This window comes from Thalassophryne amazonica, chromosome 1 (assembly GCF_902500255.1).
Source record: "Thalassophryne amazonica chromosome 1, fThaAma1.1, whole genome shotgun sequence".
Classification (NCBI taxonomy): Eukaryota; Metazoa; Chordata; class Actinopteri; order Batrachoidiformes; family Batrachoididae; genus Thalassophryne; species Thalassophryne amazonica.
The window spans coordinates 116,766,943-117,038,760 of NC_047103.1; the positions used below are offsets into that span (position 1 = coordinate 116,766,943).

The following is a 271,818-nucleotide window of genomic DNA, read 5'->3' on the forward strand; positions in this document are numbered from 1 at the left end:
CAACAGGCATGGCCATGGGAAGTAGGCACAAAACAGAGCCCCCTGCTGGAAAGCAGATATTACAGCACTCCCTGACAGACAAAAATATAATAAAAAAAAAGAAAATTAATGTATTAAAACATTTAAAATTATTTCCCTGTTGTTATTTATGCAGGATTTTATGTTTGCAGTTTTTTTTTAAATAACAAGCAATTCTAAAAATGTACTCTGTAATGCTACAGCTTCCTTTTTTTCTAGGATGGACTGATTTGTTGATGCTGATCATTTATGCATGTACAAATTGTGTGAGTGAATTTTGTGCTGTTTAAATATTGTGTGTAGCCTGTTTGGTTTTGCATTATTTATTGTCATAGATAATCGATTTAAAAGTGGACCAAAAATCTTTGTGATGTCTGCTAGGTTCCTTTTTAAGTGCATTCCTGAAGATGTGCTGCAAGAAGATCATACAAAAGGTTAATGTTACATTTAAGGGTGAAGGCCTTGAAACCACAGAATTTAATATCACTAAACATAAATACATAGTTATTAATGCTATTATTAATATGGAAAAAGCAGATAGTCACTCATCTGAGGCTAGTCTGCTTGAGGTTTCTTCTAATAATCAAAATTGCATGTTACCAGTGTTTAAATTCCGTTTTCTGAGCCTGCAAGTTATGAATGTCCAGTGAAAATGAAATGAACTATGACACAATATGAAGTTGTAAAAGTGTTGTAATTACCCTCAAAAAAACAGCTGGACAGATTTCCTTCAAACTTGATGGAAATATTGCTTGGATGGATATCTGGAGGTGTTTGCATTTTGGAGTAAATTTATCAAGATAATATCAGTTATCAAGTTGTTCACCAATGAATAAGGCTTTATACACCCTGAAGAAAACCATACACCCTGAGGCCGAAACAACTTGATAACAATTTTATCATATACCTATAAATGATAAATGCACGCAGAACACAATGCGCGTGCTCTCCCTTCGCTCACTGCCTCCGGGGGTACGGATGCGGGACCCGCAAAGAATCCAAGTCATGGCCACAGAGCTCTGCGGCTGCGGTTACCGAGACCATGCAGCAGGCGCTGCGCATCAAAACAGAGAGCGTAGTCTCTGGACCTGGTGCTGGAGTTGGATGCAGCTCGGCACAGCAGACAGAGGGGCGGAGTGAGTGGCCCGCTAAGCGCATCGGAGGCAGTGAGAGCAATCGCGGTGATGCCGACCGGTGCCGCGACCGGCCCGCCTGATAAGGACGCAGAACACAATGCGCTGTTAAAAAAAAAAAAAGAAGAAGAAGCTTGCAAAACCCGCGATAGGCGAAATCTGCAAAGTAGTCAGCGTTATATTTTACAATTATTAAAGATGTTTTAAGGCTGTAAAACCCCTCACTACACACTTTATACACTTTTCTCAAACAGGCATTAACATTTTCTGACTTTTCTCTCCTGTGTAAACACTCAAAGTTCAAACCTTAGTAGAAAAAAACTATAACGTTTTCCTATAAATAATTATGATGGCTTTTAGAACTAACTAATTTAATTTTAACAATCAACCTACGAGGTTGGACACATAAGAAATCATTAATAGTGACTCACCAATATTTTTCCGCTGTCCGGATTGGCTGATTACTCGGGTGGTATGAAAAATATTACCTGTCTGCGAAAAGGGTGTATTGCTATTTATTCTTTAGTATTTTATCCAATCATATTGGCGTATCATTTATAGGTATATGATAAGATCAGATATTCCTTTATTAATACCACATGGGGAAATTGGCCAAGGTCAAAAGTTAAGGTCAAGGTCATGGTCCAAAAAAAACACTTTTTAAAAGTATATCTCAACCAGTGGTGGGCACAGTCCCGCTAATCCACTAATTAACAAAGCTAATGTTTTCATTATCGGATTATAGCTTTTCAGATAACTTTGAAAACCATCATCGGATCAATTACACTATGTAACACAATTTTTGTTCCTGGCTTCTAAGTGTTATATTTCAACTGCTTATGTCTAAAGTCAATGGAAAAATGACTACATTCAGCGAAAACTTTGATTTTATTTATTTATTTATTTTTTACGTTCTAGAAAGTTCTAAAAGTTTCTTGAAATTTCTAGATAATTCTGGAAACTTCTAGAAAATTCTGGACAGTTCTAGCAGTTATTGAAAACAGACAAATTTCAAAATATCATTGTCCTGATCACAGAAGCAAAGTTTCTGTGGAATAACAGCTATTTTCTATTTATTTAAGGCATAACAGGTTAGGAAAACACACTGTGTACCCAGGAACAAAACAAAAATAAAAATTTGTTACATAGTGTTATCTTCCGATAAATTTTGGTCCGATAATTTTTAGACCGCTAACATAGTATTGCAAGCTTAGTGAATAATGCTTTAACAGTTAATAAACATTTTTAAAGTCTGATATTAAAGAATTTAGAGCCTACCTGTTAAATGTTTTGTAGGAGACGTACAGTTCTATCCTCTGCAGACAGAGAAGAGCTGGTTTCAGGAGAAACTGCTCTATCCTCTGCAATCACAGGAAAACTGGTCACAGAAGAGAACCTGGTTCAAACGTTCCTGGTTCCTGGTTCAAACCCCACCCCTGCAGCATTTCTCCATGTAATGTGGAGTTGTGCCAGGAGTGGTGTAAAACTTGTGCCAAATCAACATACAGATCAGATTTGCTGTAGTGACCCAGAGTGCAAAACAAGGGAGCAGCCAAAGGGGCTTATTTTTTACCTCAAAGGGGTGGGAAGAAATTGGAGAGGCTGTTCATGGAGATGACGGCAGTGCTGATTGCATTTTTTTTTTTTTTATTGCAATGCCATTTTGCGCACCAGGTAACGGAGTGGGCAGCATCATGTATTGATTAATAATAGTGTAATAATAGTCGTCACTGATGCCCACACTGTGAGCACAGTGTGAGTATACAGGCCAGTGTGCCCTTGGAAGAAGTGTCCGCCACTGAGGAGTGAGTCAGGAGTGAAACACGGCGGTACTGTTGTTCTGCGCAGTATGCAAGGATGGAAACTTACAGAATTGGATGCAGAACATATTAGACAATGCAGTGTGAAAAACTGTTGCATGGATAGACACATTTTGTTAAAATTTTCTGACTTCATAAGCATTTCAGTGAAATCAAACCCTGCCCCTTATTTTCACTCTAAACCCAAACAGTTTGCAAGGTAGCTGAGACGTCATCTTAGAGTCTCATTCTGAATCCAGAATGGCGCAGTCACCCATCATTTATTTTATGTCTTCCTGAATCACTGCAGGCTACTTTTTTCATTTTGCAGGCTATTCAGAATTGAGAAACAATACTGTATTGTGGCTTGGAAAGAGAAAACACCATTAACAACCCAAATGGATTTTGTTTTGCAATAACAAAATGTACCTGGATGTATGTGTGTGTGTGTGTGTGTGTGTGTGTGTGTGTGTGTGTGTGTGTGTGTGTGTGTGTGTGTGTGTGTGTGTGTGTGTGTGTGTGTGTGTGTGTGTGAGGTGACTACATTTTTCCATTCATCGGTCTTTCAATGATAGAAAGTTTGCCAGTGCCATATGCTGAAAACAGACCCACATCCCGATGTTCCCTTCTCCAAACTTCACTGTTGGTATGGTGTTTTGAGGTGATGTGCAGTGACACAGGCTTGTCTAAATGTTGTGCAGCAAACTTGAAATGAGGTACAATATGCTTTTTCTTCAGCAACGGAGTCTTGTGTGATGATTGCTTGTGTGTGATGGATTGCTTGTTGTTTTCTTTGAAACAGTTGTTCAGTTGCTCTCCACAAGTGGGCCTTGGCTCTTGGACAACTCCAGATTTTTTTTTTTCACTCTTCTCTCAGAAATCTTGCGAGGAGCACAATGGCTGTGGCCAGTTTATGGCAGTAATGGGCACAGCTAACCAAAAACTTAGCTTTGATAATCATTAATCCAATAACTGAAAAGTTATGTTTTATGACGGTAAACTAATAAACTGATAAAAAAATTTATTACAGACAACCGATAACCGATAACTTTTAGGATTGATTCAGACGCGGCCACATCAGAATACACTGTTGACTTCTGATAAACCAGTTTCACTTTAAGCACCACCATGGCTGCTGGGTAAATTCAAGGATCACAAACACAAAAACAACCCCAAACACTGTCATCATCTTTCAAAAGCAGGAAAACACAGTATTAGAAGTCACAGTTTATCTCAGTATTAGATACTGCTTTTTTTCACACACTTTGAACCCTGCGGCTTAAATAACTGAAATACGTCCATTAATGCATTGATTGGCAGAGTAAAAGACACGTAGTAAATATAAATTCTTACCTGCGAGTTTCAGTGGGATTGATTAAGAAAATAATCCACATAAAGCATCCTAATTATCCAAAACAGTGTCTAAAACGGTGAAGAAAAGTCCTTCTGTAACAGCTGCGCCGTGAGATCTCCTCTCTCCCACCAAGTCTTGGCGATTAAATTATCCAGTTACCCACAAAGAAATAAAATAATGTCAAAATTAGTCAGCTTTGTTTGTGTTGATTGGACGTTGTAACGTCCCAGTGGCCCAACAGTGCTCAGTGGAACATTCAGAAGTTTAGAAATCCTTCTGTAACCAATGCCATCAGTATGTTTGCAACAATAAGGTTGTGAAGATCTTTAGAGAGCTCTTTGCTTTTACACATCATGAAATGTTTCTTGTGTGACACCTTGTCAATGAGACACCTTTTTATAGGCCATCAGTTGGGACTGAACCAGCTGATATTAATTTGCACTGACAAGGGGCAGGATTGCTTTCTAATGATTGATAGATTTCAGCTGGTGTCTTTGCTTTCCATGCTTTTTTGCACCCCCCCACCCCTGTGTTCGGGTGTTCAATATTTTTTTCCTGTGTCATTTCACACTATTACAGATAACTTAATTTATAGACAACTATGGTTTGATTTCTTTGTATGTGTGGATTACTTGTGTTGTTACTGCCATCTGGTGAAAACGTCATGTCGTTAGCACCTTTTGAAATATATTTACTAAGAAAAATGATGACGTCTTTAACAATTATTTTACCTGCTCTGTGTGTGTGTGTGTGTCTGTGTGTATATATATGTATATATACACACACTCATCTTCAACCGCTTAGTCCAATTAAGGGAGCTGGAGCCTATCCCAGCAGTCATCGAGCATGAGGCGGGATACACCCAGGACAGGACGCCAGTCTGCCACAGGGCCACAAACAGACACACAAGCACATTTTAAAGAGTCTAATCCACCTAACCCGCATGTCTTCGGATGTGGGAGGAAACCCACGCAAACACGGGGAGAACATGCAAACTCTACACAGAAAGGCCACAGGTGGGAATTGAACCCACAACCTTCTCACTGTGAGGCAACAGTGCTAATCACTAAGCACCATGCTGCCCTATATATATATATATACAAGGTCTGTTAGAAAAGTATCCAACCTTTTTATTTTATGCAAAAAATATATGGATTTGATTCATATGTTTTTACGTCAGCCAAGCTTGAACCTTCGTGCGCATGCGTGAGTTTTTTCACGCCTGTCGGTTGCGTCATTCACCTGTGGGCAGGCTTTGAGTGAGCACTGGTCCACCCCCTCGTCGTTTTTCATTGCGAGGAAATGGCGGAATGATTTGGGCTTTGTTCCATCAGAATTTTTTCAGAAACTGTTAGAGACAGGCAGCTGGAAACCATTCGGAAAATTCAGATGGCTTTCGGTGAAAATTTTATGGCCTATCTCGGCTTTCAGTGGCTTACCAGTCGAGTGAGTATAAGAGAAATTGTGGAGAGCTGGGCATGTCCCAACTTGTCCTCTGACACTCCAAAACGGAGGTGTTCTTTGTCTCGCTCCATCAGCGAATCCGTCGTGACGCGTGAAGCGGCTTTCCATGACAAAATCTCTTGTTAAAAGTGAAATCTGCCGGAAAATGGCTGATGTCCAGCTCTTGTGATAACCAGAGAAATTGCACACGACGGTCCCCGGATCCACACAGCCATCCGTTTAGAAATGATCTGGTGGTTTCTGCCTGTCGATCGCGGCTCAGAGCACAGCGCGCCGTGTGCCATTGTGGGCCGTCCTTAAAGCAGTAGTAACACTGCTTAATCTCTGTGAAGCCCATAAAATTTTCACCGAAAGCCATCTGAATTTTCCGAATGGTTTCCAGCTGCCTGTCTCTAACAGTTTCTGAAAAATTCTGATGGAACAAAGCCCAAATCATTCCGCCATTTCCTCGCAATGAAAAAACGACGAGAGGATGGACCAGTGCTCACTCAAAGCCTGCCCACAGGCGAATGACGCAACCGACAGGCGTGAAAAAACTCACGCATGCGCACGAAGGTTCAAGCTTGGCTGACGTAAAAACATATGAATCAAATCCATATATTTTTTGCATAAAATAAAAAGGTCAGATACTTTTCTAACAGACCTCGTATATACGAGGTCTGTTAGAAAAGTTTTTATTTTTTGCAAAAACCATATGGATTTGAATCACGTGTGATTGCATCAGCCAAGCTTGAACCTTTGTGCGCATGCATGAGTTTTTTCACGCCTGTCGGTTGCATCATTCGCCTGTGAGCAGGCGTTGTGTGAGCAGTGGTCCACCCCTCTCGTCGGATTTTTATTGCGAATAAATGTCTGAACGATTTGGAGCTTTGCTGCATCAAATTTTTCCAGAAACTGTGAGAGACCTCCGGGTGGACACCGTTCGGAAAATTCAAATGGCTTTCAGGGACGATTTTATGGGGATTACACAGATTAAGGAGTGTTCCAGCCGGTTTAAAGACCGCCCACAGCGTCTGAGAGCGCGGCGCACTCCGAGCGCTGATCGACAGGCTGACACCCCGCTGAAACAACCAGATCATTTCCAACGTGAAGGCTTTGTTGATCCGGGACGTCGTCTGACTTCCACAAAAATGGCAGAAGACGTGGACATCAAGACTTTTTCGGCACATTCCACTGTTACAGGAGTTTTTTTCATGGAAAGAGAAGTGGAGGGATGCGCCATGGAGCCGCTCATGGCGCGGGACAAAAGCACCTCCGTGTTTGCACTCCGCCAGCCTGCAAGGATAGACTTCTTGTGGAAAAATTTGCAGCGCCCGCTGCATGGTCTCGGTGACCGCAGCCGCAGAGCTCCATGGCCATGACTTGGATTCTTTGCGGGTCCCACATCCATACCCCCGGAGGCAGTGAGCGAAGGGACAGCATGCGCATTGTGTTCTGCATGTGTCTGTTTATAATCTTCTCGCCCAGAAGAAAATAGAGAGTGTTTACACAGGAGAGAAAAGTGAGAAAATGTTAATGCCTGTTTGAGAAAAGTGTATATATATATATATATATATATATATATACATACACACAGTAGTATGTTAAGGTTATGGCACCCCTGATGATTTCCATGACTTTCCTTTATAAATATTTGGTTGTTTGGATCAGCAATTTCAGTTAAATATATCATATAGCGGACAAACACAGTCAAATTTGAGAAGTGAAATGAAGTTTATAGGATTTAAGTGTGCAATAATTCTTTAAACAAAATTAGGCAGGTGCATAAATTTGGGCACCCCAACAGAAAAAAATACATCAATATTTAGTTGATCCTCTGCAGAAATAACAGCCTCTAAATGCTTCCTATAGCTTCCAGTGAGAATCTGGATTCTGGTGGAAGGTATTTTGGACCATTTTTCTTTACAAAACATCTCAGGTTTGTTGGTTTCTGAGCATGGACAGCCCACTTAAAATCACATCACAGATTTTCAGTAATATTCATGTCTGGGGACTGAGATGGCCATTCCAGAATGTTGTACTTGTTCCTCTGCATGAATGCCTTAGTAGCTTTTGAGCAGTGTTTAGGGTTATTGTCTTGTTGAAAGATCCAGCTCCGGCGCAACTTCAACTTTGTCACTGATTCATGAACATTGTTCTCAAGAATCTGCTTATATTGACTGGAATCCATATGACCCTCAACTTTAACAAGATTCCCAGTACCTGCACTGGCCACACAGCCACACAGCATGATGGAACCACCTCCAAATTTTACTGTAGGTAGCACGTGTTTTTCTTGGAATGCTGTGTTCTTTTTCAGTCATGCATACCGCCCCTTGTTATCTCCAAATAACTCAGTTTTAGTTTCATCAGTCCACAGCACCTTATTCCAAAATGAAGCTGGCTTGTCCAAATGTGCTTTTACCATACCTCAAGCAACTCTCAAAAGGATTCCTCTGCATTATAGCATCTCTTTGTGCAAAGTGCACTGTATAGTTGAAAGATGCACAGAGACACTATCTGCAGCAAGATCATGTTGTAGGTCTTTGGAGCAGGTCTGTGGGTTGACTATGACTGTTCTCACCATACTTTGCTTCAGCTTATCTGAGATTTTGCCAATTTGGGCCTTAACTCGTACTGTGCCTGCGGTCTTCCATTTCCTCACTATGTTCCTCACAGTGGAAACTGACAGCTGAAATCTCTGAGATAGCTTTTTATATCCTTCCCATAAACCATGATGTTGAACAATCTTTGTTTTCAGGTCATTTGAGAGTTGTTTAGAGGCTCCCATGTTGTCATTTGAAGAAATGCCAAGAGGAGAAACATTTGTAAATGGCCACCTTAAATACCCTTTCTCATGATTGGATTCACCTGTGTAAGGAGGTGGTCAAGGGTCAATGAGCTTACCAAAGCAATTTTGTGTTCCAATAATTAGTGCTAAATGTATTCAAATCAATAAAATGACAAATTCATGCACCTGCCTAATTTTGTTTAAATAATTATTGCACACTTTCTGTAAATACTAGAAACTTCTTTTCACATCTCAAATATCAGTGTCTTTGTCTGCTATATGATATGTTAACTGAAACTTCTGAACCTGAGCCATTTATTTGTCATCCAGAACCATTCGTGGGTTGTGTAGAAACGTGTGCTGGTTTTTGATGCAGTGTTAGCTAGCGTTTTCTCAGCGACCCTCGCAGTATGCCTCCAACAGAAGCCGAGTCGCTTACGTGATGAATCTGCTGTGCGGTGATGCGTGCACTTGGGCCACTGCTCTCTGGAACAGCAAATCTCCAGTGTTTGAAAAGTTCTATGAATTCGCTCATGAGCTCTGGCTTGTATTTGATCATCCCACCAAAGCATATACCACAGCTCAGCGTCTCTTATCTCTTTGTCAGGATCGCTGGAGCGTAGCGGAATTTGCAGTCGACTTCCGTATTCTGGCTGCAGCCCTATGATATCACCATAAATCTCCTTCCGGGTGCTGAGATACCTTCCAGCCGCCTGTATAACCTGTCATGCCCGGAACAAGAAGCTATGGAGACGTACATCCGGGACTCACTGGCTGCTGGGTTGATCTGGACCTTGCGCAGGCTTCTTTTTTATGGGGAAAAAAGATGGCACCTTACGCCCCTGCTTTGATTTTCGGGGTCTGAATGACATCATGGTCCATAATCAGTATTAACTCCCTCTCCTTGATTCCGTGTTCAGTTCCTTGCATGGGGCCACCAAATTCACCAAATTAGACCTTAGGAGCACCTACCACCTGGTCCGACTGTGGGAGGGGGATGAGTGGAAAACAGCATTCAACACCCCAATCAGTCATTTCAAGTATCTGGTTATGCCTTTCGGCCTGACCAACGCCCCATTTGTAGTATGGACAGACCATAAAAATCTAGAATACATCAGAACAGCAAAGCGGTTAAACCCCCGATAGGCCAGGTGGGCGTTGTTTTTCACCCGGTTCAAGTTTACCATTACTTTCTGCCCAGGTAAATGAAATGGAAAACTGGATGCTCTGTCCCAGATGTTCCAGCCCTCGATCACCACAACCTGGGAAGTGGGTAAGAAAGTCCAAGAGGCCCCGATTCACCATCCAGAACCCAGCGGAGGACCTCCTGGCTGTATCTTTGTGCCTCCCGAGGCTCGTTCAGCCGTCATACAATTCTATCACACCTCCAAATTGGCATGCCGTCCCGGAATCCTTCAAGAATGACCCCAGAAACGGCAGCTCCATTATTTTAGAGCCAGGAGGCGGGCCACTCCCTATACTGCAGGCATCCCAGCACAGCATTTCATTTATTTATTGTAAATAAGTATATTTTTCCTTTTGAACTCCTCTCCGTGTCCAGCTCCCTGCATGTGGGTCCATAGTCTGAAATGGTTCGGTTCCACCCGAACCCCTAATCATAACACAGTTTACTGACATTTTTGAGTGGACAGGACTAAATAAGTTCATTTATGGACACAATTTGCTTACTTATGAGATGTTGAAAGAAAGTAGTGAGATAAAGCTTAAAGACTTTAAGTAAATAAATCTGATTAGAATTTAGTGATGAAATTTAAAGCCAATCATTAAGAAAATTATTAAACAAACATATGAATATGTTTAAAAAGAAGCTACTTTGCATCCATTGACAACAAAACCCTTTTTCTGGAACCTTTTACCGGGTCACTTAGCTAATCCATTGAAGAGACAGTTCGGATGAACCATCGCTGCCTAACACGTCGCTGATGTGTTAGGCTCTTTGCTGCGTGAGCTCACTTGGGTCAGGGGTTAAACCAGTGGTCTCCCTGGTGATCCCAAGGCTTCAGTGTCCGCTGGCTTTACGGACAGGATGGCTGATGCTTTGCCGTCAGGTCTGTCAGTTTGCTGGACCCCAGAGGTGGAAGGCGTTTGCTGAAAATGGGTTCTGGTAGCTTTTAGAAACTTTGCTGGAGTCAGATTAAAAGTCTTTGTTAATTTAGAAAAAGGTTAACTTTAAGGGCAGAGTTGTAAAGTACAGAAAAAGAAAGTCGCTTTTCTCTAAATTCACTATTATTTTGAAAAGTTTAGCTCGGAAGTTCTCTTAAAAATTTGAAAGACTTGACGAACCTTAAAAATGTCAGGCTATAAATATGTTAAAAGTTATCAAAGAATGAAACAATGAATGAAGCCATGTGGTAGCTTAGCTAGGCTAGCATGGGGCCTTGTTGACCCAAAAGTAAAGTGTTTAAGAGAAGAAAAGAAGAGAGAAGAGGGGCAGACAAGAGAGGCAGAAGAGAAGGGCTCCTTTCTGAAACTTTTAAATGGGGCTTACTTCAGCAAACCCCGCCTACGTGGATGGGTAACTTCACAAAAAACTTCATGTGCTAGAGAGGCAGACAAAGAAATGATTCAGCTGTTTAAACACATTAACTATTTTGGCATACTATTTGTTCTGAGACACCCGAATTGATACGCATTATTAATAGTCACTTAAACACTTCATTTGGTTAAAACAGAATATTTCACCATCAGCATATTGATAATGCCGAAACATCACATTTAAACACATCAGTTACAAGGAACACATGTCTTTTAAAGGAAGTGATTATATACAAAGCATTTTGTTTGAATAATCAACACAAACAACATTAGAATTTTATATATGCATAACATAAAATACTGGTCTCTTGCATTCCTATTTAAACAAAGCTCTCCTCACTTATACCTAGAGATAATAGCTGGTTGTCAAGGCTCAAGGTTTATGGCCACATCTTATCATGGAAGAGATCCTCTTGCAGTCTGGAGAGCTTCTGGCCTCGGTGTGAGGCCATAAAAAGGTGGATTCTCCTGGCCTGGGAAATTTCAGATTCTGAAGTGAAGCAATTATAACGTCATGTAATTCACAGTGACTGAACTTTAGCTGATAGACAAGCAAGGGCTCCTTTGAAGCTCTGACTCACAGTTCTGTTGTGATGTGGGTCCAGAGTGGAGGCCCGTGGGGGGGGGGTCTCCAACGCTTATCTCCAGATGGAACCAGGAATTTCCCAGTTAGGAGTGAAAACACAACAGTCTCTGCCCTCAGTTCAAAACCTCAGGTTTCTGTTGTGGAAGTATTAATGTATTTATTTAATTAGGGCAAATTGAGGCCATGCACTACAACTGCATCTCAGCAGTTGTGGTTTGAGAGGCAGGGTACAGTCTGGGCAGGCAACCAGTTGATTGCAGGGCCACATGTAGGCAGCTAACTACATTTACACCTGCAATTTAAAGTTCCTATTTCACCTAACTTGCATGTCTCTGGAAATAGAAGGAAGCTCATGCAAGCACGGGGAGAACATGCAAACTTCACACAGAAAGGAGCAGGCAGGAAGTGATCCCAGGACCTTCTTGGCGTATGGCAAAACCCAGAAACTTGCATATGCACCAAAATATTCAGACATATCAAAGTGTGCGTAGGCATGCATCCACGAACATTCCATTTGTACATCCCACTGAACGTGGAATTGAGCATGGAACCAAACTCCTCCCTGGCCACGTCCATTTAAATATGCAGTTTTATGTAAATAGGCCCTTTGAGCAGGGATTCCCCATGATGTCACATCAGACTACATAAACACAAAAGAAATTATACAATAGGTGACTGGAACTTACATGGAGACATGCAGGGACAGTTTATTCAGTATGCTGTTAAACAAATTAATCATGAAACTGGAAAAATGTTCATGGGAGCCATGGAGTGTGTGTGAAGCCAACATGCTGTAAGCTCAGAACAGCACACACACTGAAGTTAAAAAGGTGCATCTCCACTGATAGTATGAAATTCACAACTTACACACGTGTTTATTTACAAATATGGAACACAGGAAGCCTGTTAAGAAGCTCTGCAGATCACCATCAAGCAAAAAATAAAAAAGACACACTCATCTTAACCGCTTACTCCAATTAAGGGTTGCAGGGGGCTGGAGCCTATCCCAGCAGTCACAGAGCGCGAGGCAGACTACACCCTGGACAGGATGCCAGTCTGTCACAGCGCCACATATAGACAAACACATTCACACCCACATGCACACCTACAATTTAAAGTTTCCAATCCACCCAACCTGTGTGTCTTTGGATGTGAGAAGAAGCCGGAGCACCCGAAGAGAAGCCATGCAAACACAGGGAGAACACGCAAACTCCAGACAGAAAGGCCACAAGTGGGACTCGAACCCATGGCCTTCTCACTGTGAGGCAACAGTGCTAAACACTAATCCACCACGCTGCCCATGTTCAGAACAATTACGTACATAAATAAACTATTTAACCACTGAGCAGCCCCCCATTGTGAGCCCTGCCAGCCTTTCACCTAGATGCACATTTGCGCATCACATATGATTTGAACATTGATGGAATTAAAATGTTTTCTATTAACAAAAACAAATTCATCATGTGATGACGCCTTAATAGCAATATGTGTGCAGTCAATTACTTTGATTACATTAGAGAAACCACCTCTCTCTGCAAAATGCGCTGTAATGTTGGAATGTACGTGGATGATTGTGTTTCACACTGCTGGCATGGCTCGGCACAAGGTTGATTGGCACATGTCTGACTGATCAGCCAGCTCAGGCTGGAATGCCTCTGAAGCCAGGATGTGCAGCGTGGCCAGCCCCTGTGTGGGCACAGACAACCCATGACTCATCGCCGTACTGCGCTCTGGGCCGGCCGCATTTCTGAGCTCAACTCCAGTAACAGTGGCCTTGTTAAACAAAATCGGTTTAAGAGCCAATTATTGTCATTTGCAAGTAAATCCTCACATTCCCTAAACACTCACTCACGTCAGATTGCACCATTGCGAGGTCCTCTAACAATGCTAACACAGCCATTGTTAGTGCCATTTTACACATCCCTTTGCTCACGCTTTTTTAACCACCCATATAATTGCAAATACAACCCCAATTCCAGTGAAGTTGGGATGTTGTGTGAAATGTAAATAAAAACAGAATACAGTGATTTGCAAATCCTCTTCAACCTACCTATATTCAATTGAATACACCACAAAGATAAGAACAAGAAGAAAAACTGATAAACTTTATTGTTTCTGTGCAAATATTTGCTCATTTTGAAATGGATGCCTGCAACACGTTTCAAAAAAGCTGGGACAGTGGTGTGTTTAAACTGTATTACATCACCTTTCCTTCTAACAACACTCAATAAGCGTTTGGGAACTGAGGACACTAATTGTTGAAGCTTTGTAGGTGGAATTCTTTCCCATTCTTGCTTGATGTATGACTTCAGTTGTTCAACAGTTCGAGATCTTCATTGTCGTATTTTGCGCTTTATAATGTGCCACACATTTTCAATGGGCGACAGGTCTGGACTGCAGGGAGGCCAGTCTCGTACCCGCACTCTTTTACTACAAAGCCACGCTGTTGTAACACGTGTAGAATGTGGCTTGGCATTGTCTTGCTGAAATAAGTAGGGATGTCCCTGAAAAAGACGTTGCGTGGATGGCAGCATGTGTTGCTCCAAAACCTGCATGTACCTTTCAGCATTGATGGTGCCATCACAGATGTGTAAGTTGCCCATTCCATGGGCACTAACACAGCCCCATACCATCACAGATGCTGGCTTTTGAACTTTGCACTGTTAATAATCTGGATGTTTTTTTTTTCCTCTTTTGTCCGGAGGACACAACGTTCATGATTTCCAAAAACAATTTGAAATGTGGACTCATCAGACTTTTCCACTTTGCATCTGTCCATTCCAAATGAGCTCGGGCACAGAGAAGGCAGCGTCATTTATAGATGTTGTTGACGTATGGCTTTCACTTTGCATGGTAGAGTTTTAACTTGCACTTGTAGATGAGGAGACGAACTGTGTTAACTGACAATGGTTTTCTGAAGTGTTCCTGAGCTCACACGTAAGATCCTTTACACAATGATGTTGGTTTTTAATGCAGTGCCAACTGAGGGATCGAAGGTCAAGGGGCATTCAGTGATGGTTTTCAGTCTTGCCGCTTACGTGTAGAAAGTTCTCCAGATTCACTGAATCTTCTGATTATATTATAGACTGTAGATGATGGAATCCCTAAATTCCTTGCAATTGAACATTGAGAAACATTGTTCTTAAACTGTTGGACTATTTTTTCATGCAGTTGTTCATAAAGTGGTGATCCTCGCCCCATCTATGCTTGTGAATGGCTGAGACTTTTGGGGATGCTCCTTTTATACCCAATCATGACACTCACCTGTTTCCAATTAGGTGTTCTTTGAGCATTCATCAACTTTCCCAGTCTTTTGTTGCCCCGTCCCAACTATTTTGAAATGCCTTGCAGGCATTCATTTCAAAATGAGCAAATATTTGCACAAAAACAATCAAGTTTATCAGTTTGACCATTACATATCATGTCTTTGTGGTGTATTCAATTGAATATAGGTTGAAGAGGATTTGCAAATCATTGTTTTCTGTTTTTACCTTTCACACAATGTCCGAACTTCACTGGAATTGGGGTTGTACGTGGGTGTGTTAAATGTTCATCAGTGTGTCTCTTATGTGCACATCACTCTGATGACTTCTTGTTTGTTTTCACACTACAAGCAATTCCCTTTGTCACCTGTATGTGTCGGAGATGGCACAATAGCTGTAGAAACATACATACGCCAGCCAGGATTTTTGTGTGATGAACTTCACATTTCCATGGTCATTTCAGTTTTGATATATCTGAACATGAGCAGACGCACATCATGTTTCTGTGCGTACGCATGCTTTGTATGTGAGTCCCTGCTCATTTTGTTGGATGAAAAGTTCTTATGACATTTTAATTGATATAAGAATTTCACCCAACCAAAAAAAAAAACAAAAACCTAAAGTGTCATCCATAGATGTAACTGTGGTTTTCTTCAGTGTTTTCCATTAACTGTCAGCATACAAATTTCAAGGCTTGGGTGCTTTGCTTGGTTGGCAGTGCAATCAGACACACAGTAATTTTTCACCAAGTTTAATTTCTCTAAATTCAGTATAGGCTTCCTATATATATATATATATATATATATATATATATATATATATATATATATATATATATATATATATATATATATATATATATATATATATATATATATCATACACAATGTTCAGGCTTGGGGAGTAACGGAATACATGTAACGGCGTTACGTAATTAGGATACAAAAAAACGTAACTGTACGAGCTATTCCACTACAGTTACAGAAAAAAAGACGAATTCAGATTACATGTATATTTAGTAAAAATGGGGATTACTTCACAGGATTACAATTTTAATGCATTTTATGATATTATCTGTATATAATATTTTGTTTCTTTGAAACGAAAACGTCCCTTCATGAACAGCGACATGACGTCTCCTAACCAGGCAAAATATTGATGAAGAACCCGGATGTTAATGCATTTTCAATGGAGATCCGCGACTGACCACACAGAAAAATGCTCGCAAAATATGTTAAAAAAATGCCATTTTGACCTGGCTATTGAGCCAGTAAAATTAAATTACACTAAATTATGTGAGGAAAGTATTAAACTTACTCTGACACACACACACACACATTCCCAAATATTAGTGTTGAAAGTTGCACGGATCTGCGCTGTTCCAGCTGCTGAGCTGAGGCGTCCTGCTGCAGCTGCTGCGGCTCCTAAAACCATTACAATACATTTATATATACAGTGGTCCCTCGGTATAACGCGGTTCACCTTTCACAGCCTCGCAGTTTCGCGTATTTTTTTAGTCCAATTTTGCATGCTTTTTTTTTTTTATACAGCGCATTGTGTTCTGCGTCCTCATCAAGCAGGCGGGTCGTGGCACCGTGAATCGAGAGTACGCGCATTGTGTTCTGCGTGTCTGTTTATAAGAATCATCTCTCCCAGAAGAAAAAAGAGCGCCAACAACTACCCATAACTGTGTTGTTCACTCGGAAAAAGACACGTGCACTGAGGTGTGACTCAGTGGAAAAAGGCGCGACAGCAGCGTGGCGCCAGGATGAAGAGGAACTGTGAAATACTGGTCAGTCACTATTAATAATTTCTTGTGTCCAACCTCGTAGGTTGATCGTTAAAATTAAATTTGTTAGTTCTAAAAGCCATCATAATTATTTGTAGGAAAACGTTCTATTTTTATTTCTCAAACAAATGTTTGGGCCTGAAAACAGGTTGGTCTTATTTTTGGTTTTGAACTTGAGAGAGTTTGAACTTTGAGAGTGTTTACACACGAGAGAAAAGTGAGAAAATGTTCATGCCTGTTTGAGAAAAGTGTATAACGTGTGTAGTGAGGGGTTTTACAGCCTTAAAACGTCTATAATAATTGTAAAAAAAATAACGTTGACTACTTCGCAGATTTCGCTTATTGCGGGCTATTTTAAGAACGTAACTCCCGCGATAAACGAGGGACCACTGTATATTATATTTTTACACAATTATTCTTTCTTGACCAAGTTTCATTCATGAAGTCAGTGGTGTGTGTACACATCTCTATGTGTGGGTGTGACTGTGAGCGGCACAGTGCGAGTCATTATATATATATATATATATATATATATATATATATATATATATATATATATATATATATATATATATATTTGACCTTAAAACTCATTTCATGATACAGTGATAAATGATGGAGTATTGTTTCTCCCTCATTGGAAGGTTATATGGTTTTATTTTGAAAGTAATGAGTGGACCAAGCAAATGTTATTGTTGCTGACTTGACATTTTAGCCGGAAATGTTTTTAGCAAAAGCTAGCTGTTTAGAGTCGGATGGAAATGCTTTGTACAAGCTTTCTTGTGGACTGACTCAAAACGTGGTATGTTCTTGTCCATTTTCAATCAGCCTTATCGGAGTTCCGCGCGCGCAGGGGTTGATGGGATGCTAGTGTTACAAACAAATCCGGGCCTCACGCGCTTCGGCAAAACACTTCGATATCGCTCATGAGCACGCGCCATTCAAGAACATTTTGCATCTAAAGTAACAAGAAAAAATGTTTTCTGGTAGGAAATGGAAAAAGTGGGCAAGTGGAAAAACTTCTTCAGGCAGGTAAAACTGGTCACCAGCCTGCACGAAAACAGGCGCATGAAAAAGCTTAATGTCACTGTGGACGAGGGATCAACAAGCACTAAAACAGGTAGAAAAAATCATGAAGAAATAAGCTTTATTATCACACACCTGCTTTAGCTCATAGCCAAGTTGAAGTGTTGGGTTTGTGCGCAGTTCTGTGGGTTTCCCATCCTGTATTAAAGTAAAAACATCAGATGACATTAAAAACAAAATGTCCAAGGATCTTCATACAAGACAACACAAGAATTATCCAGTTCTTTTCATTGCTGGACTCCAGCTGCTGCTTTCTGTTCACTAACTTTGTCCATTCTGCTCTCCTGGCTGGCTCAGTTGGGAATGGGCATATCTGAAATGGCCTTGGGCAGTCACAATCTCCAGATGCAAACTTGCAGTTGTGTAGCACACACTCTGCTTCCATCTCTCAATAGATTATGTGCTATTCCCACAGTCTTTCACTGCACATATCCTGCCCATCTTGCCTCTACTACCAGTTGAACATCTGCTGCTGGTCTGGGAGCTGTGTATCTCTGAAGGCCAAGTGTTGAGAGTGAGATAAGCATGAATTGCTGATGTAAACAAAGCCTCATGCAATAGTACGAGGGCTGTCAATAAAGTAACGGTCCTTTTTATTTTTTTCAAAAACTATATGGATTTCATTCATATGTTTTTACGTCAGACATGCTTGAACCCTCGTGCGCATGCGTGAGTTTTTCCACGCCTGTCGGTGACGTCATTCGCCTGTGAGCACTCCTTGTGGGAGAAGTCGTCCAGCCCCTCGTCGGAATTCCTTTGTCTGAGAAGTTGCTGAGAGACTGGCGCGTTGTTTGATCAAAATTTTTTCTAAACCTGTGAGACACATCGAAGTGGACATGGTTCGAAAAATTAAGCTGGTTTTCAGTGAAAATTTTAACGGCTGATGAGAGATTTTGAGGTGAGACTGTCGCTTTAAGGACTTTTCACGGTGCGAGACGTCGCGCAGCGCTCTCAGGCGGCGTCATCGGCCTGTTCAAGCTGAAAACCTCCACATTTCAGGCTCTATTGATCCAGGACGTCGTGAGAGAACAGAGAAGTTTCAGAAGAAGTCGGTTTCAGCATTTTATCCGGATATTCCACTGTTAAAGGAGATGTTTTTAATGAAAGACGTGCGGACGGGTCCGCGCGTCGGGACGCAGCCGCCGCGACGCTCCGCCACAGGAAAAACACCTCTGTTGAAAGCCTTAAGGACAAGTTGGAACATGGCCTGCCTGTTAAACAATTTCTCATATACTCACTCCACTGAAAGCCATCAAAAGCCGCCTGGATTTTACAAATGGTTATCAACACGGAGGTGTTTTTCCTGTGCCGCCGCACCGCGTCGGCTGCGTCCCGACGCGCGGATCCGTCCGCACGTCTTTCATTAAAAAAATCTCCTTTAACAGTGGAATATCCGGATAAAATGCTGAAACCGACTTCTTCTGAAACTTCTCTGTTCTCTCACGACGTCCTGGATCAATAGAGCCTGAAATGTGGAGGCTTTCAGCTTGAACAGGCTGATGACGCCGCCTGAGAGCGCTGCGCGACGTCTCGCACCGTGAAAAGTCCTTAAAGCGACAGAATCACCTCAAAATCTCTCATCAGCCGTTAAAATTTTCACTGAAAACCAGCTTAATTTTTCGAACCGTGTCCACTTCGATGTGTCTCACAGGTTTAGAAAAAATTTTGATCAAACAACGCGCCAGTCTCTCAGCATCTTCTCAGACAAAGGAATTCCGACGAGGGGCTGGATGACTCCTCCCACAAGGAGTGCTCACAGGCGAATGACGTCACCGACAGGCGTGGAAAAACTCACGCATGCGCACGAGGGTTCAAGCATGTCTGACGTAAAAACATATGAATGAAATCCATATAGTTTTTGAAAAAAATAAAAAGGACCGTTACTTTATTGACAGCCCTCGTAAGCAGTGCCTGATGTGCGCACCCGTGGGTTTGTTTGTAACAATATCGGTGACCGGAAGTGGATTCGCGTCATGCGCACTCGGAACTTCGAATCGGTCTATTCCAACAATGTCTTTACGTTGCCGGTAGTTATGTAGTCGTATTTGCTTTTAATGAAATAAATTAGACTATTTGAAACACTGCATGAACTGAAGCTTCCAGAGTTCTCGAGAACATGTTCCAGTTTTTGGTTTGTTCAGTCTTGTTGTTTTTATTATATTGTATGAAAGTTTCCAAAACTACGGAGCCCTGGAAGTGTCATCACAAAATGTTTTGCATGTGGGGAGACTGTGCGCACGTTTTGTTATATTGTGCGCACGTTTTGTTATATTGTGCGCACGTTTTATGATATTGTGCGCACGTTTTAAGCATCGTTTGAGCAAAGGCACGGTCTACTTAAATGTGGCCACAATTTGTAAAACGTGCACTCAGTATTGTCGTGACACATAAATGTTGGCTATTAGTCAACAAACCAGGAGACAGTGTAACACATTTCCCCATTAGAAATGGATCTGGTCAGTGTATATCATCATGGTTTGGGCGCACAAGGACATACAGAAAACTCCAGCTGCCCAGCATGGCATCATCTGGAGTTTAAGCACGTTAAAAAGGATGCTGAGGGCGAAGCGTCTCCCCGTCATGAGGATGACAGTTTAGGTCATATTATGGAGTTCATTTTGAATGAAAGGAAAATGTGCACTCGTTTTATTATTTCGAGGGCTCAATTAAAGGAAAACGTGCGCACATTTTATTAATTCGAGGGCTCAATTAAAGGAAAACAAGCACATGAATTATCACAGCCATTAAAACGTGCGCACAAATTATCATGGCCATTAAAACGTGCGCACGAATTATCACGGCCAGGAAAATGTGTGCACGTTTTATTAATTTGAGAGCACGTTTTATTAATTCATGGGCTCAATTAAAGGAAAATGTGTGCACAAATTATCATGGCCAGAAAAAAAAAACTTTAAGTGACCTCTCCCAGGTTCCGTACAAAACAATATCAACAAAGTTCTTTGACAAGGAAGTAACCACAGAATAAAACTAACCACAAAGGATCCGTCCCCACACATCCTAAACACATTCTTAAAGTATTTGTGTGTTTTTAAAGAATTGTCTATGCATTTACACATTTTACACCCTTTTCAGAACTTTTAAATGTGTTTTAAATAACTTTCTATTCTTCTATTTTTATCTTTTGTCATATTTTAAACATCATCTTTTAAACATCTCTGTGTGTTTTTAAACATCTTAGGTATAACTAACACATTTTAGCATAAATAACAAGGAATGGGTATTGATAAGCTTTTATCGATATCGATGGCATTATCGATTCCGCTTATCAAGCCGATTCCTTATTAATTCCCTTATCAATACCTACTGTGAATTTTCTGTGTACTAAAAGTAGGCTTTACAGGTTTTCTATGTCAATAACATTTTGAGTCTTAAAGTAAATAAATATGAAATTGGTCACAGGATTCTTGATCTCTGTGCATAAATAGCAATAAACAAAATCTGTAGTTTTTCTTAAAAGCATTTCTTTTCAGACATTAATGGCACAAATATAACTCCATACCTCTGAGCTGAGCTCTTACAGCCGGCTGTGCTGCAAGTCAACATAAATCTCATTCATAAAGAATGCAGGACGTCTCATTGTGAGAGAGAAAAAAAAAGTTTTACTCTGTTGTCTGTGTTACAGCATTTGGAAAGAGGTGTAATTTGATTTCAGTGGCGATTCGCTTTGAAGTTATTAATTCCGACAGGACTGTGTCTCGTCAGAGAGCGGCACAATGTTTGAAGCAGTGCGAACAGAACTGACAATGATTCTTGTTTTTTACCTGCAACAAGACAAGAGCCACAGTTTAATGTTTAATCTGCACAAAAGTGACTCACGATTGGGAATTTTAAATGCTTCTGAAAGCAGCAAAGCAATGACCCAACGGATCAGAACACTGCTTCATTGTTTCAGGCTTCAAAGTGAACCCGTTACAGAAGTGGATCATTACATACCCACTGTAGGGTCTGCAATCAATGTAAATAAATGATCATTTTTCCCTCAAAAACAACGGCCGCTCTGAAGGACCAATAATGCTGCATTTACACATAGGCAGGATGCATTATGAATGTCTCATTCTTGGCACATTCCTGACATTCTTAATGTGACTTAACAGATCTGAATAGGTTTCTTAATAGTGCGTGATATTCATAATTTTTGTGGAGCATGTTTTTGGCTGTCAAAAAAAATCTTCCACGAATGTCACGCACCACCCTCATTTCACCTCATGTCATGGAGGTCGCAACTGAGCATGTTGATCCGTCTTGATTAGTGGTGATCCTTAATAGAGTGTGACAGCATTCGTCTCTGACGTGCGCACAATTAAACCCTGCTGCACCGCATTCAGTTTCATTGCTGCAGTGTACTGAACACAGCCCAGTCTCACAGAGGACAGTGACGCCAAATCGGCTAAAAGTTTCATTCCAATGCTCATTAGTGCGCTTCTGCAGGTGTTCCACCTGCTCCACATGCCTGATGTTTGGGAAAACGAGCGAGATGAGAGTTGCGTGAAGCCACACATCTGCTCTCTCCGTCTCCTCTTCCTCTCTGCACCACTCCATGGCACAGAGCCCAACTAAGCATGCAATCACAAATTTCTTCTGCTGTGGATTTTGAGGAGCAAACTGGAGCAATTTGAATTGTTCAGCAGCTGATGGATGAATATGGGGGTGTGTGGAGACAATTCACCTCAATCACAACATGACAGAACGATGCGCTGTTACACGCGGAACAGCGCGGAACATTATTGTTGACTGTGCGTAATGGTTCCTGATAATTCGCCAGCAACACAAGCCAGTAATCGTAACGCGTGGTAACAGGTTGCAGCAGTTCCTGAGGACACCTCTGCCTCAAATCATCACATTCGAGATCAGGGGCCAAGAATGTATACTTTGTGGCATTCTTGACTTGTCGTTATGTGTAAACACAGCATTAGGGACTTGTTAAGCCAAAAGGCTATTGATGTCGGTGGATCGAATCATTTCTTAATGAGTCTCAAAAAGAACCGGTTCATGATCATGATACCCATCCCTCGCACCTCCCTTAAAAAACTCTAGCACCCCCGGGGGGGGGGTGCCTCACAGTTTGAAAACCACTGTATTAAAGTAAAAACATCAGATGACATTAAAAAAAATGTCCCAAGAATCTTCATACAAGACAACACATCAAATCAAGTCTCAAATCTTCTGGCAAATTATACCTGAAATTTTGCATTCAAAAAATTCTTTCTACCACTTCATTGCAAAGCTACAGACTCTCTGTCTAGTTTGTTGGCTTTGCAGGGCAAAATTTCTACACATCTGTATATTGTTCAGCTTTTGGAAACTTTGTATACAATCTGTACATTAGGTAAGCATGTAACATTTGCCTGGATACCTAGTCATACAGGCATGAAAGGAAATGAAAAAGCTGACAAGTTGGCAAAAGAAGCTCTTGCTATGGATGTGACAGAAATACACGTACCCTACACAGATCTAAAGCCAAAGATTAACAATTATTTTAGAAACTTATGGCAAACATTATGGGATCGACATCCCATTCCAATAATAAACTTCGTCAGCCAGTCGTTGACTTACATACTCGTTTACCACTAGCTAAGCGGCGGGAAGACATTGTGTTGAACCGCACTCGTATAGGTCATTCACACTTGACCAATGCGTATTTACTCGCAGCAGACGACCCACCTTTTTGCATACAGTGAACCGTCCTGCTTAAATGTGCTGGTTTTGCTCATATTCATGTGAGTTTTTATGATGTTCCTGATGTTACGACGTTATTTCAAGATGTTTCACGATCACGCATTGTAAGTTTTCTTAAAGAGATTAATCTTTTTATAAGTTGGAAACTTCGATTTTCATTCACACCAGTTATATCTTTGGGCAAGGTATTTTATTCCAGTTTCCTAGTTTTTTGGAGGAGACTGTCAGCCGTCAGGCCCGTGTAGGGGGGAGACACACCTTTTGTAAGCTAACGGACCTGCTTCATTTGTCGTAAAGGGTAGGGAATTATCCCGGTGGAGTAGTCGCATTCCTAAACTACTGATTACCTGCTGTTTAACCTGTGATGATGGATATTGTGATGTATTTTGTGTTTAATGTTGTGAATATTTGTCAACTGTTTGACACTTATATGACACTTATGTGTTGGTAGTGTAGTTAATTTCTTATCAATCAGTCAATCCATTGCAAAGCTGTATAACCTGGTGATGTAACAGACATACATTTCACTGTGCACAGTTTCTGCAGTCACAGCCATAGAGACCTGGGTGTCTTGGTGGCTTACCTCACTGAGCTTTTGTATACTGTCCCCTCCAGACAGATTTACCACACTGTTTTCTTTCTTATTTTACTTTTTGTTTATAAGCATTTTGAACAGTAAAACAACATTATGAGGTCTAGGGATGACAAAATGAACACACACACACGTATATATATATATATATATAGTGAGGAAAATAAGTATTTGAACACCCTGCGATTTTACAAGTTCACCCACTTAGAAATCATGGAGGGGTCTGAAATTTTCATCTTAGGTGCATGGCCACTGTGAGAGACATAATCTAAAAAAAAAAAAAAAATCCGGAAATCACAATGTATGATTTTTTTAATAATTTATTTGTATGTTACTGCTGCAAATAAGTATTTGAACACCTGTGAAAATCAATGTTAATATTTGGTACAGTACCCTTTGTTTTGCAATTACAGAGGTCAAACGTTTCCTGTAGTTTTTCACCAGGTTTGCACAAACTGCAGCAGGGATTTTGGTCCACTCCTCCATACAGATTTTCTCTAGATCTTTCAGGTTTGGAGTTTCAGCTCCCTCCAAAGATTTTCTATTGAGTTCAGGTCTGGAGACTGGCCAGGCCACTCTAGGACCTTGAAATGCTCCTTACGGAGCCCCTCCTTAGTTCCCCTGGCAGTGTGTTTGGGGTCATTATCATGCTGGAAGACCCAGCCATGTCTCATCTTCAATGCTCTTACTGAGGGAAGGAGGTTGTTTGCCAAAATCTCGCAGTACATGATCCATCCATCCTCCCTTCAATACGGTGCAGTCGTCCTGTCCCCTTTGCGGAAGAGCACCCCCAGAGTATGATGTTTCCACCCCCATGCTTCACGGTTGGGATAGGTTTCTTGGGGTTGTTCTCATCCTCTAAACATGGTAAGTGGAGTTGATTCCAAAAAGCTCTATTCTGGTCTCATCTGACCACATGACCTTCTCTCATGCCTCCTCTGGATTATCCAGATGGTCACTGGTGAACTTCAAAGGGGCCTGGACATGTGCTGGCTTGAGCAGGGGGGACCTTGCTGCCCTGTAGAATTTTAAACCATGACAGCATCATATGTTACTAATGTAATCTTTGTGACTGTGGTCCCAGCTCTCTTCAGGTCATTGACCAGGTCCTCCTGTGTAATTCTGACCTTTCTCAGAATCATCCTTACCCCACAAAGTGAGATCCTGCATGGAATCCAAGACCGAGGGAGAATGACAGTCATCTTGTGTTTCTTCCACTTTCTAATAAATAATCATAGCAGTTGTTGTCTTCTACCAAGCTGCTTGCCTATTGTCCTGTAGTCCATCCCAGCCTTGTGCAGGTCTACAGTTTTGTCCCTGGTGTCCTTAGACAGCTCTTTGGTCTTGGCTATGGTGGACATGTTGGCGTGTGATTGATTGAGTGTGTGAACAGGTGTCTTTTATACAGGTAACAAGTTCAAACAGGTGCAGTTAATACAGGTAACGAGTGCAGAATAAGAGGGCTTCTTAAAGAAAAATTAACAGGTCTGTGTGAGCCAGAATTCTTGCTGGTTGGTAGGGGTTCAAATACTTATTTGCAGCAGTAACATACAAATAAATGATTAAAAAATCATACATTGTGATTTCCGGATTTTTTTTTTCTTTTTTTAGATTATGTCTCTCACAGTGGACATGCACCTAAATTTGCAGCTAAATTTGGGCTCTTTGCGAAAACTGTTTGTACATCTGGGACATTGCCGTGACGTGAGGGAGAAGACGGAGCACTAGGGCCTTCAAGCTGATCCCGCATTGAAATTGATTTTATTTGTTAGTAATGTTACTGTTATATACATCCTGTTTTCAACATCCAAAAGTAAGCTGCAATGAATGCGAGATACAGCTCTGCATGCTCAGATCAGCGGCGACATCAACAGCGGGTGACGTTCTTCCCCGACGCCTTGCTCTCACTGCTTCCGATGCGCTTACCGAGTCTGCGAGCTCGGTAAACGCCGCAGTGGGCCGCTCACACCGCCTCCGTGTCTGCTGTGCAGAGCTGTGGCCATCTCCGGCACCATCTCCCTGTCTACTGAATGGAGGTGCGGCCAACAAGTCTAGAGACTACACTCACTGTTTTGATGCAGAGCGCTCCGGCAGCCCGCAAGGACAGACTTCTTGCGGAAAAATCCGCAGCGCCGCACGGTCTCGGTAATTGCAGCCGCAGAGCTCCGTGGCCACTGAGAGAGGTTTGGATCTTTTTAATGACTTGGATTCTTTGCGGGTCCCACATCCATACCCCGCAACGGTAACACCGGAGGCTAAAAACAGTAGATTTTCAATGTGACACCACTCAGTCAAATGGGCATATGAAGAAGTCCCCAAAAATAATTTTCAAGCAAAAATAAAAGAAATGTATACTCACCAAACGTGCCGCAAGACAAGATGAAGTTTTAAAAAAAGTCGATCCTTCCGTATAAGACAATAAAAAGGTGCTTTTGTAAGAGATGCAAACTGACGTAAATCCACAAATTACATTTGGTGCGTGCAATGCATGCTGGGATAGGGTCTTCTCTCTTGCGTCTCGGCAACATCCCGGATGTGCTGAGTTTTGCAGAGGGCCAAATTTTAGCTGTAAATTTGTCATTTTTAAACAAAGATTTCTCAGTTGAATGCCTTGCAGATTTACTTTGCTACATTCAGAAGGATCTTATGTGTAAATATAAGTAATTTTTTGTTCCAAAGATCTGTCTGCATTTATTTCAGTGCCGGTCTACTTTAAGCTGAAAACTGAAGATTACCAATAAAGAGGGCACTTGTTTTCCCATCAGGCCTCTTTGTTAGATGTTGGTATCAGGTTTAATTTGAGGTTCCAATGAAGACCTTTCATTTGAGACCAACAAAACAAAAATCAAAAGATGCCCACATGCCCAAAAGGGGGCGCCAAAGGAACATATTTGGTACAAATAGTCGGACAAGTGTTAATTTTGGGCAAAATTTGAGGACATTGTGGTGTTGTTCTTTGCATCCCAAGGAAGCCTAACACTAGTACTACCAACATACCAAACAGCATTTTTGTTACATGACAAGGCAAATATGGTTAAATGCACATCAAAGTCAGCACAGTTTCAGAACATTTTTTTCAAATTCCATTAATTGGTAATTAATGGCGTGGCCCCCAGGGTGTTAATTTCTTCAACTGTACATTTTACATAAACTTTTAAGACATAATAAACAAACTGTGAAAATATCAAGTTAATATCTTTTCTAGTTTTTGATTTATGGCGAAGTAAACATGGTCACAAACGGAACACAGAGGGTTAACACGGACACGCCCCCTTTTTAAAACCTCCATAGAATCTAAACGAAACAAGATATTGAGCTGCCGCCAAGACCATTCTTCTTCTCTCAACACTGGCTACAAAATATATCAAAACCAGGCAATTCTAAAACCGTAAAACTGGGACCTTTGGTGATTTCATATGGAATGACCCCTATGATGAAAATTTCAGACCCATCCATGATTTCTAAGTGGGACAACTTGCAAAACCGCAGGGTGTTCAAATACTTATTTTCCTCACTGTATATACAGTATATACAGTATATATATATATATATATATATATATATGTATATACACTCATTGGTTGGAACGTGCATAAATATTCTTACCTCTGTTGTTTCTTGAGTGTATATAAAAGCCAAGTTGCTTCTGTGTGTGTGTCTGTGTGGCTTCAGTAACGCAAAAACCGGACAGCACTGACATTTGCCATTTGGTCTGCTTGTGTATTTTGGGTCAAGGATGAATGTGAAAATAGAAAGTTGATCGGACAAATATTTTTGGAGAAATTAGCAATTTTAGCTAACCATTAAACAATGGATGTTGTGCTGCATTGCACCATGGGAGTTCAGGATTTTGAGGTTTTAAATGTTGTTATTGTGGTTTATGTTCCTTTAACAGTGTTGTTAGTTTTATTGATTTATTGTTTTTGTAGATCAGTTGGTTTGGTCACTTTAGTTCTATCTTATGTTGCTGTTACCATAAGTGAGTTAAGCGCCCGGTCACACAGCGATAGCTGAATGAAAGACAGAAAGTCACAAATCATTGAGAAAAGGTGGACAAATGATCCTGCACCTTTCTCATCGCCGAAAAGCCTCCAAATCAAGTGTGCAAAAAGGAACGAAACTAAACCGAAACTAATGAAAGAAAAACAAAGAGAATGTTGACGTTGATGCTTTAAACAAAATCAAAATGAAACATTCACGATGGTGTGACTGACAGTGGGTATAAGACTGAACACAGACTGTGCCTGCAACACATTTCAAAAAAGTTGGGAGAGTAGTATATTTACCACTGTGTTACATCACCTTCTAACAACACTCAATAAGCGTTTGGGAACTGAGGACACTCATGATTGGGTACAAAAGGAGCATCCCCAAAAGCCTCAGCCATTCACAAGGAAAGATGGGGTGAGGATCACCACTTTGTGAACAAATGCATGAAAAAAAATAGTCTAACAGTTTAAGAACAATGTTTCTCGATGTTCAATTGTAAGGAATTTAGGGATTCCATCATCTACAGTTCATAATACACTCATCACTCACTCACTCATCTTCAACAGCTTTTCCAGGTTCAGGTCGTGGGGGCAGCAGCTCCAGCAAGGGACCCCAGACTTCCCTTTCCCATGCCACATTGACCACCTCTGACTGGGGGATCCCTAGGCATTCCCAGGCCAGTGTGCGTGGAGATATAATCTCTCCACCTACTCCGGGGTCTTGCCCGGGGTCTCCTCCCAGATGGATGTGCCTGGAACACCTTACCAGATGCCCGAACCACCTCAGCTGGCTCCTTTCAATGCGAAGGAGCTGTGACTCTACTCCGAGCTCCCCACGGATGACCTAACTTCTCACCCTATCTCTAAGGGAGACACCAGCCACCCTCCTGAGGAAGCCCATTGCGGCTGCTTGTACCCACAATCTAGTTCTTTCGGTCATGACCCAACACTCATGACCATAGGTGAGAGTATTACCAAAGATTGACCAGTAGATTGAGAGCTTCGGCTTTTGGGTCAGCTCCCTCATTGAGCTCTTTCATCACAACAGTACGGTAGAGCAAATGCAACACCGCCCCTGCTGCGCCGATTCTCCGGCCAATTGCACACTCCATCATCCCCTCACTCACAGTCCATAATATAATCATAAAATTCAGAGAATCTGGAGAACTTTCTACATGTAATAGGCAAGGCCGAAAACCAACATTCAATGCCTGTGACCTTTGATCCCTCAGGTGGCACTGCATTAAAAACCGACATCATTGTGTAAAGGATCTTACCGCGTGGGCTCAGGAACGCTTCAGAAAACCATTGTCAGTTAACACAGTTCATCGCTACATCTAAAAGTGCAAGTTAAAACTCTACCATGCAGCGTGAAAGCCATACATCAACAACATCCAGAAATGCCACCACCTTCTCTGGGCCTGAGCTCATTTGAAATGGACAGACGCAAAGTGGAAAAGTGCGCTGTGGTCTGATGAGTCCACATTTCAAATTGTTTTTGGAAATCATGGATGTTGTGTCCTCTGGACAAAAGGGGAAAGAGACCATCCAGATTGTAACCAGCGGAAGGTTCAAAAGTCCGCATCTGTGATGGTATGGGGTGTGTTAGTGCCCATAGCATGGGTATCTTACACATCTGTGATGGCACCAAAAAGTGTAATTGCATATCCACTACAGTAGGTGGCAGTGGTGCTCTCATTGTCAGAGTGTGCGATGGGAGTATTAAGGACACGAGCATAATGGAACGCAGCTCTGTGTCGGGTTTTTTTTCACACTGCCGCTTTGTCTTAAAATGTGTGCAGCCAACAGCATGAAGCCAAATAAAATAAGGCGTCACTTAAAGACATTACATCCCAATCACGCAGATATGCCGCTTGAGTTTTTTCAGCAAAAACATGCAGAATATAGCCAACAATCAGCCCACTTTGTGAATGCTGCTTCAGTAAACCAGCAAGCACCGTTAGCATCATAGCACCATAGCAGAGGAGCCGAGCAGCAGCAGTTTTTTTTTTTTTTTTTTTTTTTTTTTGGACTTTATTGTAACGATCAAACATACATACATGTACACAGAGAAACAAAATGAAAACATTAGAGGAAAACATAACAATTAAATCTGGAAGGAAGAAGGAAAAAAAATAAATGAAAAAAAAATTTTTAAATAAAAAAGTGTACATAAAGATCTCTGAGAATAAATCAAAAGACTGAGCAGCAGTACACATGGTCTCTGTCATGCTGGATGACGCAAGTGCTGCAAAAATAAAAACTAATAAAAACATAAATAAAAATCACAAAAAAAATCATTAAAAAAACAGCACAGTGTTTTGTCTGTTAAAGTGTTTTATATATTGGGCTCCTGAGTAAGTGTTATGATTAATTTAAATGTATTATTATTTATTGATTTTATTTAATTTTGTTTTTCAGTATCAAATGATTGTCGGTCAAAAAAATGTTTATAGTTTAAGGATTTTTTTTTTTATTTCAAGCAAAGTGATGCAATTTTTTTATGTTACAGACTAAAAAACAAAGTTATTCTTTGCTGAAAGTCGATCTAAAGTTCTTTCTTTTTTGTTTTCTTTAATGTTAATAAGGATACATTGTTATGCAGAGGTGTACTTACAACAATTTTATGGACAAATCATACTATTTATAGTAGACATTGGGGGGGGGGGTATTCTTCCTCGGGGATGCATAACAGAAAATAATTGAGAAGCACTGACGTAAAGACACTTGAATAAATGATATCTGGACACAGTCTGATTGTGATGTGTCACATGTGTGCAGGTGTCGGGTATGACCGTCATAAACCTGTCCTTTGGTGCCTGTGGTTTCTTGGGGATCTACCACCTGGGTGCTGTAAGGGCTTTTGTCCACCATGGGGAGAAGCTGTTGGGCTCCGTCAAGGCGTGTGCAGGAGCCTCTGCTGGGGCCCTGGTGGCTGCAGTCCTTATCACAGCTCCCGACAAAATCCAGGTAGAGTTTGCGCTTCACATTCTCATATATTAGACGTGCTGACAGTTCCACAAATTACTGCATAAATGTGAGTGGAAATAAAGACTACAGAGTGCAACTTCCATGAAAATTAAGAAAGAGAGATACAGGCGATATGATGATCAGAACTTTTTTTTTGGCTGGGGGTGGAGTACAGCTCATAAAAACTGGGTCATTCCACAAAACATGTACGTGTACATGTAAGTATATTGACAAGAAAGGTGTTGAAATCACTTTTTTCCCTCTTGAGATGGTAAGTGAACTGATTCATAGCTGAGGTTGGCATCACGCAAACAGAAGGACTCTAAGGGCCCTATTTTTATCAAGATTTGAAGCCCTACACAGGCAGTACTGCTCATAATTGGTGTTTTCATGGCACTGAAATGTGCTTTGCACATCTGTTTGATATTTCAGTGCCAGTGAAGGCTCAGAGGTGGGATGTGGGAGTTTTATTCAAAGGAAGCAGCTCAAAGTGTGGTTTTGGTATTTTGTTGTCGACTGTGTTAGAAGCTGAAGAGGAAACACAGCTGTCAGAAGAACATGTATTCCTGCCAGAAAGACAGTTTCCAAATCAAGCTGTTCTTCAGTCAACAAGTTGCAAATGGAATACTTGGTGTCAACACGCTTCAATTATAGCATGATGCTGCAAGCACAAATAAACAGTTTTAATTAAACATTCAAAGCAGTAATTACATTTAAATAGGAATCAAAAATAAAAGTTTAATTAGATTAGAGAGGAAAGTTCAGGAAAAGAGCCTTTTCTGCTAATTTTTGTTATTAGTACCGTATTTTCCAGTGTATAAGTTGCGTTTTTTTATGGGTTTAAGAGGCCCTGCGACATGTGATTCACAACCACAACTTTTCTTTACACTTGAAATGAGAAACACACCATTAAACTGCTTTTTTATTTTAAAAAATGAGAGAGGTGGAGACTTCCAAACAGGGCTTGATTGCTTTCAGTACACGTTTAAAACAGAGTCGGGTCACACTTAAAGTGTTCTTTAAACAAGTGATCGTGATGGTGTTTCTGTTTTGAGCTTTTCCTCATATCGGCTCCAGATAAAATTCCCCTCAACCAAATACATATGAATAAATGTCTTTATCAAATAACAAAGAATGCTTTCTAATGACAAAGAACTGCGCCGTTAAAAACGCAAGCATACCGATATTCGTGTGTGTGTGCTGTTAAGGCATAAGCAATCAGACGTTGATTTCCACAGCAGAGTAACAACATGAAGATGAAACAGGTAAATGCTGCTGTGAGCTGACTTAAAACGGAACTTACCCTAAGTTTGCGTTGGATCACTCTGTCACTTTGGGAAATAATCCACATAGAATCCAACAGAGTTCAGCGCTCAGAAAGTCTATAAAATGTCTCTGTTATAATCCACTGCTATTTATTAAATGAGGAAAAGTCTCAAACAGTTGAGTGCGGCGTTCAATTTCTTTTTAATTTAACCTTTATTTAGCCAGGGTTAGTCCCACTGAGATCAACATCTCTTTTACAAGAGAGACCTGGACAATTTTTAAAATCTAACCTGCGTGTTTTTACATGTGGGAGAAACTGGAGCACCCGAAGGGAACCGACGCAAACATGGGGAGAACATGTAAACTCCACACAGGAAGGTCACAGATGGGAATCGATCTTATGATCTTCTTGCTGTGAGGCAACGGCGTTAACCACTAAGCCACCGTACTGCCCAAATAAAACGTCTGTTCTCTGGATGGGCACAGGGCTTTTTTCATGGACCTTCTCAGCTACTAGACCCCATTTTGTGATCCAAGGGAGAAACCACCCATGAAGTAGCCCGCTGGTCTGTGCCTTCTGCCAGCAGGAGATGGGGAGGGCGTCGAGGCGAGTAATTGCTCCCCCCAGCTACAGCATGAGCTCCGCCCCACTTCTCATCCAAAGTTTTTTTTTTTCCCTCCACCCAAAGTTACAATGTGGGAACAAATCTGTTGCAAGATGCACCAAAATTGTTGGAATTAACAAGTATGTGAAACAACCATGATGTGATATATATCTGCCTGAAAAACCGTATATGATATTCCATGTGTCTAATCACCCACAGCATCTACATTACCTAAATTATTTACTTATCCTTGCTTTCGTTATCGTTGTTCTGTTATATATTTGGTTTAACATCATGCTAAATTTCCTGTAAAAAGTACAGTACATACCAAGAACTATGGTCACATGTATCTCTGACAATACAAACAAAGAACACTACAATCACAACCTAAAAACTAATAATATAATCACGTAAAAGAGAGCTATTACAATAGCATGTAGTGTCCATACATAGCCAGTTTCAGAATTTAATGTTTAGTTCATTCATTCATTCATTCATTCATCTTCTACCGCTTATTCCAATTAAGGGTCGCGGGGGGCTGGAGCCTATCCCAGCAGTCATAGAGCGCGAGGCGGGGTACACCCAGGACAGGACGCCAATCTGTTGCAGGGCCACAAATAGACAGACAAACACAGACACACCCACACACACACCTACGGACAATTTTAAAGAGTCCAATCCACCTAACCTGCATGTCTTTGGATGTGGGAAGAAACCGGAGCACCCAGAGGAAACCCACGCAAACACGGGGAGAACATGCAAACTCCACACAGAAAGGCCACAGGAATTGAACCCACGACCTTCTTGCTGTGAGGCAACATTGCTAACTGCTAAGCCACCGTGCTGCCCACGTTTAGTTCAAGGCGCTGTAATTTTGCAATGAAGACAGTTACTTCAAAAATATTTTCAGGCATTGAGCTCTGGATACCATAGATTGTTTTAGAAGTATTTTCATCTTCATCTGAGGAACTTCATTTTTCACCTCTTGTGCACCACAGTTGGTCAACTTGATTGTGATTCAGCCAAAAGTGAAAGCCATACATCAACAACATCCAGAAACGCCGCTGCCTTCTCTGGGCCCGAGCTCATTTGAAATGGACAGACGCAAAGTGGAAAAGTGTGCTGTGGTCTGATGAGTCCACATTTCAAATTGTTTTTGGAAATCATGGACGTCGTGTCCTCCAGACAAAAGAGGAAAAAGACCATCCAGATTGTTACCAGTGCTAAGTTCAAAAGCCAGCATCTGTGATGGTATGGGGGTGTTTTCTATTGCCCATGGCATGGGCAGCTTACACATCTGTGGTGGCACCATCAATGCTGAAAGGTACATCCAGGTTTTGGAGCAACACATGCTGCCATCCAAGCAACGTCTTTTTCAGGGACGTCCCTGCTTATTTCAGCAAGACAATGCCAAGCCACATTCTGCACGTGTTACAACAGCGTGGCTTCGTAGTAAAAGAGTGTGGATACTAGACTGGCCTACCTGCAGTCCAGACCTGTCGCCCATTGAAAATGTGTGGCACATTATGAAGCACAAAATATGACAACAGAGACCCCGGACTGTTGAACAAGTGAAGTTGTACATCAAGCAGGAATGGGAAAGAATTCCACCTACAAAGCTTCAACAATTAGTGTCCTCAGTTCCCATATGCTTATTGAGTGTTGTTAGAAGGAAAGGTGATGTAACACAGTGGTAAACATACCACTGTCCCAGCTTTTTTGAAACGTGTTGCAGGCATCCATTTCAAAACGAGCAAATATTTGCACAAAAACAATAAAGTTTTATCAGTTTGAAGATTAAATAGCTTGTCTTTGTGGTGTATTCAATTGAATACAGGTTGAAGAGGATTTGCAAATCATTGTATTCTGTTTTTATTTACATTTTACACAATGTCCCAACTTCATTGGAATTGGGGTTGTTGAGAAATTATGTCATATGCTTCATAGAGCTGTGGCCAGAGGGTGAAAAAAGTGGTCTACCCCTCCCTATCTTATAACTATATGAAACCTTTGTTTGATGTATTTATATGCCTACTAATAGAAAATCATGGTTGTATGATTTTTAAATGTGCACAACATGATGAATTAACCCTTCATTGTAACTCCATCTGAAAATTGTGAAATCAATACAGAAACCCTATTCTGTGATTTTCTGACCTTATATGAACAAAATGGATATCTAATCCATGATATTTGTAGAAAATACACATTAGCATGATATTTGCAGTCACCTCTGTGGAAAAAAGTATGATCCTGTGATAATATTAACTCTTTGTTCATGTAATTTTGCGCAGGTTTTGTTATATTATGCTCAGAAACATTTTTGTTTTATTTCTGTGGTTGCAGAATGGGTAGAATAGTAATGTTTCTGCTTTTGTCGTGATGTAATCTGTACTTTTTCCTTTCAGCTGGAATGGAACTCTGTGAATGACCCCCAGAGAAAAGGAGAGGAATAAATATTTCACATTGCCTAATCTGTAATGAAGTGCTTGGAAAGTCAGAAAATAATGTTGTCCATTCTCCCAAGGTTGAAGGACTGAACACGATATTTCAGGCTGCAGAGAAATGAAAAGATGCCCTCTATAAATGACTATCTGGAAACAGAGAAGACATTTTGAAGGGGGGCAGCACAGTGGCTTAGTGGTTAGCACTGTTGCCTGTCAGCGAGAAGGTCGTGGGTTCAATTCCCGTGGCCTTTCTGTGTGAAGTTTGCATGTTCTCCTCATGTTTGCGTGGGTTTCCTCCGGGTGCTCCGGTTTCCTCCCACATCCAAAGACATGCGGGTACGGTGGATTGGACTCTTTTAATTGTCCGTAGGCGTGTGTGTGGGTGTGTCTGTGTTTGTTTGTCTGTTTGTGGCCCTGCGACAGACTGGCGTCCTGTCCTGGGTATTCCCCGCCTCGTGCTTTATGGCTGCTGGGATAGGCTCCAGCCCCTCGCGACCCTTGATTGGACTAAGCGGTAGAAGATGAATGAATGAATGAATTTTGAAGGGGGCTGTGAAAGTTAAATATCATAAAGACTGTAGAGCATCATACACGAGTAAGACAAACCTTGGTTCTGTTAAAACATACATATCAGAGGATGTTTCCTTCAACTTGTGCCCAATCTAATACTTCTATTGGGAGTTGACTAAGTAGAAATGATTCCTCAAGGTTTAACATAAGAACAGACTGTTTTGTTTGTGGTAAATCGTACATAAGGGGTAAAAACTCATTGCAGTTTCTACAGGGACAAGTGATTCCACTAAGCAGAAAATGTTTAAGGCAGCAGAGGACAGACAAGACCATCCCATCAGCCTTAGAATGATGTCCTGCCCTGATCTATTTGCATTTGATGCAAAATATCACAGGGATTGCGACACAGGTTATATAAGTACAAACAATATTAAAGCTGGTAGGACAAAACTCCAGTGTGAGAAGGGATTAATGGTATACAACAAGGCTGCGCTGAAACTGTACAGTTACATTAACAGTTACATTGACTGTATTTTCAAAGACTAAAATGGTTGTACAACTCGCAGACTTGCATGCAAAATTTGTTGAGATTCTTTAGGAGAATGGCACTGCAGAATCGAGCAGTTACTCTGCTTGGAAACTGAAAGACAAACTAAAGAGTCACTTTGGGGATAAGTTGGTATTCATTGCACAAACTGGCAAGTCTGATCTTGTCTGCTCAAATACTGTGACGGTTGGTGATGCATTGCAAAAAGTATCTAAACTCCACATCCAGCTTACTGACCAAGGTGAATATGAACTAGAAAGTGATATCATGCCACAGGATGGTCAAGTCTTTTTGCACATGACTGCTGGAATAATATGCATTGTAGTTCAGGGCAAAACATTTCAACATGGTCATTATGCCTCTAGTGGTGAACTTGAAATAGACCAGTGCAAAAGGTTTGTTCCAGATGAATTGTATGATTTTGTTGTGTGGTGTACATCAAAAACTGACTATGATAATGCCACCCACTATTCAGAAGACGTGAGAAGAAAAGACATTCTAAAAGTTCTCGCTGTATGTCACAACATCATCGCACTGTCTTGTAACACCCAAACCCCAATAACATTTGGACTTGGAGTCCAAATGCATCCTGACTATGGCAGCAAGTGTCTCATTGATGTCCTCACTTCTATTGCCTATTCCATCTCCTATGATGAAGTGAGACGATTTGTCACTAATCGGCACCAGCAGAAGTGAGGGACCTAACACATCTATTCTGCAAGGATAAAGACTGCAACTGGGCAGAAATGTACATTTCTTCTTGCTGGGCTCAACTGTATTGAGCTTTGTGAATGTAAACAGTCAAAATGTACCACAACTGGAAGCTGAGGAGGAGGTTAAGGAGACTGATGACTAAGCTGGTGAGCCCAATCATTGTCTAAATAAAGTCTGATGGTATGAAAAATGCATTGACCTGTTGCCTCTAACTGCTTTCAGGATGTAGGGGGCTGATTGGACAGATTTAAAAAGCTGAAGAAACTGTTTTCTAATGCAGTTTTGGAACAAGTCTGGGGCCCATTGCTTTTTAGAATCGGGGCTACAGTATTGATTTCATAATTTTTGAGATGTAGTCGCAAAGAATTCAAGTTGTACTCTGCAGAAGTGCAAATAATCACCCCTTTTCAATCTACAAGATTACATCTCTACAAAAGCAGAAACATTGCTATTCTACCCATTCTGCAACCACAGAAATAAAACAAAAATGTTTCTGAGCATAATATGACAAAAACTGCACAAAATTACAGGAACAAAGGGTTAAGATTATCACTATCATATTTTTTTCCACAGAAGTGCAACCGATCTGCTCTGTGTAAGCCTGATCCCGTCAGATCTCAGAAGCTAAGCAGTGCGGGACCTGGTTAGTACTTGGATGGGAGACCTCTTTGCAACACCAGCGGCTGTGTGTGTTTGTCCAGGTAACACTGGAGTAGCGTCAGGAAGGGCATCCGGCGTAAAACTTGTGCCCAATATCATTGTGGATCTGGTTGTATCCGCTGTGGCGACCCCGAACACAAAACGGGAGCAGCCGAATGGACAACAACACTTTTTTCCACAGAAGTGACTGCAGATATCATGCTGATGTGTATTTTCTACAAATATCATGGATTAGATATCCATTTTGTTCATATCAGCTCAGAAAAATCATACAATAGGGCTTCTGTATTGATTTCACAATTTTCAGATGTAGCCACAAAGAAGGGTTAATTCACTGTTGTGCACATTTTAAAAAATCATACAACCATGATTTTCTATTAGTAAGCATATAAATGCATCAAATAAAACAGGTTTCATTTAGTTATAAGATGGGGAGGGGTATGTCCAGCTGTAAGTGGTTGAGCAGTGATGTAACAGTGCTTGCTTCTTTTACAGCGCTGCAAGGAATTCACCTACAGTTTTGCAGATGATGTGAGACAACAGCGGTTTGGAGTCTTGACACCGGGCCACAACTTCATGCTCACACTACGGTAAACACCTCACATCATGCAGTTGAGGTGCATCTGGAACATGTGCCCATCTATGTTAAGATCAAAGGAAAACAAAATAATTCAGATTTGTATCCAGGGCATAATGAAATTTGTATTCTCTTAAAATATGTCAAACACTATCTGCATTTTTATGTTATTAGAAACAATTTTAGAAACAAATGAGTGTATTGATTTAAAAAAAAAAGTCTTCAAGGAGCTAAAAATTACAATTGTATATTGTATACAAACTGATATACATTTGGTATGGGCCTTTGTGAAGTGGTTGTTCACTGCATGACAGTCCCCAAGTCCAAACATAAAGTCGCTTATGCAAACAGAAAACTTTGACATCTTTTCTCTCAGTAAGGCTAACCATTTTCTACACTTGAGAAGGGAGCTCATAAAACTCCAGATGAAACTGGCAGTCTTGTGTTTACAGACATGGGAGCTACATGGTTGGTGGCTACACCTATATGTTTGGTTGCTCTATAGGGTCAGCATACTGAGGGAGTGCCAGGTGCAGGGTTTCCAAGCATCCTGGAAAACCTGGAAGATTAGTGAGTAGTTTTCCAGTTATCAAAATGATCTGGAAATTGGTTAAAATGACCAAATACATACAGTATTTGGAACTTAAAGTGTCGTGATGCTGCTGTTTGTGTGGCAGCTACATGCTGCTGTGATCATGGACATGCCTGGACACGCAGATCTATGTCTCCTATTGAAAAAACTCAGAAGACACTATTTTCAGGAGCTAATGGACTATCTAATGTGCCACGATCCTGACAGAAGTTGAGTTGAAGGAAGCGCTGCGATCGGACATTATGCGCGTGCGACTGCGTGCACAATCAGAACCCGAGAGCGAGTGGACCTGGACATTATTTTCTGGCTGTGGATCTGTGGATCTTTTGCTTTGTGTTCTTTTCAATGGAGCTATTTACTTTGAGAGAGTCTGTAGATGTGTGTGTGTGTGTGTGTGTGTGTGTGTGTGTGTGTGTGTGTGTGTGTGTGTGTGTGTGTGTGTGCGCACAGCAGCTTTTTTAACCCCCAATTTAGGCAAACCTCTGGCTGAATTTGAACAATATATAATCAGTATTAAGCTTGTAGACTCTCAAATGTCATAAAACTGTCAGTCCCTATAAGGAACTTTTTAAAAGAGAATTAATGTTGAATAATCCTTTAATAAAAAAAAATAACACCTGACATGTGGGTTAAAACAGCTGTTACGCCGTTTTAACCCGCATGTCAGCTGTTTATTGCCACTTAATGAATGTGGAATGTCTCCGTGATGACACAAATATATATATATATATATATATATATATATTTATTTATTTATTTCACAGTTATATACAGCACTTAGTGTTTTTTACAGGCTGCGTTTATGACTAATTGCTGCAGGTGCACAAAACTTTCTCACAGCTGCTGCTTTTGCCGTGACTGCATCAAAATGAACAGTTATCACTTAAAAACAAATCATAACACAACATCAGACTTGTGTAAACTTTTGAATTAATCTGTTCCTCAACTCATTGAAGCGCACGCTGGGACGCTTCTAGTAACTACATCACCTGTTGGAAACACTCAGGTACTCATGAGTACTTTATTTTCAGAAGACTCCCTAGCTGTCTGTTGCAAATGCTGTATACTTTGAAACTTTTAAGTTTTATAAATAGACGATCTGAGAGGTGACCCAAAAATTAATTTCCCGTATCTGGACACCCAACATCGTTTGAGCCCAGTGCTTTCAGTATCAGAGGATAACATTTTCTCATAGGCATTAACCTAAATTGTCAAAGCATAACACTGCCACTTTAAGCCTGGTTCACACGGCAAGATAATTAGGCCGATATCGGACCCGATCTTCCCTTCTGACAATCTTAAGGACGCCCCGACAATCGTGATGATGCAAAAGATAATCTTATCAGATATTCCTGTCATGTGTGGTGTGTTCAGAGCGCTCTGATCTGCTCAGAAGGACGTCAGGAGCGCTCCGATCACAAATCAGGGATATTCAACATGTTGGATTGTCTTGGCTCGATATCACAGTGTGTGTTGTGTCCTTCGACCACAAATGAGCACGCATTCTGCTGAATGTGACGTGTAGCCAATCAGAAAGCGAGGTGACGGACGCACGGAGTGGAAAATAAAATCAAAACAGCTGTTCTGCCATACCAGAAGTCTGGTGGTCACGCTGTCTCCACTCCTTTAAAGAATGCCTTTTCTTTTTCTTTTTGTAACTTTTTTCCCTCTGTTGTAAATAGTCCACAAAGTATTTGTTTGTTTACTCTGAAGTCATGTTTAATCTCAAGAGATTTTGCGTGATTTCCTGTCTGACCTGAGAATGTTCGTGTGTGAAATCTGTTTGTGTGTGGTGTTGTTGTCGTTACTGTGTGGCTGAACACCACACACTGTACGACCAAACCTATTAGATCTATGATTTTTTTTTATCACCACATGTGGGGTCTCTCAGGTTTTGGAAACCTACAGATAATTTTAAAATCCTGCCGTGTAAACCAGGCTTTAGGAAACCTGTCTCTAATTTCAAAATTACGTTTTATCCTTGGGTGTCATGATTTACCCCTGCTCTGTTCGTGATTATTATGTTTTCTGCCAGTCTGTCCTTATTGATTTCTTTTTATCTGCTTTTTGATCATCAGTTTATTTTGCTTTGTCACAGCTGCTTGTTTTCTGTTCATCACACTTCAACCACATCTTGAGTTCCGTTCTTGTTTAGTTTAGTTTTGATCCACTGTTTTTGATTGTTTCATGATTGCTTATGTCACTAGTTTGATTTATCAGCTTTACCACATTAGTCTTTGGTTGTATTATTCATGTCAGCTCTGTTCTAGTTTCAGTTTTTGATTTTCTCATTGCCCTTGCTGATTCTGCTCATGTTTAGTTTCCATGCAGCCTTTGGTTCAAGTTGTTTTTCTGTCTAGTTTTAGTATTGTTAGATTATGGTTTCTAGTCATGTCCATGCTGTCACTGCACTCCCCTGTCTGTCTCTTCTCTTCTTGGTTCTCATGTGTTCATTTGTTTCACAGTCTCCCCCTTTGATCCCTGCACTCTCTTGCCCTTCACCAGTAAATCCTCATCTCTGTTGGCCACGCCCATTTTGTTTGTCATCTCCTCATCCACCTGTCACAGCACTCTCGTCTCACATAGTTGCCTCTCATCTTTGTTAGTCCACGCCCTCCACCTGCCTGCTCACCACACCTGCTTCAAATCACATCCTAATTAAACCACTGTGTATTTAAGCCCACCTAGTTTCCTTTTCACTTGCTTGATCGTTGATGTTATTATCTCCGTTCCAGCTCTTATTTCTGTGTTCCAAGTTCCTAGCCCTAGTACCTTGTTGCCAACTGTGCCTGTTTTTCTTGACCTTGCCCTTTGTTTTAGCCCTTGTAACTTTGATTGGCATGCTCTGACCTCAGCCTGTATTTTGACGACGGCTTTGTATTACACCTGCTTGTACCTTCGCCTTGCTGACTGCCTTTTTGTGTACCAGACCCTCTGCCAGAATTTACGATAAAGCCTTTTGCATCCTACCAACTGCTTGAGAGTTTGCATTGTGCCTCCTGCCCCCTGCTGTGCCCAGCTCCCCTCAGAACCATGACTTTGGGATTGCAATTTTGCCATTCCTTATCACAACACCTAAGACATTTTGATACTGAGGAAACCAAACGATAAAGCGTTTTGGTCCATTCTTCCTCCAAACACTTCTTAAGGTGTGCAACAGTACAGGGTTGTTGTTGCACTTTTTCCCTTCTAAAGTTCTTGACACTTTCTCTAATGGTGACAGCTCAGGCCTGCAATCAGGCCAGTCAAGTTCCTTCTTCTTCAACAGCCATGCTTTAGTAATGTGTGCAAGAGGTGGTTTTGCTGTGTCTTGTTAAAAAGGGAGTGGACATCCTGAGAAAACATATCATCTTGAAGGCAGCGTATTTCGCGCTAAAATTTCAGTATACTTTTGTACATTGAGATGTACTGACAACATCGCTTTGTAATGGGATCTGGACTTCTTAAACCAAGTGGCCACAGACTGTCAAAGTCCTTTATATTCCATCCACCCCATCACACTCAGTACCACAAGAATGTGTCCTGAGCCCCTTGTCATACACCCTGCTGATTCATGACTGCTCAGCTAAGTATCCGAGTAAACTCATCGTAAAGTTTGCAGATGACACAAGACAGAAGGTGGAACAACTGGAGATCTGGTGTAGAGCAAACAATCTCTGCATTAATGTGGAAAAGATGGGGGAGATGATTGTGGATTTTCAGGAGGTTATGTGACACTCCTCCTCCCCTTCTCATTGGAGGAACAGCTATGAAGTTGGTTTGGAGCTACACTGTGGATGTATAGTATTGCAGACAACCTCACCTGGGCGAGTAGCATGGGCAGTATCATTAAGAAGGCCCAACAATGTAGGCACTTCCTGAGGATGTTGAAATGTGCTGGCCTTTGCACCCCAGTGCTCACAGCCTTCTACAGGTGTATTCCAGTGCATTACAGTGAGTTATGGTAGCTGTTCCACTGCAGACAAGAAGGAACTGCAGCGGATAGTAAGACTGCACAAAAAAAAACCCCACAGACGGCAGCCTGTCCCCCATAGCAGACATCTGTATCAGCAGGAGCATGGCCTCCAGCATGATGAGGGATCCCACCCAACCTGCAAATGGACTGCCCCTCACCCCTCAGGCAGAAAGCTTCTTCCCAGAGGCTGTGAGATTATTAAACAGTGGTGGTCCCATTACCACACACACACACACACACACACACACACACACACACACACACACACACACACACACACACACACACACACACACACACACACACACACACACACACACACACATATTTCATACTGTCTACAAAGAAATAGAAGTCAACGTAAATGTAAGAATCACACTTTTTTTTAAATACATTGTCCATACCATTGCAACTTTTTTTCAGATTTGTTCTAATTTCGAAGTCTGAGAACACTAAGATGACTGTTTCTAGCCCTGCCAAGTAGAGAATTCTTTATGATCAGCATTACGAACCATCGCTTTATGATGTTATGTCATACTTTTGATTTTACATACTTAATCTGCATGGTGGAGGGACCAAGTTAAGTGCTGTTATTAAAATGAAGATGCTTATTACTATTTGATGGACTAATCCAAAGTTGCCCAATGACGACATCAAAAATAAAGGTAAACGGGTGAAATAGAAAACTGTTTTTGTTTCATTTCTTTTCAACAGATTGATAAATAAGCAACATTCCAGTGCCATAGTTCATGTTCATGCTGTTTAATTATTGCATTCAAGCTCTGCATTGGGAATGGGGACCAAAGCACAAGTTGAGTGTGTGGTTGCATATTCATCCTTTATGCTTTGCTTTATGCATATTGTCAGCAGATATTTCTATGCTTCTGTGTAAGCAATGTGTTTGTAGTGCTCAGGGGCTTCTGAAAAGTTTGATCAATGAATGCCTATGTTTGGCTGCTCTCTAGGGAGGGGATAGACGAGATTCTGCCCGGCGATGCCCACAGTCTTGCCAGTAATCGCCTTCATGTTGCAATTACACACGCTACAAGTGGCAAGAACCACATTATATCAAAGTTTGCCTCCAGGGAGGAACTCATAAAGGTATACCAACAGCACTCTTTTCATGAATGTTTTGGCGTTTTTATGGCATTTTTCATTGTAGTTTACCTAAAGACTGTGGCATTTGCCTATTTGGGAGGCTTGAAAGTTGTACTGTCAGGAGCGTGCGAAGGGTTCCAGTTCAAAACCCAGTAATTCTGTTTTTTTTTTGTTTGTTTGTTTTTTAATGGAGAAAATGGTTTAAAATGGGGTAATTCCATGCCAGATTACCTAAGGGTCACTCAAAAAAAAAATTTCTCATGCACGTTGCGCGCTCGCATTAAAGAGCTTTAAAACTGCTCTTTTCTAACTTTGATATTCTTAAATTGTGTGCACGTCCTTCAATGCATGATGTATTAGTCCAGCAGCTTAACTCCAATATGTATAAGAATCGTTCAGTTTGTGATAAAAGCATGAAATTTGGTACACATATAGCCAAAGGCATATCGAAAAGATTTGGAAATGGAGGCATCATGAATTTTCAACATGGCGCCCATGGCAGCTATTTTTCAAAATGGCCACCAGAAACAACAGTTTTCTTATGAGTGATGGATATAATGTGACATTGTACACAGAATTCGATTAATTAATTACCATAAGTGCTTGCTAATGTGTTTTTTTGGATTAGACATTTTCATTAAAAATTCTAAATGGTCGCCATTGTTTCTAGACTGGTTAGATACGGATAAACTCTGTGTCGAATTATACATTTTTCGTGATGCATAATTTGAATTAGCAAATGTAGAATTTCTGAGAAGCATTGTTCTATCTCACAAGACATATATTAAGTGAGGCCAAATCTAGGGTCTATCACAAGGAAGACTATTCACACTCGCCTTCACAGAAGCAGAGGGCAGTGCATTGTAACTAAGCTTTTATGCACTTGCAATGCCCAACACAACCCTTCTTACATTTGCAAGAGACAAGTTCATAACTGGACTGGCCTGCATCTGGTAGGCATGTCCAGAAGGGTTCATAGTCTCCCTCAGATGTCTTTGACCAACCCCATTTGCACGGTGAAGGTAGTTCTGGTGTTGACACCAGCACTTGACCCCACACGTGACCTCCTTGGTATACTGCTCTCTTGACATGCTCTTCCAGGGCATCCTTGGTCGGAGGGATTGATTCTGCATTGTGCGTCTTGGCGAATAACTTCCTTCTTGCCGTATCTATTTCTGTGCAAGTGCTGGTTCAGTCATAGAGTGGGACCATTAAATGGTTTTGCCTCACCAAACATGTGACAGCGAACTATCTGTGCAGCACGTGCAATGTGCATAGCATCTTCATTGTTATCCTGCTCACAGGCTTTGACAAGAGCAGTGCCGATGTCATCTTCAAAGGCCATCAGGACATCTCTTCCCTTCAGCAAGAAGTTTCTCTTTCAGCCATGTAGTTAATTCTGCTCTCAACCTCAACTCCTAACTGTTCCATTCGTGACTTGTAGAGCTGGCAAAGTTCCGCTAGTTTGAATACCCATGCTGACCCATCATGTCTGGTCTCCTCGATGTAAAGCACCAACTCAGCAAAAACAACACCAGAGGTTGATGCTGCATGTCCCTTGCTATTACCTTCAAGACCTTCCAGGTTAACCTTTCTGGCACGATTATAGAGACCTGCTAGGCATCTGGAGTGATACTTAGCTTCAATTGCCACCATGTCCCCAGCACTAAGTCGTCCAAGTAATTCTGTGTCTTAAAGCAGGGTTGCAGCAGCACACACCCGATTGTCTACTTGAAATGTTGCAGCCTCGTGAAGGCCTTCATTGCCAGCAGGCTGTCTGCAGAAGAAACAGATGTCCTGTCTCATTTCAGGAGTCCGACTTGGTTGGGATCTTCTGAGTTTGGATTCTGACTGTTGATCACGACTTTCACTGCATGCTCGCTTTTTTGCCCTTTTCAACATTGTTTCATTGTACTTCAGCCTGCATGTATGATGATATTGAGCTTTGTTCACAACCATGGCTGCTTCAATACCATGACCCTCATCCAGTCTTCCAATAGGAAATGTTGAAGGGAGCTGGCCAAGTTCATTGAACTCGATTAAATGCTCTGCAAGTGAAGTATATCCACTCCCCTTGTCTTCTCGCTTAGACTGCAAAGGACATCTTAATGCCTCTGTTGTGTGCTCTTGGCAAATAATACAGAGCTTCCAGTCAGTCTTGGCTGCGCAAGAAGTTGATGGTCCTTGACCATCAAAATTCACAAGTTGTAATTTCTTTGACATTTTCTCAAAAAAAAACAAAATAGGTTTGCAGTAAAGGCCGAGGGTTTATCCTTTTACCACCGTTTACTACCAGGGACAACAGTAACACATTTGTGTATGGGATACAACTAGGTTCGGACAAGAAAATTGCCCTACACCTAGCCCGATCGTTCATCCAATGCCATTTCATTCCTGTGCGATCTGTACACCATCCGGGTAACAATATGAAAGTCATATAAAGCCCCATTACCCTTGGCTCGGCTCTCCTGCGCTGGCACATCCTGTCCATTCAGATGCGGCTATCTAACTACATCTAAATTAATAAACTATTAAGTACATGTGGGGCTAACATTAGATAGCATTTAGGAAACTAAACTACACTACCACTAAACTATCAACACAACCAGCACATTACAGAAAATCTGGCATTATTAAGACTAGAGGAGTGTATTTAGCTGGCACTGAACCCCATGCTGAGTTTCACAGCAGTGGTGTCGCCAGTGTGCCCTGGCTGTGCTTTGACATCCATTCTATTACATTTCCATTCATTGAATGGTTCAGTTCTTGCAGATATGGGGATTTTTACTTTATTGTTCAACATTTTAATTCCAATAAAATGTATAATAGCTCTATTTACATGCAATTATACATTTTATTGTGGGCCATATGGCTGCCATTTTGAGAGAAACAGTGGTCATGTTCAGTTGTGAGGTAGAAGGATGCTTCTGGCCAATTTTAAGTTCAGCATTTGAATTCTGCATCCTAAACGATGACTGATTTGACACCGAGATCATACATATCAGACCGTCATACAAGTGACGGCTGCCATCTTGGGAAATGGCGACCATCTTGAATATGAAATGACAACTTTTCAGTTATCCTATAGACATTTACCAAGTACAATATATGGTAAATATGTCTAAAATATCATATTATGTCCGTCACTCATAAGAAAACAGGCGTTGCTGGTGGCCATTTTGAAAAATGGCTGCCATGGGCGCCATGTTGAAAATTCATAATGCCTCCATATCCAAATCTTTTCGGTATGCCTTTGGTTATATGTGTACCAAATTTCATGCTTTTATCACAAACTGAACGATTGTTTTGGTTATCTGCTGCACTATATGATGTTAGACACATAACAGAATTTATGGCAAACATTTAATGCACTTTATTTTTGGAGTAAACCAGTCCTCCTTCTCACATCTCCAGTTGGTCCAAAACACGGCTGCTGACCTTCTAACTGGAATACGTAAGAGAGAGCACATCACATCCATTCTGGCCTCTCTCCATTGACTGCCTATGCACTTTAGTGTTTATTTTAAGATTTATTTGCCTTTAAAGCTTTTAATGGTCTCGCCCTGTCTTACATCTCTGAGCTACTCCACCCTTACGCCCCTGCTCAGTGCCTCAGGTCAGCTGATCACCTACTCCTGGAGGTGCTGAGGTCAAAGCAGAAGCTCAGATGGGACCGAGCCTTCTCTGTCACTGCCCCCACTCTTTGGAATGAGTTTTTGATCCACATCAGAGAAGCCCCCTTACTCTATGGCTTTTAACCCAGCATGAGACTCTTTTTAATTCTTAATTGTATTTACTTGTTGGTTACTCTTCTCATTTTTCTGTTTTTTAACGTGTTCTGATATTTTATTGTCTTATAGATTTTATGAAACAATCAGGGGTGTCGGACTGGGGGGTAAAGGGTACTATGTACCCAGGGCCCAGAGCATGGGGGGGGCCCCACTAAAAACTGGCATTAAATACATTTTTGTGTTGCATGTTATTAATGTCCATACAATTGATGTTGTAAAAGAATATAATTAGAATGAATGTATAAATGCTGCGAAACATAATTCTGCTCTAACAATAATATTGAAAGATTTCTGAGGGCCCTTCCCACCCCTGCACAGTTGTACAATGGTTTAGCCCAGACACACAGGTGGCACGCTGCCACACAGACACATCCCAAACGGGATCTGACAGCATGAGGAGAAGTGTTTAGTAGAGCTGAAACAACTAATCGATTTAATTGATTAAAATCGATTAATAAAATAGATGTCAGTGAATTTAGTCATCGATTAGTTGCTAAATAACTTTGTTTTAGCGCAAATGTTTCATTTCTTCCATGTAATCAACCATTTCTGCAGCGTGGTTTTGCTTTGAACCTTGAACCAATGAAGCAGTGCTTCGATCTGCTGCTTCATTGGTTCTTTGTTTTATTTCGCTTTATCTTAATTTTTCCCAGCTAAAACCCTTGAAATGGATGCCTGCAACACGTTTCAAAAAAGTTGGGATGGGGCAACAAAAGACTGGGAAAGTTGATGAATGCTCAAACAACACGTAATTGGAAACATGTGAGTGTCATGATTGGGTATAAAAGGAGCATCCCCAAAAGGCTCAGCCATTCACAAGCAAAGATGGGGCAAGGATCACCACTTTGTGAACAACTGAGTGAAAAAATAGTCCCAACAATTTAAGAACAATGTTTCTCAACGTTTGAGAAACATTTAGGGATTTAGGGATTCCATCATCTACAGTCCATAATATAATCACAAGATTCAGAGAATCTGAAGAACTTTCTACATGTAAGCAGCAAGGCCGAAAACCAACATTTAATGCCCCTTCACCTTTGATCTTTCAGTTGGCACTGCATTAAAAACCAATATCACTGTGTAAAGGATCTTACGCGTGGGCTCAGGAACACTTCAGAAAACCATTGGACAGACGCAAAGTGGAAAAGTGTGCTGTGGTCTGCTAAGTCCAAATTTCAAATTGTTTTTGGAACTCATGGACGTCATGTCCTCTGGACAAAAGAGGAAAAAGACCATCCAGATTGTTACCAGCGCAAAGTTCAAAAGCCAGCATCTGTGATGGTATGCGGGTGCGTTTGTGCCCATGGCATGGGCAACTTACACATCTGTGATAGCACCATCAATGCTGAAAGGTACATCCAGGTTTTGAAGCAACACATGCTGCCATCCAAGCAACGTCTTTTTCAGGGACGTCCCTGCTTATTTCAGCAAGACAATGCCAGGCCACATTCTGTACGTGTTACAACAGTGTGGCTTTGTAGTAAAAGAGTGCGGGTACTAGACTGGCCTACTTGCAGTCCAGACCTGTCACCCATTGAAAATGTGTGGTGCATTATGAAACGCAAAATACGACAACGGAGACCCCGGACTGTTGAACAAGTGAAGTTGTACATCAAGCAGGAATGGGAAAGAATTCCACCTACAAAGCTTCAACAATTAGTGTCCTCAGTTCCCAAATGCTTATTGAGTGTTGTTAGAAGGAAAGGTGATGTAACACAGTGGTAAACATACCACTGTCCCAACTTTTTTGAAACGTGTTGCAGGCATCCATTTCAAAATGAGCAAATATTTGCACAAAAACAATAAACATAATCAGTTTGAATATTAGATATCTTGTCTTTGTGGTGTATTCAATTGAATATAGATTGAAGAGGATTTGAAAGTCATTGTATTCTGTTTTTATTTACATTTTACACAACACCCCATCTTCATTGGAATTGGTGTTGTAACTCTGGCTGAATATTTGAGCACTCTTCTTGGCAGAATTGGCGTTCATTTAAATTGGTTGGCTTACTGGCATGAGTCTGGCTTTTAAATGTAGTCCACAAATTTTCAATTGGGTTGAGGTCGGGGCTTTGGGAAAGCCATTCCAGAAGCTTAATGTTAGTCTGCTTTTATCCAACCCACAACCATTTTTGATGTGTTTGGGATCATTGCCCTTTTGGAACATGCAGTTGTGGCCAAGTGTCAACCGTCTTAACTGTTGGTTTGAGGTGATGTTGAAGAATTTGGAGATTGTCCTCTTTCATTTATTATCCCATTTTTGTACAGTGCATCAGTACCACTGGCAGCTCCAGAGCATGATGCTACCAGCACTATGCTTGACAGTTGATAGTGTTCTTAGATTTAAAAGCATCACCATTACTCCTCCAAGTATAGTCATCGTGGCCACATAGCTCAATCTTTGTCTCGCCTGTCCATAAAACATTTCTTCTGAAGGCATTTGGCTTGTCCATGTGGCCAGCTGCAAATTTCAATTGAGCTTGAAGATGTCGATTGTGGAACTTGAGCTTCTTTCCTGGTCAGCACCCTCTCAGTCCATGACAATATACAGTGCATCCTAAAACTATTCAAATTGCTTCACTTTTTCCACATTTTGTTATATTACATCCTTTTTCCAAAAGGAGGTAAATTAATTTTTTTCCCCTCAAAATTCTACTCACAACACCCCAGAATGACAGCATAAAAAGTATTTTTGAAACTTTTGCAAATTTATTAAAAAATAAATAAACAAATTGTGTGTGCATAGGTCATCGGTTAAAGTTCTCCGTCACCACGACGGATTTCCGTCATTTGGAAAATTTAACCATACATACGCATGCGCACATGGTGTCATGTGTGTTTTGGGGCCGAAATCTGATACTCTCACTGTCAAAGCAACATCCCATTCTGCGCTAATCAAAGCAGCAGCATTGTCAGTGTGGACTGTGGAGGAAGGGACTGTGTGAATTTTCCTTCCTCTCTGCTCTGTTTACTGCTTGCCAAGAACCACGGTCCTTCTCCTCCCTGTCTTCATGAGAACATTGCCAGACACTCCCCAAGCTGTGCTCACTGCTTCGATGGTTTGTTGTATTATTTCGCTTTATCTTAATTTTCCCCCGCTTAAACCCCAAAGAGCATATGTCTGTGAGTAATATTTACCCTTTTTATATTAAACCGACCTGTTATGGTCTTCTAAAACAGTTGATAGATGTATTTTATAACTTAAAAACGGGGCCGATGCTAACGTGTTAGTGTGTCTATGGCGTTTTCAGTGTTAAAGTTAGCATTAAGCTGTTTGCATCTCAGCACCGTTTGTGTGCTTTTGTTTTCTGTATAATAAATAATTAATGGCTTAGCGTTTGTTGTTGTAAGTCAAATGTATTACGAATTGTAATATTTTTTATTTGTATAATAATAATAATAATAATAATAGGAACAACAACAAAAGTAATAATAACTAATATGTAAAAGAGAAAAATAACATCTTAGGAAGATGTGATTCTCACATTGAAACGTTAGTCCCAATGTACATTTTTGCTTTCAGCACCTTATTAAATTTTCTGGCACTTATTTCTGTGTTGCACCAGTTATTTTTCTCTTTTACAAATTAGTCCTATCTGGTTGCACCAGATTTGTTTGTGCTATACAGAAGCGCGGTGAACTCTTTGTTTTTGCTTAATAATAACTAATATTGCTACAATACAATTTCAGAGAAACAGACAAAAAGAACCTGATAAAACAAAACACAACAGAAAAGGTAAAACCAACTAACAATGAACATGAATAAATAAAAGATAAAGATAAACTTTATTGATCTCACAGAGAAGAAATTCACATGTTATTCACATGTTAAATAAATATAGAAATAAATAAATGTTTCCTGTGAACACATAGTGACTCCACTTCATCCCTGTTTTATTTAAGTTTAATGACAATTTGTTTCGGTCAAACCACATCTAAGCTGTGTTTTTACACAAGAAAAAAAATAAAAATAATAACATTTGTGTCTTTTTTCATGAAAATAACTTATTAAAGATCACATATTACACTTTAGTCAGGCCTTTAAAATACTTTTGTAGACTCTTGCTGTAATATGTTGTCAGTGGTTGAGATAGTTGCTGTAGGCATCTAAAAATGCTCATAATCGAGTGAAATCTGATGGAAATCTCTGTGGTGTGTCAGTGATATATGTAAGTGCAAAATAAAACAAAACACTACTCCAGGTATGTTTTTGATGAGAATATAACATCATAACTTTATTAGAAGCTCAAATGTTGATGTTGCGTGATAAAGGCCTTTTAATAATAACTCACTTCTAGAAATAATGGCAAAACTCATGTAAGTTAAAAAAAAACAAACAACAAAAAATGATTAATCGATTACTAAAATAATCGTTAGTTGCAGCCCTAGTTTGTTTTACGAGTGAGAGCATTTTACCAATTAAATGTGAATACGCCAGTTTTGAGTTTCTCAGTGCACATGCATTTTCAAAACTGGTGACAGTGTTACTTTGTGCACAGCAGAACAACGTTGTCAGTTGCTTTAGGCCCTAATTTTGTATTTTGTTGACTGTACAGCCAGCAACACAGCACCCATTTGGCGCATTCACCGGATTAGAACAAATCAAAATACTACAGAAGACAAAGAATTTTTACTTGACAGTTTGGAGTGAGTTTTCTTTGTTTCAGAGGACTTCATACCCATTAAAATTCACAAGAATATACAAAATTTGACTTGCTTTTTTAAAAAGTTTCTGTGGGAGATCCCCCAAACCCCCATAGTTTGAAGTGAGTTTTCTTTGTTTCAGAGGGCTTCATACCCATTAAAATTCACCAGAATATACAAAATTTGACTTTCTCTTTTAAAAAAAATTCTGGGGGAGCACCCCCAGACTCCCCAGAATCAATACTGAGTTTTCTTTGTTTCAGAGGGCTTCATACCTGTTAAAATTGACCAGAATACACAAAATTTGACTTGGTCTTTAAAAAAAAATGTTCTGGGGGTGGGGGCACTCCCAGACCCCCCAGAATCAAGACTACACCCCACCCAACCCACCACCCTTTTATGTACCTTTATGTTCAAAGTTTTGCATTCTTTTTATGCTTTGTCTGTCTCTTCTTAGAGGCTATTTAGAATAGATTTGTATACTGTATAATGTGTTTATTGTATTTTTTGAGGAAAAAAGAGTGTGTGCCCCCACTACGCCACATTTTAGGGAATTGCTGGCATTGATTTTTGCCAAGAAAAAATTTCAATCAGATGAAAATTTGTTGCTTTAACCCATGGCATAGGTATTCACACCCTTTTCTCAATACTTTTTTGATGCACCTTTGGCAGGAATTACAGTTTCAAGTCTTCTTGAATATGATGCCACAAGCTTGGCGCACCTATCTTTGGGCATTTTTGCCTGTTCTTTGCAGCACCTCTCAGGCTGAATTAGATTGGATGGGGAGCGTCGGCGCACAGCCATTTTTAGATCTCTCCAGAGATGTTTCTTAAAAAGACCTGAAAGTTCAGCTACAATTTGCCAGAAGGTACATCTGAGATGCAATCCAAGATTTGATGTTTTGGTGAAAGAAAATCCTCCTCTGTGCCACTTCATCATGAAGCTCTATAACTGGGGATACAAAATGCCAAACATGCACTATGCACAATTCCTCCAATTACAGCCAGTGAAGCCTGTAACTTCTTCTGGGTCGTCTGAGTGTCTTTCCTCACTCAGTTTTTCAGAACTATCTACTCTATACAGATTTACCATAGAGTGCCATACTGTTTGTATTTCTTCATAACCGATGTAAATAAAGTCCAAGACATATTCAGTGACTTGGTAATGTTCATGTATTCATCCCCTGACTTTTCTGAAGAAAACTGGCAATAGTAAAGGATTATTAACCGAGCGCAAGGTCTGTACAGGAAAATATTATCAGACCTCTGATATTCCCGAACAGACTTAGCAAGCGAGGTTAATAATTTATTTATTATAAGGCTGTTCAGAGCTGTGTCTTCATCTTGTTGGTCTTCATTTTACATGTCCACATCAAGCTTGTTTGCTGTTAATTCCTCCCAATCAAACTCATCAGTACAGTTCACTCTGAGAATGGTCCTCTTCATCACTCATAATTTCTTTGTTCGCTTTTTGTTTTGTTTTATTTTGCGCCATGAAAATTGTAAACAAAGTCGCAAATCTGATACGCAACCCGGGCTGATTGTCATGGTAACGGTCTGATATGGGAAAATATTAGACTGGAAATCAGCCTATAAGAGTGCTTGTACTGTCATAGCCATTTGGGGTCAACTGTTCAAAGTAATGGAGAGTGTGGTAGAGAGGTGAAGAAGAGAGTGCAGGCAGGGTGGAGTGGGTGGAGAAAGGTGGCAGGAGTGATTTGTGACCGAAGAATATCAGCAAGAGTGAAGGGGAAAGTCTACAAGACAGTAGTGAGACCAGCTATGTTGTATGGTTTAGAGACAAAACGACAGGAGGCGGAGCTGGAGGTGGCAGAGCTGAAGATGTTGAGATTCTCTTTGGGAGTGACAAGAATGGACAAGATTAGGAATGAACATATCAGAGGGACAGCTCAGGTGGGACGGTTTGGAGACAAAGTCAGAGAGGCGAGATTGAGATGGTTTGGACATGTGCTGAGGAGGGACCCAGGGTATATAGGGAGAAGGATGCTGAGGATGGAGCCACCAGGCAGGAGGAGAAGAGAGAGGCCAAAGAGGAGGTTTATGGATGTGCTGAGGGAGGACATGCAGGTGGTTGGTGTGACAGAGGAAGATACAGAGGACAGGGTGAGATGGAAACGATTGATCTGCTGTGGCGACCCCTAACGGGAACAGCCGAAAGACGAAGAAGGTTATTTACAGGTATTATACCAAAGCGTTCCATTACTTATGCAACCCATCATTTTGGCTTTTATATTTTTAATTAATTTATATCAAGTTGTAGAGATTTGATTTTAGTTTGAGTTTAAGGAGGACAATTTTAGAAATGTTTATTTTTACATTTTATTCTTTTAAAAAAGATTGATAGTTTCTTGTGAGTCTGTATGTAAATGTGGAATTTAAGAATACGAGAATAAGAAAGAAGATAAGACTTTATTGATCTCACAGTGGAGAAATTCACATTACGTCAGCTCTTAAAAACACACAAGATGGGTGCGAGTAGAGGAAAGTGTGCATCAAATAGCGTGTGTAAGGATAAGCAATAATAATAATACTTGTAACAATACAATAAAATAAGAAAATGAGGTAGAAATATATATATATAATAATAATAATAAAACGACCTGCGGTATCGTTCCTTCTTGCACTGAGGGTGCCTCAGTCTGTCATTGAAGAAGCTGCTCAGCTCCACTACAGTCCAGTGCAGAGGGTGAGAGGAGTTGTCCATGATGTATTTGAACTTAGCTGACACCCTCCTCTCAGCCACCTCCTCCAGAGAGTCCAGAGGACAGCCCAGGACAGAGGTGGACTTCCTGACCAGCTTGTTCAGTCTCTTTGTCTCCTGCTCTGTGCTGCCCGGGGCCCAACAGACAACAGCATAGAGGAGAGCAGAGGCTACAACAGAGTCATAGAAGGTCTTAAGCAGAGGACTGCTCACTCCAAAGGAGCTCAGTCTCCTCAGGAGGTGGAGGCGACTCTGTCCTTTCTTGTACAGGGCGTCAGTGTTGTGAGTCCAGTCCAGTTTGTTGTTGAGGTGAACACCCAGGTATTTGAAACTGTCCACAGTCTCTATATCCTCCCCCTGGATGTTCACTGGTGGGTGTGGTGGTGGTTTCCTCCTGAAGTCGATCACCATCTCCTTCGTCTTACTGGTGTTGAGACACAAGTGGTTGTGCTCACACCAGTCCATGAAGTCTGTGATGACCGACCGGTACTCCAGCTCGTTCCCCTCAGACACACGACCCACAATGGCGGAGTCATCAGAGAACTTCTGGAGATGGCAGCTGTCCGTGTTGTAGGTGAAGTCCGAGGTGTAAAGGGTGAAGAAGAAAGGTGAGAGGATGGTGCCCTGGGAGGCCCCGGTGCTGCACCTTACCACGTCAGACTGACAACCGCGTAGCCGCACATACTGCAGGCGGTCAGTGAGGTAGTCGATGGTCCAATCGGCAGAGAGAGGCGGCAAAGAACTTTATTAAACCTGAAGGAAATTGTTTTGCCATTGCTGAAACAGTAAACAAGAATCATTGCTTTTTTTTCCTTTTCTTTTTTTTTTTTTACAGTGAGAGCAATGAGTACCACATGCTTATGGAAATGACTGAAAGACACTTGCACAAGAGGGCTCTGGCACTGTATGCTTCCTTAACATTAACACACAGTAGGTCAGTTGTCTTATTATCTCTTGTTTTACGATCCACAAAGTGCTTGAGAGTGGGAAGGGATGTTGAAAGGGTAACATGGTTAAAATCCCCAGAGATGGCAATAAACACAGTGGGATGCAGCGTATGCAGCCTTGCCATCGTGGAGGTGATAACATCAATGGCCCACGACATGTCTGCCACCAGTAAATGAGGACGATGGTATGTGAAAACTCCCTCAACAAATAATAAGAATGGAGACTCACTGCCAGCAGCCCAATGTCTGGATTGCATACACACTCCTTCACCGTAACATGTTCCTGATTGCACCACTTGTTGTTCACGTAAACAGCATCCCCTTGCCTTTCTCTTTCCCACTGTCGGCACAGCTTCGGTTCACTTGCAACAATTGAAAGCCGGGTAAACTCACTACAGAGTCTACACTCCATGTCTCTGTGAAGCACAAGACTGAGCCCTCACGAAACACACTTTTCGCTCCTCAAAAGGGAGATTAATTCATCCATTTTGTTTGCCAGCAATCTTATATTTCCCATCACAATAGAGAGAAGATACGCCCAACATCTCCTCGTCATTTGTCTCCATCTCAACCTGGCTCTACAGTCCCGGTATTTCCTCCATAGTTCGTTAGGGATATCATGTCTTTCCCTGTTCGGGCTGCCACCTCAGAGTTCAATCAGCTGGTCCCTCGTGTAGACAAAGGAGCCACCATGCCAGTCCTACAGGACTGGGACTCCGCTCAGGGAAAACATTTCCAACACCAGGAAAATGGTAAGTAACGAGTAAAGCAACATGTAACCACTGTCCAATAAATTATTAAAGCTATTCACTAAGAAGTAGAGGAAGAATAAATAAATAAATAGTCAAATATGGTAAAAAGACATTGTCTGAGTGGTGCCAAACACATCATTTTTATGCTGGCAAAGCGAAACTATCAGTTGTAATCAATTATGGCCTCTAACAAGGATTTCATAGGCCTTAGCCTTGTCATATTAGGCAATGTAGAACCTTCAGCACCACTTATTGTAAGATTTTGAACCTATATTTGAACCTGTATGTGTAATTATGATCCTGTTAATTAGAGAAGATCCAAAATAAAACTTGTCCACCCAATTCTTGTTTTTTGAAGTAATTGATGATGTATGCTGTACAGTCATTGCACCCTGGCAACAGAACAATTTAAAGATTAAAAATCAAAGATATTCATGCCCATGATGAATGTGTGTATGTAAACCTATGACCAAAACTGTAAATGCCAGTGTCAGGTGCTGCAAAGTAAAACTATTCAGTATGTGAATGTGAACAGAAATCCGGCTGGATGTTGATGACACAATGCATTCTGGTTCGATTTGGCCTATATGCTATCAGGTGTTACATAACGGCTGAGTGGATCCTTGTCATTTGATTGGTGCTTTTTATGTCACATGACATGGATTATTAGTCCCATTTGTGTTGCATTGCATTTAGAGTGCAATTTGGTTCCATTTAGAGTGCAAATTTGGTTCCATACGTTTGGTACCGTTGCACTCTATAGACACACACACCTACACACATACGCAGGCACACACAAAACAAATCCACTGCGCTGTCTGGAGGCTGTTAGCAGGAAGTTAGGATGAAAAGCTGGACTATTTTCTGATGAGGGTTTTTTCCTGCACTGAGGATGTACACAGTCTTTTTTTTTTTTCTTTCAGCTACTACAAGCGCCGACCCGGTTGTGTGAGCGCATGCACGCACACGTGCGGGACAACGACACAAACGAGTCGATGATTTGATTGCGCTAACTGACTGTGCTACTTCTTGTAACACATACACACCCACAAAATCCACTCCACTGTAAGCCGTCTGGATGCATGAAGAGCTGTTCAGATGAAAAGGTGATGTGATTTTTGGCTGGACTGAGGAACTACACAAAGTCTTTTTTTATGGAAGTTCGAAGTCAGTGCACTGCATCACCAGACTACACGTCACAATTTGGACTTTAGCAGCAGTGGAACACCAAAATGCAAGTGCCTTTTCTGTTGTTGATAAATTAATAAAATATCAAATGACAAGGATCTATTTTAGCCATTATATAAAACAAATAATGAATGTTTTTACATTCTTTCAATGGAACAAATATTTAATTAGGTGAAAGCTGGAACATACGTGTTCTAGCTTTCACCTCATGAAACATCGTACCACTGAACTCATAAACGTTCATTTTTTGTATATTATGGAGTATGTTACTATGGTGGATATTGCATGAACATGAATGTACATAAATGTATATGTGTGGCAAAGCTAATACTCTATATCCACAGTACGGTAGGTGTTGACAGGTGTGCAATATTGGGAGTTACAGTATGAGTGATTGTGAGTTCCATCTGTGCCACATCACCCCAAAACTGCAACCATGGTGGGAAATGTAGTTTTTCTTTCTTTTTAACTTTTAATAAATTAGAAAAAAAAAAACAAAACTTTTTTTTCACATTGTCATTATGTGGTATTGTGTGTAGAAATTTGAGGGAAAAAAATTAATTTCATCCATTTTGGAATAAGGCTGTAACATAAAATGTGGAAAAAGTGAAGCACTGTCAGTACTTTTGGATGCACTGTAGATTTCATAATGTGTATTGTATTTATATTTAAAGATATGCAAGTTAGGTGAATTGGAAACATAATTGTCCAGGTCTTCCTTGCAAAAGAGGTCTTGATCTCAAGGGGACTAACCCAGTTAAATAAAGATTAAATTAAAAATGGGATAGATGATGGTAACCCCCTTGTTGTTCCCAGTGTGTAGTGAACACCTTGCATGGCAGCACCCTGAAATGGGTGAATGTGAGGCATAATTGTAAAGATCTTTGAGTTTCTGATGCTAATGGAAAAGCGCTATATAAAAGCAATCCATTTATAAATTGAAATGAACACCAAAGTATTTACTGTTGAAGGTTTCTGCCTCTATAAAGTGCACAGTTTAAAAATACATGTATTTCTCAAGGCTCTCCTGGCAAGCTGCTTTATACCCATCTATGCTGGTTTCCAGGCAGTGGAGTTCCAAGGACAGGTAACATCATTCTCCATTCTGAACAGAACAAATTCATACAAAATGTTTTCTATCAGATTTCAGATTCTTTGTTGGAAAGACCAGAAACAACTAACAAAACAAATGGTTACATAACTGTGCATGTGTGTGTGTGTGTGTGTGTGTGTGTGTGTGCGTGTGCGTGTGTGTGCATGCAACACACTCAAAGCTGTATTCCGTAGACAGACAGAACTGGTCCTGACTAATTTGGTGCCTGATGCAAGTTCTTTATCTGATGTCCCTAAATTTCAGCTAATTAACGACCAAATACTGTGTTCATAAACTTACACAGAAATGACATAGCTTGTATCTGTGATGTTTAAACAAGAAAATCTTACAAGTACATAATTCTTTGAAAAGAAAAAAAAAGAAAAACAGATTCTCTTTAAAGCCCCCATCACATATAGCAAGAATGTGGCGGAACCATTCCGACACAGCAAATATTGCCATAATGCGACGCAGTCAGCAGGAAAAGAGGCGTGGTCAGTTGTGGTCTGAATGCATCCGGACTGCCTCGTGCACACCTGCAGGATGCAGCCCAAACATATTTCAGACAACAGTCAGATGACACAGACTGCTGTCAGACAGCACCGACACTCACCCACGCAATCAAATCTCTGCTCGTCCTCACATTCCCAGCGCTAAACTGACCTCTCATCAGTGTTTGTCTCACATGACGGAGTGTGCGCGTGTATGTGTGTAGAACAGGTGAACCGAGTGATGAGTGTGTGTCCACTCAGCTGCGTGCGAGTGTTCACAATGGCTGAACAAGCTGCGTGTGTAGAACAGGTGATAAAAGCAGTGTGCGAGTGTGTGGCTGAAGTGTTCGCTCAGCTGCATGTATATGTGTTCAGAAATACTGTACCAGCCACTCTGTGTGCGCACACGAGCACAGGAGCTGTCCATCCAGAGAGCGCACAAACAGGTTGACAGCTCTGTGATCGCCTGCTTGTATACAGTCCGGAGAAAAATCCCTTTAGGTGTTTGATCAGTATATACTTGCATTGCTAGATTTTATTTGTCCGGCTGGATTCTGTAACTGCTGTTGAACTGTGCTGGCAGTGTGCCAACTTCCCACATGTGCGCAACTTTCAGATGCAGCTAGTGGACTTTCTCTTGTCTCTTTTTTTAAACTCTTTTTTTGTTGTCATTTTACTTGATATGCATCTTATCACAACTGCAGTTGGATTATCGGTGTGGGACAGCACTTCACTTTACCCAGGAAGCAAATAGGGTTTTGCAGACATGGAATGTTATAAAAGGTTGGTGGCCAGAAATGACATCTACACCCTCCTAGGATCACAACCTGGGTGGACAGCCCTGGAAATTTTCTACTGAAAATCTATAGGAGGCCTTTATTTGAAATAGCCGTGTCCACGGATCGGCCCTTTTTTCTTATTTTTGTTATTAAAGGCTTTAAACCTAACAGTGGATATAAAACGGAGTTTAAACACTCTAAGGACATAGATGTAGGGATGCCAGATACATGCTGCAACATTTGCTGAGACATGATGAGGGCTTTCTCTGCTATCGACTGATCAACTTGTGCTCTTCCACTTTCAGTCAGTTCTGGCCCTTTGTCACAGAGTAGCGAGCTTGTGAAGTTGAACAGTGAATCAGGAACCAGGGTGCTGGCTGCTGTGAAGGAAATGTCTATTGCTGGTTTCTCACGAGTGTGCTGTTTACAGAGCTGGGAATCTGCCTGCAGAATCTTTGCAGCTTGATACAGTGTACGCTATTACTCATCTACATGCTGGGTTGCCTCTAGTCATCTTAGCTTCTCAAGGGCATCACCCAGTGGGACTGTTGATGCACAGATGAAGCCTGATCCACTGGTTTGGTTGATAATGGAAATTCTTCTGCTGAACTTCTGTTCCAGCTTCCACTTCAGAGTGATGGCTTGGTATTTGTCTGCAGTTTTCACTCCAAGCTCATGGAGATGTGTCCTGTACTGATCCCTCAGAGTTGTCACCAGGAAGCCAGACATCTCTTTGAACAGCAAAGGTTCAAGTTGTTCCACAAGTTGATTGAAGGTGATGTTGTACACGTTCTGTTGCACACTTCCAGAAACCCTCTGGGCTTTGAAATTGTCCATGCAGGGCTTGTGGTAACAGATGTCATTAGCTACCATATCATGACCCTGTCCAATGAGCCTCAGGAGGATGTACTCTTTATGGAGCAACTTTGCTTTCTCCTTGATGGCCTTCTGGCTGTTTATTGTAGACACCTTAGAGGTTGGCTCCTTCTCATCTCTCCACATCTTGTTGCAGATAACACACTGAGTCTTTGCATCATATGCTTCAACACTTTGCCTGGTCATTCTGGTGGTGTGTTCAGTGAGGTACTGCATCTGGGTTGAGGGGAGTCTGTCATGGAACTGGTACTACCTGCAAGACGCTTCTTTTTGGCCAGTTTGTAGCTCTTCTTATTCAGGTACCAGTTCCTCCATCTAGCATGCCATTTGGGTGCCTTGTCTTCTATCCATGTCTCTTCAGCAGTGTCTTTTTCCAGCCTTGTGAAGGTGCTGTCTTCTCGAGCTTCCATGGCTTCAATGAGCTTTACTTTGGAGGTGGGCTGAACTCTGAGAATTTTTTCGGCAGACTGTTCTTGGCATATGATACACTTTGTGTAATCTGTATTCCCACACTTCGTGGTCTTCTTTAGTGACAGGGCAACATCTGTCAGGTCCTTGCCTGCCTTGGCTGCCATCTTCAATCAGGGACCTGCAACACACAGAGACAGCAATCCATGTGACACCCCCATCACCATAAAGCCAACATAGTGATATCAGTGATCAGCCGCACTGTACATGTACCTATCTTGACAGTGATCACCCGAGTGTATATCTTGAAGACCTATATGTATTTTCTGCCCTGAAAACAAGGTAAATTGTTTTCTATCATTACATGAATGTCATGTGTACACTTATTCCATGTCCTGAGGACACAGGTGTGTGTACACCCAATTCTGCAAATAGAATTTCCTGAAAACATGCATGCATGAAACACAATGAAACAACAACGATATACCCACAATATGAGTAATTATTGGGTATATTTATTTGCCTTCACATAAGATGATCTGTTGCAGACATGTTGGGGTGATATATAGTGTGTATTTGACTCCCTGTATGCTGATAAATAGGAAATGTGTGGTGGCGTCAGAAGCCGCATGTCTGCGGACATGGCTATTTGAAATATGGGCCTCCTACAGATTTCCAGTAGAAAATTTCCAGGGTTGTCCACCCAGGTTGTGATCCTAGGAGGGTGTAGATGTCATTTCTGGCCACCAACCTTTTATAACATTCCATGTCTGTTTTTCAAAAAAAAAAAAAAAAATGGGTGTTTGCTCCCTGGGTACATGGGATTTATTTATACCAGAGGTGGATTATGCATTTGTCATCTGATCAATGTTGCCAGTACACAGTGCAGCCGGGTGAAAGGGACTAAACAGCTGTCTGCGCTGCGCTTTGGAACCAGAGGGTACCGGAGGTGAGTTACATGTTTATTTATGTCGTTATGTGCTGGACAAACATTTCCACATCATGCCTGTTACAGACTTAGAAGGTGTACGTGTAATAATCAGTGCATTACAGCGGTGACGTCCCATTCAGCTGCATTGCGGGGTGCTCCACAAAGCCTGTGATGTGTGCATAGTGCTACATACATGTTATTACATAACAACATTTCCTTCACCCGTCCTGGCCGGGGTCCAGTGGAGGTGGACAAATGTGGCACAACATGTCGGTTTCCTGTGACTGATCGATCTCAGAGCTCAATCAACCACGATCAGATTGTTTCAGATGCTGTTTTGATGCCGTCAGAATATGTAAATTGCGGTCAGATGGTCATCAGATTACACATGGACCACCATTGGATAGGTGTCCCATCTCGACAGCGCCCGGAGAGTTTTGAAAATGTGCATCACACTTGGGGCCGCTGGTCGATTTTGACCAACTGTGTTGACTTCCACAGATGGCTGTCAGAATGTTTTGGAACTGAAATCTGACACTTTTCGGATGTGCGGCAATTCATAAGTCCATGATTCCGGTTATGTGTGACGGGGATATAAAATCTTAGCATTCAGATGTCACATTCCTGACAAGATGGCAATAACATGTCCTCAAGTGGTTTTTGTTCAGAACCATTACTAACAACCAAATAAGAACTGAAAGTCTGTGAGATACAATATACTGTCATGGTGATGAACATTGCTTTTTTATCATCAGGTATTTAACAAGCTCACCACAAGAACCAACATAAAGTATCTCAAATAAGAAATTAATCATTTATTTATTGACACAGTTCTTCCAGGATCCTTTGCACTGCTGTGTAGTAACATGAACTGTTACGCACTCTTCTGAGGATAATAATGATTAATGGAAACAATGCTTATCTTTATTAAGATAAAATCTTTCCTGATGAAATTTCAGTCAGGACTTCAAAGTAGTGCAAAGGATTCTGGAATAACTGTAATGATAAATTGTTATTTAGGCTGCCATTTCTAAATGTTTTATGCTGCTTCTTGTGGTGAGTTTGTTATTTAGAAAAGTGATTGTGATGTCACAATGAAGATGCAAAATTTAGCAGCACGAGTGTCAACTGCATATCAGAAACTCACTTTTATTTCTTCTTTGTTTGTTGGAAATGATTATGAACGAAAATTACGATAGGACTTCTTGTTTGCCAAGTAGAGGTGTGGAGAAATGTGACATATCAGTGCTTAGTCTATAAAAAGATTTTTTTAAATGCCTTTTTAAAGAGCTACATACTTGTAACATTTTGTTTTGTGTTAAATGCTCTACTGTTAAATGCTCTTGTGTTGGTATTAAAAACTAGTAAAAAAATTTTCCCTTTGGACCACCCCCTATGATCAGTGTTGCTCCTAGTGTTTATTTACTATGTGTAGGACTGGTTCTGCCTAAAATGAAGTCATGTCCACATGACCATATACTGTATTTTCTGGAGTACAAGTCGCACCTGTCCAAAAATGCCTCTTTAAGAGATAGAGAGGGAAACAAAAAAGCAATAGATAAGTTGCAGTGGAATATAACAAAAAAACAATAGATAAATTGCAGTGGAATATAAGTCACGTTTATTACTTCCTGCTACAAGGAGCAAATGAATTTATGATTTATATTAATTTATTGAATGTATTTTAATGCTGCAATATTGATTCATAAGACACACACAACATTAAGGAGCACAGCTAATAGCTAATTAATGTTACTATACCAGGCACAAAACATGAGTGAATTACTTGTTTTAGCCACTGAACAGATGAATCTAATTAAATGTTTGAAAACTCAGTTGAACAATTCATAATTGATAACAGAACACGGCTTTAGTGATAAGAAGCTACGAGCTGTTTAAGTGACAAACAGTACTCTTCATCCAGGCTCTTGCTTGCCTCTACTGGTGGTTGGCTCTCACTGCGGTATTGTATCACTTCCTGTTCCGGAGCACAGTGGTGTTTTGCTGTATCTGTTAGCTGTTTAATCTGCGCAGTTAGATTGATCTAGTTATCTAGATTACGATTTGTTTCACAGTGTAATCTTCACGTGCCTTAACTAAAGCACTCCTTCTGCTGAATCACCTCTAAATTATTTACACATTATTCACTTTGCGTGTTTTTAGGAATCCGCTAGCTTAGCGCAGCTACTAGCTCTTAGCCGATTTAGCATGGCGGCTTCTCCTGTCTCTCCCGCACTTTTCTGCTCTGGGTGTGAAATGTTTAGTTATTCCTCGGCCTCCTTTAGCAGTAATGGTACTTGTAATAAGTGTAGCTTATTCGTAGCTTTGGAGGCCAGGCTGGGCGAATTGGAGACTCGGCTCCACACCGTGGAAAATTCTACAGCTAGCCAGGCCCCTGTAATCGGTGCGGACCAAGGTAGCTTAGCCGCCGTTAGTTCCCCCCTGGCAGATCCCGAGCAGCCGGGAAAGCAGGCCGACTGGGTGACTGTGAGGAGGAAGCGTAGTTCTAAACAGAAGCCCCGTGTACACCGCCAACCCTTTCACATTTCTAACCGTTTTTCCCCACTCGGCGACACACCCGCCGAGGATCAAACTCTGGTTATTGGCGACTCTGTTTTGAGAAATGTGAAGTTAGCGACACCAGCAACCATAGTCAATTGTCTTCTGGGGGCCAGAGCAGGCGACATTGAAGGAAATTTGAAACTGCTGGCTAAGGCTAAGCGTAAATTTGGTAAGATTGTAATTCACGTCGGCAGTAATGACACCCGGTTACGCCAATCGGAGGTCACTAAAATTAACATTGAATCGGTGTGTAACTTTGCAAAAACAATGTCGGACTCTGTAGTTTTCTCTGGGCCCCTCCCCAATCGGACCGGGAGTGACATGTTTAGCCGCATGTTCTCCTTGAATTGCTGGCTGTCTGAGTGGTGTCCAAAAAATGAGGTGGGCTTCATAGATAATTGGCAAAGCTTCTGGGGAAAACCTGGTCTTGTTAGGAGAGACGGCATCCATCCCACTTTGGATGGAGCAGCTCTCATTTCTAGAAATCTGGCCAATTTTCTTAAATCCTCCAAACCGTGACTATCCAGGGTTGGGACCAGGAAGCAGAGTTGTAGTCTTACACACCTCTCTGCAGCTTCTCTCCCCCTGCCATCCCCTCATTACCCCATCCCCGTAGAGGCGGTGCCTGCTCCCAGACCACCAACAACCAGTAAAAATCTATTTATGCATAAAAATTCAAAAAGAAAAAATAATATAGCACCTTCAACTGCACCACAGACTAAAACAGTTAAATGTGGTCTATTAAACATTAGGTCTCTCTCTTCTAAGTCCCTGTTGGTAAATGATATAATAATTGATCAACATATTGATTTATTCTGCCTTACAGAAACCTGGTTACAGCAGGATGAATATGTTAGTTTAAATGAGTCAACACCCCCGAGTCACACTAACTGTCAGAATGCTCGTAGCACGGGCCGGGGCGGAGGATTAGCAGCAATCTTCCATTCCAGCTTATTAATTAATCAAAAACCCAGACAGAGCTTTAATTCATTTGAAAGCTTGACTCTTAGTCTTGTCCATCCAAATTGGAAGTCCCAAAAACCAGTTTTATTTATTATCTATCGTCCACCTGGTCGTTACTGTGAGTTTCTCTGTGAATTTTCAGACCTTTTGTCTGACTTAGTGCTTAGCTCAGATAAGATAATTATAGTGGGCGATTTTAACATCCACACAGATGCTGAGAATGACAGCCTCAACACTGCATTTAATCTATTATTAGACTCTATTGGCTTTGCTCAAAATGTAAATGAGTCCACCCACCACTTTAATCATATCTTAGATCTTGTTCTGACTTATGGTATGGAAATAGAACACTTAACAGTATTCCCTGAAAACTCCCTTCTGTCTGATCATTTCTTAATAACATTTACATTTACTCTGATGGACTACCCAGCAGTGGGGAATAAGTTTCATTACACTAGAATTCTTTCAGAAAACTAGGTTTAAGGATATGATTCCTTCTTTATGTTCTCTAATGCCATATAACAACACAGTGCAGAGTAGCTACCTAAACTCTGTAAGTGAGATAGAGTATCTCGTCAATAGTTTTACATCCTCATTGAAGACAACTTTGGATGCTGTAGCTCCTCTGAAAAAGAGAGCTTTAAATCAGAAGTGCCTGACTCCGTGGTATAACTCACAAACTCGCAGCTTAAAGCAGATAACCTGTAAGTTGGAGAGGAAATGGCGTCTCACTAATTTAGAAGATCTTCACTTAGCCTGGAAAAAGAGTCTGTTGCTCTATAAAAAAGCCCTCCGTAAAGCTAGGACATCTTTCTACTCATCACTAATTGAAGAAAATAAGAACAACCCCAGGTTTCTTTTCAGCACTGTAGCCAGGCTGACAAAGAGTCAGAGCTCTATTGAGCTGAGTATTCCATTAACTTTAACTAGTAATGACTTCATGACTTTCTTTGCTAACAAAATTTTAACTATTAGAGAAAAAATTACTCATAACCATCCCAAAGATGTATCGTTATCTTTGGCTGCTTTCAGTGATGCCGGTATTTGGTTAGACTCTTTCTCTCCGATTGTTCTGTCTGAGTTATTTTCATTAGTTACTTCATCCAAACCATCAACATGTTTATTAGACCCCATTCCTACCAGGCTGCTCAAGGAAGCCCTACCATTATTTAATGCTTCGATCTTAAATATGATCAATCTATCTTTGTTAGTTGGCTATGTACGACAGGCTTTTAAGGTGGCAGTAATTAAACCATTACTTAAAAAGCCATCACTTGACCCAGCTATCTTAGCTAATTATAGGCCAATCTCCAACCTTCCTTTTCTCTCAAAAATTCTTGAAAGGGTAGTTGTAAAACAGCTAACTGATCATCTGCAGAGGAATGGTCTATTTGAAGAGTTTCAGTCAGGTTTTAGAATTCATCATAGTACAGAAACAGCATTAGTGAAGGTTACAAATGATCTTCTTATGGCCTCGGACAGTGGACTCATCTCTGTGCTTGTTCTGTTAGACCTCAGTGCTGCTTTTGATACTGTTGACCATAAAATTTTATTACAGAGATTAGAGCATGCCATAGGTATTAAAGGCACTGCGCTGCGGTGGTTTGAATCATATTTGTCTAATAGATTACAATTTGTTCATGTAAATGGGGAATCTTCTTCACAGACTAAAGTTAATTATGGAGTTCCACAAGGTTCTGTGCTAGGACCAATTTTATTCACTTTATACATGCTTCCCTTAGGCAGTATTATTAGACGGTATTGTTTAAATTTTCATTGTTACGCAGATGATACCCAGCTTTATCTATCCATGAAGCCAGAGGACACACACCAATTAGCTAAACTGCAGGATTGTCTTACAGACATAAAGACATGGATGACCTCTAATTTCCTGCTTTTAAACTCAGATAAAACTGAAGTTATTGTACTTAGCCCCACAAATCTTAGAAACATGGTGTCTAATCAGATCCTTACTCTGGATGGCATTACCCTGACCTCTAGTAATACTGTGAGAAATCTTGGAGTCATTTTTGATCAGGATATGTCATTCAAAGCGCATATTAAACAAATATGTAGGACTGCTTTTTTGCATTTACGCAATATCTCTAAAATTAGAAAGGTCTTGTCTCAGAGTGATGCTGAAAAACTAATTCATGCATTTATTTCCTCTAGGCTGGACTATTGTAATTCATTATTATCAGGTTGTCCTAAAAGTTCCCTAAAAAGCCTTCAGTTAATTCAAAATGCTGTAGCTAGAGTACTAACGGGGACTAGAAGGAGAGAGCATATCTCACCCATATTGGCCTCTCTTCATTGGCTTCCTGTTAACTCTAGAATAGAATTTAAAATTCTTCTTCTTACTTATAAGGTTTTGAATAATCAGGTCCCATCTTATCTTAGGGACCTCGTAGTACCATATCACCCCAATAGAGCGCTTCGCTCTCAGGCTGCAGGCTTACTTGTAGTTCCTAGGGTTTGTAAGAGTAGAATGGGAGGCAGAGCCTTCAGCTTTCAGGCTCCTCTCCTGTGGAACCAGCTCCCAATTCAGATCAGGGAGACAGACACCCTCTCTACTTTTAAGATTAGGCTTAAAACTTTCCTTTTTGCTAAAGCTTATAGTTAGGGCTGGATCAGGTGACCTTGAACCATCCCTTAGTTATGCTGCTATAGACGTAGACTGCTGGGGGGTTCCCACGATGCACTGTTTCTTTCTCTTTTTGCTCTGTATGCACCACTCTGCATTTAATCATTAGTGATCGATCTCTGCTCCCCTCCACAGCATGTCTTTTTCCTGGTTCTCTCCCTCAGCCCCAACCAGTCCCAGCAGAAGACTGCCCCTCCCTGAGCCTGGTTCTGCTGGAGGTTTCTTCCTGTTAAAAGGGAGTTTTTCCTTCCCACTGTAGCCAAGTGCTTGCTCACAGGGGGTCGTTTTGACCGTTGGGGTTTTACATAATTATTGTATGGCCTTGCCTTGCAGTATAAGGTGCCTTGGGGCAACTGTTTGTTGTGATTTGGCGCTATATAAAAAAAAATTGATTGATTGATTGAAGTGCAAAATGTGAGTGAACTGCTTCTTTAAGACACTGAACAATCATGTGATGTGCAACGCAATTAAACATTTGAAAACTTTTGCTATACATTTGTAAGTTAATAAACCAGTAAATTTTTCTTCTTCAGTTTTTGCACAGGAGCTCTGCTTGTTTCACATTGTCCAAAATATGTTTCCTTCCAAATAGCTTAAAAAAATTGTCGTTCCTTTTTATTTGAGTGTGGTCTTCCAGCTGAAAACAAAACAAAAAACATTTCTCAAGAATAAAGAATGTTGTTTTTCCTTCTTTTTTTTAACTATTTAATTTGTTTCTTTTTTATACTACTTGAAAAGTAGTAGAATAAGAAAATCACCTTTCTGCCTTTAGCCTCAGTGTTTTATGATTAGATGAAAGACTTATTACTTTATTTGAGTCTCTGTATGCAGTGCGGCGTCTGCTGTTTGTGAAAATTGTGTTTCTTTAATAATTGCCGAAGGATTGTCACATGTGGATCTGATGATTTGAGCCGATTAACACAGTGACAACTCTGATGTGAATTCGCCAGTTCATTTGTGAAATTCTTTGTATGCGGAACATTTCCTGAAAAGAATGACGGTAGTACAACAAAAGGTGAGTCCAGTACAAACCCAGCTCACACTGGCATTTATGTTCTGTTTCTTTGCTGTGTTCTGCAGCGTATGGGAACAGATGTCTATTTGATCAGTTAGTGTAAGCAGGACAGTGTGTTGTTTGGCAAAGGCATTTATTGAGTTTGCCTTATTTATTACTTTTCTTGAAATGAGCTTGACTGCTAATTGTAATTTTTGTTTGGAGCTGACGATCGCCAAAGACATAAGAAAAACATCAAAGTAGTGATGCCATCAAGGGCACTCATATAACCGGATTCTGTTTTAAATGCATACTGAAAGTAATTGAGCTCCAAATTCCCCCCCCCCACACACACACACAATTTAAAACAAAAAAGGCAGTTTAATGTTGTGTTTCTCGTTTCCACTATACTGTAATCAAAATGTAAGAGAATCATGATTTTTTGGCATATAATTCATATTGGACTATAAGTCACAGGACGTCTTAGACTAGGAAAAAAAAACTTGACCTAAACTCCGGAAAATACGGTATCTCTTTCTTAACAGTTTGATTTTATGACTGGGATTAGTGACAACACACTGTACAACTGATTTGTTTGATCAGAAATGGATTGATGGAGGGTTCACTGATTGCCTGCCACTTCTTCCTGTGGGGCGCACAATTACTGTCTCTCCCTTTGCTGGACTACAAGATGTATGTCCTGCCCACAGGGGGCACTTCAACAGATATCTCAGGCTGCCCAATATGAATATAATGGTAAGTATCTGATTAATAAGCTACTTTGAATTGCAATGAAATGTATATTTACCCTGCACATCTTCAGTAAGTGACTGGCTGGCAAGTGCTTTGTAATAATTTCATGTACAAAAGAACTCAGCTTTTCACAAAATAAGGAGGGAATATTCCCTGTGTGAGTTTCTGCAGATAACTAACACTTGGAACAGATTGGTCAAACAACTTTTACCCATTTAATATGTTTATGCCATTTCAAACACAAAATGTAATTCAGGCTTCTCGATATTCAAAGTTCCAAAATTTTCCTTCTTAAACTCAAATAGAAAGCAAATTTCTACAACTTCATATAAATTAAATAAAAATATCAAAGCCAAGATGATTGGGGTATCACACTGCATGTATTTGTATAGAACTTTATGGTATGCATGCGACTGTTCGGTGTACAGAGCTGTATGCAGAATACATGATACGATGCTGCACAGTATGATTATACACACATGCATATTTGCTTCTATAAGTCACCGACATTTCAGCTCTTGTTCAGACTGTGTGTCACTCTAGTTTCATGATCTGTGCAGGAAGGTGGGGTCTTTTGTCCCCTTCAGTGCAGGAGGAGGTATCGTTATCCTCACCCTGCTGTGTCTAACAGAGGAAACAGCCAGTTGAAGCAAGTGACCGGATAATTTAACCCATAAACTTTGGATGCATTAATGGAATTGGTTAATTTACCTTTTGATTTCGAAACATGAACCTAAAAGTGAAGGCATACTGATACGCATGTGTGTTGAATCACGGTTCTCATATGAGGTCAAGCTGCTTTCATATTTAAACAGAAAACACCACCAATTCATGACAATCCCTTGGGAAGACTCCCTCTGGCAAATTGAGTTCCCAGCAGCATTGAATAGCAGCACACAGGGTAAGAAGTACACGGAGGAGCAAAAGTTAAAAAAAAAAAGTGAAATATAAATATCAAAAACTGCTCGTTACTGACTAATGCCTTACTGGCATGCCTTACTACATCTTCTGTCTTCCTGTTACTCCTCCTCCCCCGAGTGAGGAGTTGTACAGTCTGATGGGCTGAGGGACAAAAGAGTTTTTCAGTCTGTTGGTCCTGCACTTGGGCAGGAGCAGTCTGTGGCTGAAGAGGCTCCCCTGGTTGCTGATGACAGTGTGCAGAGGGTGGCTGGCATTGTCTACAATGTGTAGTGTAGTCTCCAGTTTGTCCAGTGTTCTCTGCCACCATCACCAGAGAGTCCAGCTTCATGCCTACCACATAGGCAGCCTGCCCGATCAGTTTGTCCAGCCTTGATGTGTCCTTCTGGGAGGTAATACCCTCCCACCAGCACACCACACTCTAAAAGAGGACACTCTTTTACAGCTGATCACAGACGTGGTGTCCCTCAGCCTGACATACTGTAGCCTGTTGGTGAGGTAGCTGAAGATCCAAGTGACCAGGCAGCAGTCCACACGCATCCTGTTCAGTTTCTCCTGAAGCACAAGGAGCTAGATGTTGTTGAAGACACCCGAGAAGTCCAGGAAGAGAATCCACCCTGTGGCGCTTCCCCTATCCAGGTGCGAGTGGGCTCGTTGTAGCAAATAGAGGATGGCATCCTCCACACCAACACCTGCCTGGAATGCAAAGTGCATACAGTCCTGGGCGTGTTGCACCAGGGGTTTGAGGAAGTTGAGGAAGAGCCGCTCCAACGTCTTCATCAGGGGTGATGTGAGTGCCACTGGCCGGAAGTCATTCAGCTCACTGGGCCAGTTCTTCTTAGGAACTGGAAGGATGCATGATGTTTTCCAAAGGGTGGGCACTCTCCCTCACTGCAGGCTAAGGTTGAAGATACGTTGTAGCAGTTCTCCCCCTTCAGCTGTACAGGTTTTCAATAGTAGGGGACATATCTTGTGTGGGCCTGCTGCTTTCCTGGGATGAAGATTCCTCAGCTGTCCTCTGACCTGGTCCACAATGATGTAGTGAGGACATTGTGTTGAGGTGGGGGGAGGAGGAGGTGGTTTACTGGTTTAACCAGAAGCAATAAAAGTTACTTTGACATGCAGTCTTCTTCAGACAAGTTAGGGGATGGATGCATGAACATTTCCAAGACACTGATTATGTCTTAGACTTAATTTACATCAATTATGAAGGAATGCAAACTGCATGGGACTATATGGTGAATCTGTCCAGAGGCAGCAGTTCTTGATTGTGCCGGTATTTATTCACGCCATCATTTTGGCTTTTAGATTTTTATTTCTTTTAATTTATGATGTGGAGATTACTTTTCGCTGTGAATTTGAAAGGCATCATTTTAGAAATTTTAATGTTAAAAAAAAACCTGAATTAAAAAATATTTTTACTTATTGCTTTATTTATGTATTTATTTTAATATCATAAAAAATTAAAACGTAAATGCTCAAGGGTGGACAACTGTTTTCACATCACCGCAGCTGAGAGACTACTTGGGAACACCAGAAGCTGTGAGTGGGTTTTGCAGTGTAGAGCTGGAGTAGAGGTACCAATTATTACGACTTTGCCATAATCATTTCAGCATCAACACAAACTGTCCGACTTTGGAATATCTTACAGTTACTATGAGATGAACATTTATTTGATATATTATTCACATTTGTGGTCACATCGGGACGAAACATTGACATGTAACTTGAGTTGTTGCTGGCTCCAGTCGCTGGTCATCTCGGCTCCAGTTAAATCATGGTGCTGCTAGTTGAGTCAAACTCCAGTGCTAAGAGCATGGAGTGTATGTAGAGGGTGTCCCAAAAACACATACAACTTTTAAAATGCTTTATTTGATCATTAAAAAGCAGTAATTTTGTCACTAATCCTTTATTTCTTATTGCAAAGACCCTGAAGTTTATTTTGATACCACGCAAGTGCCAGGAAAAATGTCAAGACTAACCGTATATCAACGGACAAAAATGATTGATTTTTGGCACCAGATGAAAAGTGTCAAACATGTACAGCGTCTTTGCAAAATGATTCAGGAACTCTATCTGCCTAAGCTATGTACTCAGGCCCGTAGGAGAAACAACCTGATCCAGATGAAAACCCAGTGGTTTGAACAAGATGGGGCTCTAAACAAGGCGTTTAATTAAACAACATTTCCAAAGGTTTTAAAACGAAATAGTTTAGACCATTCCCCCTCTAGCTGCCACCTTATTGTGGTGGGGGAGTTTGCGTACCCGGATGATCCTAGGAGCTATGTTGTTGGGGGCTTTGTGCTCCCTGTAGGGTCTCCCAAGGCAAACAGGTCCCAGGTGACGGGTCAGACTAAGGGCAGTTCAGAACCTCCATGACCAGTAAAAGATCAAGGACCGTGACGTCGCCCGGTATGGCAGAGCCGGGGTCCCACCCTGGAGCCAGGCCTGGGGTTGGGGCTCGCGCGCGAGCACCTGGTGGTCGGGCCTTAGCCCATGGGGCCCGGCCAGGCTCAGCCCGAAAGAGTGATGTGGGCCTGCCCTCCTGTGGGTTCACCACCTGTAGAGGGGGCCATGGGGGTCAGGTGCAGAGAGGATTGGGTGGCGGTCGAGGGCGGGTGGCCTGGTGGCCCGGTCCATGCTCACAGCCCCTGGCTGTTGGGACGTGGAATGTCACCTCGCTAGGGGGGAAGGAGCCTGAGCTTGTGCGGGAGGTTGAGAGATACTGACTAGAGATAGTCGGGCTCACCTCCACGCACAGCTTGGGCTCTGGTACCCAACTCCTGGAGAGGGGCTGGATGCTTCATTTTTCTGGCGTCGCCCACAGGGAGTGGCGGAGAGCTGGGGTCGCATTGCTTATTGCTCCCCAGCTCAGTCGCCAAGTGTTGGAGTTCACTCCGGTGAACGAGAGGGTCGCGTCCCCTACGCCTTCGGGTCGGGGACAGGTCTCTCACCGTTGTCTCGGCCTATGGGCTGAGCAGCAGTGCAGAGTACCCGACCTTCCTGGAGTCCCTGGGAGGGGTATTAGATAGCGCTCTGACTGGGGACCCCATTGTTCTCCTGGGGGATTTCAACGCCCACGTGGGTGGCGACAGTGAGACCTGGAGGGGGTGATCGGGAAGCACGGCCTCCCCGATCTGAACCCGAGTGGTGTTCAGTTGTTGGACGTCTGTGCTAGTCAGTTTGTCCATCACGAACACCATGTTCGAGCACAAGGGTGTCCATAAGTGCACGTGGCACCAGGATACCCTGAGCCGGAGGTCGATGATCGACTTTGTAGTCATATTATACCTTCGGCCACGTGTCTCAGACACTCGAGTGAAGAGAGGGGCAGAGCTGTCAACTGATCACCACCTGGTGGTGAGTTGGATCCGCTGGGAGGGGAGGAAGCTAGTAAGACCTGGCAGGCCCAAACGTATCGTGAGGGTCTGCTGGGAATGACTGGCGGAACCCTCTGTCAGCGAGGTCTTCAACTCCCACCTCCGGGAGAGCTTCTCCCAGATCCCGGGGGAGGTTGGAGACATGGAGTCCGAGTGGACCATGTTCTCCACCTCCATTGTCGATGCGGCTGCTCGTAGCTGTGGTCGCAAGGTCTCTGGTGCCTGTCGCAGCGGCAATCCCTGAACCCGGTGGTGGACACCGGAAGTAAGGGATGCCGTCAAGCTGAAGAAGGAGTCCTACTTATCTTTGTTGGTAGGTGGGACCCCAGAGGCAGCTCACAGGTACCGGTAGGCCAAGCGTGCCGCAGCCCGTGCAGTCGCAGAGGCAAAAACTCGGGTCTGGGAGGAGTTTGGGGAGGCTATGGAGGAGGACTATCGGTCGGCCTCGAAGAGATTCTGGTAAACCGTCCGACGCCTCAGGAGGCGGAAGCAGCTCTCCACCAGCACTGTTTACGGTGCGGGTGGGGAGCTGTTGACCCTGACTGGGGATGTTGTCGGGTGGTGGAAGGAGTACTTCGAGGATCTCCCCAATCCCATCGTCACGTCTTCCGAAGAGGAAGCAGAGACTGGGGACTAGGAGGAGGACTCATCCATTACCCAGGCCGAAGTCACCGAGGTGGTTAGAAAGCTCCTCGGTGGCAAGGCTCCTGGGGTGGATGAAATCCGTCCTGAGTACCTTAAGTCTCTGGATGTTGTGGGGCTGTCTTGGCTGACATGCCTCTGAAACATCGCGTGGCGATCGGGGACAGTGCCTCTGGATTGGCAGACCGGGGTGGTGGTCCCTCTGTTTAAGAAGGGGGACCGGAGGGTGTGTTCCAACTATAGGGGGATCACACTCCTCAGACTCCCCGGTAAGGTCTATTCCAGAGTACCGGAGAGGAGAATTCGACCGATGGTCGAACCTCGGATTCAGGAGGAGCAGTGTGGTTTTCGTCCTGGTTGCGGCACACTGGACCAGCTCTACACGCTCCATCGGGTGCTCGAGGGTTCATGGGAGTTTGCCCAACCAGTCCACATGTGTTTTGTGGATCTGGAGAAGGCATTCGACCGTGTCCCTAGGGGCACCCTATGGGGAGTGCTCCGGGAGTACGGGATCCGGGGTCCTTTGCTAAGGGCTATCCGGTCCCTGTACGACCGCAGCAGGAGCTTGGTTCGCATTGCCGGTAGTAAGTCAAACCTGTTTCCAGTGCACGTTGGCCTCCGCCAGGGCTGCCCTTTGTCACCGGTTCTGTTCATTATTTTTATGGACAGAATTTCTAGGAGCAGCCAGGATGTAGAGGGGGTCTGGTTTGGGAACCACAGAATCTCGTCTCTGCTGTTTGCGGACGATGTGGTTCTGTTGGCTTCATCAAATCAGGACCTTCAGTGTGCACTGGGGCGGTTTGTGTGTGAAGCATCCAGGATGAAAATCAGCACCTCCAAATCCGAGGCCATGGTTCTCGACCGGAAAAAAGGTGCTTTGCCCTCTTCAGGTCGGTGGAGTGTCCTTGCCTAAGGGTGGCTGGGCACTTCCTTAGAGATAGGGTGAGGAGCTCGGTCACTCGGGAGGAGCTCGGAGTCGAGCCGCTGCTCCTCCACGTCGAAAGGAGTCAGTTGAGGTGGCTCGGGCATCTTTTCCGGATGCCCCCTGGACGCCTCGCTGGAGAGGTGTTCCGGGCACATCCCACTGGGAGGAGGCCCCAGGGAAGACCCAGGACACGCTGGAGGGACTACATCTCTCGGCTGGCTTGGGAACGCCTTGGGGTTCCCCCAGAGGAGCTGGGGGAGGTGTGTGTGGATCGGGAGGTCTGGGCGGCTTTGCTTGAGCTGCTGCCCCCGTGACCCGACTCCGGATAAAGCAGACGAAAATGGATGGATGGATAGTTTAGACCAGGTGTCATGCTTAGTTATGATGTTGCGGAGTAACATGTCACATGTCATAGAATCCAGTGGATATTGACCTTGTTGGACCTTTACTTTGGAGACTAAGCATTCAGTACCACAAAAACTATTCCATTTATTAATCCAATTAGCTCAACCAATAATTTGTAGCTATGACTGCCAAATAATAGTTTGGATCTTTCTTCACACAGGCAATTGTAAAAGTCCTAATTGTGAAAGGTTATTATTATTTGTACTATTCATATTGTAAAAGTCCTAATTGTGAAAGGTTATTATTATTTGTACTATTCATATTATAAATCTTAATGCTTTCTGCTTCTTACTATTTTATTAGCCTACCTGCTGAAGAGTTCACATTAGTGTCTTTCTGGCAGACAGGAATATGGACATCGCACTATTGAAAGTGTCACTTTAAGTCACTCACTGAGAGTGATGTTGTCTTACTGTTTAAGTTCTGACAGTGATGAAACGCGTTTCAAATATGAGGAAACTAATTCTTGTTCCTTAATGCTGAATCTGGTAAATGTGCTGCTTATAAGGAGTAAAACAAATCCTCAGAATCAAAAGAAGTAGTATACCATTGTCCATCCATCCATCCATTTTCTTCCGCTTCATCCAAGGTTGGGTCATGGGGGCAGCAGCTCAAGCAAAGCCGCCTAGACGTCCCGATCCACACACACCTCCCCCAGCTCCTCTGGGGGAACCCTGAGGTGTTCCCAAGCCAGTCGAGAGACGTAGTCCGTCCAGCGTGTCCTGGGTCTTCCCCGGGGCCTCCTCCCGATTGGACGTGCCCTGAACACCTCTCCAGCCGCTTGTACTCGCAATCTTGTTCTTTCGGTCATAAGCCAAATCTCATGACCATAGGTGAGTGTCAGAACGTAGATCGATCGGTAAATCAAGAGCTTTGCCCCCCCTGCTCAGCTCTCTCTTCACCTCGACGGTCCGATACAGCAACCGCATCACTGCAGATGCTGCACCGATCCGTCTGTCGATCTCACGCTCCATCAGTCCCTCACTCGTGAACAAGACCCCAGGATACTTAAACTCCTCCACCATTGTACCGTACTGAATTGCATCTTCTTATTTTCTATTTAAATTTTTGGTATAATTTCTTTGCATCATGTTGAGTCACATCGTATCGCACCTAATCACATTGCATCGCATTGTGAGGAACTGAATTGCCATCAAATACATATCAAATCTCACTGAATCGGGAACAGGGGTAAATCACATCATATCGTCATGTATCGTATCCCCGGTAATGTATCGAAGAGTATCAAATCATTGCCAGTGATGAGATTCACGTGCCTAGTAGTGACGCATTTCAAGCTTAAATTTGTGCCAAATATTACTTGAACCTTACTACCCCTCCTCCCCCGGTATGAAATATGGCGGGATATAGCAGTCAGCATGTCTGTCTGTCTGTTTTTGCTTGATAGTGCGATATCTGAAGAACCAGCTGACCAATTTCATTCGTATTTAGCATAAGGGTGTACTTGGGTGATCCCCCGACACCAGTCATTTACAGTGACCTTGGGCTCAATTTCAAGGTCACAGGCAGATATTCAAGATATTGCCATTGCCACCCTTGTTAGAGTGATATTTTAACCAGTTGAACAGTTTCATTCATATTTAGGATAATGGTGTACTTGGATGATCCCCCAACACCAATCGATTACAGTGACCTTGGGGTCAATTTCAAGGTCACAGTGAAATATTCAATATATTGTCATTGCCACCCTTTCTAGCGTGTTATCTCAAAAACCAGTTGGTCAGTTTCATTCATATTTAGCATTAGGTTGTATTTGGATGATCCCCCAACACTTTGTGTTACTGATTTGTGGGGGCCAGAGGGATATGTCATGTCCTGATGACTCTTGTTCATACTCGTATAGCTGACTTAATTTTAATTTAAAAGAAGCAGTTTATTGGGTGAGATAATTGGATTTTAAAAAGTAATAGTTTCACAGTTTTGAATGCTTGGGTCACCCTGGTAAAAAGCAAACGAGGTCAGTGATGGATGTGGTATTTTGTCACATTACATAACTAAGTATACATGGTGTAAACCATCTGTCAATAACCTTAGGCCATAGATACCTTTTTCTTCGATGGTTGGAGCATATTTAAATTTTGATGCCTTTATAATCCTACTGACCTCTGTCTGGCACTCAGAGAAGGTTGTCATACATTTTTGTGTCAGCCTGGTCATGATATAAGGATATGTGGTCATGCTCAAGGGCTGCTGCTGCTGAGCTTCTTAACCTTAGGCCCTACATTAGAAGTTCTGCGTAAAAGCAGTATTAAACTTCTCCCTCCATTAATCAGCTCCTGCATTTTTGTGATGTTAAGGGGCTTGATTTTATCTGTGTTTTCACCAGCAAACTTGTGAAGCAGTAAAGTCATAAGTGAACAATGTGTACAGATTTGAAAAATGGTAAATGAACTGCATTATATAAGCACCTTACAATGATGCTTCACATTCATCCATTCACACACACACACACACACACACCGATAAACAGATCTGAAATGCATTTGTTGGGTGATGCCACTTTCTGTAGTCAGAGTTCTGGCAGCGAGGCTCTGGTGAGATGCAACAGTTTGTTAGTCAGAGGGAGCAGGGATGATGAGCTTACCAAACACCCTGGTGACATATGAGTCATTTTTGCCAAGTGGAAGAAGTCTTTGTGTATTACAGTTTAAATGGCATCTTCTGTAAATCTTTTGTAGCAGTGTGCGTGTGTGTGTGTGTGTGTGTGTGTGTGTGTGTGTGTGTGTGTGTGTGTGTGTGTGTGTGTGTGTGTGTGTGTGTGTGTGTGTGTGTGTGTGTGTCTGAAGCCATCTCTCAGAACACTTCATTGTGATTGAGTTTCACTGGGCTGTCGTCATTCAGACACATTGCTGGGTGTTTGTTGATGTCTGGGATGCTGGTAGTTATGTTGAAGCAGAATGGGATGCTGGCTGCACCGAGACAGGTTTATAAAGTTTCTGAAGACATCAGCACATACAGTGAAGGTCGATACTGGAATGTGTTCAGGACCTTCAGTTGTGTTCAAAATAATACCAGTGTGTGTAAAACAGTGAATAAAGCTTAAAGGCCTTATAAGTAGCTATTTCCATACACACAAATACATTAGGAAGACTGCACATTCTGTTCCAAATCAAAACATGAAGAAAAATTAATCAAATTTGTTACCACTTTACAGAAAGTGAAGCAAAAGTAATATTAGATAAACTCAAACATTTACTGTATAAACTGAAAAATGCTTTAAGATGTAGCTTTCCTGTGAATCACTGACTAATATTTAGTTGTATAACCACTGTTTGTGAGAATTCGTTCACATCTGCGTCGACCAACCATGGAGTCGGCCAACTTCTGGCACCTGTGAAGACATACAGTAGTGTTCAGCAAGGGAGTAACTTTGATTTTGATATTGGTGGGGACACAAAAGTGCTCCAAGACAAAGATTTTTTTTTTTGCATTACCAGTCATAAGTTCATGTCATGCAGATGTTATAGGTTAATGAGCCATCCCAATGGTTAGGGATTTGGTCTTTCAATCACAGGGTTGCAGGCTCAAATCCCAACCTTACCTGTCTTTACACCTCCATCAGACTGGAGTGACCTTGAGCAAAGCAACTAACCCAACATTGCTCCAGCTATACATTTAAATTGAATTCATCGAGGATGGATATTTAACACGAAGTATTGCAATGACCCTATCTGCTAGTGTTGTGACGTTCGTGAATAGGGATGGGTATTGATAAGATTTTATCGATATCGATGCCATTATCGATTCTGCTTATCGATCCGATTCCTTATCGATTCCCTTATCGATACCTCGTGAATTTTGTACTAAAAGTAGGCTTTACAGGTTTTCTATGTATTTCATTGAGTCTTAAATTAAATAAATATGAAATTGGTCACTGTATCCTTGATCTCTGGACATAAATAAAAATAAACAAAACGGTGTTTCGCTTTGAAGTTATTAATTCTGACTGGACTCTATCGTTCTAACTTGACTTGGCAGAGAGCCATGCAGCGTTTGGAGGTGTATGAACAGAACGGAGGACGATTCTCGTTTCTTTCTCGCAACAAGACAGGAGTCCCAGTTAGTAACTTTAATTCACACAAAAGTGACTCACGATTGACATATTCAGGGATGAAAGTGACGAAAAACAAAAAAAGCTGAAACCCAAAATTACCCCCCAACACCACCTGCATGAAAATGAATTCTAGAAGCTGTGAAATGCAATCTGGGACTATTCCAGACAATAAACTGCAGTGAGTGCAGCATCCATTTAGTGAGAAAAAAACCCAACTTTCCTTATTCAAATTCATTCCAGAAGTATTCTGCTCTTACTAGGATGCAGCAGTTTTCTAGCTTGGCAGATAGTTCTGGAGGAAATCACTGAAGAAATTAACAAACTGAAAATATGGTTTGACCGAAACAAATTGTCATTAAACTTAAATAAGACAGGGATGAAATGGGGGTGTAAGAGTCACTAGGTGTTCACAGGAAACAATTATTTATTTCTGTATGTATGTATTTATTTATGTATGTTCATTGTTAGTTGGTTTTATATTTTCTGTTGTGTTTCTATTCAGGTTCTTTTTGTCTCTTTCTCTAAAACTGTATATAATAAGTATATATTGTATATAATAATCATTAGATTATTAATATATAAACAAAAATAAATTTAAAAAAATATTACAATTTGAAAACAAATGCACCCGAACGTGATGACAGCTGCAACTGCTTAATGCTAACTTTTAACATTGAAAATGCCATAGACATGCTAACGCGTTAGCATCGCTCCTGTTTTTAAGTTATAAAATACATCTATCAACTGTTTCAGAAGACCATAACAGGTCGGTTTAACATAAAAAAGGTAAATAATACTCACAGACGTATGTTCTTTAGGGTTTTAGCGGGGGAAAATTAAGTGAAATAAAGAATAAACGAAGCAATCAAAGCACTGTTTCAGTCTGTGAGCCACTGCTTCGATTGCTTCAAGGTTCAAAGCAAAGCCGCGCTGCAGAAAAGTTGATTACGGACCCGCTGCAGGGTCTGTAATCAATGTAGAGAAATGATCATTTTCCTGACAAACACCCCCCAAAATAATGGTGACTCTGAAGGACCGAACAGAATCGTTAAGCAAAAGGCTTATTGATGTCGGTGGATCGAATCATTTCTTAACGATACCCGAAAGGAACCGGTTCTCGATACCCATCCCTATTCGTGAATGAATCGATTTCCGTTTGTCTGTCTGTTATTGTGTCCGCCCGTGCAGTCTTTTAATAAGTTCCCTGCAACTGTGCAGTAGCCTAGCTCTAACGATGCATCATGCCACGTTGGTAAAACCTGCCTAGTGCCTAAAGAGCAGAAGAATCCTAATGCTTTTAAGAAGGGTTTCCATTCATGAAAGGGATTTTGCTTAGTTTTTAAAGCTTGACGGAGACCCTGCACTTACATTCCTGACTCTGAAGAATGATCGAATATCTCGTTTCTTGGGAGGGGGGCCGTCAGCCATTACCAAATATCACCGAAGTCTAGCTCAAGAGAGAGAGATGGGGCGGGGGGGACGGGGGTGGATGGGCGGTCGCGGCCACTGTGGGAAGTGTGCTGCTTGGAGTGACAAGTGGGATAGCCAACCAAGTTAGCGAGTGTCAGGTCCGTTGCCCTAACTGGACCTGGCACTTAAACTGTGCCTGAGATCGTATCCTGCAAAACACAGTTTCTCAAAGCACAATCACACATAAAGAAGACAACTGTTAGACAGAGATCTCTTTTGTGAGCTTTGCGCAAAGGGGAGAAGCTTCAGAGAGCGCGTACAAACCTAAGACCAACCTTGCTTCTCCTGCTCCTCTCCGCCGCCCCTCCGGTGCTCTGCTCTTTTATTAGAAAAGAAAAAAATCATAAACAATACGACGTAGCATCTGTGTATGTTGTGTTTGGGGAAGGGAGGGGTGAACGGTTGCTTGTGAGTTACGGTTTCCTGTGAAACATGCTCGTTTCTTTCACCGAAAGAAGGGAGTAAGCTGTTAAGTTTCGATGTCAACAGAGTCCTGAAGCAACCTTTAGTTCATCACTGTGGCTGAGCAATCATTTAGCTTAAGTGCAGCATATATGAATGGGTACATAATTATTATGATTAAATGAGTAAATGAAGTATAAAAGAATATAATTCAGACAGTAATAAATGTAGAATCCTTTAACAAGTCAGCTAAGACACATATTCTTTCAGTCTTGTGGCTGGTTTCACTCCCACATCACACAGATAACAGATAGTTGATACAGTTAATTTCACAAGAAGCAGAAACTTAACTCAGACTACTTTTGATTACATTGAATATCATGTAAGCAGGCAATGATTAATTAAATAAATGATAACAACTCATAAAATCTCCATCATTTCCCTCCTCTTTTAGCATTTATTTGCAGTTAGCTAGTGTAAAAATAAATGTATTTACAGTGTATGACAATAATTCAGCATAATTTCACTCATCCATCATGAGCACTTGTTTACACATTTTCACTCATAACTTCATTACTTTACACTTTCAATTATCATCATAAGTGTTCTGTCCTTAGTCCACATTATCACATCCTTCCTGGGGCTCCTCGAGGTTCAAAAATGTATAGGTTGGTGTGTGAGCCAATTGTAATTGCACAAACAGCTTGGTTGCCAGCCTGGTAACCATTGCCTTAATACAGGGTATGGCACAGCAGGAGAAAACAATCAAAACTCCAATCAAAATCAGAACCAGGGTAAAGAATTTTAGCAATATTTGCCACCAGGAGCCGGAGGTAAACCACCCCCACAGGCTCCTCGTGCTGCTGTTTCCTGAAACTTGGTGGTCATAGTAGTTTGCATTTTTTCCAGGACCCTCATCGCCTGTTGTGCCAAATCAGAATTTATCTCATCAGATATATATGTACAGCACGTGGCATTTATCATTCCACATACTCCGCCTTGTGCCGCTGTTAACAAATCTAACACTAATCAATTTTGGAGGACCATTGTACGGATTTCGGTCAACATTTTGTCTTGGGCTTTGTTGACTACGAGAGACGCGTTTAGGAATACAGCCAATCGATAATTTACTGTTTCTAATCGAAACTGTAAGTTTGGAATACCCAACCAGGGTAACACAGACAGACCACCCCTCTCCCAATCTTTCCAGATCTTAAACTCCTCGGGCACATCATCGCTCTGCCAGATGTGTTTTACCTGGTGAATCTCCACGTCGTCTAAATTCCGCCTCACCCTTTCTGGCCTTTTGGGCTCGGCCGCGACGACAAAGGTGTGATCTGACACCTGGGTAGGGGCGCAAATTCCATCCCATCCCGGTGGGAGATTCAGGTACAAGCGTGTACCACAAACCCAGAACACGTCATCCACTGGCCATGTTCCGTTCCGGGCTGGTAACCATTATTTTGCTATCCTGAAGCAATTGTGATCTGTTGGACAGGAGGGTCTGTCCTGAGCCCACTTTCCACAATATAGGGTTTCAGATTTGGTTGTGTTAACTTGAATACACTCTCCAACATTTAGGCGAGTCTCTACACATCTCTTAGCAGTCAACCGTCCCACTGATGCATTCCCTTCCTGATAATAACAAATTGGAAATTTAATTCCGTGGGGTATTATAACAGTTTTGGCCACAAGTGCAGATGCCTTAATCCTAGTCAAGGTTACTAATTGACTACACGGGTCATACATTTTCCCCCAATGAGATCCATTCCATCCGCTGTATGCTTTGGACATATATACGTATATATATATTGTTCTTTACGTTTCTTTTAAACACAGGTGCACAGGATTAGAACAGGATCGTCTTGTCTCCTGTTTTCAAAGATGCAGTTTCGTCTGCTTCTGTCTCCTGGTCTGGTCACGTCAGCTTCAGTGCTCTTATTTCAAGCTTGTAGTACGTCTGCTTCTGATCCTGGTCTGAGTTGACAGGCCTCTTCTTGGTCACAGCTGGTTACTCGTCTGCTTCAGGACTCTGATATTTGCTTCAACCTTTGGTCTTTGTCTTTGTAGTGGGATAGATGCACCCAAGATGACCTTTTCCTCTGGGCTGGATGCCTTTTCCTCTGGGTTGTCCAGGAGTTTTACCAGCTTACAGTGACTTAGGTGGATCCAACTCGACCTCTCATCGATTTTAACTGCAGTTGGTGTTGTTAGTAACACTTGGAATGGCCCTTCCCACTTTGGGCTGGACCAGGATTTCCTTTTGATTACTTTAATGTAGATCTGATCTCCAGGGTGTACTTCCAGAGTCTGTAAGTCTGTAGGAAGTAAAGAGTTTGATGGCAGTAAATGTGTCTTTTGTATTTGTTTTTCTTGCAGCAGTTCTTTCATATAGTCTGCTAGGTTCTTTTCTTCAGTCATAGTCTGAGCGTCTGGTAGCAAGTCCGGAAGTTTAAAACTTCATCCATACAATATCTCAAATGGTGTGAGTCCTGCTTGTGTGGGTGTTATTCTCATGTACATTTTGACTAAATCCAAGCATTCTGGCCAGGGTCTTTTTGTGTCCTCCATGCATTTTCTGAGTCTGCTCCTAATTGTCCCATTTGTTCTTTCTACTAATCCTGCACTTTGTGGATGATAAGAACAGTGATTTTTGAGGGTCATCCCCAAGTTTCATGCTACTTTTGTGATCACCTCATTCACAAAATGTGTTCCATTATCACTATACAGCATCTCTGGGACACCATATGCTGGAATGATCGTCTTGCAGATGGCTTTAGCAACAGTTAATGCATCAGCTTTTGCACTTGGAACAATCTCAACCCATTTTGAGAAGGCGTCAATCAACACCAAACAGTACTGGTAGGGTCCACTTTTATTCAACTCAATAAAGTCCATGTGTACACTCTGGAAGGGGTACTGAGGTGCAGGAAACTGTCCCTGCTTTGGCCTCAAATTTCCCTGTGGATTATGTCTTATACATGTAACACATGCTTTACAGACGTTTTGTGCATAGGAATTGAATCCAAATGTCTGTTTGTTCAATAATGCCACCATACCCCCGGTTGACACATGACAAACTCCATGTGTCATGATAGCAGCCATTTTGAACAAACTGTTAGGCAGGATGGGCTTCCCTCCTAATTCAAAAATTTTATTAGCGTTCTGGAGGGCACCTTGTGTCGACCAGAAGGCATTTTCTCGACATGGGGAACTTTGTTGGGTGTCATAAAGAAGATCCAAGTCCAAAACCGAAGAGTCAGCCATGTAAATGTCAGACACACCGAGTTCGCCCAAAGCAGCAGTTTTGGCTACTTGGTCTGCAAACCTGTTTCCTTCAGACACAAAATCGGAACACTTGGTGTGTGCGGCACATTTACATAGAGCTAGCTTAGCGGGAAGCGTAATAGAGTGCAAAAGATCAAGCAGCAAGCTGTGGTGGGTAACGGGTTTACCAGTTGAGGTAATCATACCCCGCTGTTCCTACTGCTTAGCAAAGAACCAGACCGTAGAAAAAGCATACTGTGAGTCTGTAGATTGTCAGTTTTCCCTTCTGCAAGACGGCAAGCTCTAGTCAAGGCAGTTAGCTCAGCAGCTTGAGCCGAATGCCTGGAGGACACTTGTTTGGCCTCGATAATCGTGCCAGGTAGCATTATGATTGCATAACCTGAACGTGTTCTTTCTTTATCTCTTGAACAGGAACCATCCACGAACCAGTAAAGTCCATCTTGGAATGATTCATCTGACAAGTCTGGCCGTTGGAGCTGGAGATCATGTGTCACTTGTTCACAATCATGCGGTGTTCCACTATCCTGTGTTGGTAACAGTGTGGCTGGATTCAATGTGGTACACCTTTTAATAGTTATGTGTGGCTGCGACAACAACACAGCTGTATAAGCTATTTGTCTAGCAGGCGATAAGAACGCCATCTTGGATTGGAGCAGCAACACACTAACTGCATGTGGAACCATAACAGTCAGAGGGTGGAACAAAACTAAATTAGCAGTGGCCTCAACAGCCATGGCTGTAGCACAAACTGCTTGAACACACGGTGGGAGTCCACGGCTAACAGGATCCATTCTTTTAGAAAAATAGCCAAGTGGCTTTTGCTTATCTCCATGTTGTTGTAGCAGTACAGCACACATAAAACTGTGTTTGCAATCTGTCATCAATGTAAAGGGTTTACTGTAGTTTGGTAATGACAACACTGTGGAATTGACAAGCTCAACTTTCAGTTTTGTGAATTGGTCTTCTGCCTCGTGAGTCCATGTGATGGGGTCAGAGAGAGCCATCGGAGTTGAATAAATTAGATCCAACAATAACTGTGTCTTTTCTGCATAGCATGGGATCCATGACCGGCAGTAATTACAAAGTCCAAGGAACGCCATCATGTCTTTCTTGTGCACAGGTTTTGGAGCTCTGAGGATGGTGTCCTTCCGAGTTGTTTGAATGCATAGGCCATCCTTAGACAGAGTATGTCCCAGATACATCACGGCTGTTTGAACATACTGCAATTTAGACATTTTGACTTTGTTGCCAGTCACAGCCAAGTGTTTCAAGATTGCAATCGTACATGCTTTGCATGCATCTTCAGATTTCCCTGCGACCAAAATGTCATCAACATAAACCAAAAACTGGGAATTCTCTGGGGGCTCAAATGGTGTGAAAATGGTAGGACTGTCAGTGAAACCCTGAGGTAGCCTGGTAAATGTGTACTTCACTTTCCTGAAGGTAAATGCAAACCAGAACTGAGAGTCAGGGTGCAGTGGTACTGAGAAAAAGGTGTTGCTAATATCAATCACGGAGAAATGTGTATGCCCATATTCAAGGGAATTCAGGAGGGTGTGTGGATCCGGCACCAATGGGGCTCAGGTCTCCACAACAGCATTTACTGCATGCAGGTCTTGTATCATTCTCCAATTTACTCCATCTGCTTTCTTAACGGGGAAAATGGGCGTATTACATGGGGAGTCAGGACATTCCCTGATTACTCCTGCCGCCAGTAATTCTTCTATTACTGGTGCGATTCCCCTCTCCGCATCTGGTTTCAGCGGATATTGTCTAACACACGGTCTCCAATCAGACTTTGGGGTTATGCGCACTGGTTCCACACAGGTGAGGAGTCCCACATCCGTGGGAGAGGTTACCCATAAATTTGAGGGTACTTCCTGCAATTGTTCCTCTTCCTGTCGGGACAGTGAGGCAACAAACACGCCTAGTCAATCTACATCTGGAAGGTCTGCTACAATGGGGGTAACATCAAAACTGCAGAGCAGCAACTTCCTGTACAAGTGAATAGATGGACTATACTCATACGGGCCAAATACTTTGCGTGTGCGTTCTGCACCCTGCCAGTCAGTTGCTGCTTCGCCTTTAGCAGCAATGTTAGCCAGATCCCTCCATGGCATAGCAGCAGGTTTTGCCACGGACGGATGTGGTGTTTGTCCCTTGAAGAGAAGTTGGGCTGTGGGGGACAACACTACTCCACAGACTGCTGTGTCTTTAAAGTTTGTATATACATATTTCATAGTCTGCATTCCAGGGTTAAATTTATGGAATTGTTGGACGTATTTAGCAGTTGGGTTGTTCGTGACCCACATGGTTACGTGCAAGTCCAACAAGTCCATAACATCTCCTGGATCCGACAGGTGTTGGACAATATCACACACGTGTTGTGACACTTGAGCGGGGTCCGTAACATCCAATTTGAAAATCGTGTGACGTTCTATCTTTGACATAAAAATGTCGGGCGTACGAACAGATGGACAGATGCTAATTCGCAGCGCATTCATCAAATCTCGTCCCAACAAATTCACAGTACATGAAGGTGAGTAAACAACACTCTTACTCACCATCATGTGAGTTTCTGGGTCACAAAAGGTGACATGTTTAATCACACGTTCTTGGTTCGTCACACCATTGGCTGAGGTCACCCAAATTCCTGTTTGAGTAAATCTAGTTTTCGGGGGTAATTTATTCAAGACCGTTCTACAGGCCCCTGTGTCACAAAGGAAATCAAACTCTTGACCATTAACTCGAAGATTAACCATTGGCTTCACATTTAAATGGGCCAACGTTATTGCTCCACAAATGTTCACAATCTCTGCTCCAAATGGGGGGGCTGTGACTTTGTCTGATTCTAACTCTGGCTGGCTCTTTACATCCAAGGAATCAACTTCAACCTGTCTTGAATTAGCTTCTTGGGCGGCTAGTCATTGTGGAGGAGGAGAAGGAGCCGAGGGGCGTGCATACCCTCTGCCCCGTTCCTGCCTGGGCATTGGACAGTTGCATGACCAATGGCCTGGCTTTCCACAATTCCAACAGACTTCAGATTCGTCAGCATTCTGTGGGAAATATCCTCATCCTCTATCACGAGGACCAGAGCTTTGTCTATAGCCTCTTCCCTGTCCCCGGAACGGTTGGTGGCCTCGTCCTCCTTGATAGAAAATTTCGTCATCTCCACTATTTACAACAAATATGGCGGAGGATGTTTGTTTATTTTTCTTCTGCCCCTCTAATTTATATGCATGACGGACGTAGGACAAGGTCGTCTACACTCTGGGTATCTACAGTTACATCATGTTTCCAACGCTCGTTTGAACTGACTTTGGAAAGCGCTGTTTACACCTGCGTCAAATGGGATGTCACTGTGTGTTCTGAAAACTTTCATCATTCGTAATTTGAAATCATCAGGTTCCTCGTCAGGCCTTTGTTTTGTGGCTGCAATTCTACCATAATCAGCCATTGGCCTGAATTTTTCTCTGATACGGGTAAACAAATCCTGAAGAGGAACAAGTAAAGGAGCTTGGAATTGCCCTTGTGCATTTATCCTAAACGGGAGTACATCCCATTGTGCATCTCTACCTGTAAAGTCACCTTGAACATGATGAAAGTCTTTTGTCAAGGCTGCTCTTACAATTTCAGCAATTTCCTGACCATTCAGACGGTATGACCAGATTAACCCATCCATGTGTCTTAACCATTCCTCTATATCAACTCTTGGGTCTGGAAGGCCAGCTGCGGCTTTGGTAGCTTCCTCTAAAGTCCAAGGTCTGTGAACATAAATAGATGGCGGTTGTCCCTGTGCTGTGTTTGGGTTTGCTACTTCAATCATTGGGTATATGTTGGTCGCACCCCATGTTTGTCAGGATCGTGTGTGCGATGGTGAGAAGTCGAAATCAAACGATGTATCTAGGGTTGGATACAATGTGGGGACAGTCTGATTATAGGATGGTGGATTTCCACCGAATGGACTTATAGCTCTATAATCATCATCAACTGGAATTTTTACTCCATCCAACGGGGCGTAGGTGTTACAGTTACAGGTGGTGGGGTTATATTCACAAATGGATTATTTGATGGTGTGTAAACTTTTGTCAGAGTTGGCGGACGTCTGGGTGTTGTCGGAGTCCCTACTTTGGGCCTCACAACTTGCTGTGATTGTTGTTGTTGTACTTGTGAATTCTGCTGTGATGGTTGTTGTACAATTTGTTGTCCAGGTTGTGGCCTCGGCTGTAATGGTGGCTGTTGTCGTCCGGTCACTGTCTCATTATCTTCAGGTCTTACATACATTATCTTGTCTTTCCTTGCTGACACTTTCTGTCATTGATTGCTTTCTGTCTCTTCTGTGCCTCATCTAACCATATCTTCGCTACTTTCAATTCTTCCTCCTTTTTTAACTTACTCTTTCCTGTCTTTGTGGCTACTTGAAGTGTGACGTCACTTACAACCACAAGTTTATTTGTGAAACCATATTTCTTTTTCCAGTCTTTACAGTACTGTGTGGATCCCGGGGAGACCCTTTCCATATATTTGGGGTCGCCCTCGAGTTTTAATGTACCCTGTGTGTTTCCCATTTTAGACCACTGAGGGGGTTAGGCCTAGGGCCATCTAAATCAGTGGTATTTCAAGACCCCTTTAATGACTCTGGCGCGTCCGCGAGGTGCCGACCAAGCTTCTACCAAAACCTTAGATTGGGTGGGTCGACCTTGCCTCTGCTTCCTTGCGGTCGCTGTTGAGTTTTTGTGCGTATGGAATGTCACGCAAGCTACACTGCAACCGGAGTTACAGGAATTTGCTTACGATCATTCCCAGTCATACATTCCATTCATTCATCATTCATTACCCCTTCAGATAAACTTGGGTTTTCAGTACTTTTTAAAATGTCCAATTAGAATTTGTGAAAACATTTAAAAAAAAAACAATCCTACACGTTGTCACAGTTGTCTCTCTTTGACGTAAATAATAGTCTTAGAATTGCCCTCCAGGTCAAGTGTTAACTGTCTTCCTGTGGCAAACATCACATCGGGTCAAGAATGAATCTGTCTTCCCGTCACAGGTCACGTGTTAAACGGTCTTCCTGTATTTTAGTCACAGGTCACGTATTAAACGGTCTTCCTGTGTTTTAATCACAGGTCACGTATTAAACGTTCTTGTGTTTTAGTTACACTGCAGTGATTAACTTAAAGTCCACAATCTCACACAAAAGACTCCTTACTTACATCAAAATTGTGATTCTAGTGGCTTCGCAGAGCGTCGTCAATCCCTCCTCCGAGCCACAAGTCAACTTCAGTCTAGAACGCCGGCCACGTTTGAAGTGGTGGTCTTTTCGTCTGTCTAACGGGGTTGCGGCGCGTCGTCTTCTGGTTACGGAGGGAGGATGTGTCGACGCCCCACATTGGGCGCCAGGAAAATGTCAGGTCCGTCGCCCTAACTGGACCTGGCACTTAAACTGTGCCTGAGATCGTAGCCTGCAAAACACAGTTTCTCAAAGCACAATCACACATAAAGAAGACAACTGTTAGACAGAGATCTCTTTTGTGAGCTTTGCGCAAAGGGGAGAAGCTTCGGAGAGCGCGTACAAACCTACGACCAACCTTGCTTCTCCTGCTCCTCTCCGCCACCCCTCCGGTGCTCTGCTCTTTTATTAGAAAAGAAAAAAATCATAAACAATACAACGTAGCATCAGGGTATATTGTGTTTGGGGAAGGGAGGGGTGAACGGTTGCTTGTGAGTTACGGTTTCCTGTGAAACATGCTCGTTTCTTTCACCGAAAGAAGGGAGTAAGCTGTTAAGTTTCGATGTCAACAGAGTCCTGAAGCAACCTTTAGTTCATCACTGTGGCTGAGCAATCATTTAGCTTAAATGCAGCATATATGAATGGGTACATAATTATTATGATTAAATGAGTAAATGAAGTATAAAAGAATATAATTCAGACAGTAATAAATGTAGAATCCTTTAACAAGTCAGCTAAGACACATATTCTTTCAGTCTTGTGGCTGGTTTCACTCCCACATCACACAGATAACAGATAGTTGATACAGTTCATTTCACAAGAAGCAGAAACTTAACTCAGACTACTTTTGATTACATTGAATATCATGTAAGCAGGCAATGATTAATTAAATAAATGATAACAACTCATAAAATCTCCATCAGCGAGAAACGGGTAGCTAATCAGACAAGGATATCAACGTTAAAGAGGGGGGCTTCGAGCAGTGGCATACATTTAACCCTTTATGTGCCATAATAATGGCGGACAGCGGTTTTATTGGTCGTGATTACACAGTAGGGGGCTGAATATTGGTAGGGACGTGACCCTAGCGACCCTACCCAAAATTACGCCCTAGGTGTTCAGAATAATAGTAGTGCTATGTGACTAAAAAGATTAATCCAGGTTTTGAGTATATTTCTTATTGTTACATGGGAAACAAGGTACCAGTACATTCTCACAAATCCAACAAGACCAAGCATTCATGATATGCACACTCTTAAGGCTATAAAATTGGGCTATTAGTAAAAAAAAAAGTAGAAAAGGGGTGTTCACAATAATAGTAGTGTGGCATTCAGTCAGTGAGTTCGTCCATTTTGTGGAACAAACAGGTGTGAATCAGGTGTCCCCTATTTAAGGATGAAGCCAGCACCTGTTGAACATGCTTTTCTCTTTGAAAGCCTGAGGAAAATGGGACATTCAAGACATTGTTCAGAAGAACAGTGTGGTTTGATTAAAAAGTTGATTGGAGAGGGGAAAACTTATACGCAGGTGGAAAAATTATGGGCTGTTCATCTACAATGATCTCTATTGCTTTAAAATGGACAAAAAACCAGAGCCGCATGAAAGAAAATGGAAAACAACCATCAAAATGGATAGAAGAATAACCAGAATGGCAAAGGCTCACCCATTGGATCAGCTCCAGGATGAACAAAGACAGTCTGGAGTTACCTGTAAGTGCTGTGACAGTTAGAAGACGCCTGTGTGAAGCTAATTTATTTGCAAGAATCCCCCGCAAAGTCCCTCTGTTAAATAAAAGACGTGCAGAAGAGGTTACAATTTGCCAAAGAACACATCAACTGGCCTAAAGAGAAATGGAGGAATATTTTGTGGACTGATGAGAGTAAAATTGTTCTTTTTGGGTCCAAGGGCTGCAGACAGTTTGTGAGATGACCCCCAATATGTATTGGTATATGTATTTGATATGTATTTATAAGACCCTTATGAATGCAATAAAGTAAATCTGCAAGCCCAAATTTGTAATTCAGTGGAGAAATCTTCATTTAAAAATGGCAAATTTGCAGCCCTCTGCGAAAACAGTTTGTACATCTGGGACATTGCTGTGACGCAAGAGAGAAGACAGAGCGCTAGCGCCTTCAGTCCGCGCGTTGAGTGAATGCAATACTAGCTATTTCTCAATCGAAATTGATTTTATCTGTTAGTAATGTTACTGTTATACACATCCTGGTTTCAACATCCAAAAGTAAGCTGCAATGAATACGAGATACAGCTCTGCATGCTCAGATCAGTGGCGACATCGACAGTGGGCGACGTTCTTCCCTTTCACCTTGCTCTCACTGCCTCCGATGCCCTTACCGAGCCCGCAGACTTGGTAAGCGCTGGCCGCAGTGGGCCACTCACACCGCCCCCGTGTCTGCTGTGCAGAGCTGCGGCCAACTCCGGCACCACCTCCCTGTCTACTGAATGGAGGTGTGCTCAACTTGGCAACAAGTCCAGAGACTACGCTCGTTGTTTTGATGCGGAGCGCTCCGGCAGCCCGCAAGGATAGACTCTTGCGGAAAAATCTGCAGCGCCACATGGTCTTGGTAACCGCAGCCGCAGAGCTCCGTGGCCACTGAGAGAGGTTTGTATCTTTTTAATGACTTGGATTCTTTGCGGGTCCCACATCCGTACCCTGCAACAGTAACACCGGAGGCTAAAAGATTTTCAATGCGACACCACTCAATCAAATGGGTGTATGAAAAAGTCCCCAAAAATAATTTTCAAGCAAAAATAAAAGAAATGTATAATCACATATGTACCGCAAGACAACATGGTTTTAAAAAAAAGTCTATCCTTCCGTATAAGAGAATAAAAAGGTGCTTTTGTAAGAGATGCAAACTGACATAAATCCACAAATTGCAGTTGCTGCGTGCAATGCATGCTGGGATAAGATCTTCTCTCTGAAGTCTCTGCAAAGTCCCGGATGTGATGACAGTTTTGCGGAGGGCCAAATTTTAGCTGTAAATTTGTCATTTTTTAAATGAATATTTCTCTGTTGAATGACAGATCTGGGCTTGCAGATTCACTTTACTACATTCAGAAGGATCTTCTGTGTAAATATAAGTCATTTTTTTGGTCCAAAGATTTGACTGCATTTATTTCAGTGCAGGTCTACTTTAACATCAGCTGGCATCTGTAATCTAACTTTGCGGGTGATAGAATCCCCTATCACTAATGCACAGCTTTTTGGCCTGGAGATGGAGTCACCCGTGGGGTTGGAGGGCTATCAACAGACAAGGCTGAACAATGGTTCACAGTCGACAGTGGCAACTGTGAACTGGGTACCACAACCGGGCACCAAGCCCTATGTGACTTCTTTCGCCTAACAACAGTCCAAAAGCCATCTTCTTTAGCCGACGGAGCTTAGCTAGTGTTAACAGACGCCCTCGCCAGCCTGGCACTAAGCTTGTCTGTAGTGCCCATTTTGTCTAATTCCACTGAACTCAGAAGCTGCTCTAACTTACTGACACAGCTCTCTAAGAGGGCAACCCTTTCTGTCAGCATCGCACAAGATTAATGTAAAGTGTAATGTAATGTAAGTTGTGCACCAGAAAATCCAAATGTGTAGCAAGAGCTAGCACAAGCTAACTGGTATTGAAAACGCTTGCTCCTAGGATTCACGCAGGAGTAAAATAATAAACTAAAGTTTGTAGCTGTTGCTCTTAAAAACCAACAGAAGTGTTAGACAGGAAGCAGAAATAAACAAAACAATTACAACCTTGTATTCATTAGAAGAACACCGTTCAAGCCAGACACCAAGGAGGCAGTCTGTCCTGGAGTCCGTCATGTTAACCAGCTGATGTGCTTCACAAACGTGTCTTGTATTCTTTTGTCAGTTGTCCATGGAGAACATCAAGCGGCTGAGCCAGGCATTGTTCCCTCCAGACTCTGCTGCCATGCACTCGTTATGTCAAGAAGGTTTTGATGATGCTGTGAAGTTTCTGAAGAAAGAGGCCTGGATGAGCTGATGGTTAGTGCTCATGATGCAAATACATCAACTGACTTGATGACAAACATCATATTCACAGCAAAGGGGTGAACCTACCTGCCACAATTGTCAACACGACAGTAATTAAGACACATTTTCTGACACAGAAGCCCAATCCCCCCCCCCCCCCCCCCCCCCCCCCAATTTAAAACAAAACCAGCACACCAAAGAACTTACATTTCAGCTGCTCTTTGCCAGAAGGCACATGGGAAACAAGCCTAAATTTGATCTCATTCATTCATTCATTTCCCCTGCTTATCCAGGCCCAGGTCACAGTGGGAGTAGACAAAGCAGCTCATCTCATACTTCCCTATCCTCTGTCATGTCCTTTATCTCTTGCTAGAGAATTCTGAGGCATTCAAAAACAGCTGTGAAATATGATCCCTCCAGTGTGTCCTGAGTCTTCCCCGTGACCACCTACCAGTTAGATGTGCTGGTGTCGCTTTTGTATGGTTTTCCATGTACTAAACACAGTATATAAAGAATTTTGTATAACAGTTTCGCTTATATCGGAAACGATCCAAAATGTCCTGTTCAGTCACAATGCATTTTCATTAAAAAACCCTTGCATGTACTGGACAAAGCAGTGTGGGCGTGTCCAGTAACGGCTGTATATAATGAAGTTCAGCACTCACAAAGTGATTCAAGGAAAGTAGGTACTGTATTTCCTTGATTAAAAGCCTGGACAAAATTTGCTTGTCCACCTTAATCTATTATGTGCAAGTTTTACTTTATATTAACAAATGAAATGAAGTTGACACAAAACATGAAATGTCTTGGTTCATACAATTTGCATTGAAATAGTCAACATAAAGATCACTTCCTGCCTCCATTTTCAATATCATCCTAATATTTTCAAATTTGTGGTTGTAACCTTGTGCCTCACTCTGAAACACATTTTGGTATTTTTCTGTCTTCTGTAGGATGTGACAGCAGTAGTACTGGATGAAGATAGAAGAAGAGTTGTGTGCACATTAAAGTAAATTTGTCGTCTGCATTTAACTTGTCTGAATAATAGTGAGACACAAGCCAACCATGCGGAGTAGTGTGCAGCATGTCTGGCACCTGAGAACTAACTCTGGGTCTACAGATGCTCTTTTGGTCAAGGGCACACACGGGTGGCAGAAGAATATTTCACCTGACGCTGAATGAAGTCGTCTGATGCGCTAATCTATATGTCGCTGACAGCAGAAGGAAAATGGTCCTTTCTGAAGCATTATTTTGGGACTTGTTTAATTTAATAATTTATTCATGTAGATAACCACCTTTATCAGGATTTACTCCATATTACTCATGACAACTAAATATAACCATGTCTTTTGATTGGTTGATTGCATCCCATCGTATGACTGACAATGTACCATGCATTTTTGTCCCATACTTTTTTGCTCTATTGTGGTCCTCCATTAGCTTTTTGTTAAAATGCTTCCAAGGCAGGACGAAGCTAAATCCAGCAGCTGCTGTGGTCATGGGGGCATCTTTTGCGATTTTAGAAGTGCTGTCACATGAACAATTAGGCAGGTTCATCCCCTGAATCTTGGCTGGATTTAGAATAGTAGATGTACGCGTATGTTTCCTGGTTCGCTTGCTAGGCAGTCAGCCGCTGGGTGGACACATTGCACTGTGTGTACAGTAGTGTTCAGAATAATAATAGTGCTATGTGACTAAAAAGATTAATCCAGGTTTTGAGTATATTTCTTATTGTTACATGGGAAACAAGGTACCAGTAGATTCAGTAGATTCTCACAAATCCAATAAGACCAAGCATTCATGATATGCACACTCTTAAGGCTATGAAATTGGGCTATTAGTAAAAAAAAAAGTAGAAAAGGGGGTGTTCACAGTAATAGTAGGATCTGCTGTTGACGCTACAAACTCAAAACTGTTATGTTCAAACTGCTTTTTTAGCAATCCTGTGAATCACTAAACTAGTATTTAGTTGTATAACCACAGTTTTTCATGATTTCTTCACATCTGCAAGGCATTAATTTTGTTGGTTTGGAACCAAGACTTTGCTTGTTTACTAGTGTGCTTGGGGTCATTGTCTTGTTGAAACACCCATTTCAAGGGCATGTCCTCTTCAGCATAAGGCAACAACCTCTTCGAGTAATTTGACATATCCAAACTGATCCATGATCAGTGCTGCAGGAGAAACATGCCCATATCATGATGCTTGCACCACCATGCTTCACTGTCTTCACTGTGAACTGTGGCTTGAATTCAGAGTTTGGGGGTCGTCTCAGAAACTGTCTGTGGCCCTTGGACCCAAAAAGAATAATTTTACTCTCATCAGTCCACAAAATATTCCTCCATTTCTCTTTAGGCCAGTTGATGTGTTCTTTGGCAAATTGTAACCTCTTCTGCACGTCTTTTATTTAACAGAGGGACTTTGCGGGGGATTCTTGCAAATAAATTAGCTTTACACAGGCGTCTTCTAACTGTCACAGCACTTACAGGTAACTCCAGACTGTCTTTGTTCATCCTGGAGCTGATCAGTGGGTGAGCCTTTACCATTCTGGTTATTCTTCTATCCATTTTGATGGTTCTTTTCCATTTTCTTCCACGCATCTCTGTTTTTTTTGTCCATTTTAAAGCATTGGAGATCATTGTAGATGAACAGCCTATAATTTTTTGCACCTGCGTGTAAGTTTTCCCCACTCCAATCAACTTTTTAATCAAACCAGACTGTTCTTCTGAACAATGTCTTGAATGTCCCATTTTCCTCAGGCTTTCAAAGAGAAAAGCATGTTCAAGAGGTGCTGGCTTCATCCTTAAATAGGGGACACCTGATTCACACCTGTTTGTTCCACAAAATTGACGAACTCACTGACTGAATGCCACACTTCTATTATTGTGAACACCCCCTTTTCTATTTTTTTTTACTAATAGCCCAATTTCATAGCCTTAAGAGTGTGCATATCATGAATGCTTGGTTTGTGAGAATCTACTGAATCTACTGGTACCTTGTTTCCCATGTAACAATAAGAAATATACTCAAAACCTGGATTAATCTTTTTAGTCACATAGCACTATTATTCTGAACACTGCTGTATGAAAAAGAAGAATAAACAATCCTTTACTAAACTACCTGGCAATTAATTTAATAATCAATGAAATGTTACAGCTCTGCTAACAACAGATTTGCAATAAATCTGCAACACAATCTGCAGTAAAATAGTTAATTTAATGTTTGTTGCAAACAAACATTAAATTAAACAAACAGCAGCTTTGTCGTGAATCCAACTTACTGTACTGTATTTCTGTATTATTCAAGCAATTTAGGACCATCTAAACACAGCTGAACAGTTTTTACCTAAGGGTTGTATTGCCATAGCAGCCCAGGTCACCAATTCCCAGGTCATCAACCATCATCAGCACAAAATTGGGCTTCTTGTTTTCTCCAGGAGAGACAGTGCACAGTTTCCAGAGCAACAGCAGAAAGCAGGATGATGGCCACTCTTTAAGAGTGTGCATTAGGGTTATGACAAATCTCAAATTTATTAGCCTGGGGTTATAAATGATGAACTTTTACCTAAAACTCACAAAAATGACTTTGGTTTTGCCAGATCTTGAAAAAACCTCCTGCACCTAAGACAGTTTCATATTTCACAATAAAACACCTCGTGGCTCACTCTTTATTATAACATGTCAGTTTTACATACAATACACATGAGGAATACATGAAAATGAATACATATAGCATTTGTGTTTTTAATAGTGTTTCAGATTTGTGTATTAGTGTTAATAAATTTGCTAAGATATTTGTCTGTTTTGCAAGTAGATGGTTCCTTTTTCCAGTGAGTAGAGAAGCATTTCACAGCTTTGGGACACTTAAGTTTGGATATTGCTGACAGCAGGACTTCATAATCCGTCTCTGAATAGTGTTGGTTAGAAAACCAGGCCCGCGACCATGTAGTTGCAATGAAATCGCAAGTTACCCTCAGCTGTTCTCGCCAATTTGGAAGAAGGAAAAATGCAATAAGTACAAAAATTCCTCGTGAGTTCTACCTGGCCCTGTGAAGTGATGGCAGCTTGTGCCATTTTTCCTCCGTTTTGTAAAACTTATATGCTTCACAAAGCTCAAAAAGGAATTTAAAATCATCTCTCCAGCCAAGGTTCTCATACTCTGGTATCCCTTCTGTGCCCATGTATGCATTTTGTAAATCATCATACTGTTCCAAAATCTCATCATTAAACTCGCAGTTAATGTTAGGTGAATGTGACCATATAGGAAAAAAGAAATCCAACACGTCGCAGAACAAGATCAAGAATGTGGTGGTGGCAGCCGATGTATTGAGGATCATTGAATCCCTTGTCTCGAAATGTTCTCTGAAGCCTGGCTACAACACCATTTTTGCGACCAGTATTGACTGGTGACACATACTCATCAAGCAGGTCCTGTAGTGGTATATAGATGTCTGCAGCAGTTCCACTGTCACTTGCCAAAATGCCAAGTTGTAATGTTCTGTCATTTTTCAAGCACACAACTTGGTACTCCTTATTGTCAATTTTCTTACTATCAAATTGCAGACAATTTTTTTTGTATATATTTTATTTGTATATATTTTCTTGTTATTTCTTGATACTTCTTAATTCTTTTCTTGTTACATTATTTTAAATACAACCCCTGGCAAAAATTATGGAATCACCGGCCTCAGAGGATGTTCATTCAGTTGTTTAATTTTGTAGAAAAAAAGCAGATCACAGACATGACACAAAACTAAAGTCATTTCAAATGGCAACTTTCTGGCTTTAAGAAACACTATAAGAAATCAAGAAAAAAAGATTGTGGCAGTAACGGTTACTTTTTTAGACCAAGCAGAGGAAAAAATATGGAATCACTCAATTCTGAGGAAAAAATTATGGAATCACCCTGTAAATTTTCATCCCCCAAATTAACACCTGCATCAAATCAGATCTGCTCATTGACATTGACCCTATGTGTCTTTTTGCAAGGAATGTTTTTGCAGTTTTTGCTCTATGGCAAGATGCATTATCATTTTGAAAAATGATTTCATCATCCCCAAACATCCTTTCAATTGTCCAAAATATCAACATAAACTTGTGCATTTATTGATGATGTAATGACAGCCATCTCCCCCGTGCCTTTACCTGACATGCAGCCCCATATCATCAATGACTGTGGAAATTTACATGTTCTCTTCAGGCAGTCATCTTTATAAATCTCATTGGAAAGGCACCAAACAAAAGTTCCAACATCATCACCTTGCCCAATGCAGATTAGAGATTCATCACTGAATATGACTTTCATCCAGTCATTCACAGTCCACAATTGCTTTTCCTTAGCCCATTGTAACCTTGTTTTTTTCTGTTTAGGTGTTAATGATGCCTTTCGTTTAGCTTTTCTGTATGTAAATCCCATTTCCTTTAGGCGGTTTCTTACAGTTCGGTCACAGACGTTGACTCCAGTTTCCTCCCATTCGTTCCTCATTTATTTTGTTGTACATTTTTTGATTTTTGAGACATATTGCTTTAAGTTTTCTGTCTTGACGCTTTGATGTCTTCCTTGGTCTACCAGTATGTTTGCCTTTAACAACCTTCCCATGTTGTTTGTATCAATCAATCAATCAATTTTTTTTATATATATAGCGCCAAATCACAACAAACAGTTGCCCCAAGGCGCTTTATATTGTAAGGCAAGGCCATACAATAATTATGTAAAACCCCAACGGTCAAAACGACCCCCTGTGAGCAAGCACTTGGCTACAGTGGGAAGGAAAAACTCCCTTTTAACAGGAAGAAACCTCCAGCAGAACCAGGCTCAGGGAGGGGCAGTCTTCTGCTGGGACTGGTTGGGGCTGAGGGAGAGAACCAGGAAAAAGACATGCTGTGGAGGGGAGCAGAGATCGATCACTAATGATTAAATGCAGAGTGGTGCATACAGAGCAAAAAGAGAAAGAAACAGTGCATCATGGGAACCCCCCAGCAGTCTACGTCTATAGCAGCATAACTAAGGGATGGTTCAGGGTCACCTGATCCAGCCCTAACTATAAGCTTTAGCAAAAAGGAAAGTTTTAAGCCTAATCTTAAAAGTAGAGAGGGTGTCTGTCTCCCTGATCTGAATTGGGAGCTGGTTCCACAGGAGAGGAGCCTGAAAGCTGAAGGCTCTGCCTCCCATTCTACTCTTACAAACCCTAGGAACTACAAGTAAGCCTGCTGTCTGAGAGCGAATCTCTCTATTGGGGTGATATGGTACTACGAGGTCCCTAAGATAAGATGGGACCTGATTATTCAAAACCTTATAAGTAAGAAGGAGAATTTTAAATTCTATTCTAGAATTAACAGGAAGCCAATGAAGAGAGGCCAATATGGGTGAGATATGCTCTCTCCAGACAGTATTTGGTCCAGAGTTTAGACACAGCTGACTGAACAACCAACATCTTTTGCAACATTGCGTGATGATTTACTCTCTTTTAAGAGTTTGATAATTCTCTCCTTTGTTTCAATTGACATCTCTCGTGTTGGAGCCATGATTCATGTCAGTCCACTTGGTGCAACAGCTCTCCAAGGTGTGTTCACTCCTTTTTAGATGCAGACTAACGAGCAGATCTGATATGATGCAGGTGTTAGTTTTGGGGATGAAAATTTACAGGGTGATTCCATATTTTTTTTCCTCTGCTTGGTCTAAAAAAGTAACCGTTACTGACTGCCACAATCTTTTTTTCTTGATTTCTTATAGTGTTTCTTAAAGCCAGAAAGTTGCCATTTGAAATGACTTTAGTTTTGTGTCATGTCTGTGATCTGCTTTTTTTCTACAAAATTAAACAACTGAATGAACATCCTCCGAGGCCGGTGATTCCATAATTTTTGCTAGGGGTTGTAGTATTGTGTAAACTCGTATTTTTTAAAAGTGATGTGGTGCTAGGTGCGGGAGGGTTTCTCATGATCCAATGAAGTAAACTTCAAAAAAGTGAACTATGGGTAAAAGTTTATCAAATGCAACATCAGGAAAATTAAAGTTTTGAAAAATGTTTTGTACTCATAGCCCTAGTGTGCATATCATGAATGCTTGGTCTTGTTGGATTTGTGAGAATCTACTGAATCTACTGGTACCTTGTTTCCCATGTAACAATAAGAAATATACTCAAAACCTGGATTAATCTTTTTAGTCACTTAGCACTACTATTATTCTGAACTCTACTGTATTAACAAATGAAATTAAGTTGTTTATGTTTTGTTTGTTTGTTTTTTTGCATCTTCCATTCCATGATAGCTTTTTCTGATTTGGGGTTGTGTATATATATATGTATATATGTATATATATATATATATATATATATATGTATGTACGAGGTCTGTCCGTAAAGTATAGGTCCTTTTTATTTTTTTCAAAAACTATATGGATTTCATTCATATGTTTTTACGTCAGACATGCTTGAACCCTCGTGCGCATGCGTGAGTTTTTCCACGCCTGTCGGTGACGTCATTCGCCTGTGAGCACTCCTTGTGGGAGGAGTCGTGCAGCCCCTCGTCGGAATTCCTTTGTCTGAGAAGTTGCTGAGAGACTGGCACTTTGTTTGATCAAAATTTTTTCTAAACCTGTGAGACACATCGAAGTGGACATGGTTCGAAAAATTAAGCTGGTTTTCAGTGAAAATTTTAACAGCTGATGAGAGATTTTGAGGTGATTCTGTCGCTTTAAGGACTTTCCACGCTGCGAGACGTCGTGCAGCGCTCTCAGGCAGCGTCATCAGCCTGTTTCAAGCTTAAAACCTCCACATTTCAGGCTCTGTTGATCCAGGACGTCGTGAGAGAACAGAGAAGTTTCAGAAGAAGTCGGTTTCAGCATTTTATCCAGATATTCCACTGTTAAAGGAGATTTTTTTAATGAAAGACGTGCGGGCGGATTGCAGCGTCGGCTCGCAGCCGCCACGACGCTCCGTCACAGGAAAAACACCTCTGCTGGAAGCCTTAAGGACAAGTTGGAACATCTCCAGCTGATAAACAATTTCTCATATACTCACTCCACTGAAAGCCATCAAAAGCCAACTGGATTTTAACAAATGGTTATCAACACGGAGGTGTTTTTCCTGTGCCGCCGCGCCGCGTCGGCTGCGTCCCGACGCGCGGACCCGTCCGCACGTCTTTCATTAAAAAAATCTCCTTTAACAGTGGAATATCCGGATAAAATGCTGAAACTGACTTCTTCTGAAACGTCTCTGTTCTCTCACGACGTCCTGGATCAATAGAGCCTGAAATGTGGAGGTTTTAAGCTTGAAACAGGCTGATGACGCTGCCTGAGAGCGCTGCGCGACGTCTCGCACCGTGAAAAGTCCTTAAAGCGACAGAATCACCTCAAAATCTCTCATCAGCTGTTAAAATTTTCACTGAAAACCAGCTTAATTTTTCGAACCATGTCCACTTCGATGTGTCTCACAGGTTTAGAAAAAATTTTGATCAAACAAAGCGCCAGTCTCTCAGCAACTTCTCAGACAAAGGAATTCCAACGAGGGGCTGGACGACTCCTCCCACAAGGAGTGCTCACAGGCGAATGACGTCACCGACAGGCGTGGAAAAACTCACGCATGCGCACGAGGGTTCAAGCATGTCTGACGTAAAAACATATGAATGAAATCCATATAGTTTTTGAAAAAAATAAAAAGGACCTATACTTAACGGACAGCCCTCGTATATGTTCATAAATTAAGGCAAATGAACCAATGTTCTATCATCATAATGTTTAATAAAATGTTCAACAAAAACTGCTTTCATACAGTGATAAACAATCACTGACATGCTGATACAGTAAATCACATTCACAGCTACTTCTCTTTAACCAGGGGATGATACCTTATAGTTTTCACAATTGTTTACACACAAATACTGGTGCTTGAGACACAATGACCACATTGATGGAAAGTGTATGACCAAAATCCTCAAACATGTCTACCCTTCTCCAAGCCATGGATGATGCATGTGGAGATATAGCAGTTAATGCTTTTCACAGCTGGATTCACCATGCTAAGCCATATTTACCCCCACTGCTTTGCCAGAGAAAACATTGCTTAGGATGTACGTAGATGAGGTGCTATGGCCAGACTGAAAGAGAAGAGATGATACAGCATAGTTTTTTTGTTGTTTTTTTTTTTACTGTAACTGTATACGGTAAATTATGTTGTTTTTGTATGCAGACCACTGTATGTGCAATTTTGTGTTGGTTGGGATGTACACTTTATACATTGTTTTTGTGGGAAAAAAATAACATTTGTTACAGTGTCTTAATTTTCTAAAATATTTTATAACACACTTATGTATTCACTGTCTGTAGTAAGTGTAACACTGAACAAAAAGGCCTAAGTCTTGATGATAAATGGAGAAGTAGTGTTTTCATCAGCATATTTTACATTGAGCACATCAGTCATCAACTGGTTCTTACGTCTATTCAAATGATGGTTTGTGTGTGTCATTTGAAAACAAAATACAATTTTGAGAAGAAATAACATTATTTTGAATGTAAAGTTTAATTTTGCAATTGCAGAATTGAGGGGTTTTGCCCATTGTGTGTGTTTGTGTGGGTGTTTTGTGTGTAGAGTTCTGAGAGTATGATGCACGCTTTCAGAAAATGTGTGTAAACAATAGGGAAAAACTAATATTTTCAAGTTACTGAGTACATCTTCAACTTCATTTACATTGATTATTAAGAAATAAACTGCACGATACGCTGTGAAAAATAATGAGAAAGGCACTTCACAAAAAAAGGACATGATTGACGGAAGCCACCAAGATGTGGCTGTGACTGGAGGAATTGGTGGTAGTGCAGTTTTATCTGTTGTATCAAAATGCAGTTTAATGGTGAAGTGGAACAAAGAAGATTACGAAAAAACAAAATTACCACAATGCAAGCTTAGATTTAAAAGATTTGAGGTAGCACATCATAAATCGAGTAGGATGTGTCTGCAGAGCCGGAGGCCGTTTGCTTATGGCTGCACTTTCAGGCCACACGCTTCTTCTACTGCCCTCGATTCAGAACATTGTTCATAGACAACCTAATGTCTCTCTGTGTGTCTGTCTCTCTGAGATGAGTCTAAGGAGCTACTTCAGTGATGTCCACATACAGTAACTTGATGCTTTTCATTTTGGATCAGCGTCTGTGTGTCTCTGTGTTTTAAGCTTTTATTTTGGTTTAATAATGTAAAAATAAATCTAAATATCTGCCTCCAGCATTGTCTTTGTTTATCACCTTGTTCAAAACTTTCAAACTGTCCTGTTATAGATTGAGAGAACACGGTGACCACACCATATGATTACATTATTTATTTACCTGATTATAACATTATATTGCTACACATTTTGTCCCAATGCATGAAACAAAGGTTTTTTTTAATTTATAAGTAATATTTTCGGGTGGAATAAACCTTTAAAACCTTAATTTTTTAAAGATTTTTGGATACAATTATAGGTAGGACCTGAAGTACTATTTTTTGTGCAAAGTGCTCCTGAAAGTGCAGCCTTATAGGCTCTAGAGATGTACTAACTGATTTAGTTAAATTGTAAGAATTTTGGAGTGAAATCAAATTTGAAAATAGCAAGTCACGCTCTTGAAACACAGGTAGGTGGTGCAGTCTCTAAAGAAATGCTCTCAAGTATGTGGCCTGAGAATGCAGCAGTAAACGAACAGCCTCCGGCTGTGCAGACACATACTATTGCATAAACCAGCCAAAAAAGAGGCATTGCGTTTATGGACTTCATATCAGATCACAAGATACTGGGGAAGGGGAAAAAAGATAAACCAGCAAGTGGTAGCAGTACTGACCATGAAGAATATTTTGAATGCAACACCTGACAGCACTGAAGAGAAAGATAAACCCAGAAATATCTAAACCAGATTGCCAGTTTGATGAAAACAGGGATGTTTTGGGAGCATTTCCCCAGGACCTAATCACATCACATGCACAACACCGATATGTCTGCAAAACAAAGAAAACACCTAGAAACCACAAATTTAAAACTTTTTTTACATGTGAATATGGTCATGTCCTCACTGAGATAGCCAAGATCAAGTATGATCATGTAATTAGGAGATGGACTGTCTCGATTCTTGGGGGAAGGTGATGGTCTAGTGGTTAAGCGTTGAGACCAGAGGATCCTCTGTTCAAATTCCAGCCTGACCGGAAAATCTAAGGGCCCTTGGACAAGGTCCTTAATCTCCTAGTTGCTCCCAGTGTGTAGTGAGCACCTTGCATGGCAGCAGCCTGACACTGGGGTGAATGTGAATTATTTGTAAAGCGCTTTGAGCGTCTGATGCAGATGGAAAAGTGCTATATAAATGCAGTCCATTTACCATTTAGATTCAAGCAAAATATTTTAGAAATAATATTTGCACATTGTCCACACAAATGGATACTTCACCAAAAACTCCGACCAGCAAACCCAGGAGAAATTTTTGCATAAATCTGATTTTCATATCCACAACGGTAAATTACCACATTTTGATGTCATTAAACGTTAAAACATTGCAACATAATCTCAAGAGTGCTGGCACTCCTGAGATTTTCAGTGAAAATCCTTTAAGCGGCCGGTGATGAGCTGGTGAGCTCATCCTGCCTGCACTCACAGAGCTGGCTCAGTGTGGAGCAGCAGGGCTGTAACCACGGCTTCCATATCACGTTCTCGATTGACAACTGACTCGCCTTCGGCTCCACGGAGCTCTTATGCTTCTCCACAGCCTCCTGAATCACTCCCAAAACAAACCAAAAGGCTGGCTCTGTGTCCGGAGTCAGTGGTGTGGTCTCTGAAGGGTCCCTGGAGAGGTCAAAGAGTAACGGTGGGTTGTGGTAGGTCACATAATCTGGTGTGCAAAAGCACACATGCGTATGGAAGCAGGCTGTTCCGTTCTCCGGATAGAAGTTGGGTGTGAAGAAAAACACTTTCCACACTGAGGTACCTGGTGAAATACAAACAAAAATAGAGTAACTGCCTGATATGCTGGCTGGAGGAAGTTGATGAGTACTATCCTCTTGCTCAGCTGGCCATGTGCACCAACATGTATAATTTTAAAGCATCTTTTTTTTGCTGTTCTTTGGCATCCTCGTGGCCTGCATAGAAGTTACTACTCTTACACAACCAGACAGTATGAGGTAGCACTCTACTGAAGAAACACAGTGCAACAGTGGTATGGTGTACAGTAGGAAGGACAGTAGGGTTCCACGGCAGAGGTGGAATTGCATCAAGAGGTCAGATCTGAGGCCATTCTTGTTTGCAATGGTAACAGACAGGTTGACAGACAAGATCAGACAGTCCATGATGTTTGTGGGTGGCACTGTGACTGGTACGGTATGGACAAAGGTGAGGTGAGCCTGGAGAGGTGGAGATACACTCTGGAGAGAAGGAGAATGAAAGCCAGTCTAGACAAGACACTGTACCTGTGTGGAATGGTGCCTGGTGGAATGGTGATGTGCTGAAAGTGAATGAGTTTTAATACTTGGGATCAAATGTTCAAAATCATGGAGAGTGTGGTAGAGTGGTGACAGTGTAGGCAGAGTGTAGTGGGTGCAGAAGAGTGACAGGAGCAATTTGTGACAAAAGGGTATCTGCAAGAGTGAAAAGGAAAGTTTATGAAGACAGCAGCAAGAGCAGATATGCTGTATGGTGTAGTGGCAGTGGAGGTGTCAAAACGACAGGAGGTGGAGCTGGAGGTGGTTTAAGATGCTGCGATTAGGAGTAATGAGGACATTAGAGAGACACTACAGGTGGGACAGCTTGGAGGCAAAGTGAGAGAGGTATGTTGAAGATGGTTTGGACACAGGGTTGTGCACAGGGTTCATCAGGAGAAAGATGCTGAGGATGGAGCCACCAGGCAGGAGGAGAAGAGGGAGGCCAAAGAGGAGGATTATGGATGTATTGAGGGAGGACATGCAGGTGGTTGGTGTGACAGCAGATGGTGCAGAGGACAGAGTGAGATGGAAACGGATGATCTGCCGTCACGACCCAAAATGGGAGCAGCTGAAAAAATATCAAAATGCTTCAACAGAAATATTCCATTCAGACTTTAACTTTGAAGAACCAGATTTGGGACACAATTACATATTCAACTAAAATCAAATAGCACAGTAAATAAATGACGATGCAATATTTTTTTAAATCAACTCTTACAGTTTCATGCTTGTGGTTTCATGTTAAACATCCTCAAAATCCCACAGTTCTATTACTGTGGACATAAAAGCATAAATTATTTCTGAAACAGCTCAAATTAGACTCCTGTGCATATGAAAAAGAATTCCATGTCTGGATTCTCTCTTATTCTGAGGTATCAGTGAGCCAGCCTGTCCACTGTGTAACACACAGTTGGTAAGGCAATATCTCACAATATTAAAACATCTATAAATGCAGAAATGACTTCCTCAGTGACCACATTAATCAATGGGTTTATGAGAATATGAATCATGACTTTAACTTGATCTTGTTATGGGCACGAGCTAATGTCTAGACTTACTGTTTTGAGGCCGCCATCTGACAGCATTCAAGTAATTACTGCAGTAATGAAAAAGAAACTCATGCTTTGACCTTTCCGCTCTGCCTATGAGCAAATCCATGAGATCCCAGCCATCTATCTGCCTAAAATGAGAAGACGAAGTCAGCACGAAATCACCACTTTGACACAAACACAGCTGCTCATTACTGTTAGTCACAAAGGCTGTGGTTACTTCATTCTAACATCTTCTGCTCAGAACCTTTACACACTCGCTGTGAACTCAGCATGTCATTATAAACAGACTAAGAAGCTTATTTCTCCTTACTTTTCCATCAGAGTGACTAAAAGTGGAGGCTGCAGTTATTTCAATGAATATTTATGGAAGCCGTGCTGCCACATCACCGTGCGTGCTCACCTGTCCTCTGGGATTTGAGCTCCACTTAGCTGCACCACTGTAGGAAATAAGTCCATGTTGCTGGTGGGCTCGTCTATCTGCCTGCCAGTGGGGATTTTCCCAGGCCAACTGAGAATTCCTGGAACCCTGATCCCTCCCTCCCAATTTGTGGACTTTCCTGCTGCTCAGAGAGAAGACACACACACACAAAGTCCCAACTGTCATTCTTACACTTTCCATAACTCAGCATGTCTTGGTAACTAAAAGAACAACTTTCCATTTCATACTGCCCACAGGTTACTGTGGTTACTGTTATTTTGTCATCTCTTACATTTGTCAGATTGACAACGTGGTGTAATTTTATCAAAGATGAGCGATGTGCTAATGAAAGAGCATCTGATGTGAATATGCTAATTCTACAAGATGATTATGTTGTGTGCCCATGATAATATTCTAACAGATGTTTGAAAGAATAAGTATATAATCTTTGCACATATTAATTAATAGCATTTAGAAAAAAACCCACCTGATATATTCAAACGATGCATACTAAAATATACATTGTCTGAAAGTGTATGCCGTTTTTTTAGAAACCAAATTTTGGAACTAAGGGTGTAATTTGAGTAAAGCATTTAATTCTGAAGAAAAGGAATACTGAATTAAAATCATACATAATGGTGAAAGATGATAAGAATTTGGGTTTGTCAAGGAAGGGTACATTTTCATGACTCAGAGATGAACTCTCTGAACCTGGGCCTCATGTACAAAGACCAGCCATGTTTCAACTGTCCGACTGAAACGTGGCGTATGCCAAAACCCAAAAACCGGTGTAAGCACAAAAATATCCAGTTGTATCAAAGTGTACGTAAGCATGGATCCAAGCAGGTTCCTTTTGTACATTCCACTGATCGTGAAATTGAGCGCACATGCACACGCACCAAATTTACCTCCACAGAAATTTAGCATTCATGACCAAGTGTGTCATTTAAGGTTGTGACCGATCCAATCCTGTATCGGTATTGGCTTCAGATACCAACGTAATTCACGTATCGGAAAATACCGATCCAACCAGCCCGCGACATTTTCCAATACCGGAGAAGAGCCTCTGTAAATCCTATCAACTGCTGTTTGCTCTCTGCTTTGTTTCCTGCCAAGTGTGTGTGTGTGTGCAGGGGGGGTGTCTGAAGCCGGGCTGTTTGACAGAGCTCTCTTCCACAGTATTTGAACCTGAGGGCAGTGTCAAATTTCTGCCTGGTTCTCGGGTTCAAATTGTCCGTTCGTTGAGCACGGATTTTCCGAAAAATGAACTGAATTGTTGCTGAAAATGTGTGCCAAAAAGTTAGCCGCTTCACTGTCTCAAGGCTGTGAAATGCCAGCTCAGTGTGCAGCCGAGGAGGACAACGAAAAATGTCTCCATTAAAATCCTGCGCGTGAGCGTCAATGATGATACAATTCAATTTCAATTTATTTTCCTTTATATAGCGCCAAATCACAACAGAGTTGCCTCAAGGAAGGCACATCACACAGATACATTTATTTTACAGTTGAAAGGCTTCGTGTTTCCAAAAAGTTCGAAGTTTGAGCAGCACAAAAACAGCAATAGAGAGACGGCGAGAGACAGAGAGAGAGAAGACAGACAGAGAGAGAGAGGCTATAAAAGTCTAAAAAAAAAAAAAAAAGTACTTAATTCTTTTACCAAAACATCAAATCTAGGCTTTCATCTTAGATACACCTACTAGAAGATTGTAGCTCAACTTTCAGGTCTCTTTTTAAGAAAATGCTCATATAAAATCAACAATGATAATAATATTAAAGCAAAAAGAGCTCTGGTATCAGATCGGAAAAGTATCAGTATTGGCAGACATCCAAATTCAGGTATCGGGATCAAATCAGAAGTGAAAAATTGTGGATCGGTGCATCCCTGGTGTTATTCTCACTTTACTTAATTTACAAGTAAATGGATTAAAAATGTAACACTGATTGACTGAAGTAGTACATTTGTATTTAGAAGGCTTTGCTATTAATTATCTAGTATTAGCAGGGATGGCACAATGCCATTTTTTCATGTCCGATACAATACAGACACTGGAAACTTCATTATCGGCATTATTTTTACTGCTTCTGACAATTTTCAGAGCCATACCATGACATGCAAGTTGAGGTTACATTCAATTTGGTTAAATTAGCAGAAATTTAGCCCACAAACCAAATTTTAAACTTGCATAGGCATAATTGGCAAAGCAACGGGTTCAAGGTTGAAATATATATATATATATATATATATATATATATACATATATATATATATATATACATACACACACACACACACACACTAGCTGGGGTACCCGGCGCTGACTGGGTTAACCTGTTTTAGACGTAAGCCAAATGCCAACCAGTTTAATCAAAACAATTACCCAACATTTGTTTTTGTAATGCTGATGTCTTATAAATATAATAGTTAATGGGCTAAAGTTTGTCCAGCAGAACTATAAGAGGTGGACTCCCCAAACTAAGTGGAAATACTTGGTTAAAAGACAAAGACATTTGAAGTCCTTCATGCAGACTTTGTTTTGCAATCAAATTCATAACAAAATTACACACAAAAGATAGGTAAAAGTAAATGTAAATATCAATGAATCAAAACTGAGGTAGTGCAATGTAAAAACATACTGTTTTTACATTGCAATTTTACAAACATAAAATGAACGTATTCAGACAGGAAGGCAAAATGGGTTGTACAGGACAGTCAGGTGCTTAACAGTTGAGAACATAAAGTAGCTGAAGAAAGGGATTAAATAAACAAATGGCCAACACATATACAGGGCTGGAAATTTGAATCTGCCTGGTCATACCCACAGCTGGCTATTTTGGGGGTATTTTTTAGTTTAACTTGTAAAAAAAAAAATGGTACCAGTTTGTTCCCCATGTCATGAGGATTCAGAATATATATAGTTTTTAGGGCTACATACTATAGTTTGGGAGTTTATCCCGGACAGACAGAAAGAAAGACAGACGTGGCAGCATGAAAAGCACATGGTACAACACTGTATTATAAAAAAGGCTATTTTGGGGGTAATTTTCAGTTCAACTTTTAAAAAAGGCAAACTGAGTTGTACAGGACAGTCAGGTGCTTAACAGTTGAGAACATAAAGTAGCTGAAGAAAGGGATTAAATAAACAGATGGCCAACACATATACAGGGCTGGAAATTTGAATCTGTCTGGTCATAGCCTCAGCCTAAGCATGTTGTTGTTTTGCTGAGTGTGCTGTGGCTGTGCAGTGCTGAGTGTGCTGTAGAAAGGGATTAAATAAAAAGAAATGGCCAACACATATACAGGGCTGGAAATTTGAATCTGCCTGGTCATACACACAGATGGCTATTTTGGCAGTAATTTGAAAATTACCCCCAAAATAGTTCAACTTTAAAAAAAAATGGTACCAGTTTGCCCATGCCATGAGGATTCAATTCGCATATTAAGCAAATATGTAGGACTGCTTTTTTACATTTGCGCAATATCTCTCAAATTAGAAAGGTCTTGTCTCAGAGTGATGCTGAAAAACTAATTCATGCATTTATTTCCTCTAGGCTGGACTATTGTAATTCATTATTATCAGGTTGTCCTAAAAGTTCCCTGAAAAGCCTTCAGTTAATTCAAAATGCTGCAGCTAGAGTACTAACGGGGACTAGAAGGAGAGAGCATATTTCACCCATATTGGCCTCTCTTCATTGGCTTCCTGTTAATTCTAGAATAGAATTTAAAATTCTTCTTCTTACTTATAAGGTTTTGAATAATCAGGTCCCATCTTATCTTAGGGACCTCTTAGTACCATATCACCCCAATAGAGCGCTTCGCTCTCAGACTGCAGGCTTACTTGTAGTTCCTAGGGTTTTTAAGAGTAGAATGGGAGGCAGAGCCTTCAGCTTTCAGGCTGCTCTCCTGTGGAACCAGCTCCCAATTCAGATCAGGGAGACAGACACCCTCTCTACTTTTAAGATTAGGCTTAAAACTTTCCTTTTTGCTAAAGCTTATAGTTAGGGCTGGATCAGGTGACACTGAACCATCCCTTAGTTATGCTGCTATAGACTTAGACTGCTGGGGGGGTTCCCATGATGCACTGAGTGTTTCTTTCTCTTTTTGCTCTGTATGCACCACTCTGCATTTAATCATTAGTGACTGATCTCTGCTGTCTTCCACAGCATGTCTTTTTCCTGATTCTCTCCCCTCAGCCCCAATCAGTCTCAGCAGAAGACTGCCCCTCCCTGAGCCTGGTTCTGCAGGAGGGTTCTTCCTGTTAAAAGGGAGTTTTTCCTTCCCACTGTCGCCAAGTGCTTGCTCATAGGGGGTCGTTTTGACTGTTGGGGTTTTTCTGTGATTATTGTATGGCTTTTGCCTTGCAATATAAAGCGCCTTGGGGCAACTGTTGTTGTGATTTGGCGCTATATAAATAAAATTGATTTGATTTGATTCAGAATATATAAACCCTTACCAAAAAATAGTACTGATATAAAAAGTAAACTGGAAGTATACTTGAAACATACTTGTATGTACTACTTTTTGGTAAGGGAAGTAGGGATGTGAATCGTACAACAACTCACGATTCAACCCGATTCCGATTCTTGGGGTGACGATTCGATTCAGAATCGATTTTCGATTTAAAGAGCTCTGAGAAATAGTTATATTACTTAAAAATGTTTATGTTTAAGAAAATGCAGCTTTAGAAGGTTAATCAAGTGATTCTAAAGATGTAAATTTACTTATCTGCTTTGCTCTTTCAGAGTTGGCTGGCAGTTTAGCGAAGTGATGGAGTGTGCGCTGGTCAGTAGTCGGCAGAGACCGCTGCTCCGCTTATTTTAGCTCCGGGTGATGGCGTAGCATGTGGGCTTGCGGATTTGAAGTGTTTCCAAAGTACTTGACTTTCATTTTGCAGATTTTGCACACTGCACAAGTCATGTCAAACTCCTTCTTACACAGCAAATAATAAAATCCAAAATGCACCCAAACATTTGCCTTTAGCAAAGACGGTGCTGGCAGAATTAGCTCTTCGTCCGCCATGCTAAGCTGCAAATCACCAATGTTTGAAGCACACCGGACCCCCCCCCCCCCCCCCTCGCGAGGATACTGCAGTACAGAAGCCTTTGCCTGACAAACAGTACACGCAGTGAGTAAGCAAGAAAATGTTTAAAAAATGCTTTTTAAAAATCAATTCTTGGACATTTTGGATCGATTCAGAATCTTAATAAATAAGAATCACGATTTGGATGTGAATCGATTTTTTCCAGCACCCCTAATATAAAGTTTTTAGGGCTACATATTATAGTTTGGGAGTTTATCTCGGACAGACAGACAGACAGAAGTGGCAGCATGAAAAGCACATGGTGCAACACTGTGTGGTCTTACATAAAAGGCTAATTCTTACATAAAAGTAATAGATTCTGTAATTCTGTAATAGATAAAGAGAATAGAATAAAGTATTAAATTATTGGTTGCCCAGAAACCATAAAAGATAAATAGATAAAGAGAATAGATTAAAGCATTAAATTATTGGTTGCCCAGAACTTAAAAAAATGGTACCAGTTTGTTCCCCATGTCATGAATATACATAGTTTTTAGGGCTACATATTATTGTTTGGGTGGGGTGGAATATGAATTGACCATTTTGTACTTTTTGTACTCAGGCTTTCTTGATGACATCATCAGGATGGGAGGGAGGATTAGAATGCTGACCACTTTCTAATTGTTCTACTCAGGCTTTCTTGATGACATCATCAGGATTGGGGGGGTGGAACTTGATGACATCATCAGGATGGGAGGGGGGATTCGAATTCTGACCGCATTATACTTTTTGTACTCAGGCTTTCTTGATGACATCCTCAGGATGGGGGGGGGGTATTAGAATTCTGACTGCTTTATAATTTTTGTACTCAGGCTTTATTGATGACATCATCATGATGGGGGAGTGGAAGCTGAATTCTGTAATAGATAAATAGATAAAGAGAATAGAATAAAGTATTAAATTATTGGTTGCCCAGAACATTTAAAAAAATGGTACCAGTTTGTTCCCCATGTCATGAGGATTCAGAATATATATAGTTTTTAGGGCTACATCTTATCGTTTGGGAGTTTATCCCGGACAGACAGACAGACAGAACTAGCCCTTTATAAATAAATAAATAAATAAATACACACACACACACACACACACACACACACACACACACACACACACACACACACACACACATATATATATATATATATATATACATTCCATCATGCTCCAAAGAAGGCAATCTCCTTTGTTAAAGCTGGAGAAAAACCCAGAGCAAACCAGGTCGACCTGGGTAGGCAGCTGAGGTTCCCCCAGCACATCGCAACAACATTCCTTCGCCCAGATATGATCATGACCTCTCAGTCTTTGAAACAGCTGATCATACTAGAGTTGACAGTGCCCTGGGAAGAAAACATCGAGGAAGCCAATGAGAGGAAGAGGGCTAAGTACCAGGAACTGGTGGAGGAGTGAAGGGAGGGAGGCTGGAAGACGGTCTACGAGCCCATAGAGGTAGGCTGCAGGGGATTTGCAGGGCGGTCTCTGTGCAAGGTCCTCAGCTGCCTGGGCATCGTAGGAGCGGCAAAAAAGAGGGCCATCAAGTCCGCAAGCGAAGCCGCCGAAAAGGCCACCAGGTGGCTTTGGATGAAGAGGGCAGATCTGTGGGCTGCTACTGGGAAGCAAGTCGGGGCTTGATCACCCCCGGCTGGGTCGCCTGGGTGAGGGTGTATGATGTTGCAAGACCCGAAACACCCGATGACCCCAGGATACATCACTGATGATGCGTCCAGTGCATCCATGAGGTGTATTTTGAATACTATATATATATATATATATAACCCCTGGCCTCGGAGGATGTTCATTCAGTTGTTTAATTTTGTAGAAAAAAAGCAGATCACAGACATGACACAAAACTAAAGTCATTTCAAATGGCAACTTTCTGGCTTTAAGAAACACTATAAGAAATCAGGAAAAAAAATTGTGGCATAATGAGTGACAAACAGTACTCTTCATCAATCTGGCTCCAACTTTCTCTGATTGCTGTTGCCAGATCAGCTTTGCAGGTTGGAGCCTTGTCATGGACCATTTTCTTCAACTTCCACCAAAGATTTTCAATTGGATTAAGATCCAGACTATTTGCAGGCCATGACATTGACCCTATGTGTCTTTTTGCAAGGAATGTTTTCACAGTTTTTGCTCTATGGCAAGATGCATTATCATCTTGAAAAATGATTTCATCATCCCCAAACATCCTTTCAATTGATGGGATAAGAAAAGTGTCCAAAATATCAACGTAAACCTGTGCATTTATTGATGATGTAATGACAGCCATCTCCCCAGTGCCTTTACCTGACATGCAGCCCCATATCATCAATGACTGTGGAAATTTACATGTTCTCTTCAGGCAGTCATCTTTATAAATCTCATTGGAATGGCACCAAACAAATGTTCCAGCATCATCACCTTGCCCAATGCAGATTCGAGATTCATCACTGAATATGACTTTCATCCAGTCATGCACAGTCCACGATTGCTTTTCCTTAGCCCACTGTAACCTTGTTTTTTCTGTTTAGGTGTTAATGATGGCTTTCGTTTAGCTTTTCTGTATGTAAATCCCATTTCCTTTAGGCGGTTTCTTACAGTTCGGTCACAGACATTGACTCCAGTTTCCTCCCATTCCTTCCTCATTTGTTTTGTTGTTCATTTTCGATTTTTGAGACATACTGCTTTAAGTTTTCTGTCTTGACGCTTTGATGTCTTCCTTGGTCTACCAGTATGTTTGCCTTTAACAACCTTCCCATGTTGTTTGTATTTGGTCCAGAGTTTAGACACAGCTGACTGTGAACAACCAACATCTTTTGCAACATTGCGTGATGATTTACCCCAGGGGCGGCCAAGTTCGGTCCTCGAGAACCACATTCCTGACACTCTTAGTTGTCTCCCTGCTCCAACACACCTGAATCCAATGAAAGGCTCATTAAAAGTCTGCTAAGGAGCCTTTCATTGGATTCAGGTGTGTTGGAGCAGGGAGACAACTAAGAGTGTCAGGAATGTGGCTCTCGAGGACCGAACTTGGCCACCCCTGATTTACCCTCTTTTAAGAGTTTGATAATCCTCTCCTTTGTTTCAATTGACATCTCTCGTGTTGGAGCCATGATTCATGTCAGTCCACTTGGTGCAACAGCTCTCCAAGGTGTGATCACTCCTTTTTAGATGCAGACTAACAAGCAGATCTGATTTGATGCAGGTGTTAGTTTTGGGGATGAAAATTTACAGGGTGATTCCATAATTTATTCCTCAGAATTGAGTGAGTCCATATTTTTTTCCCTCTGCTTGGTCTAAAAAAGTAACCGTTACTGACTGCCACAATTTTTTTTTCCTGAATTCTTATAGTGTTTCTTAAAGCCAGAAAGTTGCCATTTGAAATGACTTTAGTTTTATGTCATGTCTGTGATCTGCTTTTTTTCTACAAAATTAAACTGAATGAACATCCTCCGAGGCCGGTGATTCCATAATTATTGCCAGGGGTTGTATACACATACATTTTCTCAAAAAAAATATCTTATTTTCAGACTGAACTGCAACTGAAATGCCTCCAGTTACATAGTGGAATGCAACTTTAAAAAGTCAGCATTTCATGAAAAAAAAACCAAGAGAAATGTTATAAGTAAATCATCTACAAAAACAACTACAAATGCCTGGAACAACATCCTATAGACTGATGGCACACAGGTCACGCAGAAGCGCTGTGGAAATGTGGAAATGGGTTGCTGCCAATAATCTGGTTCCTGTGTAATTATTGATGATGTGACTGCTGCCAAAAGCAGCAGGATAAATTCCAAAGTGTTTACTGCTCTCTTATCAGCTCACAGCCAACCAAATGTTTGAATACTCACTCAAAGATGGACATTGATCCATAATGTACTTTTTTGTGTTTTATGCTGATCCACTCCGACTTTTGGTGATATTTATACAAGACTTTTCTGAGTAATCCATTTAACAATCCAACAGATGTTTGTGTGAAACAGAACCTCCTCAATAGAGAAATTAAAGCAAAAGCTCTATTTTAGCATTACATCAGTAATTTCCTTGATGTCATACTATACCTTTATATATGCCATTCCATCCCCTGTGGACGTCTCCCCTGGCAGAGATTTCCTCTGCCTGAGCTCCCTGGTCTGACGTAAAGTAAATCAAAGTGTTTTCTCTCAAGTTAAGCCTGTCCAAAGTCTGTATGATCTGACCTAAAAATGCAGAACACAAGCAGAACAGTAATTATTCAGAATGTGACATATTATTTGTTTTAAATGTAGTACTCAACATTTGGAATAACACAAAGTCTGTTTTGTTGACAAGATGTCTGAAATACTAAAAGTCAGATCTTTCCAAAATTTTGAGAGGTACGATTCCTGAGAGCAATAATTAAAGCCCCAGTCACACATAGGAAAAATGTGCAGGAAACAGGCCCACACGGCAAAAAATTGTCATAATCCAGGCGCAGTCGGGAGGAATAGAGGCGTGGTCAGCCATGTCAGAATGCAGCCAGACTGCCTCGTGCACATGTGCACAATGCAGCCCAAACACATTTTAGGGCTCCTTCACACATAACACAAAGTTGGGCGAAAGAAGCAGAAACTGGCCGAAAATCCACAAACAAAAAAAGGAATTGGGGAACCGCGAAAAATTCCACCTGCTGTCATGTATGCTTGTGTTCGTGCACGTGAACACAGTATGAGCATGTGGAAAGTCGTGCACACAGCAGCGGAGCAAAAAAACCCCAAAACAAAACAAAAAAAACAAAACAATTTATAATACTTAACCCATTTTGCCCCACTGGCAACTATTGCTGCCCAAGTGTATCACTGCCATTTTCTACTCACAATAAAAAATCTCAAAGGTACTAATGCAACTTTTTCCACTTATTAAAAAAAAAAAATATCTGGGCATAAACGGGTTAATTCCTGTTATAAAGAGCGGATTTTGCCTCCGCATAGACGTACACCAGGAAGTAATGAAATGACGTGGATTACTGTTCTCCCTGTTATGTTTTACATGAATTACCTGATCGTCTCATGAAGACATCAGCTGGGCTCCCATCTCACGAAGAGTCGGCTCTCATGTCATGAACACATTAGCCAGCATGGCGTGTCCAGCGTGCAGTGATCGGCTGGTGACCAGATTGCAAATGTGATATGTATTTTAATGATTACAATGTGGGGAAACCCCACAGTTACGTGCGCCTTGCGGTGGCACCCAGTGCTGCGGTGCACTGACGCGGTCGTCAGCTGAGGCAATATGCGTTTTAATTTATTTCCATGTGAGGACAGCATGCTGACGCCCGGACTCACGGTGCAGTTATGTGAGGTCATATTCTACAAGCCACGACAGGTGTTTTCCAACTGTGACTTGCGAACACAGATATCTGAACAGCTGCAGGTCACAGGGACACGCGCACCTTTGTCTGCGGACCTCGTCAGCTCACAGAAAAAAGGCTCACTTTATGTTCCTTTGTTCTGTGATTTTTATTTTATGTCTGTAGTTATTGTTGTATGTATTATTATTTTTTGTCCTGCATCTGTCTGATATCTGTGTTTTGAATGAATTTACACCTTTACCCTTATTTGTTTTATTTAACTTCCACTCTTTCTGTCTGTCATGTAGACTTCAATTTATGTGGTGGAAGTGACATCAGCCTGCCTGGCCGGCTCATTAATTTCACACTGTGTTGTGCGCGCAGAGACGCTGTCGGGTCCTCATGTGATCAGCTAAATTGTAGTACACAGCGGTCAGCTGTTCCAGCTGCACAAAATGCTGGACAGCGATGGCATTCAGCCACAATGTTGGATCATGGTGTGTGTGTGCGTGTGGGGGGACGACACACTCCACAGTCCATTAAGCACAGTCGCACCCATGTGTGTTGCTTGGTAACACACACTCGTGTAGCACTTAAAAAATTTTCACAGACAGCTCGAATTTGGTCATCTGCTCTCCACTATCATGCTGGGAGCGCTACTAGCCCTGCTTTTTCGAAGTGCTCCAAGAGATATGTTGGTTGTCTGTGTGTGGCACCTGGAATTTGGCCAACACCTGCCGAGAGGGGGTCGAATGGGCACTCACAGGGCACTCGCTGTCTTTCAACCACTGGTGTGCACGCATGTGCCGACAACTGTACGAGGCATTTGAAGCAGCTCCGATTTTTCACAAGTGGCATGCGATTCCTCCTTCGTGCACCAGTTGGCTTCAATCCTGTTATGGGTGAAGGGGCCCTGAGACAACCGTCAGATGACAGACTGCTGTCAGAGGCCACTGACAGTGGTGCTGTCATCACTCACTCACTCAATCACATCTTCGCTAGTCCTCAGATTCCCAGTGTTCACTGACCTCTCATCAGGAGGAGGGTGCGCTGGCAGGAGTGTGTGTGTGTCTCTCACATGACAGAGTGCGCGTGTGTGCATAGAACAGGTGATCCAAGCAGGGTGCAAGTGTGTGGTTGAAATGTTTGCTCAGCTGCATGTGTGTTCATAATGGCTGAATGAGCCACTTCACGTGCACACATGGGGCGCATGCGTGTGAGCCCAGGAGCTGTCCATCCAGACTGCATGCACACACAAAAAGGCTGACAACTGTCAGTGATCACCTGCTGCTGTACAGTCCAATGAAAAATGTAGGTGTTTGATGAGTATAATGCTCCACTCACTGGAACATTGCTATATTTTATTCATCAAGCTGGACTCCATAACGGCTGAACTGTGCTGTGCGCCAACTTTCCCCATGTGCAACATTCTTCAGACGCAGCCAGTGAACTTCTTTCCTGTTTTTTTGTCACTTTTTTTTGCCAATCCACCATTTCCTTTTTCCTGTTACTTGTGGCCATTTCAGAACACTTGATACGCATCTTAACACAACTCCAGTGGGATTATCAGTGCGGGATGGCGCTTCACATTGGATTTATTTATGTGGAGGGGGATGATGCATTTGTGAGCTGATTGATGTTGCCAGCACGTAGTGCAGCCAGGTGAAAGGGACTTCACTACATGCCGCGGTCCCGGCTGCTTTCTGCGATGTGGAACACTTCTGGGGTACCAGAGGTGAGTTGCATGTCTATTTATGTTGTCATGGGCTCAGTTCCACGTCATACCTGCTACAGAGTTGGGAGGTGAACATGTAATAATACATGTATTACAGTGGTGTGGTGACATCCCGGTTCAGCTGCGCTGCGGGGTGCTGCACAGAGCCTCGCACACAATGACGCACGTCAGAGTGCCCCATACATGTTATTACATATTAACATTTCCTCTGCCCTCCTTCGCCAGGGTCCAGTGGAGGTGGACATACGTGGCACAACATGCTAGCAAATTGCACAGATTTGGCGTAGTCCCTGTGTAGGCTGGTGTGTGATGGTGTATGGTTGCTTTCCTAGTCTTGTTTACAGTTGCTTATGCTTACTGCCACATATGTAACCCTCACTACTATTTTTCTGCCTCTCACAGTCCAGTACTGCCTACTTTTTCTTTTTTGGCATTGTGGGAATGCGCTCCGTTCTCAAAACGGTACAAGAAAGCAAACGGCACTCAGATTTCCAGATGTACAGTGAGACACACTGCTGCCTCATCACAGCTCGTAACATCACATCGTAAAGCTCAGAGTCCATTGTGGGCCCCCCCCCCCCCCCCCCCCCCGCCCCCAAAAAGTAGAAAATATTGCTATTTAAACTCACAAGCATACTTTGTTGTTTCAGCATTCTAAAGAGAGCGAGACAGGGGAAGGGAAAGAGAGCAAGAGAGCAAGCACTCTCTCTCTCTCTCTCACTCACACGCTCTGCTCTTTTTTTCAAGACCTGCTGTTTCTGTTCTCTGGATTTCCAGAATGAATGAATAATGAATGAATTGAAAGAATATAACCATGTTTTCTGATTGTCGGATAACTGAAGTGCATATAAACGGATGCATCCCTGCCACAGACCAGTGTCGCAGACAGAACACCCCCCTCCCCTAAAAACTGGCCCACCCTGCCTTCACTGCACATGCATCATTTGGGTCCACAGCAGAACATTTGAGATTGACTCTCCACACCCAAAGGAATCAAAGTGAATAATGTGATTATTAACTATGGGGATGGAAATTTACAGGGTGATTCCATAATTTATTCCTCAGAATTGAGTGAGTCCATATTTTTTTCCTCTGCTTGGTCTAAAAAAGTAACCGTTACTGACTGCCACTATCTTTTTTCTTGATTTCTTATAGTGTTTCTTAAAGCCAGAAAGTTGCCATTTGAAATGACTTTAGTTTTGTGTCATGTCTGTGATCTGCTTTTTTTCTACAAAATTAAACAACAGAATGAACATCCTCCGAGGCCGGTGATTCCATAATTTTTGCCAGGGGTTGTATTATGAAATAATGCTGAATTTATGTGGAAATGATTGTTGTACAAAAGCTTCAGATGTCTGTCGATGAGAAGAGGAAGCAGAAACGAGGTGATAATCAGTGGATCGCAGCTGATGCTCCAAAATGACACATGCGCAGTGAAGGCAGGGTGGGCCGATTTTTAGGAGGACTGTGTGGTCGGCAACACTGGCTCATGCACACCTAACAGCTCGTTCAGCCAGTTCGATCAGCTGTTGTAAGCATGCACAGGCGCTGCAGACTGCACGGCTCATTTCACCACACATTCGTACGCAGGCTAGATTACGTGTTCTGAGCATGCACACATCCACCAGTTCGATCACCTGTTGTAAGCGGGCACCTGTGCAGCGGGCTGTGTGGACCATGCAGTCAGATGCATGCGCACGGGTTCAATGACCTGTTCTGAGCATGCACACACTCACCAGTTCGATCAGCTGTTGTAAGCACGCACAGGTGCTGCGTGGATCCACACACACACGCTACAGTTGTTCTCCTTCAGGTGATTCACTCTGGATGCATGCACTCAGTTTTTGGATGTGTACAGTTGCACAGTGTTGCACAGACTTGCTTAAAAATTGCATATTTCTGCATCCAGAGCGCTACACAGAAAAAATTTAAAATGTTTAATTTCTTGTGTCCACCTCACATACCCTCAGCATACTGCTGCAAAGGGGAGCAAAAACTCAATGTAGAGCTGCTTAAACTTGGTGTAGAGCTGCATAACTTGGCGTAGTTGGTACGCCGCAATACACAACTCTACATTGGCCCCGGTGTGAAAGGGGCTTAAGCAGCTTATCCCACATTTCCCTATCCTAGGTCAAATTATGTAACCTTTTCCGGGGATTCAAATCAATTTCATGTATATAGCGCCAAATCACAACAAACAGTTGCCCCAAGGCGCTTCATATTGCAAGGCAAAGCCATACAATAATTACAGAAAAACCCCAACTGTCAAAACGACCCCCTGTGAGCAAGCACTTGGCAACAGTGGGAAGGAAAAACTCCCTTTTAACAAGAAGAAACCTCCAGCAGAAGCAGGCTCAGGGAGGGGCAGTCTTCTGCTGGGACTGGTTGGGGCTGAGGGAGAGAACCAGGAAAAAGACATGCTGTGGAGGGGAGCAGAGATCAATCACTAATGATTAAATGCAGAGTGGTGCAGAGAAAGAAACACTCAGTGCATCATGGGAACCCCCCAGCAGTCCAAGTCTATAGCAGCATAACTAAGGGATGGTTCAGGGTCACCTGATCCAAAGTTTTAAGCCTAATCTTAAAAGTAGAGAGGGTGTCTGTCTCCCTGATCCGAATTGGGAGCTGGTTCCAGAGGAGAGGAGCCTGAACGCTGAAGGCTCTGCCTCCCATTCTACTCTTACAAACCCTAGGAACTACAAGTAAGCCTGCAGTCTGAGAGCGAAGCGCTCTATTGGGGTGATATGGTACTATGAGGTCCCTAAGATAAGATGGGACCTGATTATTCAAAACCTTATAAGTAAGAAGAAGAATTTTAAATTCTATTCTAGAATTAACAGGAAGCCAATGAAGAGAGGCCAATATGGGTGAGATATGCTCTCTCCTTCTAGTCCCTGTCAGTACTCTAGCTGCAGCATTCTGAATTAACTGAAGGCTTTTCAGGGAACTTTTAGGACAACCTGATAATAATGAATTACAATAGTCCAGCCTAGAAGAAATAAATGCATGAATTAGTTTTTCAGCATCACTCTGAGACAAGACCTTTCTAATTTTAGAGATATTGCGCAAATGCAAAAAAAGCAGTCCTACATATTTGTTTAATATGCGCATTGAATGACATATCCTGATCAAAAATGACTCCAAGATTTCTCACAGTATTACTAGAGGTCAGGGTAATGCCATCCAGAGTAAGGATCTGGTTAGACACCATGTTTCTAAGATTTGTACAATAACTTCAGTTTTATCTGAGTTTAAAAGCAGGAAATTAGAGGTCATCCATGTCTTTATGTCTGTAAGACAATCCTGCAGTTTAGCTAATTGGTGTGTGTCCTCTGGCTTCATGGACAGATAAAGCTGAGTATCATCTGCGTAACAATGAAAATTTAAGCAATGCCGTGTAATAATACTGCCTAAGGGAAGCATGTATAAAGTGAATAAAATTGGTCCTAGCACAGAACCTTGTGGAACTGCATAATTAACCTTAAGTCTGTGAAGAAGATTCCCCATTTACATGAACAAATTGTAATCTATTAGATAAATATGATTCAAACCACCGCAGCGCAGTGCCTTTAATACCTATGGCATGCTCTAATCTCTGTAATAAAATTTTATGGTCAACAGTATCAAAAGCAGCACTGAGGTCTAACAGAACAAGCACAGAGATGAGTCCACTGTCTGAGGCCATAAGAAGATCATTTGTAACCTTCACTAATGCTGTTTCTGTACTATGATGAATTCTAAACCCTGACTGAAACTCTTCAAATAGACCATTCCTCTGCAGATGATCAGTTAGCTGTTTTACAACTACCCTTTCAAGAATTTTTGAGAGAAAAGGAAGGTTGGAGATTGGCCTATAATTAGCTAAGATAGCTGGGTCAAGTGATGGCTTTTTAAGTAATGGTTTAATTACTACCACCTTAAAAGCCTGTGGTACATAGCCAACTAATAAAGATAGATTGATCATATTTAAGATCGAAGCATTAATTAATGGTAGGGCTTCCTTGAGCAGCCTGGTAGGAATGGGGTCTAATAGACATGTTGATGGTTTGGAGGAAGTAACTAATGAAAATAACTCAGACAGAACAATCGGAGAGAAAGAGTCTAACCAAATACCGGCATCACTGAAAGCAGAGTCAGGCACTTCTGATTTAAGGCTCTCCTTTTCAGAGGAGCTACAGCATCCAAAGTTGTCCTCAGTGAGGATATAAAAGTATTGACGAGATAATCTATCTCACTCACAGAGTTTAGGTAGCTACTCTGCCCTGTGTTGGTATATGGCATTTGAGAACATAAAGAAGGAATCATATCCTTAAACCTAGTTACAGCGCTTTCTGAAAGACTTCTACTGTAATGAAACTTATTCCCCACTGCTGGGTAGTCCATCAGAGTAAATGTAAATGTTATTAAGAAATGATCAGACAGAAGGGGGTTTTCAGGGAATACTGTTAAGTCTTCAATTTCCATACCATAAGTCAGAACAAGATCTAAGGTATGATTAAAGTGGTGGGTGGACTCATTTACATTTTGAGTAAAGCCAATCGAGTCTAACAATAGATTAAATGCAGTGTTGAGGCTGTCATTCTCAGCATCTGTGTGGATGTTAAAATCGCCCACTATAATTACCTTATCTGAGCTAAGCATTAAGTCAGACAAAAGGTCCGAAAATTCACAGAGAAACTCACAGTAACGACCAGGAGGACGATGGATAACAACAAATAAAACTGGTTTTTGGGACTTCCAATTTGGATGGACAAGACTAAGAGACAAGCTTTCAAATGAATTAAAGCTCTGTCTGGGTTTTTGATTAATTAATAAGCTGGAGTGGAAGATTGCTGCTAATCCTCCGCCTCGGCCCGTGCTACGAGCGTTCTGGCAGTTAGTGTGACTCGGGGGTGTTGACTCATTTAAACTAACATATTCATCCTGCTGTAACCAGGTTTCTGTAAGGCAGAATAAATCAATATGTTGATCAATTATTATATCATTTACTAACAGGGACTTAGAAGAGAGAGATCTAATGTTTAATAGACCACATTTAACTGTTTTAGTCTGTGGTGCAGTTGAAGGTGCTATATTATTTTTTCTTTTTGAATTTTTATGCTTAAATAGATTTTTACTGGTTGTTGGTGGTCTGGGAGCAGGCACCGTCTCTACGGGGATGGGGTAATGAGGGGATGGCAGGGGGAGAGAAGCTGCAGAGAGGTGTGTAAGACTACAACTCTGCTTCCTGGTCCCAACCCTGGATAGTCACGGTTTGGAGGATTTAAGAAAATTGGCCAGATTTCTAGAAATGAGAGCTGCTCCTTCCAAAGTGGGATGGATGCCGTCTCTCCTAACAAGACCAGGTTTCCCCCAGAAGGCTTTGCCAATTATCTATGAAGCCCACCTCATTTTTTTTCTGATTCCTGAGGTGTTTCCAAGCTAGCTGGGAAAAATAATTCCTCCAGCATGTCATGGATCTTCCCCAGGGCCTCCTCCCAGTTGGATGTGCCTGGAAGACCTACCTGGGGAGACAACTAATAGGCATCCATGCCAGATGCCCAAATCACTTCAATTGGGTCCTTTCAATGCAAAGAAGCAACAGCGCCACTCTGAGTCCCTCCCAGATAGTTGACCTTCTCACCCTGTCCAGGAGTGTAAGCCCAGCTACCAGACAGAGGAATCTCATTTCCACTGCTTGTATCTGCAACCGTATTCTTTCAGCATTACCCAAAGTTTACGACCATAGGTGAGGATAGGAGTGTAAATTCAACTGGTAAATTGAGAGTCTTGCCTTCTGGCTCAGCTACTCCTTCATCATGACGGTCCAGTACAGAGTCCCTAAAACATCAGATGCCGCCCCAATCAGTCTATTGATCTCACACTTCAACTTACTTCTTGAACTTGTGAACAAGACCCCAAGATACTTAAGGTGCCCTGACATTTACACGACTTTGATCCATGCACTTCCACGCACATCATTGTGACAATCTCCACCTGCTGTGTTCCCAGCTGGAGGCCGTGCTTTGTTCCACTGGATGCCATGCTTTGTGCGCTGGATGCTGCGTGTATAAAATAATTATTTCGTAGCAGATTAATCATTTTTCTCAGAGTTGGCTGTTGAAAATGTCTCTAATCACTTCCGGAATCACAGAGGATGACTCCAGCAGCAGCTATTTTTTCCTCTCTCTCTCTCATGCACTTAATGAGGTGGGGAACGCATTTGGAACGGTCTAAGGTAATTATTTGTGATGTTTATATTGGTAAAAGAGTTGCATGTTCATCCCTTCTTGTGAGCAGCTGTAAAATTATTTTTATGATAGATTTAACATCTCGTTATAATCGTTTAGACGAGCACTGATGCAATCACTCACACTCACATGCAGTGTTTTTGCGTAATGTTCACGTGAAGGTAACGTAATTAATGCGTGAGATTTTGAACATTTCAAAATTTTCTTTGCGCAATAGCACGAAATTCAAAATTTGGTATTTTAACGCACATTCCTGAACAGTTTAGTTTGTGTCTGTACGGCAAGCGATGTTTCATGCAGCCATTAGAACAATGTTTGAAATATTACTGTTTCAAAGCACTCAGCAATGCATGAACATCTTACAACGCAGAAGAATCAACTGCTAACATAAAGATCTCAGTGTGAGTGGCTACCTGAGGCCTGAACAATCCTGATTATGGTAGGTTCTCACAAGGGTACAAGACCATCAATCTACCAGCCAAAACCACAACATAGCGGTCCTGTCAGGCATCAATGTTGCTCAGAATGAAAGATATATATTGGGCACTCACAACAACACCTTGGGGTCAGAAAAACTCCACACGTTACCACAAACAAAGCCTACTACATGTACCCCATCAAAAGGAAATGTTCCAGTATCTAACAACTTAGCACACTATAGTCAGTGAGTGCACTAAAACACACACTTAACATAGTGTCACTGAATTCAAACACAGCAAAAAAGGCTGTTCATTTATTATCTCTTATTATCTCTGGGTTAGCTCCTTTATCAATGCGAGTTTTTTTTTTTTAATCAAATGGACCACCCCTGGAACGATGCTTCTGTGCTGGTCCATGAAAATCTACTTTAAAGTTAAGAGTGAGTTCTCGCACACAATCTTTGAGCTGATGAGAGTTAATGAGTAATTTCAGTGAGCTGCTGACATTACTGCTAGCGTTGCAAGTTTATTATGATGATTCGCATAAGCAGCAGGGAGCTCTAAGCTCCCAATAATGGCACCACCACTGCCAGCATCAGCACCTGCTGAATGTGCACAAAGTTACCTGCATCTTCTTCAGACAGAGTTGGCCACAAATTTAGCAGCAAGGCTAATAAAACAACAGCCATGTCACTCATCATCTTGGACTTGTTGATTTATTGCTTTTACTTTGTCTGTACATGAATGCTTTTTGATTGGCTGGTTGACACTGGAGGTGGGGCCAAATCAAATCCAAACAAAAAAACGATACAGATGATTTACAGAATTTACAGCAGACCCCGTTGACTTACCTACACTCCAGTCCACCTCATGCACAGCGTCTCCATAGATACCATGAGAGCTTGTTCCTCTGAACCTGGCTGATGCAAACATGGCTGTGTGCACCTGCACAAAGGAGAACAACAGGAGGAATGGCCTTGCTGTGCTCCTGTGGAAATATAAAATGTGCTTAAAATGCTTCAACTTCAAAAAAGTGTGCAAAAAGCATGGTCTTTACAATTAGAATTCAAATAACTTTGGGTGAGTCATAGAAAATAACTTTGATATTGTTGTACAATGAAACTGCTTTTTCATAATTTGTAAAGCTGTCTTCATTAATTACTGCATTTCCTGAAAATTAGGTATTTGTAACATATTTCTGTGTAGGCTCTCAGTTGTCCAGGTGGTTTCCATAGTAGAGAAGCTTGAATCTTTGACTAGACTGGGTTGCTTGATGCGAGGACGTTTTGCTTCAAATCGCAGAAGCTTCCTCAGCTAAAATTCTTGTTCTGGTGGTCTGACTTCTGTCTTGACTCTTGTAGAGAAGAATAATCAGAAGTCACAAAAGCTGGAGTTTTAAACCTAACCAGCCCCCTCCTACCGAGAGACAGACTGCTATAGGCTAGTGACTAAACAATAGCTCTAATTAGCACCTATTGTGCTCTAGTTAGCACCCTCCTAATGACAGGGCAGCTGTCCCTCCTAATGATGGGACAGACCCTCTCCTGATGGCTCCCTTGACGACTCTGCTGATGACGTGAATGACTCATTACCATGAACAAAAGACTGAAACTGCTTTGGCCTGAGTACCCCATTGTAAACAGGGGACACAGCGTGTCTCAGACCCCCTCACCGGTTAAGGCTGGGTTTCAAACATTTCACAAAGAATGCCTCCTTGACCCCTCTCTCAAACCATTTCTTCTCTCTGGCTAATACTTTAACTTCCTAACTTCCTTTAACTTCCTAGGACGTTACATGATAATGCTATGTTACAGTTTGTAACATAGCATTATCAGACACACATGATTAAAATTACAACAGGTGGCCAATATGATAATGATTTAGGTAACAAAAAAAATATGATACCAATACGTCTGCTGATAAATACGAGGTCTATTAGAAAAGTAGCCGACCTTATTATTTTTTTCAAAAACCATATGGATTTGAATCACGTGTGATTGCGTCAGACAAGCTTGAACCCTCGTGCGCATGCGTGAGTTTTTCCACGCCTGTCGGTTGCGTCATTCACCTGTGAGCAGGCTTTGAGTGAGGAGTGGTCCAGCCCCCTCGTCGGATTTTCATTGCCAGGAAATGGCGGAATGATTTGGGCTTTTTTTCCCTCAGAATTTTTTCAGAAACTGTTAGAGACTGGCAGCTGGAAACCATTAGAAAAATTTATCTGGCTTTCGGTGAAAATGTTACGGGCTTGGTAGAGAATAAGGAGTGTTACAGTCACTTTAAGGACGGCCTCCAGCGGCTGTGGGGCGCGCCGCACTCCGAAGCCGCCATCGACAGGCTGAACAACCATTTCATTTCTAAACGGATGGCTGTCTGGATCCGTGGCCATCGTGTGCCATTTCTCTGGTTATCAGAAGAGCTGGACATCAACCATTTTCCGGCAGATTTCACTTTTAACAAGAGATTTTGTCATGGAAAGCCGAGCCGAGGCTTCGCGCGTCACGATGGATTCGCTACTGGAGCGAGACAAAACCACCTCCGTTTTGGTCTCACAGGACGGCTTTGAGATGGCGTTCAGACAGCTGTTGGTGGTTTTTCAGTCGAGTGATTATCCGAGAAATTGTGGATGTGCCTGGACATGCCAGAACATGTCCCGTGAGGCTTCATCACGGCGTTGCTTTGCGCCATGCGGCACCGCCGCAGCGCGCGAAGCCTCTGCTCCTCTTTCCATGACAAAAACTCCTGTAACAGTGGAATGTGCCGTTCATTTCCAAACTGGACGCTGTGTTTTATCCGGAACGTCGTCTGACTAGCACAGGAATTGTGAAAAGACGTGGACATTAGCACTTTTTCGGCACATTGAGACAGACGTGCAGAGGAATTCGAAGCAACGCCGTGATGAACCTGCACACAAGTGCAGCAACAGTGAAAATTATTCTTAAACATTCTTAAACAATACAGTAATGATACCAAACTTATTTTGAAGGGATACAGTGCCCTCCAAAAATATTGGAACACTTGGTACTTCATACATTTAAATTTGTTCATGCCATTTCAAATTCAAGAAATACAAAAAATATAAAGAATAAAAATTTCTAAAATTATCTTCCTCAAGCTCAAACTGAAAGCAAATCTCTAAAACTTGAAAAAAACCTGTAAATAAAAATCAGTTTTATTGCCAGTTTTCTTCAGACAAGTCAGGAGATGGAAACATGAGCATTTCAAAGTCACTTGGAAATGTCTTGGACTTTATTTACAATCAATTATGAAAAAATACAAACGTTTCTTTCACCAAAACTTCAAATCTAGGCTTTCATCTCAGATGTATTTTCTAACAAATTGTAGCTGAATGTTCAGGTCATCTTTTTAAGAAAATCCTCCTCTACACCACTTCATCAGGAAGCTGTATTTTATATTTTTAATTAATTTATATCAAGTTGCAGACATTTGCTTTCAATTTGAGTTTAACGACGATAACTTCAGATTTATTTATTTGTATTTGAAATGGGATAAACAAATTAAAATGTGTGAAATGCCAAGTGTTCCAATACTTCTGAGTACAGTTTTATTTTTAAGTAAAATGCATCATCCTGGTGTAACTCACTAGCAAAATTAAGAGGTTATTTAGGTCCTTCAGACAGCAAAATTAAGAGATTATTTAATCAACAGCTGGCTGCTCGTTTAAAAATCACTGGAGACATACGCATATATAAACCAACCCGAATTAAAGGAGAAATGCCGCTTTTAACAACCTGGACCTCATTTCTGCCATAAAATATGGTCGTTTACTCACCAACGACTGCACTGTTTTAACAGCCATTGTGCTATTATTTTGGATCAGATAGCACCACTTAAAGCTAATAAGGTTTCCTGTGGCCGATTCTGTCCTTGGATCAATGATGCGATTATGAATCAAAGGAGATTATGTCGCCAGATTGAACGTTTATGGAAATCAACAAAATTGGAGGTCCACAGGCTACATTTAAGAGATCTAATATCCTCCTTAAATAAGATGTTAGAGGAGGCCAGGGAAAGCTATTTTTATCGGCTGATTGCCTCAAATAAGAGAAATCCCAAAGTGCTCTTTGACACAATCAGCTCTATTGTGTCACCTGCTGCTGCTGTAACTCCTGTTCTTCCTAAAACAAGTAGTGATGAGTTCCTTAATTTCTTCATTGACAAAGTCAGAGTCATAAAAGATAGTTTGCCGCTCTCATTGCCCTCTTGTTGTGATTCCCGGTATTTGGGACCTCCCACTCAATGCTGGACCTCTTTTAAGCTTGTTACAATTGAGGACATTCTATCTGTCATCAACATAATGAAACCAACCTCTGGTATTTTGGATGTAGTTCCTTTTAGATTGTTTATGAATGTTTTTGACTCTATTGGGCCTTGTATTGTTAAAATTTTCAATATGTCCTTGTCGACTGGTGTGTTTCCTTGTTCTTTTAAACATGCTGTTGTGGAACCACGGCTAAAGAAAGCAGGATTGGACTCTATGGAACTGAAGAACTTTAGGCCAATATCAAAGACCCCCTTTTTGGCTAAAGTCTTGGAAAAGGTGGTCTGTGTCCAACTTAAATCATTTTTGCAGACTAACAACATCTATGACACATTTCAGTCCGGATACCGTGAGTTTCATTCCACTGAAACTGCCCTGTTGAAGGTGGCTAGTGACATTATGATGGCCGCTGATAGTGGTAAATGTTCTGTGCTGGTTTTATTGGATCTGTCATCTGCATTCGATACCGTTGACCATGGCATTTTGATTAATAGATTGAGGGATACGGTTGGCATGTCAGGTCCTGTATTAGAGTGGTTTAGCTCTTACTTGGTTGGTAGAACTTTTAGTGTTTCTGTGAACAATGTGATGTCTGAATCTGCTGATCTTTTGTGGGGTGTCCCGCAGGGCTCAGTCCTGGGTCCGATTTTGTTCCTGCTGTATATCCTTCCTCTTGGTAAGCTGATCCAGCAGTTCTGTGATGTGTCCTACCATTTGTATGCCGATGACTTGCAGCTGTACTGTTCTTTTAAGACAACTGAAGCACAGAAAATTTGTTCTCTCATTAGTTGTCTCACTAAAATTACAGAATGGTTTACTGAAAACAGCCTGCAGTTGAATTCTAATAAGACTGAGACATTGATTGTAGCTCCAGATAGTGCTATGTCTGTCATTAAGAATCACCTTGGTAATCTGAGCAGCTCTGTTAAAGGCAGCCTGCGTAACCTGGGTGTCATTTTGGATGGAGGGATGTCTTTGGAACATCACACCAGGCAGCTCGTTAAGAACTGTTTTTTCCAAATTCGAAACATTTCCAAATTACGCAAAATGGTGGCTTTTAATGAGCTAGAGATGATTGTGCATGCATTTGTTTCTTCACGACTTGATTATTGTAACAGTCTCTTTACATGCCTCAGTAAGAAAGAGCTGGTCCGTCTGCAGGTAGTGCAAAATTCTGCTGCACGACTTCTTACCCGCGCCCACAGGAGAATGCATATTACTCCTGTCCTCAAGTCTTTACATTGGCTCCCTGTTTTTTACAGGATAAATTACAAAATCCTCGTGCTGACCTTTAGAGCTCTACATGGACAGGCACCGGAATACATTAAGGACCTGATCCAGCCTTATGTTTACAGCAGGAGTTTGAGGTCTTCCAATCAGAACCTGCTGATGGTTCCCCGAACTTGTTTTAAAACTCGAGGGGACAGATCTTTTAAAGCTGTGGCACCTCGCCTCTGGAATGAACTTCCCTGTTCTCTTCGCTCACTAGACTCTGTGGATGTTTTTAGACAGCAACTAAAGACACATTTTTTTAAACTGGCATTTTAGTGTCAATTTATTTTATTGTTCTATATTTGTATGTGTTGTTTTTATTGTCTATTTATATCGTGTGAAGCACTTTGTGACCTTGGTCTGTGAAAAGTGCTATATAAATAAAGCTTACTTACTTACCAATATAACTTTGGTGTCATTATTAGTCCATGGTTCAAATGACGTGTTAACTTCACATCTGAAGCATACATTTTTCTTCTTCTACTAAGGTGGATTAGAACTACTGGACAGGATGAACCTAACAGTCAATGTGACTCACTGATTCCATGCAGCTCTTTTCAATCAGACGTGTGGTCAATCAATCAATCAATCAATTTTTTTTTATATAGCGCCAAATCACAACAAACAGTTGCCCCAAGGCGCCTTATATTGTAAGGCAAGGCCATACAATAATTATGTAAAACCCCAACGGTCAAAACGACCCCGTGAGCAAGTACTTGGCTACAGTGGGAAGGAAAAACTCCCTTTTAACAGGAAGAAACCTCCAGCAGAACCAGGCTCAGGGAGGGGCAGTCTTCTGCTGGGACTGGTTGGGGCTGAGGGAGAGAACCAGGAAAAAGACATGCTGTGGAGGGGAGCAGAGATCGATCACTAATGATTAAATGCAGAGTGGTGCATACAGAGCAAAAAGAGAAAGAAACAGTGCATCATGGGAACCCCCCAGCAGTCTACGTCTATAGCAGCATAACTAAGGGATGGTTCAGGGTCACCTGATCCAGCCCTAACTATAAGCTTTAGCAAAAAGGAAAGTTTTAAGCCTAATCTTAAAAGTAGAGAGGGTGTCTGTCTCCCTGATCTGAATTGGGAGCTGGTTCCACAGGAGAGGAGCCTGAAAGCTGAAGGCTCTGCCTCCCATTCTACTCCTACAAACCCTAGGAACCACAAGTAAGCCTGCAGTCTGAGAGCGAAGCGCTCTATTGGGGTGATATGGTACTACGAGGTCCCTAAGATAAGATGGGACCTGATTATTCAAAACCTTATAAGTAAGAAGAAGAATTTTAAATTCTATTCTAGAATTAACAGGAAGCCAATGAAGAGAGGCCAATATGGGTGAGATATGCTCTCTCCTTCTAGTCCCCGTCAGTACTCTAGCTGCAGCATTTTGAATTAACTGAAGGCTTTTCAGGGAACTTTTAGGACAACCTGATAATAATGAATTACAATAGTCCAGCCTAGAGGAAATAAATGCATGAATTAGTTTTTCAGCATCACTCTGATACAAGACCTTTCTAATTTTAGAGATATTGCGTAAATGCAAAAAAGCAGTCTTACATATTTGTTTAATATGCGCTTTGAATGACATATCCTGATCAAAAATGACTCCAAGATTTCTCACAGTATTACTAGAGGTCAGCGTAATGCCATCCAGAGTAAGGATCTGGTTAGACACCATGTTTCTAAGATTTGTGGGGCCAAGTACAATAACTTCAGTTTTATCTGTGTTTAAAAGCAGGAAATTAGAGGTCATCCATGTCCTTATGTCTGTAAGACAATCCTGCAGTTTAGCTAATTGGTGTGTGTCCTCTGGCTTCATGGATAGATAAAGCTGGGTATCATCTGCGTAACAATGAAAATTTAAGCAATGCCGTCTAATAATACTGCCTAAGGGAAGCATGTATAAAGTGAATAAAATTGGTCCTAGCACAGAACCTTGTGGAACTCCATAATTAACCTTAGTCTGTGAAGAAGATTCCCCATTTACATGAACAAATTGTAATCTATTAGATAAATATGATTCAAACCACCGCAGCGCAGTGCCTTTAATACCTATGGCATGCTCTAATCTCTGTAATAAAATTTTATGGTCAACAGTATCAAAAGCAGCACTGAGGTCTAACAGAACAAGCACACAGATGAGTCCACTGTCGGAGGCCATAAGAAGATCATTTGTAACCTTCACTAATGCTGTTTCTGTACTATGATGAATTCTAAAACCTGACTGAAACTCTTCAAATAGACCATTCCTCTGCAGATGATCAGTTAGCTGTTTTACAACTACCCTTTCAAGAATTTTTGAGAGAAAAGGAAGGTTGGAGATTGGCCTATAATTAGCTAAGATAGCTGGGTCAAGTGATGGCTTTTTAAGTAATGGTTTAATTGCTGCCACCTTAAAAGCCTGTGGTACATAGCCAACTAATAAAGATAGATTGGTCATATTTAAGATCGAAGCATTAAATAATGGTAGGGCTTCCTTGAGCAGCCTGGTAGGAATGGGGTCCAATAGACATGTTGATGGTTTGGATGAAGTAACTAATGAAAATAACTCAGACAGAACAATCTGAGAGAAAGAGTCTAACCAAATACCGGCATCACTGAAAGCAGCCAAAGATAACGATACGTCTTTGGGATAGTTATGAGTAATTTTTTCTCTAATAGTTAAAATTTTATTAGCAAAGAAAGTCATGAAGTCATTACTAGTTAAAGTTAAAGGAATACTCGGCTCAATAGAGCTCTGACTCTTTGTCAGCCTGGCTACAGTGCTGAAAAGAAACCTGGGGTTGTTCTTATTTTCTTCAATTAGTGATGAGTAGTAAGATGTCCTAGCTTTACGGAGGGCTTTTTTATAGAGCAACAGACTCTTTTTCCAGGCTAAGTGAAGATCTTCTAAATTAGTGAGACGCCATTTCCTCTCCAACTTACGGGTTATCTGCTTTAAGCTGCGAGTTTGTGAGTTATACCACAGAGTCAGGCACTTCTGATTTAAAGCTCTCTTTTTCAGAGGAGCTACAGCATCCAAAGTTGTCTTCAATGAGGATGTAAAACTATTGACGAGATACTCTATCTCACTTACAGAGTTTAGGTAGCTACTCTGCACTGTGTTGGTATATGGCATTAGGGAACATAAAGAAGGAAACATATCCTTAAACCTAGTTACAGCGCTTTCTGAAAGACTTCTAGTGTAATGAAACTTATTCCCCACTGCTGGGTAGTCCATCAGAGTAAATGTAAATGTTATTAAGAAATGATCAGACAGAAGGGAGTTTTCAGGGAATACTGTTAAGTCTTCAATTTCCATACCATAAGTCAGAACAAGATCTAAGATATGATTAAAGTGGTGGGTGGACTCATTTACTTTTTGAGCAAAGCCAACTGAGTCTAATAATAGATTAAATGCAGTGTTGAGGCTGTCATTCTCAGCATCTGTGTGGATGTTAAAATCGCCCACTATAATTATCTTATCTGAGCTAAGCACTAAGTCAGACAAAAGTTCTGAAAATTCACAGAGAAACTCAACAGTAACAACCAGGAGGACGATAGATAACAACAAATAAAACTGGTTTTTGGGACTTCCAATTTGGATGGACAAGACTAAGAGTCAAGCTTTCAAATGAATTAGGGGCCTGGCTAGGGGCCTGGCTAGCTGTAGAATTTTCCACGGTGCGGAGCCGAGTCTCCAATTCGTCCAGCCTGGCCTCCAAAGCTACGAATAAGCTACACTTATTACAAGTACCATTACTACTAAAGGAGGCCGAGGAATAACTAAACATTTCACACCCAGAGCAGAAAAGTGCGGGAGAGACAGGAGAAGCCGCCATGCTAAACCGGCTAAGAGCTAGTAGCTGCGCTAAGCTAGCGGATTCCTAAAAACATGCAAAGTGAATAACATGTAAATAATTTAGAGGTGATTCAGCAGAGGGAGTGCTTTAGTTAAGGCACGTGAAGATTACACTGTGAAACAAATCGTTATCTAGGTAACTAGATCAATCTAACTGCGCAGATTAAACAGCTAACAGATACAGCAAAACACCGCTGTGCTCCGGAACAGGAGGTGATACAATACCGCAGTGAGAGCCAACCACCAGTAGAGGCAAGCAAGAGTATCCATTGAGCATTGTTGAACCATTGACCTTCTTGCTGTGAAACAACATAGCCACGGTGGCAGAGTGTTAACCACTACCTGTGCAACCACAGACTCGGGTGATTTTGCTAATTAACACCACTGTGAGCAGATGGGTGACGCTCATCACTAAAATCAGCTAATGAAAAACCTGCACCATCTCAGCAATCTGGAAACAGTTTGTGTAAACTGACTAAAGCTTTTCACTCTTTTGATGGAGGGGATCTTTGTGGGTGTATAACTCAAACATACCTTTCTATGAAGTCCACTGCCTCATTAGTCATTCTTTGCGTCAGATTTTCAGATGTGAACGGCTGTTCCACGATTCTGTGATCTCGCATGAGTATGCAGTTGAAGTAGCGGTAAATCCTCAGAAATCCTGCAAACACAACTGCTGCCACAGCCAACACCAACAACAGACTTCCAATCAACTTTCGCCGTATTGTAATCACACTGATGGAGTGGAGCAGGACCACAGTCAATAAGCCAATGCCCAGATTCTTGTATGGTAAATATTTATGTATCTGGAACACTGTGCCGTGGCCGGGCTGGCAGTCCCGTACGTTGGTCACAGTTATACCATAGAAATGGTCAAAGCCATGGGTACTGGGGTGGTGGCAGTGATCATCGCTGCTCTTACAGTTAAGCCCCAGGTGCCATTTTCCTGAAAGGGGTGGGGTGGGAACATCAAAATATGAAGTGAGAAAAAAAGGAACAAGTTCAAATACCAACATATACTTTACAGTTGTGGGTATGAATGTCCTGGTAATTTTGGGCTATTAATGATGCCTTTGAACTGTTCTTTTGCTGGGGTGGAATGATTTCACAACACACTATTTATACTACTTTCAATCTTCAAATCTTCTTTGGCCACCAAATTACTTACACTACCAATTCCGAAAATGTAGACCACCATAGTTTTGCAAAATCCATTGTTTATTTATTTGGAGCTGTAGACCATAATTATCAAAAATTAAAAATAAAAGCTTCATTTTTAAATTCATTTCATCAAAAGCTTCATAGCAACATTTTAGATGCACTTGTATAAATATACTGAATTGAAATGAAAAGGAAACAATAAAAAAAACACTTGTAATATAGTAGTGCCCAAAGTCAAGGGACATATAAGAAGTACAAATTGAGATTCAAATCTGGTGAACCTTGAACCTTGGTTTTTTTTGTGCTGACGGATGACGATTTGAAGGAGCTATTGACAGTGATAATTCTTTCACCTCATGAGATATTTATACCAATGAACTCATAAACATTCATTACCTGCACACTATTGTGTGCTTAGTGGTAGCTGAATATTTAATGGAAATTAGGAGCAGGTGTGATCATCAGTGACAGAGAGAGAGAAGATGCTGTTTCCAACAGAGAAATATACTAAATCACAGAAACAAGCCATTAGTTTCTGATTGTTTCACAACAGTTGTGTTCTAAAACTCAAATAACAGATCAGAAGTCCAGAAAACCCTATGGAAAAGATTTTGAAAGAATGTAGCTGAAGACATTCTCATCCCCGCGCCGGCATGTGTGGGGTTGAAATTACATGTAGCTTATTTGTCAGTTTCTTTTACTTCGAAAAGTCTAGGTTTGTGGACACCCAGGCCAGCCTCTGCTTGTGTATCAATTCCTCAACACTAGGATATTTTGGCCTTGGGGCATAATAATAGTAATAATAATAAAATCAACACACCAATTATAGCAGTGTTATAGCCTTGTTGCTTTGCTATCTTAGCAAATGTAACCTCATGGCTCGGAAGTCCTCCAGATGCTGCAGAAAATATATAGACTCCAAGTCTTCCATGACCAGCCATTCCTGTGTGTAAGTAAAACGAAGAACATGATTAATTCACAGACCAGAGCTATTCGAACAGAATAGTCTTTATTATCATTGTACGGGGGGGGGGGCAAGGAAATTGGGGGTGCTCCCGCAGAGCTACTGTACACCACAAAAGAAACAAGACATCTTATACACCACAAAAAATGTATTAAATATTAAATATGTACTGTAGTACTGTATACACACACATTTATTTATTTATTTATTTATTTTTACTTTGAGCAGATGTGCAGGAGTGGTGACCAAGTGGTTAGTGTGCTTGGTTTCAATGCGAAAGTTTCCCGGATCTAATCCAACCCCTGCCACATTTCTCCATGTGGAGCTGCATCAGGACAGGCATCCGGCATAAAATCTGTGCCAATTCAACATGCAGATCCACCTTGGATTTGCTGTGGTGACCCCAAGTGCAAACAAGGGAGCAGCCGAAGGGACTTGCTTACTTTTACTTTGAGCAGATGTAATCAGTTAATTAGTGAAATCACCTGGTAAAGTGGACGGTTTCAAAGAAAACCTGCACCCTCTTGGCCCTTTCTGGAATGAATTGAATACCCCTGCTCTATGATGTGCTGTGGATTACTTTATGAAATACTAGCTGGGGTACCCAGTGCTGCCCGGGTTAACCTGTTTTAGACATAAGCCAAATGCCAATCATTTTAATCAAAACAATTGCCCAACATTTATTTTTGTAATGCTAATGTCTTATAAATATTATATTTAATGGGCTAAAGTTTGTCCAGCAGAACTATAAGAGGTGGACTCCCCAAACTAAGTGGAAATACTTTGTTAAAAGACAAACACATTTGAAGTCCTTCATGCAGACTTTGTTTTGCAATGAAATTTATAACAAAATTACACAGAAATGATAGGTAACAGTAAATGTAAATATCAATGAATCAAAATTGAGGCAGTGGTGTATTTCACTGTTTTTACATTGCAATTTTACAAACATAAAATGAATGTATTCAGACAGGAAGGCAAACTGAGATGTACAGGACAGTCAGGTGCTTAACAGTTGAGAACATAAAGTAGCTGAAGAAAGGGATTAAATAAACAGAGATGGCCAACACATATACATGGCTGGAAATTTGAATCTGCCTGGTCATACCCACAGCCTCAGCTGAAGCATGTTGTTGTTTTGCTGAGTGTGTTGTAGCTGTGCTGTACTGAGTGTGCTGTAGAAAAGGATTAAATAAATAGAGATGGCCAACACATATACAGGGCTGGAAATTTGAATCTGCCTGGTCATACCCACAGACGGCTATTTTGGGGATAATTTTCAGTTCAACTTTTTAAAAAATGGTACCAGTTTGTTCCCCAGAAGTGGCAGCATGAAAAGCACATGATACAACACTGTATGGTCTTACATAAATGGCTATTTTGGGGGTAATTTTCAGTTCAACTTAAAAAAAATAAATGGTACCAGTTTGTTCCCCATGTCATGAGGATTCAGAATATATATGGTTTTTAGGGCTCCATATTATAGTTTGGGAGTTTATCCCAGTCAGACAGACAGGCGTAGCCCTTTACATATGTATATATATTTCAAAAAAGTGCCTGATTCACACAATGTCATGAAATTTGTCCTTGTGATTCAAATTTTGAAACCCCTCTATACTGACCAAAAAAAAGCTTTTTTTTTTGAAAAACAAAAGGTCCAGCTCCCCCCCCCCCCGCCCAAAAAAAAAATGTAAGTGCTAATGATGAACTTGCAACGTAAGAAATAACAAAATTTGATACTCAAACCAATTTACACAGACTAAAAAGTACTTATGCCTTCCTTCTTGCAAGAACAATGGAAAAATGGAATGAAAAAATAACCCCAAAAATATTAATATTACATAAAAAATGAGCCACAAACAAATACAAAAACAAGGACATGTTGCACATTACGTATTTAACGTCCCAGTTAGCAACACAATATCAAAGTATTCAGGATTGTAACTCCATCTGTGCACATGCGGTAATAATTAGTGGTCCCTAATGTATTTTACTGATAATTATCCCTCGCGCTCTGCAACTCAGCAGTTGCATTTCTGGAAAATGTCATTGCTCGGCATGTGATGTACATTTTAGGAAAAGCAAAAACATCTTGATGGCTGACAAACAGTGAAACGAACGCTGCTACATCTGATAATGAAGCTTCTGAGCTTTCATTTGAAAGTGGTACCTCAGATTTACTGAGAATGTACAGAGAGGAGGCGACACACTTCAGCCCAAAATGCTGAACTTTTTCAGAATCTGTTGGATTTTAGATCCCAATGTGTGGTGACTCTGCTGTCTGTGTCACGCCACCATGCATGCGCACCTCTCTGCTGTTTTTCAGGCTGTCTGATCACACAGATATATTTCTTAGATTTTTCACAGTTATATCAATGACAATACTTACCAGCGTGCACAAAGCTGAGCATCTTGCAGACTGTTTTTCTCAATAATGGGAAATACATCATTATTGTGAAAATGGAGTTCCTATTGTAGTGAGAAGATTGCAGTCGCCATTCAACCTCCTAAGTTTGCATTAAGCAAAAGTCCTAAAATCTGTCTTCAGAGAAACCCAATATATCCCAAAGATCTGGGATATATCTAGTTGTCAAAAGGAGGCTTTTCTGGCTTAGCACAGGATGGCCAACTGTCATCAACCCCCACCACTAACAGGATTTAAGACTGTTTAAAGTGCATTCCTCATGGAACTGTGAAACCCTTATCAGATCCCAAAACCAGATTGTTTTTCATCTAAAACACAGACCACAGAAAGGCCTACTTTCCCCAAAGTCCAAAAACTGTGTCTTCACAACACAATTCTAATAAGACCATACAACAGAAGGATTACCCTCAACTTGGCCATCACAACGCAGTTTGACTGGTTAAAATCGATGCAAGATTAACGGATTTCATGTTTTATGATTTTATGTGGAACAAGAGTGACCCCTGCTGGTGGAATTGGGAAAGGACATGTGCCCAACTCTTGCAATGTTATAAAGTTGTAACCACATTTAAAAAGTTGTACTTTGTTGTTGTAACAAGAAAAAAAAGAGGAAAAGAAAGGAAATAACTAAAATGTGGTCATTTAACTTCACACATGGAATGTATATGTCTTGTGCCTTTTTGCTCTGATCATCGATTGTAGAAAGTTATCAAATGTGCTTTTTCATATATAATTGTGTTGTGTGGTAGTTCTAAGGGAAATTGTTTACTAGAGTTTTACAATACAGGACTTGCTTGGTTAAGCGGGAATTTAAAATAGCAGATACCGATTTATTATAAAACTAGACAAAGAAATGCAGAGAAAAAAACTACAGTACCCAGAATTCTTGGGGGGTGCAGCTTTTTAACCCTTTAAAGGCATGCACCCCTGGGGAACTCCCTCTCTGGCTCTTCCCTTTTTGCTTCGCTTCTCTTCTCTTCTCAACCTGCATTTTTCTTGGGTCTCGAGACGCTGCCTTAGCCATCCAAATTTTTATGACCCTTTGTCTGTCTCGCAACCACCTGTTGCCTAAACTTATTTCTTGGTTGTGTGCACCAAACAAGAAATTACTTTTTCATTTTTTTCTATAAATAACTTTTTCTCCACTTTTGTCAAGTTAAACGCACAGGCGCATTTAACTTCCTTTGACAATTTTTCAAATTAAAACCTTTTTCTTCTTGAACTCCAAATTCATCTTGTGAATCTTTTTCTTACAAAGTCAACTAGTTGTATCGAATTTTGTGATTTGATCCGGCTTCCAAAGATGATGACGGTGAACAGAAAATAAAGACACTCGAGCCTTTATTCTGACGATCCCAGACAGCAAGCGCTGCAGAGATAAAAACATCCAGGTTAGCTGAGCCGTCAACAGCGATTCAAAGCGCCGCCACAAGTCGCAGCATAAAAACTGAAAGAGCCCCTGGTAACCAACGAAACCGGGCATGGTGACCGGCAGAGTCTCTCTGCCAAGGTACTGGAGACAGCTGCGCAGACAGCTGCACAGACGGATGGCTCATCGACTGAAAACGAGATGGCTCACAGCATCTGACCTCACGGAGACCAGCTGCACACCAGGCTATGGTGTCAGATAAAACAGAGTGGCTTTATTTAATTCTATTCACTGTCACTAACCATCTCTCACGTTAATAAATAACAAAGTAAATCCCCAGCGGATTCGAACGGAATTCATTCTTAAACTCCTGCAACTAACCAAATTACATAAACATCATATAATAATTGCTCATTGAACCTCATCATTATCAAATTGCTTACTGTGATATGTCCTGTTATTTAACTCCTGCCTGAGTTAAATAAATGTTTTAAACGTGTGAAGTTGTCTGTGATTTTGTATTGTATTACAGAGGGGTTGGACTTCAATCAATCAATCAACAAGTTTTGTTTCTATAGCACTTTACAACAGTTTTCACTGAACCAAAGTGCTTTCCAATAGCACCAACTAAAGAAAATATAAAAAGAACAGTACGAAAAACACACATAAAAGCATAATAAGAGCATCCAAATAGAATAAAAATAGATGAAAAAGTAATTGACACTTGACCTGCAGAACTTACTACTGTTAGATTAGAGACTGATTTTAATATTTCCTATTGACTGAGCCTAAAATCAGTGATATTATAACCTTGTTATAATATCATTCAGTCATACGCTGCCCCCATTATTCGAGGTAACATTATCCAGAAGTGATCATTTCAAAATATCCTAAAACACATATTCTTCCTGCTACACTATCAAGTGTCAACACAACAGAAAACCTACCCAGCATATAATGATTCAAGTGGACCAGCAAATTTTTTCTGTTATAATCGAAATCCGTTATATCTATAAAATGGACAAAATCTGTTATATGTGTAAAATGGATCAAATGTGTTATATGTATGTAATGGATTAGTTACAGTCAGGAGGCGCCGAACAATCTACTGGGAATCCTGAATCAGGACCTGCCTAATTTAATGACCAGGACAAAAATTCCACTGAAAAAAAATAAAGGCCTGCCTTAAATAAGCGGCAGACATTAGGTCCAATAAAAATATTACATTTGGTCGAGTCACTGTTCTTTTTAAGTTCGCTGCAGAGTGTACCATAAGATGTTCAGGCTGCCTTTAAGATCATATTAGTATTACTCTATGTGATATACTACCTTGATATCTAATGTTATCAAGTGATAACTAGGTATTATAGCTTAGTTAGCCTACAGTCTGCTTCTTATTTTGAATTCAGTCAGTAAAACATTTCGAAAAGGTTAAACATCTCAATGTTTCAGAGCCTTTAAAGATTCCAACAATTGCTTTGCTCTGATCTCTGCTTCGGCACGTAAAAGCACACATACAAAACAAGACCAAGGTAGCCACAAGTTAAACTTGGAATACAAAGGCTGTGGCGGTGTTCGGCGTACAAATAATTTTTTCGGTATTACAACCAAAGTGATGACTGACTGGAACTCCTATACTCGCTGTGAAGGATTTGCCCAGTGTCCAATAAAATTAGATAAAAAAAACTGTGTGAACTGGTCCGGGAGCTGCATCCATGAGGCAAAGTTTGCTGTTAAAATTAAAACTCAGCCTCAGGACCCAACCAGGAACTGGGCTTTACTCTCACTAACTGAAATGAAATGAACTGAAATGAAAACACTGAAATGAAAACACTGAAATGAAGTGTTGGAAGACATTTAAATACATACAGGCACTGACAGGCACTTGCATACGCTGACTCTGAACAAACCACACTTAGTAATTAATTATGTTGTATATTTTCCTGTCTCAATATTTTGAGAGGGTGGCACCCTAGCAGTTCCTAGTGACCAGCTGCCCTGGTCACCATATAAGGTGGCATCATGGGCGGTGACAAGATCTGAATCAATTAACAATGAAATTTTTCATATAAGCAATTGCTTTGGCACTGCTCCAGTCTGTAAAGTGATTTGCATTTGTGAAGTTTCAACTGGCCTGATCGTATCGGATATCGTCCTGTGAGGAATGCAGCCCTGCTGGGAGTACAGAGGCTTGCTGCAGCAATGTGGTGTGTCAGCTTTACCCCTTCCTGTGCCAGCTGGTCAATATTGGGTGTCCTGAGAAACAGTTGATTAGCAGACACAGAGAAAACAAAAACAAATTTAGGACTGTTATAGACCTTTTAAGTGGTATTATATTTAGGAATTATTCAATATGCAGCAACAAGTATACAGGCTTCAAAAATAAGCATGGGGCATTTTTACTTGAGCTACACAAAAAACAAGAGCAATCAGAAATCTGAATCCGGATCACCTCTAAAATTCAGTCTTCCATGCCCTAATATCTATCTGTGGTGCAAATTTGGTGAGAACCTGTGAAGTAGTTTTGAAGTAATCCTTCAAAGCCTATATAATGGGAAAGCTTGATCCAGAATCCGGATCCATATCCAGATCACTTTCCAAATTTAATGCAGTCTTCCATGCCCGAATATCTATCAGTAGTGCAAATTTGGTGAGAATCCATGAAGTGGTTTTAGTGTAATCCTTCAACGCCTATATAAAGTGAAACTTGATCCAGAATCCGGATCCGGATCACCGCCAACATTTTATGGAGTCATCCATGGCCTTATATCTATCTGCACTGCAAATTTGTTGATAATCATTGAAGTAGTTTTGACCTAACCCTTCAAAGCCTATATAAAGTGAAATCTTGATCCAGAATCCAGAATCTGGATCTGCATCTGGATCACCTCCAAAATTGAATGGAATCTTCCATAGCCTATTATCTATCTGTGGTGAGAATCCATGGAGTAGTTTTGACGTAATCCTGCTAACAGACATCTGCTAGAGCTGCTATTTCTGCATTCAACACACCATGGACCCGTCTTGGGTACGTGTTGGCAACCAACCAAGGACACAAATGGTTCATCTTCACCTCCCAAAAGTAGCCAGGTGAAGAGTGGGTGTCCTCTTGGCCTCGTGTCAAACTCACAATCTCCGGCATAGGAGGTAGCCCTTCTAACCAGAAGGCTAAAACCCATGGGCTCTGGGGGCTGTGGCCAGAGTGTCTTTTGGTGATGGGGAGTGAGGTTTACTGACTACCACATGCACAATGACTCCTGCTGGCCTCTGTCACAACAGCACAGAGGCACCTGCATGCAGTATACAGCCCAGTCTCAAGTTGTTTCTTGTTTTTTTTTTTTGTGATACCAACATGAAATGTATTACATTTTTATGATGCTTTGATCAATCATTTTAACCCTAACCCTAATCATGACACCAACAGCCACCCAGATTTTGTGATACCATCACGAAAATCTACTGCATTTTTTTATGGTATCACAAACTAATAGATCAAATCACTTTTTGTGATGCCATATCAAACCTGCCATGAGATCATTTGAATCTCCTTAAAGGGCATATCTCACTCCAATCAACACTATAAAAAAAAAAAAAAATATATATATATATATATATACGAGGGCTGTCAATAAAGTAACGGTCCTTTTTATTTTTTTCAAAAACTATATGGATTTCATTCATATGTTTTTACGTCAGACATGCTTGAACCCTCGTGCGCATGCGTGAGTTTTTCCACGCCTGTCGGTGACGTCATTCGCCTGTGAGCACTCCTTGTGGGAGGAGTCATCCAGCCCCTCGTCGGAATTCCTTTGTCTGAGAAGTTGCTGAGAGACTGGCGCTTTGTTTGATCAAAATTTTTTCTAAACCTGTGAGACACATCGAAGTGGACACGGTTCGAAAAATTAAGCTGGTTTTCAGTGAAAATTTTAACGGCTGATGAGAGATTTTGAGGTGATTCTGTCGCTTTAAGGACTTTTCACGGTGCGAGACGTCGTGCAGCGCTCTCAGGCGGCGTCATCAGCCTGTTCAAGCTGAAAACCTCCACATTTCAGGCTCTATTGATCCAGGACGTCGTGAGAGAACAGAGACGTTTCAGAAGAAGTCGGTTTCAGCATTTTATCCGGATATTCCACTGTTAAAGGAGATTTTTTTAATGAAAGACGTGCGGACGGATCCGCGCGTCGGGACGCAGCCGGCGCGGTGCGGCGGCACAGGAAAAACACCTCCGTGTTGATAACCATTTGTAAAATCCAGGCGGCTTTTGATGGCTTTCAGTGGAGTGAGTATATGAGAAATTGTTTAACAGGCAGGACATGTTCCAACTTGTCCTTAAGGCTTTCAACAGAGGTGTTTTTCCTGTGGCGGAGCGTCGCGGCGGCTGCGTCCCGACGCGCGGACCCGTCCGCACGTCTTTCATTAAAAAAAATCTCCTTTAACAGTGGAATATCCGGATAAAATGCTGAAACCGACTTCTTATGAAACTTCTCTGTTCTCTCACGACGTCCTGGATCAATAGAGCCTGAAATGTGGAGGTTTTCAGCTTGAACAGGCTGACGACGGCGGCTGAGAGCGCTGCGCGACGTCTCGCACCGTGAAAAGTCCTTAAAGCGACAGTCTCACCTCAAAATCTCTCATCAGCCGTTAAAAGTTTCACTGAAAACCAGCTTAATTTTTCGAACCGTGTCCACTTCGATGTGTCTCACAGGTTTAGAAAAAATTTTTATCAAACAACGCGCCAGTCTCTCAGCAACTTCTCAGACAAAGGAATCCCGACGAGGGGCTGGACGACTCCTCCCACAAGGAGTGCTCACAGGCGAATGACGACACCGACAGGCGTGGAAAAACTCACGCATGCGCACGAGGGTTCAAGCATGTCTGACGTAAAAACATATGAATGAAATCCATATAGTTTTTGAAAAAAATAAAAAGGACCGTTACTTTATTGACAGCCCTCGTATATATATATATACACACAAGGACTGTTAGAAAACTATTTGACCTTTTTATTTTTTGCAAAAACTATATGGATTTGAATCGCGTGCGATTGCCTCAGCCAAGCTTGAACCTTCGTGCGCATGCGTGAGTTTTTTCACGCCTGTCGGTTGCGTCATTCGCCTGTGAACACACCTTGTGGAAGGAGTGGTCCAGCCTCCTCGGCGGATTTTCATTGTCAGGAAATTGGCTGATCAACTGCCGCTTTACTGCATCAAAATTTTTTCAGAAATTGTGAGAGACAGCCAGTTGGAGACCATTCGGAAAATTCAGATGGCTTTCGGTGAAGATCTTATGGGAATCACACAGATTAAGGAGTGTTACAAACAGTTTAAAGACGGCGCACAATGGCGGAGGGCGCGCCGCGCCTGTGCGGCAATCGACAGGCTGAAACGAACAGATCATTTCCAAAGTAAAGGCTGTGTTGATCCGGGACACAGCTCTATATTACAATGTCACCAGGTGATCATGGTCAAATACACATTCTAGGTGCATGTATTGAACAAAGTAATGAGTGGATGAGCCTAAACTTTCTCCAGCTAAAGAAAAACAAAACTGAGGTGGTTGTTTTTGGAGCTAAAGATGAGAGATTAAAAGTCAGCGAGCAGCTTCAAACATTAAAGCTAAAAACCACTGACCATGCCAGAAATCTAGGAATGATCATGGACTCAGAGCTGAATTTTAACAAACACATTAAGGCAGTCACAAAGTTGGCCTACTACCATCTAAAGAATGTATGGAGGATAAAAGGACTAATGTGTCAGAAGGACTAGGAAAAACTGGTGCAAGCATTTATCTTTAGTAGGCTTGATTACTGTAATAGTGTGTCTGCAGACAGCTGCAACTGTCTGACTGACAGTTGCAGCTGGTCCAGAACGCTGCTGCTCGAGTCCTCACTAAGACCAGGAGAGTGGACCACATCACTCCAGTTCTAAAGTCTTTACACGGCTCCCTGTCTGCCAGAGAATAGATTTTAAGATTCTGCTGCTGGTCTACAAAGCAATGAACGGCTCAGGGCCAAAATATATTAGGGACCTTCTGACCCAGTATGAACCATCCAGACCACTCAGGGCATCTGGAATTGGTTTGCTCACAGTCCCAAGAGCCAGAACCAAACATGGAGAAGCAGCTTTCAGCTTTTAGGCTCCAAATATTTGGAACAAACTCCCAGAAAATATCAGGTCTACAGAAACTGTTGGTTCCTTTAAATAAAAGTTGAAGACTCACCTTTTTACAGCTGCTTTTAATTAGAAGATTTTACAAACTCTTTGTGATTTTATTTCTCTTTTTTAATGTTAATATTCAATTTTTTCCCTGCTATTTTGTTTCTTCTTTTAATTGTCTTTTGTTTCTTTTAATGTGTTGCTGCAATGTTTGTTTGTATGTATATATAAAGCACTTTGAATTGCCCTGTTGCTGAAATGTGCTATAGAAATAATCTTGCTTTGCCTTTCCCTTAAATTAGCAACAGAGGTCAGCACCTCAAAATCTGTAAAACCTTTGTAATATCAACATGTAAAACTCAAACAATTTGTATTCATTTTTCTTAATGCATATTTTTTATTTAGGTGTTTTTTTTGGGGGGGGGGGGGTGAGGATGGGCCCCCAGGGACCATGGGCCCCCAGGGTCCTTGGGCCTGGGGCCATGGCCCCAATGGCCCCTATGTAAATCTAGCACAGGTGGAAAGAGTATATTTCTCCCACTATATGGGTGTCAAAATTCAACTCCTTGTCTGCGTCATGACACGTGGGTAACCAATCAAGTAGGGGATTGCCTGTTTGAGTGAAATACAGTGGGGAACTTGTGTACCCTGTAGCTGCTATGGTAACTATGAAGGTCCAACAGGACATCTAACGGCGGATCAGGTAGAGGAGGTGAGGGTTTGTAACCCAACGGCGGTGAAGGCGGATGAAGGCTGCGGCAGGTCCTCAGACCTTGATCGTCTGGGATTTGTCAGTCATCAGGGCGGGCTAAGGATCTGGCAAGGTGTGTATGTCAACGTGCAACAACATTTCCTCATTAAACAAACCCAATATTAAAACCCAAGCCCAGTAAATAATATCCTGTCCATGAATCAATCAAGAGGCAATCTTCCTCACCACAGAGGGATTGCCATGAATATATATATATATATATATATATATATATATATATATATATATATATACAGTAAGGAAAATAAGTATTTGAACACCCTGTGGTTTTGCAAGTTCTCCCACTTAGAAATAATGGAGGGGTCTGAAATTTTCATCTTAAATGCATGTCCACTGTGAGAGACTTAATCTAAAAAAAAAAAAAAATCCGGAAATCACAATGCATGATTTTTTAATAATTTATTTGTATGTTACTGCTGCAAATAAGTATTTGAACACCTGTGAAAATCAATGTTAATATTTGGTACAGTAGCCTTTGTTTGCAATTACAGAGGTAAAACTTTTCCTGTAGTTTTTCACCAGGTTTGCACACACTGCGGCAGGGATTTTGGTCCACTCCTCCATACAGATCTTCTCTAGATCTTTCAGGTTTGGAGTTTCAGCTCCCTCCAAAGATTTTCTATTGAGTTCATGTCTGAAGACTGGCCAGGCCACTCCAGGACCTTGAAATACTTCTTGCCCTGGCTGTGTGTTTGGGGTCACTGTCATGCTGGAAGACCCAGCCATGACCCATCTTCAATGCTCTTACTGAGGGAAGGAGGTTGTTGCAATACATGACCCCATCCATCCTCCCTTCAATACGGTGCAGTCGTCCTATCCCCTTTGCAGACGAGCACCCCCAGAGTATGATGTTTCCACCCCCATGCTTCACGGTTGGAATGGTTTTCTTGGGGTTGTTCTCATCCTCTAAACATGGTAAGTAGAGCTGATTCCAAAAAGCTCTATTCTGGTCTCATCTGACCACATGACCTTCTCCCATGCCTCCTCTGGATCATCCAGATGGTCACTGGTGAACTTCAAATGGGCCTGGACTGGGCCTGGCTTGAGCAGGGGGACCTTGCTGCCCTGCAGGATTTTAAACCATGACAGCATCATGTGTTACTAATTTAATCTTTGTGACTGGCTTCATTGGCTTCCTGTTAATTCTAGAATAGAATTTAAAATTCTTCTTCTTACTTATAAGGTTTTGAATAATCAGGTCCCATCTTATCTTAGGGACCTCATAGTACCATATCACCCCAATAGAGCGCTTCGCTCTCAGACTGCAGGCTTACTTGTAGTTCCTAGGGTTTGTAAGAGTAGAATGGGAGGCAGAGCCTTCAGCTTTCAGGCTCCTCTCCTGTGGAACCAGCTCCCAATTCAGATCAGGGAGACAGACACCCTATCTACTTTTAAGATTAGGCTTAAAACTTTCCTTTTTGCTAAAGCTTATAGTTAGGGCTGGATCAGGTGACCCTGAACCATCCCTTAGTTATGCTGCTCTAGACTTAGACTGCTGGGGGTTTCCCATGATGCACTGAGTGTTTCTTTCTCTTTTTGCTCTGTATGCATCACTCTGCATTTAATCATTAGTGATTGATCTCTGCTCCCCTCCACAGCATGTCTTTTTCCTGGTTCTCTCCCTCAGCCCCAACCAGTCCCAGCAGAAGACTGCCCCTCCCTGAGCCTGGTTCTGCTGGAGGTTTCTTCCTGTTAAAAGGGAGTTTTTCCTTCCCACTGTCGCCAAGTGCTTGCTCACAGGGGGTCGTTTTGACCGTTGGGGTTTTTCCGTAATTATTGTATGGCCTTGCCTTACAATATAAAGCACCTTGGGGCAACTGTTTGTTGTGATTTGGTGCTATATAAATAAAATTGATTTGATTTGATTTGATTTGACTGTGGTCCCAGCTCTCTTCAGGTCATTGACCAGGTCCTCCTGTGTGGTTCTGAGCTTTCTCAGAATCATCCTTACCCCGCAAAGTGAGATCTTGCATGGAATCCCAGACCGAGGGAGATTGACAGTCATCGTGTGTTTCTTCCACTTTCTAATAAATAATCATAACAGTTGTTGTCTTCTACCAAGCTGCTTGCCTGTTGTCATGTAGTCCATCCCAGCCTTGTGCAGGTCTACAGTTTTGTTCCTGGTGTCCTTAGACACCTCTTTGGTCTTGGCTATGGTGGACAGGTTGGAGTGTGATTGATTGAGTGTGTGAACAGGTGTCTTTTATACAGGTAACAACTTCAACAGGTGCAATTAATACAGGTAAAGAGTGCAGAAAAAGAGGGTTTCTTAAAGAAAAATTAACAGGTCTGTGAGAGCCAGAATTCTTGCTGGTTCGTAGGTGTGCAAATACTTATTTGCAGCAGTAACATACAAATAAATTATTACAAAAAAATCATACATTGTGATTTCTGGATTTTTTTTTTTTTTAGATTATGTCTCTCACAGTGGACATGCACCTAAGATGAAAATTTCAGACCCCTCCATGATTTCTACGTGGGAGAACTTGCAAAACCGCAGGGTGTTCAAATACTTATTTTCCTCACTGTATATACATACGAGGTCTGTTAGAAAATCCGACCTTTTTTTTTTTTTTTGCAACAGTGCCCATAGCATCGTTACCGAAAGCCGTCTGAATCTTCCGAATGGTTTTCACCTGGCTGTCCTTGCAATGAAAATCTGCCGAGAGCACTACACACGACCTGACACAAATGCTGCTTGGCAGCAACTGACGCAATCGACAGGCCTGAAAAAATTTACGCATGCACACGAAGGTTCAAGCTTGGCTCATGCAAGCACGCTTGATTCAAATCCATCAGGTTTTGCAAAAAAAAAAAAAAGGTTGGATACTTTTCTAACAGACCTCCTATATATATATATATATATATATATATATATATATATATATATATATATATATATATATATATATATATATATATATATATATATAAGCGGAATTGTTGCTCTTGCTTGCCTCTACTGGTGGTTGGCTCTCACTGTGGTATTGTATCACTTCCTGTTCCGGAGCACAGCGGTGTTTTTCTGTATCTGTTAGCTGTTTAATCTGCGCAGTTAGATTGATCTAGTTATCTAGATTACGATTTGTTTCCCAGTGTAATCTTTACGTGCCTTAACTAAAGCACTCCTTCTGCTGAATCACCTCTAAATTATTTACACATTATTCACTTTGCGTGTTTTTAGGAATCCGCTAGCTTAGCGTAGCTACTAGCTCTTAGCCGGTTTAGCATGGCGGCTTCTCCTGTCTCTCCCGCACTTTTCTGCTCTGGGTGTGAAATGTTTAGTTATTCCTCGGCCTCCTTTAGCAGTAATGGTACTTGTAATAAGTGTAGCTTATTCGTAGCTTTGGAGGCCAGGCTGGGCGAATTGGAGACTCGGCTCCGCACCGTGGAAAATTCTACAGCTAGCCAGGCCCCTGTAGTCGGTGCGGACCAAGGTAGCTTAGCCGCCGTTAGTTACCCCCTGGCAGATCCCGAGCAGCCGGGAAAGCAGGCCGACTGGGTGACTGTGAGGAGGAAGCGTAGCCCTAAACAGAAGCCCCGTGTACACCGCCAACCCGTTCACATTTCTAACCGTTTTTCCCCACTCGACGACACACCCGCCGAGGATCAAACTCTGGTTATTGGCGACTCTGTTTTGCGAAATGTGAAGTTAGCGACACCAGCAACCATAGTCAATTGTCTTCCGGGGGCCAGAGCAGGCGACATTGAAGGAAATTTGAAACTGCTGGCTAAGGCTAAGCGTAAATTTGGTAAGATTGTAATTCACGTCGGCATTAATGACACCCGGTTATGCCAATCGGAGGTCACTAAAATTAACATTAAATCAGTGTGTAACTTTGCAAAAACAATGTCGGACTCTGTAGTTTTCTCTGGGCCCCTCCCCAATCAGACCGGGAGTGACATGTTTAGCCGCATGTTCTCCTTGAATTGCTGGCTGTCTGAGTGGTGTCCAAAAAATGAGGTGGACTTCATAGATAATTGGCAAAGCTTCTGGGGAAAACCTGGTCTTGTTAGGAGAGACGGCATCCATCCCACTTTGGATGGAGCAGCTCTCATTTCTAGAAATCTGGCCAATTTTCTTAAATCCTCCAAACTGTGACTATCCAGGGTTGGGACCAGGAAGCAGAGTTGTAGTCTTACACACCTCTCTGCAGCTTCTCTCCCCCTGCCATCCCCTCATTACCCCATCCCCGTAGAGACGGTGCCTGCTCCCAGACTACCAATAACCAGCAAAAATCTATTTAAGCATAAAAATTCAAAAAGAAAAAATAATATAGCACCTTCAACTGCACCACAGACTAAAACAGTTAAATGTGGTCTATTAAACATTAGGTCTCTCTCTTCTAAGTCCCTGTTGGTAAATGATATAATAATTGATCAACATATTGATTTATTCTGCCTTACAGAAACCTGGTTACAGCAGGATGAATATGTTAGTTTAAATGAGTCAACACCCCCGAGTCACACTAACTGTCAGAATGCTCGTAGCACCCACCGGGGCGGAGGATTAGCAGCAATCTTCCATTCCAGCTTATTAATTAATCAAAAACCCAGACAGAGCTTTAATTCATTTGAAAGCTTGACTCTTAGTCTTGTCCATCCAAATTGGAAGTCCCAAAAACCAGTTTTATTTGTTATTATCTATCGTCCACCTGGTCGTTACTGTGAGTTTCTCTGTGAATTTTCAGACCTTTTGTCTGACTTAGTGCTTAGCTCAGATAAGATAATTATAGTGGGCGATTTTAACATCCACACAGATGCTGAGAATGACAGCCTCAACACTGCATTTAATCTATTATTAGACTCTATTGGCTTTGCTCAAAAAGTAAATGAGTCCACCCACCACTTTAATCATATCTTAGATCTTGTTCTGACTTATGGTATGGAAATAGAAGACTTAACAGTATTCCCTGAAAACTCCCTTCTGTCTGATCATTTCTTAATAACAATTACATTTACTCTGATGGACTACCCAGCAGTGGGGAATAAGTTTCATTACACTAGAAGTCTTTCAGAAAGCGCTGTAACTAGGTTTAAGGATATGATTCCTTCTTTATGTTCTCTAATGCCATATACCAACACAGTGCAGAGTAGCTACCTAAACTCTGTAAGTGAGATAGAGTATCTCGTCAATAGTTTTACATCCTCATTGAAGACAACTTTGGATGCTGTAGCTCCTCTAAAAAGAGAGCTTTAAATCAGAAGTGCCTGACTCCGTGGTATAACTCACAAACTCGTAGCTTAAAGCAGATAACCCGTAAGTTGGAGAGGAAATGGCGTCTCACTAATTTAGAAGATCTTCACTTAGCCTGGAAAAAGAGTCTGTTGCTCTATAAAAAAGCCCTCCGTAAAGCTAGGACATCTTTCTACTCATCACTAATTGAAGAAAATAAGAACAACCCCAGGTTTCCTTTCAGCACTGTAGCCAGGCTGACAAAGAGTCAGAGCTCTATTGAGCTGAGTATTCCATTAACTTTAACTAGTAATGACTTCATGACTTTCTTTGCTAACAAAATTTTAACTATTAGAGAAAAAATTACTCATAACCATCCCAAAGATGTATCGTTATCTTTGGCTGCTTTCAGTGATGCCGGTATTTGGTTAGACTCTTTCTCTCCGATTGTTCTGTCTGAGTTATTTTCATTAGTTACTTCATCCAAACCATCAACATGTTTATTAGACCCCATTCCTGCCAGGCTGCTCAAGGAAGTCCTACCATTATTTAATGCTTCAATCTTAAATATGATCAACTTATCTTTGTTAGTTGGCTATGTACCACAGGCTTTTAAGGTGGCAGTAATTAAACCATTACTTAAAAAGCCATCACTTGACCCAGCTATCTTAGCTAATTATAGGCCAATCTCCAACCTTCCTTTTCTCTCAAAGATTCTTGAGAGGGTAGTTGTAAAACAGCTAACTGATCACCTGCAGAGGAATGGTCTATTTGAAGAGGTTCAGTCAGGTTTTAGAATTCATCATAGTACAGAAACAGCATTAGTGAAGGTTACAAATGATCTTCTTATGGCTTCGGACAGTGGACTTATCTCTGTGCTTGTTCTGTTGGACCTCAGTGCTGCTTTTGATACTGTTGACCATAAAATTTTATTACAGAGATTAGAGCATGTCATAGGTATTAAAGGCACTGCGCTGCGGTGGTTTGAATCATATTTGTCTAATAGATTACAGTTTGTTCATGTAAATGGGGAATCTTCTTCACAGACTAAAGTTAATTATGGAGTTCCACAAGGTTCTGTGCTAGGACCAATTTTATTCACTTTATACATGCTTCCCTTAGGCAGTATTATTAGACGGTATTGCTTAAATTTTCATTGTTACGCAGATGATACCCAGCTTTATCTATCCATGAAGCCAGAGGACACACACCAATTAGCTAAACTGCAGGATTGTCTTACAGACATAAAGACATGGATGACCTCTAATTTCCTGCTTTTAAACTCAGATAAAACTGAAGTTATTGTACTTGGCCCCACAAATCTTAGAAGCATGGTGTCTAACCAGATCTTTACTCTGGATGGCATTTCCCTGACCTCTAGTGATACTGTGAGAAATCTTGGAGTCATTTTTGATCAGGATATGTCATTCAAAGCGCATATTAAACAAATATGTAGGACTGCCTTTTTGCATTTACGCAATATCTCTAAAATTAGAAAGGTCTTGTCTCAGAGTGATGCTGAAAAACTAATTCATGCATTTATTTCCTCTAGGTTGGACTATTGTAATTCATTATTATCAGGTTGTCCTAAAAGTTCCCTAAAAAGCCTTCAGTTAATTCAAAATGCTGCAGCTAGAGTACTGACGGGGACTAGCAGGAGAGAGCATATCTCACCCGTGTTGGCCTCTCTTCATTGGCTTCCTGTTAATTCTAGAATAGAATTTAAAATTCTTCTTCTTACTTATAAGGTTTTGAATAATCAGGTCCCATCTTATCTTAGGGACCTCGTAGTACCATATTACCCCATTAGAGCGCTTCGCTCTCAGACTGCAAGCTTACTTGTAGTTCCTAGGGTTTGTAAGAGTAGAATGGGAGGCAGAGCCTTCAGCTTTCAGGCTCCTCTCCTGTGGAACCAGCTCCCAATTCAGATCAGGGAGACAGATACCCTCTCTACTTTTAAGATTAGGCTTAAAACTTTCCTTTTTGCTAAGGCTTATAGTTAGGGCTGGATCAGGTGACCCTGGACTATCCCTTTGTTATGCTGCTTTAGACGTAGACTGTGGGGGGGTTCCCATGGTGCACTGTTTCTTTCTCTTTTTGCTCTGTATGCATCACTCCGCATTTAATCATTAGTGATTGATCTCTGCCCCCCTCCACAGCATGTCTTTTTCCTGGTTCTTTCCCTCAGCCCCAACCAGTCTCAGCAGAAGACTGCCCCTCCCTGAGCCTGGTTCTGCTGGAGGTTTCTTCCTGTTAAAAGGGAGTTTTTCCTTCCCACTGTAGCCAAGTGCTTGCTCACAGGGGGTCGTTTTGACCGTTGGGGTTTTTCATAATTATTGTATGGCCTTGCCTTACAATATAAAGCGCCTTGGGGCAACTGTTTGTTGTGATTTGGCGCTATATAAAAAAAAAGTTGATTGATTGATTGATATATATATATATAAGCAACTGGTATGGCAGAGTTGAGGGGGTGGTGGAGTATCGTATCATATTCTTGCTCACAGACCTCTAGATTTTAACAGTCTGTGTTGATGCTGTGCCTTCTTATTCCCAGTTCTCTAAACTGGAACAAGCTGTCTGGTATACAAAAACTCTGCCATCAACCTCCACCAGTGGTTTGGGAAAGAAGAACGCTGTTACCTCTGCAATGCCCATAACGCAAGTCTTCAACACATTTTGTCAGGCTGCAAGGTTGCGCTCTCTCAGGACCGTTATAGATGGCGCCATGACCAGGTCCTGAGGAAGCTAGCTGAAGTGCTGGAGAGGTGTCGACAGGACAACAAAAAGTCACCATCGGCAGAGAACAACTTAACCTACCATCCCTGGTTCTCAAGACCAGGCATCTAAGTGGCTCTACTCTACTCTTTTCTACTCTCCTATTTTACTCTTCCTTTTTAGATATACCTTTGTATACCGGCATAGTTCCACGTTAGAATTGGAATATAATATATAAGATATACCTTAGTGAATTTTCATGGAGGGTGGGGAACAGAGATACATCAGGGCAAGAGAAATATCAAGACCCTTTTCCCCTGACCAGGAGTGGGACATGAGGGTCGATCTCGACAGGCAACTTCGGTTCCCTACAGAGATCGTCACCACAACTATTTGTCCCGACATGGTTGTATGGTCTACCAATGCAAGAACGGTGCACCTCATTGAGCTGACAATCCCACATGAGGAAGGGATTGAGGCTGCGTTCGAGCGCAAAAAGGCTAAGTGTGCCGAGCTGGCTGCCGAATGTCGGGAGGCCGGCTGGAAGACCACCGTCTACCAGTCAAGGTGGGATGCCGAGGCTTTGTGGGGTTGTCAATCATACGTCTAGTGAGGGAGACAGGAGCGACTGGAGGGAAATTGAAGAGAGCAGTGAGAGAACTGACAGAGGAGGCAGAAAAAGGCAGCTTCTGGCTCTGGCTGAGGAGGAAGGACAAGTGCTGGGGGAAAAACAACTAACCCCAAATTACAGCCACAGGGGGCAACAGCTATCAGCTGCAGGGAGTGACAGGGAGACGTCTCTGTCACTGCCCCGCCAGTAGGAGACGTTCCAGGATTAATGGGGCGAAACATTGAGAAATGATGGTTCCTGGCTGATGAATCTGCAGCTGACCCATGGGCACTGGAGGAGATGCGACAGGCAAAAATGCCAAGCAGGAAATTCCATCTGCCTGTATGTTTACTGAAGTTCTCCACCAGTGGTTTGGGAAAGAAGAATGCTGTTACCTCTGCAATGCCCATAATGCAAGTCGTCAGCACATTTTGTCAAGCTGCAAGGTCGCGCTCTCTCAAGGCCATTATAGATGGCGCCATGACCAGGTCCTGAGGAAGCTAGCCGAAGTGCTGGAGAAGTGTCGACAGGACAACAAAAAGTCACCATCGACACAGAACAACTTTGTCATGGAGGGTGGGGGACAGAGATACATCAGGACAAAGAGAAATATCAAGAACCTTTTCCCTGACCAGGAGTTGGACATGAGGGTCAATCTCGACAGGCAACTTCGGTTCCCTACAGAGATCGTCACTACAACTCTTCATCCCAACATTGTTGTGTGGTCTACCAATGCAAGAAAGGTGTACCTCATTGAGCTGACAATCCCACAGGAGGAAGGGACTGAGGCTGCATTCAAGCTCAAAAAGGCTAAGTATGCCGAGCTGGCTGCCGAATCTCGGGAGGCCGGCTGGAAGACCACCATCTACCCAGTCGAAGTGGGATGCCGAGGCTTTGTGGGGTTGTCAATCATACGTCCACTGAGGGAGGCAGGAACGGCCGGAGGGAAATTGAAGAGAGCAGTGAGAGAACTGACAGAGGAGGCAGAAAAAGGCAGCTTCTGGCTCTGGCTGTGAAGGAAGGACAAGTGCTGGGGGAAAAACAACTAACCCTAAATTACAGCCGCAGGGGGCAACAGCTATCAGCTGCAGGGAGTGACAGGGAGACATTTCTGTCACTGCCCCGCCACCAGGAGACGTTCCAGGATTAAAGGGATAAAACACTGAGGAATGGCTGATGACCCTGCAGCTGACCCATGGGTACTGGAGGAGGTGCGACAGGCAGAAATGCCAAGCAGGAAATTCCATCTGCCTGTATGTTTACTATATATAAGCAGTGGTGGGCACAGATAACCAAAAAATTAACTTCGATAACAGATAATCAGTTAACTAAAAAGTTATCTTCGATAAAGTTAAAACAAACCCCCCCAAAAATGTATTGGAAGTTACAGATAACCGATAACTGATAAATTCCAATATTGTCTCCAGTACACTTACAACTACTAAACAAGCTGATTTTGAGTTTTAACACAACAATCGCTTTTGGAAGCATCAAAAGCAACAGCAGACCCAAACAATGAGTCAGCACTTCCGTCTTTGAGCGTCCTGCCCCATGCTGGAAGTTTCTGTTTACTACATGGCTTCCAGCACAGAAGCAACTGAGAGGAGCCGCAAAGCTCAACGCTCTATCCAATCATAGCGCTTCCGTCAGACCGAGGTCTTGGAAAATAAAGCAATGCTGAGTTATGGTTTGGTGTATAAATAAAATGAATACTGATAGAATAACTCCATCAATGTCAATTCTGTCAGTTGTGCAAAGTTAAGATATAACATATATCTTTTAATGTTGAATAATGCACTAATTCTGAAGTTTTGTAACAAACACAGACAGATGGCATTCTGGGAAAAATGTGCCTCTGCTCACACTGATTGGATGATTCATTCTATGTAAACAACACATTAATGTGAGGTGTGTCATGTGCTGGTGTATACAGATACATGTGCTTTTGTAAAATATGCCATTTTTTTATTTGTAAATAAAAGGCATTTTCAAAAAAAAAAAAAGCCAAGTTGTAATTAGATAACCGTCTGATATAACCGGTGTCAAAATAAATAGAACACTGCCATGATCTACTGGTGCCAGTGCGAATTTTGGCCCTTTTTCAGCTGATTTTTCATCGTGTGAGAATTTTTTTGGATCGCACAGAGCTTCAGGTTAATCGCGCGTCCTGCATCATTTAGAATACATGGAGTAACAAGCTGCATTTAACATCTCACGACCACCTCCTGATCGTGTAGTAGAGAAGAATTTTAGCCATGTCATTGTATATTTCACTTTAGTTAAGGTGTAGTAAGTTGTGTTGCATTGTGTGTGTGTTATCATCATTAATTTTCATAGAGCAATTTGTAACATTCATGAGACTCAAATGAATGATGATAAAAGGTGATAGCATGTCATATCACTGCAATGTTCCAGCATGCCGTACACAGCAGGTACATTTTAATTGAAAAAAACGCATGCTTTAACTGGCACACAGTGTGCGCTGGCCCGTATGGACTGTAACTAAAGTGCACCCTAGCCAGCCGCTACTACGTAGTTAGTAAAGTGTGATGCTTGCTATCTAGGGTTGGGTATCGAGAACCAGTTATTTTTGAATATTGTTAAGAATTGATTCGATCCACCGATATCAATAGCCTTTGTGCTTAACGATTCCCTTATCGGTCTTCAGAGCAGCCATTGTTTTTGAGGGTGTTAGTCGGGAAAACAATTATTCCTCTACATTGATTACAGACCCTGCAGCAGCTGTGTAATCAACCATTTCTGCAGCGCGACTCCACTTTGAAGTGTGAACCATTGAAGCAATGCTTCATTACACTAGCTCGTTGGTTCTCTGATTCACTGCTCTTCAAAAACAGCAAGTCCGCTTCTTAACCCCTCTCAAAGCCATTAAAATATCGTGAGTCACTTTTGTGTGGATTAAAGTCACTAACTGGGACTCTTGTTGCAGTCAAGAAACGAGAATCGTCCTCCGTTCTGTTGGCATAGCTCCAAACGCTGCGCGGCTCTCTGCCGAGAGAGTCTGGTCGGAATTAATAACTTCAAAATGAATTGCCGCTTTAAATGACACCTCTTACAAATGTTGTAATACAGACAAGAAACTACAATCGACTAAAACGTTTTTTTCATCCCAAAATGAGACGTTCTGCATTCTTTATAAATTACATCCTGACATGCAGCACAGCACAGCTGTAAGAGCTCAGCTCAGATATATATGGAAAGACATTCATGCCAAAAATGTCTGAAAGGAAATGATTTCAACAATAACTACAGATTGTTTATTTCTATTTATGTCCAGAGAACAAGGATCCACCATGTAGAGTTTATTATGTCCAAAGTTTATGGATCCAGTGACCAATTTCATATTTATTTACTTTAAGACGCAATAAAATGTTGTTCAATTTCAATTCAATTTAATCAGCTTATAAAGCGCCAAATCACAACAAAAGCCATCTCAAGGCACCTCACATAGAACAGTTCAACATAAAAAATTTTAATAAATAAATATTTTTTTAAAATTCAAATACATAAAACAGAAGTAAAAGAATAAAACAGATAAAAAATAAAAAAACTAATCATAAGAAAGAGAATAAAAATAGGCTTTAAGTCTTGACTTAAAAATGTCCACGGACTCCGACTGCCTCACGGTCGCAGGAAGACCGTTCCACAGAGCGGGTGCACGATAAGAAAAAGCTCTTTGACTCGCTGACATAGAAAACCTGTAAAGCCTACTTTTAGTACACAAAAAATTCACAAGAGGTATCGATAAGGGAACTGATAAGGAATCGGATCGATAAGCACAATCAATAATGGTATCGAGATCGATAAAATCTTATCGATACCCATCCCTATTGCTACCTGACCAGGGCGCATTTGAGCATGCATGCAGATGCCTATTCAAATGGGCCAACTAGTAATACATCAGTGCTAAAAACGATCTTTGGTTTATCATGTGAGTACACTGAGTGTTTCTTTCTCTTTTTGCTCTGTATGCACCACTCTGCATTTAATCATTAGTGATTGATCTCTGCTCCCCTCCACAGCATGTCTTTTTCCTGGTTCTCTCCCTCAGCCCCAACCAGTCCCAGCAGAAGACTGCCCCTCCCTGAGCCTGGTTCTGCTGGAGGTTTCTTCCTGTTAAAAGGGAGTTTTTCCTTCCCACTGTTGCTCACAGGGGGTCGTTTTGACCGTTGGGGTTTTTCTTTAATTATTGTATGGCTTTGCCTTGCAATATGAAGCACCTTGGGGTAACTGTTTGTTGTGATTTGGCGCTATATAAATGAAATTGATTTGATCTGATTTGAGGTAAATCTGCCCTACAACTGGATTTTGAAAAACCATGTGACGGTGAACCAATTTCGATTAGACACTCACATTGCGCACATCATCACACAGCTTCTATGAGGAGTACAAAGATGGCTGACAGCTGGCTCGAAAGTCTGCAGAGTTAACTTTTCAGCAAAAAAAGTAAGTTTCTATCTCATATCATTAAAAGTTATTTATAATTAAGTAAAGCTTGGTCTCAGCCATCGTATACAACAGCGTTGGACCCAGAGGGTTAATAACTCCTAGGTTCTGCAGCAGGCCTGCTGTACTTCCAACGGTGCCTGTTAGGCTAGCTGTAGGGCTGGTGGAGATACAGTAGTGTTCAGAATAATAGTAGTGCTATGTGACTAAATGGGCTTTTAGCATCCTCCGCACCACAAACATGCCTCTACAATTCTCGTTATTCATTGTAGTAACTCGTACACAAACTGCCCCACACTGTTGGAGCTAAATTTTAAACATCTTGAAATTAGCACCGTGCTCAGAGATGAGCTTCATTAACTGAAGACAATGCCTCCAAGAGCCACCATTCTCCCACAATAGTTGAATAAATCCATCCATCCATCCATTTTCTTCAGCTTTATCCGGAGTTGGGTCGCGGGGGCAGCAGCTCAAGCAAAGCCGCCCAGACCTTCCGATCCACACACACCTCCCCCAGCTCCTCCAGGGGAACCCCAAGGCGTTCCCAAGCCAGCCGAGAGATGTAGTCCCTCCAGTGTGTCCTGGGTCTTCCCCGGGGCCTCCTCCCAATGGGACGTGCCCGGAACACCTCTCCAGCGAGGCGTCCAGGGGGCATCCGGAAAAGATGCCCGAGCCACCTCAACTGACTCCTTTCGACGTGGAGGAGCAGCGGCTCGACTCCGAGCCCCTCCCGAGTTACCAAGCTCCTCACCCTATCTCTAAAGGGACGTGGAATGAATAAATCCTCTTGTAACAAAAAAAAAAAAAAAAAAAAAAAAAAAGCTCCGTGGCTCATTATTCATCCTTCATTATTTGGGCTTGATGCTTCATCCTTTATCCACTCTCCCTGCATTCCACAACCAAGTCAGAGTATTTTGCTTTCTTTGTTTTGAGCACTTCCTCCATTTCCTCCTCCCATGGTGCAGTTAGCTTGATCAGAAGAGCAGTTATTTTGGATGTGGCACACACCACCATATCTGGTTGCAATGTGGTGCTGCAGATCTCCACTAGGAAATGGAGCTGCCTATTCAGTCCCACTCCCAATCTCCAGTCTTCCCCTATTGCCAGGACCATGGATGCTCGTTTGGTGATCGTGGCTGCAGATTCTCCTTTTCTAAGTAAATGTAGTAAAGTAAAAGTAAAACTTTAAGACAGTCAGTCATCTGAATTGAGGCAAAGTGAGTGTGGGGGAGCTGCAGCAGTGTCCTGCGCAGCCACAAGCTCGGGGGGAGTGGCAGGGCACAGGCGGGGGGGGGCTGCGTCATGTGTGCAGATGAGTTTGTATCAGTCAGATGAGTTTGTATCAGTTTCTGTTAGTGTGTGCATGATGTCTGGAGTTGACTTGACAACATCAGACTGTAGGGGAGGGCAGAAGATAAAAGGGCAGCCGAATGGTTCACCAAGGCCGTAGAGATTCTTCTGGAGGAAAACAGCGGGGTGTTTTGACCTTCAGAGGCTGATAAGCCTGCCATGTTTAGGGTTGAGCAGGGAAACACATTTGGAGCTCTTTTGACTGACCAAATCCAATTTACGAGTATTCCCTGGTCTCCGACATCTTCCTTTGCAAGCCGTACATTTGCTCCGAGAAGTTATCCAACTTACGTCTGAGTTCAAGGGTTAACGCAGTCTGAGACTGCATCGCCTTGCCCAACTCATTAATCATGATGGACAAGTGAGGGGTCGTGGTTCTGGTAGCAGCCGTCTTGCCAATTCTCCAGTAGGTCAGGGCAGCACATAAACCAATAAGCACCAGCCCTCCCACAATAAAACCAAATATAAATAAGTCTTCGACGTCCTCCACAGAGAGTGGTACCAAGCATGCAATGCTCCACTTCTCCCAGGTGTTGAGGACATAGCCCGCAAGGTAGGTTCCATCTGGGCATGCAGGGTCCCCCAGGCCTGATTTTCTTGTTGAACAAAAATGGAGTCAATAGCGCTCAGAGACCAGGTGATCAGTTCCATGATTAATCCAAATATAGTTTGAAGAATTCACAGTCGAGAGAAGTAGGGATTTCGAAGGTTGGAGCAGAGATAGAGGAAATAAAGGAGAGAGGAGGATATGTGACCTCCCTCGCCGGAGTCCCAAGCACAACCTGTTAAATATGCGTTAATGAAACATCTGACCCAATGTTAGCCTCAGCATGACTGGAAATTCCAAAATTAGGTGTGGGCATTCCAGGCTCAGTTCATCCTGCCCAAATCCAGATCATGCCTACATGCCACCTCTTTACCCATTTATGGGTTGGCTTGAGTTAGGATACTGCCAACATGTTGACTTTTGGAGCCGTCCCATTTGAGCTTCAGAAAAAGCTATTCGGCAAACTTATGGGTGTTGTAATGGAGAATCTATCTGTCCCATATACAGTCTGTGGAACTGTAAGTGATTGTGCACTATAATTGCACTATGATTGGAGAGTGCATTATGCATTTATTCTCAAATGAAAAGGAGGAAACTAATCAAAATGCAAAAAAAAAACCCCCAAAAAAAAAAACAAACACATTTAAGAAGCTGAAATGTGAGAATTTGGACATACAGTAGTGTTCAGAATAATAGTAGTGCTATGTGACTAAAAAGATTAATCCAGGTTTTGAGTATAGTTCTTATTGTTACATGGGAAACAAGGTACCAGTAGATTCAGTAGATTCTCACAAATCCAACAAGACCAAGCATTCGTGATATGCACACTCTTAAGGCTATGAAATTGGGCTATTAGTAAAAAAAAGTAGAAAAGGGGGTGTTCACAATAATAGTAGCATCTGCTGTTGACGCTACAAACTCAAAACTATTACATTTAAACTGCTTTTTTAGCAATCCTGTGAATCACTAAACTAGTATTTAGTTGTATAACCACAGTTTTTCATGATTTCTTCACATCTGCAAGGCATTAATTTTGTTGGTTTGGAACCAAGATTTTGCTCATTTACTAGTATGCTTGGGGTCATTGTCTTGTTGAAACACCCATTTCAAGGGCATGTCCTCTTCAGCATAAGGGAACAACCTCTTCAAGTAATTTGACATATCCAAACTGATCCATGATACCTGGTATGCGATATATAGGCCCAACACCATAGTAGGAGAAACATGCCCATATTATGATGCTTGCACCACCATACTTCACTGTCTTCACTGTGAACTGTGGCTTGAATTCAGAGTTTGGGGGTCATCTCACAAACTGTCTGCGGCCCTTGGACCCAAAAAGAATAATTTTACTCTCATCAGTCCAGAAAATATTCCTCCATTTCAATTTAGGCCAGTTGATGTGTTCTTTGGCAAACTGTAACCTCTTCTGCACGTCTTTTATTTAATAAAGGGACTTTGCGGGGGATTCTTGCAAATAAATTAGCTTCACACAGGTGTCTTCTATCTGTCACAGCACTTACAGGTAAGTCCAGACGGTCTTTGATCATCCTGGAGCTGATCAATGGGTGAGCCTTTGCCATTCTGGTTATTCTTCTATCCATTTTGATGGTTGTTTTCCATTTTCTTCCACACGTCTCTGTTTTTTTTGTCCATTAAAGCATTGGATATCACTGTAGATGAACAGCCTATAATTTTTCCACCTGCGTATAAGTTTTCCCCTCTCCAATCAACTTTTTAATCAAACTACTCTGTTCTTCTGAACAATGTCCTGAACGTCCCATTTTCCTCAGGCTTTCAAAGAGAAAAGCATGTTCAACAGGTTCTGGCTTCATCCTTAAATAGGGGACACCTGATTCACACCTGTTTGTTCCACAAAATTGATGAACTCACTGACTGAATGCCACACTTCTATTATTGTGAACACCCCCTTTTCTACTTTTTTTTACTAATAGCCCAATTTCATAGCCTTAAGAGTGTGCATATCATGAATGCTTGGTTTGTGAGAATCTACTGAATCTACTGGTACCTTGTTTCCCATGTAACAATAAGAAATATACTCAAAACCTGGATTAATCTTTTTAGTCACATAGCACTATTATTCTGAACACTGCTGTATGAAAAAGAAGAATAAACAATCCTTTACTAAACTACCTGGCAATTAATTTAATAATCAATTAAATGTTGCAGCTCTGCTAACAACAGATTTGCAATACATCTGCAACACAATCTGCAATAAAATAGTTAATTTAATGTTTGTTGCAAACAAACATTAAATTAAACAAACAGCAGCTTTGTCGTGAATCCAACTTACTGTACTGTATTTCTGTATTATTCAAGCAATTTAGGACCATCTAAACACAGCTGAACAGTTTTTACCTAAGGGTTGTATTGCCATAGCAGCCCAGGTCACCAATTCCCAGGTCATCAACCATCATCAGCACAAAATTGGGCTTCTTGTTTTCTCCAGGAGAGACAGTGCACAGTTTCCAGAGCAACAGCAGAAAGCAGGATGATGGCCACTTGGGGATCATTTTGTGAGACAGAGATACTGGGGAGAAACCACACAAAATTTTCATGAATTCATAGTTCAAAGAAACACCGACACGATATGTTATAAAAGCTATATTCATCGGAGAAAACGAAGATGTGCTATTCTCACAAAAATAAATAAATAAACAAACAACTGGAGCTTGGTTAACCCAAAGGCAAAATATTGCTTATGTGTGCTGTGTTTTTTAAGCCTGTAGATCAGCCAGTTTCTAAGTTATGACTAGAAGGAGGGCAGGATCTCTCTTCAAGACACTAAAGTCTCCAATGTGGCCTTAAAACAAGTGGGTCACAGTCGTAACTGGGTCACTATTGTGTCACATGTTGCTGAATGTAGACAAGGAGTTAAGGGCCCAGTCAATTATGACACTAAGGTGGAGAGGATATATACTGATGGAAATTTTGGTTTTTGTTTGGGTCGGACTACAATATGACAATATGCATCATATGGCAATGTAACGGCTGAGTGGATCCTTGTCATCTGATTGGTGGGTTGTTTGTCACGTGACATGGATAAGTTGTACCAGTTGCTGTTGTGTTTCATTGACAGTGCAATAGTTCTTTTTTAGCGTTTAATTTTGGTGCTATACGAAACGTGCTATTGCACGCCCCGACCATCGCATGCGTTCACACTACCGGGGGTGTTGGGAAAGTGTAGTGACACGGACCCACAACAGGGGGCGTAAATGAACGGACAATGAAAATGCCAAAAGATAACAATTTAATGTTGTGAAAATGTGCACAACGGAATACAGATACTACTTCTAGGTAACAGTCAATTGAATAACAGGTGACGTGTGGGCAGGCTCGAGGATAGGAGACGCCTGTCCAGAGAAGAGCCGGGCCCCACACGATTTCCACTGCCAATGGAGACCTGCAACACACCGGAGCCGCCAAGTCCTGAGTCCCCAGGTGGCCACTGCCTCCAGCTGTCGGATCGGGTACTGTTGGCAGGAAGCACAAACAGGTTATGTGGGTGTGTGAACACACAATTCTTTCCTGAGTGAAAAGTCCTCCGCAGGAAAACAAAGTACGTGCAGTGCCTACTGTAACACTTAAGAAATTTAGGAGTGGAATCGCCAACTCCTCCAAATTCCCACAAACCAGCTCCAAGCTGTCAGTTACAGAAGGTTACGACTGCAAAGAGAGCTCCTGCAGCTCCAGTTATTTGCTGCAGCTCCTGCAGCAAATAATGAAACTCCCAGAATTAAGAACGTCTCACGAGGACGTTGTGAACCCAGGAACGCCACCACTGGTGACGTTTGTCAGCTTTCCACAACAAACAGAGCACAGCAACTCGCTCCATGTGTGAGAGTTATAAAACGCAGGGAAGATGAAGACAACACACTGGAAATTGTTTTTTTTTCCTTATTTATTCCTTTATTGGTTCATTCTACTGGTGCTTATAGTTGATAAAACTTGGATAAAGTTACTTGCACCAGTGCTAGTGCAGTATAAAATTACGTGCACTGCTCGAATAATACGTGCACAAACTAACACATGCACGTACTAATTCGATCCCTGTTCACCTCATGAAATATTTGTATCACTGAGCTCAAGAACATTCATTATTTGTATATTACGCCATTTGTACGAGGTCTGTCAATAAAGTAACGGACCTTTTTATTTTTTTTTAAACTATATGGATTTGATTCATATGTTTTTACATCAGACAAGCTTGAACCCTCGTGCGCATGCGTGAGTTTTTCCACGCCCGTCGGTGACGTCATTCGCCTGTGAGCACGCCTTGTGGAAGGAGTGGTCCCGCCCCCTCGTTGGATTTTCATTGTCTGGAAATGGCGGAATGATTTGGACTTTTTTTCCATCACATTTTTTTCAGAAGCTGTTAGAGACTGGCACCTGGAAACCATTTGAAAAATTTATCTGGCTTTTGGTGAAAATTTTACGGGCTTCACAGAGAATAAGGACTGTTACTGTTGTTGTAACATTAAATTTAACAGTGGAGAGCTGTTACCCAGCTCTCCACAATTTCTCTGATACTTACTGGACTTGTAAGCATTGAAAAGCGAGATAGGCTTGTCCTAACTTGTCCTCTGACACACCGAAACGGAGGTGTTCCTTTGTCTCGCTCAGACAGCGAATCGGTAGTTACGCACGAAGCCTCCGTGCGGCTTTCCATGACAAAATCTCTTGTTAAAAGTGAAATCTGCCAGAAAATGGCTGATGTCCAGCTCTTGTGATAACCAGAGAAAGTGCACACGATGGTCTCGCATCCACAGAGCCATCAGCTTAGAAATGATCTGGCGTTTTCTGCCTCGTCGTCGTAGCTCGGAGCACTGTCAAGGATTTTATATAGTTCATGCTCTTATTATCATTTATTTTCTTTAGTTTATGCTTATATTATTATTATTTATTTTCTTATAGTTTATGCTTATTATTTTTCCTCTTTGTGAGAAGAGGAGGTTTTACAAAGAAAGACTTGTTGTCTGCATTCTTCATGATTGAGCAAACTATTTTTCATTTTGCCTTATCCTGCTTTGACGAGCCACAAGGCTCATGTTGCAGGAATGGAAGGTTTCAGCCGTTACCTCGCTTTGCTATCACCCTCTTGCAGACATGACTCATGTGTAACCTCTCCCGACTGTCCTTGTTTGTTTTTTCTCATGTTGAACTAAATAAAAGGCTGGGCCAGAGGAGGAGATTTTAGGAGAGCTTTGTGGCTGAGCACTTACAAGCTGCTTCATTGTTCTCCTCCTCTGCGCAGAGCAAAAAATATATATATATTTGTCTCTCTCTGACTGGTTTCTTTTCAGTGTTTGTGCCTCTCATTTCTTTAAAAATGGGGTGCAAACCCAACAGTTTTTTCTTGGCGCCCAACGTGGGGCGTCGACAGATCTTCTCGAGCGAACGGAGGGAGACACGCCGCAGACCGTGCACAGCCGATTCCACTAGAGGGATCGAAGGAAAGTCCTGAGGAGTGAATTCTCCGTCGGGCCGGTGACTATAGACGTCCACCTCCGCTCGCCGCAGTAGAGTGACGACGCCTCCGAACCAAATGAGGGGCGCAACAAATTAACGTAAGTAATTACTGCCTGCCTGTGAGGAAAATATGTTGAGGAGGGGTTAGAGTCCCCATCCAGAATAAAGTGCGGGGGAGGGAGTTAGAGTCCCCGGTCCTGCCGACACAGGTGGCGGAGGGGTTAGAGTCCCCATTCGGAATAAAGTGCGGGGGAGGGAGTTAGAGTCTCCGGTCCTGCCGGCACAGGTGACGGAGGGGTTAGAGTCCCCATCCGGCTGAGAAATACAGGAGGAGTAAGAATAAATTTCAGGAGAAGCAGTTAGAGAGACGCAAATTAATTGATTATTTCAAAAATGAAACTAAGTGTGTTTGTGGTATGAATGAGAGAAAATTCTGTTTTTGTTGTTTTGTTGTAAGGATTTTGTTGTGTTATTTATGTCTTGATATAAAATGATTTATTATTATTATTTTTTTATTTTTTTTTTTTTTAGATGAGGGTTTGTCTGTAATTGCAATCATTGATGAAATCTGTAATTTATTTTGTATATGTGTGAGAGTTGGAGCGGTTGTGGGAGTGTGTGTGTGTGTGTGAGACAGTGTCGGACTGTATGTGTGGTATTGTTTGACTGAGTATTCCTTAGTAATGATAAAAGAATGAGACTGTGAGTGACTGAAGCACGGACAGCTTGATATCCCATTTTATCAGGGGATAAAAGTGGAGCCATTGTCTGCAAAGTAGGTCATTTTAAGTCCATACGCACCACACTCACATATTCCCGACGAGTCTGCAAAGAGGGGGATTCCAAGGAAGGTCCGCCCCACGGGGTAGAAGCTTGACCTGAACTTTGCACAGTGAAGGGGAATAGGTGAACAACATGGGAAACACATGCACAGAAAATAAGCCCCTATTTCAGGGCGACGAAAAATACATGCACAAACGCAATCCGGAAAATCTGAAGTACATAACTAAATGGAAAAAGAAATATGGCTTTTCAGGTAAATTGGTTATGCCAGATTGTGAAGGTTTGGTGTTAAAACTTACAGCAGCAGCAGCAAATAAAAAGGGTAACAGGAAAGTAAGAAAGGAAGGAGAAATAGAAAGTGCAAAAGTATGGCTCAGTGAAGCACGGATGAGAGTAGAGGCCATAAAGAGGAAAAAGGACGAGAAAGGAAAGTCAGAGAGGAAAGTAATGTTTGTAAAACCTGAAGATAATGAGACGGCCGTGAGAGGCCGTGATGTAAATCCACCCCTGCAGCCACAAAATCAGGCTGCAGTAAGACAAGCGGCACCAACAGTGGCTCCACCACTGGTAAAGGACCCGATTTTTGACCCTAATTATCCCCAGGGGAGTTCTGAAGGTCTCTCATATGACCCAATATGCTCACTGTATCCAAATCCATTTTTGGATAATCAGAGGGTGGAATTTTCAACTGTATTGACCCCGCCTGCGGCAACAAATTCTTTAATGCCCAAAAAATACATTTTGAGAGACAGGGCTATGATTAAGCCGCCTCTAAAATACGGTTTCAATATATCCCCAGATCACAGTTTTATTGCTCCAATGATCCAGGTCCCAAACCCAAATATAGCTCAAGGACAGCCGCCATTCCTTCATGTCTTCCGTCCATGGACACCAGAAGAGGCAGCAAAGGCTGTGTCTGGCCTGCCAGACCCACAAGCTGATGTGGAAGAGTGGGTAAAAGGAAAAGAAGATATTATAAAAGCGTATAGGTTGAATGGCTGTGAAGTAGGACAGGCCGTACAATTGGCTCTGGGACGAAACTGGGTCCATGTGAGAGGGACATTTACAGGACGTGCTGCAGACGGCACGGTCCTGCCATACGGGAATGAGGAAGATCCGGCAGCAGCGTTACAGGCTCAAATAACCGATCTAATGACCAGAGTTAAAAACAAGTTTAAACAGAAAGCGGACTATGGTAAAATAAATGCGTGTAAACAAAAGGCAGATGAGGATGTGGATGATTATAATCAGCGTTTAGGGACAGTTTTCCGTGCAAACAGCGGTATACCGCATAGTGATGATCAAGCGGGAGCATATCAAAATCAGCTGAAACAAGCCCTCCTGAATGGTTTGAAGCCAGAAATTAGTGCATGGATCAGAAAGCACAATGTGACCACTGACTCGGATGATAGATTAAGTCCTGGAAATATGTACTTCTCTGTCATAGACATCAGTAATGCATTTTTCTCAGTACCTGTTCATCCAGACTCTCAATTTTGGTTTGCTTTTACATTTAAAGGGAAAAGATATACATATACAAGACTCCCTCAAGGTTTTGCTGACAGTCCGACCATTTTTACACAAGCAATAAATTGTTGCATATCTTCATTTACTCCACCAGAAGATTCACAAATCTTGGTGTATGTAGATGACATTTTGGTGGCAGGAAAGACAAAAGACAGCTGTACAAAATGTACTATGATGCTTTTGCAACATTTGGCAGAAACAGGAAGTAAAATTAAAAAGCAAAAGTTGCAGTTTGTGCAACCACAAGTGACTTATTTAGGCCACGTCCTATCAGCTGAGGGGAAACGAATACAAGACGATCGAAAGCACGCTATTCTCAAAGCGCCTAAACCGTCAACAAAAAAGGAAATGATGACTTTCTTAGGTATCTGTAATTATTGCAGAGCCTGGATTCCATGTTATGCAGAGAAGGTGCAGAAATTGCAGGATTTAATACATTCTATACCAATGGCTATGACTGACAAAATACAGTGGAATAAAGAAGCTGAAGAACAGTTTACAGCTCTTAAACAAGAACTTGTGAGTTCCACAGTATTATCTCTGCCCAATTATGCCAAGCCATTCACTCTCATGGTGGACACAAAACAGGGATTCATGTGTGCAGTCTTGCTACAACAACATGGTAATAAAAATAAACCAGTTGGCTATTATTCCAAATGTTTGGATACATTCTTATCGCCTGCTAGACAGATAGCTTATACAGCAATGCTATTGTCTCAGCCACATATTACCACTGAAAGATGCAACACCTTGAATCCCGCCACGCTCCTACCTACTGAGACAGACGGTGAACCGCATGATTGTTTGGCAGACACACAGAAACAACAATTACCTCGACCAGACTTAACAGACGAACCATTTACAGATGGACTACATTACTTTGTGGATGGCTCATGTTTCAAAGATCAGAAAGGACAGACATTAACAGGCTATGCTGTTGTTCAATTACCAAATACTGTTATTGAAGCAAAACAGATTGATCATTTTAAATCAGCCCAAGCTGCAGAACTCATTGCATTAACCAGAGCTTGTATCTTGGCTAAAGGACAGAAACTGACAGTCTATACAGATAGTCAATATGCATTTTCAACAATTTGGTTCTTTGCAAAACAATGGCAACAAAGAGGTATGATAACCTCTACAGGGAAACCAGTGACACATGCAGGCTTACTCACAAATTTGCTAGAAGCAGTGACATTACCATCACACCTGGCATTATGTAAATGCGCAGCCCACACCAGAGGTACAGATTTTGTCTCCAGAGGAAACTGTCTCGCAGACAAAATAGCGAAAGAAGCAGCAGCTGGTCGATATGGTACTTCTTCTATTTACACAGCTCAGACAGACAATGAACCATTAATAGATTCTGACCTTTTATTGGATATGCAAAAACAGGCACCAGCGCAGGAACGACATTTGTGGTTGAAAAATGGGGCAACCCCAAACCCCAAAGGACTTTATTGTGTACATAACAAACCCATCCTACCCAAAAGATTATTCAAAGCAGCCGCAATTGCGATGCATGGGTTAACACGTGTCGACAGGGGGGATGGTATATATGGTAGACCAATACTTTACTACCTATGGATTTAATTTATACTCAAAAAATTTTTGTAAAGCCTGTGTTACCTGATTGAAACACAACCCACAGGGAAATATAAGACCCCGGAGAGGGCAATTCCCAAAACCACAGTATCCTTTTCAAATTGTTCATATGGACTTTATTGAACTAAATCGATGTGGACCTTATCAATACTGTCTAGTATTAATTGATGCCTTTTCAAAATGGGTAGAAATTGTTCCATCACAAAAAGCAGATGCTTTAACAGTAGCAAAAGCACTGTGTAAGACAATTATTCCGTATTATGGAATACCAGAGACATTGTACAGTGATAATGGAACACATTTTGTAAATGAAGTTGTACAGAGTAGCAGAACACATGAAAATTAAGTTAAAACATCATTGTGCTTAGCACCCACAAAGTGCAGGATTAGTGGAAATGACAAATGGCACAATAAAAACAATACTAAGGAAATGTATGGAAGAGACAAAACGAACCTGGATTGAATGTTTGGAGCTAGTAAAATTGTATATGAGAATAACACCAACACCATCAGGTTTAACACCATTTGAGATACTTTATGGACGACCATATCGTCTACCAATTTTTGACATGGATACTAAAACAGCAGATGAGGAACAAACATTAGCAGATTTTATGAAAAAGACATTAACACAGAAAGAGATAACTCAAACACATTTACTGCTGAATAATTTTGATCTCCCACAGGACGGCCTTCCAGTAGTCCAGCCAGGAGACTGGGTGTTCATCAGAGTGATTAAGAGGAAGAACTGGTCCAGTCCTCGTTGGGAAGGTCCATACCAAGTGCTGTTAACAACACCAACTGCAGTAAAGATAGCGGAGAGATCAACGTGGATACATCTAAGTCACTGTAAGATACAGCATGTGTTGGCTGCCTCCACAGTGTAAGGGGAAGTCTGGCTACAAAGGGAGTCTATTTAATTAGCAATAGATTGTCTCAATGCCAGTGAAGCAGGGAGATCCTTGCACTATTAGGTGAGGTTGGTTAACAACACTGTATCCTAGCAATCATGACTGAACTACAGCAGACCCCGGAGCGGCGTGCTCAGTGCCGCCGCTGCCGGACTGTTGGTAGGGCAGCCGGTTGCGTTGTGATCTTAGTGTGTTTCGTGCTCCTCGGATTCCTGGCCTGGTGGTTGACCCAAGAATTGCAGCTCACTGTGGACCGAGCCAGAGAACAACGGAAGCAACGTCAGAAGAGGTTTATTCATAATGTGAATGAGACAGATGGACACCCTCATATATACCATACTAATTTGTGGTACAGATATGTTCATTTATTGGCTATGGAATTACGTTACTAATTGTTATGTTTGTTCGCAAATGCCTATATCCTCAACACACCCAGCTCTGACGGCTAAACTGTACCCTGCTAGGGTGACAGAATGTCTTATCATACGGATGCATAATCAAACTGTATTTCGGGGGCAACAGTTCTCAGCAAATCTGATAAAACGTAATACCACTTGTCTCAGTGCAACCACTTTTATGATAGGGACTTCAACAGAAGATGTACAAGCGTGCCCGAGTGCTGCTCCATTGACTAGACTGAAGGGAAATGCAAAAATATCATCACATGCTAAATTGTCATCACAACGGCCATTCCCGATTTGCTTTTACGGGACATGGAATAAAACTGTAGGTAAAATTAAGAAATGTCTGTGTACCCAAACGTATGTTTTATCAAATAATTTAAGCCTAACCAAAACATATTATGTGGATGGTACTTATCTTCATCACATTGGACAGGGATGTAATTATACAGGCTCCTGTCCATGGGGAACGGATGAATCATGTGCTTATGTTAGTAAGTTTTTGCTACCACCTGTAAATGGTACTCCGGTGTATGATGACATCTATTGGCTTTGTGGTTCCAGACTGTACATGAGTCTCCCACCAAATTGGGGTGGTGTGTGTTCACCTACCCAGGTGACTGACCATACATATGTGGTAGTGCCAAGGACCCCCACAGAGAAGAATGGCAGCACCAGACGGAGATCGATATACCCAGATGTGTTACCACATGATCACATGTGGGGCTCGGATGTACCAAAGGACCAAAAATTGTGGTCTGTAGGAGATAAAATAGCACATTCATTGTTCCCCTGGATAGGAGTGGTAAAAAATTCATTAATGATTGAAACTCTGAATTATCGATTGGGTCTGTTCATGAATGTAACTGAGAAAATAGTAGCAGCTCAAAACACTGAAATAGATGCTTTACGTACCATGGTGATGCAAAATCGCATGGTTTTAGACTTGCTTACTGGTTCACAGGGAGGAGTTTGTGTTCTGCTGAACACAACATGCTGTACTTTCATCACAGACTCCATTCATTCAGTGGATGTGCAGGACACATTGGAAGAGCTGAATAAACTTCGTGATGCAATGCATAAAGACACCCTAGCCGTGAGCCAGTGGAATCCCTGGTCCTGGTTGACTTCAGGACCATGGTGGCAGTTACTATTGAAAATGGTGACACCAGTTATTATAGTCCTAATTCTGATTGGACTTTGCATGTGTTGTGTGATCCCTTGTATCAAAACAATGGTTGGCAAAATGGTGTCAAATACATTTGTACAGTGTAATCTGGCTTTCCAACAAACTATGCCAAAATATCAAACATTGAAACAGTCAGACCTTAGTGGAGAAAACTATAATGACTGTGTTGAGAATTATGATGATATTGAAAAGCTCACAACTCCAGTTCAAGCTTGAACTGTTGACGTGATGAGTTAACACACTCTTAGCCTATGAAGCTTTAGCTGAAAATGTAATAAGATAAGTGGTTAAAGTGGACAAATTTTCTATTGAAGTGTGTTTTGGACATGACAAACTTATGTAAATAAACGATAAACAGGGAGGATTATGTCAAGGATTTTATATAGTTCATGCTCTTATTATCATTTATTTTCTTTAGTTTATGCTTATATTATTATTATTTATTTTCTTATAGTTTATGCTTATTATTTTTCCTCTTTGTGAGAAGAGGAGGTTTTAGAAAGAAAGACTTGTTGTCTGCATTCTTCATGATTGAGCAAACTATTTTTCATTTTGCCTTATCCTGCTTTGACGAGCCACAAGGCTCATGTTGCAGGAATGGAAGGTTTCAGCCGTTACCTCGCTTTGCTATCACCCTCTTGCAGACATGACTCATGTGTAACGTGTATATATATTTGACTGGTTTCTTTTCAGTGTTTGTGCCTCTCATTTCTTTAAAAACAGGGTGCAAACCGAGCGTCCTTAAAGCTGTCCTTAAAGCTGTAGTAACAGTCCTTATTCTCTGTGAAGCCCGTAAAATTTTCACCGAAAGCCAGATAAATTTTTCAAATGGTTTCCAGGTGCCAGTCTCTAACAGCTTCTGAAAAAATTCTGATGGAAAAAAGTCCAAATCATTCCGCCATTTCCAGACAATGAAAATCCGACGAGGGGGCGGGACCACTCCTTCCACAAGGCGTGCTCACAGGCAAATGACGTCACCGACGGGCGTGGAAAAACTCACGCATGCGCACAAGGGTTCAAGCTTGTCTGAAGTAAAGTAAGTATGAATCAAATCCATATAGTTTTAAACAAAAATAAAAAGGTCTGTTACTTTATTGACAGACCTAGTATATTATGACATTCATTATTGTGCCATTTTGTTTATTTCATTCTATTTCTGCTCTCATTTTTCCCAGGGATAAAAGAAATGCACTCGCCTGCATACACTTCTCCCTAAAAGTCCAAGGCTCTGTATTAAATGTCAGAGTGCAGCTGCAGCTCCGAGAGGACGAAAAAAAACCAAAAAAATAACCTCTGGTGAAGTCTTCAATGACAAAAAAGAGAAAGCTTTCCACAAAGTTTGCAGAGGTGGCTGCACTGAAAAAGAGAGAGAGAGAGTGTGAGAGAGAGAGAGATAGTGTGTGTGTGAGAGAGAGAGAGAGAGAGAGAGAGAGAGAGAGAGAGAGAGAGAGAGAGAGAGAGAGAGAGAGAGAGTGTGTGTGTGAGAGCGAGAGAAAATTGAGGTAATATTTTGCATGAACATTACTAAGTAGAATGGAGGCAAACTAAAGAAGCTTGAAACACTTAAATTAAATAACTTGACTAACTAATAACACCAAAACCTTTAAATTAAATTGGTTAAAATTAATTAACAGTGTAGAGGACAAAGCAAATTAAGTATACAAAACCACTTAATTAAATGCGTTGCTAAACTTGGGTTTGTCTGATTATAAGTGTCTTGTGTGAACTCAGTGGCTGAGTTAGAATTTCTTTAAAAAACATGCAAATTGCTATTTTAGGGTTTTGTTTTGTTTTGTTTTTAAACTGAGCAAGTAATTTGTTTTAGAGTGTGGAATACTCCAAAGAATATTTCACTTCTGTGAACTGATCCTCATAACGTGTAAAGTGAAATCAAAATACAAGCATGGCTGCAGCTTTGAACACTGTTACAAACAGCCCCGGCCTCCCCTATTACCATTTTAAGTGGTCTGCTGTCCCAATAAAGATCACAGCTTTTACCCCCTAAAACAAACAAAAAAACATCACTCATTCGTTTTATCTTAAATTTTCATCCTCGTTTCCACACCAGGAGCAACATTCGGGAATAAATCCGAGCAGCTCGTCAGCTCACCTGAGCTGAAGTGGATCCAGAGGAGTCAGTCCGCAGCTGGCAGAGGTGGATGCGCTCCTTTCCACCCCGCAGTAAAGAGCACAGATCAGCAGCCTCCGTGACGTGTGCGCGCCGATAGTGTGAATGAAGGCTGACATGGTTTATAACGAGTCAGACAAACGTCTCTCCTCCATGTGCAATTGTCATTAAACCACGAGAAAGATCTGATGTGTGCTCCTCCATGTGCCTCCAAAAGGATCCCCGCGAAACTTTGGTGTCATTGATTTGATTAGTTTTGTCCCATTTTAAACCTCCGAAGAGTTCTTCAACTTCCTCGAGCAAAACACACGCAGACAAAATAAAAATAAATAAATATAACCCAAACATCGTCGTCACCATCATCTCTTCCTGCCTGACTGACTGACAGCAGCAGGTGCAGCGTCACGTATATCACTGACTGTAGCAATCTAACGTTCCCGCATTTTTGTAGCAACGGCTAAAATTCCGGAGCCCCAAAGCCATTAATTTTGGCAATGTTGATTTGCCAAATATTTATTAATTTTCCCTAGCAACTACATACAATTGGTTATTTTGCTGCACTTCAAGGGCGCTTTGAATGAGCGCCCAAGACGAGGAATGATACGTTCTCTGCTTCTGTCGGTGGAAATGCAGTTGAATGAGAGTCAGTTGGAGTAAGTGTTGTTTTAATCATTCATATTACATGTAGGCACATACTATTAAGTAAAACTGACATTGATAATACTTTTTAAATATATATATATATTATGACCTTTCCCCTCCACATCTAGGAGGGCAGCGCCCGAGCGCTCCCTATGGGCCAGCCGCCACTGATGTGCATGTTTATTTATTGGCAGGTTTGGTCCTCCATACGCTTTCTCACACCACATAGTGTGAGACTCTGTAGAGCTTTATAACAAACAAAACAACTAAACTAGAGTTTACATAACTTGTCTTTTTTTAAAAAGTTTTTTCAAACAACTTTATACAATTATAGACTTTTGATGAGGCATACCAGTGATTATGCGGACCTGGTCCTCGGCCAAGGCCTCAGTGAACCTCATACTGGGTTCATCGATGCCTTGGCCGAGGTGAACCTCATCCTGACCAGGTCCGCATAATCACTGGTACACCGAAATTAAAAGTCTGTAACTGTTTTATTATATGGTAAACAAGAAAATTGGGAGTTTGACAAACATACTAAAACTGAAAAATCAATCTCAAGTTTCAGCTCTTTATTGTTACTGTCATATTGCACCAACAGGTCCAAAATACTTCATGAGCACAATCTCTAAAGCCCCTTGCACACCGGGGCTGCCTCGAGCTTCCTGTGGTGTCATGACGACGCAGGAACGTCTGTGTCAGGTCCGCGCTGCAGGGGGCAGAGAGGAGGTGAGAACTCAGCCTGCAGGTTCTCTGCACAGATAAATCAGTGTGCACTCTGATTTATCTTCTAGTTTATATTTGTGTTGAGCTGCAGATCTGCGCTCTGAGTTCTGTTATAGTTTATCTTTCCTACTTTGACCGCGAGATGCGCGTGCGCGCGAATGAATCGTCTGAGTAAATGTTGAGATGTCTGGAGTTATACTTGATGTGGACATGTCCTGTCAATCAGTTTGTAAGCAGGACTTTTATGGACTGTATTTAAACGCATTTGTGAGATAAGACGGAGGAGCTGCTGCAGCCAGCAGCGGTTTTTTTTTTTTTTTCTGTGCCCTTAGTTTTTACTGCATTGTGTACACGGCGTCGTCATGACGACGCAACACGAAGCGGGCCAAAGTAGTCGTTGTATCGCGTTATCTGATTGGTCGTTATCGATAGAAGGCGTCGCTTGATTGGCTAGCGGTACGGCGCACGCGAGGGGTACTCTGCTCCACCAGCGGTCAACTTGGCTCCACCAGCGGTCAACTCGGCATGTGGTACAACTCAGAAAGTGGCGAATGGGCCAATCAGAAGTTGGCAAAATTACATACCATATAATAAACTTCCTTATTCTTCCTCGTCTCCTCTCCTCAAGCATCCGCCTACGCTTGCGCCTTCTTCTTCTGTGTTGTTCAATGACTGGCTGACAGACAGATTAAAGGTGCATTACCGCCACCTTTTGGACAGTTAATGAAAACAGCCCTGCGCCCAAAATCACCTCAACATCTCTCTGCAATGTTTCTTTCACACTGAGTGCTTTGAGTCCCCGAAGTGTCTGTGTCTCTTTTGACATCTGGGCCTCTACAAAATTACACACTTTCCAGTAGTTCACAATGATCACAACTATCTGTAAAATGTTTTTTTTGTTTTTTTGTTGTTTGTTTTTTCCATTCTCTGTGCTGTTCAACACATTGTAACCAATCCATGTCTTCAACATTAATGCCCTCCTTTCTGTTTTTAATGCTACTTCTCATTTCCACGATCTTTCTCTGAACTCAACAGTAATAACAGCCCTTTTCTGCCTGAGAGGTTCCATTTTCTAGTAAATAACTCCCAGTAAAACCGTTGTCTATTCAAATACTGTTTTATCAGATAAAACATAAAAGAAAACAATCAAATCTCCCCCCCCCTACACACACACACAAAAATAAAAATAAAAATTGCAAAAAGTTGAAATGGTGTTAACAATGCAAGTGATAAATGCAGGGAAATATTTATGCGGGAAGCTGAGAACAATTTTCGTCTCATTTCACCTTTGGAGAAGATGAGGACAGTGACTTTGCAGCAGTCACCGACATATTTTAAGCCCATTTCATACCCAAATGCAATGTAATTGATGAGAGGGCATGTTTTAACCAATATGTGCAACATGAATGGGTGCAAATGGAAACATACATTTGTGTCCTTTACAAACATTGTGATTTTGGAGCTAATCATCTATCTATCCATCCATCTATAAACACTTAATCCAGCAGGGCACCGTAGTCTCAACTGAGGGAGGGCGATAAAGGGCATAAATGAAAGAGCATATGATTCCAAAATTGTACTTCCAGGGAAAGCCTCATTATCATTATTCACATTCAATCTCACTAAAACTTAACAACACAATCTGTCCCATTTGCCTCGTCTTCCCTTCTTGACTGGGAACTGAAACAAACTGCACTGTTCACGACTGCTTCTGTGATTGCAGCTGAAACACAAAACAGTACACCATTTTTTCGTGCAAAGCTTTGCGTTGTGTTGTGTGCTGGCAGGCTGTCCCCGGAAGTGGTCAAATCCCACGATATCATGCACGCAGGGGTTCAAACGGGACTGTGCTGCCCCATTAATGGTCCTGTGGGGGAGGGGGGGTGTAGCCTATCCCAGTATAATATTCTACACTCTACTCTCCAGTGTAGTGTTGATTCCTCAGCTTTATGCTGTGTTGTTTGGGAGTGATGGAGTGATTACAGGCCTGCGATGGAGAAGAGTGAGGCATCAGTTTGTTTCGCTGCCACTGCTGCTTTGCCCGCTGCCTCGCCCTGATGTTCCGCTGTTGCTGCTGTGGGTCTCATCAGCCCTGTGATTCAGTCGATGGCTGCCACTGGGACCTGGTGCCGCTACGGCGCCCTCTGGTGTTATTTATGGATGGTGTTATTTTATTTGTATGATGATGTACGAGGTCTATTAGTAAAGTATCAGACCTTATTATTTTTTAAAAAAACCATATGGATTTGAATCACGTGTGATTGTGTCAGACAAGCTTGAACCCCCGTGCGCATGCGTGAGTTTTTTCACGCCTGTTGGTTGCGTCATTTGCCTGTGAGCAGGCTTTGAGTGAGGTGTGGTCCACCCCTCTTGTCTATTTTTTATTGCGAATAAATGCCTGAACGATTTGGAGCTTTGCTGCATCAATGTTTTTCCAGAAACTGTGAGAGACCTCCAGGTGGACACCGTTCGAAAAATTAATATGGCTTTCAGGGCCGATTTTATGGGGATTAAACAGATTACGGAGTGTTACTGCCGCTTTAAGGACTGCCCACAACTCCTGAGAGCGCAGCGCGCTCCCAGCCCCCATCGACAGGCTGACACGCCGCTGGAACAACCAGATCATTTCCAACGTGAAAGCTTTGTTGATCCGGGACCTCGTCTGACTTTCACAAAAAGGCAGAAGATGTGGATATCAGCACTTTATCGGCAAATTCCACCGTTACAGGAGTTTTTTTCATGGAAAAAGAAGCGGAGGGACGCGCCACGGAGCCGTTCATTACGCGGCACAAAACCACCTCGGTGTTGGTCTCACAGGACAGCTTTCAGGTGGATTTCAGACGGATTCCGGTTGCTTTCCAGTCGTGTGATTATCCGATTGTGATTGTACATGAGCTGGACATTCCCAAACATGTCCTGGAAGGCTTCATCACGGCGTTTCTTTGCGCCGAGCAGCTGCACCGTGACGCACGGAACTCCTCCGTACGTCTGTCTTAATGGTCAGAAAAAGTGCTGATGTCCATGTCTTTTCACAATTCCTGTGCTAGTCAGATGACATACCGGATCAAGACAGTGTCCAGTTTAAAAATGAACGGCACATTTCACTGTTACAGGAGTTTTTGTCATGGAAAGAGAAGCGGCTCCACCGCGCGTCGCGGTGCAGCCGCTCGGAGCAAAGAAACGCCGTGATGAAGCCTTCCAGGTCCCGGATCAACAAAGCCTTCACGTTGGAAATGATCTGGTTGTTCCAGCAGGGTGTCAGCCTGTCGATGGGGGCTGGGAGCGCGCTGCGCTCTCAGGAGTTGTGGGCAGTCCTTAAAGCGGCAGTAACACTCCGTAATCTGTTTAATCCCCATAAAATCGTCCCTGAAAGCCATATTAATTTTTCGAACGGTGTCCACCTGGAGGTCTCTCACAGTTTCTGGAAAAAAATTGATGCAGCAAAGCTCCAAATCGTTCAGGAATTTATTTGCAATAAAAAATAGACAAGAGGGGTGGACCACACCTCACTCAAAGCCTGCTCACAGGCAAATGACGCAACCGACAGGCATGAAAAAACTCACGCATGCGCACGAGGGTTCAAGCTTGTCTGACGCAATCACACGTGATTCAAATTCATATGGTTTTTTAAAAAAATAATAAGGTCGGATACTTTTCTAATAGACCTCGTATATATGTGGTCTCATGTTTTCTTGTTTTACATAGGAAATTAAATTCTTATTAATAAATTGTTCTGTATAGTGAACCACTTACTCTGCCTCTCTTTGCAATGAACCTGTGTGTCTTGATTTGGAGTTGATTTGATTGAAGAGTTCCCTGGGTGAAATGCCAGAGTGGTGTCAAAAGTATGATCCATCATTATTCTGGATTATCTTAATGATAAGAACTCGTCCAGTTCGCCACACCAGCAAGCACAGGGCGTGAGCCATGGTACATCCTGGATAGGACGCCAATCTGTCACAGGGCCAGGAGCTAATCATGAGAAACACACTGGAGAAGTGGATAGTTGTGAACATCCAAGACAATGCAAGGGGTCAACTTGGCTGATTATCTGTGCCAATACTTAAAAATGCTTATTGATATTGGTCATTTTTAAGGGCGCTTTACTAATAAGACAATTTCATTTTTAAATGTGCAACATTGGCTCTGATACTGTAGAAGATGCTAGCATTGTGCAGACTGGAACTGTATTTATTTATTTATCAGTTTGCTTATTTGTTTAACTTCTTTATCATGCTGGTTATAGCACTTTTTGTGTGAATGTCATGTTAAAATGTTCTGTGAATCAAACATATACTGAAAGACATTTGAACAAGGTTTTGTATTAAGAGATTGTGCTATTCTAATTTTTGAAACATTTTTGACACTTTTTCACTGCAGGAAATATTGGTTTCAGATATCGGTTTTTGGTCTCCAACATTAGTAATAATAGATACTCACTCTGAAAAAGCCATCCAGGTTGACCACTAGTTATATAACCACTGGACTTTATCTGCACAATCTCTGTTTTTTCATGTTTGACCATTCTATGTTTTCGGTCACGTTTGTTTGTTTGTCTGTCTGTCAGCAGGATAACTCAAAAAGTTTTGAACGGATTTTGATTAAATTTTGTGAAGTGGTTGGAAATGACAAGAGGAACAAGTGATTAAATTTTAGTGGTGATCCGGATCACGATCTGGATCCCGATGCTAATGCGTTAGCATGTCTATGGCATTTTCAATGTTAAAAGTTAGCATTAAGCAGTTGCAGTTGTCATCACGTTCGGGTGCATTTGTTTTCAAATTGTAATATTTCTTAAATTTATTTTTGTTTATATATTAATAATCTAATGATTATTATATACAATTTTAGAGAAAGAGACAAAAATAAATTTTTTGTCTGTCTGTTTGTCAGCAGGATTCCGGATCCAGGAATTTTTTAAAGGATTCTTCACCATTGCGGGATAGGGGGAATTTTGACATTCTAATTTCTAACTCCACGAAAACAAGGCAGAAAAGCTTGAAAAAAATTAGGGTGTAACATAGTCAAATGTTCTATCAAACAACAAAGTTTGGTGATGATCGGATCGAGATACCGGATCTGGTGATCCAGAATATGCAAAAATATAGGGAAAATAGAAAATGTGTTAGTGTGAGGTGACAAATGAAGCTAGAGATGCACAACTAACACTAAATTGTAGCTGAATCTGTACTGATTCAGTAAGGTGTCATCAGATTTGATGTAGCTTCAAATGTTATGGAGCTAGATCCAGAAGAAACCCGCCATTACCAAAAAATCATTTTTATACAATAACTTTTGAACTAATAAAGACATAAAAGTGATTCCAAGTTCTAGTGGTATGTTTTCATGGTCAAGGATGTCAAATATACAGGAAAGAAGAGTGTATGTGTCATAGTTTTGGTTGTAACACTGAATTGTTGAATAGATCACTGTGCCAAGGAGGAAATCTCTTTAGGGTCAGTGACCCTATGGCCTTGGCGAAGGTTTGCACTCTCTGAGTGCTTCTAGTTTTACTTGATATTTTGTTGTTGGTAGAATAGCTAATGCAGATGGTCACTCCTCTGAGTCTGGTCTGCTTGAGGTTTCTTCTTACAATCAAAAACACCTGAGGGACTTTTTTTCTTACCACTGTCACCTATGTGGTCTCTGAGGGGGTGGATCAGTTTAGACAAGGTGACTTGTGCTGCAATTTGGTGCAATATAAATAAATGAACTGCAACTCATCTCAAATCTTGCATTGGAGGTGATGGTGCAGGACAGCTGTCAGCAGGGGGCAGTAAAAGCCCAAGTTAACTTACAAGTTGAGGCCGTGCACTGTACAGTAAGTAGGTCAGGCCTCTGAATGCACACAAATGTGAGGAAACAACATAATGAATAATTCAGAAAAATGGCCACATCAAAACATGCAGGAGATTTGGGAAAGCAATGCAGAAGAAACATGGAAATTCCCTGAAATTAAGTTCATATGCAGCAGTTTCAACAAAACAACCCACTGGAAAAGAGAGTGCAAAACCAAAGAGAAGAGAGAAGTCAGTAAGGGTGAAGAGAATTCAGCTGTCTTTCTAGGCTCAGTTAGTACTCCCTCAGGCAAAGTACCCTGGCCAGGACAATTCATTTCAAATTAGATGCTGGGGCTGATGTATATGTCTTGAGGTTGGAAACCTTTTAGGGGCAATAACCAGACATAACACTGCTCCATTCTAAGACTGTATTGAGTATTCCATATATATACCGTGTGGGCCAATTCACAGTGAACACAGCAAACAAGCTTTCATTTGACATTTTTGTAGTAAAGGGAGATAGTGTGAGCAACTTACTCAACAGACCAGTAGCACAGGCTATGAAGTTGGTAGGAAGGATTAATGAGATCTATGATGATGGAGGAGAGTTTTGACTCCTTAAAACACAACCTGTGAAAATAGCAATTCAAAATGATGCACAACCATATACAGTACACACCGTACTGAGGGTCCCTATTCCCCTCATGAATGCAGATACAGATTCTTTACTGTCACTGTAACAAGTACAACAAAAAGTAAGGTGCAAGACTTTTCAGTGCAAATATAAACCTGAGTAAACCACATGCAGACTTAAAAAAAAATTGTAGGGAAGCATATATATATATATATATATATATATATATATATATATATATATATATATATATATATATATATATATATATAAATGAGAAAAGTAAACCAAATGGATATTTCACAGTGGCATATTGCACATTTAACAGTGGCTCTTGCACATTATATAAATAATGAATGTTTATGAGTTCAATGTTACGAATATTTCAAGGTGAAAGCTGGAACATACCATTCAACGAGGCGAAGCTTTTACTGAATTAAATATTTGTTCCATTGAAAGAATGTAAAAACATTCATTATTTGTTTTATATAACAGCTAAAAGAGATCCTTGTCATTTGATATTTTATCAATTTATAAACAACAGAAAAGGGACTTACATTTTGGCGTTCCACTGCTGCTAAAGTCCAAATTGTGACATGTAGTCCAATGATGCTGTGCACTGACTTCGGACTTCCATAAAAAAAAAGAAAAAAAAAGACTGTGTAGTTCCTCAGTCCAGCCAAAAATCACATCAGCTTTTCATCTGAACAGTTCTTCATGCATCCAGCGGAGTGGATTTTGTGTGTGTGTATGTTACAAGAATTAGAGGTGTCAGTTAGCTCAATCAAATCATCGTGTCATTTTGCCCCGCGCGCACACACACACACAAGCAACTGGATCGGCACTTGTGAGTGCGTGTACTACCAAAAAAAGACTGTGTACATCCTCAGTGCAGCGAAAAAAAAACCTCACATCAGAAATGAGTCCAGCTTTTCATTCTTTCTTCCTGCTAACAGCCTCCAGACAGCACAGTGGATTTGTTTTGTGTGTGAGTGTGCGCGCGTTGTGTGTGCGGTCGACGCAGCAAGCATTGTGGGTAGTGTAGTTAAGGTTCAGTTTGGACGTTACACTGTTACCGTCTGCTCAACACAAACAAAACGGACTAATTTTAACATTATTTAATTTTATTTCTTTGTGGCACAGGATCATTTAATCGCCAAGACTTTGTGGAAGACAGGAGATCTTACGGCGCAGCTGTGAGGGACTTTTCTTCACCGTTTACACATAACACATACACATTTTGCATAATCAGGACACTTTATGTGGAATATTTTCTTCAGAATTGAATGAATCCCACTGAAACTAACAGGTAAAAATTTATGTTTACTACATGGCTTTTACTCTGCCAATCAATGCATTAATCAACGTATTTCGGTTGTTTAAGCCGCAGGGTTCAAAGCGTGTGAAAAAGCATCAGCTTTTAGTTCGTAAATGACGGTGTATATAATACCAAGATAAACTGTGACGTCTAATACTGTGTTTTACTGCTTTTGAAAGATGATGACAGTGTTTGGGGTTTTATTTTTTTATTCATTCATTTTTCGTGAGTTCTTTTTGTGTTTGTGATCCTTGAATTTACCCAGAAGCCCCTGTGGCACTTAAAGTGAAACTGGTTTATCAGAAGCCGACAGTGTAATCTGATGTGGCCACGTCCGAATAAAAGTTATCGGTTATCTGTAATAAAGATCTTTTTTTTTTTTTTTTTTGCAGTTTATCGGTTTCGTGTCATAAAAGATAACTTTTCAGTTATCGGATTAATGGTTATCGAAGCTAACTTTCTTGTTAGCTGTGCCCACCATTGCAGTTGTCAGTGCATGTTAGAGCACAAATCAAGCATGAAGTCAAAGGAATTGTCTGTAGACCTCCGAGACAGGATTGTCTCGAGGAACAAATCTGGGGAAGGGTACAGAAACATTTCTGCTGCTTTGAAGGCCCCAATGACCACAGTGGCCTCCATCATCCATAAATGGAAGAAGTTCAGATCCACCAGGACACTTCCGAGAGCTGGCCGCCCATCAAAACTGACCAATTGGGGGAGAAGGGCCGTAGTCAAGGAGTCGACCAAGAACCTGATGGTCACTCTGTCAGAGCGCCAACATTTCTCTGTGGAGAGAGGAGAACCTTCCAGAAGGACAACCATCTCTGCAGCAATCCACCAATCAGGCCTGTATGGTAGAGTGGCCAGATGGATGCCACTCAGAGGCGATTTCTCTCAGACTGCAAAGGAAGTTCATGTTCCCCTAAAATATCAAAAAATTAAATAGTCAAATATGTACAGTTTGTTATCATTTCACTGACAACAAATGCTTTAGAACACGCTCATTTTGAATCACAAATATCACAAATTGACTGAATCTATTTTGTTAACTTCTCATAAATCTTTTTCTCATACAGTCTGTGGTCAATGCATTTGCCTGTAGAAGCCGAGCGTCCGTTCACTTCACTGGGACAGCATGGAAAGGTTTATGCCAAAGTGTTTTGGCATAAATTTAAAAATTCAGTCTGTTTTATATGTATCATATGTTTGTACAGTACTGCAGCCAAACAAAATGAGTCAAAATCTGCGGAAAGACAATAGAAATGGACAAAACTGGTGATTCAGGTGCCAGAAACATTCATAGAGAAGCACACTGGATTAGACATTATGTGAGAAGATCCAGGTGAGTTACTCTCTTTGTTCTTCAGTAAGTTAGTGTTTAAGGTCGTTGCACGTTAATGTCGCGGTTCGCAACATAACATCAAAGTGTTCATGACTGTAAGTCTGTTTGGGCACATGTGGTTATTAGTGGTTGAATAATGCTATTGTGCCATCATAAATTATTGTATGTAATGTCTATACTAAGCATGGAGATCCCATTTTTTTTGTCCTAGATGTTCTCTGGATCTGCTCACCTCACACATCATCTCTACGCTCTGTAACTTCCCATATCCTCTCTAGTTACGGACGCAACATCATATCTCTTTCACACATCCCCTTAATTGCCCACATTTTGCAGTTAATTAGAACCGCCGATGTGTGATATACCACCAATTTCCATCAGATGGCGTTTTCACCCAGTGAGTATGAATCTGTCCAGCTTCCATGTTTGACATTCAATGCATTGTCACTGATCACTGCTTTGTTTTTTGTTTTATTGTCCATATTTCATCAAGGTAGGTCATTGAAAATTATTTGAAGATGTTTTGTAGGGCAAAAACATCAACAGATTCCAAATCTGCCATCACATGTGCGCCATCTATTATGGTTTGGGCACTATGGGCCCGTTTTGATGCTGAAAATAGCGTTCGGGCGTGCTCCCCCAAAAACGCATAAAAACAGTATAGTTTTCTGAAAGCATTGCTTCTTAATTATTGCAAACAAATGTCAGTATTTTTTTTTATTAGACTTTCTTTCCAGTCTTTCCAGTCGTGCATTCTCATAATTTATTATAATCTGTCATTCCCATCATACTTCAGTATACACTAGGTGGCACTGTTACTGCTGCAAATGTCTTTTACTGCCACCTGGTGTTATGATAGATAGATACATTTTATTGACAATTGTTTTTATGACCTCCATGTACAGCACTTTGTCTCTGTTTTGGCTGTTTGAAAGTTCTCTACAAATAAAGTTCAGTTGAGACAGCTTCATAACATAATCAGAAAAAAAATACACCAACGAACAGCATACAGCAAGTGTCTGAGCTTGTATGTGTGTGTCAGCACTTAGAGTGCACCCTTATGTACACATCAGGATGGTGTTTGTCATGGGCGTAGCACCAAATTCTGGGCCCTAGGTACTAGCCATATTGAAGACCCCCCTCCCCCCAACACACACAAACTGTTATGTTCTTTTTTATTAACGCAAACACCAAATTTCTAATGTGTAGTCAAACCAGGTCTAAATCATGTATACCTTAGATCACACCTGGGAGTCAGAACCTTTATTAAAGTTGGGGGAGCAATATTGAGTTGGGGGGTCTGGGGGACCAAATTGCACCATTTTCTAGAAAAATGGTGCAATTTGGTGCATTCCCATCTGTTAAAATGCACAGGAATGCACCAAATTGCACCATTTTTCTAGAAAATGGTGCAATTTGGTCCCCCACACCCCCCAACTCAATATAGCTAACTTTCAAGCTCACCTCTCTTTTCAAAGAATTTGGTTAGCAGCTGCTTTCCCTCATTTAGTTTTCTTTCCCTGTCCGTTTTTTCTCTTCTTTTTTGATATCCGGACTTTAATTTTTTTGGAAAGACATATTTTATTTCAGCCTAAACCCTAGGGCTGCAACTAACGATTATTTTAGTAATCAATTCATCGGTCGATTATTTTTTAGATTAATCGTTTTGGGTTTTTTTTACCTACATGTGAGTTTTGCCATTATTTCTTTAAGCGGGTTATTATTAAAAGGACTTTATCACGCAACATCAACATTTGAGCTTGTAACAAAGTTATGTTATATTTTCGTCAAAAATATACCTGGAGTAGTGTTTTGTTTTATTTTGCACATACATACATCACTGACACACCACAAAAATTTCCATCAGGTTTCACCCGATTACGAGCATTTTTAGATGCCTACAGAAACTATCTCAACCACTGACAACATATTACAGCAAGAGTCCACAAAAGACCTTTTTAAAGACCTGACTAAAGTGTAATATGTGATCTTTAAAAACATATTTTCATGAAAAAAGACACAAATGTGCAGTTAACTGCATTTAATTTTTTTCTTGTGTAAAAACACAGCTTAGATGTGGTTTGACTGAAACAAATTGTCATTAAACTTAAATAAAACAGGGGTGAAGTTGTTATGTGTTGACGCGGGTTGAGGAGCGGACCTGCGTCTGACAGAACCCAGCGCTAAAAATAACCAGAAAGCGGTTCCAAAACAAAACAATTTATTTTTTACCCTCTTTGGCGCATAACAATGTGTACAAACTAAACAGCGTCTTTCTGGTGGAGTGACTGTTGGCACGCTCTCCAGCGCCCGTAAGAATCTAAGCCCGGCGCTCCTGGACCCACTACCACCGCCAAACACTCCCCAGGTGGACACGACAAACTGACTCTCTGTGAAGCAAAGAAGAGGTGAGGTAAGTCAGCAGTTACAACAATATCTTTCAAAAGACACGCTATCAGCAACACATTCAGGTCTATATCTTTTTTAACTTTATGCAAATGAGCAGCTTCTCACAACAAGTGGAGGATCACTTATCCGCACGCCACAGCAGTGAGAAGAAAACTGCACAATTCTCATCTCAATTCAAGTATACTGCGTAACAAAACACCAAGTTACTATCAACAATTAGTCAAACACTTAATCACCTTTAATGTGTGCTGACAGCATGTGTCCTCACCCTTCCTTGCTTCACGGGCTCAATGTGTCAAACCCAGGCGCGGTCCTCAGCGTCTCACAAACGGACATCACAAGGTCGAGTTCCCGGCAGTTCTGCTTGAATCACACATGACTTAAATGCAGAACGCCATCCAATTATCTGCTTCAGCTGAAAGTCTTTAAGGTTGCATGTGAGCACCAGTCACAGGTGCTACACATGATGTTGATGAGGGTGAGGACTCTTCAGCCAGCACCTTCTCCACAGACAAATCAGTTTCCATGCCACCTGAAGAGCAAAGAAAAGAAAAGAACACCAAAACATCCAGCCACACCCCCCAACACACAACAGAAGTGGAGGTTTAAGAGTCACTATGTGTTCACAGGAAACAGTTATTTATTTCTATATTTATTTATTTATGTTCATTGTTAGCTGGATTTATCTTTTCTGTTGTGTCTAATCAGGTTCTTTTGTTTCTTTCTCTAAAATTGTATTGTAGCATTACTGGTTATTTTTACTATTATTGTTGTTGCTATTATTACTAATATATAAATAAAAAATAAATTAAAAAATATTACAATTTATAATACACTTGACTCTTTTAGCACACAAATGTGCTGACAGCTGCAACAGCTTAATGCTAATTTTAACATTGAAAATGCCATAGACATGCTAATGTGTTAGCATCTGTCCCGTTTTTAAGTTATAAAATACATCTATCAACTGTTTCAGAAGACCATAACAGGTCAGATTAACATAAAAAGGTAAATATTACTCACACACATATGCTCTTTAGGGTTTTAGTGGGGAAAAATTAAGATAAAGTGGAATAAAAAATGAATGAATCAACAAAGCAGCAGATTGAAGCACTGCTTCGATCTGCAAATCATTGCTTCGATTCGTTCAAGGTTCAAAGCAAAGCCGCGCTGTAAAAATGGTTGATTTATATGGAAGAAACGAAACATTTGTGGTAAAACAAAGTTATTTAACAACTAATCAATGACTAAATTAGTTGACAACTATTTTAATAATCGATTAAATCGATTAGTTGTTTCAGCTCTACAAAACACCTCCTCTTTCTGTGAGATCCCGTGTGGGATGTGTGTGTGTGTGTGGCAGAGTGTCGCCTGTGCACCTTGGACTAAACCATGGTACAAATGTGCAGGGGTGTGAAGGGCCCTCACAGATCTTTCAATATTATTGTTAGAGTAATGTTTCGAAACATTTATACATCCATTGTACTTATATTCTTTTACAACATGAATTGTATGAACATTAATGACATGCAACACAAAAATGTATTTAATGCCAGTTTTTTGTGGGTCACCCATGCTCTGGGCCCTGTGTACATAGTACCCTTTACCCCCCAGTCCAATGCCCCTAGTGTTCGTGCACAAGTTCTCATGAGCTTGTCTCCCCAAACTGATACTGGGCTATCTGAAAGTGACTTCATCTGGAAACAGGCTGTGGAGAGACGAATTCCCACAAAAAATGTTTTGTCTCAAGGCTGCAGTTAGGTGCGATCAGAATAATGAATCAGAACAGACTCAGTGTCACTTTGGGTCAGACAGAAACATGTGGCGATCAGTCATTTTGCGCAAACTACATGAACAGTCTCTGGATTAAACAAGGACATTTCACAGTGCATTCCCACAGTGATGAATACAATATGAAATAAACATGGCATCACATGAAGACAATTATTTTGCTTTCACACACATGACAGCCCGCCTGGAGTTTGCCAAAAGGCACCTGAAGGACTCTCAGATCGTGAGAAACAAAATTCTGTGGTCTGATGAGACTTTGGTGTGAATGCCAGGCGCCATGTTTGGAGGAAACCAGGCACTATCCCTACAGTGATGCATGGTGGTGACAGCATCATGCTGTGGGGATGTTTTCAGTGGCAGGAACTGGGAGACTAGTCAAGATTGAGGGAAAGATGAATGCAGCAATGTACAGAGACATCCTGGATGAAAACCTGCTCCAGAGCGCTCTTGACTTCAGACTGGGGTGACAGTTCATCTTTCAGCAGGACAATGACTCTTAAGCACACAGCCAAGATATTAAAGGAGTTTCTTCAGGACAACTCCGTGAATGCCCTTGAGCGGTGAAGTCAGAGCCCAGACCTGCAAATGGCTGTGCATGACAATCCACATCCAAATGGATGGAGCTCGAGAGGTGCTGCAAAGAGGAATGGGCAAAACAGCCGAAAGATAGGTGCACCAAGCTTGTGGCATCATATTCTAGAAGACATGATGCTCTAATTGCTGCCAAAGGTACATCAACAAAGTACTGAGCAAAGCATGTGAATACTTATGTACATGTGATTTCTTAATGTTTCATTTTTAATTAATTTGTAAAAATGTGAAAAATACTTTGTTCGTGTCATCATTATGGAGTGTTGTGAGTAGAATTTTGAGGGGAAAAAACTGAAATTACTCCATTTTGGAATAGGTGGAAAAATGTGGAGAAAGTGAAACGCAATGAATACTTTCCGGACACACTGTACCTTCTGCCATTATAGAATCGCAGATGAGGAGGTTAGTGACAATGGTCCACAAAGTTCTGTGGCAGAGACATTAAAGAACTAGCCCGTGAACTTGATTTCAAACACATAACACCCATCCCATACATCCCCAAAGAAACAGGCATGCTACCAACAACAACAGGGAACTTGAAACAAAAACTTCCTCTTTTAGCACATATGTGCTGCAGATGTAGCAGCACTGGTGTAAGCCCAGCTGAACTACTAATGGGCTGTAAGGTTAGAACAAATCTACCGACCTTTGAATGCATTCTACAACCCAAATGGCCAATTAAACAGTTCATCCAAGCCAGGACAAAGTAGAAAAACAGAAACAAACACATTACTATAATGGATCATGGTGTGAAAGATTTATCCCCATTAATGCCAGGGGACAAGGACCTCAGCAAGCTGGACAACCAAGGTTCATGGCTCACACTAGCAATAGTTAGTGTGACTTAATAGAGAGAGTGGCAACATGACGAGTCGAAAAAATCGGTTACGTGACTCACGGTGCCATCTTGGGTTCAAAATAGCATTTTGTGTTAATGTGTCTGCATGTAAATTCAGCTATTTTATTTATTTATTCGCTGAAAATGTGGGTTGTTGTGCATTTGGAGGCACAAATAGACACAACAAGGGCTTCAAGATGTACAGATTCCCTTCAGATCCCAGGAGAAGAAAAATTTGGGAAAATAAAGGCAGCTTTGTGGGATGGAAGCCGACATCATCGTCAAAGCTTTGAGAGGTAAATTTATTGTTCAGTCCCATGTACCAGTTTCAGTCCCAGTCCCAGTATCAGTCCCAGTTTAGGTGAGTAAAACTCACCTAAACTGTCATCATATAAACCAGATATTCGTAGACACCAGACAAAAAAGGCCCAAAGTTTTTGTATTGTTTTCCATGTAATAAACACCATATATAACAGATTTTGTTCAACAGATTTTTGCTCACATCGGATAAAATGGCCTGTCTGATTGCAATGTATTGCCATTAAACTCTTCACATGTGGGACCAGAGTCATTTCCGTGATTAAAATTTAAAAGCCCGACCGCTTATTTTTTTCACGCCGTGCTCAGATGTCAGGCTGCAGCAGGCCCAGTGAAAGCAGCACATTGCTACAAACATGTTGCTGCTTTTACATTTTGATAATGGATCAAATATATTTGGGAGAAAACGTCCTGATTCAGAATTCCTCGTAGATGTTCAGCGCCTCCTGATTGTAACTAATCTGTTACATACATATCACTCACAAGCACAAGCTTCCTATTATACAAATCTTATAGGCAATTCTATGGGCAACAATAATTCTCTTTGGAAATATTTGAATAATCTGACGAATAAAACAACCAAGTCCAAAGGAATTAAAGAATTAATTGTGAATGGCAAAATTATTAATGAAAACGTCATCATGGCCAATGAATTTAATAAACACTTTGTACTATCAATCGAAGAACTAACAAAAGATATTGAGAGAGCCACATTTGAAAGTGAATCACCACAGTCCTCTTCTGAATACTTTTGTCTACAAGAAGTGAATGAGAATGAAGTATCAAAGATTATCCAAAAACTGTCCAACTCCAAAGCAAATGATATCTATAATATAAATTCCTGCTTTCTCAAACGTTATAGTAAGTTGTTAGTTAAACCTTTGACATACCTTATTAATTTGTCCATTAGAAAATGTAAATTTCCTTTAGGCTGGAAAAAAGCTGTGATTGTCCCAATTTTTAAATCAGGAGTCCAGGACTCTATGCACAACTACAGACCGATAGCAATTTTACCTGTATTGTCAAAACTTACTGAAAAAGTTGTGGCAGCTCAACTGACTGACCACTTGGAGGCCAACCAGCTCCTCCACTCACAGCAGTTTGGCTTTAGAGCAGGGTATTCAACTGAGATCGCCAACTGCTGCTTCATAGAAAACATTAAAAATTCACTAGACAAAGGTGAAGTGGTAGGAGCTGTGTTTTTGGATCTTAAAAAGGCGTTTGAAACAGTCAATCATTGCCTCCTTTTAGCCAAAATGTCCACATTTAACATTTCCTCAGAGGCGATGCAGTGGTTCACCTCTTTCCTGCAGGATAGGGAGCAGTGTGTGAGAGTGGCCCAGGATAAATCCTCCCTGATAAACATCTCGATGGGAATACCTCAGGGCTCCATACTGGGACCACTGCTTTTTGGTCTCTTTATAAATGACCTTCCACTATCTTGCCCAGGTGTTCGCTGCCAACTTTACGCGGACGATGCAGTTTTTTATGCACCCGCAAAGACACCAGAGCAAGCTGTAGATGTTTTATTTGCATGTATGGCTGAGGTTAGTCAGTGGCTTTTCAAAAATCAATTAGTCCCTAACCTCACTAAAACAGTGTCTATGTGCTTTTCAATCAAAAAACAAAAATTAGAACACAATTTTAAAATAGTTTTCCAAAACAGCGAAATACAACAAGTAAATGAAATGAAATATCTAGGATTGGTTCTTGACCCGCAACTAAAATTTGATGAACACATAAAGAAAATATCCAAAACAATACAAAGAAATATAAATTGTTTTAGACTTATCAGGCACTTCATTCCAAACCAGGCGGCCCTGCTGTACATGCATGTGATGATATTCTCTCATATTTCCTATTGCATGACAGCATGGGCCCAGGCAGCTCCCTCAGCCACAAAGTGCATTGGTTCACTTTACAATCAAGCAATCAAAATTATGGACAGAAAACCAATCCGTCATCATCACTGTCAAATCCTCCACAAACATAACTTATTGAGTTTTGACAGTTTTTGCAATTTCTGTTTTCTAAAATTATTTTTTAAATGCTACCACAATTTGGCTCCAGAACCACTTAGGGAATTTATGGGGAGACCAAACAGCAGCAGGACAACAAGAGGTAGCTTAAATCATAACTGTACCATCCCCAAGTGCAGAACCTCATTTGGACAGTCAGCCTTTTCTTACAAAAGCTGTAAACTCTGGAACTCACTGCCCACAGATATTAAGGCCATCAGCGAGTTGAAAATGTTCACCTTTAAACTTAAATCTTGGCTTAAATCAAACCAAAACTGTACCCACCAGTAAACATATGAGAGTGAATGAATGAGATGAGTGAGATGAGAGTTTGAATTGCACTGTTCTATTTATTACAGATGTTCAAATGTAAATTAAGATGTTTTTAGGTCGTGTTAGAGTAGAAAAGCCTAACCAGGGACGGGAGTTGTAAATTAGCACTTGTTGCTATACTCTGTATGCATCACATCAGCTGCAAGCTTTGATTTGTAGCTATGTCTGACTGTATTGTCCCTGTCAAATAAACTAATAAATAAATAAACATTGGCTAAAATGTCCCGTACAATCACAATGTATTTTGGTCAGGAAGTCCAGCTCTGTCCTGGGCTGTCCTCTGGACTCTCTGGAGGATGTGGATGAGAGGAGGGTGTTAACCAAGCTCAAATCCATCATGAACAACTCCACTCACCCTCTGCATCGGACTGTAGTGGAGCTGACCAGCTTGTTCAGTGATAGACTGAGGCACCCTCAGTGCAAGAAGGAACGATACCGCAGGTCATTATCCCTGCTGCTGTCAGACTGTACAATAACACTGTGAAATAACCACATGCAATAATATGTCCACAAATCATGTACAATATTATTAATATGTCCACATATCATGTGCAATAACAACTCGTTTACAAATCCCAGCACTAATGTCACCTTACCACATCCAAACTCCATTTCACATACTGTAAAGAAGATACTCCTATCTCCCTTTCAATCCCAATCATGTTTACGAAGTCTATTAGAAAAGTATCCGACCTTATTATTTTTTTCAAAAACCATATGGATTTGAATCACGTGTGATTGTGTCAGACAAGCTTGAACCCTCGTGCGCATGCGTGAGTTTTTCCACGCCTGTCGATTGCATCATTCGCCTGTGAGCAGGCTTTGAGTGAGGAGTGGTCCACCCCTCTCGTCGTTGTTTCATTGCCAGGAAATGACGGAATGATTTGGGCTTTTTTTCCATCAGAATTTTTTCAGAAACTGTTAGAGACTGGCAGCTGGAAACCATTAGAAAAATGTATCTGGCTTTCGGTGAAAATGTTACGAGCTTGGTAGAGAATAAGGAGTGTTACTGTCGCTTTAAGGACGGCCCCCAGCGGCTGTGGGGCACGCCGCACTCCGAAGCTGCCATCGACAGGCTGAACGACCATTTCATTTCTAAACGGATGGCTGTCTGGATCCGTGACCATTGTGTGCAATTTCTCTGGTTATCACAAGAGCTGGACATCAACCATTTTCCGGCAGATTTCACTTTTAACAAGAGATTTTGTCATGGAAAGCCGAGCTGAGGCTTTGCGCATCACGATGGATTCGCTACTGGAGCGAGACAAAACCACCTCCATTTTGGTCTCACAGGACGGCTTTGAGATGGCGTTCAGACAGCTGTCGGTGGTTTTTCCATCAAGTGATTATCCGAGAAATTGTGGATGTGCCTGGACATGCCAGAACATGTCCTGTGAGGCTTCATCATGGCGTTGCTTTGCGCCATGCGGCAGCGCCGCGACACGCGGAATTCCTCCGCACGTCTGTCTCAATGTGCCGAAAAAGTGCTGATGTCCACGTCTTTTCACAATTCCTGTGCTAGTCAGACGACGTCCCGGATAAAACACAGCGTCCAGTTTGGAAATGAACGGCACATTCCACTGTTACAGGAGTTTTTGTCATGGAAAGAGTAGCGGAGGCTTGAATTGCCAAATGCTCACATGCAATGGTGTCTGGCTGCTGATCAACTCTATGTGAAGGAGATGTGTTGCACTGCGTGAGGCAAATGATGGTCACACCAGATACTGACTGGTTTTCTGACCCCCCCACCCCCTAATAAAGCAAAACTGCATATTTTAGAGTGGCCTTTTATTGTGGCCAGCCTAAGACACACCTGTTCATTAATAATGCTGTCTAATCGGCATCTTGATCTGCCACACCTGTGAGGTGGTATGGATTATCTTGGCAAAGGAGAAGTGCTAACTAACACAGATTTCTACAGATTTGTGAATAATATTTGAGAGAAACAGGTCTTTTGTGTATATAGAAAATGTTTTAGATCTTTGAGTTCAGTTCATAAAAAATGGGAGCAAAAACAAAAGTGTTGTGTTTATATTTTTGTTCAGTCTACGACCATGTTTGAGCTTCAGAATAACTGCTTTTAAACAAACACAAAATACTTTTCTGATTTTTTACATTTCTGTGCAGACATTTTATGTACTTCATCAATGTCTACGCCTGATTGCAATCTATCATCAATCCAGCATCCACTAACCATCCAGCAGGTGGCAGTCAAGTCTATGAGGAATTGCATGGGTAAAACAAAGTTGCATTTTCAGTTGATCTAAGGCATCAAAGTTTACTGGATTTGAAAGCTTTGTTCTCATTCTTGAGTTGCATCAGGAAGGTCATCTGGCATAAAATTTGTGAAAAACAAGGGAGCAGCTGAAGGGACTTACTTTTGGTGTTAAAAATGTGAAGTGTTTGCCTCAATAATTCATTCATCTATTGATTCCCTGTATTTTGGAGGGTACATGCTGAGGCTAAGATAGGCATAATGTTCAACACTATAATGAGACTGCATAATAAACTCATCCATTAAGTAGTCTGATAGGGTAGAAAATTAATAATAATGATCAAACCTTGCCACAACAAGAAGTCATAAATCCTGTTCTTCAATATTTTTTCATTTTGATCCTTTTGGATCAAACGTTATATGGTAGTTTAATTTTCAGCAGCTGACAAGACCAATCAGCATGAAACAAAATGATTTCTGAGTCTAGAAAATTTCCACAAAACTGCAAAAGTTTCACTACATGATGAGCAAAAATAGAGCAGGAGCAATCAGAAATTGGATATTTCACAAAAAGCATCTTCATGGTCATTCTTCTCATCTTATTTTTGCTTGGCTAGCATTAGATAATTCAGATGAAACAGGAAAGGAGGCAGATTTTTCATTCGTTTCACCTCAGGTGAGCCTGCAGGTTTCCAGTGTGTGTGTGTTTGTGTGTGCGAAAGATAAAATTCTGTTGATAAATTCATGTCTTCAGATGTGATCATTTTGTTCTTTCCTGCAGTATTTGCTCAGGTTTATGAGTTATTTAGGCGTTAGACTCAATGTAATGTCAGCCTGCTGCTTTTAATAAGCAGTTTTTTTTTTTATAAGCAGTGCAATATGAATCCACATGTGGCTCTTTTCTGCTCAACTGCACAATGGAGTATATTCACTCGCAGAGTATTTCAGAACTGATACTTTTAACCTCATGTTATGGCCCCTTCACACATAACACAACTGAGGCCGAATGGTGCAAGAAGGTGGAGTTGAATGGCACTTGTGAAAATTCGGAGCCGCCTTGGACGCCTCGTACAGCAGTCGCCACATCCATTCGCATCACATTTGCGTGTTGCTTGCACCAGAAACGGCGGCCAAAATGAGGTCGCACCGCCATCTGATCGTGGTCACAGCATGTCGTACTCAGGTTGGATAAGTCGGGCCGTGACTGAGGGGCTGCACGAAATCATCAGCCACATCAAACCCTGGCCAAATGGTGCGATCAAACCAGCCATTCGGCCGCATGACGGTGCATGACGGGCGAGTACCCATTCGACCAACTCTCAGCCGGAGTCAAAGTTTTACCCACGAAGATCCAATACCACTTGCAGAGCACTTAGAAAATGTTCATGTGGCCAGCACGAATGTAGAGCACAGGACACCACTTTCGAGCTGCAGCCCAGGTGTTAGAAAGCGTGTCAGTGTGTTGTGTCTGCACCTGAGCAACATAAACAGTGTGTGAGTGTGCCGTTCCCCCCCTCCCACCCCCAGCAACACAAATAGTGTGTGAGTGTGTCGTACCCCCCCCACACACACACCACAATCCTACATTGTCGAGGTGGTCGGAGTGCAGTGAGATCGCTGTCTAGCACGGCGCACACATCTGGGCGGCTGTCATATCCATGAGGGAACAGCTGACAATTGTGAAACACCCATCATGGCAGATCCAGCATGTCCCACTGGAGGTGGAATTACCAGCCAGCAGCGTGCCCACACCACCACAACAGAGACAAAAAAAAAAGAAAAAAAAAAACACCCAGCTGCTCCAGCTGCATGTCACAGCGCCAGCACACATCTAACTGGACAGGCATGTTATGTGACTCGCGACTGCAATGTCCACACGGTCTATACATCAAGTGACAGCCTGACTGACAGATCAGCGTGGGCAGCTCATTTCCCCCACATGTGAGCCCATTCATATGAGTGCTTTGTTGTTCGTATGTTCGTATTGACATGGTCACACGTGGTCACACCCACTACCGATATGTGTTTGTCAGGGGGCTGTGGTTGACATGTAATCACGTCATGGGTTGGATGTCATTCGAAATCAAGCAGGGAAGGAGCTGACCATGGCTCATGGCCAGTGACTGTGTTCCTGTGGCTTGCACCACTCCACATCGCAGCCGCTGCATCAGTGCAACGCAAAGCTGGGGAACACATGTTGTCACGGGTGCTCCAATCATCCATGTGCAATGCACGGTGGTGTATGTGCGTCTGCAAATGAGGACAACATGGGGAAAAATAAAAAACAAACTAGATCACCTTTGGATCACCCCAACCACGTCTCAGTGCATTATCGCTACTAACAGCTAGAGAACACATATCATGCCACGAAGAACATCACCTCTCAACATGTCACCGTGATGCACATGTATCGGCATGCTCTCATGACATGGTAAAAAATAAAAACACATATCACCTTTGGGACGCATTCAGCTGTGCCTCAGTGTGCACTGCAGACACCATCAGCCAGGCTGTCCCATGTGAAACTATTCATCTGATCATGTGAACGGCCAGCTGAGTGAGTTATACGAGGTCTGTTAGAAAAGTATTTGACCTTTTTATTTTTTTCAAAAACCTGATGGATTTGAATCGTGTGCTTGCATGAGCAAACCTTGAACCTTCATGCACATGCGTGAATGTTTTCATGCCTGTTGATTGCGTCATTTGCTGGCAAGCAGCCTTTGTGTGAGGACGTGTGTTGTGCTCTCGGCGGATTTTTATTGCAAGGAAAAAGATGGAACAACTGGAGCAGTGCTACTGAATCAAATTTTGCTAGAAACTGGGCGACAGCCAGGTGGAAACCATTCGGAAGATTCAGACGGCTTTTGGTGATGATCCTATGGGCATCACACAGATTAAGCAGTGGTACAACCGGTTTAAAGACGTCCACACAATGGTGGAGAGCGAGCTACGCTCCGGTCGGCCATCAAAATGCAGAAATGACCAGATTATTCCAAAGTGAATGCTGTGGTGATGCGGGACCGTCGTGTGACTATCCGAGAAATTGCGGAAGAGGTGGACATCAGCACTTTTTCGGCACATTCCATTGTGACAGAAGATTTGGCCATGAAAAGAGTGGCAGTGAAATTCATGCCGAAGCTGCTGATGGCGGAGCAAAAGCACCTCCATGTTGAAGTCTCACAGGACATGCTGTGACATGCCCACCTCTTCCACAATTTCTCGGATAGTCACACAACTGAAAAGTCATCGAAAGCCATCTGAATCTTCCGAATGGTTTCCACCTGGCTGTCGCCCAGTTTCTGGCAAAATCTGATGCGGCGCTGCTCCAGTCATTCCGTCATTTTCCTTGCAATGAAAATCCGTCGAGAGCACTACACATGACCTCACACAAATGCTGCTTGCCAGCAAATGATGCAATCAACAGGTGTGAAACAACAAACAACACGGTGGCGCTTTTGTTCCACCATCAGCTTCGTGCCCAAGCCATCGGCATGAATTTCGCTGCAACTTTTTTCATGGCCAAATCTTCTGTCACAGTGGAATGTGCCGAAAAAGTGCTGATGTCCACCTCTTCCGCAATTTCTCGGATAGTCACACGACGGTCCCACATCACCACAGCGTTCACTTTGGAAGTGATCTGATCATGTCAGCATGTTGATGGCCGACCAGAGTGCGGCTTGCTCTCCACCGTTGTGCGGCCGTCTTTAAACCAGTTGTACCGCTCCTTAATCTGTATGATTCCCATAAGATCGTCACCGAAAGCCGTCTGAATAATCCCAGTGGTTTCCATCTGGCTATCGCCCAGTTTCTGGCAAAATTTGATGCAGTCGCGCTGCTCCAGTCATTCCGCCATTTCCTTGCAAAGAAAAACGACGAGACTACACCCATCCTCACACAAAGGCTGCTTACATGCAAATGACGCAATCGACAGGCATGAAAAAATTCATGCACGCACGCACGAAGGTTCAAGGTTTGCTCATGCAAGCACACGTGATTCAAATCCATCAGGTTTTTAAAAAAAATGTAAAAGGTCGGATACTTTTCTAACAGACCTTGTAGTACACATGATGCAGCGTCCTTCGGCACACCATTCGCCAATAGGGCAGTGACAGCTGGATACGCGGAGCTGGCGCTTGTGTTCATGATATGAGCGCATCAATTCATCCATGTCAGGTCATTAATTCATTGTTTATATCCATGGCCATGGTTCATGAACATAAAGGAACAGAAGGATGATAATTCTCGTATTGTCTGCTTTTTATAACAGGAATTAAATATTTTAACAGACAAAACTAAATTAATTTGTTTCCACTATTCCACCACGGACTGTCAAGTCATCAGGCATCAATTACACATCATTACCAATAACATGATTGTCTTACATTTAAACCATACATTCATTGTTATTATAATGTTCTGTGGTCTCTCATCATTTGGTACTTTCACATTTTCTTCGATTTATGTACATTTGTACATTTAATTGCTTCCATTGCTCTGTGAGAGAGATGTTGTATCACACCGCTCACGTGGTCGTACTGTGTTCATATGCGCACACACAAGCGTGCATGTGCACATGAGCATGCACAAAACCGTAAAAAAAAAGAAAAGATTTTTACAATAACGTTGCTGGATTTGGTTTGTCTTTACTACCACTCACTCACTTATCACTTATCTTCAAACGCTTATCCGGGTTCGGGTTCGGGTCGCGGGGGCAACAGCTCCAGCAGGGGACCCCAGACTTCCCTTTCCCATGCCACATTGACCACCTCTGACTGGGGGATCCCGACACGTTCCCAGGCCAGTGTGGAGATATAATCTCTCCACCTAGTCCTGGGTCTTCCCCTGGGTCTCTTCCCAGATGGACGTGCCTGGAACACCTCCCTTGGGAGGCGCCCAGGAGGCATCCTTACCAGATGCTGAACTACCTCAGCTGGCTCCTTTCAATGTGAAAAGAGCCAGCTGAGGTGGCTCCTTTTATGGTACTACCATAAATGTAGAATTGCTTGTCATGAAATGAGTCACATTTTCGTGACTTTTTTTTTTCATGTTTCTAACCATAACCCCCAGAGGACAACACCCCCCCTCCCCGCCCCCCAACGCGTGTGTCACCCTGTATATGATACTGTCACTGTCAGGGTTTCAGTTGGTCTAGTTATCTGTTTTTATTTCTTTTCTCTGGTCTGTTTGCTATTTTTCTTATTTCATTGGTTTTTGCATGTTTATTCGCTTGCTGGGTTTTTCTGCTTGGGTCTGTCTGTCTCAACCTTTCTTGTTTGTCTCTTGGTTCTTGGTGGTGGGTGTTTCCCTCTCTCTGGCCACACCCTTGTTCTGGTGCTTTCCATGCACACCTGTTCCTGATTTGCTGATCACCACATGGGGTTATACAAGCTCACTGGGTGTGTTAGTTCTTTGCCAGTTTGTCGTGCCTTGTGCCTTCATTCCAGCTCTGTTCCTGCGTTCTATAGTCCTGCCTGCCTCCTTGTATGTTCCTGACCTCCTGCCTGTTGCTATGACCACGCCTTTTTGCCTGATGATTTTTGTACTGCTGCTGTTTATGGACTGCCTATTCGTGTACCGACCTCTGCTATCCAAATCAGTAAAGCCTTTTTATAAACACAGCTGTTTGTTTGAGCCGTGTATTTGTGTCCAGCAATTCCTGACCATCCAGCCTGATAGTCACAGAATGAAACATTGCCATGAAAATGTGCCACATTTTGTGATGGTATTGCAAACTAATAGATTAATTCACTTTTCATGGGTGCTCTCAAGGGGATCAAGACTCTGGTGTCCGAGATTAGGGTATGGATGCTCACTAATCGGACAACAGACTGTTACTGTCGCTACTTCAAAGTTTCAAAAGTTCAAAGTTTCAAAGTGAACTTTATTGTCAATCAAGCCATGCAACAGTACATTACACAGAAGACTGAAATTGCGTTTCCCCAAACTCCAAATGTGCAGTAACAGAGGCTAAATTAGACATACAACTAAATATAGAGTGGACATGAGACATCACTAGGACATAAAATGCAAATAATATCAGTAACAAATCAAATCAAATCAATTTTATTTATATAGCGCCAAATCACAACAAACGGTTGCCCCAAGGCGCTTTATATTGTAAGACAAAAGCCATACAATAATTACAGAAAAACCCCAACGGTCAAAACGACCCCCTATGAGCAAGCACTTGGCAACAGTGGGAAGGAAAAACTCCCTTTTAACAGGAAGAAACCTCCAGCAGGACCAGGCTCAGGGAGGGGCAGTCTTCTGCTGGGACTGGTTGGGGCTGAGGGAGAGAACCAGGAAAAAGACATGCTGTGGAAGAGAGCAGAGATCAATCACTAATGATTAAATGCAGAGTGGTGCATACAGAGCAAAAAGAGAAAGAAACACTCAGTGCATCATGGGAACCCCCCAGCAATTTAAGTCTATAGCAGCATAACTAAAGGATGGTTCAGGGTCACCTGATCCAGCCCTAACTATAAGCTTTAGCAAAAAGGAAAGTTTTAAGCCTAATCTTAAAAGTAGAGAGGGTGTCTGTCTCCCTAATCCGAATTGGGAGCTGGTTCCACGGGAGAGCAGCCTGAAAGCTGAAGGCTCTGCCTCCCATTCTACTCTTACAAACCCTAGGAACTACAAGTAAGCCTGCAGTCTGAGAGTGAAGCACTCTATTGGGGTGATATAGTACTATGAGGTCCCTAAGATAAGATGGGACCTGATTATTCAAAACCTTATACGTAAGAAGAAGAATTTTAAATTCTATTCTGGAATTAACAGGGAGCCAATGAAGAGAAGCCAATATGGGTGAAATATGCTCTCTCCTTCTAGTCCCTGTCAGTACTCTAGCTGCAGCATTTTGAATTAACTGAAGGCTTTTCAGGGAACTTTTAGAACAATCTGATAATAATGAATTACAATAGTCCAGCCTAGAAGAAATAAATGCATGAATTAGCTTTTAAGCATCACTCTGAGACAAGACCTTTCTAATTTTAGAGATATTGCGAAAATGCAAAAAAGCAGTCCTACATATTTGCTTAATATGCGCATTGAAGGACATATCCTGATCAAAAATGACTCCAAGATTTCTCACAGTATTACTGGAGGTCAGGGTAATGCCATCCATAGTAAGGATCTGGTTAGACACCATGTTTCTAAGATTTGTGGGGCCAAGTACAATAACTTCAGTTTTATCTGAGTTTAAAAGCAGGAAATTAGAGGTCATCAATGTCTTTATGTCTGAAAGACATTCCTGCAGTTTAACTAATTGGTGTGTGTCCTCTGGCTTCATGGATAGATAAAGCTGTGTATCATCTGTGTAACAATGAAAATTTAAGCAATGCTTTCTAATAATACTGCCTAAGGGAAGCATGTATAAAGTGAATAAAATCGGTCCTAGCACAGAACCTTGTGGAACTCCATAATTAATAGAGGTGCACCGATCAGGATTTTTTAGGCCGATCACCGATCACTGAAATTTTGATCGGCCGATACCGATCAAGGCCGATACTGATCAAGTACATATTTGGATCATGCCCAAAATAATAATAAATTAATATATAACCAAAAATAAATTTAAAAAATATTACAATTTGAAAACAATTGCACCCGAACGTGATGACAGCTGCAAATGCGTAATGCTAACTTTTAACATTGAAAATGCCATAGACATGCTAACGCGTTAGCATCACTCCAGTTTTTAAGTTATAAAATACATCTATCAACTGTTTCAGAAGACCATAACAGGTCGGTTTAACATAGAAAAGGTAAATAATACTCACACACGTATGCTCTTTAGGGTTTTAGCGGGGGAAAATTAAGCGAAAGAAAGAAAGTATAAACGAAGCAAAAGGCTCGAAGCATTGCTTCAATCTGCGAACCACTGGTTCGATTGGTTCCAAGGTTCAGAGCAAAGCCGAGCTGCAGAAAAGTTGATCACGGACCCGCTGCAGAGTCTGTAATCAATGTAGAGAAATTATCATTTTCCTGACAAACACACCAAGCGCTCCCTGCACTACTGCCTGCACTGTTGTGATCAGTCCTTTTGATCGGCGATCAAACCGAGCAAGGCGTGATCGGCCGATAATGATCGGTGGCCGATCGATCGGTGCACCTCTAATAATTAACCTTAGTCCGTGAAGAAGACTCCCCATTTACATGAACAAATTGTAATCTATTAGATAAATATGATTCAAACCACTGCAGCGCAGTGCCTTTAATACCTATGGCATGCTCTAATCTCTGTAATAAAATTTTATTACAGAGCAACACTCAACACGACATATAGACAACAGCGAGCATACATTTCCAGGGCTGTCATAGTGTTCATGTGTGGTTGTTTGTCCTGGTAAATTTTGTGGTTGGGGCCCCGTCTGCTCGGTGTCTCACTTCTCATCACTTCACAGCTATTGCCTTCACCACTCTTTCGATCTTGTCTGTCTTCGTGTTGTTTTGGTGGTCGATCCTTCCTGATTCCTGATAGAAGTTGTCAGTTGGCTTTGAGTAAGTAGGATGATGTAGGCTGATCGGGAAGGGCGGATGGGGGTCACACACGCACACCACATTCACTCACGCACTGCATACCTTCTGTCTTGCAAGAATAAATTGCATATATGTGTATTAATGTACATAAATGGTTCTGCCAGTGTGGCATTTACCATTACTATATATGCAGACGGGGAAAAAAAAAAAAAAAACACACTTGGGCTGTATTGATTGTCTATTGAAATCAGCTGGTTTGGTTTTGTCTCTAACTTACTTCTAAACAGCCACCTGATAGCCATCATTGCTGGAACAATGAGATGTATACACCAAGCTGACCTGAAATGAACCATTGTATATTAAATTGACTTTTTTGACAAGTCTGACCCCTTTGAAAAGTGACCAAATTACATGTATTTGTATTGAGTTCAGCTCAGGTAAAGCCCACGCCTGCCAGCAACAAATTCAACTTGCTTTGTCAACATTAAAAGCAAGCTTTTGGGGCACGTTTGGATTCAATTATAACCCGGATAAGAAGGCTCCATCTGGGCCACCGTAGAGGGAGTGCATTATTATTATTAGCCTTATTTTGAAGAGATTTACAATCAGCCATTCTTCTGGTTGAGCTCTAACTGAATAGACAAAATATCAAATAATAAATACATACCTTGCAACACAACAGCATCCTGTGGTTGAAGTGGGACACAGCAGTCATGGAGAATACCGTCTTGCTGTCTAATGTCGTTCTTGCTTCACAGGGCTTCATAACCCTATTTATTTCAAAATTCCACTCGCTGGACAGGATGGCTATCAAATATTCAATTGCCATTGTCAGCGTTGGATCTGTTGATTCTTTCATGTGTCCAACCACAGTCGATATGCTGTTAAACATCACTAACAGCTAGCAGTGCTAAACTGTCAACCAGCGCACACTGCATCACTTTAACAAACTTACAGTCAAATCTGTCAAACTAGAGCCATCACTTGCTTTATTTCATAAGACATGCATAGTGGAATACAAATAACTTTATTCCTAGATTTGCATTTGCTTTTGTTGCCTTTTCAAATATAAAACTACATCATTTTACAGTTTGCTTTTGTGGCATAATTTACAGCACCACCTTATCTACTGTAGCACACAAGAGTAGATCCTGAAATTAGTATCTCTACGAGGTCTGTTAGAAAAGTATCGGACCTTTTTATTTTTTGCAAAAACCTGATGGATTTGAATCACGTGTGCTTGCATGAGCAAACCTTGAACCTTTGTGTGCATGCATGAACTTTTTCACGCCTGTCGATTGCATCATTTGCTGGTAAGCAGCCTTTGTGTGAGGTCATGTGTTGTGCACGCGGCGGATTTTCATTTCAAGGAAAAAGACGGAACGACTGGAGCAGCGCCGCATCAAATTTTGCCAGAAACTGGGCGACAGCCAGGTGGAAACCATTCTGATGATTCAGACGACTTTCGGTGACTTTTCAGTCGTGTGACTATGGGCATGTCACAGCATGTCCTGGGAGACTTCAACACAAAGCTGCTTTTGCGCTGCCATCAGCAGCAGCAAGAATTTCACCGCCACTCTTTTCATTGCCAAATCTGCCACAGTGGAATGTGCCGAAAAAATCCTGATGTCCACCTCTTCCGCAATTTCTCGGATAGTCACACGACGGTCCCGCATCACCACAGCATTCACTTTGAAAATGATCTGGTCATTTCAGCATGTTGATGGCCGACTGGAGCGTGGCGCTCTCTCCACCATTGTGCGGACGTCTTTAAACCGGTTGTACCGCTCCTTAATCTGTGTGATGCCCATAGCATCATCACCGAAAGCCGTCTGAATCATCCGAATGGTTTCCACCTGGCTGTCGTTCAGTTTCTGACAAAATTTGATGCGGCGCTGCTCCAGTCGTTCCGTCTTTTTTCTTGAAATGAAAATCCGCGAGCGCACAGCACACGTCCACACAAAGGCTGCTTACCAGAAAATGACGCAATCGACAGGCGTGAAAAAGTTCACGCATGCGCACAAAGGTTCAAGGTTTGCTCATGCAAGCACACGTGATTCAAATCCATCAGGTTTTTGCAAAAAATAAAAAGGTCCGATACTTTTCTAACAGACCTCGTATGTACAGAATTGATTTAGAATCGAAAATCGATCGACTCGAATTGTGACCCCATGAATCAGAATCAAATCATGAGATACTGAAAGACTGACACCCTAAGTTCATACTGTCTGCAATGAAATAGAAGTCAAAGTAAATGTAAGAATCACTTCAGGGTTGTTTTTTTTTTTATTTGCATTTTCTATACCATCCCAACCTTTTTTCTCTGTCCATGAACTGTAGCAGCCCTGAGCAAAAATGGGAGCAGCCAAAAGATCCATCCATTAAATTAGTCTCTGGCACCGAGCACCCCCTTTTCAGATTTGGACATCATGAGTTTGAAATCAATTACAGCAATTTTACACATTTTGTCCTCTGCCCTCCACTTTGATTTAAACATTACCACAAACAAAAGTGTCAGTGATTTAATCCTGCTCCAAGATCAACTGCATCCAGTTCAACAACCAGACTGCAACATTTATAAAGATTCATCATGTTCTTTGAGTGGTTGATTTTCAGCATGTTTTCACATGCCCGGTGAGCAGGATTAAATCTTTCTGTCCACATTTATATTAAATAAATAAGGTACATATTGTGACTTTGAAGTGTCAAACTGATTGTCTTTGTGGAGGTAGGGCTGTTTATTGACACTAGATGGCACTACACCACTAAGCAAAATCAGAGCTGTCACTGGTCATTGTTGCACATTGTGTATTTATTTGTTTCTTTGTGTGTTTATTGATTTGTTGAAAGCTTCATATACAATGAATTTGTTTTACAACTGCAAGACAAACTATGTGAACATAAGCTTTTCCATGTGGGTCACTTCATGTAAAGGGGTCACCAATATGTGACATGAGGGTCAATTTTAAAATTTTCCAGCAAGGTGATATAGACTGTAAGATGTGAACATATGGACCATGGGGAAGACATAAAATCCACTATTGAGATAAGTCAAAATATACTTTTTTTTAATGGGTTTGCGGGAAAGTGTGAGTGCTTGCTATTTTTGTCGGCTATATTAGGACTCAAGCGAAACTCGTCGAACTGAGACGCGAAACAAACATAAAGCGAACAAGTGATGACTGTTACTTTATTGTTCAACTAAATTTGATCTCCCCATGGGTTTAATGCTCTCAAGAGTGATGCTTTCAAACAACACAAGTGAAGTTGTATTTATTAAATAAATTAGCAGTTTAAGAAACATGGGTTTGAAATTTAACAGATACTATGGGTTACATTCAACACCACATTTTTGACATGCTCTCTGCAGCCGTACCGAGTGATTAAGACAGGGAAATTAATTTTACCTTGTGCCCATCACATCAGAAGTAAATTCAGATAAATTAGTTGAAGTGATTTTTTTGTTTATTTTGACCAAAATAATACTTAGGTGCTGTGTATCACAAATTTGGTGGGGTTTGGTGTCCCCTTTTCAGATTAAAACTCAAAAAAGAAAAATTCCAAGATAATTATGTCCTCTATGTTATCACAGTAATTTAATATATAGAGACAATCATTTTATAATTTTTCCAGCTGTTCTGTTTTTACTGACCAGTAATGTTGGCTTGTGTAATGGTGACCCCTTTTCATGTGACCCATGTCTAAATGGAATGACATCAAATTAAATACATAAATATGAAAATCAGGCTTCTATGTATAAAATGTCTAAAATTGTGCCCTTTCAACCCATAGTGAAAACTAATATATACAACATGAAAAATCGAAATAAAAATATAAAAGTCCAAAATGATGGGTTACAAGTTATGGCACCCTTTATTGTAGGGTCTCTCAATTACAAATTTCCCTTGGGGTAGTTCTGTTTCACCAATAGGAGATGTTTATGTGAAGAAATCGGTACTGCTGCTATTGCAAGCTCGTCAGCATCTCACCATGTCATTTAGGACATGGTGAGATGAGACTTTATTCTGAGTAAATGCTTCAGCATTAGCATGGCAAAAAACCTTTCAGCTTCTGGGGGAGCTCCGCACCCCCTGACCCCCCAGCATTTTTCTTTATTTGCCTCTCACATGCCTGGAAAAGTTCCTCGCCATCTAACCATGTCCTTTAGGTCCTTCGGAGTTTTTTCAGTAAAACGGTTCTTGGGAGCATGAGCATGCCTAAAACCTTTCAGCTTCTGGAGGGGCTCTGCTCCCCATACTCCCCACCTTTTTAAGCATTTTTCTTTTTTGCTTTTCAGCTGACAACCTAATTACAGCCCTCTTAACCCCCTGCCACTTTAAGCATTTTTTTTTTATGTAGATGTAAATTAATATTCAAAGTTTTCAGCGAGTTGACAGCCGGGCTCCACAATATGGCCAAATGATCGTATCTCAATATTGTTATATAAATTGTCTTATAAATGTCACTTATATACATGCTGTCCATATTCTTGAGCCACTTAGGTGAGTAGGGAGGGTCTTCTTTTTAAGAAAATCCTCCTCTACACCACTTCATCAGGAAGATGGATTTTCTATTTTTAATTAATTTATATCAAGTTGTAGAGATTTGCTTTCAGTTTGAGTTAAGGAAGATAATTTTAGGAATGGTGATACAAGCATCAAATTTGGAACAAATAATCCATAGACATTAACTCTTTAAAAAAAACTGATTGACCACTTGAATTTTCAGTAGGCAGCCAGGTAGAGGTCAATTGAAGAATTACACAGGGTTAAAAATTAAAAGATGCTCCAATCATATAGAAAACTACACCACATTATTTGTCTGATCATAAAGATTCCATAAAAGGTATAGTTTGGACAATCTGTGACTGAATGTTATGGAGTTATGAGGTAAAAGCAGCAAAAATGGTGACAAAGGTCAGTTTCAGATTGTACAGGGGTCAAAAGTTAAAGTTGCTCCATTAATTTTGCTCCAGCTACATTTGTGCTGAATTTGATGCTTGTATCACCATTTGAAGGATTGTTTCAGTTATCTGCTGCACTAATAAGCCAACAGAGCATGAACCAGCTGCTGTCTGTTAGCTTAAACATGTGTATATAAGGCAACCCAAATTCAAGGAGAAATGCTGCTTGGACCTCATTTCTGGCATAAAATTGTTTACTCACCAATATAAGTTTGGTGTGATTAGAAGTCCATAGTTCAAACGACGTGTTCAGTTCAAATCTGAAGCAAACATTTTTCTTCTTCTACTAAGGTGGATTAGAACTTTTTGTGGTACACAGCACAAACTACTGGACAGGAGGAACCTAGTAGTCAGTGTGACTCACTGATTTGAAAATTCAGGTCTTTCAATCAGACGTGTGGTGCCATGACATGTCAATCATCTGTGTCCAATCAGATTTCACAGGAATCCAATGAAACCCCAGCCTCTGCTCTAGCTCCACCCAGGCCAGGAAGTGTTCAACATTTGACATTTCGTGTTTCACTGTGACTGAAAATTTGGCACTTCCTGTTAGAGTGTGAGCTTTGAATGAGTTCCTGGGAGATTCCATGGGATCTCATCTGTCAATCCAGGAAGTGTTGATCCAGGAAGTGTTTGACATTTGAACATTTCCTGTTTTACTGTGGATTTGAAATTTGGCACTTCCTGTTTAGGACGCTGTACTATGAGCGAGCTTTGCGCCGCTGCGCAATGCTTCGCTCGTATTATTATTATTATTATTATTATTAGTAGTAGTAGTAGTAGTAGTAGTAGACGTAGCAGTAGTAGTGGTAGTAAGAGTATCTGAAGAAAAAAACGAGTTAAAAAAAGAAAAAGAAAAACAAATCAACCATTTAAATTACTGAAAGGCCATGTACAAAGGTCAGGAAATCCATATTTTCCGTGAAGGGTGTTTTCCCAGATCATTCTGTGCCAATTATTTCATTCCTTATTTAGTCACACATTCCCCCTGAAATATCCTGTGCTGGTGAGAGCGTGCACTGCTGCGTGAGAACAGGAATGACCCATTTGTCATTGCTTTCGTACACAAATGCAGAGGATTCAAATAAAATTGGAAAACTTTCCATCCAATATTTTTGTGAATGATGTTGATAAAATGGACCAAATTGAGGAAATGTACCCAGGTGGTGTGCAGCCTTACAGTTTTGAGCCACAATGGTCAAAAGGAGACGATTCAGATGAGGAATCCTACCAAAATAGCGACAGTGACAACCAACATGTTGGGGAAGCCAGAAGATCAGGAAGGTCAGTAATCTGGTTGTGTAATCAATACTTTCCTAACCACCGTTTTAAATGAATAACACTGTGGACCCCATGCCTTTGAAGTTTTATGTTGAAATAGCCATATGATCAAATTAAACCTCTGACAGGCTGCATTTACAATATGCACCTGAAAACCTTTTACTATATGGTGCGGTGTGCAGACTGGAAAAAAAGAAGTCTGCTGGATTTACATGATTTGAATATGTACATCAGTTGCACATGATGAGAATGTGTCCAAATACCTGTACCTCAGTTTTTGAGAACTGTCTACTCCACACAGATTCACCAACAGAGAGCCTCGTCCACAACTACAGCAAAACACTCCAAATTGAATTGTCATTGATGTTAAAGGGGGCAACACACTGTATGAAGAACAGGAGTATGTAAACTTTTGATCAGGGTCATTTGGTTAGTTTGTGTTGTCATTATGATTTAAAAGGAGCAAACCCTTGTTTGACAATAAATGGCTTCACTCATCCACTAACCGTGAGTGAAAAGAAAGTTTTGTGTGATCATATTCTCTGAAAAATGTCCAGCCCCCCCCCCCCCCCCCCCCCACCAAAATACAAATTCTGCCAGAGTATGTAAACTTTTGAGCACAGCTGTATATAGCATATTTTAACCTTTCAAAATGACTAAAATAAAGAATAAAACCCAAATAAAATGAAAATATCAATATAATCATTAAGTTATAATAAAAAAATGCAGCCTGAATTTCAGTTTAAAAACAGCATTCAGCTGCTTTTTAAACAACTTCACAGATTGTAAAGTGGACCAAAGGACCTGAGATGAATCCATCCCTCGCCCCCTCATTGTTCTTCCACAACCTCTGGCTCCCTCTACCTCCTTCTGTGGTCAGCCTGGCTCATGGCTCATGCTGCCCCCTAGATATCAAGAGCCGCCTGTCATTTTTTTTCCATGGAAAATTTACATGTCTGTGATCGGTGAAACTGCATATCATAATCAACGAGTCAGAGACACCCCCCCCCCCCCCCCGCCCCTTTGTTAAAATTCTCATCGCATCTGCTTTGATCTCATATTTGGCCTTTTGTTAGCCCAGTTGATGGAATCCTGTCATGGTGATGGAGAACATTAATCCCAGTCCTCTTGAGACCCTGAAATGCATCATCTTTGTCCTCTGTAAGGGATGAGAGTTTCACAGCTTCATTTCAAAATAATACGGTAGTGCAGTTTTATTTGGAGCCCTGCGTGATATCGCTGGATTTGACCACTTCCGGGGACAGCCTGCCATTGGGCAACACAAACACAGCATAACTTCACACGGAAAAATGGTGAACTGTTTTTGGCTGCAATCATCAAAGCAGTCGCGAAAACTGCAGATTTTTTTTTTTTTTTTTTGGTTTCCAGTGGAAAAGGGAAGACAAGGCAAATGGGAGAGGTCGTGTCGGTAAGCTTTAGCCGGCACACCTTGGCAGAATAGCTGTGGTTTCTCGCCTGCACAACTGCTTCGACACGTTTGTGCTCCGGGTCTTCCTCCACATCGTCACTTTTTCTTTGCATTTTAATTTTGTTTGCCATGTAATTTGCCCTAAAACTCAGAGACAGTGCTGTGTGTCTTATGGGAACATAGGAGGGCTGTGCCCGGATGTAGGATTATTGCATCATATTTTAACCCTTTAGCCACCACCCTCAAACAAGACTGTGCTGCCTGAGTAAAAAATGCAATGCCTTGATCTTTCTGTGTCTGTGTGAAGAGTGTTAACTGACTGCCATGCATGAGTGTTTGTCTGAGATGCAGCTGGTTTGAGCTGGCTGTTGATCTCACATGCAAATTCCTGACACCTGTCATCTGCAGCATTTAGGAAGGTAAATGAAAAACTGTCCACAACTGAACATTTACCATCATGCACACTGACACATTTTTGCACAGGTGTGATCTTTCTCTGCATGAAGTGTGTGATTTGCGTTTGTAATGTGTTTTAGTATCAACTCAATGTTGTTACACATATTAAATATGAATAATCAACAAAGTACATTTTTTCCTCAAACCATGATTTGTTAAGTCTGGACCCCTGTGAATACTGAATCACCCCAGTTTGTCCACCTGAAAAAAAGCAACAACAAAACATTTCTGTCAAATGTTTTATTTGCATGCAAAGATTACAAGGATAGACTTTGTTCTGCAGGGCAGCACTGTTACATCATCATGCAGAGGACAGCTTCAACAGCTAAAATCAAGTTAGGTCCCACACTGAAGAGTTTTAGTTGCACAGGTCAGTGCTGCAACAAATGGCGAAAGAACCAGGTGTTTTGATGAAGCCCTGACACACATCCATGTTCATGCACATACGGAATGAAGATTCTGAAACGGGAAATGAAATGGATGAAACTGTATGTGACAAAAACAAAAAATAATATCAGAAAAATACATTGCAAGTTTTGTTTCATTTGGCTTCTTATTATAAACATTTAGAACATTCATTTTAACACTGTGACAGATTGCATTTAGTTTCATAACATAAAGAAGAAGTAAGTCCTTTATAGGCCTTGAGGTCCATTGGTACACATGCTTATCTCCAGACTCCGCAGTGTAGCAAAGATGCCCAAGACATCTTTACAGAACCAAAGGTTGGCTCCCCCTTTAACAAAGCACTGACTCTGTATATCATTTGGCTTTGTGCCAGGCACCAAGAGTCTTCCACCCCTTTTCACAAAGTGTCTGAAGAGAGCTAAAACATTTCCTGGCTGAATTTATGACACCTCAGGACACTCCAACAGACAGTCCCTATCTTGGATAATGAATCAATGGACTCTTGTTCCAAGCTGCACTCTTGTTCTGGTCAACACTGGTTCATAAGGAATTTATTAGACAGTTTATTGAAACTTGTCCAATTAAGAGAACTTTCAAACCCATAACAGGGCATTTTCTGTAGGTAATATCTCAGTAAATAAAAGATGCCTCCTGTCTGTCAAACTGAGACACTTGACAGACATGTCCACAAGTATGGACCCACAGTGTCTCCTTCTGAATCAGTTTTGAAAGGACACAGACTTCTCACCATGCAAATGTACTTTTAACAGAGAAAGAAAGAAAAATTTAATTCCTCCTTCTGTATTATTGTACTCAATCAAAGACAACATTTATATTCCAATTTAATCCTTTACATCAGTGCCACCAACTCCAGCAGGTGATTTCACTGATGAACTCATCCCACCTGCTCAAAGTGATGTTAATCAGTGAACCTGCAAACTCCCAGCTCATCCCTGCAGCGCCATTTGGGTTCCATCTGTGGACCTATTGTAATTTTTGGCTGCTGGTGTCTAAGGGCCACTGTTCTGAAAAGACCCCACTGCCGTGGCTGTTGACCACTGAGCCCTCGCAGTCAGAGGAGATCCCATGGCCTGTTGCCTTGCTAACGGCTCACTGGCTCACTCGTCTCTGAAGCCTGCTAGCCCACTGTCTGCTAGAGTCTGCTAACTGGAGCTGCCACAGTCACTGTAGAAACATGTGCATGCCAGCTAGGAGTTTTGTGTGGTGCACCATACAGTTCCATGGTCATTTTACTTTTGATACATCAGAATGCTGGCGTGAAGACAGACATACACCACGATTTTGTGCGAATGCAGACTTTGTACATGAGGCCCCAGGAAACCAGACCGGAGCCCGGTTTTATAAAGCAACCTAATCTTGTTTAGCTGAATAAACTCACTAGTTGCCTAGTTTTTTGATGTTAGATGTTGCAACAAGCACTTAGTCAGCTGACGTTTCACGTTACCCAATTAAACTTTTAGCCTGGTACAGAGGAGGCTGATCTTATTTCAGTCAATAAAACTTCAGTGTCTTACATCAAAAAATGGCAGGTACCATGTACCACCACTTGATGGAACACTCAAAAGGACCCCTACATCACTTGTTTTCCTTCAATAGGAGAGCTTCGTCTGCTTTTGGCTGTGGTTGTAGCAGACGACTGTCATGATGTGTTTGGGACAGTTCTAACATCTCTTTTAGGGCATCTAAATCTAAATCTTAATCATCTCTTTTAGGCTGAGCAGCAATGTGTGCACAAAAAGGTTGATGAAAGTGTAGAAGTCTGGCGGGCCAAGTGAAGGCAGCATAGAGTGCACGCTCCCAACTGAGTAATTCATTTACCCCATTTTTCTAACTCGAAAATGGGAAAATATTGGTTCTAAAGAAGCGGGTACTATTCTAAAGAAGAAAAATGCCGACAAAACATAAGAAAAATGCAGCACGTGAACGCAGCGAGGCGAGTGAAGATACTCTGTCGCAAGCTAGCAACAATATGGAGGATGAGCCACAAGGTAGCACTGACAAGAAAGACCGCCCTGCTAATATGGACATGATACTAAGAGAGTTACGTGATTTCAGAAAAGACACGAATGAGCAGTTTAATGCAATGAGAGAAGAAGTAAATGGCTTCGGCAAAAGGCTGGACGAAGCAGAGGACCGCTTAAATGAAGTGGAGACCTGGGTGCAACATTCGGAAGAGCTGCTAAGGGAGCTAACTAAACAACAAATGCGGTATGAGACAAAGATGCTGGACCTCGAGAGCCGCTCACGGCGGGAGAACATCAGGATATATGGAGTGAAGGAGGGAGAAGAGGACTCATTTCCATCTGTGATTAACTTTGTGGAGATGTTGTTTGAAAAAGCTTTGGGTCTCTCATCTCCTTCCACATTGGGGATTGAAAGAGCGCACCGTGCTATTGCCGAAAAACCACCTGAAGGAGCCGCGCCTCGCTCATTTATTGTCAAATTTGCAAGTTATCGCACCAAAGAGGATATACTCAAACGAGCTTGGCAAGCGAAAGGATTTGACTTCAAGGGGAAAAAAGTGCACGTGGACAATGACTATGCCCCAGAAATACAGTGAAGAAAGAAAGAGTATATGGCGGCCAAGGCTGTACTTAAGGAGAACAATATTAGATTCTAGTCACCCTTCCCAGCCAGGCTGAGAGTGTATTATAGTGACGTACAACACAGCGCATGAAGCTACGGCGGATATGGTGACAAGGGGACTGTCGGTGAAAGTGGTGAAGGATCGATCTACACTTCTGGACCAAATCGATCAGCAGTCATGGCAAACAAAGAGTAAGAAGATGAAGCAAGGTAGCACGGCACAAAAGCAGCACTTCAGAGAGCGGCTCCAGGAGTTCAGGCATAGAGATGACGCAAACTAACAAAAGTGCGGCTTACACAGAGACATTATATATGAGGAAATATGTTCTGTCTTTTTTATCCATTTTATTTTTTATTTCATTTGTTAAATTGTTTCACTGTTTTGTTATACTAATTTGTTGGGGATTGATGGCATTTATAAGTTGATTATGTCGGGTTAGTGAAAGATATAGGGACACCACGGACCTACGCATTGTCAGTCAGCGGGCTGCAGGGGGCACTCTTCCACAGGTTGTTATTTTTCACTGTTCCTTCTATCAAATACTACCTTCTTTTTTTTGGGTTGTTGTTTACCAGGGGTGTACGTTTTATTTTATCAAAGATATTAAGGTTCAGATTTAAATGCCTATATCATGCAGAGTAATAAAACTACTAAGATTGTATCTTATAATGTAAACAGGTTGGGTAATCCTATTAAGAGGGGTAAGATTATATATGTCTAAGTTGAAAAAAGAAGAAATAGAAGTGGCTCTCTTGCAGGAAACTCATTTGTCACAGCCAGAACATGAAAAACTCATAAAATGGAAATTTAACCAATTCTCATCTGCTTGTTCTCGGGGCTCTAAAAGAGGAGTGGTAATCCTAATTTCAAAGAGGCTTAATTTTGAGTGTATTCAAGAGAAAAGAGATAAGGAGGGGAGATTTGTAATGGTGAAGGGATACTTGGAAGGTATTTTGACTACTTTTTTGAACATATATGCTCCCCCGGGGTCAGAGTTTAAATTTTATAAAAATATTTTTGAATTAATTACAGTAGAGGTACAGGGCACTCTGATTTTGGGAGGGGACTTAAACATTCGACTCAATCCAGTGCTGGATTCGTCTAACCCTCACTGCTCAGAGCCAAATAAAATAATTAAGTTTATTAAATTAATTCTTAAAGAATTGGGCCTTCTGGACATGTGGAGGGAGTTGAACCCAACTAGAAAAGATTACACTTTTTACTCCCACCCACACTCTTTCTACTCTAGCCTGGACTATTTCTTAATGTTCCAAAAAGATTTTAATAGAGTGGTTAGTTGTGAGATAGGAGTAATGGACTTATCGGACCACACTCCAGTGTATTTGGAAGTAACATTTGGGAATAGAAAGAGAGACACACGTTGGAGATTAAACACAGGTATTCTACCCCCATTTAGAGAACAGATCAGGGAAGATATTACGAATTATCTGATCGAGAATGATAATGAGGAAGTTTCACCAATTATGCTTTAAAAGCTGTCCTGAGGGGGAAACTTATAGGCTATAGCTCCAATCTAAAAAAGACAAGAAATGAGACATTTAAAAAAACTCCAATCACAATTAAAAATAATGGAAAATGACCATAAAATTACTATGAATAAAAATTTGTCCTTAGAAATACAAAAAAAGAAAAACGAAATTAATGACATTCTCTCAAGTGAAATAAAGAAAAATATGGTATTTTTACAACAAAGATATTACGAGGTAGGGGGTAAATCAGCAAAACTGTTAGCCTATAAATTGAAAAAACAACAATTAGAAAATACAATTCATAAAATTAAAGATCCTCAAACAACCGAGTTAATTTATAAATGGGAAGATATTCAACATATTTTTTTTAACTTTCTATAAAGAACTATACACACAATCAAAAACTGATGAAAAAAAAACATGTCTTTCCTGAATACACTAATTCTACCGAAAGTGAGCGAAAATCAAAATAAAAACTTGATGACTGAAATAACTGAACTTGAAATTAAGAAGGTCATTTCCAATTTGAAACCAAATAAAGCTCCGGGACCAGACGGTTTTCCTTCAGAGTGGTACAAAGAGATGAAAGACCTCTTTGTGTCTTTAATGAAAACCACATTTAATTTTATTTTACAGACAGGTGTAACTCCCCCATCATGGAACGAGGCTACTATCTCCTTAATAGCCAAAGAGGGAAAGGACAAGCTTGATTGTGGAAATTATCGTCCAATTAGTGTACTTAATCAAGATTACAAGATATTCACACACATTCTTGCCAAAAGAATGGAGAATATTCTCACTGAGATAATTAGCCTGGACCAGACAGGCTTTATTAAGCAGAGACAGACACAGGACAATATCCGACGAACACTACATATAACTGATCACGTAACAGAAGAAAATATTGAAATGATCCTCATTGGTCTTGATGCTGAAAAAGCCTTTGGTTGGGTAAACTAGGCATTTTTATATAAATTTGGTCACAATTTGGACAATTTGGTTTTCATCGGTCGTTTATTGTAGTCATCCAAGCATTATACAGGACATATAGGCAGCCAAGGATTTAAATACATCATATATTAAACAAAGATGGGAAAGGGAATCAAAGGTGGTGATTTCTGATGTTACTTGGTCTAAATATTGTGCATTTCAATGGAAAATATCCAGCTGTAATGTTTGGAGATGTTTTGGTTGGAAAAGCTTGTGTAGATATTTTATCACTCCAGCACAAACCAAATATTATTCAAGCTCCTCCAGTTGTTGGAGAAACTGCGGAGCCCAGAGTGCAAAACACTTCCATTTGTTTTGGTCATGTCCACTCGTCAATAGCTTTTGGATTTGTATTCATTCTGAAATGGAAAAAAATTTGGGTCTGAAGTTCCCTTTTAATTGGGACAAACTTCTTTTTGGACTTTTACATTCAGTGGACACAGACAAAGAAACCAGATGTCTATACGGCATGTTAAGTACGGCAGCTCGTAAAGCAATCACCAAAAAGTGGATGAGCTCCCACGCTCCATCTTTAGAGGACTGGCACAGGATTGTTTACGGACTATTCACAATGGAACGAATTACATTTTCCGGGAGATTACAATCGGACAAATTCGAAGAGGTTTGGAGCAAATGGAGGAGTTACATTTCTGCCAGGCATCCTGAATTTGTATGACACTCTGTATTCTCATTTTAAATTGAATGTTTTGAATGTTGTTTTTTTTAAGTACACCCCTGCATGTTCTTTGCTCTATGTTCTAAAATTTTTTTGTGTGTGTGTATCTCTGTAAAAATATTTTGTTAAACTTTAAAAAAAAAAAAAAAAAAAAAAGAAAGTGTAGAAGAAGAAACTGAGGAGTGAAACTGCTAGGCTAAGTGCTAAGCACATCGTTCTGCAGTTCGTATGAGTCTGTAAATGTTAATAAAGCCAGTTAACAAAACAAAGGTTGGATAGTTCATGACAATGACCAACCCAGAAGTAATCAAAACGTTCGCACATGGAGCCATCGCTCGGCAACAGCACGCACCATGCCGTTATGCCCGTGAAAACAGTCGACTAAGGTAAGAAAGCTAATCTACAGGTTTAGCCATCGATGTGAAACTGTGATTAGAGGGATAATGTTGTTTGACTAACTGTAGTCCACTAAGAAAGTTTAGTAGACTGAAAGATTGGGTTGCTTTATGGAAACCGGGCCCGGATCGCTTCACTTCACCCGACGCAGATAAGTGATCCTTCAAGTGTTCTGGTGGTCTTTGCTATCAGTGATGCTAAGTGGCTTAGTTAATTTTGTTAATAATAATAACCATCATCATTTTGTTACCAAAAATTCACCACTAAATTCCAACCAAGTTTATAATCTTTAACCCCATTCTTTCCTCTTTTCCCTTCTCAGCCTCATCTCATAAAACAATGAATCATTATCCATATTCACAAAATCTCAGTCAAGGGTTTGCTACCTGTAAATATATAAATAAATGTTTTATATATATATATATATATATATATATATATATATATATATATATATATATATATATATATATATATATATATAGTGTGTGTGTGTGTGTGTGTGTGTGTATACTGTAGCAAATGGTAAATGGGGTGGTTGTTTGTAAGCTTTTGCTTCAGCCTACACCCCTTCGGCTGCACTGAACTGGAGAACTGGAAAATGCCTATGAGTTTTGTTTTTGTTTTGTTTAATGAGAGATTTTTTTTATTTTGTTTGTTGTTGGTAAGTATGTGTGTGTGCGACAAATAAATTCATTCATTCATTCATTCATTCAATGTTTTCATTAATATTTGACTTGAGGCTTTTATTTTTGTGAACTTCCTGATTGAGTTTTGGGGTTGTTTAAGTTAATTTGGTTTATCGGTGGGGGGTGCGCAAAGGGACTGGTCTGTGCACTTGTACTAAATCATTTGACTCAACAGAATGTTTTTGTGGTGCACACTCCACAGCAGACTTACGCAGTGGGCTTTGGAACACGACAGCACCACAGGCATTTTGAAAACCTGAACATTGCTGAACACTGGTTGGTGAGCAGAGGGTCGATGACTTTGATGTGCAGAAGTTACATTTCAGTGCCTCACCTGAAAACACACATAAAAGACATTCACAAATCATATTTAAATCCATTTGCATGACAACAGCTGAATATAGCAAGTAGCCAAAAAGAAGTAGAGAAGCTTGAATCTTCGACTGGACTGGGTTGCTGTACACGAGGACGTTTTGCTTCAAATTGCAGAAGCTTCCTCAGCTAAAATTCTTGCTCTGGTAGTCTGACTTCTGTCTTGACCCTTGTAGAGAAGAACAAACAGGAGCCACAAAAGCTGGAGTTTTAAACTTAACCAGACCCCCCCCCCCCCCCCCCCCCCACCACCGAGAGGCAGACTGCTATTGGCTAGTGACTAAACAGTTGCTTTAATTAGCACCCATTGTGCTCTAGTTATCACCCTCCTAATGACAGGGTAGATGTCCCTCCTAACGATGGGAGTGACGCCATGAGTCATTCACGTCATCAGGAGACGCGTCAGGAGAGCCGTCAGGAGAGGGGTCAGTCCCGTCGTTGGGAGGGACAGCTACCCTGTCATTAGGAAAAACAAAACAGACTAATTTTAACATTATTTTATTTCTTTGTGGCTGTAATTTAATCAGCAAGACTCAGTTGGGAGAGGAGCTCTCATGGTGTAGCTGTGTGTACAGAGGGACTTTTCTTCATCTTTAGACGCTGTTTTAGATTTATAAAAGGACACTTTATGTGGATTATTTTTTCAGATGAATCCCACTGAAACTAATAGGTAAGGATTTATATTTACTACATGTATTTTACTCTGCCGATCAATGCATTAATGGATGTATTTCGGTTGTTTAAGCCGCAGGGTTCAAAGCATGTGAAAGAAGCAGCAGCTTTTTGCTCGTAAATGATGATGTATCTAATACCAAGATAAACTGTGACTTGTAATACTGTGTTTTTCTGCTTTTGAAAGATGATGACAGTGTTTGCGGTTTTATTTTTTTTATTTATTCATTTTTCATGTATTCTTTGTATTTGTGATCCTTGAATTTACCCAGCAGCCCCTGCGACGCTTAAAGTGAAACTGGTTTATCAGAAGCCGACAGTGTCATCTGATGTGGCCGCGTCCAAATCAATACTAATAGTTATTGGTTATCTGTAATAAGGATACATTTTTTAGCAGTTTATCTGTATCATAAAAGATACATTTTAGTTATCTGATTAATGTTATTGAAGCTAACATTTTGGTTAGCTGTGCCCAATACTGGGTTTGTGGGGTCTCTGATGAGGCTTGCTGCTCTGCTTAGGAGATGTGATGTTTTCCAGGGAGGAAAATGACCAACAGATTATTTTTTGTGGCTTTTCCACAACAGAGCCTTCTCGTCTGCAGACTCAGAAGTAACATTTTTGATGCTGTTAGTTGCAGCATTTCAAATAGTTATGGAAAAGTTTCACATAATTCTGCAAAGGCATTTTCAAATGTACAAGATGGAATGGATTTTAGATTCACTCAATCAACTACAGGTTGGTGAAATAAAGAGCACCCTTGTTTGATTCCTCCTGCAGTGTTTTTTTTTAAGTCTCCTATCTGAGTGCAGTGGGATAGATTAAAGCTGTCAGTTAATGAATCCCCTAGAGTTGACCTTCAAACTGTTAAGAGCAAATGGATCAAATACGTATGCTTGAAACAATTTGATCCATGCATCTTCTCCTCCCAGGGACTGGACTTGATATTTTTAATGGTGTGTGCGTACTCACTTATTGGTGTGTCCTCACATCACAAATGTTTAAAAATTTCCCACTGGCTCAAAATGGGCTACAACTCTACTTTTACCAGCCATTACACCACATTTCAGGCCCCTCTTGGGGTTTTTATGCCACAGACATAGCAATCATGTCAAATACCTGCAAAGGGAACCCAGCTTTACTCACTTACCCAACTGGGCAAGTAAAAAAATAAATAAAAACTTCTTTATACTGGCCCATGTATAGACTCAGTGGAGTGAATGTGAGACAATATGTGTCCCGTGACGCTGTTGAAATGTTGCTTTCAAACATCATGTTCTTACACCATAAATACCACGCTCACATTTGAGTTTCGTCCTATGAAAACAAAATAATCACAACTCGATGCTGAGTTACGAGGGTAGGCTGAAAAGTTCTAAGGCTCACTATAATGCAGTTAATGCATTACTCCTTCATGGGGAGCCTTAGAACTTTTCAGCCTACCCTCGTATATCAAGTCACAAACACACCTACCTTGACACAGAAGTATCAAGATGAGGATGGAACCCACTGCAGCTCTCATTGTTTCAAATGTATCCTACAATTTAAACAAGCAGTAAAAATAATTAATAATCACAGTAACAGACAGTAATAGGAGTTCATATATATATATATATATATATATATATATATATATATATATATATATATATATATATATATATATATATATATATATATATATATATATATATATATTTACGAGGGCTGTCAATAAAGTATAGGTCCTTTTTATCTTTTTCAAAAACTATATGGATTTCATTCATATGTTTTTACATCAGACATGCTTGAACCCTCGTGCGCATGCGTGAGTTTTTCCACGCCTGTCGGTGACGTCATTCGCCTGTGAGCACTCCTTGTGGGATGAGTTGTCCAGCCCCTCGTCGGAATTCCTTTGTCTGAGAAGTTGCTGAGAGACTGGCGCTTTGTTTGATCAAAATTTTTTCTAAACCTGTGAGACACATCGAAGTGGACACGGTTCGAAAAATTAAGCTGGTTTTCAGTGAAAATTTTAACGGCTGATGAGAGATTTTGAGGTGATACTGTCGCTTTAAGGACTTCCCACGGTGCGAGACGTCGCGCAGCGCTCTCAGGCGCCATCGTCAGCCTGTTTCAAGCTGAAAACCTCCACATTTCAGGCTCTATTGATCCAGGATGTCGTGAGAGAACAGAGAAGTTTCAGAAGAAGTCGGTTTCAGCATTTTATCCGGATATTCCACTGTTAAAGGAGATTTGTTGTGTGGGCCGCTGAAGAGGAGGTACTGCTGGCCCACCACCACCAGAGGGCGCCCTGCTTGGAGTGCGGGCTCCAAGCACGAGAGGGCGCCAGACCCAGAAGAAGTGACAGCTGTCACTCATCCTCTGCACCAGCTGTCACTCGTTATCATCACTACCATAAAAGCCGGACTGCAACTCCACCTCCCCGCCGAGAAATCGACTACCAGTACCAAGGTACACTTCTCTGCTGTGATTATTGTGAATAATAATCTGATCTGTTTTGCAGCTGTTTTTCCTGTTGGTATTCCTTATCTGGGATTTTTGGCGTTTGGTGTGACTGCGACGGCTTCGCCTCACACCCCAAAACCGATAAGTGGTTGACCAGGAGCTGCACGAGTGTGTGTGATTTGGAGGTGGAGGTGCTCCCTCCCAATTGTGTTTGGACTGTAAATTACTGAGTGTGCGGACTCACACTCATACATCATCTTTCTGTTTTCTGCCAGCAGTACCAGGGTCGACAGCCGAAGACAGAGGCCACCTGGGGACTCGGGACTTGGCGGCTCCGGTGTTCTTCAGACCGTTGGTGGTGGAGGCCGTGTGGGACGCGGCTTCTCTCTCGTCGGGCGTCTTCTATCTTCGAGCCTGCCCACACGTCACCTGGTGTTTATTGACTGTGAGAATTACGACACATTTAGTTGTGTATTATCACAACATTAAATTGTTACCTTTTGGCTTACTCATTGTCCGTTCATTTGCGCCCCCTGTTGTGGGTCCGTGCTACGACACCTTCCCAACAGGATTTCTCGGCCATCGTCATGGACTCCGAGGGGCGTCAACTTCAGCTTGAACGGCCAATGGAAGAGCCAGGAGCGCAGGCGTCAGCGGGAGGCGGGTTGAGTGAGCTGCAGCAGATCTTAACCGCCTTCAAGGCCCGGTTAGAATTAGTGACCGAGCAGAGTGTCCTCCTTAATCGGAGGGTGGAGGCTCTCACCGCCAGGGTGGAAGCGCGTGATCAGGGCGCTGCTGCAGCCACTCCTCTGGCTGGTCCTGGGCCCGTATCAAACGTTCCACTGGTCGTTCAACGAACCCCCCCACCGTCCCCTGAAGCATACATAAGCCCTCCGGAACCGTACAGGGGCTGTGTCGAGACGTGCGCGGACTTCCTCATGCAGAGGGACTGCCCTAAAACGGTCAAACTACAACGCCCGTCCTTAGAAACTGGGCTAAGGGTGGGTCATAACACGCACGCGGGAAAACCCCGCAAATCTGCACGAATCCCAGTAACCATCCTTTGTGGGGATTTAACCCTTCATGCCCCAGCACTGATAGACACAGGGTCTGAAGGGAATCTGCTGGACAGCAGATGGGTAAAGGAAGTAGGGCTCCCTCTGGTGGCTCTGCCGGCACCATTGCAGGTGCGAGCACTAGATGGCACCCTGCTTCCATTAATCACACATCAGACACAACCAGTGACTTTGGTTGTGTCTGGGAATCACAGGGAGGAGATAGTGTTCCATGTAACACCTTCTACCTCCCGAGTGATTTTGGGCTTTCCATGGATGGTGAAGCACAATCCCCGGATTGATTGGCCGTCTGGGGTTGTGACGCAGTGGAGCGAAACCTGCCACCGGGAGTGCTTAGGATCCTCGGTTCCTCCCGGCACTACGGCTAATGAGGAGGTCAAAGTTCCCCCCAATCTATCGGCGGTGCCAAAGGAGTACCACGATCTTGCTGACATTTTCAGCAAAGATCTGGCACTCACTCTTCCCCCGCACCGACCGTATGATTGTGCCATCGATTTGGTCCCGGGCGCTGAGTACCCATGTCCAGCATGTACGTCAGGTCCTACAGCGGTTGTTGGAGAACCGGCTGTTTGTGAAGGGCGAGAAGTGCGAGTTCCACCGCACTTCTTTGTCCTTCCTGGGGTTCATCATCTCCTCCAACTCCGTCGCCCCTGATCCGGCTAAGGTTGTGGCGGTGAGAGATTGGCCCCAACCAACAAGCCGCAGGAAACTACAGCAGTTCCTAGGCTTTGCAAATTTCTACAGGAGGTTCATTAAAAGTTACAGTCAGGTAGTTAGCCCCCTGACTGCCCTGACCTCCACCAAGGTCCCCTTCGCCTGGTCGGATCGGTGCGAAGCCGCGTTCCAGGAGTTGAAACGCCGGTTCTCGACTGCACCAGTTCTGGTGCAGCCTGATCCTGACCGCCAGTACATAGTAGAGGTGGACGCCTCTGACTCAGGGATAGGAGCCGTGCTGTCCCAGAGCGTGGAGGCTGATAAAGTCCTCCATCCTTGTGCCTTTTATTCCCGCAGGTTGACCCCAGCTGAACGGAACTATGACGTCGGCAATCTGGAACTTCTTGCGGTGAGAGAGGCTCTTGAAGAGTGGAGACACCTGCTGGAGGGGGCATCGTTGCCCTTCACGGTTTTCACTGACCATCGGAACCTGGAGTACATCCGGACCGCCAAGCGGCTGAACCCCAGGCAAGCCCGCTGGTCTCTGTTCTTCGGGCGCTTTGACTTCCAGATCACGTATCGCCCCGGGACCAAGAACCAAAAACCAGATGCATTGTCCCGGGTACACGAAGAAGAAGCCAAAGCGGGGCTGTCGAACCCCACCGAGACCATCATCCCCGAGTCCACTGTCGTGGCCACCCTCCCCTGGGACGTGGAGAAGACCGTCCGGGAGGCCCTGACAAGGAGCCCGGACCCGGGGACTGGCCCCAAGAACAGACTGTACGTCCCACCAGAGGCAAGAGCTGCCGTATTGGACTTCTGTCACGGATCCAAGCTCTCCTGTCATCCCGGAGTGCGTAGGACCGTGGCAGTAGTCCAGCAGCGCTTCTGGTGGGCGTCCCTGGAAACCGACGTCCGGGACTACGTCCAGGCCTGTACCATCTGCGCCAGGGGCAAGGCAGACCATCGGAGGACGACGGGACTCCTCCAGCCCCTGCCGGTGCCTCATCGCCCCTGGTCTCACATCGGCCTGGACTTCATCACGGGCCTCCCGCCGTCCCAGGGCAACACCGTTATTCTCACGATAGTGGACCGGTTCTCCAAGGCGGCCCACTTCGTGGCCCTCCCGAAGCTCCCGACAGCCCAGGAGACGGCAGACCTTCTGGTCCACCACGTCATGCGGCTGCATGGGATACCATCGGACATTGTATCAGATCGTGGTCCCCAGTTCTCTTCGCAGGTGTGGAAGAGTTTCTGTAAGGAGCTGGGGGCCACCGTGAGTCTCTCGTCCGGGTACCACCCCCAGACCAATGGCCAGGCAGAGCGGGCTAACCAGGAGTTGGAACAGGCCCTTCGCTGCGTCACCTCCGCGCACCCGGCGGCCTGGAGTCACCATCTGGCCTGGATCGAGTATGCCCATAACAGCCAAGTCTCGTCTGCTACCAGCCTCTCCCCTTTTGAGGCTTGTTTGGGGTTCCAGCCCCCATTGTTCCCGCTGGTGGAGGGAGAGGTCGGTGTGCCCTCGGTCCAGGCCCACCTCAGGAGGTGCCGCCGGGTGTGGCGGACCGCCCGCTCTGCCCTGTTAAAAGCCCGGACGAGGGCCAAGACCCATGCGGACCGCCGACGTTCCCCGGCCCCAACATACCAGCCCGGGCAGGAGGTGTGGCTCTCGACCAAGGACATCCCTTTGTGTGTCGACTCCCCAAAACTAAAGGACAGATTCATCGGACCCTTTCGTATCCTCAAGATCATCAACCCGGCCGCAGTGAAGCTTCAACTCCCGGCTTCACTGCGGATTCACCCTGTCTTTCATGTTTCCCATCTCAAACCACACCACACCTCGCCCCTCTGTACTCCGGGACCTACGCCGCCTCCTGCCCGGCTCATTGACGGGGAGCCTGCCTGGACAGTCCGCAGGCTCCTGGACGTCCGTCGTAAGGGCCGGGGTTTCCAATATCTGGTGGACTGGGAGGGGTATGGACCTGAAGAACGCTCCTGGGTGAAGAGGAGCTTCATCCTGGACCCGGCCCTCCTGGCCGAATTCTACACAAGACATCCGGACAAGCCTGGTCGGACGCCAGGAGGCGCCCGTTGAGGGGGGGGTCCTGTTGTGTGGGCCGCTGAAGAGGAGGTACTGCTGGCCCACCACCACCAGAGGGCGCCCTGCTTGGAGTGCGGGCTCCAAGCACGAGAGGGCGCCAGACCCAGAAGAAGTGACAGCTGTCACTCATCCTCTGCACCAGCTGTCACTCGTTATCATCACTACCATAAAAGCCGGACTGCAACTCCACCTCCCCGCCGAGAAATCAACTACCAGTACCAAGGTACACTTCTCTGCTGTGATTATTGCGAATAATAATCTGATCTGTTTTGCAGCTGTTTTTCCTGTTGGTATTCCTTATCTGGGATTTTTGGCGTTTGGTGTGACTGCGACGGCTTCGCCTCACACCCCAAAACCGATAAGTGGTTGACCAGGAGCTGCACGAGTGTGTGTGATTTGGAGGTGGAGGTGCTCCCTCCCAACTGTGTTTGGACTGTAAATTACTGAGTGTGCGGACTCACACTCATACATCATCTTTCTGTTTTCTGCCAGCAGTACCAGGGTCGACAGCCGAAGACAGAGGCCACCTGGGGACTCGGGACTTGGCGGCTCCGGTGTTCTTCAGACCGTTGGTGGTGGAGGCCGTGTGGGACGCGGCTTCTCTCTCGTCGGGCGTCTTCTATCTTCGAGCCTGCCCACACGTCACCTGGTGTTTATTGACTGTGAGAATTACGACACATTTAGTTGTGTATTATCACAACATTAAATTGTTACCTTTTGGCTTACTCATTGTCCGTTCATTTGCGCCCCCTGTTGTGGGTCCGTGCTACGACACCTTCCCAACAAGATTTTTTTAATGAAAGACGTGCGGACAGGTCCGCGCATCGGGACGCAGCCGACGCGGTGCGGCGGCACAGGAAAAACACCTCCGTGTTGATAACCATTTGTAAAATCCAGGCGGCTTTTGATGGCTTTCAGTGGAGTGAGTATATGAGAAATTGTTTAACAGCTGGACATGTTCCAACTTGTCCTTAAGGCTTCCAACAGAGGTGTTTTTCCTGTGGCGGAGCGTCGCGGCGGCTGCGAGTCGACGCTGCAATCCGACGCTGCAATCCGTCCGCACGTCTTTCTTTCCGACGAGGGGCTGGATGACTCCTCCCACAAGGAGTGCTCACAGGCGAATGACGTCACCGACAGGCGTGGAAAAACTCACGCATGCGCACAAGGGTTCAAGCATGTCTGACGTAAAAAACATATGAATGAAATCCATATAGTTTTTGAAAAAAATAAAAAGGACCTATACTTTATTGACAGACCTCGTATATATATATATATATATATATATACGAGGTCTGTCAATAAAGTATAGGTCCTTTTTATTTATATATATATATATATATATAAACAAGCTAACTAGAGCATGTCACAGGAAATAATGACATTGTAAGTGCAGAGTAATAAGCCAGATTGGAGTTCTGAGTGTGCATGTGCGAGTTGAGCTTCCTATAGTGGCAGCTCGGGATAAACAAATGTTGTTTGTCAATGGTTAAGCATTGTTGAATTGAATTAAAACTGTGGAATTGTTGCTTTTATGACTTTCGCCTGATTATTTTTTATTGTCTGTGCAAATTAATAAAGTTGTGGATGTGCAACGGCCCTTAGTGGCTGATTCACAGGTATACAGATTATATACAGCCAGATATTTCGATGTTTATATGCTGTAAATTACACCACTGACTTACGCCACTGTGTATTCATGGTACTGGTAGCATCGGCTTTATCATGTTTACCACAGTGTATGATGTTCATATATATGCTTTCAGTTCATCCCATATTTTTGACTCTTTGAATTCATTTGTAATGTTGAGCTCCTCGGTAAAGACCTCTGCACGTTATGTTTGCATTTCATCAACAAAATATTGGAAAAACACTGCAAGACACAGAAACATGTCACATGTCACATGTCAAAGTTAATATTAGATGGACTAATCTGTCCGGGTCCAGAAGAGCGCAGAAGAGGCACAGTCAGCCCCAAAGACCACTCTGCATGTACCGGTAAAGGGGAGTGCTGAGCTCCTGACACCGGTCAGCGACCGAACATCCGGTGCTCAGGTGTGTGTCAAATAATTCTATTCATGCAATTAAAATGTGTTTATGATCACTGAAATGTTTAAGTGTGGTGCATGCACGTACTGAAGTGAAATTCAGTGCTGCAAAACCAGCATTTGTATATGGATTTTCGTCAAAATTTGTTTCCACGTTCCATTTATTTCATCATATAAAACCACTAACTTAAAAAACATGTATTGTATGGCTTTATTTTGATACAAAATGTGCTTTTTCTCAAAACGTAGTGACCAAATCAATTCAAATCAAATCAATTGTATTTATATAGCGTCAAATCACAACAAACAGTTGCCCCAAGGCGCTTTATATTGTAAGGCAAAAGCCATACAATAATTACAGAAAAACCCCAATGGTCAAAACGACCCCCTATGAGCAAGCACTTGGCGACAGTGGGAAGGAAAAACTCCCTTTTAACAGGAAGAAACCTCCAGCAGAACCAGGCTCAGGGAGGGGCAGTCTTCTGCTGGGACTGGTTGGGGCTGAGGGGAGAGAATCAGGAAAGACATGCTGTGGAGGGGAGCAGCGATCAATCACTAATGATTGAAACTAATTCCAACAAAACAAAAACTAATTCATGCATTTATTTCCTCTAGGCTGGACTATTGTAATTCATTATTATCAGGTTGTCCTAAAGTTCCCTAAAAAGCCTTCAGTTAATTCAAATGCTGCAGCTAGAGTACTGACGGGGACTAGAAGGAGAGAGCATATCTCACCCATATTGGCCTCTCTTCATTGGCTTCCTGTTAATTCTAGAATAGAATTTAAAATTCTTCTTCTTACTTATAGGTTTTGAATAATCAGGTCCCATCTTATCTTAGGACCTCGTAGTACCATATCACCCCAATAGAGCGCTTCGCTCTCAGACTGCAGGCTTACTTGTAGTTCCTAGGGTTTGTAAGAGTAGAATGGGAGGCAGAGCCTTCAGCTTTCAGGCTCCTCTCCTGTGGAACCAGCTCCCAATTCAGTCATTAATTAATTAATCATTAGTGATCGATCTCTGCTCCCCTCCACAGCATGTCTTTTTCCTGGTTCTCTCCCTCAGCCCCAACCAGTCCCAGCAGAAGACTGCCCCTCCCTGAGCCTGGTTCTGCTGGAGGTTTCTTCCTGTTAAAAGGGAGTTTTTCCTTCCCACTGTAGCCAAGTGCTTGCTCACAGGGGCCGTTTTGACCGTTGGGGTTTTACATAATTATTGTATGGCCTTGCCTTACAATATAAAGCACCTTGGGGCAACTGTTTGTTGTGATTTGGCACTATATAAAAAAATTGATTGATTGATTGATTGATTAAATGCAGAGTGGTGCATACAGAGCAAAAAGAGAAAGAAACACTCAGTGCATCATGGGAACCCCCCAGCAGTCTAAGTCTATAGCAGCATAACTAAGGGATGGTTCAGGGTTACCTGATCCAGCCCTAACTATAAGCTTTAGCAAAAAGGAAAGTTTTAAGCCTAATCTTAAAAGTAGAGAGGGTGTCTGTCTCCCTGATCTGAATTGGGAGCTGGTTCCACAGGAGAGGAGCCTGAAAGCTGAAGGCTCTGCCTCCCATTCTACTGTTACAAACCCTAGGAACTACAAGTAAACCTGCAGTCTGAGAGCGAAGTGCTCTGTTGGGGTGATATGGTACTATGAGCTAAGATAAGAAGGGACCTGATTATTCAAATCCTTATAAGTAAGAAGAAGAATTTTAAATTCTATTCTAGAATTAACAGGGAGCCAATGAAGAGAAGCCAGTATGGGTAAAATATGCTCTCTCCTTCTAGTCCCTGTCAGACCACTGACCACTGTGACAAGCTGGTCTTTCCTCTTCCCAGCGACTTTTAGCCCCTATTTTCAAAGGTAATTTTTCAAAGGGTCTACTTTCCAGCGTGAAAAGTCTTTCAGAGACATTTTTTTGTCCACGTTTTTGCTTAACACAACTGTGATCAGTCTCTCTCTCAATGAGCACACACGCATCACAACACAACCACGTGCAGCGTGTCATGTTTGTTTATCCCGAGCTGACTTTTTCCTACCCATGGGCCCACACACGCAATCAGAATGCCAATCTCGCTTATAAAGAATAATACAAACGAACGCTCTATGATAAACGGAGACACAAACTGGAAATGGCACAAAAATTCAGCCCCAGTGGAGAAAAAGCGACGGTAGACGAGCACAGACATTAGATGCTGCATTGGTTGCTGAGGCTCATCTTGGAGCAGTCATTGTAGTGATTCTATCACAAGGTCATGAAGGTTTGACTTTATAATCTTATTTTCTTTTTAATCTTTCTAACATAATATGTGTTTAATACCAAGTGTTCCAATACTTTTAGAGGGCACAGTATCCTAAGCTTATGATGACTGCAAAATGAGTGTGGTATTATTACTGTTTTCTTTAAGAATATTTAATTTTCACTGTTGCTGCACTTTGTGTGACATCATAGTCATATCATATATCATACTGATATGACAGTATTGCCATACGATATTTTGGCCATACTGTAGGCGAAAAAAGAAAAATGCTTAAAAAGGCACTGAAAGGTTTTAGCCATGTTCATGCTCCACCAAAGCATTTACTCAAAAAACATCTGAAGGACCTAAATGACATGGTGAGATGCCTAAGAGCTTCGCTTGTCATGTCCGCGACATATACATATTAACATGAAAATTATTTCAATGCCATATGTAAAAATGTCATCGACATGGACAAGCTGTGTGTGGAATGAGATAGCTATGCTGCTGCTGTGGACTGCAGCAGTACAAATCTTTCCCCCACACCTATAGAGTGTGGACAGAAGATAATCATGTAAAATTTTGTGTGTTTATTTTATTTATTGGAAATGACAGTAGAATTGGTATGTGGGACAGGATCACCTCTAAAGTCCAAACATTTGTTCCTATCATCAAAATGTATCCATGCATTTTTCAAATGAATTTAGACAAACCAAGAAGAGTGCACACCAGTTCCTCCCTGTGTAGACTGAGTGAATAAGGACATAAAAAATCTGTAACAATACAAACTACTATAGCAGCATATACACACAATTTTGAATATACTGTAGTATTTTACAAATCGAAAGTTTAATTCCTATTTTATCTGGAGGAAAAAAGAAATATTGTACCTGAATTGTCTTGTTTACCAGATGACTGCGTGCTCTGTGCTTCCCTTCTCTACTGCGGTTTAGTGATTAGGAGGAACTGCTGTCATGTTTCACATAAAGATTTTTTGGAGTTCTGCAAATTGCAACACAGTAAACTCACAGCAGTGCTGCAAGTGGCAAGTTTGTGGAAAGTACCTACTTGCACAGACATGTCTTGGTTGAACAACTGCCCCAGTGTTGCACTGTGTTTTGTACAATGTAATACACAGATACAGGTTTCAGCATCTCTTTAAATGAAAGGCCACAGATAGCAGAGCTGTTACCTAAGGAGGTATAAACGTCTGTCTGTTACTCAATATCCTCTTGAGTATCGCAGTGTGCTGCCCAGTGCATGATGAGAGGCAGGTGACTGGACTTAAAACACACACATCACACAGCCACTGACAACTTCTCACCAAATGACTTACATATGACTTACCTAATGTTTTTTTTTGCTATGTATTTTGCAGCAGTGAGGTAATTAAGAGGAGCTGAGCTCAACTCTTAGGTACCTAGGCACCACCACACCCACACCCACACACACACCCACACACACCCACACCCACACCCACACCCACACACACACACACACACCGAGTTATTATTCCTTAACACTACACAATGGTCCAACCATGAGGCAGAGGTCTTGAAATAGAAAACAAGTTTGACTTATGGTTTTGATTTATAAGTCAAATTATTCCTGATAGAATAACTGATAGAACAGCTGATTAAGGGCATGGCTCCAGTCATTTATGATTAACACCACTTGTGGTGATGATAACTGTGCATACAGCAGACTGAGATTCATAAAAAACAAGCTATGTGTACATAATATTTCATAAATGTTACGGGAAGCTTTGTGGGTTTGTGTGCACACACTTTGAGTCCAATATCTACACAGTGTTTTGTGTGTCTGGTTCAAAGTGTCTGTACTTTTTAGAATGAACATAGGTCACATTTACTCTGCTCCACCCTCTCACTCAGACAGAGAGCATGTAAAAGGTCACATCACTCCAATAATGCTGTAATTTACAGCAGTACACATTGTTGTGACAAGAATTAGTCTTAAAGCGGATATTAACATTGTGCTCCTGGGGTGGTGAGGGCTCAAGGGGCCTTTGATTAGGAGGCGGCATTATCATACATCTATGTTTTTTCTAATGAATGAACTGGCACTTTGTGAAGTATAAGCTTCAGATTATTCAACGCAAGCCGATCTCACACAAATTCCTGATGGCATCTCGAGAAGTGATTTTGTCTAATAGTACCATCACAAAAATGTAACATATTTCATGACAGCATCACAAAATTATTACATGATGGAATCATGAATTTTGGGCTGACGCGGTGGTGCGGTGGAGGGGTATGGTTAGGGTTAAAAGCAGTGAATATTATGTACACATAGCTTGTTTGTTTATGAATCTCAGTCTGCTGTGTGCACAGTTATCACCACAAGTGGTGTTAATCATAAAAAATTTTGGAGCCACGCCCTTAATCAGCTGTTCTATCAGTTATTGTATTCGTAATAATTTGATATATATAAATCATAAACCATAAGTCAAACCTGTTTTCTATTTCAAGACCTCTGCCTCATGGTTGGACCATTGTGTAGTGTTAAGGAATAATAACTCTGTGTGTGTGTGTGTGTGTGTGTGTGTGTGTGTGTGTGTGTGTGTGTGTGTGTGTGTGTGTGTGTGTGTGTGTGTGTGTGTGTGTGTGTGTGTGTGTGTGTGGTGGCTAGGTCCCTTCTGCTGGGGGCAGAGTTGAGCTCAGCTCCTCTTAATTACCTCACTGCTGCAAAATACATAGCAACCAGTATTCAGATCAGGGAGACATACCAGGGGCGTAGACAGAAATCATAAAATGGGTGGGCCCAGAAAAAATCAGACGGGCCCAACCTTTGGGGTTGTAGGTAAGGTGTAGGTATTATAATACACCGTTTGAAAAAGTATGCCTCGTTTGGACATCGCAAGCAACGTTATCACTTAGCCTACAGCACTGGCAAAGTGAGCACACAGACGCGACACGTCAGACACAAGTACTCTTCATGGATAATGCAAGCTGCAGTGCAGCACCACACACACACACACACACATTCAGCGCAAGTCTGGTAGCCTACTTGGCTTGGCCTAAACCAAACACGTCAATGGGTATTTAAATAAGGCATTGTTTCAAAAATGAATTCCAAGTTTAATTATGAACACATCTCAGCCAACTGCACAGATGCTGTGTGCAGTTACACAGACACAAAGTGTCAGACACAAGCACCCCATGGACAATGCAACCAGCAACGCAATGCTTAGTCATGTAAAGTCCTTTAAAATAAAAATTCAAAATATATCCGCAACATGAAAACAGGTTGGCTCGGCGGCCAAATTATGAAACATAAACAATGGAAACCATGGCTCGGCAGCCAAATTAAAAACCATCAGAACGGACACCAACATGATTCATGGCAGTTGCAATATAATATTAACAATTAGGCCTATTTACGAGGTCTATTAGAAAAGTATCCGACCTTATTATTTTTTTTTCAAAAACCATATGGATTTGAATCACGTGTGATTACATCAGACATGCTTGAACCCTCGTGGGCATGCAAGAGTTTTTTCACGCCTGTCGGTTACGTCATTCGCCTGTGGCAGTCTTTGAGTGAGGAGTGGCCCACCCTCTCGTCGATTTTTTCATTGTTTAGGAATGGCTCAGAGACTGTTGCTTTGTTTGATCAAAATGTTTTCAAAACTGTAAGGCACAACTGAGTGGACACCATTCGATAAATTCAGCTGGTTTTCGGTAAAAATTTTAACGGCTGATGAGAGATTTTGGTCTGGTAGTGTCACCGTAAGGACGACCCACGGCGCCTGATGGCGATCTGCGCTTCGAGGCGGCAGCGTCTCGCCGTTTTCAAGTTGAAAACTTCCACATTCAGGCTCTGTTGACCCAGTAAGTCGTCAGAGAACAGAGACCTTTCAGAAGAAGTCGGCATGAGGAGTTTATTCGGACATTCCATTGTTAATGGACATTTGTCATGAAAGAACGTGCAGGCAGAGTCGCATGTCGGGCCAGACCCGACCGCGGGGGGTCGCGACAGGAAAAAACACCTCCGTTGGAAACCTTAACGGGCAAGTTGGAACATGCCAAGCTGTTAAACAATTTTCTCAGTTACTCACTTGTTGAAAGCCATCAAAAAGCCGCCCTGAATTTTACAAATGGTTTTCAACACGGAGGTGTTTTTCCTGTCGCGGCACACACAGATTCACCGAGTCGTCACGGAAACGACTCGGCGAATTTGCGCGCACGTCTTTCATTAAAAAATGTCCTTAAACAGCGGAATGTCCGCATAAAGTCCTCATGCCGGCCTCTTCTGAATCTTCTCTGTTCTCTCACGACGTCCTGGGTGAATTAAGCCTTAAATTAGGATGTTTTCAGGTCGAAACAGGCTGACGATGGCACCTGGAAGCACTGCAGGACGTCCCGCTCCGTGGGAAGTCCTTACACCGACAGAAACACCCCATAATCTCTCATCAGCCGTTAAACTTTTCACCGAAAACCAGCTGAATTTCTCGAATAGTGTCCACTCGGATATTCCTCACAGGTCCAGAAAAAATGTTAATAAAGCAACGCGCGCCGTCTCGAGCAGCGTGTGAAACAAAGGAATTCAGCCGAGAGGGCGGGACCACATCTCACTCAAGGCCTGCCCACAGGGAAATGATGTCACCGACACGCGTGAAAAAACTCACGCATGCGCACGAGGGTTCAAGCATGATTGGTGTAATGGCACGTCATTCAAATCCATATAGTTAAAAAAAATAATAAAAGTGTCGGTTTTTTATCTAATATATCGTAGAAGAAAAAAGTAATTAATGGTCTCAAACTTACATTTGATGATTCTTTTTAATGCTACAGCAGGAGACTACGGGGTTTTTTGTTGAATTCTCTTATCACGTCATCATAGTCCAACGATTCGGTCAGTTCTCTTTCAAGGGAAAGTACGGAGAGTGCATTCAGTCTGAGAGTCAACATGGATGTTCTGGTGGACGTTTTAATCCGCGAAGTAGTCAGCGCTATTCTTTGCAATTATTATAGATGTTTTAAGGCTGTAAAACCCCTCACTACACACTTTTCTCAAACAGGCATTAACATTTTCTCACTTTTCTCTCTTGTGTAAACACTCTCTTTTTTCTTCTGGGCAAGAAGATTATAAACAGACACATGCAGAACACAATGAGCGGCTCTCCCCTCGCTCACTGCCTCCAGAGGTACGGATGCAGGACCCGCAAAGAATCCAAGTCCTCTCTCGGTGGTCACGGAGCTCTGTGGCTGCGTTCAACATCCGGATCAAAATTTTCAGAATTTTCTTTTTAGATTCTGTTGAAGTGTACCTATGATAAAAATTACAGACCTCTCCATTCTTTGTAGGTGAGAAAACCTGCAAAATCAACAGTGGATCAAATACTTATTTGCCTCACTGTATGTCATCTTAAAATGAATAAGTATGTAGTAGATATTGAATATCCAGGTTAAATTTAAAGACTCAAATAAAGTAATTTCCATCTGAAGCTTTGCAGCTTGCTGCTGTGTGCACTCATTCATTGTAGTCTTGAGTGCAGTAACTGGTATCAGAGTGCAGTAACTGGTCATCCAGAGGCTAAGCTAGGGAGGTTCACTGAGGTGACACGCTACAAACAATTCCAATGTTAGCTTCAAAAGCTTCTGTTTTCTTCTGTTTACTTGTCTCAAGCAGGTTAAAAACATCATAAGTATCCAGACAATCATAGCAGCATTCAATAGAAAGTGCAAGTGCTTCTCTGCAAATGGTGATGACAATAGAATGTATCAAAAGATGCAAAATATCAAAAGCTGATTAAAATTTCATTAACTGTCTCTATCCAAGCACTCAACAAAATAATACTACTACTCACCCCATCTTCATTCTGTGTTACTGGTGCCCAGGTGCATATATCTGTTCATTCATTTCCCACACCAGTACCCACGTGACTTACCGACAGACCAACAAATACCAAATTAAAAGCACCTGTGCAGAGACACAAACAAATGACAGGATGTGGCATATGGTCACTACGTTTATGGTATCATCATGATCACTAGTGCTACTAGTCAGTTTGTTTGTCTTGGTGAGGCAATCAAAAACGAAAGTTCAAATACTCACTTTGGAAAGATGCATGGTGGTTGCACAGTGAACACCACTGTGCACTTTGTGTTGTAGCCTTTGCTTCTTCGTTAGTGCACTCCTTCACCGCTCACTGCAAAAACTGTCCCTCTCAAAATAAGACAAATAATCTGAAATCTAGCCAAATTGTCTTGTATTAAGCGAAAAAAAAAAATAAATAAATAAATAAATAAATCTGCCAATGGGGTAAGAAAAAAGTACTTCTCAAATTCTCAAAATTAGCAAAATGTCTGACTGAATAATCACAATGTGTCTTAAAACTAGACAGAATTCTTATTTTAAGATTAGCCTCTGTCTTAAAGTAAGGAAACCAATCTTGTTCCTTTGCTCGGATGGTTTGAAATCCATTGTCTTTCCTTGTTACTGGTTAAATACAGCTTGATATTTTCCCAAAATAAGACATTTTTCTCATGGAAAAAATGCTTGACAAGATTATTTTTCTATTTAGACAAAAATTAAATCAAATTGTCTTTAACCAAGTTGTTGGTTAAACTTTCTTAGATATCAGTTTTTGCACTGCTGTTTTTGCTAAAATGAACTGCAAATTATTTGGTTCTTACCAAGAAGAAAAAAAAACCCAACAACAACAAACTTAGATTTACAAGTGTTTGATAATTTATCTTGTTTTAAGAGTTAATTTCTAATTTTAAGTGTTCAACATGCTTATTTCCAGATTTAACAATCTTAATTCAAGAATCTTGTCAAGTAAAATTATCTTGCAGCATGGACAGATAAATTCACTTGTTTTGAGTACAGATTTTTATCTTCAGGTTTTTATCTTGTTTTTAGACACCCCTTTTTTGCAGTGTGCAATCACACAACACAAAAGGACTGCCGAAAATGTAACATTCCGACTGTGTGTCATTTTAAGATGAAGTTATAAAGGAGCTGTTTGTCAGGATGAAGATGTGAAGACGGTAACGGGTGTGTTCAGTGGGGATGCTTCTATTTCTCCAGATTGCCTTTGAATATTTCAGTGTAGAATGTAGGACAAGGCCAGCAGCTGTGCTGTGAAGCCTACAGGAGGAAAAATGCAGCCACAACCCCTCACCATTCACTTGAAATCAAAATCTGCTTATTTAGGGTCTGTTCCTTTCTCTGCCTCTGACTTTTAGGGACTGGTGGTTACAATATACAGAGTTACATAAAGACACCTGGTTTCTCACTATCCCCCAATACACACCCTGTTTCAGTGGTGCAGATTGTATAATATCTATTGTATAATTGTATAAATATAATATAATATATTGAGCGCCTTGGGGCAACTGTTTGTTGTGATTTGGCGCTATACAAGAAAAAAGTTGATTGATTGATTGATTGATTGATTGATAATATGAAAATAATTGTCCCATTTTTGTTGGGGGGGGGGGGGGTGAGGATGTGGCAATCGTTACATCTTCTTCCAAGCTTGAAGCACAGAGCTTTTGGTTTTCATTTGACAACATGCTGAGAGACATGCAACACTGTTTCTATGGCAACCTTGAAAAAGAATGATGAGGAGACAGAGAGACGGGGAGAGATAGTGTTCATAACAAATCCAGCAAATAAGAAAAAATGTTTGATCACATACTTTTCACAGGAAAAACCCAGAAATAACCCCATCGACAACAAAACAATATGTGCAAAACCATAAAGCTTAAAGAAACACATTTTAAAGAGAAGTGAGAAATTTTGGAGACGTGCCTGAGCAGACTTGAAGATGATGATGATGGAGAGCAGCAGGCGGAGAAACTTCCAACTTAGTAAAAATGTCAACATATTGCATCAGTCAGAAGATTTAGTTTTTATGGAGACTTCTCAAGAGCGTTTCTTCTTGTGCCAAGAAATGACTTGTTCTGGCATTATTTAATGCTTCAATCTTAAATATGATCAATCTATCTTTGTTAGTTGGTTATGTACCACAGGCCTTTAAGGTGGCAGTAATTAAACCATTACTTAAAAAGCCATCACTTGACCCAGCTATCTTAGCTAATTATAGGCCAATCTCCAACCTTCCTTTTCTCTCAAAGATTCTTGAGAGGGTAGTTGTAAAACAGCTAACTGATCATCTGCAGAGGAATGGTCTATTTGAAGAGTTTCAGTCAGGTTTTAGAATTCATCATAGTACAGAAACAGCATTAGTGAAGGTTACAAATGATCTTCTTATGGCTTCGGACAGTGGACTTATCTCTGTGCTTGTTCTGTTGGACCTCAGTGCTGCTTTTGATACTGTTGACCATAAAATTTTATTACAGAGATTAGAGCATGTCATAGGTATTAAAGGCATTGCGCTGCGGTGGTTTGAATCATATTTGTCTAATAGATTACAGTTTGTTCATGTAAATGGGGAATCTTCTTCACAGACTAAAGTTAATTATGGAGTTCCACAAGGTTCTGTGCTAGGACCAATTTATTCACTTTATACATGCTTCCCTTGGGCAGTATTATTAGACGGTATTGCTTAAATTTTCATTGTTACGCAGATGATACCCAGCTTTATCTATCCATGAAGCCAGAGGATACGCACCAATTAGCTAAACTGCAGGATTGTCTTACAGACATAAAGACATGGATGACCTCTAATTTCCTGCTTTTAAACTCAGATAAAACTGAAGTTATTGTACTTGGCCCCACAAATCTTAGAAGCATGGTGTCTAACCAGATCGTTACTCTGGATGGCATTTCCCTGATCTCTAGTAATACTGTGAGAAATCTTGGAGTTATTTTTGATCAGGATATGTCATTCAAAGCGCATATTAAACAAATATGTAGGACTGCCTTTTTGCATTTACGCAATATCTCTAAAATCAGAAAGGTCTTGTCTCAGAGTGATGCTGAAAAACTAATTCATGCATTTATTTCCTCTAGGCTGGACTATTGTAATTCATTATTATCAGGTTGTCCTAAAAGTTCCCTAAAAAGCCTTCAGTTGGTTCAGAATGCTGCAGCTAGAGTACTGACGGGGACTAGCAGGAGAGAGCATATCTCACCCGTGTTGGCCTCCCTTCATTGGCTTCCTGTTAATGCTAGAATAGAATTTAAAATTCTTCTTCTTACTTATAAGGTTTTGAATAATCAGGTCCCATCTTATCTTAGGGACCTCGTAGTACCATATTACCCCATTAGAGCGCTTCGCTCTCAGACTGCGGGCTTACTTGTAGTTCCTAGGGTTTGTAAGAGTAGAATGGGAGGCAGAGCCTTCAGCTTTCAGGCTCCTCTCCTGTGGAACCAGCTCCCAATTCAGATCAGGGAGACAGATACCCTCTCTACTTTTAAGATTAGGCTTAAAACTTTCCTTTTCGCTAAGGCTTATAGTTAGGGCTGGATCGGGTGACCCTGGACCATCCCTGGTTATTTTTGCTTTAGACGTAGACTGTGTTTCATAATTATTGTATGGCCTTGCCTTGCAATGTGGAGCGCCTTGGGGCAACTGTTTGTTGTGATTTGGCGCTATACAAGAAAAAAGTTGATTGATTGATTGATTGTTACCCAATCTTTTTGAAATGTGATGAATAATAATCCATTGCAGTAATGGTCAGAAGTTAAAGTAGGATGTGGCAGGTGGTGGTGGTGGTGGGGGCGGATTTCAATGTAGCCGTGCATCACACACCTCAAAATAAGTCTGAGTGCATTTTTTCAAAATCAGAAGGGTCCTGGTTCAAGGCCATCCTGGCCCATTCTCTGTGTAATGTGAAGTTGTGTCAGGAAGGGTGTCCAGTGTAAAACTTGTGCCAAATCAACATGTATTTTGGATGTACTGTGACGACCTAAAGTGAAAAAGGGAGAAGCCAAAAGAACTAATAGTTGTGGACGGACATTTACATACCGTCATTGTGGCCATTGTGGACATGTCACAGTAATTTTGGGCTTTTAATGATGTGTTTGAACTTTCCTTTTCAGGGTGGAATAATTGTACAGAATACATCATTAATAACTTAAAAACACAACAAAAGAAAAAAAACAAAACAAAAACAAAACAATAACTGGGTGAGCAAGTTTGAATTTATTGTGGATACTCTAATCCACACAGGGTCAAAATTATACACACAGGCTCAACTACGTATATACATCACCACTAATATTTGTTTAACTTTAGCACGTTGCAGTTTCAACTGTCTAGCTGTTGATTTGAAGTGACATTGAAGAATTTGGAGGTAGTCCTCTTTCTTCATTATTCCATCCACTTTGTGAAATGCACCAGTACCACTGGCAGTAAAACAGCCACAGAGCAGGATGCTACTACCTCCATGCTGACAACTGGTACAGTGTTGTTTGGTTTGAAAGCCTCACCTTTACTCCAACAAACATACCTCTTGCCATTGTGGCCAAATAGCTCAAGTTTTGTCTCGTCTGACCACAAACCTTTCTCCAGAAGGCATTTTGTTTGTCCATGTGGGCAGCTGCAAATGTCAGTCCAGCTTGAAGGTGTCAATTTTGGAGCAGGGGCATCTTTTTGGCCAGCACCCTCTCAGTCCATGAAGCTTGTTTCACTGGACACTGGACTTGGCAGTTTCCACTTCATGAAATACCTGAGCCTTGGTAGGTCCTGGGTTTCATGTGAGTGTGACAGTTGGGTCTTCTTCCAGAACTTTGCAAAGTGGTGACACATCTGACTAACTTGTATTTATGTACAATTGTTTGAACTGACTATCTTGGAATCTGCAGTTGTTTAGAAATGGCTCAAAGAGATCTTTCCAACTTCTGTACATCTACAGTTCGTCTCATGGAGTTTCTTGGACTTCCCATTGTCCTGAGTACTGGCCAGTCCAGTGAGTGCTGTTAAGCACTTCCTTTTTATGCTGGCAAACAGAAACTACAAGTTGTAGTCAATCGTGGTCAGTAATGAAGAATTAATAGGCCTTGGCCTTGTCACACCAAGAGACACCAAAGATCAGACCTTAAGCAACACTTTTTAAGAGATTGTGAATGTATGCAACTATATGAAGCTGTATGTGCAGGGTGACCCCCCCCCCCCCCCAAAAAAAAACACCAGAACCCATAAAAATTGTAATAAATCCTACAAAGGTAGGACTTTAGTCCGTGTACAGTCATTCCCCAAAGTTTCAGTTATCTTGGTCGCTTTGTATAAAAGTCATGTTCTTTCAAAATGGGATGGTTTGTTGGCAATGTATTTTCTTTGGTTGACCAAACTGGCAAAGACGATTGGAACAGTCTTTGAAGAATTTATTACAATTTTTATGCGTTCTGTTCTTTTTTTGAGGGGGGGGGTCACCCTGTAAAATTTTGATCATGTGTGGACTGGAGATGATCCAAATAAATGTTTTTTTAAAGTCATTAATGATGTATGCTGTAAAATCAATCCACCCTGGTGAACGAACAGTTCAAAAGCATCATTAAAAGCCTAAAATTACAATGACATTCATGCCCATGATGAGTGTACTCAAATTTATAATCAAATTTATTCATTTGTATTGCACCAATTCACAACACGGTCGTCTCAAAGCGCTTCACACAACACGATTCGAAAACAGAACAAAATGAATTTAAAGATCAAAAGGCACAATAAAAGAGTAAAAACATAAAAGATGAAAAGAATTAAAAAACACATAAAAACATAATATACAAATGATAAGAATGGGAAAACAGGGCGAAGATGAGAAAGAAGAGGAGGAGAACGTTTCCACAAACAGCGGGAGAAGAAGAAAACTAGAAGGGTGGAAATGAGAGTGGGGACTTTGAATGTTGGTAGTATGACTGGTAAAGGGAGAGAGCTGGCTGATATGATGGAGAGGAGAAAGGTAGACATATTGTGTGCAAGAGACCAAGTGGAAGAGAAGTAAGAGCAGGAGCATCGGCAGTGGGTACAAGTTGTTGTACCATGGTGAGGACAGGAAGACAAATGGTGTTGGGGTGATTTTAAAGGAAGAGTATGATAAAAGTGTGTTGGAGGTTAAGTGAGTGTCTGACAGGGTGATGAGTGTGAAGTTGGAAACTGAATGAATATCATCAGTGCATATGCCCTACAGGTAGGCTGTGAGATGAAGGAGAAGGAAGATTTCTGGAGTGTGTTAGATGAGGTGGTGGAGAGTGTGCCCAAGCATGAAAGAGTGGTGATAGGAGCGGACTTCAATGGGCATGTTGGTGAAGGGAACAGAGGTGATGAGGAAGTAATGGGTAGATATGGTATCAAGGATAGGAATGGGGAAGGACAGATGGTAGTTGATTTTGCAAAAAGGATGGAACTGGCTGTGGTGAATACCTACTTTAAGAAAAGGGAGGAGCACAGGGTAACATATAAGAGTGGAGGAAGGTGCACACAGGTGGACTACAGTCTTTATAGGAGATGCAAGCTAAAAGAAATCAGAGACTGTAAGGTGGTTGCAGGAGAGAGTGTCGTTAGACAGCATAGGATGGTTGTTTGTAGGATGACTTTAGAGATAAAGAAGAAGAAGAGAGTGAGAGCTCAACAAAGGATCAGATGGTGGAAACTGAAGGAGGAAGACTGTTGTGTGAAATTTAGCGAGCAGGTGAGAGAAGCACTGGTTGGAGGGGAAGCAATTTTGGACAACTGGAAAAGTACTGCAGATGTGGTGAGGGAGACCACTAGGACAGTACTGGGTATGACATCTGGACAGTGGAAGGAAGACAAGGAGACTTGGTGGTGGAATTAAGAGGTCCAGGAAAGCAAAAGGAGAAAGAGGTTGGCGAAAAAGTTTTGGGATAGTCAGAGAGATGAAGAAAGTAGACAGGAGTACAAGGAGATGCTGCATAAGGCAAAAAGAGAAGTGGCAAAAGCGAAGGAAAAGGTATATTGCGAGCTATACAAGTAGTTGAATAGTAAGGAAGGAGAAAAGGACTTGTACCGATTGGCCAGACAAAGGGACAGAGCTGGAAAGGATGTGCAGCAGGTTAGGGTGGTAAAAGATGCACATGTTAATGTGCTGACAAGTGAGGAGTGTGTGCTGAGAAGGTGGAGGGAATATTTTGAAGAGCTGATGAATAAAGAAAATGAGTGAGAGAAAAGGCTGGATGATGTGGTGAGAGTAAATCAGGAAGTACAAGAGATTAGCAAGGAAGAAGTGAGGGCTGCCATGAAAAGGATGAAGAGTGGAAATGCAGTTGGTCCAGATGACATTCCAGTGGAGGCATGGAAATGTCTAGGAGAGATGGCAGTAGAGTTTCTAACCAGATTGTTTAATAAAATCTTAGAATGTGAGAGGATGCCTGAGGAGTGGAGACAAAGTGTGCTGGTTCCTATTTTCAAGAACAAGGGTGATGTGCAGAGCTGCAGTATCTACAGAGGCATAAAGCTGATCAGCCACAGCATGAAGTTATGGGAAAGAGTAGTAGAAGCTAGGCTTAGAAAACAGGTGAAGATCTGTGAGCAGCAATATGGTTTCATGCCAAGAAAGAGCACTATAGATGCAATGTTTGCTCTGAGAATACTGTTGGAGAAGTACAGAAAGGCCAGAAAGAGTTACATTGTGTGTTTGTGGACTTAGAAAAAGCTTATGACAGGGTGCCAAGAGAAGAGCTGGTGGAGGTGGGACTACACCAAGGATCAGCTCTGAGTCCTTTATTGTTTGCAGTGGTGATGGACAGGTTGATAGATGAGATCAGACAGGAGTCCCCATGGACTATGATGTTTGCAGATGACATTGTGATCTGTAGTGAGAGTAGAGAGCAAGTTGAGTCTAGTCTGGAGAGGTGGAGGTATGCTTTGGAGAGAAGGGGAATGGAAGTCAGTAGAAGCAAGACTGAGTACATGTGTGTGAATGGGAGGGAGCCCGATGGAATAGTGCAGTTACAAGGAGTAGAAGTGGTGAAAGTAGATGAGTTTAAATATCTGGGGTCAACTGTTCAAAGTAATGGAGAGTGTGACAGTGGCACTAACAAAAAGACAGGAGGCAGAGCTGGAGGTGGCAGAGCTGAAGATGTTGAGATTCTCTTTGGGAGTGACAATAATTGACAAGATTAAGAATGAATATATCAGGGGACGGTTTGGAGACAAAGTCAGAGAGGCGAGATTGAGATGGTTTGGACATGTGCAGAGGAGGGACATAGGGTATATAGGGAGAAGGATGCTGAGGATGGAGCCACCAGGCAGGAGGAGAAGAGGGAGGCCAAAGAGGAGATTTATGGATGTGCTGAGGGAGGACATGCAGGTGGTTGGTGTGACAGAGGAAGATACAGAGGACAGGGTGAGATGGAAACAATTGATCTGCTGTGGTGACCCCTAACGGGAACAGCTGAAAGACAAAGAAGAAGAAGAAGAAGAAGAAGAATGGGAAAACAGATGGGTCTTAAAAGTCTCCACAGAATCTGACTGCCTTTTGCGCTGGGAGATCATTCCACAGAACAGGGACATGATAAGAGAAAGCTCTGTAACCCACAGACTTTTTACTCACCCTAGGAACACAAAGAAGTCCTGCACCCTGCGAACGCAAGGCCCAAGCTGGTACGTAAGGCTTAACCAGGTCAGTCAGGTAGGGAGATGTGAACAGTTTTATAGGCCAGTAGCAGAACCTTAAAATCCGATCTCACAGGGACAGGAAGCCAAAGAACGGATGCCAGAATGGGTGTAATGTGGTCAAACTTTCTGCTTTGTGTGAAACGTCTGGCTGCAGCATTTTGAACCAATTGGAGACCTTTAATGCTGGACTGCGGTAAACCAGAAAATAAAGCATTGCAATAGTCCAATCTAGAAGAGATAAATACATGTATCAGAGTCTCCGCATCAGCCATAGACAGGATGGGACGAATGTAAACTTTACATTGACTTGTACTGTGAGTGCTGATGGACTTGTTTTCTTTGTGGACAGACTGTGTGATCAACTGACATACAATAGATCAGGGGTGGCCAAGTTCGGTCCTCGAGAGCCACCTTCCTGACACTCTTTGTTGTCTCCCTGCTCCAACACACCTGAATCCAATGAAAGAATCGTTAGCAGACTTTTAATGAGCCTTTCATTGGATTCAGGTGTGTTGGAGCAGGGAGACAACGAAGAGTGTCAGGAAGGTGGCTCTCGAGGACCGAACTTGGCCACCCCTGCAATAGATTAAGGAAAATCTGCAGCACTTAATAAAGTAAGTGCTTGATGATTTGGAGTTGTTCTATATATATCCAGTCAATGATATCACTTGCTGGAATTGTAATCATAATAATATTACAAATTTGTGCTGCAAACTATTTGACAAGTAGATGTCAGGATGATGATGAACTGCTTGGTGACCCCTGACAGAGCAACCAGAGGATAAAAAGGCATTATGCCACGTCCGTGACAGGTGGGACATCAGAAATTACAAGCTCCAACTCAGAAAAACTGATCTGAATGTATGGTTAGGTTGGAATTATTATTTATTGACTGGAAAATCTGGGCAGAAATGCACTGCTCTGATTTATCAGACTTCAGGTCAAAAGAACTACAATTGTGGCTTCCTCCATCATGACTGTTGAAACAGTAATATTATGAATGGCATTTAATTACTTTAAATTAACTTTAATTCTGTACGTTATTTATGACATGTTGCATTCCTTTATATATTAGTGGGATGCCAGCATTATAGTTTTTGCAAAGACATCTGCACTGTCAGTGAGTTCAGACTACAAATACAACCCCTGCAAAAATTATGGAATCACCGGCCTCGGAAGATGTTCATTCAGTTGTTTAATGTTGTAGAAAAAAGCAGATCACAGACATGACACAAAACTAAAGTCATTTCAAATGGCAACTTTCTGGCTTTAGAAACACTATAAGAAGTCAGGAAAAAAAAAATTGTGGCAGTCAGTAACGGTTACTTTTTTAGACCAAGCAGAGGGAAAAAAAATATGGAATCACTCAATTCTGAGGAAAAATTATGGAATCATGAAAAACAAAAGAACGCTCCAACACATCACTACACCTCTGGCTTTTATAACAGCTTGCAGTCTCTGGGGCATGGACTTAATGAGTGACAAACAGTACTCTTCATCAATCTAGCTCCAACTTTCTCTGATTGCTGTTGCCAGATCAGCTTTGCAGGTTGGAGCCTTGTCATGGACCATTTTCCTTCAACTTCCACCAAAGATTTTCAATTGGATAGATCCGGACTATTTGCAGGCCATGACATTGACCCTATGTGTCTTTTTGCAAGGAATGTTTTCACAGTTTTTGCTCTATGGCAAGATGCATTATCATCTTGAGAAATGATTTCATCATCCCCAAACATCCTTTCAATTGATGGGATAAGAAAAGTGTCCAAAATATCAATGTAAACTTGTGCATTTATTGATGATGTAATGACAGCCATCTCCCCAGTGCCTTTACCTGATGTATAATAAAAATGTTATTGTGCTGTTTTGCACCTGTCTTAAAGTAACCCTGAGAATGTACTTGTTATTCAACTTTGTTTTAGCATGCTGGGGTCAGTCTGAACTGGGCTGGAGGTATTTGTTACACTGATTATCAACTTTGTTTAGCATGCTGGGGTCAGTCTGAACTGGGAGTGAGAGCTGGAGGTACTTGTTATATTCACAACTTTGTTTTTGTTGCTATCGCGTTGCTATTGACGACTGCGCTGAAGAGATGTTTTTGCAAGAGGAAATACCTTTTTGATGCCTGTTGATTAAAGAAATTATGTGCGTCAGGGAGTTTGAAATGGCCACTCACCCTCCCTTTGCGCACACACTAGAAAAGAGGAGGCAGAGCCATGCTCTGATAGAGTCTGCTGCGGGTTTACGTACGAACGCCAGCCGGTTGACAGCGCACTCTGCCGAAGGTGTTGGCTCTCCACCTTAAAGGCGTCCGGTAAGAGAGAAGAGATGTTTCATGCGCTGCAACCACTTGTGCTTGATGTAACTGCTTTTGTGGGGAATAAATATACGCCTGTTTGTTCTAGCAAAATGCAGTCTGTGTGATCATTTCTGCTGTGCCGATCTGACCGAACCTTGTTCAAAACACCTGACATGCAGTCCCATATCATCAATGACTGTGGAAAATTTACATGTTCTCTTCAGGCAGTCATCTTTATAAATCTCATTGGAACGGCACCAAACAAATGTTCCAGCATCATCACCTTGCCCAATGCAGATTCGAGATTCATCACTGAATATGACTTTCATCCAGTCATCCACAGTCCACGATTGCTTTTCCTTAGCCCATTGTAACCTTGTTTTTTTTTCTGTTTAGGTGTTAATGATGGCTTTTGTTTAGCTTTTCTGTATGTAAATCCCATTTCCTTTAGGCGGTTTCTTACAGTTCGGTCACAGACGTTGACTCCAGTTTCCTCCCATTCGTTCCTCATTTGTTTTGCAGCGGTGGGCACAGATAACCAAAAAATTAACGTTGATAACAGATAACTGAAAAGTTATCTTCGATAAAGATAAAACAATAAACCACACAAAACTTTAATGGAAGTTACAGATTACAGTTACAGACCAATACATTCTAATATCTCTGGCACATTTACAACTACTAGTAAAACAAATGTAATAGCTTCTAATAATATTAAAAATAACGACAGACCCAAACAATAAGACCATACATTCTTCTTTCAACAGTCTGCCCCTACTGAAAGCTCTTATTTATTACAGCCCTCCCAGCACAGAAGGACTCTGAGAACAGCCATAAACTCAGCCCTGTATCAATTATAAAAGTCTGGTCATGCGGAGGTCTTGAAAAATAAAGTCATATTGACTTATGGTTTTGATGTATAAATACATTAATACCGATAGAATAACTCCATTAATGTCAATTCTGTCATTTGTACAAAGTTAAAATATAACATATATCTTTTAATGTTGAATAATGCACTAATTCTGGGGTTTTGTAACAAAGAGACAGATCGCAAAGGATTCTGGGTAAAGGTGCCTGCTAAACACTGATTGGTTCAGTCATTCATTATGTAAACCAACACGTTAATGTGACGTCTGTTGTGTGTTGGTGTTTAAATGTACTTTTGTAAAATATTCCATTTTTTTATTTTTATTTGTAAAAACAGGCATTTTTACGGAGCTCTGGAAGTGTCATCGCAAATTTTTTTGCATGTTTTTTTTTTGCATTCTTTTTTTTTTCATTTTTTTGCATTCTCTCTTTACAACATTCATTTGATGTAAAACATACTTTACACTGTGCGAGATGATTTTTCATGCAGGAATTCTTTGGACCACGTTTCAGGTTAATCGTGCGTCCTGCATCGTGTAGTGTTCATGGAGTATCAAGCTGCGGTCAACATCTGACGACCACCTCCTGATCGCTGATCGTATGGTCGAATGAGAATCAAACCTGTTTGATATATTATTGTGGTCGGCTGTCGTGAGGTTATCCTGCTGCTGAAAGCTACAAGCAGTATCCAACTGTTCGCACTGTACCTGTGCAAACACTGCAGAGCTGTCTTGTAATAATGTTATTATTATTATTATTATTATTATTATTATGCAGTTGTTTTGTTTTTAAACTTCATTTGTAAAAAAAAAAAAAGCCATTTGCAAAGCAAAAATTTGATTTGACAATCATCTTTCTTTCTTTCTTTAATATTTATTTCATTCATTTAAAAGAAAAAAACAGAAAAAACAGAAATAAAGCATCACAATCACCAGAATGAAAAGGAGCACAGAGAAGAACAAGTCTTATATCTGACATAACTGGGGTCAAAATAAATAGAACACTGCCATCTACTGGTCCCCAGACACTGCCATGAACACTACTGGCCAGTAGATGCTAGATGGCAGTAGAGGCTTTCAAAACAAATTCTAGATAATCCCTGTCTGTTCACATTTAAAATGCGTGGAATTTAACAAACGCAATTAAAAAATCAACGTCTATAAATGCAGAGAATATATACAAAAGAGTTTTAGGCACTAGAGTTGAACCATAAGTTAAAGATGTATACCTCTGGATGACTTGGGTCATATTGCTAGCATATCAGTATGGTGTTATAGGAAATGTTTTTTTGTGGTTGTTTTTTCTTTGTCTGCAGCAGTTCTCTTCTATCTGCAAAGGTTATAACTGTGCGTCTGATACAAAACGTTTAGCAGGTGGATGCTGAACTAATTTTAAAAATGCTTGTTACTGTTCAGCTTTGTTTATTTTGTTTATCAGTTTAAAAGTTATCAGACAAAAATTCATTGGAAGATAATTAGTTTGATGATGGTCTTTAAAGTTATCTTAAAAGATAATCTGATAATGAAAACATTATCTTCAATAATTATCTGTTATCGCATTATCGGAACTGTGCCCACCACTGGTTTTGTTGTGCATTTTCGATTTTTGAGACATATTGCTTTAAGTTTTCTGTCTTGATGCTTTGATGTCTTCCTTGGTCTACTAGTATGTTTGCCTTTAACAACCTTCCCATGTTTGTATTTGGTCCAGAGTTTAGACACAGCTGACTGTGAACAACCAACATCTTTTGCAACATTGCATGATGATTTACCCTCTTTTAAGAGTTTGATAATCCTCTCCTTTGTTTCAATTGACATTTCTCGTGTTGGAGTCATGATTCATGTCAGTCCACTTGGTGCAACAGCTCTCCAAGGTGTGATCACTCCTTTTTAGATGCAGACTAACGAGCAGATCTGATTTGATGCAGGTGTTAGTTTTGGGGATGAAAATTTACAGGGTGATTCCATAATTTATTCCTCAGAATTGAATGAGTCCATATTTTTTTCCCCTCTGCTTGGTCTAAAAAAGTAACCATTACTGACTGACACAATTTTTTTCCTGATTTCTTATAGTGTTTCTTAAAGCCAGAAAGTTGCCATTTGAAATGACTTTAGTTTTGTGTCATGTCTGTCATGTCTTTTTTCTACAAAATTAAACAACTGAATGAACATCCTCCGAGGCCGGTGATTCCATAATTTTGCCAGGGGTTGTAGAAATACAGTCATCTGACACATGTTTGATCTTGCTCATCCCCAACGGGCAAGACGGAACTATGATAATAAACTATGTCACTGCATAATCCACATTGTGTTCCAAATTCATCAACTGCACTCACGGGGTGAAAAAATAATACTGTACATGCATGTGTCATTCTCTGTAAAAGAAATGTGCTCAAGGCCATCTTTTGCAGTTTAAATGCAATTTTAATAGGAAAATTATCTTAGGGCCCTGTCCCACTGGGGAGAGGATCAATTGCGCATGAATTGAGTACACAAATTAGGGGCGTTCGTTGTCGTCCGCAACAAAAATGGCCACGCTTATATAATGTATGTAGTGAGGAAACTGATCCGACACATTGAGATTATCACGGCAGTATTACGGGTGTATGAATGCATCGCGCACGTGTTACGCGTGCACGGCATCTTCTTTGCGGTCATAAAATAAGCTCACTCGGGCCGTCGGCATCACTATTCACACCAACAATACAGCCTCTGGAGCATTTGCTGGACTTGGACAAGTTGATCACAGAGTTAGTGTTCATTTTGTCACGCGAGGGTTAACTGTTCATGAGTTTGGGGAGCGGGAAGGGGGAAGGCGCTCGGGGTGTGAGACAGTGTTCTTTTTTTTTTTTTGAGTGTCACAGAAAACAGACTTCAGTGTGAGTTGTGGCTAAACAGCAACTCTTCCTTTTGTTGGTGTTAAATAAAAGTCCTGGATTGCAGCAGCTACGTCTTTGTGGATTTACACAGCCGGACCGGCACTGACTGGCAGGTATGTCGCTTTCTGCCACATATAGTACTTTAGGTTTACGTGACGTGTTTGTTATGCATTCACAGATTGTCCACAAATCAGCTGCAAAGCAGATGTAATAAAGACGCTTTATTCGTGGCCAATTTGTATGCATTCGCTACAACATATTTTAGTTTGTGATGTGGACATGATGGGCACGCAATATATCTGTTTTACACACTGTCCCAGTCCGCTGCCAAGCCGCAAATCCCCGTCAGTTGCGGATATCAGCGGTTAATGGCAGATATACAGCGCATAGAGTGAGTATGTATTGTGTATGAATTAAGTATATATGGAGTATGTAAGGCGGATGTTATTGCGGATGTTTGGTGAATATGGGCCAATTTTGTGCGCAATCCATATGCAAATCCTCCTAAACGCCAGTGGGACAGGGCCCTTAACATTACTTCACAGCACATCCAGAAAGTATTCACAGTGCTTCACCTTTCCCACATTTTGTTATGTTACAGCCTTATTTCAAAATGATGAAATTCAGTTTTTCCATCAAATTTTTACTCACAAAACCCCATAATGACAAAAGGTTTTCTTTTTTCCTTTTTTTTTTACAAATCTATTAAAAATAATAATTAAAAATACCCTAAGAAATCGCATGTACTTGATGTACATAAGTATTCACACCCTTTTCTCAGTACTTTGTTGATGCACCTTTGGCAGCAATTACAGCCTCAAGTCTTCTTGAATATGATGCCACAAGCTTGGTGCATCTTTAGCCAGTTTTGCCCATTCCTCTTTGCAGCACCTCTCAAGTTCCATCAGGGTGGATGGGGAGCGTCAGTGCACAGCCATTTTCAGATCTCTCCAGTGATGTTCAATCAGATTCAGGTCTGGGCTCTGGTTGGGCCACTCGAGGACATTCACAGAGTTGTCCTGAAGCCACTCCTTTGATATCTTGGCTGTGTGCTTATGGTCATTGTCCTGCTGAAAGATGAACTGTCGTCCCAGTCTGAGGTCAAGAGTGCTCTGGAGCAAGTTTTCATCCAGGACTTTCTGTACATTCCCAGCTAACAAAATACAGTTCGCAAAATGTTATAAGTAAGTTTGTCAAATGTTGTCAGAACGTTAGCTGTAAAGTTCTCGGAACATTCTCTTTGGTTCCCAGAATGCTTGACAATAACGTTAGCACAAACGTTCTCAGAATGTTAGGTCCGGCGTTCTCAAAACATTTGTGCTTGGACTATATCAAAGTAAAGTAAGTCCCTTAGGCTGCTCCCTTGTTTCCATTACGTGTCGTCACAGCATATCTAAGGTGAGTCTGCATGTTGATTTGGCACAAGTTTTACACCAGATACCCTTCCTCACATAACTCCACATTATATGGAGAATTGTGGCAGGGGTGAAGTTTGAATATATATATATATATATATACAGTGATGGGCACAGCTAACCAAAAATTAGCTTCAATAACAGATAATCAGCTAACTGAAAAGTTATCTTTTACAAAGCAAAACCGATAAACCACCCAAAAATTTATCGGAAGCTACAGATAACCAATAACTTCCACTATTGTCTACGGTACACTTGCAACTACTAACAAGCTGATTTTGAGTTTTAAATCCACAATTGCTTCTGGTAGCATCAAAGGCAACTACAGATCCAAACAATGAGTCAGCACTTCTGTCTTTGAGCACCCTGCCCCCTGCTGGAAGCTATGTAATAAACAGGAGCTTCCAGCAGTGAAGCAGTTAAAAGGAGCAGCAAAGTGCAATGTGAGGCGGAGGTCTTGGAAAATAAAGCAGTGCTGACTTATGGTTTGGTTTATAAATAAAATTAATACTGATAGAATAGCGCCATTAATGTTAATTCTGTCATTTGTACAAAGTTAAAATGTATCTTTTAATGTTGAATAATGCACTAATTCTGAAGTTTTGTAACAAACACAGACAGAGGCCAAAGGGATTATGGGTAAAATGTGCATCTGCTAACACTGATTGATTGACTCATTCATTCTATGTAAACCAACACGTTAATGTGAGGTGTGTCGTGTGTTGGTGTTTACAGATAAATGTGTTTTTGTAAAATATGCCATTTTTTATTTGTAAAAAAAGGCATTTTCAAAAAAAAAAAAAAATCCAAGTTGTAATTAGATAACCGTCTGATATAACCAGTGTCAAAATAAATAGAACACTGCCAACTACTGATGCCCAGATGCTCAGTACTTAAGCTGGGCTTACACTGTGCGAGTTTTGGCCCTTTTTCAGCCAATTTTTCACTCATGCGAGAATTTTTTGGATTGCGCCGAGTTTCACCTTAATTGTGCGTCTTGCATCGTGTAGTATACATGGAGTAACGAGCTGCGTTTAACCTCTCACGACCACCTCATGATCGGCAATCGTATGGTCGGATGAAAATCAAACCTGTTTGATTTTCTGGTTGGCCGTCGTGAGGGTATCCCACTGCTGAAGCGCTACAAGCGTCCAACCTCTCACACTGTGCACATGTAAACACAGATGCGGAATTGGAGAGAGCATAAACAGTGATCATCTCTTTGGGAGAGCAGCTTCTGTTCCCCCGCCCTTTCTTCAACTCACATTCCCAGAACATTTTGGTAACATTACATAAATTGTCAATATGTATGTTTCATCCAAATGTTCCCAGATCATTCAGGTAACATTTACCTATATTCACTGAATAAATCTGGATAAGTAAAGAAGGTGAAATTAGAAGTGATATCTTTTTAAAATGTTTTGTCAGTTTTTCCTTGACTATGCATGTGACCTTTTTAAAGTACGTCATGTTTCATTATCCATGAAACAGACATTGGCCTTCCCTACAGTATTTCTTTGAAACATTCCCAGAACATTCTGGTCATATTATATATATATATATATATATATATATATATATATATATATATATATATATATATATATATATATATATATATATATATATATATATTCACTGAGGAAGATATGAGAAGTAACAGCATTGTAAAATGTCTCTCAACTGTAAACACAACTACTAATTGTATGTTTAACAATTCACAAAATAGGCTGTCTGGACAGCGTTCAATTCAAACCGTCCTCAAAACATTTTGGTAACATTACATAAAGTCAACTAAAGATATGTTTCATCCAAAAGTTCCCAGAACATTCTGGTAATGTTACTTCACTGTAAGGATGGTGCCTTGTTTCCTCCAAATGTGACACCTGGCATTCATGCCAAAGACGTTAACTTTTGTCTAAACAGACCAGAGAATTTTGTTTCTCATGGTCTGAGAGTCCTTCAGGTGCCTTTTGGCAAACTCCAGGTGGACTGCCATGTGCCTTTTACTAAGGAGTGACTTCCGTCTGGCCACTCTACAATAGAGGCATGTTTGGTGGATTGCTGCAGACATGGTTGTCCTTGTGGAAAGTTCTCCTCTTTCCACAGAGGAATGCGGGAGCTCTGTCAGAGTGACCACCAGGTTCTGGGTCACCTCCCTGACTCAGCCCCTTCTCCGCCGGGCGCTCAGTTAAGATGGGTGACCAGCTCCAGGAAGAGTCCTGGTGGATCCAAACTTCTTCCATTGATAGATGATGGAAGACTCTGTGCTCATTGGGGCCTTCAAAGCAGCAGAAATGTTTGTGTATCCTTCCCCAGATTTGTGTCTCAAGACAATCCTGTCTTGGAGGCCTACAGACAATTCCTTTGACTTCATGTTTGGTTTGTGCTCTGACATGCACTGTCAACTGAGGGACCTTATATGTAGACATGTGTGTGTCTCTCCAAGTCATGTCCAATCAATTAAGCTGTAGAAACATCTCAAGGATGATCAATGGAAACAGGATGTACCTGAGCTCAATTTTTTAGCTTCATTGCAAAGGTTGTGAATACTTATGTACATCTGATTTCGTAGTTATTTTTTTAATACATTTGCAAAAATTTGAAAAACAAGAATTCTCACATTGTTATTATGTGGTATTGTGCATAGAATTTTGAGGAAAATAATTAATTTTGTCCATTTTGGACTAAGGCTGTAACATAACAAAACAACCCGGCCTCACTTTTTTTTTTTTTTTTTTTTTTTTTGTGCTCCCATCACAAAATGATTCAAATTTTCATGACAGGGTTTCGTGCAGCTGTCACGGAATGTATTAGAATGAATTTGTGCTCCTGTGATGAAAATGTGGCGCTTTGTGTGACAATATCACAAACCAATAGATTAATGTATATTTCATGCTGCTCAATCACAACATGCTGTGAGATATGGTAGTAACAAAATGTGGATAAAGTGAAGCACTGTGAATACTTGACAGATGCACTGTACAGTAGGGTTTGTTCTCATTATACTGTATGTTCTTTTAATTTGTTGAGTTACAGGATGATAGCAATTTATGAGTTTCACATCTCCTTGGTCTAAGAATATGGCCTGTGTTGCTGACGGGGGCAGTGGGGGTTGACAGCTGATGTATGCCTTTGTTCAGAACCATGGAGTGTGATCCCAACAATATACTATAACTTAATGATATTTTGTGCATATACCTTTGAGTGTTCACATGCCTGTGTGCAATATGTGCTTTGTAGTTAAATTTCAGAAACACAGATTTGAATTTTGTTAAGGCTAGAGTTAATGTTAGAATATGTGGGACATACAAATTCACCTGAATAATACATTTTGTGCCTTATTTTTATTTATTTATTTGTATATTTTACCCATTTTGGTGCCAGTAGGCTGACATATACCAAGATGAAAACATCTCAGACCCATGTGATTGGGCAGTGCAGTCTTGTTTGAGGGTGGGTGCTAAAGGGGTAAAATACGAGGTCTGTCCAAAAAGTAACGGACCTTTTTATTTTTTCAAAAACTATATGGATTTGAATCACGTGTGATTGCATCAGCCAAGCTTGAACCTTTGTGCGCATGCGTGAGTTTTTTCATGCCTGTCGGTTGTGTCATTCACCTGTGGGCAGGCTTTGAGTGAGCACTGGTCCACCCCCCCTTGTTGGATTTTCATTGTCAGGGAAATGTCTGAACGATTTGGAGCTTTGCTGCATCAAATTTTTCCAGAAACTGTGAGAGACAGCCAGGTGGACACCATTCGCTAAATTCAGATGGCTTTCCGGGACGATTTTATGGGGATCACACAGATTAAGGAGTGTTACAGCCGGTTTAAAGACCGCCCACAGCGGCTGAGAGTACCCCGCGTTCCGAGCGGCGATCGACAGGCTGAAACGACCAGATCATTTCCAAACTGAACGCTGTGTTGATCCGGGATGTCATGTGACTATCCGAGAAATTGCGGAAGAGGTGGACATCAGCACTTTTTCGGCACATTCCACTGTGACAGAAGATTTTGCCATGAAAAGAGTGGCAGTGAAATTCATCGGCACAAAGCTGATGACGGAACAAAAGGGCCTTCATGTTGAAGCCACACAGGACATGTTGTGACATGCTCACCTCATCCACAATTTCTCGGATAGTCACACGACTGAAAAGCCACCGAAAGCTGTCTGAATCTTCCGAATGGCTCCCCACAACAGCCATGAATTAAAGGTCCACTTCTGAAGACATTATTTCATACTTTTACTTCTACTAATACCACTTATAATAATAATAATAATAATAATAATAATAAATCATAATTTCAACAACTAAAATGTTTAGAAAGAATTTAATACATTTATGAACAATGTTAGTTAGAAATTTTAAGTTTTAGCGTTACAGTGCTGTCAACATTTAAATATGAGGTCAAGAAAGATGTCTTTATTTTATTTTTTCTAAAACAAGTATTTATGTTCAATGAAGTCAAGAAAGGGTGACTGTAAAGTGAGTACTGGCAAAACGGTTATCATTTTTATGTCGAGGTGGCAGGGAGTGTTTCAGCAGCTGCTGAAAGTAACTAACTTTATCAGTGGTGGGCACAGCTAACCAAAAAGTTAGCTTTAATAACCGTTAATTAGCTAACTGTAAGTGAACTTTTATAAAGCTAAATCCCTAATAAATTTAGCAGAAGTTACAGCTAAAAGCTAAAGCGATAACTTTTAGTATTGACTCCAGTACACTGCAGCTACTAAGACTTCTGCATAAATTCAGAGGCAATCACAAACAACAGCTAGCCAGTACTTTGTCTAAGAACAACCTTCTCTCCGCAAAAGAGACCTAGTGACCAGTGAGAAAAGGAAAAAGGAAGTGAGGAAAAAAAATCATTTATTTTCCCAACCATACATGCCGCAGGACACATGCACAGCAAGGCAGTTTTGACTTATGGTTAAAATTTTAAACAAACTACAACCCCAATTCCAATGAAGTTGGGAGGTTGTGTAAAATGTAAATAAAAACAGAATACAATGATTTGCAGGACACTAATTGTTGAAGCTTTCTACATGGAATTCTTTCCCATTATTGCTTGATGTACAACTTCAATTGTTTAACAGTCCGGGGTCTTCGTTGTCGTATTTTGCGCTTCATAATGCGCCACAAATTTTCAATGGGCGACAGATCTGGACTGCAGGCAGGCCAGTCTAGCATCCGCACTGTTTTACTACAAAGCCACACTGTTGTAACACGTGCAGAATGTGGCTTGGCATTGTCTTGCTGAAATAAGCAGGGACATCCCTGAAAAAGATGTTGCTTGGATGGCAGCATGTGTTGCTCCAAAACCAGGATATACCTTTCAGCATTGATGGTGCCATCACAGATGTTTAAGCTGCCCATGCCATGGGCACTAACACACCCCCATACCATCACAGATGCTGGCTTTTAAACTTCGCGCTGTAACAATCTGAATGGTCTTTATCTTATTTTGTTCGGAGTACACGATGTCCATGATTTCCAAAAACAATTTGAAATGTGAACTCATCAGACCACAGCACAATTTTCCACTTTGCATCTGTCCATTTCAAATGAGCTCGGGCCCAGAGAAGGCGGCAGCGTTTCTGGATGTTGTTGATGTATGGCTTTCACTTTGCATGGTAGAGTTTAAACTTGCACTTGTAGATGTAGCGATGAACTGTGTTAACTGACAAAGTTTTCTGAAGTGTTCCTGAGCCCAAGCGGTAAGATCCTTTACACAATGATGTCGGTTTTTAATGCAGTGCCGCCTGATGGATCAAAGGTCATGAGCATTCAATGTTGGTTTTTGGCCTTGCAGCTTACGTGTTAGAAAGTTCTCCAGATTCTCTGAATCTTCTGATTATATTATGGACTGTAGATGATGGAATCCCTAAATTCCTTGCAATTGAACATTGAGAAACATTGTTCTTAAATTATTGGACTATTTTTTTTTCACGCAGTTGTTCACAAAGTGGTGATCCTCGCCCCGTCTTTGCTTGTGAATGGCTTTTGGGGATGCTCCTTTTATGCCCAATCATGACACTCACCTGTTTCCAATTAACCTGTTCACCTGTGGAATGTTCCAAACAGGTGTTCTTTGAGCATTCATCAACTTTCCCAGGTTTTGTTGCCCCTGTCCTAGCTTTTTTTGAAATGTGTTGCAGGCATCCATTATGTCTCTCACAGTGGACATGCACCTAAGATTAAAATTTCAGACCCCTCCATGATTTCTAATTGGGAGAACTTGCAAAACTGCAGGGTGTTCAAATACTTATTTTCCTGTGTGTGTGTGTGTGTGTATATATATATATATATATATATATATATATATATATATATATATATATATATATATATATATATATATATATATATATATATATATATATATATATATGGGAGGCAGAGCCTTCAGCTTTCAGGCTCCTCTCCTCTGGAACCAGCTCCCAATTCGGATCAGGGAGGCAGACACCCTCTCTACTTTTAAGATTAGGCTTAAAACTTTCCTTTTTGCTAAAGCTTATACTTAGGGCTGGATCAGGTGACCCTGAACCATCCCTTAGTTATGCTGCTATAGACTTAGACTGCTGGGGGGTTCCCATGATGCACTGAGTGTTTCTTTCTCTTTTTGCTCTGTATGCACCACTCTGCATTTAATCATTAGTGATTGATCTCTGCTCCCCTCCACAGCATGTCTTTTTCCTGGTTCTCTCCCTGAGCCCCAACCAGTCCCAGCAGAAGACTGCCCCTCCCTGAGCCTGGTTCTGCTGGAGGTTTCTTCCTGTTAAAAGGGAGTTTTTCCTTCCCACTGTTGCCAAGTGCTTGCTCACAGGGGGTCGTTTTGACCGTTGGGGTTTTTCCGTAATTATTGTATGGCTTTGCCTTATTATTATTTTGCCTTACAATATAACGTGCCTTGGGGCAACTGTTTGTTGTGATTTGGCGCTATATAAATAAAATTGATTTTGATTTGATTTGAACTACCGCTCTTACTTCATCCACGGTGAAGTCTGTCATGTTGAAAGGGGTATGTGGCGAAAGTGCTGGCAGTGGGAAAGGGCATTCCCCCAGAGGAACGTCTGTAAGGGGTTCGCCATGTGCACCTGTCATAGAATCTTCTACCTCTGCCTTCGAGCATTTCAGTGTCCCGCTCTTTTGTTTTCCTAGGAGCTCCGCTGTAAATTGGAAAGGGTTATTTACAAAGGCTTTCCTCTTTCTGCGCTTCTCCCTCTGCTTCCTGCGTAATGTCTCCACTCTGTGGAGGTGGACCAGGTTTTTCCTGACCTGTGCCCTGACTTCATTCAGGGCTGTCCTCTCCACTATGTTTGCTTCCCGCCATCTTTTCCTAAGTTTCTTCAACTCTCCTCGCAACTCTCTAATCTGTCTCTGCCTTCTGCTAGGGCGTGATGGTGGTCTAAGAACCTTCCCTTTCTTCACGTCAAAAATGTCGTGGCATGCCTGGTACACCACTTGTACCATGGTCTCGATTTTCCTGGCTGCCTCTCCTTTCAAGATATTATCGAGGGTGGTATTCAAGTCTTGATCCAGTTGCTGCCATCTGTGGTCTGCTGCTGATGGTAAGTTCAAACGTGGTTTCCTCAAAAAGTTTTTAGGACTTTTGGATTGGCTGCCTCTTCCAGTGCTCCGAGCAATTAGAGCGGAGAGGTCCGGGGCACTGTGGTTTGCCTCCTGCCACCGGTCCTCCATCGACTGACAGGCTATGCTGATAAACTCAGAGATAACTCTCTGTATAGTATCAGTTGCCTTGCATTGCTGGCTCTGTTCTTTGCACTTAGACTTGCCTTGATGGATTTTGACCCCACGCTCGTTCTTGAAAGTTCTTCTGTAGACATTGCATCTTTGCTTAACTTCACCTTTGTGACTTGAAGCATCCTTTCTCGTACTCCTTATGCTATTGCCCAGGTCTTTAACTGTATAATCCGTCCGTGGTGGCAGATTATCCTCCCCCCCTCCTCGGTCTGCCTGGGGGTATTCTCTTTGTTCAGTACTTGTAGCTTGTTTGTGCAGTGCTTCGGGGTGATAGCCTTGGCACTATAGCGTGTCGTCTTTCCGAGCTGTCATCCATTCTTTCATGGATGTCAATGGGTCTTCCCCCATCGCCAGTGGGCCTTTCCCCACGGTCATATCAGTACAGGTGAATAAATAAACATCAAAAGATGCTACGCTACAAACAACTACAGACTACGTAGGCTGGATCCTTGCATTCAACTCTAGTGCCTAAAACTCTCGTGAATATATTCTCTGGGTTTATAGATGTTGTTATTGTATTTGCATTTGTTAAATTCCACGCATCTTAAATGTAGCAGACACGGATTATCTGGAATTTTGTTTTGGCAAGTTTTCACGGTCTCTACTGCCATCTACTGGCCAGTAGTGTTCATGGCAGTTCATGGCACTATTCGTCCTTAAGCTGGGCAGACACTGTATGATATTTTTAATCACTGTACTCGGTTTCAGTTCAAACTGTACCACAGAACCACACACTGTAAAAGTTCAGAGCGCCCGATTTATGTTCTCACACACGTATGTTCAAAAACCACACGTCGACTCGTGTTTCCAGAAGCAAAATGTAAGCTTTTTTTTTTTCAAACGTAATTTACAAAAACTCTCGATGGGACACATCAAAGTTTAAAAACAAAACAACAACAAAAAAAAACATTACAAGACAGCTCTGCGGTGTTTGCACATGCACAGTGCAAGTGGCTGGACGCTAGTAGCTCTTCAGCAGCAGGATACCCTCATGACGGCTGAGCAGAATAATATCAAACAGGTTTGATTTTCATTCGACCATACGATCGGCAATCAGGAGGTGGTCGTGAGATGTTAAACGCAGCTTGTTACTCCATGTACACTACACGATGCAGGGCGCGCGATTAACCTGAAACTCGGTCCAAAAAAATTCTCGCACAAATGAAAAATCATCTGAAAAAGAGGCAAAACTCGCACAGTGTAAAGCCAACATTTATGTGTCAAGACAATATTGAGTGCACATTTTACAATATAATAAACGTGTGCACAATTAGACAATAAAACGTGTGCACATCATAAAATGTGTGCACGGCACTAATATAATGAGCGCACATTCTCTCCACGTGCAAAACATTTTGGGATGACACTTCCAGGGCTCCGTGAAAATGCCTGTTTTTACAAATAAAAAAATGGAATATTTTACAAACGCACATTTATCTGTAAACACCAACACACGACACATGTCACATTAACGTGTTGGTTACATAATGAATGACTGAACCATCAGTGTTTAGCAGAGGCACATTTTACCCAGAATCCTTTGTGATCTGTCTGTGTTTGTTACAAAACCTCAGAATTACTGCATTTTTCAACATTAAAAGATATACGAGGTCTATTAGATAATAACTGACCCTTTTATTTTTTTTTAACTATATGGATTTGAATGACATGCGATTACACCAATCATGCTTGAACCCTCGTGCGCATGCGTGAGTTTTTTCACGCGTGTCGGTGATGTCATTTCCCTGTGGGCAGGCCTTGAGTGAGATGTGGTCCCGCCCTCTCTGCTGAATTCCTTTGTTTCACACGCTGCTCGAAACGGCGCGCGTTGCTTTATCAAATTTTTTTCTGGACCTGTGAGGAATATCCGAGTGGACACTATTCCAGAAATTAAGCTGGTTTTTGGTGAAAAGTTTAACGGCTGATGAGAGATTATGGGGTGTTTCTGTCGGTGTAAGGACTTCCCACAGAGCGGGACGTCATGCAGCACGTCCAGGCGCCGTCGTCGGCCTGTTTCGACCTGAAAACATCCTAATTTAAGGCTTAATTCACCCAGGACATCGTGAGAGAACAGAGAAGATTCAGAAGAGGTCGGCATGAGGACTTTATGCGGACATTCCACTGTTTAAGGACATTTTTTAATGAAAGACGTGCGCGCAAATTCGCCGAGTCATTTCCGTGACGACTCAGCAAATCTGTGTGCGCCGCGACAGGAAAAACACCTCCGTGTTGAAAACCATTTGTAAAATTCAGGCGGCTTTTGATGGCTTTCAACAAGTGAGTAACTGAGAAATTGTTTAACAGCCTGGGCATGTTCCAACTTGCCCGTTAAGGTTTCCAATGGAGGTGTTTTTCCTGTCGCAACCCCCCGCGGTCGGGTCCGACCCGACATGCGACTCTGCCCACACGTTCTTTCATTAAAAAATGTCCGTTAACAATGGAATGTCCGAATAAACTCCTCATGCCGACTTCTTCTGAAAGTTCTCTGTTCTCTGACGACTTCCTGGATCAACAGAGCCTGAAATGTGGAAGTTTTCAACTTGAAATGGCAAGACGCTGCCGCCTCGAAGCGCAGGTCGCCATCAGGCGCCGTGGGCCGTCCTTACGGCGACACTACCAGACCAAAATCTCTCATCAGCCGTTAAAATTTTTACCGAAAACCAGCTGAATTTATCGAATGGTATCCACTCAGTTGTGCCTTACAGTTTTGAAAAAATTTTGATCAAACAAAGCAGCAGTCTCTGAGCCATTCCTAAACAATGAAAAAATCGACGAGAGGGTGGGCGACTCCTCACTCAAAGACTGCCCACAGGCGAATGACGTAACCGACAGGCGTGAAAAAACTCTCGCATGCCCACAAGGGTTCAAGCATGTCAATCAATCAATCAATCAATCAATCAATTTTTTTATATAGCGCCAAATCACAACAAACAGTTGCCCCAAGGCGCTTTATATTGTAAGGCAAGGCCATACAATAATTATGTAAAACCCCAACGGTCAAAACGACCCCCTGTGAGCAAGCACTTGGCTACAGTGGGAAGGAAAAACTCCCTTTTAACAGGAAGAAACCTCCAGCAGAACCAGGCTCAGGGAGGGGCAGTCTTCTGCTGGGACTGGTTGGGGCTGAGGGAGAGAACCAAGAAAAAGACATGCTGTGGAGGGGAGCAGAGATCGATCACTAATGATTAAATGCAGAGTGGTGCATACAGAGCAAAAAGAGAAAGAAACAGTGCATCATGGGAACCCCCCAGCAGTCTACGTCTATAGCAGCATAACTAAGGGATGGTTCAGGGTCACCTGATCCAGCCCTAACTATAAGCTTTAGCAAAAAGGAAAGTTTTAAGCCTAATCTTAAAAGTAGAGAGGGTGTCTGTCTCCCTGATCTGAATTGGGAGCTGGTTCCACAGGAGAGGAGCCTGAAAGCTGAAGGCTCTGCCTCCCATTCTACTCTTACAAACCCTAGGAACTACAAGTAAGCCTGCAGTCTGAGAGCGAAGCGCTCTATTGGGGTGATATGGTACTACGAGGTCCCTAAGATAAGATGGGACCTGATTATTCAAAACCTTATAAGTAAGAAGAAGAATTTTAAATTCTATTCTAGAATTAACAGGAAGCCAATGAAGAGAGGCCAATATGGGTGAGATATGCTCTCTCCTTCTAGTCCCCGTCAGTACTCTAGCTGCAGCATTTTGAATTAACTGAAGGCTTTTTAGGGAACTTTTAGGACAACCTGATAATAATGAATTACAATAGTCCAGCCTAGAGGAAATAAATGCATGAATTAGTTTTTCAGCATCACTCTGAGACAAGACCTTTCTGATTTTAGAGATATTGCGTAAATGCAAAAAAGCAGTCCTACATATTTGTTTAATATGCGCTTTGAATGACATATCCTGATCAAAAATGACTCCAAGATTTCTCACAGTATTACTAGAGGTCAGGGTAATGCCATCCAGAGTAAGGATCTGGTTAGACACCATGTTTCTAAGATTTGTGGGGCCAAGTACAATAACTTCAGTTTTATCTGAGTTTAAAAGCAGGAAATTAGAGGTCATCCATGTCTTTATGTCTGTAAGACAATCCTGCAGTTTAGCTAATTGGTGTGTGTCCTCTGGCTTCATGGATAGATAAAGCTGGGTATCATCTGCGTAACAATGAAAATTTAAGCAATACCGTCTAATAATACTGCCTAAGGGAAGCATGTATAAAGTAAATAAAATTGGTCCTAGCACAGAACCTTGTGGAACTCCATAATTAACTTTAGTCTGTGAAGAAGATTCCCCATTTACATGAACAAATTGTAATCTATTAGACAAATATGATTCAAACCACCGCAGCGCAGTGCCTTTAATACCTATGGCATGCTCTAATCTCTGTAATAAAATTTTATGGTCAACAGTATCAAAAGCAGCACTGAGGTCTAACAGAACAAGCACAGAGATGAGTCCACTGTCCGAGGCCATAAGAAGATCATTTGTAACCTTCACTAATGCTGTTTCTGTACTATGATGAATTCTAAAACCTGACTGAAACTCTTCAAATAGACCATTCCTCTGCAGATGATCAGTTAGCTGTTTTACAACTACCCTTTCAAGAATTTTTGAGAGAAAAGGAAGGTTGGAGATTGGCCTATAATTAGCTAAGATAGCTGGGTCAAGTGATGGCTTTTTAAGTAATGGTTTAATTACTGCCACCTTAAAAGCCTGTGGTACATAGCCAACTAACAAGATAGATTGATCATATTTAAGATCGAAGCATTAAATAATGGTAGGGCTTCCTTGAGCAGCCTGGTAGGAATGGGGTCTAATAAACATGTTGATGGTTTGGATGAAGTAACTAATGAGAATAACTCAGACAGAACAATCGGAGAGAAAGAGTCTAACCAAATACCGGCATCACTGAAAGCAGCCAAAGATAACGATACGTCTTTGGGATGGTTATGAGTAATTTTTTCTCTAATAGTTAAAATTTTGTTAGCAAAGAAAGTCATGAAGTCATTACTAGTTAAAGTTAATGGAATACTCAGCTCAATAGAGCTCTGACTCTTTGTCAGCCTGGCTACAGTGCTGAAAAGAAACCTGGGGTTCTTATTTTCTTCAATTAGTGATGAGTAGAAAGATGTCCTAGCTTTACGGAGGGCTTTTTTATAGAGCAACAGACTCTTTTTCCAGGCTAAGTGAAGATCTTCTAAATTAGTGAGACGCCATTTCCTCTCCAACTTACGGGTTATCTGCTTTAAGCTACGAGTTTGTGAGTTATACCACGGAGTCAGACACTTCTGATTTAAAGCTCTCTTTTTCAGAGGAGCTACAGCATCCAAAGTTGTCTTCAATGAGGATGTAAAACTATTGACGAGATACTCTATCTCCCTTACAGAGTTTAGGTAGCTACTCTGCACTGTGTTGGTATATGGCATTAGAGAACATAAAGAAGGAATCATATCCTTAAACCTAGTTACAGCGCTTTCTGAAAGACTTCTAGTGTAATGAAACTTATTCCCCACTGCTGGGTAGTCCATCAGAGTAAATGTAAATGTTATTAAGAAATGATCAGACAGAAGGGAGTTTTCAGGGAATACTGTTAAGTCTTCTATTTCCATACCATAAGTCAGAACAAGATCTAAGATATGATTAAAGTGGTGGGTGGACTCATTTACTTTTTGAGCAAAGCCACTAGAGTCTAATAATAGATTAAATGCAGTGTTGAGGCTGTCATTCTCAGCATCTGTGTGGATGTTAAAATCGCCCACTATAATTATCTTATCTGAGCTAAGCACTAAGTCAGACAAAAGGTCTGAAAATTCACAGAGAAACTCACAGTAACGACCAGGTGGACGATAGATAATAACAAATAAAACTGGTTTTTGGGACTTCCAATTTGGATGGACAAGACTAAGAGACAAGCTTTCAAATGAATAAAGCTCTGTCTGGGTTTTGGATTAATTAATAAGCTGGAATGGAAGATTGCTGCTAATCCTCCACCCCGGCCCGTGCTACGAGCATTCTGACAGTTAGTGTGACTCGGGGGTGTTGACTCATTTAAACTAACATATTCATCCTGCTGTAACCAGGTTTCTGTTAGGCAGAATAAATCAATATGTTGATCAATTATTATATCATTTACCAACAGGGACTTAGAAGAGAGAGACCTAATGTTTAATAGACCACATTTAACTGTTTTAGTCTGTGGTGCAGTTGAAGGTGCTATATTATTTTTCTTTTTGAATTTTTATGCTTAAATAGATTTTTGCTGGTTATTGGTAGTCTGGGAGCAGGCACCGTCTCTACGGGGATGGGGTAATGAGGGGATGGCAGGGGGAGAGAAGCTGCAGAGAGGTGTGTAAGACTACAACTCTGCTTCCTGGTCCCAACCCTGGATAGTCACGGTTTGGAGGATTTAAGAAAATTGGCCAGATTTCTAGAAATGAGAGCTGCTCCATCCAAAGTGGGATGGATGCCGTCTCTCCTAACAAGACCAGGTTTTCCCCAGAAGCTTTGCCAATTATCTATGAAGCCCACCTCATTTTTTGGACACCACTCAGACAGCCAGCAATTCAAGGAGAACATGCGGCTAAACATGTCA

At 41.5% G+C, this 271,818-nt stretch overlaps 2 protein-coding genes and 2 long non-coding RNA genes across 10 annotated transcripts; 2 read left to right on the forward strand and 2 right to left on the reverse strand.

Moving 5' to 3' along the window:
* Positions 1-17,423: 17,423 nt before the first annotated feature.
* On the forward strand, positions 17,424-102,866 carry pnpla4 (patatin-like phospholipase domain containing 4). Of its 5 annotated transcripts, XM_034173590.1 has the most exons (9): positions 17,424-17,534; positions 30,878-31,066; positions 38,311-38,405; positions 43,905-44,040; positions 59,106-59,171; positions 70,429-70,581; positions 95,189-95,322; positions 97,943-97,948; positions 102,856-102,866. In XM_034173590.1, exons 1-7 carry the CDS (start codon positions 17,454-17,456, stop codon positions 95,318-95,320), a joined length of 852 nt encoding a protein of 283 aa, XP_034029481.1. In that variant the 5' UTR covers positions 17,424-17,453; the 3' UTR covers positions 95,321-95,322; positions 97,943-97,948; positions 102,856-102,866. The 5 variants fall into 5 exon arrangements, with proteins under 5 accessions (XP_034029481.1, XP_034029498.1, XP_034029492.1 ...); XM_034173607.1 differs by lacking the exon at positions 70,429-70,581; XM_034173601.1 differs by lacking the exon at positions 59,106-59,171.
* Positions 102,867-106,547: 3,681 nt separating this feature from the next.
* Positions 106,548-181,101, reverse strand: sts (steroid sulfatase (microsomal), isozyme S). Of its 3 annotated transcripts, XM_034173626.1 has the most exons (10): positions 181,035-181,101; positions 167,428-167,599; positions 145,394-145,515; positions 139,322-139,444; positions 137,875-138,286; positions 128,806-128,942; positions 118,324-118,461; positions 109,188-109,347; positions 108,794-108,915; positions 106,548-107,245 (listed from the first exon to the last, which is right to left on the reverse strand). In XM_034173626.1, the coding sequence occupies exons 2-10, from the start codon at positions 167,580-167,582 to the stop codon at positions 106,869-106,871; spliced, it is 1,746 nt and encodes a 581-aa protein (XP_034029517.1). In that variant the 5' UTR covers positions 167,583-167,599; positions 181,035-181,101; the 3' UTR covers positions 106,548-106,868. The 3 variants fall into 3 exon arrangements, with proteins under 3 accessions (XP_034029517.1, XP_034029511.1, XP_034029522.1); XM_034173620.1 differs by lacking the exon at positions 181,035-181,101 and having other exon boundaries at positions 167,428-167,728; XM_034173631.1 differs by lacking the exons at positions 106,548-107,245; positions 181,035-181,101 and adding an exon at positions 108,022-108,201 and having other exon boundaries at positions 167,428-167,741.
* Positions 177,328-198,001, forward strand: LOC117513456. Its single transcript, XR_004561615.1, has 3 exons — positions 177,328-177,339; positions 178,426-178,430; positions 197,869-198,001. It is a non-coding gene; the product is annotated as an uncharacterized LOC117513456 (long non-coding RNA).
* Positions 198,002-216,848: 18,847 nt separating this feature from the next.
* LOC117520199 lies at positions 216,849-236,528 on the reverse strand. Its single transcript, XR_004563565.1, has 4 exons — positions 236,391-236,528; positions 226,419-226,482; positions 224,113-224,235; positions 216,849-217,103 (listed from the first exon to the last, which is right to left on the reverse strand). It is a non-coding gene; the product is annotated as an uncharacterized LOC117520199 (long non-coding RNA).
* Positions 236,529-271,818: the final 35,290 nt, after the last annotated feature.

Coding starts and splice junctions, on each gene's coding strand:
- pnpla4 (XM_034173590.1), top strand. CDS start 17,454: ATGTTTTTAGCAAAAGCTAGCTGTTTAGAGTCGGATGGAAATGCTTTG. Junction 38,406..43,904: donor AACTTCATGCTCACACTACG/GTAAACACCTCA, acceptor GCTGCTCTCTAG/GGAGGGGATAGACGAGATTC. Junction 44,041..59,105: donor CCAGGGAGGAACTCATAAAG/GTATACCAACAG, acceptor GTATTTCTCAAG/GCTCTCCTGGCAAGCTGCTT.
- sts (XM_034173620.1), bottom strand. CDS start 167,681: ATGAATATAGCTTTTATAACATATCGTGTCGGTGTTTCTTTGAACTAT. Junction 128,943..137,874: donor GCAGTGGACTTCATAGAAAG/GTATGTTTGAGT, acceptor ATATTTCCACAG/GAGCACAGCAAGGCCATTCC. Junction 107,246..108,793: donor CAGATGGCGGCCTCAAAACA/GTAAGTCTAGAC, acceptor GTATTTCACCAG/GTACCTCAGTGTGGAAAGTG.